Raw genomic sequence first — 211,486 nt, forward strand, 5'->3', positions numbered from 1 at the left:
CCACACTATAATTACCCTCCATGTAAAAGTTTGCCCGTATGTCTTTGAATATCTCTCACCTTAAAAATGTGGCCCCTCGTCTTAAAGTTCTCTCATGCTGGAGTAAAGGAAATTACCATTAATTATCTATACCTCATTATTTTATAATCTTTTAAGGTCACCTCTCAACCTCCAATGCTCCAGTGAAGAAAGTCCTAGCCTATTCCAGCCTGTCTTTATAACTCAAACCTTCCATACCTGGTAACATCCTGGCAAATCTCTTCTTAATGTTCTCCAGCTCAATAATATCCTTCCCATAACTGAACACAGTATTCCAGAAGAGGCATCATGAGTAGTAACTGGTTACAGATTTCAGTTTGTACACAAACCCGAGGACAGAAGTTGGGAGGTCCTGTTGCGGCTGTACAGGACATTGGTTAGGCCACTGTTGGAATATTGCGTGCAATCCTGATCTCCTTCCTATTGGAAAGATGTTGTGAAACTCCAAAGGGTTCTGAAAAGATTTACAAGGATGTTGCCAGGGTTGGAGGATTTGAGCTATAGGGAGAGGCTGAGCAAGCTGGGGCTGTTTTCCCTGGAGCATCAGAGGCTGAAGGGTGACCCTATAGAGGTTTACAAAATTATATGAGGGGCATGGACAGGGTAAAGTAGGTAAAAACAATGACTGCAGATGCTGGAAACCAGATTCTGGATTAGCGGTGCTGGAAGAGCACAGCAGTTCAGGCAGCATCCAAGGAGCAGTAAAATCGACATTTTGGGCAAAAGTCCTTCATCAGGAATAAAGGCAGACAGCCTGAAGGGTGGAGAGATAAGCTAGGGGAGGGTGGGGGTGGAGAGAAGTACAATAGGTGAGTGGGGAAGGGGATGAAGGTGATAGGTCAAGGAGGAGGGTGGAGTGGATAGGTGGGAAAGAAGATAGGCAGGTAGGACAAGTCATGGGGACAGTGCTGAGCCGGATGTTTGGAACTAGGGTGAGGTGGGGGAAGGGGAAATGAAGAAACTGTTGAAAATCTTTTCCCAGGGGTCAGGGAGTCCAGAACTAGAAGGCATAGGTTTAGGGTGAGAGTGGAAAGATATGAGAGACCTAAGGGGCAACTTTTTCACACAGAGGGTGGGAGGTGTATGGAATGAGCTGCTAGAGGATGTGGTGGAGGCTGGTACAATTACAACATTTAAGAGGCATTTGGATGGGCATAGGAAGGGTTTGGAGAGATATGGGCCGGGGGCTGGCAGGTGGGACTAGATTGGATTGGGATATCTGGTCGGCCTGGACAGGTTGGACCGAAGGGTCTGTTTCCGTGCTGTACATCTCTGACTCCAGGTAATCTGCAACTGACACTTCAACTACTGCTGGAACCAGCAGATTGTAAACAATACTTACAATGAGTGTCAGGTTATAAGCTATGCAGCAATCTTCAGTTTTGAGTGTTATTTTTTCTCATTTCAGTTGACCAAAATTACTTAAACAAAAACCAGTGGAGATGGTTTGATTTTCCTGTTGGAGAGCAGCTTATATGGGTCAAAATGATATTGATCAAACCATCTCATGGCCAAGGTCTGATTCAGTATCAAGCATACTTGCAAATGGTATTAAACACTGTCATCAATTGGCAAATAGCCATTTCTTGAACTTTATTATACAAGAGCATTGTGAAGCAGCCGAAAATGGTTAAGGTGACACCTGAAGCATCTCTGCAGCAATGACCTGGAGTTGAGGTGATTACTGTTGAATAACCACAGCCAGTTTCCTCTCTACTCTATGACTCCAGCAAGTGGAGAACTTTCCACTGACAATCTTGCTTGGTTGATCAATGTTGAATGATGTCGAAAAGTGTGGCACTGGAAAAGCACTGCAGGTCGGGTAGCATCAGAGGAGCAGGAGAACCGACGTTTCAGGTATAGGTCCTTCATCAGTTGTACACCTAGTCATTTCAGTCTTACTGTGAAGCCTCTCCCAAGGATGCCTACCTTGAAGTTCTCCTCCTCCTTCCACAGCTGATGAAGGGCTCATGCCTGAAACGTCGATTCTCCTGTTCCTTGGATGCTACCTGACCTGTTGTGCTTTTCTAATGCCACACTTTTTGACGCTGACCTCCAGCATCTGTTGCCTTTACCTTCTCCCAAAGCTGAATGATACCTAACACTAGCTTTTACTTGCATTTGACATCCAAAATTCAGCTTTTGGATGAAGTCTGTAAATCTGGCTTGAAGTTTGGTAATCCTGTTTGAACCAAAACTGATCAATAAAAAAGTTAATAACCCTGATGAGTACACCTTCCATAATTTTGATAATGATGATTGAATGTAGATTGTCAAGTGTAGTTGGGCTGGATTTGATTCTGCATTTTCCACACAGGAAACACCTGGCCAATTTTCCACATTGATCAGATGGGACAAAGAGTGGCAAGTGGAGCTTAATTTAAACAAATGTGAGGTGTTGCACTTTGGAAAGGCAAATCAGGGCAGGACTTGTATGCTTAATGGTAAGATTCTGGAAGTAGTGCTGAACAAAGATCTTGGAGTTCAGGTTCATATTTCCTTGAAAATTGAGTCAAAGAATGACAGAATAGTGAAGGCAGTGTTTGGTGTACTTCCCTTTATTGGTCAGTGCATTGAGTGTAGAGGTTGGGAGGTCATGTTGTGGCTGTACAGGGCAATGGTAAGGCCAGTTTTGGAATACTGTATCCAGTGCTGGTTTACCTACTTTTGGAAGGATTTTGTGAAACTTGAAAGGATTCAGGAAAGATTTACAAGGATGTTGAAGGGCTCAAGCTATGGAGAGAGGCTGAACAGGCTGAAACAATTTTCTCTGGAGCATCAAAAACTGAGGGTGACTTTATAGAGGTTGATAAAATCATGAGGGATATGGATAGGGTGAACAGCCAAGGTCTTTTCTCCAGGATGGGAGAATCCAAAACTAGAGGGCTAAGGCTTAAGGTGGGACGGGAAAGATTTAAGGAAGGGACCCAAGGGGCTCCGTTTTCACGCAGAGCGGGGGTGTGTGTATGGAATAATCTGCCAGAGGAAGTGGTGGAAACTTCTACAATTACAACATTTAAAAGGCATCTGGATGGATATAGGAATACGAAGGGTTGAGGGGGATTTGGGCCAAATGCTGGCACATGGGACCGCATCTATTTGGGATATGTAGTTGGCATGCTGTAAAGTCGTATGACCTTAAGACTATTTAGTTCTGGCTGTACTGGAACAGAATGGTTGCCACATGGTTAATTCTGGGGAACACCTCTTTCAGTACTTTTGCAGAAATATTGTCAGAGTCTTTGCAGTGCCTGAGTTGTTATTTTATCCTTTTTGTTTCATTCTTATATGAAATTTTAAACATAAGTTTGAAATTGTCCAGACAGACAGTCATACTAAAAACATTTAAAGAGTCAACCATATTGTAACATGATTTGGAGATGCCAGTGTTGGACTGGGGTGTACAAAGTTAAAAATCACACTACACCAGGTTATAGTCCAATAGGTTTAATTGGAAGCACTAGCTTTCGGAGCGACACTCCTTCATCAGGTGGTTGTGGAGGACACAATTTATAGCAAACCTTTACAGTGTGATGTAACTGAAATTATACATTGAAAAATACCTTGATTGTTTGTTAAGTATTTCATCTGTTACAATTACCATGATAGTTTCACTTCTTTCAAATGTAAATCACATGTAAAAAAAGTTTCAAAGAAGTTACATTCTCAGGTTAACTAACAATTGGTGTCAGCGCAGATAAGATTCATGCAGTTTTTCAGCAAAGTATAATGTAACTCTGCAAGTACAAATTTACCCCACAAACTATAGTACAATGGTGGTCACCTGTAGTGTGACATGAACCCAAGGTCCCGGTTGGGGTCCTCCTTATGGGTATCAAACTCAGCTATCAGCCTCTGCTCGGCCACTTTTCACTGCTGCCTGTCCCAAAGTCCGCCTTGGAGGATGGTCACCTGAAGGTCTGAGGTCAAATGTCTTGGACCACTGAAGTGTTCTCCAACTGGGAGGAAACACTCCTGTCTGTTGATTGTTGTGCGGTGCCCATTCATTCTTTGCTATAGCCTCTGCTCGGTTTCACCAATGTATCATGCCTCAGGGCATCCTTGCCTGCAACGTATAAGATAGACAATGTTGTGAGTCACATGAGTTCCTGACATGTACATGGTGGGAGGTGTCCCCACACAATGGTGGTATCCATGTCCCCACACTGACACATCCTGCAGCACCTACCATGACACCTGGAGTACTGTGTGCAGTTCAGGTCTCCAGGTTTAAGGGAAAGACATTCTGGCTATTGAGGGAGTGCAGCGTAGGTTCACGAGGTCAATTCCTGGAATGGCGGGACTACCTTACACTGAAAGACTGGAGTGACTGGGTTTGTAAACCCTTGAGTTTAGAAGACAGAGGGGATCTGATTGAGACATAAGATTATTAAAGGATTGGACACTCAGGAGGCAGGAAACATGTTTCCGCTGATGGGCGAGTGCCGAACCAGAGGACACAGCTTAAAAATACGGGGTAGACCATTTAGGACAGAGATGAGGAGAAACTTCTTCACCCAGAGAGTGGTGGCTGTGTGGAATGCTCTGCCCCAGAGGGCAGTGGAGGTCCAGTCTCTGGATTCATTTAAGAGTTGGATAGAGCTCTCCAGAATTGTGGAATCAAGGGTTATGGAGATAAGGCAGGAACAGGATACTGATTGAGGATGATCAGCCATGATCATATTGAATAGTGGTGCAGGCTCGAAGGGCAGAATGACCTACTCCTGCATCTATTGTCTATTGTATGGAGTTGTCTTGAAAGCTGGGCAGTTTGCTACGGTAGTTTAAAGGCAAGCAGTGGAGGTGTGGGGAAGGTCTTGGCGAGAATGAGGACGAGCAACTTGCCACGTTTGTGGGTGAATTTGTACTTGCAGAGTTACATTGTACTTTGCTCAAAAACTACATGAATCCATGTAAGACTCTTAACTCACTTTTTAGATTAGAATCAATCTAAACATTATGGCACAGAGAACACGGGGGCTAACACTTTCAACATCTTATCTGCGCTGACACCAATTGTTACAGTTAACCTAAGAATGTAACTTCTAAAAATAAAGTTGTGATTTACATATGAAAGAAGTGAAACTATCATGGTCATTCTAACAGATGAGAGACTCAACAAACAATCAAGGTTTTTTCAATGTATAATTTCAGTTACATCACACTGTAAAGGTTTGCTATAAATTCAGGTGTCTTACAAATCATGTATGTCACAACTACCTGATGAAGCAGTGCTCTGAAAGCTAGTGCTTCCAATTAAACCTGTTGGACTATAACCTGGTGTTGTGTGATTTTTAATATTATAACTTAAGTAACTTATCACTAGACATCAAAGCCTATCCACCATTTACAAGAACAAAGTCAGAAATTCAATGGAATACTCCCCACTTGCCTGGATGAGAATAGCTCTAACAACACAATCAACGTGATACCATCCTGGACAAAACCCATTTCATTTGCATCACATTCACATTCACTCCCTCCACTACCACAGCCCAGTAGCAGTGTGCCCCACCTACAAGATACACTGCAGAAATTCAAAGCTCATTCAACAATACCTCCCAAACCACTTCCATCTAGAAGGACAAGGGCAGCGGATACATTGGAACACCATCACCTGCAAGTTTCCCTCCTGGCCACTCGCCATCCTGACTGGGAAATATATCACCATTCCTTCAGCGCTATTGAGCCAGAATCCTGGAACTCTGTCCTAATGGCATTAAGTTTACCTACAGCACATGGACTGCAACAGCTCAAGAGGCAACAAGGGAAGGACAAGATTTGCTGATCTAACAGTGGCACCCACATCCCATGAATGAATTAAAAAAGCATGTTTGGTCATTTCAGAGAGCAATTAAGAGTCAACGTGTTGCTGAGGTCCTGGCAAACATGCAAATCCAGACAGTTTTTACAATTTGGGATTTAGTTCTACATTTCTTAAAAATACTACATTTTTATAAATTTGAATTCCACCATCTGCCAATGTGGGATAGGAACCCATTCTCCCAAAAATGTTACTTGGGGTCTTTTGATTATAAGCCCAGCAATGCCATTATGTCACTAGTTAGAATCATAGAATCCCTACAATGTGGAAGGAGGCTGCACTAACCCTCCAAGCACATCCCACTCTAAATCCAGCCCCATCCAAACACCAGATCCTGTAACTGTGCACTTCCCAAAGCTAATCCACCTAGACTACACATCCCTGGACACAATCGACAATTTCAGCACAGCCAATCCGCCTAAGCTGCATATCTTTGGACTGTGGCACGAAACCTGAGCACCCAAACATGGGAAGTGTGCAAACTCTACACAGTCACCAGAGGCTGGAGTCAAACCTGAATCCCTCACGCTAATGATGTAACTTTGCTAACCACTCAGCTGCCGTGCCATTTATTAGAAATGGGCAAATGTTGATCTTGCCAGTAATACCCGCATCTTATTTTAAAAAGTTAAGCAATTTAGAGTTCCAATAGGCTCTACAATTGTATCCTTTGCATCTATTGCAGCCCATGTGTGGGCAGGCACCAAACACTTTATTCTCCTTTGAAGCAACAGCAACAGCAACACTTCCTCCCAATTTCACACTTGCCGAAGACACACTCCAGAGTATTTTCAAAGACTTTGCCACAGCAAATATCATTCAAATTTCTTTACCTGATGGTTGGATCTGGTCCTTAAACATAGTATCAAAACTAGGACTCTTGTAGCTTAATGCGTGCAGGTCTCAAAATAATAAATTTATTAAATGGAATTCCATGGTCCCATTCTGGTGTTTGGGTATGATCGCAGATTTCAACACAAGCACCATCCCTCAGAATGGTATGGGCTGTAATAACATTTCAAGAGACATGACAAACCTGAATTTTGGACACCAGTGTGCAAAGGTTGTTAAATCGTAGAACACAAGAGTAATTGTGCTTAGTATCTCAGCTTTATTTTTACCTGTAACTCCAAGTTTCCCAAGTACTGATTAACTCCCTTCTCAAAAATTATATCTTAAATTGTAGCAAATAAAAAATGGACAAGAGTTTCTTGAAATAGACAACTAAAGAGGTGAAGACAAACGAACACATAGGCCCTTTAGAAAATGAGGTTGGGAAGTAATAAATGTGGAACCCAAAAATGGCAAAGGAGTTTAATAAATGTCTTCACAGTACAGAACATTCACAGCATACTAAAAATACTAACTTTAGGGCCAAAAGGTGGGAAGAAAGTGAATGGAATAACTAATCAGTAAATTTTAAAAGAAGCGTTCAGCAACTAAGAATAACCAAATCAGTCATGATCTCACTGAATAGCAGAGCAGACTCAAACAGCCTGAATAGCCTACCTTCTGCTAGCACATCTTAAAGGTCTTAAGTCCCTTGGACCTGATATGTGGAATTCTCGGACACTAAAGGAATAGCTGCAGAGATTATGGATGCACTAGTAATCTTCCAAGAATCATTAGAATCTGAAGAAGTCCAAGTATTGGAAGACAGCCAATGTAACACATTCAAAATGGAAGACAAAAAGATCCAACTATAGGCCAGTTAGTTTAGCATCTGTCATTAAGAAAATGTCAGCCTAATGTAAAGGATGTACTTTGAGCATTTAGAAATGCATAATAAAAATCAAGCAGACTCAGTATAGCTGCATGAAGTAGAAATCATGCCTGACAAATTTATTCAAGTACTTGAGGTGGTAACAAGCAGGATCGATAAAAGGAAACAAGTTGTTGCAATATATTTACGTTTCAAAGAAGCATTTGATGAGGTACTGCACATAGAGTACTTATGAGCTCATGATGTTCGGAGTAGTATATTAGTATGGACGCAAGACAGAGCTGGAATAAGAAGGGGCTCTCTCTGGATAACAACCTCTAACTAGTGAAATGACACAGGATGCGTTGGGGCTTCATTTATTTACAATACATATTGATGACGTAAATGACAGAGTTAAATGTGCTGTCACTAAGTTTGTGCATGATACATAGGCAGAAAGGCAAGTGGCAAGGATAACAGATTCTGCAGAGAGATATACATACATTAAGAGAGAGTGGGTAAAACCCTGACAGATGGAATATCACCTGGGAAAATGTGAAGTTATGCACTTTTGACAGTAGAGATGCTGATTTTTTTTAAAACAGTGGAATATTATAGAATGCTGCAACAGAGGTGGTTTGGGAGTGCTTGCGCATCAATCACAAAAAGCCAACATTCAAGTTCAGTGGATAATAAAGAAGACAACGAGAATGTTGGTCTTTATTTCAAATTGAATGGAGTATAAACATAGGAAGGTTTTGCTAAAACTATACAAGGCACTACTCAGATCACAAGCAGTGGAACACAGGAAACACTGGCACTGGAGGCAGTCCAGAAAAGGTTTCACTAAGTTGATACCAGGTGTGGAGGACTATCTTATGAGGAGAGGTTCAATAGTTGGACTTGTTGGAATCTAGAAGTATGAAGGACAATCTTACTGAGACCATCAAGAACCAGGGGACATAACCTCAGAGTAATGACCATTAAAGAAAGTGATGAAGAAAGATTCCCCTTTTAAGGGAATTGAATCTGTGGAATTCTATACTACAGAAAACTATAGAGGCTGTATAGTATTTCTAGTATATTCAAGGCTGAAATAGACAGCATTTCAATTGAAAAGGAATCTAGAATTATGGGGAAAAGACAGGAAAAATGGAGTTGAGGATTATCAGGTCAGCGAGGATCTCAATGAAAGCAGAGCTGATTTGGCAGGCCAAAGAGCTTACTTCAGCCCCTACATTTCATTGTCTTACGGACCATGTTTCCTGTTAAGAACAGTCCAGATTCTGACTAGTCCATGAAAAGAATGAATCTGGGATTTCTGACGAATGACTCAGTTAACAGTTTTTTCTTGATCTAATTTATCAAATCCACATTTGAGATTTTCGCAATTAAAAAAGGTACCTGAAGCCCCTCTCTTCCAAAGAGAATGGTTCTAAATTTTCCAACCTCTCCTTATAACTGAATTCCTTAAACTCAGGTATTATTACTGTAAATCTCCTCTGGATCCAGGTGTTCCTTAAATGTGATGTCTAAAACCACAACACTCCAAATGAGGCCTAAAAATGACTTAAAGTTCCAGCATGATCGCCATTTTATATTCTAAGCCCCAATTTATAAACCAAAAACCCTATACGTTTAAGTCATCTTAAAAATTTGACCTGCCATTGTTAGTGCAGCAAGAGCATTAAAGGGGGAAGTGCTTGAAATTACAACTGATGAATAAAGTGATTAGAAGTTTGGCTCATTTGGACAATGCCAGATACGCACCTAGACTTGACAGATCATCGCAATAACAAAGCAAGTGAAATATGGGTAAAGCTGAATGTTGTTAGCTAAATTTCAAGCTGCCTATGGCCAAGGGCTTAAGGGCAGCAGGCAAATGAGAAAGGAAAAAGGAACTAAGATTGGAACACTGGGGTACTCAAAGGATGAAATTAGAAGCCAATATTCTTGGAATATGCATGTTTTGAAGAAAGGATGGACATAAGGAAGGGAAATATTTTTAAGGGAGTAGAAATTGCTTTGGACAGATGTTCCACAACACATTTACACAAAGGGGCTGTTAATCGAAAATTTCAGTTGAACTCCACTGTGGAAAATCAAATCAAATCTACATGTATATTAACAGAACAGATTCATAGGAAAATTGCCAAGAATATCCTGCTTTAAAAAAAGTCATACCCCATGCAAAAGACCAGCAAAAGCCCCTTATAATGCAACAAATAGATTTGTATCCACCCAACTGCTATAAATCAGTGTATTAGCAGATCAGTGTTAAACCCTAAAAGAGAGAAATATTGAGAATTTTACAAATCAAAACATTATACTTTCAATGACCAAAATGCATGTTACATAGAGCTGCTTTCCTTTATTCGACATGGGTTCTGTCAGTGCAGTTAACGGAGTTAGATGCACGGCCAACTCAGCATACTTTGTTTTATTTTGCTATTACTGGGCAGTATCTGTAGACATAGTACTGAATGAAGCCAAGATGTGAAATCCCTTAGCCAGTGACATTGTTTCATTGTAATTAAATTTAATCGTAAAGTTGTATATTACACTGGCATAAGGCAACTGAAAATAAATTAAAAAAAACGCACTCAAGAACATTTTCTACATGAATGAAGCAATCAAGCATTCGGAACTTAAATCAAGCCCACACCTGTAGACATTTAAATCTGGATTAAATACTGTATACATCTCAAGCTACAAATTCAGATTTAATGTTATTGAGTGAAACATTCAAGTAATTTTTACATCTTTTATGGGCATCAGTTTGCAGCCATTCTAAGGCCAGAGATGCAGTTCACCTTATGTATCATGCTTTAAAATGCTCAGGCTGGGCTTTCTTTTCCCCTGACATGATGTTAATTCATCTTACTCCAATCCATATACAAAAAGTGAGCAGCCTTGATTTGCTCATGACTCTTTGCTTTAATATTACACAATTATCAAAAGTCTAGAAAACTTTGTAAACCTGTAGCATAGCTTCGGTGCTCATCTCTCCTCTCTTTTCTCTGGAATTCCAGACTCAATTAAGGTAGCCTTGTACTGCTGCAGGCAGCCACAGATGCTTTTTACAAACCCTTTGGAGAGGGGAAAGAGTGGGAAACCTATGTCAGGGTAACCACGTTTCTCTGGAAGGAAGCTCCTATAACTCTTTCGCCTTTTTTTTGGCCTGACAATAGCTTGTGATGACGATCCCTTCTGCTCCAGAGTTAGGGAGCAAGCTTCAGTAGGTTGCTGTTCAGTAGAATCAGTCTCCAGACAGATATTTTCATCTGAACCTGCTTCTGCTAACGTCGTCTGTGGCTTACTACTCACATGATCTTCAGAATTTTCTATCCCAGGCTCCCTAACAGCTTGAGCAGATTCAACAACACTTTGTGCTGCAGATGGAGACAGACCATCCATTCGACTGTCTGCCGTATCAGAGGAGATCTGAATAGACTCATCGTCAGCATTATTGCCAAGTTCAATGCTTCTTTGGATCATTTCATTGACTTCCAGCCAAGACTCCATTCTGTAGACAAGTCGCCACCCATTGGTGTAGAAGTGCTCTTTTATTTCTTGTTCAAAAATTTCCACAGGTTTCTGAATGAGCTGAGTCATAGATTGCACCAGTTTTATAAGGGCCATCTCATTGTAACAACGACTATTCTCATAACCCTCCTGAAGACCACGGTCACTGTCAAATCCAGCCTCATTATAATAGGGTTCATTCACTAGGATCAGACCTGGAAAGTCAATCATGGAAATTTTCAAGTTATATTGAGCAAGTAAAACAAAGCTTAAACATGAACTGATAACCTGCATGTATTTACAATGTCTTGTTGGATCAAGAAGGGAAGATTCCAACATCAAATTTACAAAGATCCAACACAATTAGATGGAGACAATGTAATCTATTAATCTGTTCCATTGTCAAACAATGTATAACAGAGTCTTATACAGCACAGAAGAGGCCCTTTAACCCATCAAGTCTGTGCTGATTTATCTACCCTTATCTATCTAAACTTGTCAGCATATGCTTTGCTCGCATACCTTGGAAAAATAAATACTTTATAGCATGTTTACATTGTTCAGCTACTTTTACTTCTGTTCTAAAACTGATGGAGGCAGTATGGGAATTCAGTGCTGAAAGAAACAGATGCTTTTTAAATTTGCTTTTTTTGGCTCATTGCTTCCAAGGTTGTTTTTCTTTTTTGTAAAAAAAAAGGATAAATTGAAGCCAGGATTGGGGGAAGCAAAAAAGTAAGTAACTGAGGAAAACCACATTGGTTGGTAATAGCTGCTAAATTTGATGATTCAGAACAGAACACCACAGCACAGGAACAGGCTGTTCAGCCTACCAAACCTGTGCCAACATATAATGCCTTTTAAAACTTCTTGCCTCTACGTGGACCATATCCCTCTATTTCTCGTCTACTCACGTACCTGTCAATATGCATCTTAAAATGTTGCCATCGTATCTCCTACCACTTCCTCTGGCAGTGCATTCCTGGCACTTATCACCTCCTGTATATAAAAAAATTTGCCTGTCGTACCTTCTTTAAATTTATTCCTTTTTAGCTTTCTACCCTGGGGGAGAAAAAAGCTTCATCTATCTGTTCTATCCAATGCCGCTCAATTCTGTAAACTTGTATCAGGGCACCCCTCAACCTCCAACTTTCGAGTGAAAATAGAGTTTGTCCAATCTCTCCTCATAGCTAATTCCCTCCAAACAAAGCAACATCCTGCTAAACAGATCGTATTCCCACTCCAAAATCTCCATATCTTTGTTAGTTTAGTGACCATAACTGTATAGAATAATCCAAACATGGCCTTACTAAGTTCTATACAGCTGCTACATGACTTACCAATTTTTATATTCTATACCCTGACTAATGAAGGCATGCATGCATGCCATATGCCTTCGTAACTACTTTATCCATTTGTGCTGCTACATCCAGCGAACTGTGGACCTGCATGCCTAGATCCCTCTGTATGTTATACGCTAAGCTTTTTAAGGGATTAAGAGAAAGAAATTAGAATTGGACGGGAAGTTAGCCAGAAATTTACAAGCGGATATCAAGAGTATCTAAAGGTATTTAAAAATGAACAAAAAAAAAGTGTTGGTCCTCAAGAGACACCCAGATGGGAAGCTAATAGTAGATAAGAAATATCAAATTAATTAGTTAAATATTTTGTTTTTAGCTTCACTACACAGGATTCAAAAAAATTTCTATTAATAGCTGTAAATCATAAGGTTGAAGAGACAAAAGTTGGTGAAATTACAATTACTAGGGAAGCAGGATGGAGTACAGAATTACCTCGATTATCCAAACAAGACAGACGAGGAGTATTTTGTTTCGATGACTGATCTGATTGTAAACAAGGGAAGCATTTACAGGACCTTGAGATCTTGCTTGGATAATCTGAAATTTGGTTAATTGATGTTCGGATAACTGAGGTTGTTCTGTACATCAATGAAGTGTGGATTATCAAACCCCCTTGTTCTGACAGATTTCATCCTAGCGCCCTACAACAGGGGTACAATGTGGTAATAGGTAATTAATTTTCCAAATTTTGCTAGACCCTAGAAAAGATTTCAAAGGTAAAGTACTAAATATTCACAGAAGGGATATGGAATACAGGAAACTATAGGCCAGTTAGTTTGACAGCTGTCATTGGAAAAACTTAGAATTGATCATTAAGGTGATTATAATAGGTCACTTCGGAAAACAAAACCAAGGTCACTGAGAAGAGTCAGAGTTTCAAAGTAAAATCACGTTAACCATTTTATGAGAGCTCCTTGAATGAATAATGTGATACGGATAAAGGGAAACCTGTAGACGTACATGGATTTTCATGAGGCATTTAACAAGTTCCTGTTAAACAGGCAACATATTAGCACAGTCAGAATATTACTTGGGTTGATTGAAAACTGCATATATCAATCTTTCATACACTGAGTGTAAGTCATGCTCTAACATTTCTCAGTTTATTAGCTATTAAAAGTGTTTACATTATTTTTATAGTTACAAGTGTTCTACCTACTAAAATAGACAAAAATTGTACATCTCAGAAGACTAGGGACCTATTTGTTGGCAGCACTGTGCACACCACAAAATGTGAGACCAAAGGGGACACTTGTAAATTATTCACTTGTTTATTGCCAATTTTTCACACCAATTGTTATTTGCTGCCCAAGGATTGTATACTGCATTCAGGTTGATATTTTGTCCAGATGATATATAGGACTTAACCCACGTCAAGCTGCCCAAGTGATCTACTTCTGGATTCAGTTTTCCTCACTTAGTCAGCACTTGATATGATAACATTAGGGTTAATTTGCTCAAACAAACAAATATTCAGTAGAACTGACATTTCTTGAAACTAGTCACCTTTTGAACCCTGTGAATTGTTGGACTCTGTCTAAATGGAACACACCGACTTTTTCCACAGTCATAAATTTGAACACAGTATCCCTCACATATTTTCATATCCACGCTAGTCATGGCTTGGCATAAAAGTGAAATATTTTGTTATCAGTCACACAGTACTGTCTTTTCCAAATGCATTATCTGTTGTCTTCACAACTGCAGCCTAATCAAATGAACGTTGCTGTCTTAATTCCTTTTCTGGAAGTATGCTTTCCAGATAGTCACATTGCAGTTGAATAAATGGAATGATTACAATAGGGTCCACATCACTGTCAAGAGCAGCCAGACCCTTAACTCCAATAAACACATTCGCCTGGATACAGAGTCTCGGTCAATTCACCTTGACCTTTGCAAATTGCATAGCTTCAATAGTCAGCAAAATGCTTCTCTGCAAGAATTTGCACAGGGATGCCAATTCACGAAAGACACACTGAACACTTAATTCAAATCAATATGTGGCTTTTAAACATTTTCAGGCATTTGTTATATTATTGCACTTATTCACATGTGTGCAATACTCTATCAAGATGTTGCAGTTTCACACCAGTGTATTTCATGTGAAAGCATCTCACTAGTCACTTCATTTCATTCAGTTTCTGGATTAGTGATGCTGGAAGAGCACAGCAATTCAGGCAGTATTCGAGGGGCAGGATGAAGGGCTTTTGCCCAAAACGTCGATTTTACTGCTCCTCAGATGCTGCATGAACTGCTGTGCTCTTCCAGCACCACTAATCCAGAATCTAGTTTCCAGCATCTGCAGTCATTGTTTTTATCCTCATTTCATTCAGTGGCATTTCAACTGTATCAGCTGACATTGTAAAGGTCTTCAAAAATGGTCTTTCCTTCATACTGGATTTACTGAACGTTGCATACATTTGTATTGGAAACATTTCAAGACTTTGTATAATTGACACCTATTTGCACTCAATTGTCACCTATTCCCAGGTCTTCTGAGAGCCCCATAATGTGGTTAAATCAAATATTAGATTCAGTGTTGTAAGACTGCAGCTAATCTATTTTTCCTTCCAGCATAACGGAAGCTCTGTCTAATGTAAATGTTTGTAAATCAACATCACTTTTAACATAAAATTTCTTGATTGCTGTCATTATTGATGCTTGCGACAGTGCAGTCAGTTTCAATATTCATGATAGGATATATGAGTATTTGGAAAAGCATAGTGTGATTAAAGGCAGTCAGCATGGCTTTGAGGGGGACAGGTCATGCCTCACGAATCTTATTGATTTGAGGGGGTGACAAGACAGGTCGACGATGGGCTAGCAGTGGATATGCTGTATATGGACTTCAGCAAGGCATTTGATAAGGTTCCCCATGGTAGGCTCATTCATAAAGTCAGGAGGTATGGGATACAGGGAGATTTCGCTATCGGGATTCAGAATTAGCTGGCTGACAGAAAGCAGAGAGAGTGGCTGTGGCTAGAATGTATTCTGCCTGGAGGTCAGTGTTGAGTGAGGTCCCGCAGGGCTCTGTTCTTGGCCCTCTGCTCTTTGTAGTTTTTATAAATGACTTGGATGAGGAGGCTGAGGGGCGAGTTAGTAAATTTGCAAATGACAAAGGTTGGAGGTGCCATTGATAGTATAGAGAGCTACTGCAGGCTGCAGCGTGACACAGACAGGATGCAGAGCTGGGCTGAGAAATGGCAGATGGAGTTCAACCTGGATAAATGCAAAGTGATGCATTTTGGAAGGTCGAACTCGAATGTTGAATATAGGATTAAAGACAGGATTCTTGGTAGTGTGGTGGAACAGTGGGATTTTGGTGTTCAAGTGCAGAGATCCCTCAAAGTTGCCACCCAAGTGGAAAGGGTTGTTAAGGGTTGGTGCTTTGGCTTTCATTAACAGGGGAATCGATTTTAAAAGCCACAAGGTTTTGCTGCAAAATGTTCAAGATCTTGGTGAGACCACACTTGGAATATTGTGTCCAGGTCTGGGCGCCCTATTATAGCAAAGTTACAGAGGCTTTGGAGAGGGTGCAAAGAAGGTTTACCAGGATGCTGCCTGGACTAAAGAGCTTGTCTTACAAAAAGAGGCTGACTAAGCTTGGACTTTTCTCTCTGGAGGGGGCGGGGGGGGGGGGGGGGCGAGAGGAGATCTGATCGAGGTATACAAGGTAATGAGAGGCATGGATAGAGTCAATAGCCAAAGACTTTTCCCGAGGGCAGGATTGACTGGCACGAGGGGGGTCATAGTTTTAAGATATGAGAAGGAAGGTATAGAAGAGACGTCAGAGGTGGGTTCTTTATGCAGAGTGTTGTGAATGCATGGAATGCATTGCCAGCAGTGGTGGTGGAAGTAGAATCATTAGGGACATTTAAGCGACTGCTGGACATGCAGATGGACAGCACTGAACTGAGGGGTGTGTAGGTTAGGTTTTTATTTTAGATTAGGATTAATCCTCAGCACAACATTGTGGGCCAAAGGGCCTGTTCTGTCCTGTACTTTTCTGTGTTCTACGTTCTAAAATTCCCAGGAGTCTTGTAAACTCAGATTCTAGTCAAAATGACATAGTAAACATTTTTAAAATATCTGAAACATGATTTGCACAATCAAAGAACTATCTCTGTATGACAAAATCAATACTCTACAAATTTGATGGTGACATTCTTACAGCAATTAATGCTACGCCATTCACCACGCAATCATGAAAGTCTTGTATGGAAAACATTACACATTCATCCTTATCACAAGTATGTTTTAAGAGAAGAAATTTCATCATATCAGGATTGGTCCTTTTGTTCTCTGTACACTCCATCCTTATCTCGATGTTCTGGTGTTTCGGTGAGTATTCATGAAACTAGACCTTTATTAGTTTGCAAAACTAAAGCAATGGCAACCATGTATATTATTTGATTCAAATGCTGTAACAGATAGTCCAATTCCCAAAGCTATCCCAGTGAACTCCCCTCCAGATTTGCTTTAGAGCAAATAGTGCATATGACATCATCCATTGCACGATAAGCAAAAATTCCACTAATTCATATGTTGCATTTATGTTGTAGATGGTGTTTCTGTTTCAACAACCCCAGAAAGCCATTTCCTTTTGAAATGTGCACAGGAATTAATATGGAGCTTGAAGACTTATTTGCTTTTGGATGCATTTTACCAAGAGAACAAATATGAAAGAAATGCAGCTTGCTACTTGCATCACTCGTTAACCCTTCCCGATTGTTCATACACTTCACAGACCTCGTGCCTGATCCTCCTGGTCACTACTGAGAAGACTGAATACCCAGGACTTTGGAACCTCTTCCTCCAGCTTTTGACTTGAATCCCTGACTGGAAATTATCGGCCAGGCTTCTATCTTTTCCCAGAGTGTGTTTTGACGATCACAAGTTTTTACAATCAACCTGAAGGTGGAAGTAGTTGCATATCTGAGTAGTGACTTCAGAAAGTCTGGGCTTTGTTCTGGCACTTGAAGGATCCTGGTATTAATAGGCCATCCGTATGCAGCCTTCAGGAATAAGAATGCGCTGCATAAAGATGTGGGAGGATTCTTTCATTGCCTGACCCTGTGTGGACGATCATGGGATATATAGTTTCAATTTCTTGGTGTGCACACATGCAGCTTATAGGGAATGTAGATCCCTAGCTCTGGACCAGGAGGCCCAGATCACATTCAACCAGCTTGAGTGTGGAATGACATTTCTGAACATCTGTGATTGGAACACATCTAGATAAAGGACCAACAAAGACATAATAGCTAAATGTGCAAGTGACACAGTTCAGTGAGCCAGCAGAAATTTGGTCAAAGTATTAAATAAGAAAAGATGATGCTCACTTTAGTGAAAAGAATGCAAAAAGAATAATATTATTTAAATAGTATATGACTGCAAAATTGCAAGACGTAAAGGGACCTGTGTGCTCTAATTCATGGATTGCAGGCATAGTCACTGAACATAAAAGTAAGGATGTTATGCTTCAGTTAGACAAGGCTTGGGTGCAATGTTGGTCTCATTGTTGGAGAAAGGATGCAAAGAAAATGGTTCTCAGGAAATTTACTAGATTGATACAGTTAGGGCACTTGAGTGTTATAGGTTAGCCAGGAAGGACCTAAAGAAATAGCTGAGGGGGGGCCCGGAGGGGACATAAGTCTATCAGATAGGATCAAGGAAAACTCTAAAGGTTTTCTATAAGTAAGCCAGGAATTAAAGAATGACTGGAGTAAGATTAGGGCCAATCAAGGACAATAGTGGGAAGTTGTGCGTGGAGTCCAAAGAGCTAGGAGAGACATTAAATGAATACTTTTTGAGAGTACTCTCACAGGAAAAAGGTAACGCCGTCAAGGAGAATACGGAGATACAAGTTATTAGACTAGACGGGATTGAGGTTCATAAGGAGGTGATGAGATTAGATTAGATTACTTACAGTATGGAAACAGGCCCTTCAGCCCAACAAGTCCACACCGACCCGCTGAAGCGCAACCCACCCATACCCTACATTTACCCCCTTCACCTAACACTATGGGCAATTTAGCATGGCCAATTTGGCATTGAGGATACATTAGAGGTTTGGATTAGGAATTGGCTGGCTGGAAGGAGACAGAGGGTAGTAGTTGATGGATTATGTTCATCTTGGAGCGCAGTTACTAGCGGTGTACCACAAGGATCTGTTTTGGGACCATTGCTTTTTGTTATCTTTATAAACGATCTAGAGGAAGGACTTGAAAGCTGGGTAAGCAAGTTTGCGGATGACACAAAAGTCGGTGGAGTTGTGGATAGTGAGGAAGGAAGTGGTAGGTTACAGCGGGATATAGATAAGTTGCAGAGCTGGGCGGAAATGTGGCAAATGGAATTCAATGTAGCTAAGTGCGAAGTCGTTCACTTTGGTAGGAATAACAAGATGATGGATTACTGGGCTAATGGTAGGCTACTTGGTAGTGTGGATGAGCAGAGGGATCTTGGTGTCCATGTACACAGATCTCTGAAAGTTGCCACCCAGGTAAATAGTGCTGTGAGGAAGGCATATGGTGTACTGGGCTTTATTGGCAGAGGAATTGAGTTCCGGAGTCCTGAGGTCATGTTGCAGTTGTATAAGACTCTGGTGAGGCCTCATCTGGAGTATTGTGTGCAGTTTTGGTCGCCATACTATAGGAAGGATGTGGAAGCTTTAGAACGAGTGCAGAGGAGGTTTACCAGGATGTTGCCTGGAATGGTAGGAAAATCTTATGAGGAAAGGCTGAGGCACTTGGGGCTGTTCTCATTGGAGAAGAGAAGGTTTAGGGGAGATCTGATAGAAGTATATAAGATGATTAGGGGTTTAGATAGGGTAGATACTAAGAACCTTTTACCGCTAATGGAGTCAGGTGTTACTAGGGGACATAGCTCTAAATTAAGGGGTGGTAGGTATAGGACAGATGTTAGGGGTAGATTCTTCACACAGCGGGTTGTGAGTTCATGGAATGCCCTGCCCGTATCAGTGGTGAACTCTCCTTCTTTATGTTCATTTAAGCGGGCATTGGATAGGCATTTGGAAGTTATTGGGCTAGTATAGGTTAGGTAGGACTCGGTCGGCGCAACATCGAGGGCCGAAGGGCCTGTACTGCGCTGTATCCTTCTATGTTCTATGTTCTATGTTCTAATTCACCTGACCCGCACATCTTTGGACTGTGGGAGGAAACCGGAGCACCCGGAGGAAACCCACGCAGAAAACCCACGCAGACACGGGGAGAACGTGCAAACTCCACACAGTCAGTCGCCTGAGTCGGGAATTGAACCCAGGTCTCTGGCACAGTGAGGCAGCAGTGCTAACTGCTGTGCCACCGTGCCGCCCAAGGCACTGTAAGATTACTTACAGTGTAGAAACAGGCCCTTCGGTTCAACAAGTCCACACTGACCCGCCGAAGCGCAACCCACCCAGACCCATTCCCCTACATTTACCCCTGCCCCTAACATGACGGGCAATTTAGCATGGCCAATTTTTGGACTGTCGGAAGAAATCGGAGTACCCGGAGGAAACCCACGCAGACATGGGGCGAATGTGCAAACTCCACACAGTCACCTGAAACGGGAATTGAACCCACGTCTCTGGCGCTGTGAGGCAGCAGTGCTAACCACTGTGCCATCATTTGCAATTCTGGAAAAAGTGTGAAAATAGATGGGATTTATCCTAGGATTCTCTGAGAAGCTAGGGAGAAGACTGCAGAGACTTTGGCTTTGATCTTTATGCCAGCATTGTCTACAGGAATAGTGCAAGACTGGAGGATAGCAAATGTTGCCCTCTTGTTCAAGGGGAGTAGACACGACCGTGGTAATTACTCCTCTCTCTACAAGAAAAGGATGCCTGCCTTGAAGAAGTTTTCCTCCTCTCTCTACAAGAATCTCAGGGAGTCCCTCTCCCACTGCAAACTCTATGCTACTTTCTCCCCACCCCCACCCTATCTCTCCACGCTTCAGGCTCACTGCCTTTATTCCTGATGAAAGGCTTTTGCCCGAAATGTCAATTTCGTTGCACTTTGGATGCTGCCTGAACTGCTGTGCTCTTCCAGCATCACTAATCCAGAATCTGATTTCCAGCATCTGCAGTCATTGTTTTTACCTCGATTCATTTTTCAGTCCCATTCTCCGATCTTCTCCCCATAACCCTTGATCCGCTTTCCAGTCAAGAACCTATCGGTCTGAAATACACACAATGACTTGGCCTACACAGCTTTCTGTGGCGATAGGTTCCCATAGACTCACCACCCTCTGGCTGACCAAATTCCTCCTCTTCTCAGCTCCCTTCAATGAGTCTGTGCCCGCAGGTCCCAGTTTCTCCTACTAGTGGAAACATTATCTCCACATCCACTCTATCCAACTTCAGTATTCCACAAGCTTCAACAAGATCCCCTCTCATCCTTCTAAACTCCACTGAGTATAGACCCAGAGTCCTCAAACACTTCTCATATAGCAAGTACTTCATAGAACATAGAAAAGTACAGCACAGAACAGGCCCTTTGGCCCACAGTGTTGTGCCGAGGGTTAATCCTAATCTAAAATAACCTAACCTACGCAATCCTCAATTCACTGCTGTCTATCTGCATGTCCAGCAGTGGTTTAAATGTCCCTAATGACTGCTTCAATCACCACTGCTGGCAACGCATTCACAACTCTTTGCGTAAAGAACCTATCTCTGACGTCTCATCTATACCTTCCTCCTGATATCTTAAAACTATGACCCCTCGTACCAGTCAATCCTGCCCTGGGGAAAAAGTCTCTGGCTACTGATTCAATCCATGCCTCTCATTACCTTGTATACTTCGATCAGGTCAACTCTCTTCCTCCTCTCCAGAGTGAAAAGTCCGAGCTTAGTCAACCTCTCTTCATAAGACAAGCCCTCCAGTCCAGGCAGCATCCTGGTAAACCTTCTTTGCACCCTCTCCAAAGCCTATGTATCTTTCCTACAGTAGGACGACCAGAACTGGACACAGTATTCCAAGTGTGGTCTCACCAGAGGCTTGTAGAGCTGTAGCAAAACTTCGCGGCTCTTAAACTTGATTCCCCTGTTAATGAAAGCCAAAAACACCATATGCTTTCTTAACAACCCTATCCACTTGGATGGTAACTTTAAGGAATCTATGTACTTGCACACCCAGATCCCTCTGTTCCTCCACACTGCTAAGAATCCTGTCTTTAATCCTACATTCAGCATCAAGTTCAACCTTCCAAAATGCATCACTTCACATTTTTTCCAGGTTGAACTCCATCTGCCATTTCTCAGCCCAGCTCTGCATCCTGTCTATGTCGCTCTGCAGCCTGCAGTATCCCTTTATATTATCAATGGCACCTCCAACCTTTGTGTCATCTGCAAATTTACTAACCCACCCCTCAACCTCCTCATCCAAGTCATTTATAAAAACTACAAAGAGCAGAAGCCCAAGAACAGAGCCCTGCGAGACCCCACTCAACACTGACCTCCAGGCAGAATACATTCCATCTACAACCACTCTCTGCCTTCAGTCAACCAATCAATTCCGAATCCAGATAGCCAAATCTCCCTGTATCCCATACCTCATGAATGAGCCTGCCATGGGGAACCTTATCAAATGCATTGCTGAAGTCCATATACACCACATCCACTGCTCGACCTGTGTCAACCTGTCTGGTCACCTCCTCAAAAGGACTCAATAAGATTTGTGAGGCATGACCCACCCCTCTCAAAGCCATGTTGACTGCCTTTAATCACACTATGCTTCTCCAAATAGTCACAAATTCTATCCCTCAGAATTCTTTCCAGAACTTTGCTAACCACAGATTATTCTGTAATTGCCAGGGATTTCCCTATTACCTTTCTTGTAAAGAGGAACAACATTTGCCTCCTTCCAATTCTCTGGTACAACTCCTGTGGAGTGAGGAAGCAAAGATATTCGCTAGTGGCTTAGCAACCTCCTTTCTCACTTCCCAGAGTGGTCTGGCCCTGGGGGCTTATCAATCTTAATGTTTGCTAAAATATCCAGTACATCAACTTCATCAATCTTGATCTGTTCAAGCTCATATCCCAGCTCCTCAAAGTTCTCATTTACAACAAAGTCCCTTTCCTTCGTGAAAACGGAAGCAAAAAACTCATTTAGGGCTTCCCCTATCTTCCCAGAGTCCATGCACAAGTTCCCTCCACTATTCCTGATCAGCCCTACCTTCTCCCTGATCATTCTCTTATTCCTCAGGTATGAGTAAAATGCCTTTGGGTTCTCCCTAATCCTTCTTGCCAAGCCTTTTTCATGCCCCCTCCTGGTTCTCCTCAGTCCATTTCTGAGCTCTTTTCTAGCAAGCCTGTAATCCTCTAAAGCTGTGCTAGATCCTTGCTTCCTCCACCTTACGTAAGCTACCTTCTTCTTTTGGACGAGAAGCTCCTCTGTTCTCGTCATCCAAGGCTCCTTAATCTTACCCTTTCTTACCCGTCTTAGAGGGATAAATTAGTGCACTCGTACCAACTGCTCCTTAAACACAGTCTTCACATTCTGCTGTGCCCTTTGAGGAACAATTGCTCCCAGTTTGTATTTCCCAACTCCTGCCTGATAGCATCATAATTTCCCTTTCCCCAATTCAATATCTTCCCTTTTGTAACTGCTTCTTTCCCTCTCCAAGGCTATGGTAAATATGAGGCAGTTGTGGTCACTGTCAAAGTGTTCTCCCACTGGAAGATCTGACCCTTGTCCTGGCTCATTGCCGAGCACCAAATCCAAAATGGCCTCTCCCCTCGTCGGCCTGTCTACATACCGAGTAAGGAAACCCTCCTGAACACACCTGACAAAAACGGCTCCATCCAAACCATCTGCACTAAAGGTTCCAGTTGATATTGGGAAAAGTTGAAGTCACCCATAACAACAACCCTGCTACATCTACATTTTTCAAAAATCTGCCAGTCCATGAGTTCTTCAATCTCCCTCCTGCTATTAGGGGGTCTGTAGAACCCCACTCCCACCCCCCGCAATTGAGGTGGTTGCTCCCTTGCTGTTCCTAACTTTCCTGACTCAGTAGACAAAACTTACTCAACCACCTTCGTTTCTGTAGCTGTGATGCACTCTCTGATTAACAATGCTACACCCCCTCCTCTTTTTCCACCCTCCCTGTTCTTTTTAAAATGTTCTAAACCCTGGAACATCAAGCAACCATTACTGCCCCTGTGAAACCCACGTCTCCATTATGACCACAACATCACAGTCCCAAGTACTGATCCATGCCGTAAGTTTGTCACTCTTATTTCTGACACTGTGTGCGTTAAAGCAGACACACTTTAACAATCCCTTTGTTTCACCACGTGAAAACCCTTCCTATAGACTCACTATATCCTGTCACTGCTCAATCTGCAACTGCCCCCCTCTCAAATATATGTGGTTCTGATTCCCATCTCCCCAAACTAGTTTAAACCCTGCCGAATCTCACAAACAAATCTCCCAGCCAGGACATATGTGCCCCTCAAGTTCAGGTGCAACCTTCACGTACAGGTCCCACCTTCTCCAGAAGGTATCCCAATGGTCTAGGTATCTGAAGCCCTCCCTCCTGCACCAGCCTCGCAGCCAGTTGTTAAGCTGCACTCGCTCACTGTTCCTCACCTCACTAACTCATGGCACCGGTAGCAACTGAATATTGCTACTCTACTCATCCTGTAGTTACTTTTCAAATCCTCAATCCCTTTCCTGGTTATATCATTAGTGCCAATACTCACCACGATTTCTGGCTACTCACCCTCCCCCTTCAGAATCTTGTAAACCCGATCGACGACATCCCAGACCCTGGCACCAGGGAGGCAACATACCTTCCGGGAGTCCCATTCCTGACCACAAAATCTCCTGTCAATCCGCCTGACTTTTGAGTCTCCTACCACTAGCGCTTTTCTATTCACCCCCCTTCCCTGAGCCAGTGCCAGAGACCTGACAACTATGGCTTTTCCCTGGTAGGCCATCCCCATCAGCAGTATACTTAACGCTGAGGGGAATGGCCACAGGGGATCCCTACTCTATCTGTTGGTTCTCTTTCTTCCCCCTGACAGTAACCCAGCTGTCCTTATCCTGTGTCTGGGGAATGACCACCTCCTATATATCCTCTCAATTTCTCCCTCAGCCTCCCAGATGATCTGCAGTGCATCCAGCTCCAGTTCCCTAACTCTGTTTGAGGAGCTGGAGTTGGGTGCACTTCCCACAGATGTGGTTGGCAGAGACATGTCATGTCTCTCACCTGCCACATTCCGCAGGAGGAACATGCAACTACCCTAACAACTGCCCCAACTGCTACTCTGAAAGCCCACACAGGGCTAAACAAAGGAAGAGAAGAAAAAAAATGAAAACCTGAAAAACTTACCAAGTTTACAGACTCTTAGTAAGGTTAGAGGTGGTGGATGGGAGGGAGGCCCTATGGTGTAGAGACTCGGGTTTAGATCTCATCCACTTAAAAACTTCCCGGCAGCCCTCGCACATCTCCACCCTCTTTCCTCACCGCTCTGTTCAAATTGTTCGCTCCTGTTCATCTCCAGGATCATTCTTGTGAACCTGTTGCAGACCCCCTACAAAGGTCAGCACATTCTTCCTTCGATATGGAGCCCAAAACTGCTCACAATATTCCAACTTGTACCTTTGTGTAGCTGCATACAGACGATTTGTGATTCACGGATCAAGAAACCAAAATTCTCTGTAGCAGAGTTCCGCAATCTCTTCCCATTTAAATAATTTGCTACTTTTCTACTCTTCTTACCAATGTGGATGAGTTCACTTTGCTACCATTATCAGTCATCTGCCAAAATTTTTTTCCACTCACTGAACCTACTACATTCCATTGATAACTTACACTCATATCCTGAAGTCACTACAGAGTTCAAAGCAACAGTTAAGTTGGATGAAAAATCACAAGCAAAGAAAATATATTCAGGAAATTTTTCCTATTGAGCAAAATCCAGCAAATTGACAGTACAGATTTTGTGATATTACTGAAAGCAAACTGTCTCAAAATACAAAGTAGTTTATAAACTTTGTTTAGCACAAACCTTGGATCGATATCAGCACTTGCAAGAGACTGGATTTACTTGTCCACCTCTCAGTTCCCTAGACCAAAAAGGAAATTAAATTATTATACGGTGGGAAAGAGAGCAAATTAAACAATTCTCGAGATGAAACTGGATTAGAATATTATTACACTGATGTGGAATGTCAGGTTTGTTTGAATAATATTTTGTTTTATTTAGCAGCATTGTAATTTAAATTTATAAGGAGGGCTCTCATTATACCAATATTACTGCTGAAAACAAGCACATGGGTATCAAAATAATTATTTATGGTATCAAGATGGCTCGATCAATTGAAAAAGTGTGTCCATTCATCCAAATGCAGTCAGTCAATTGGGTTCCTGAACAGAGGTTGCCAGAGCTCAAGAACGGAGGGCAGAGGTCAGTGAGAAAGGACGAGCGCGCCTTACAGACCAAGCGAGTCTGCACCAAATGGTGCCAAAGACTAACAACTTTTATGACGGCAGTCCTCTTCATCAAGGCCACTTATTTTGAAACTGTTCCCGTCTCAGCTCCCCATACCCATCTAGCTTCATCCAGGAAGAAAAACCTCCTTAGTATTTTCCTGATTAATCAGATCACCTGTCATTTCCAGATAGGCATAGGCCCAACCTACACAGGCTTTCCTCACAAGAGGACAACTTATTCCTAGGAATCAACTTCATGAACATTCTATGAATTAGCTTCGATACAGATATTGTCTGAGTTCTCAGCCTGTAGGCAGGTCCAATCCTCATCGCTACGACTGCCAGCATGTAAAGGGCAAGGAGGTAGATCTAAATTCCACACCAGCCAAAATGGGGATTAAACCGGTGTTCGCCACCAATCTGCTCCATACTGGTCATCCTGCTGCTGAGTCAACTAATCACCTTCACTATGGTGGCAAAGTTGTAATATTCCTGGACTAATAATCCAAAGGTTCAGATTGATGTTTTATGGTATGGGCTCAAATCCCAGTCATGGCAGCTGATGGAAATGTAAATTCAATGAGCAAATCTGGAAGTTAAAGCTAGTCTCAATCACATGACAATGAAACTATCAATTTTACAAAAAAACCATCTGGTTCACTCATCCCTTAGTGCAGGAAACCTAGTAGCCTCCCCCACTGGCACAACAAACCGGACCATAAATTGGAGGAACGCCACCTCAGCTTCTGCCTGAGCAGCCTACAGCCTGGAAGATCGAGATTTCCAATTTCAAATAACCTCTCCCCATCCCTTCCATTCCTCCCAGCCACCTAAAATTAATTCCTCTCATTGACCAACCAGGTCTTACCCTCTGCCCGTCTTCATTTATCTCCATTTCACTACCCTGCCCCCACTACCCCAGTCCTGAAGAAGGGCTCATGCCTTAAAAGTCGATTCTCCTGACCTGCTGCACCTTTCCAGCAACACATTTTCAGCTCTGAGCTCCAGCATCTGCAGTCCTCTCTTACACCAGAAATGTTGACTTCTCCACCTCCTGATGTTGCCTGGCTTACTGCGTTCTTCCAGCCTCCTGCCGGTCTACTAGGAATTTAGTGAGACCATATCAGGAGTAGCATGTGCACTATTCGGCTCTCTATCCAAGCAATGGTATACTCACCTTGGAAGTGATTCAGCACAAGCTCACTAGATAGGTCTAGGATGAGACAGTTCAATGATAGGCAGGGTAAACTGGGCTTTTGTTCAAATAGAAGATAAAAAGAGTAATCTCATGGAAAGAAAGAATTCTGGAAAGGTTTGACACGGATTCAGAAAGGCTGCTTTCCTTGGCTGTCGGGTCAAGGACACAGGGGGCATAGCTTATGAATAAGAGGCTAATTTTTGGGACTGAAACGTGGAGAAATGTCTTCACTGAGAAAGGCATATGTATCTTTGGAATTCTCTTCCACAGAGCTGTGGATACTCTATCATGTGAAAGATAAATGAAGGGATTGTGTTAAGAGTTTTGATCATTCAGCAGAATAAAGAGAAGTGGGTCAGAAAACGAAGCGGCATTAGATGAACAGCTATCATATGATTAATGGAGTGTGCTCGAGAGGATGTATTATCTATTCTTGTTCTTTGTTATAGAATCAGAATACAGGACAAAAACAGACCCTTAGGTTCAACTCATCCATGCTGACCAGATATCCTAAACTAATTTAGTCCCATTTGCCAGTGCTTTACCCATATCCCTCTAAGTGTTTCCTATTCATATATCCATCCAGATGCCTTTTAAATGTTGCAATTGTACCAGCCTCCACCACTTCCTCTGGCAGCCCATTCCACACACTCACCACCCTCTGTGTGAAAAAGTTGTCCATTCTTTGGTGGAGTTGTGGATAGTGAGGAGGGCTGTTGTCGGCTGCAAAGGGACTCAGATATGATGCAGAGCTGGGCTGAGGAGTGGCAGATGGAGTTCGACCCTGTCAAGTGTGAGGTTGTCCATTTTGGAAGGACAAATAAGAATGCGGAATACAGGGTTAATGGTAGGGTTCTTAGTAAGATGGAAGAGCAGATCTTGGGGTCTATATTCATAGCTCTTTGAAAGTTGCCACTCAGGTGGATAGAGCTTGTAAGAAGGCCTATGGTGTATTAGCGTTCATTAGCAGATGGATTGAATTCAAGAGTCGTGAGGTGATGTTGCAGCTGTACAGGACCTTGGTAAGGCCACATTTGGAGTATTGTGAACAGTTCTGGTCGCCTCATTTTAGGAAAAATGTGGAAGCTTTGGAGAGGGTGCAGAGGAGATTTACCAGGATGCTGCCTGGAATGGAGAATAAGTCGTACGAGGATAGGTTGCGAGTGCTCGGCCTTTTCTCATTAGAACGGCGAAGGATGAGGGTGACTTGATAGAGGTTTATAAGATTCTGGATCAGTGGTGCTGGAAGAGCATAGCAATTCAGGCAGCATCCAAAGTGCAGCGAAATCGACGTTTCAGGCAAAAGCCCTTCATCAAGAATAAAGGCAGTGTGCCTGAAGCGTGGAGAGATAAGCTAGAGGAGGGTGGGGGTGGGAAAAAAGTAGTAGAGTACAATGGGCCACGGGGCGGTGTGGTTGAAATGTTCAACCCACCAACCGTAACAAGGACAGAACGCCCCTGGTGCTCAGCTTCCACCCTACAAACTTTCACATAAACCAAATCATCCGCAGACATTTCCGCCACCTCCAAAAAGACCCCACCACCAGGGATATATTTCCCTCCCCACCCCTTTCCACCTTCCGCAAAGACTGCTCCCTCCGTGACCACCTGATCAGGTACACGCGCCCCCACAACCCACCCTCCCATCCTGGCACTTTCCCCTGCCACCACAGGAACTGTAAAACTTGTGCCCATACCTCCTCCTTCACCTCTATCCAAAGCCCTAAAGGAGCCTTCCACATCCAAAGTTTTACCTTCACATCCACTAATATCATTTATTGTATCCATTGCTCCTGATGCAGTCTCCTCTACATTGGGGAGACTGGGCGCCTCCTAGCAGAGCGCTTTAGGGAACATCTCCGGGACACCCGCACCAATAACCACACCACCCAGTGGCCCAACATTTCAACTCCCCCTCCCACTCTGCTGAGGACATGGAGCTCCTGGGCCTCCTTCACCGCCGCTCCCTCACCACCAGACGCCTGGAGGAAGAATGCCTCATCTTCCGCCTTGGAATACTTCAACCCAGGGCATCAATGAGGACTTCAACAGTTTCCTCATTTCCCCTTGCCCCACCTCATCCTAGTTCCTAACTTCCAGCTCAGCACTGCCCCCATGACTTGTCCGGACCTGCCCTACCTGCCTGTCTCCTTTTCTACCTATCCACTCCACCCTCTCCTCCCTGACTTATCACCTTCATCCCCTCCCCCACTCACCCATTGTACTCTATGCTACTTTCTCCCCACCCCAACCTCCTCTAGCTTATCTCTCCACGCTTCAGGCTCACTGCCTTTATTCCTGATGAAGGGCTTTTGCCCAAAACGTCGATTTCGCTGCACTTTGGATGCTGCCTGAACTGCTGTGCTCTTCCAGCACCACTGATCCAGAATCTGGTTTCCAGCACCTGCAGTCATTGTTTTTACCTCAGAGGTTTATAAGATGATCAGGGGAATAGATAGACAGTCAGAGACTTTTTCCCCGGGTACAGAGTGTTACAAGGGGACATAAATTTAAGGTGAAGGGTGGAAGGGATGGGGGGGGGGATGTCAGGGGTAGATTCTTTACTGAGTGAGTGGTGGGGGCATGGAATGCATTGTCTGTGGGTGTGGCAGAGTCAGAATCACTGGTGACCTTTAAGCGGCAATTGGATAGGTACATGGATAGGTGCCTATGCTAGGACAAATGTTCGGCACAACATCGTGGGCCGAAAGGCCTGTTCTGTGCTGTATTGTTCTATGTTCTATTCGGTCCGTTTAAAAAGTTTTTCCCCTCGAACCCAAAACCTGTGCCCATGAAAAAGACCTTGTATATTTACCCGATCTTATAAAATAGAGAATTTTAGCTAGGAGGAAATATCATAAGCTGAGAGTTATTTCCTTTGTCATGGAGGCAGCCGAGAGGACATTTAATTGAGATGTGTAAAATCATACAGGACCTAGATGGAGTGCATTGAAAGAGCCCGATATCCTTAGCAGAGAAATCAATAACCAGAGGCTTCAATTTAAAGTCACTTGCAGAAGGAGAAGATGAGAGTTCAAGACAATTCTTTTCACCAAAGGGTTGTAGAGGCCTGAAACTCAATGTCAGAGACAGAAGGAGAAACAGAAACTAAGTGCATTTTAAAAACATGTTTATACACACTCGAGTGCCATAACCTCCAGCTAAGGACAACCTCTACCATTATTACATTAGATTTCTGAAAGCGGTTTGGCTGGGTTGATCATATACTTTTGACTAATCATAAGTTCGGAAGAGCTCAGTGAATGACATGGCAAAACAAAACTATGCAGTTAAATGCTCTTAAATATGAAGATATGCGAGCAAGACCACATGCACCTTAATAAGTTAGCAGTTATAGAACATAGAATAATAAAGCACAGAACAGGCCCTTCAGCCCACAATGTTGTGCCGACCATTGATCCTCGTGTATTTCCCTCAAATGTCTGTGACCATATGCATGTCCAGTAGTCTCTTAAATGTCTCCAATGACTTTGCTTCCACAACTGCTGCTGGCAACGCATTCCATGCTCTCTCAATTCTCTGTAAAGAACCTGCCTCTGACATCCCCTCTATATTTTCCTCCAACTAGCTTAAAACTATGATCTCTCGTGTTAGCCATTTCTGCAAATAGAGTCGATAGCCAGAGACTATCTACACCTCTCATTATCTTGCATACCTCAATTAGGTCCACTCTCCTCCTCCTTTTCTCCAATGAAAAAGGTCCGAGCTCAGTCAACCGCTCTTTGTAAGATAAGCCTCCATTCCAGGCAGCATCCTGGTAAACCTCCTCTGAACCCTCTCCAAAGCATTCACATCTTTCCTATAATAGGGCGACCAGAACTAGACGCAGTATTCCAAGTGCGATCTAACCAAAGTTTTATAGAGCTGCAACAAGATCTCACGGCTCTTTAAACTCAATCCCCCTGTTAATGAAAGCCAAAACACCATATGCTTCCTTAACAACCCTGTCCACTTGGGTGGCCATTTTAAGGGATCTATGTACCTGCACACCAAGATCCCGGTGTTCCTCCACACTGCCAAGAATCCTATCCTTAATCCTGTACTCAGCTTCCAAAATGCATCACCGCGCATTTCTCCAGGTTGAACTCCATCTGCCACCTCTCAGCCCATCTTGGCATCCTGTCAATGTCCAGCTGCAGCCTATAATAGCCCTCTGTACTGTCAACGACACCTCCAACCTTTGTGTCGTCTGCAAACTTGCTGACCCATCCTTCAATCCCCTCATCCAAGTCGTTAATAAAAATTACAAACCGTAGAGGCCCAAGGACAGAGCCCTGTGGAACACCACTCACCACAGACTTCCAGGCAGAATATTTTCCTTCTACTACCACTCGCTGTCTTCTGTTGGCCAGCCAATTCTGTATCCAGCCAGCTATGTTCCCCTGAATCCCATTCCTCCTGACCTTCTGAATGAGCCTACCATGGGGAACCTTATCAAATGCCTTACTGAAGTCCATATACACCACATCCACCGCTCGACCCTCATCAACATTTTAGTCACATCCTCAAAAGAACTCAATAAGATTTGTGAGACATGACCTGCCTCTCACAAAGCCATGTTGACTGCATTTAATCAAGCCATGCTCTTCCAGATGGTCATAAATCCTATCCCTCAGAATCCTTTCTAACACCTTGCAAACGACAGATGTGAGACTTACTGGTCTGTAATTGCCAGAGATTTCCTGATTTCCTTTCTTGAAGAGAGGAATTACATTTGCCTCTCTCCAGTCCGCAGGTATGACTCCAGTGGACAGCGAGGATGCAAAGATCTTTGGAAGTGGCGAAGCAATTGCATTTCTCATTTTCCAAAGCAGCCGAGGACAAATCTGGTCCGGGCCTGGCGACTTGTCAATCTTAATGTTTGACAAAACTTTCAGCACATCAGCTTCTCTATCTCTATCCATTCCAGCATGCACACCTGCTCTTCAAAGGTTTCATTCACTACAAAGTTAGTTTCTTTCGTAAAGTCAGAAGCAAAAACTCATTTCGGGCTTCCCCTACCTCCTCAGACTCCACATACAAGTTCCCTATGCTATCCCTGATCGGCCCTACTCTTTCTTTGACCATTCTCTTACTCCTCACATAAGCATAAAATGCCTTTGTGTTCTCCCTAATCTGTTCTGCCAAGCCTTTCTCGTGCTCCCTCCTGGCTCTCCTCCGACCATTTTTGAGCTCCTTCCTCGCCTGCCTATAATCCTCGAGAGCTGAGCTTGACCCCAGCTTCCTCCACCTTATGTAAGCTACCTTCTTCCTTTTGACGAGAAGCTCCACCGCTCTCATCATCCAAGGTTCCTTTATCTTACCTGTCTCAGAGGGACATATTTATTCATCACTTGCAACAACTGTTCCTTAAACAAACAGTCTCCACATGTCTATAGTGCCTTTACCATGGAACAATTGCTCCCAGTTCATGCTTCCTAACTCCTGTCTAATCGCAATCATAGTTTCCTCTTCCCCAATTAAATATCCTCCCATTGTGCCTGCTTCTCTCCTCCTCCATAGCTATGTAGAATGCGAGGCCGTTGTGGTCACTATCACCAATATGCTCTCCCACCACACGATCTGATACCTGCCTTAGCTTGTTTCCAAGCACCAAGTCTAGAATGGCCTCTCCCCTCGTCGGCCTGTCAACGTACTGAGTTAGGAAACCCTCCTGAACACACCTTACACAAACAGCTCCATTCAAATATTCTGCTCGAGGAAGGTTCCAATCGATATTGGGAAAATTAAAGTCACCCATTACAACAACCCTACTACGTCCATACTTTTCCAAAATCTGCCGACCTATGCTTTCTTCCATCTCCCTGCTGCTATTGGGGGGCCTGTAGTAAACCCCTAACGAGGTGACTGCTCCCTTACTGTTCCTAATTTCCACCCATACTGACTCGGTACGCAGATCTTCCTCGACAATGGAAGCATCTGCAGCTGTGATACCCTCTCTGATTAGCAGAGCTACACCCCCTCCTCTTTCTCCCCCACCCCCTCCCAATTCTTTTTTTAAATGCTCTAAATCCTGGAACATCCAGCAACCATTCCTGCCCCCGAGGGGTCTCTTAAGGCCACATCATCATAGCACCAGGTACCGATCCATGCTCTAAGTTCATCATTTTTATTCCTGATACTCCTTCCATTAAAGCAAACGCACTTTAACTGATCCCTTATATATCCTGATGGAGATGAAAACTTCAACATTTTCAGGTACAGCAAACTTTGTTTTAACCAGCACCTTATCAATTTGCATTCTTGATAAACCAACCAGGGGGGAGAAGGATTGTTGCAGCTTCAGAATCAAAAGCCCACTGAACTGACTTTCCTGTTCTTTTTTGCTATCTCTATCAATAATATATTTTCTCTCTTTTTGTGTGTAAGGGGTTGAGAGTTTTAGCTTTTAAAGTGTTATATGTGAATGGTTTATATTTAGAGTCAGTCATAGATGTACAGCACAGAAACAGACACTTTGGTCCAACACATCCATACCGACCTGATATCCTCTAGTTCTGGACTCCCCAACCTCAGGGAAAAGATTTTGTCTATTTACCTTATACATGTCATTCATGATTTTATAAACCTCTATACGGTCACCCCTCAGACTCCGACACTCCAGGGAAAACAGCCCTAGCCTAGTCAGGCTCTCCCTATATGTTCAATAATAATGCTGGTTTAGTACAGAAATCTTGCCCATGCTTTCTATCAACCTTGATTGGACAGACAGTAACTTCTGCTCAAGATTAGAGTGGTGCTGGAAAACTACAGCTTTTGCCCAAAACATTGATTTGCCTGCGTCTCGGATGCTGCCTGAACTGCTGTGCTTTTCCAGCACCACTCTAATCTTGACTCTCATCTCCAGCACCCACTTCTTCCTCGTGCTACCGTACATACCTTAAAATAACATGTCTCCAGGAATAACAGGCCTCAATTTATGATGCACTCTCCCACATATGACTAAATCCAACCTAAGGTGCAAGATGGAAAGGTGCTGCTGCAACCCTACACTTTATATCTTGCAGGTCCTCCAAGAACGGAGATGTAGAAAGCTAAACATACTTCACTCCCTGTAATTAAAGAACAGCACAATGGCGCAAATTGTAACTTAAATTTATTTCATCAGTCACAGCCCTGGTCTCTGATGAGTTTGTTCTTACATGACTGTTTCTAATACACAGACAACAAAGGGTAATAGCACAAAGTTAAAAAATGATCCAAGCTTCCAGTTATCAACAGTAGGTAAAATCTGTCACAAGTCATCATCAACACAGGCTTTAATCTTGGAGAATTAGCAGAGTGTGGGTTTAAAGATGTAAAATCACCATGACTATCTAATAAGTAACATTTATAGCATATTCTATTTTGTATATTTACATTGGAATATTCCAATGTTCTCAAAAGTAGGACAAGGCAATTACAAGTAGCTGAATTTTATTTTATCATCAAACATCAATTTGTGTCACAATAATCTGCTCCTTTGTAAAAATACCTAAAATATCTTTGGTAATGCAAGTTTTGTTATAAATTTAGTTTATTCATTCTGCTGTTCGGATATACTAGGATTTTCAATTATTTTTATGTCGTGTCAAAACCTGCATCAAAAACATGAATAAGGTAAGCAAAACTGGGTGGAGTGCTTCCCAGTGCCGGTGATCCTGGAGATGGATTGAAAAGTTAGCTTTTATGGAGACTTGGGCAAATGTACACATCTAGAAACTAAAAAAAAAGAGTTGCTGTCAGGGTTTATAGCCTTTTAATAGGGGAGAGATGTATGCATGGGGGACTCGATATACCACACAGTGCCTGATTAGAAGTATGCATGCACTGAGCCAACATGGAAGCTGCCAGAGTTCTCAAAACAGTTTCACGCAGGATGCAATGCCAATACACCACAAGTGCCAACAACGCCATTAATGACTAATTGATCACTTGGTGACAAGACCATCCTCACAATCTGGGTAAAAACAATGACTGCAGATGCTGGAAACCAGATTTTGGATCATCCTCACAATCTACATTATTGCCAGTATGCTCATAAGGAAGGACAGTGATAGCACCTCAGCCATCACCCTAGCTACCGATTTTTCTGGTCTCACCCACTATCCAGCTCCTCTCACCCAGCTGGTGTTATACCAGGGCCACTCTGTTCTTGACCTCATTAATGCCTTGATTCAAACATGGACAAAAGAGCTGAATTCCAGAGAGCTGGGGAGGTATCACAGGTGACCAAGTGTGCTATCAAACAGCACTAGCAAAACTAGATTAACTAGAATCAGTAGAAAACTCTCCAAACTTAGAGCCAAACTGATCACAAAACAAGATGCCAGTGGTTGTTGAAGGTTAATCATCTCAATTTTAAGGAGTCACAGTATAGCATACAAAGCACAAACATTTTTATCTACTTCAAAAGATCTTCTCTCCATCTTAAGGTCAAGGGTAATGGAATTCATGGCCCAAGAGTGTGAGGTCACATGGATGCTGTGACACCAATTTAATTTAAAGCAGATAGTTTTTTTAATTACAGAGAAAGGGTTATGAGAAGCAGGCAGAGAAGTGGAGCCGAAGTCAAGGTCAGAGGCTGGGAATTCTGCAGCAAATAACATTTCCTGACTCCCCGAAGCCTGCCCATTATCTATGAGGCACATGTCAGGAATGTGATTGAACACACCCCAGTTTCTTGGATGAATGCAGCTCCAACAACACTCAAGAAGTTTGACATCATCCAAGACAAAGGAATTTTCTTGATTGTGTGAGAATGTGGTGCCATTCAGTCCATCTAACATTGACATACCATAGCACCTGCACCATCTACAAGATGCACTTCGAAGATTCAAAGATCCTTAGAAAGCACCTTCCAAATGCATGACAACTATATAGCAGTACCACCATCTTACAAGCCCTCCCTTCAAGGTGCTCGCCACCCCTGACTTGGGAGAAAATCATTGTTGCTAGGTCAAAATTCTGGAATTCTGCCCAACAGCATTGTGGAGATAGCTACACCAAATTGACTAACAGTTTACTAAGGCAGCTCATTACCACTTTCTCTAGGACAACTAGGGATAGACAAGAAATGACGGCCCAGCCAGCAATACGAACAGTGAGAGCTGGAATGAGAGATTTATTACATGTTTAATGTTTTTTTCTGATGTGGATTTTTGGAATTTGAATTAGTAACAAAGTTTTGTTTTGGCATTTAACTTGTTGGCTCTATAGTCATGGTGACTTATTTTAAAACCGTTTGAGAGAACTAGCCTTCACAAATAATAGGTATGGCAGCATCTGTGAAGAGAAAGAGAGTTAGTGTTTCAAGTCCAGTAGAAAAAAGTCATATCATGCGAAAAGGGCCCTTTGGTTCACTGAGTCTGCACCAACAATAACTACCATTAAAAGTGCACGAATCCCAATTACCTACTTGTCCCATATCTTTGAATGTTATATTTCAAGTGCTCATCCAAATTTTTTTTAAAAAGAAGGTTGTAAGGTTTGCAGCCCCAGGTAGTACATTCCACATTCCCACCATCTTCTAAATTGAAAACTTTTTCTTCCCCCCCCTCAAATCCTCTTAGTTTTTCCTTAAGTAAGAAGCAGGAGATTATGTCCCAAGGGGAACAGCTGTTCCCTACTCATCCTATCCATACCCCTCAATCTTATATACCTCAAATCCTGACGAAGAGCTTATGCTCGAAACATCGATTCTCCTGCTCCTCGGATGCTGCCTGACCAGCGGTGCTTTTCCAGCACCACACTCTTCGACTCCAAACCTCAAATCATGTTTACCCTCAGACTTCTCTGCTTTAAAGAAAACAATCCAAACTTACCCAGTCTCTCCTGAAAGCTCAACTTCTCAATCCCAGACAACAGCCTGATGAATCTCCTCTGTAATCCCTCAACTACTATCACATCCTTCCTGTAGTGAAGTCACTAGAACTGCACACAGTACTTCAGCTGTGGCCTAACCAACACACTGTACAACTCGGACATTACATCCTTGATCTTATACACTACAACTGACGAAAACCAGTATCCTTTATGCCTTAAGTATCCTATTCTCAAGTGCTCTGCCAACTTCATGAATCTGTGAATAATTACCCTAAAATCCCTCTGTTTCTCGAAGTATGGCGTGTCCTGCCATTCATTAAATACTCATTCATTTGTTTCTTCTTCCAAAGTGCATCACCTCACACTTATCATGGTTAAATACCACCTGCCCATTTGCCCAAGCCATCTACAACTTCCTGTAACCTACAAACTATCTTCTTCACTATTAACCACTCTACTAATCTTGGTGTAATTTGCAAACTTGCTTTGCAGTCTCCCCACATTTTCAGCCATATCATTTAAGTGTTCAACAAATAAGTGTCCCAGTACTGATCCTTGTGACACACTGCAGAACACCAGCCTCCAGACATTTGAATAGCCTTGTACCACTACCCTTTACTCGCCAGTTTCTGATCCATCTCAAGTTTCCACGAATTCCCAGAGTACAACTCTCCTGATGAAGTGGTGTCACGTACTAAACTCAACTCTAACTCTGATTCTCACTCCACAGATACTGCCACATCTTCTGAGTTTCTCCAGCAGTCTGTTTCAGATTTCCAGTATCTGCAGTATTTTGCTTTCACTCAGAAATTACAGTGGACAAGAGGCTGTGGTGATGGTGGTGGCACTTATGCACATTGTGTGTTTATGGTTGAGCAAGGTGAACAATTGCTTAAAAGGTTTCTGTTTCCAGAGAAATTTCTGGATTTGTCTTTAAGATTGGCGTAAACTTCTCAATACTAGTTCCAGTTTTGGACAGGATAATTCTGCAGAACTCCTTGAACAAAGACAGATGTATAAAGCAGTGCTCCTAAGAGAGCAAGAAGATAGCAACACTTGTTAACGCTAAGATTACTTTAGGCCCCAGATCAAAAACGTTTGGATAAAACCCTTAAAGAGATTATTTGAAGCTGAGATTATTTAAATTGAGGTGCATGAAACTCCAGGAAAAGGCCAACAGATCTTCCACTTTGGGAGTTGAAGTCACAGTTAAATAAATTTAATCAAGGTATTCAAGAACCCTTTCTGGTGTCAGTACTGTGGGTAGGGCACAAGGGACATTTCATGGATTCATGAAGAGGCTTTTTTTTTAAAAAAAGATTAATTGGAACATATTTCTACTGTGTGTTTCAAATCTCTTAAAGCATATTATATGTATAATTTGGTCTGTTTAATTTTCTCTTCATTTCTTTTGCTTAATAAACTTTAGTTTTATTGTTAAAAGCTAATCTGCAACATTTCAGTTTGAGATCTGACTTGTCCAGTAATAACATCAATAACAATAAGACCATAATAAAAGAAAGAAAAACCTAATAGGACTTAGCCTGATTTGTTTTCTGGAATCCCCCAGCAAAATTATTCACACATTGCTAACAAATGCATAGATACTCATCAACAGCCACATACCTTTCCAATCCAGGTGCCCAGCAGACTCACGCAGACTTTGCCATTATCATACAGGTTAGGATTGAGACGGCCGCTGCATTGAGAAATATAACGGAAAAGCGGTGGAACTGCAGGATAAACATTGGGAAGCTGGATATCAAAGAGAAACAACCCATCATCATAGGGAGTACGTGTTGGGCCTTTGATCAAAGCAGAGAACAAATCCTATGGAAAGAAAAAAGTTAGTTAGTTATTGGCCTCGATATTTACCAGATAACTCCCAAGTAATAACAATATATTGAAACAAGTGAGGGGATAAAGCCTCAAGTAGGCTTGCTCTCACCAGCACTTTTCCTCACCACACACTTCAGTCAATGTTTACATAAAATAAGACTTGTATTTGAAGCATTATTGAGGTAGCTATTTCCATACAATTCTGAAAGCCCTGGTGGGAGACTGACTTAGAGACTTGCCATTCTATCCTCAAAGGTTTTCACCATGATGCCATCAGGAAGTGCTGTAGCAAGTAGTGCCATCTCTTTCCTCACTGTATTGAAAAACTTTTTTGAATCTGCTGGTTGAAATTCCATTTTTTTGAATGCATGGCTCTCTGTAAATTATAAACAGCACAAAATTAGCATAAACAATTGCCATGTCATGGAGATTTACAATAACATATGATTAAAAACTGGTACTAACTTAGAGTAAATTGCCAACATATGTTCATAATTATTTGCAACAAAGCTTACCACAAAATTACTGGAGGCCTTTCAGCCCACATTTTATCATGACCCAGGAGGGAGTTGATGGAAGACAATCAGATCAGAGCTAATCTAGGTCTCAACTCCATTTCACCAGTGTTCCATACCCTAACCAAAGTCCATCATTCTCAGTTTTGAAAACTCCAATTATCTCTGCTGTTTGTCATTTTTATAAATGACCTGAATGAGGACATAGAAGGATGGGTTATTAAGTTTGTAGATGACACGAAGGTTGGTGGAGTTGTGGATAGTGCTGAAAGATGTTGGAGGTTACAAAGGGACATAGATAAGCAGCAGAGCTGAGCCGAGAGGTGGAAAATGGAGTTTAATGTGGAAAAGTGTGAGGTGATTCACTTTGGAAGGAGCAACAGTGTACATGAGCAGAGAGATCTTGGCGTCCATGTACATAGATCCCTGAAAGTTGCCATCCAGGTTGATATGGTTGTTCAGAAGGTATACGGTGTTTTAGCATTTATTGGTAGAGGGATTGTGTTTCGGAGCCATGAGGTCATGCTGCAACTGTACAAAACTCTGGCTGCACTTGGAGTATTGTGCACAGTTCTGGTCACTGCACTTAGAAAGGATGTGGAAGCTTTGGAAAGGGTTGGGAGGAGATTTATCAGGATGTTGCCTAGTCTGGAGGGAAGGTCCTACAAGGAAAGGCTGAGGGACTGGAGGCTGTTTTCTTTGGAGGAGGAGGTTGAGAGGTGACTTAATTTTGACATTTAAGATAATCAGAGAATTGGATAGGGTGGACATCGAGAGCCCTTTTCCTCAGATGGTGATGGCTAACATGAGGGGACATAGCTTTAAATTGAGGGTTGATAGATACTGGACAAATGGGATAGATATAGGACTAATCAGAGAGGGTATCACAGCTACAGAAGTTACCATTGTCGAAGAGGGTCTGCCTACTGAGTCCGCATGGGTGGAAATTAGGAACAGTAAAGGAGCAGTCACCTCATTAGGGGTTTACTACAGGCCCCCCAATAGCAGCAGGGAGATGGAAGAAAGCATAGGTCGACAGATTTTGGAAAAGTGCGAACGTAATAGGGTTGTTGTAATGGGTGACTAACTTTCCCAATATTGATTGGAACCTCCTTCGAGCAGATGGTTTGGAAGGAGCTGTTTTTGTAAGGTGTGTTCAGGAGGGTTTCCTAACTTAGTACATTGACAGGCCGATGAGGGGAGAGGCCATTTTGGATTTGGTGCTCGGCAATGAGCCGGGGCAGGTGTCAGATCTTGTGGTGGGAGAGCATTTTGGTGATAGTGACCACAACTGCCTCACATTCTACATAGTTATGGAGAAGGAGAGGATTAGGCAAAAGGAGAGAATATTTGATTAGGGAAGAGGAAACTATGATGCGATTAGACAGGAGTTAGGAAGCATGGACTGGGAGCAATTGTTTCATCGTGAAGGCACTATAGACATGTGGATATTGTTTAAGGAACAGTTGTTGCGAATGATGAATAAATAAATACGCCCCTCTGAGACAGGCAAGAAAGGGTAAGATAAAGGAACCTTGGATGACAAGAGCGGAGGAGCTTCTCGTCAAAAGAAAGAAGGCAGCTTTCGCAAGGTGGAGAAAGCAACGGGTCTTGCTCAGCTTGATGAAGGGCTTTTGCCCGAAACATCGATTTCGCTGCACTTTGGATGCTGCCTGAACTGCTGTGCTCTTCCAGCATCACTAATCCAGAATCTAGAGGATAACAGGCAGGCAAGGAAGGAGCTCAAAAATGGTCAGAGGAGAGCCGGAGGGGGGGGGGGGGGGGGGGCACGAAAAAGTCTTTGCAGGAAGGATTAGGGAAAATCCAAAGGCATTTTACATGTATGTGAGGAATAAGAGAATGATCAAACAAAGAGTAGGGCCGATCAGGGATAGCATAAAGAACTTGTATACAAAGTCTGAGGTGGTAGGGGAAGCCTTAAATGAGTTTTTGCTTCTGTTTTTACGAAAGAAAAAAGTACCTTGTAGTGAATGAAACCATTGAGGAGCAGGTAAGCATGCTGGAACAGATAGAGATTGAGGAAGCAGATGTGTTGAAAATTTTGACAGACATTAAGATTGACAAGTCGCCAGGGCCAGACCAGATTTGTCCTCGGCTGCTTTGGGAAACGAGAAATGCAATTGTTTCGCCACTTGGGAAGATCTTTGCATCCTCACTCTCCACTGGAATCGTACCTGAGGACTGGAGAGAGGCAAATGTAATTCCTCTCTTCAAGAAAGGAAATAGGGAAATCCCCGGTAATTACAGACTAGTAAGTTTCACGTCTGTTGTCTGTAAGGTGTTAGAAAGGATTCTGAGGGATAGGATTTATGACCATCTGGAAGAGCATGGCTTGATTAAATGCAGTCAACACGGCTTTGAGGGGGGCAGGTCATGTCTCACAAACCTTATAGAGTTCTTTGAGGATGTGACTAGAAAAGTTGAGGGTCGAGCTATGGATGTAGTGTATATGGACTTCAGTAAGGCATTTGATAAGGTTCCCCATGGTAAGCTCATTCAGAAGGTCAGGAGGAATGGAATACAGGGGAACTTAGCTGTCTGGATACAGAATTGGCTGGCCAACAGAAGACAGCGAATGGTTGTAGAAAGAAAATATTCTGCCTGGAAGTCTGTGGTGAGTGGTGTTCCATAGTGCTCTGTCCTTGAGCCTCTACTCTTTGTAATTTTTATTAAATGACTTGGATGAGGGGATTGAAGGATGGGCTAGCAAGTTTGCAAACGACACAAAGGTTGGAAGTGTTGTTGACAGTAGAGAGGGCTGTTGAGTCTGCAGCAGAACATTGACAGGATGCAGAGATGGGCTGAGAGGTGGCAGATGGAGTTCAACCTGGAGAAATGCGCGGTGATGCATTTTGGAAGGTCGAATTTGAAAGCTGAGTACAGGATTAAGGATAGGATTCTTGGCAGTGTGGAGGAACAGAGGGATCTTGGTAGGCAGGTACATGGATCCCTTAAAATGGCCACCCAAGTGATCAGGGTTGTTAAGAAAGCATATGGTGTTTTGGCTTTCATTAACAGGGGGATTGAGTTTAAAGAGCCGTGAGATTTTGTTGCAGATTTATAAAACTTTGGTTAGACCGCACTTGGAATACTGCGTCCAGTTCTGGTCGCCCTATTATAGGAAAGATGTGGATGCTTTGGAGAGGGTTCAGAGGAGGTTTACCAGGATGCTGCCTGGACTGGAGGGCTTATCTTATGAAGCAAGGTTGTCTGAGCTTGGACTTTTTCATTGGAAAAAAGAAGAGAGGGGGCCTAATTGAGGTGTACAAGATAATGAGAGGCATAGAGAGAGTTGATAGCCAGAACCTTTTTCCCAGGGCAGAAATGGTTAACACAAGGGGACATAATTTTAAGCTGTTTGGTAGAAAGTATAGAAGGGATGTCAGAGGTGGGTTCTTTACACAGAGTTGAGAGAGCATGGAATGCGTTGCCAGCAGTTGTGGAAGCGAGGTCATTGGGGATATTTAAGTGACTGCTGGACATGCATATGGTCACAGAGTTTTGAGGGTTCGTACATTAAGTTTACCTTACATGAGGATCAACGTTCGGCACATCGTGGGCTGAAGGGTCTGTTCTGTGCTGTACTGTTCTATCTATGTTCCATGGTAGTTTCTTTACTCAGTAGTAGGGGCCGTGGAACACACTGCCTGCAACAGTAGTAGACTTGCCAACTTTAAAGGTCATTTAAATGGTCATTGGATAAACATATGGATGAAAATGGAATAGTGTGGGATAGATGAGCTTTAGATCGGTTCCACAGGTCTGCACAACATTGAGGGTCAAAGGGCCTGTACTGCACTGTAATGTTCTCTTTGTATTTGAAGTTTTTGTTGCCAGTGCTTTCCACTACACTTTTTGGTGACAAGAGTTCATTCCAGAAGATACTCAACAAATTGACTCAGGTTTTATGACTATACCCTCAGACCGCCATGTTCAGATGAGCCCACTAATATCTCATGTTGCAATGTAAATGCAAGAATTCTCCTTCCCACCATGCAGTGTTGAGGAACAAGGACAGGCTATCAGCCTAGAAGACCCCAAGATCCTGGCCTGACAACAGCAGCATCCTTAATTTTCTTTGTGTGCATCAGAAGACTGTTTCTGGCTATGCCAGCATTCATTGTCCAGCTCCAAATGCTCAGAAAATCAGCCACATTGTTGTAGGTCTGTAGACACAAGTAGGACAGACCAGGTAAGGATGGCAGATTTCCTTTCAAAAAGAACATTACTGAATCAGTTGGATTTTTACAATAGTGGTTACATGCTCACCATTAGACTAGCCTTGAATTCCAGAATTCTATTGACTTCAAATTTCACCATCACATTGATCTCAATCCACAATGCTAGGTTACAGCACTGGGTCATAGATTCAAAACCGACCAATGACTTTTACCATTCTACCACCACCTCCCTCCTCAGCCTGTCTTAATTACAACCAATGCTCCCATGATGAGAACAAAGCATCATCAAAAGCACTACTTTTATGCATTGCCTGAAGTTCCTATTTTACAATTTGTCACGCGTTTGGAGAAAGGGAAAACAAATTTTTAAAAAACAGGTACAACTTTTGTATAGACTGAGTCTTACCAGGCACTGACTCCAACACTGAGAAGACTTCTCCTTTTGCACTCGTGAAAGTCACACCAGGCTTACTGCTCTGTTGACAAAGTACAGGCGTATCACTGGACCACTCTGATTTGATTGGAGTCTGCATCTCAAGCTTTTCTTCTTTATTCTCAGTTTCCACAACAGCCTCCATCTTCTCTTCCTCCACAATGGCCACGTTGTCCAGTGTCTTCTGAAGAGTTTCCTGCAGTTTCTTGATATCATCTCTGAATTTCTTATCTTTCGTTTGCTTTTCTGGCTCTACTGTTGGGGAAGTAGCAGAGCCGGTCATCAGCTGTTCTACTGTCATATTCTTTAGACTTTCCAAAATCTTGATTGCTTCTTTTATCTCATGAAAACCTTTGGGAGAACCATCCTTTGCAACTTTCTCAAGATTTGCGCTACTTGAAGTTGCTCCAGCAACCTGAGCCTGCTCCGATTCAGTCTTACTCTCTTCCGATTGTGCTGTAACCTCTATTCCAACTTCAAGCGCTTCACTTCCCTTTACAATTTCATCTTCAGTCACACCATCATCTGTTTCCCAACTATCACTGTCATCTTCCCATTCATCAGATGTTGCTCCAGTAGAGGTGCCATCCAAAGAATCCAGGTCAGATTCTTCAATGTCAGACTCAACATTATACAGATGCTAACAAAAAAAAAGTAAAGTTTACTCAAACTTAAAGTTGAGTTGTTAACATTTCATAAGTTAGGTACTGATATGGATGTTAGAAAATAAAACATCAAAAGGTCATTTGGTCTCACCACCTGGGTTACAACTTAACCATGACCAACTTAGCATTGGATTAAAAAAAAATCAGAGTCAAATGCATGACTCAAAAGCTTGGAGAGAGAAAGAAATGTGTTTCAATTCACAGAGCACGAGAACCTATAAAGGATGAAATAGGCAGCAGTACTGTTAGAGAGGCCCAGGTGAAAGCCCATCTCAAGACCAGTGTACGATGAATGGTTAACTATGGTTACAGAGAGGGCTTTAAACCAAATAGTGTGATGTGAGGGGAGATTTGGAAGTGATAGAGGAAAAACAAGGAAATACTTTTTTGCTATTTGTTCACGTAGTAAACATTAGTGAGAAGTCAGAGGATTGGGACGCTTTTAAAAGCCAACAGAGGACAGCAGATTACAAATGGAGGTAGTGCTGGGTATCTTAAAATGCATAAAGGTGGATAAATTCCCTGAATCACAGAACTTGTCAGAAGCTAGGGAAGTGATTACTAGGTCCATGGAGTTTTTCTTTAATTCATTCCAGGGATGCAGGCATTGCTAGTTGGGCAATAAATGCTACCCTAATCCTAATTACTCAGAGGGCAGTTAAGAGTCAAGCACATTGCTGTGGATCTTGAGTCACATGTCGGCCAGGCCAGGTAAGGATGGCAGTTTCCTTCCCTAAAGGACATTAATTGGCCACATGGGTTTTTTTTCCAACAATTGGCAAAATATTCATGGTTATCATTAGACTCTTATTTCCAGATTTTTTAAAATTGAACTCAAATCCAGTATCTGTCATGGCAGGATTTGGACCTGGGTCGCCAGAACATTACTTGGGTCTCTGGATTAACAATCCAGGTGATAATACCACTAGGCCACTGTCTCCCCGATCACCGATGAGGTACTGGAAAACTGGTGGTTGGCTCACGTGATGGCACTATTTAAGAAAGGTGGTAAGGAAAAGCCAAGGAATCATAGATCAGTAAGCCTGACATCAGTGGTGGGCAAGTTGTTGGAGGGGATCTGGAGGGACAGAATTTATGTATAATTGGAAAACAAAGACTGATTAGGGATAGTCAACATGGCTTTGAGCACGGGAAATCATGTCTCACTCATTTGATTTAGTTTTTTGAAGTAACCAAGAGGATTGGTAAAGGCAGAGCGATGGACATGATCTATATGTTCTTCTGTAAAGTTCCTCATGGTAGATTGGTTAGAAGATTAGATTGCATGGAATACAGAGAGATATAGCCATTTGGATACAGAGCTGACTCGAAGATAGAAGACAGAGGGTGGTGGTGGAGGGTTGTTTTTCAGACTGGAGGCCTGTGACCACTGGTGCGCCACAAGTATTGGTGCTGGATCCATAGATTTTCGTCATTTATATAAATAATCTGGATGTGAACATAGGAGGTACAGTTAGTAAGTTAGCAGATGACACCAAATTGGAAGTGTAGTGGACAAAGGTTACCTCAGATTACAACAGGATCTTAATCAGATGTGCCAAGAACTTGAGGTTTACAAAATTGAGGGGCATGGATAGGGTAAATAGGAAAAGTCTTTGCCCCGGGGTTGTGGAGTCCAGAACTAGAGGGCATAGGTCTGGGGTGAGGCGGGAAAGCTATAAAAGAGACCCAAGGGGCAACTTTTTCACGCAGAGGGTGGTACGTGTATGGAATGAGTTGCCATAGGATATGGTGGAGGCTGATACAATTGCAACATTTAAGAGGCATTTGGATGGGTATATGAAAAGGAAGGGTTTGGAGGGATATGGGCCGGATGCTGGCAGGTGGGACAAGATTGGGTTGGGATATCTGGTCGGCATGGACGGTTGGACTGAAGGATCTGTTTCCATGCTGTACATCTCTATGACTCTAAGTGGCAGATGGAATTTAAATTTAGATAAATGTGAGGTGCTACATTTTGGAAAGGCAAATCAGGGTAGGACTTATATACTCAATGGTAAGGTTCTGGGGAGTGTTGCTGAACAAACAGACCTTGGACTGCAGGCTCATAGTTCCTTGAAAGTGAATTCCCAGGTAGACTAGATAATGAACATGGCGTTTGGTATGCTTTCCTTTCTTGGTCAGCACATTCAGCACAGGAGTTGTGAGGTCATGTTGCAGCTGCACAGGACATTGGTTAGGCCACTTTTGGAATACAGGGCTCAATTCTGGCGTCCCTGCTATGGAAAGGATATTCTGAAACTTGAAAGGATTCAGCAAAGATTAACAAGGATATTGCCAGGTTGAGAGTTTGAGCTATACGGAGAGGCTGAAAAGGCTGGAGCTATTTTCCCTGAAGGCTCAGAAGCTTAGGGGTGACTTTATAGAGGTTTATAAAATCATGAGAGGCATGGATAAGGCGAATAGCCAAGGTCAAAACTAGGGGGCATGGTTTAAACAGACAGAGGAAGGATTTAAAAGGTACCCAAGTAGCAACATCTTCACAGAGAGGGTGATGAGTGTATGCAATGAGCTGCCAGAGGCTGGTACAATTACAGCATTTAAAAAGCATCTGGAAGGGTACCTGAATAGGAAGGATGTAGAAGGATATGGGCCAAATGGGACTGGATTAATTTAGGATATCTGGTCAGCATGGACGAGTTGGATCGAAGGGTCTGTTTCCATGTTGTACATCTCTTTGAATCCAAGTCCTTGAAGGTGAAGATACAGATTAAAGACAAACAGGGAAGTGACGTGTGAAGTAGGGCTGCCCCTTAATACACTTAACAGGCCAAATACCTCACAGAAGGCCAAGTTTATGATTGTTATATTGAGGGTATGAAGCTCAATGTACATCAATCAGATTCAGCTGAAAGTATAACTCTGGTACAGAATCAAACACTTGGGTCAATACACATACTAGACAGAGCAGCTGGCAATGACCACAAACTTACTGCCTACAAAATGTAGGTGAAGCAAAGACAAATCAACAATTTCAAAAATAAACTGGATGGGCACTTGTAGAAAATAAACTTGAAAAGGTTATAGAGATATAAAGCAAGGGAATCGACGGATTTGATTGTTCGACAGCTGGCATGCACTTGACAGGCTGAATGACCCCAATCTATTCCAAAGTAATTCTATGGAAGTTTACTATTGTTTTCCCTCAAATACTTAGTTATCAAAAATACGTACCACATTCTCAAGCTGGCAGAGAATGAGTCAAATTAGAATGAATATGGATATTTCTTCCTACTTGACAACAAACCCTTAGGTTCTGGGCAATTTCTTACCTGAGGCAGTATGCTGGATTTGGAGTTATCCGCCCAGACCACTTCAACCTTCCCACTAATATCAACACGCGACACCTGACCGACAGAAGGTTCCTAAAAAGACAGAATCATTCAGTCCAAAACATACAAATCCTCTTTGCATATCAAATGCTAAAGACTGCTGTCCAGACAGAGGCAACAGTGGATTGCCCTTTGGTTTCCCAGGATCAGCCAAACCATTGGCACTCTGTTCAGCTGACAGCTTGTTTTTATTTCTTCGATACAATACAAGGGGCACAATTGTTTAAGGTTTCAATAGTTACTCAAGTGCAACTTCTCCATTTTTGGGGGTAAAGCTTTTGATTTTCGTATTTATCACTGTCCTAATACTTGACTATTGAAATCTGCCTTCCATCATTTGATTTTGACACGCAAAAACTTCTATGGACTAAAAACTGGTTTAATACAAGGACAAATATTGATCTACAATGGCCTCTGATCACCTAGTTAGGGTTGGCCAAGTTCATGAAACCATCAGTAAACAAGAATTAGTCTGAACCACAGTTACCTTCATAATGAAAAGGGTACAAACTCAGACGTATCTCACCTGACTATCCACTCAGCAATGATTCAGCTAAGGCAGTTCACCACCACCTTCTCAAAAAGGAGACTATGGATGGGCAATGAATGCTGGCCAGCCAATGACACCCACATCACACAAATGGACAAAAAAATTTCTTCCCAAAATAAATCACTCTAGAAAAAGTCACCACTTCTACAGACTAGTGAGTTCACAGCAAATGTGCTTTCATTGCATATGCCCAAAACTGAAAGATTTCAACCAGTTACTAGCCTATTTATTGCAATGTAGATTAAAAATTTATTCATTGACAGGAAAACACACAATAGAAGCTTCAACCACATTTTTCTCATACACAACATTCAGCTAGATATTCCATGTTTAACTCATTGTCTCAGTGATTTGAAAGTTGCCTGGCCTCTAGTGCAGTTTTCTACTCCTCGCCTCCCCCAAATTATCAGTGTGGAATAGAGCAATGGCAATACTATTGAGTGCCAATAGCAGGTGATTTTAAATCCTGTTACACGTGGTTGCTGCCTGACGGTCTTCTCGTGCATAGTGAAGAACAGCTCAAGTCAGTCTGTGTGCTACTGGAAATGTACTGCACCGTGGGAATTCAGTACGTAGGGGGGAGATGGTGACTTCTTTGCTTAAAGTTTGCAGGTCTTTTCCATAGTTTATTAGTTTGTAACACTATATTCTGCAGGTTCAACTGAGCAGAGAAAAGGCAGTTCTAGGTTAACAGCTGCTGCTTCAGAGTCTGAGTGGAAGATCAAATCAAACAGACATCACATGAAATGTATGTGTCAACTAGTTCATGATCTAAAAAATATAAGAAAGCTAAACAGGGTAGGGGAAGTACACGTGGCATGAGGGAGGTAGTTGAATATACTTGTGAACTAATTTTTTTTTAAAAAAAAAAGAGCATTACTAAGGAGAGTAAAGAAATCATGGCAGGAAAGCTCACAGTGATATATGCCTGTGCTATGTGGCAAGTCTTGGAAGCTTCAGTTGTCCCTGTCGAACACATGCATAGGAATTGTGTCCAGCTGCAGCTACTGGAGGACAGTGTTTCAAAGCTAGAGTTGCAAGTAAGGGCCATCAGGAAGGGCTTTTGCCCAAAACCTTGACTCTCCTGCTCCTCAGATGCTGCTTTCCCAGCATCTCACTCTTCCACTGGTCAGCCCAAGCCTGGATATTGTCCAATATTGTTGCATTTGAACGTGGACTGCTTCAGTATAAGGAGTCACGAATGGTACTGAACATAGTTTCCAGATCATGGCACATCTCTGCTTCTGACCTTAAAATGTGAGGGAAGGTCATTGATTATGTGGGTGAAGGTGGTTGGGCCAAGGACACTACCCTGAGAAACTCCTGCAGAGATGTGCTGGAGCGGAGGTGACTGATGTCCAACAACCATAACCATCTTCCTGTGTGCCAGGTATAACTCGAACCAGTGAAAAGTTTACCCCGATACTCATCGATTGCAGTTTTGCAAGGGCTTCAATGATGTAATACTGTCAAACATAGCCTTGGTATCAAGGGCTGCCATTCTGGAATTCTTTTGTCCATGCTTAAACCAAGGCTGTAATGAGGTCAGGAGCTGAGTGACCCTAGCGGAACCCAAACTGGGCACCACTGAACAGGTTATTGCTGTGCAGGAACTACTGAACAGCACTGTTGATCAGATCTTCCATTGCTTTACTGATGAATGGTGAACAAGTAGTAATGAAGCGTAGCAAGTGAAGTATCAGTGCAAGAGTATCTTGCATACAGTAACTGCAAACCCACAAGATTCAAGATTGTTATAGAAAGGACAAGAATGGGCCTGAAATCAAAGTTCTCACCTGGGCAAAGGCTGATTTTTGTCAACATCAGATATGATTTGGCAGACTGGACTGTAAACAGATACCTTCAGGCAAATCTCTCAGAACAGTGGGATGCACTCGAAATATGGAGTGTACAAGATCAGTATGTTCCAATAAAGAAACATTACGTGAACCCTGGATACTGAAGAATATACCGCATTGGATCAAGACAGAAAGGGAGGTTTATGGCAGATAATGAAAACTCAATTTAGCAGAAGCCCTGTAGAAGCATAAAAGGTGCAAGATGAAACTTGAAAAGGAGATCAGGAGAGCTGAAAGGGAATGTGAAAGGTTACTAGCAGGTAAAATATAGGAATATCCCAAAGTGACTTACAAATACATTAAGCAAGATACAAGATCACCACAGGAAATGACATCACCAACCCAAGAAAACCCAAACATGTAAATAGAAAACAGGAAACACCAGCAGTGCTTCGTCCGGAGGCCCACTGATGATATTACCTAGTATGGTGATGAAACTGTCCGAAAATGAACCTTTCAACTCAGCAAGCAAACCTACATCCTGTACATTAAAGATAAAAGGATAATGAGGGAAAGAGTAGGACCCATTAAGAGTTGCAGCAATAATTTATGCATGCAGCCCAGAGGATAAAGGTAGGGCTGTAAATAAGTACGTTGTGTCAGTATTCACTCTTAGAAGGGACGATGTAAAAATAGAAATTAAAGATGGGCTGCTGATATAATGAAAGAAATTAGTACAGACTGAAAGGAAGTTCTGAGTGGTCTTTCAGGCTTAAATCGTAGATAAATCTCCAGAGCTGGATGAAATATATCCCAGAGGGGCAAGGGAGGAAATAACAGGGGTGCTTGCAAATATGTTCACATTCCTGTCTAGCCACAAGAGGTTAGGGGACGGGAGGACAACCAATCAAGGAGGGAACAAGAAATCAACTTCAGTTATGAAGAAAGATTGGGCAAACTGAAGTTGCTTTCTTTTGTCCTTCCTCAATCTCCTTTGTACTATTTGATGTGTAAAATTATGAAAGGCACAGCCAGGGTGGACAGAAAGAAGCTTTTTTCTCGATAGAGGGATCAATGACCAGGGGCATAGATTTAAGGGGAGAGGCAGAATGTTGATCTTGCTATTTGTAAACCTTCACTGTAGCCTTAACATTGTATTCCATGCTCTATTATCCCTGTGCACTGTATTGTATGATTTGCTTGTACTGCACCCAAAACCAAAAAAAACTTTTCATTGTATCTAAGTACATGTGACAATAATAAATCAAATCAGAAGGTTCAAAGGAAATGTGAAGAAAACCTTTTGCACCCAGGGGTGGGGAAAATCTGGAACACACTGTCTGTATGGATATTAGAGGCAGAAACCCTCATAACATTGGGGTAGTATTTAGATGTGCACCTGCAATGCCAAGGCATAAAAAGGTTACAGGCCAAGTAGTTGAGAAGTGAGATTAGAATAGTTAGGTAGTTGTTTTTAACTAGTGTGGACACAATGGAGGACCTTTTTCAACACTGTAGAATGTGTCTGTACCTTTGTTTTTCTAGTTGATAGGGGTTATGGCTTTGAAAAGTGCATTGTGTAAATGGTCTACACTTGTGCCACGGTGCACTGATAGAAATCCAAATGATTTACTTAATTTAGATTTCCTAAAAGACACAAGGTGGTACAACACATTAGGCTATTTAATGAGACAAGAGCCTATGGTGTTAGAGATAATGTATTCGCCTGGATAGAAAAATGGCCAACAAATAGAATATAGAGTTAGGATAAAAGGACATTTTCAAGATGGCAATCTGTAACCAAGTGGACTTATACACTTCATGGAAAGGTCCCAGGAAGTGTTGCTGAACAAAGAGACCTTGGAGTGCAGGTTCATAGCTCCTTGAAAGTAGAATCGCAGGCATTTGATATAGAACATAGAACATTACAGCGCAGTTTGGGCCCTTCGGCCCTCGCTGTGCACCTCCCGGTCATACTAATCTGAAGCCCATCCCACCTACACTATTCCATGTACGTCCATATGCCTGTCCAATGACAACTTAAATGCGCTTAAACTTGGCGAATCTACTACTGTTGCAGGCAAAGCATTCCATACCCTTACTACTCTGAGTAAAGAAACTACCTCTGACATCTGTCTTATACCTATCTCCCCTCACTTTCAAGTTGTGTCCCCTCCTGTTTGCCGTCCCCATACTTGGAAAAAGGGGAGATAGGTATAAGACACTCTATCTAGCCCTCTGATTATCTTGTATGTCTCTATTAAGTCACCTCTCAACCTCCTCCTCTCTAATGAACAGCCTCAAGGCCCTCAGCCTTTCCTCGTAAGACATTCCTTCCATACCAGGCAACATCCAAGTAAATCTCCTCTGTACCCTTTCCAAAGCTTCCACATCCTTCTTATAATGCGGTGACCAAAACTGTACACAATACTCCAAGTGCGGCCGTACCAGAGCTTTGTACAGCTGCAGCATAACCTCCTGGTTCTGGAACTCAATCCCTTTATTAATAAAGGTCAAAACACTGTCTTCTTAACAACCCAGTCAATCTGAGTGGTAACTTTCAGGGATCTGTGTACATGGACACCGAGATCTCTTTGCTCATTTGCACTCTCATGAATCTTACCATTAGCCCAGTACTTTGCATCCAATTACTCTGTCCAAAGTGTATCACCTCACACTTGTCCACACTAAACTCCATTTGCCACCTCTGCATCCTATCTATGTCTCTCTGCAACCTACGAGATCCTTCGTCACTATTCACAACTCCACCGACCTTAGTATCGTCCGCAAATTTACAAATCCACCCTTCTAAGCCCTCATGCTGGCCATTTCTATAAATGACGAACAGCAGTGGACCCATATGCTTTCCTTCATTGGTCAGAGTATTGAGTACCAGAGATGGGAGGTCATGTTGAGGCTGTACAGGATGGTGGTTAGGCCACTTTTGGAATATTGCGTGCAATTCTGGTCTCCTTCCCATTGGAAGAATATTCTGAAACTTGAAAGGGTTCAGAAAAGATTTAAAAAGGATGTTGCTGGGGTTGGAGGGTTTAAGCTATAGGGAGAGGTTGAATAGGCTGGGGCTGTTTTCCCTGGAGCGTCAGAGGCTGAGGGGTGACCTTATGGAGGTTTATAAAAATCATGAAGGGCATGGATAGGGTAAATAGACAAGGCCTTTTCCCTGGGGTACAGGGCATTGGTTTCAGGGGAGAGGGAAAGGATTTAAAAGGGACCTAAAGGGCAATGTTTTCACGCAGAGGGTGGTGCGAGTATGGAATGAGCTGCCAGATGAAATGGTGAAGGTTGGTACAACTACAACATTTAAAAGGCATCTGGATGGATATATGAATAGGAAGGGTTTAAGAGGGATATGGGCCAAGTGCTGGCAAATGGGACTAGATTGGGTTAGAAATTTGATCAGCATGGATGAGTTGGGCGGAGGGATCTGTTTCTGTGTTCTATGACTCTATGTGCTGCTAATTTTAGGTTTGGTTTTATATTTGGCACAAAAACAGCCAAGAGACAGAAAACTGTTTTTATTCACTGTTGGGAAATGTTGTTGTTGGTTGGCTAGCCAGCATTTATTACCAAAGCAACTAGGGATGGGGCAATATACATTTGAGCTGCATTTGTGAGTTGCTGCAGTCAACATGCTTTAGGTTGATCCACAAAGTTCTCATGGAGGGAACGCCAGGATTTTGACCCAGTGACAATGAAGGAATGAGATATGCTTCCAAATCAGGACTGACTTGAAGGGAAACGTTCAGGTGGTGTTTCCATGTATTTGCTGCCCTTGTCCTTCTAGATGGAAGTGCTCATAGGTTTGGAAGGTGTTTGGATCTTTGGTGAATTTCAGTACGTCTTGTAGATAGTACACTCTGCTGCTACTGAGCGTCGGTGCTGGAAAGAGTGAATGCGGTGCCAATCAAATGGACTGCTATGTTCTGGATGGTGTCAAGTTGTGTGTGTTGCTGGAGCTGCACTCATTCAGGGGACGCGAGGAGTACTCCACCACACTCCTGACGTGTGCCCTGGAAATGGTGGAAAGGCTTTGGGGAGTCAAAGTTATTTGCCATAACATTCCTTCTGGCTGAAGGGTTAAACAACACAGCTCGAAAATGTAAGGGGAAGGAATGAACATCATCATTTAAGTTCACAATTGCTCCTTCATATTTACTCCTCTTTAAGCTCTCAATCCTCATCCTTTGATTCCATTAGAGACCCAAATTCGATGAGATTTTTGAAGAGACTTAGTGACCAAGTACCCATAGCTTCAAGAGTAGAGAGGATTCCATAAATCAAACCAACCCTGAATAAATAGAAAAGTAACCAAGACGATTGGCAAAAGAACCAGAGGAAAAACCTTATGCAACAAGTGGTTAGGATTTGAAATGTACAATCCGATGGGAATAGTAATTTTTTTTAAAAAACAGCTTTCAATGATAAGGCAAACATGAAGCAAAACAAAAAAAAAAATTCAGGAAAATGGATAAAGGGCAAAATGATTTAGTTAATGTATGAACATTAACACTGGGATCAATACAACTGGAACTTCAAATATAACAGGAATACTATTCACAGTATAAAAGTGTTCTAGCAAAACAAACATCCAACAAACAATCAGATGTCCAGCATTGAAACACACCCTTCAGTCCAATTTGTCTACACTGACCAGTTATCCTAAATTAATCTAGTCCCATTTGCCAGCACCCGGCCCACATCCCTCCAAACCCTTCCTATTCACACACCCATCCAGATGCCTTTTAAATATCGTAATTGTACCAGCCTCCACCACATCCTCTGGCAGCTCATTCCATACACACACCACCCTCTGGATGAAAAAGTTGCTCCTTTAGTTCTCTTTTAAATCTTTCCCCTCTGACTTTAAAACTATGCCCTTTGGTTTTGGACTCTGCTACCCTGAGAAAGAGACCTAGCCTGTTCACTGTATCCATGTCCCTTGATATTACAAACCTTTAACGTTATCCTTCAGCAGCCAACGTTCCAGGGAAAACAGCCCCAGCCTACTCAGCCTCTCCATATAGCTCAAACCCCCCAAACCCAGCAACATCCTTGGAAATCTTTTCTGAACCTTTTCAAGTTTCACAACATCGTCCCTACTGCAGGGATACCAAAATTGCACACAGTATTCTAATTGTGGCCTAATCAACGTGCTGTATAGCCACAACATGACCTCCCAACTCCTATACGCAGTGCTTTGACCAATAAAGGCAAGTGTACCAAACACCATCTTCACGATCTTGTCTACCTTGGCATCCACCTTCAAGTACCTGCACTCCAAGGTCTTTGTTCAGCAACACTCCCCAGGACCTTACTATTAAGTGTATAATCTTGCCCTGATTTGCCTTTCCAAAATGCAGCACTTCACATTTAATCTAACTTAAATGCTATCTGACACTCCTCAGCCCATCACCCCATCTGACCAAGGTCCCATTGTACTGAGGTAACCTATTGGCTGTCCATTACACATCCAATTTTGGTGTAATCTGCAAACTTAAGCATACCCCCTATATTCACATCCAAATCATTTCTATAAAAGACAAAAAAAAAGCAGTAGACCCAGCACTGATCCTTGGGGCACATCTGCTGGTCACAGGTCTCCAGTCCAAACAGCAAACCTCCACCACCACTCTCCATATGATTCACAACTTCACCACTTTTGAGGAATTGCATTCAATTATTTTGAAAATAGGAAATCAATTTTTAAAATACACCAAAAATTGGTCTCATAACATTGCAGCAGCAGAAGAGGAAATAAAGTTTACATTACCTCATTGTCGTTCAGCAGTGTTCGCCCTTCCTCAACATTCCCAATGCGGATTACGATATCAGTGATGCGGAAATGGAAATCCGGATGATCAGCAATGTCATAAACACTAATATCTTCCTCGCATCCCAGCATCTGCAGTTTTAAGTAAAGTTTGTCTCAGAAAAAAGTACCATTCCCTTAATCCCACTCTTGACTTGCAGTTCTTCCAGACTGCTCCACAGCAGCCTCAAAACTTACCGGCAGCAAACATCAATAAATGGTATTCCACAGCTAATCCTTGTTGGAAGGATGATGTGTTACTGACACAGAAGGTGCTACTATACATTAATGCACACTGTTGGGCAGTCTCAGGTCAGTTTTATCTTCAACATTATCACTTAGTCCAATCAATGCCTCAAGATAACTGACCAACTTGAAGTGTTCTCGGGTTTACTACCGGTGCCACAAAATAGCGAGGTGAGAAACAGGGAGCAGGCGCAGATGAACACGTGGCTGCGCAGCTGGTGTATGAGGGAGGGCTTCAGATATGTAGATAATTGGGATGCCTTCTGGGAAAGGCGAGACCTGTACATGAAGGACGGGTTGCACCTGAACTGGAAGGGGACTAATGTCCTGGGTGGAAGGCTTGCTCGAGTGGTTGAGGAGGGTTTAAACTAGTATGGCAGAGGGGTGGGAACCTGAGCAATATACCGGTGGTGAGAGTTGATGGAGATGTGGCAACAGCAAGAGGAGTGTAGCCAGTGGGAAGGAATTTCCTGGGAAAGAACGAAGGGATCTGTTAAAGTATGTTTGCTTTAATGCAAGGAGTATCAGGAATAAAAGTGATGAGCTTAGAGCGTGGATCAGTATCTGGCACTATGATGTTGTGGCCATAACAGAGACGTGGTTTCTCAGGGGCAGGAATGGTTCTAGATATTTCAGGATTTAGAACATTTAAAAAGAATAGGGAGGGGGGGGGCGGGGGGGGGGGAAAACAAAGGGGAGGGGGCGTAGCACTGCTAATCAGAGGGTAGAAATTACCATTGTCGAGGAGGGTTTGCCCACTGAATCAGTATGGGTGGAAATTAGGACCAGTAAGGGAGCAGTCACCTCATTAGGCCCCCCAACAGCAACAGGGAGATTGAAGAAAGCATAGGTCGACAGATTTTGGAAAAGTGTGAATGTAGTAGGGTTATTGTAATGGGGGACTTTAACTTTCCCAATATTGATTGGAACCTCCTTTGAGCAGATGGTTTGGAAGGAGCTGTTTTTGTAAGGTGTGTTCAGGAGGGTTTCCTAACTCAGTACGTTGACAGACCAACAAGGGGAGAGGCCATTTTGGATTTGGTGCTCGGCAATGAACCGGGGCAGGTGTCAGATCTTGCAGTGGGAGAGCATTTTGGTGACAGTGACCACAACTGCCTCACATTCTACATAGCTATGTAGAAGGAGAGAAGCAGGCACAATGGGAGGATATTTGATTGGGGAAAAGGAAACTATGATACTGTCAGACAGGAGTTGGGAAGCATGGACTGGGAACAATTGTTCCATGGAAAGGGCACTATAGACATGTGGAGACTGTTTAAGGAACAGTTGTTGCGAATGATGAATAAATATGTCCCTCTGAGACAGGCGAGAAGGGGTAAGATAAAGGAACCTTGGATGACAAGAGCGGAGGAGCATCTCGTCAAAAGAAAGAAGGCAGCTTTTGCAAGGTGGAGGAAGCAAGGGTCTTGCTCAGCTCTAGAGGATTACAGGCAGGCGAGGAAGGAGCTCAAAAATGATCTGAGGAGAGCCAGGAGGGAGCACGAAAAAGGCTTGGCAGGAGGGATTAGGGAGAATCCAAAGGCATTTTACACGTATGTGAGGAATAAGAGAATGATCGAAGAAAGAGTAGGGCCGATCAGGGATAGCATAGGGAACTGGTGTAGAGAGGCTGAGGTGGTAGGGGAAGCCCGAAATGAGTTTTTTGCTTCTGTTTTTACAAAAGAAAAGGACCTTGTAGTGAACGAAACCATTGAGGAGCAGGTAAGCACGCTGGAACAGATAGAGATTGAGGAAGCTGATGTGCTGAAAATTTTGACAAACATTAAGATTGACAAGGCGCCAGGGCCAGACCAGATTTCCCAGAGCAGCCGAGGACAAATAAGAAACGTGACTGCTTCGCCGCTTGGGAAGATCTTTGCATCCTCACTCTCCACCGGAGTCGTACCTGAGGACTGGAGGGAGGCGAATATAATTCCTCTCTTCAAGAAAGGAAATAGGGAAATCCCGGCAATTACAGACCAGTAAGTCTCACGTCTGTCATCTGCAAGGTGTTAGAAAAGATTCGAGGGATAGGGTTTGTGACCATCTGGAAGAGCATGGCTTGATTAAATGCAGTCAGCACAGCTTTGTGAGGGGCAGGTCACGCCTCACAAATCTTGAGTTCTTTGAGAATGTTACTAGACAAGTTGATGAGGGTCGAGCGGTGGATGTGGTGTATATGGACTTCAGTAAGGCATTTGATAAGGTTCCCCATGGTAGGCTCATTCAGAAGGTCAGGAGGAATGGGATACAAGGAAATTTAGCTGTCTGGGTACAGAATTGGCTGGAGAAGACAGTGAGTGGTAGTGAAAGGAAAATATTCTGCCTGGAAGTCAGTGGTGAATGATGTTCCACAGGGCTCTGTCCTTGGGCCTCTACTCTTTGTAATTTTTATTAATGACTTGGATGAGGAGATTGAAGGATGGGTTAGCAAGTTTGCAGAAGACACAAAGGTTAGAGGTGTCGTTGACTGACATTATAGAGGACAGTTGTAGGCTGCAGCGTTACATTGACAGGATGCAGAGATGGGCTGAGAGGTGGCAGATGGAGCTCAACCTGGAGAAATGCGAAGTGATGCATTTTGGAAGGTCAAACTTGAAAGTTGAGTACAGGATTAAAGACAGGATTCTTGGCAGTGTGGAGGAACAGCGGGATCTTGGTGTGCAGGTATATAGATCCCTTAAAATGGCCACCCAAGTGGACAGGGTTGTTAAGAAAGCATATGGTGTTTTGGCTTTCATTAGCAGGGGGATTGAGTTTAAAGAGCCATGAGATCTTGTTGCAGCTCTATAAAACTTTGGTTAGACCGCACTTGGAATACTGCGTCCAGTTCTGGTCGCCCAAATATAGGAAAGATGTGGATGCTTTGGAGAGGGTTCAGAGGAGGTTTATCAGGATGCTGCCTGGAATGGAGGGCTTATCTTATGAAGCGAGGTTGACTGAGCTCGGACTCTTTTCATTGGAAAAAAGGAAGAGAGGGGACCTAATTGAGGAGTACAAGATAATGAGAGGCATAGAGAGAGTTGATAGCCAGAGACTTTTTCCGAGGGCAGAAATTGTTAACGAGGGGTCATAGTTTTAAGCTGTTTGGCGGAAAGTATAGAGGGGATGTCAGAGGCAGGTTCTTTACGCAGAGAATTGAGAGAGCATGGAATGCGTTGCCAGCAACAGTTGTGCAAGCGCAGTCATTGGGGATATTTAAGACACTGCTGGACAGGCATATAGTCACAGAAGTTTGAGGGTTCGTACATTAGGTTTACCTTACATGAGGATCAATGGTCGGCACAACATCGTGGGCTGAAGGGTCTGTACTGTTCTATGTTCTACATTTGGCCTTGCCCAAAAACCAAGTAGATTTTCATAATGCCTCAGTGAAGACAGCATATGGACAAAGCCAAAATAGAAGTGCAGTAAATATATTGAAATGTAGAAAATAGGAGGTATATTGGCCCATCAAGCCTTTGCCACCAATCAACATGATTATGACTGATCATCCAACTGAATGCTCTGTTCCTGCTTTCATCCCATACCTTTGCTTGCTTTAGCCCTAAGAATATGCCAAATGTCTCCTTTAAAACATTCAATGTTCTGGCTTCAACCAGTTTCTGTGGCAGAAAATTCCATAGGCTCATCATTCTCTGGGTAGAGAAATTTCTCATCACAATCTTAAATGGCATAACCTGCAAGTTTAAATTGTGATCCGCTAGTTCTGATCTCCCCAGTCACCAAGAACACCCTTCCTGCATTGACCCTCGTCTCATCCTATTAGAATTTTATAGGAGATCTGCAGTTCCCATTATTCTAAACTCCAGTAAACACAATCTTCGATGATTTGGACTCCCTTCAAATGTCAGTCGTGCCATGCTGAGAATCTATCTGGTAAGTCTTTCCCATAGAGAAAATCCTTCCTCAGACAAGGAAGCCAAAAACTGAACACAAATTCCAGGTTTGGTCTTACTCATACTGTTTGACAATGCAATTTAAAGAACTTTATTTACCCACTGTTCTGCTTGAGAGCACATCCTATTTCATTAGGAAAAGGAATTCTGATTTTCTCTTCCTTCATTTCTAACTTGATGACACTTTAAAACAATAGGAACAGGACAAATGAATCAAGAAATCTGTTGTTTCTCAAGGACTAAGCTCCATAGGTTTCATTCATGAATGGCAATTTAAAGCTTCAGACAACAGAACTGAGCTCCATCATGAAATGATTCACTTCCATGCAGCAAGGTTCCTTTCAAGTTTGTTTTCTTTGCCCCTAGATTTAAGCTATCAATGTGCTAATCCAAATGACGATATGGACTAATATCATCCATTATTCTAAAATTCTCAACATTCTCAGATCTTTATCAAGAGTTAATCAATACAGGAAATTAGAGTATTGGTAAACCAGAGGCCAGGCTAATTGATACTCCTGGAACACTGGTCCAGTTAATAAAACCAGGATTTGAAAGGTAGTGCCATAACAGCAAGCACAGATCTTCAGATAAGTCACCTGGTTCACTAAAGCACTTCAAACAATATCTGCCATTTTCGGTTCTGGTTGACATGAGGTTGACTTTTAAAACAGGAGAGGTCACAATGCTTGGACCCTTTTATAAGCCTCCACAGGAGTTCCAGAGAGGTGAAGGAGAGGATTCACAAAATGATTCTGGGTAGGAGTGAAAGGAACAGAGTGGGCATTATGGGGGACTTCAACTTCCCCAACATTGACTGGAAATGCTATAAATCTAGTACGTTGGATGGATCAGTTTTTGTCCAATGTGTGCAGGAGAATTTCCTGACACGATACATCAAAGGATGACAAGAGGGGAGGCCACACTGGATCTGATGTTTGGTAATGAACCAGGCCAGGTGTTTGACTTCGTTGTAGGTGAGCACTTTGGACAGAGTGACCATAATCCAGTTACGTTCAGTTTAGCAATGGAAAGAGATAGGTACACGCTACAGGGGAAGAGTTATTGGTTGGGCATGGGCGATTATAATGCGATTAGGCAAGATTTAGGATGCATAGAATGGGGTAGCAAAATGCAGGGGATGCAGACAATGGAAATGTGGAGCTGGTTTAAAGGAACAGATATTGTGTGTCCTTGATGGGTATGTCCCTGTCAGGCAGGGAGGAAGTGATAAGGTAAGGGAACCGCGGTTTACTACAGAAATTGTCTCTCTTGTTAAGCAGAAGGAGGCGGCTTATGTCTTGATGAGGCAAGATGGTTCAGATGAGGTGATTGAGAGTTATAGATCAGCTAGGAAGGATTTCAAGAGAGTGTTAAGAAGAGCAAAGAGAGGACATGCGCAGTCTTTAGCAGATAGAATAAAGGAGAACCCTAAAACTTTCAATAGCTAGATGAGGAATAAAAGGATGATTAGGGTAGGAATAGGGCCAAAGACAGAAGTGGGAAATTGAGTGTGGACCCTGTGGAGATCGGCGAGGTGGTAAACGAACATCTCATCGATTTTCACTCAGGAAAAAAGGAGAATATTATAGAGGAGAAGATATGGTAGGAGATATTAGACTAGAAAGGATCGAGGTTAGTTACGAACAGGTGTTATCAATTCTAGAAGGAGTGAAAGTAGACAATTCCCCTGGGCCGGATGGGATTTATCCGAGGATTCTCGGAGAAGCTAGGGAGGAGATAGCGGAGCCTTTGGCTTTGATATTTGAGTCGTCATTGTCTGCAGGTTTAGTACCAGAGGACTGGAGGATTGCAAATGTTGTGCCCTTATTCAAGAAGGATAGTAGAGATGACCCAGGTAATTATACACCAGTGAGCCTTACATCTGTTGCAGGAAAGTTTTGGAAAGGATTATAAGCAATAGGATTTTAAATTATCTAGCAAGCAACAATTTGATTTCAGATTTCAACACGTCAAGGGCAGGCCGTGTCTCACAAACCGAGTTTTTTTGAGAAAGTGACCAAGCATGCGGATGAGGGTAGGGCTGATGATGTGATATACATGGACGTGAGTAAAGCCTTTGATAAAGGTCCCACATGGTAGGCTGTTTGAGAAAATGCAGGGGCATGGAATTGAGGAGGAGTTAGCAGTTTGGATTAGAAACTGGCTTTCTGAAAGAAGGCAGTGAGTGGTGGTTGATAGAAAATATTCAGCCTGGAGTCCGATTACTAGTGGTGTGTCACAGGATCTGTTTTTGGACCACTGCTGTTTGTAGTTTTTACAAATGACTTAGATGCAGGCATAGGTAGATGGATTAGTCAATTTCCACACTAAAGTCGGTAGAGTAGCGGACAGTGTGGAAGAATGTTACAGGTTACAGGGGGAACTTGGATAAACTGCAGAATTGGGCTGAGAGGTGGCAAATGGAGTTCAATGCAGCTAAATGTGAGGTGATGCACTTTGGGAAGAACAACTGGATGGCAGAGTACTGGGTCAATAGAAAGATTCTCGGTAGTGTGGATGGGCAGTGGGATCTTGGAGTCCATGTACATAGATCCCAGAAAGTTGCCAGCCAGGTTGATAGTGCTGTTAAGGCGGCATACGGTGAGTTAGGTTTCATTGGTAGAGGGATTGAGTTCCAGAGCCACAAAGTCATGCTGCAACTATACAAAATGCTAGTATGGCTGTACTTGGAATATGGTGCACAGTTCTGGTCGCCATATTACAGGAAGGATGTGGAAGCATTGGAACAGGTGCAGAGGAGATTTACCAGGATGTTGCTTGGTCTGGAGGGATAGTCTTATCAAGAAAGGCTGAGACACTTGGGTCTGTTCTCATTAGCAAGAAGGCAGCTAAGGGGGGGATTTGATAGAAACATACAAGATGATGAGAAGATTAGATAGGGTAGACAGTGGTACGTGTATGGAATGAGCTGCCGGAAGTGGTGGAGGCTGGTACGATTGCAACATTTAAAAGACATTTGGATAGGTATATGAATAGTGGGTTTGGAGGGATGGGTCGGGTGCTGGCAGGTGGGACTAGATTGGGTTGGGACAGCTGGTCGGCATGGATGGGTTGGACCGAACGGTATGTTTCCATGCTGTACATCTCTATGACTCTATGTAGCGGAATGAGCTTAGATTAATTCACAGGTCAGTGCAACATTGAGGGCTGAAGAGCCTGTACTGCACTGTATTGTTCTATGTTCTAACTGCCCCATATAAAGAAAGCTAGTTGAATGCAAGACGAATTAGAGATAGCTAACAAGTGCTTGTAAACAACACCCAGGTGCTTGCAAAGACAAAAAAAATGAAATTTCAAATAGCCAAGAACCAACGAGAAAATGAACAGTTTTCATATGAATTGCTTCACAAGTTCCTCACCTCTATCTCTGTGCCATTTGCCTTTGGTTTGAACCATTTCACTGAGCATGTCCGTCCAATGTGGTCAACAGACTGCACAACTCCATACACGCCAACATCCTGAGGTCCTTGAGCTTATGGGGAACAGCGAATTCATGCAAAGCAGGAAAAACAAATCACAAAGCAAAAAGTGAGAACTTATTTCTAGTCAGAATTAAGTAAAATTCAAATTACAAAATAAACTTTCTGCTTGATCAGAAATACTTCTGCACTTTGTCCCACTGGAAATTATTTAATTACCCTCAGCTTTCAAATGGCAGAATGCAGCATCTGGAAAGACAAGTGGCAAAAATCATACGGTGACATAGCCTTCAACAATTTAATCGAGTATACAAGCCATACCTAGAAACATAGAAAAGAGGAGCAAGAGTAGACCTTTTGTTTCAGAGTCCACTCTGTGGTTCACTATGATTGTGGCTGATCGATCTCAATGCCATACTCCTACACTTCCCCTAGATTGCCAATACATTCAGTGATTTAACCTCTACCACCTTAGATGATTGTGAAGTCTACAGGTTTGCCACCATCTGAGCGAAGTTGCTTCACATTTCATTCCTAAATGGTCTGCCCTGTAACCACCATCCTTTGTTCTTTATCCACGGGCAGGGGAAGCATAACCTGTGCATCCAAACTTCTCTCACTCTGGGAGAAATTATATGTTTCATTGAGATCCCTGGTCATTCTTCAAAACATGAAGAGCCAAGTGACTCAATAGCTCATTTGCCAAAACCACAAACTCAGGAAAATCAGTCACTGCACTCCCTTTATGAACAGTGTTTATCTTTTGTTCGATAACTGCATGCAATATGCCAGTATGGTCTCACAAAGGTGCTATTCAGATGCAACAAGATATGATTGCTCTTATAGTAAAAGTTCTCTTGCGAGACAGGTCAATGTAGAATTTGACATTTCTTAAACATCATCTCATGGGATGGGGACATCACTGGCTGGCCAACATTTATTGCCTATCCCTAATTGCCCTTGAGAATGTGGTGATGAACTGGCTTTTGAACCACTGCAGTCCACCTGCTGTTGATAGACCTCAATGTTGTGAGGGAGGGAATTCCAGGATTTTGACCCAATAACAGTAAGGGAAAGGCAATATATGTTTCCCAGTCAAGATGGTGGGTGGCTCAGAGGGGAACATAGAACAATACAGTGCAGAACAGGCCATTCGGCCCTCGATGTTGTGCTGACACGTGAACTATTCTCTGTTCATTCCCCTACACTATCCCAAAGTCATCCAAGTGCTTATCCAAGGATTGTTTAAATGTCCCTAATGTGGCTGAGTTGACTACATTGGCAGGTAGGGTATTCCACACCCTTATCACTCTGCGTAAAGAACCTGTCTCTGACATCGGTCTTAAATCTAATCACTCCTCAATTTCTAATTATGCCCCTCGTACACGCTGACTTCATCATCCTAGGAAAAAGACTTTCATTGTCTACCCTATCTAATCATCTTGTACGTCTCTATCAAATCCCCTTTCAGCCTTCTTCTTGCCAATGAGAACAGACCCAAGTCTCTCGGCCTTTCCTCATAAGACCTTCCCTCCAGACCAGGCAACATCCCGGTAAATCTCCTTTGCACCTTTTCTAATGCTTCCACATCCTTCGCAAAATATGGGGACCAGAACTGTACACCATATTCTAAGTACAGCCACACTGGCATTTTGTATAGTTGCAGCATGATATTCGGCTCCAGAACTCAATCCATCCACCAATGAAACCTAACATACTGTATGCCTTCTTAACAGCACTATCCACCTGGGTGGCAACTTTCAGGGATCTATGCACATGGAGTCCAAGATCCCTCTGCACACCCACACTACCTAGAATCTTTCCATTGACCCAGTACTCTGCCTTCCTGTTATTCTTCCCAAAGTGCATCACCTCACATTTAGCTGCATTGAACTCCATTTGCCACCTCTCAGCCCAATTCTGCAGTTTATCCAAGTCCCCCTGCAACCTGTAACATTTTTCCACACCGTCCACTACTCCACCGACTTTAGTGTCGTCTGCAAATTTACTAATCCATCCACCTATACCTCCGTCTAAGTCATTTATAAAAATGACAAACAGCACTGGTCCCAAAACAGATCCTTGTGGCACACCACCAATAACCGGACTCCAGGCTGAATATTTTCCATCAACGACCACTAGCTGCCTTCTTTCAGAAAGAAAAGTTTCTAACCCAAACTGCTAAATCACCCTCAATCCCATGCCTCTGCATTTTCTCCAACAGCCAACCAAGTGGAACGTTATCAAAGTCTTTACAGAAGCCCATGTACACCACGTCAACTGCTGTACCCTCATCCACATACTTGGTCACCTTCTAAAAAACTCAATGAGGTTTGTGAGACACGACCTGCCCTTGATGAAACCGTGTTGACTATCTGAAATCAAATTGTTGCTTGCTAGATGATTATAAATCTTCTCTCATACTCCTTTCCAAAACCTTTCATACAACAGAAGTAAGGCTCACTGGTCTACAATTATCTGGGTCATCTCTGCTTCCCTTCTTGAACAAGGACACAGCATTTGCAATCCTCCAGTCCTCTGGTACCAAACCTGTAGACAATGACGACTCAAATATCAAAGTCAAAGGCTCCGCTATCTCCTCCCTAGCTTCGCAGAGAATCCTCGGATAAATCCCATCCGGCCCAGGGGACTTGTCGGCTTTCACTCCTTCTAGAATTGATAACACCTGTTCGTAACTAACCTCGATCCTTTCTAGTCTAATATCTCGTACCTCATTCTTCTCCTTTACAATATTCTCCTTTTCCTGAGTGGAAACGGATGAGAAATATTTATTTAGCACCTCTCCAATATCCACAGGGTCCACATTCAACTTCCCACTTCTGTCTTTGACTGGGCCTATTCCTACCCTAATCATCCTTTTATTCCTTACATACCTATAGAAAGCTTTCGGGTTCTCCTTTATTCTATTTGCTAAAGACTACTCGTGTCCTCTCTTTGCTCTTCTTAACTCTCTCTTTAAATCCTTCCTGGCTGATCTGTAACTCTCAATCACCTCATCTGAACCATCTTGCCTCATCAAGACATAAGCCTCCTTCTTCTTCATAAGAAGATGATGCAATTTCTGTAGTAAACAACAGTTCCCTTACCTGATCACTTCCTCCCTGCCTGACAGGGACATACCCATCAAGGGCACACAATATCTGTTCCTTTAAACCAGCTCCACATTTCCATTGTCTGCATCCCATGCATTTTGCTACCCCATTCTATGCATCCTAAATCTTGCCTAATTGCATTATAATCGCCCATGCCCAACCAATAACTCTTCCCCTGTAGCGTGTACCTATCTCTTTCCATTGCTAAACTAAACGTAACTGGATTATGGTCACTCTCTCCAAAGTGCTCGCCTACAACGAAGTCAAACACCCGGCCTGGTTCATTACCAAGCACCAGATCCAGTGTGGCCTCCCCTCGTCAGCCCTTTGACATATCCTCCTGTACACAAATGGACAAAAAAAACTGATCCATCCAACATTCAAGAGTTATAGCATTTCAATGTTGGGGGAGGTCAAGTCCCCCATAATGACCACCCTGTTCCTTTCACTCCTACCCAGAATAATTTTGCTAATCCTCTCTTCCACCTCCCTGGAACTCTGCGGAGGCCTATGAAAATCTCCAAGCAGTGTGACCTCTCCTCTCCTGTTTCTAACCTCAGCCCACACTACCTCAGTAGAAGAGTCCTCATCAAAAGTTCTCTCAGCCACCGTCATACTATCCTTGACTAACAAGGCCATGCCTCAGCCTCTTGCAGGTGGTGGGCCTCTCATGTACTTGCTGCCCTTTACCTGAGAGATGAAAATGGTCGTGGGCTTGGAAGGTGCTGTTTAATGATTTTTGATAAATTTCTGCAGTATATCTTTTTGATAGTGCACATTGCTGCTACTGAGCATTATTGGTGGAGAGAGTGAATGTTTGTAGACAGTGTCAAATCAAATGGACTGCTTTTTCCTGGATGGTATCAAGTTTGAGTGTTGTTGGAGCTGCACCCATCCAGTCAAGAGAGGGGTATTCCAGAACACTCCTGACTTCTGCATGGTAGATGATGGACAGGCTTTGGGGAGTCAGGTGGTGAGCTGACATGCTCTTGTAGCCACTATGTTTATGTGGTGAGTTCATTTGAGTGTCTGGTCTGCAGTATCTCCCAGGAAGTGGGGGATCCAGTGATGGTAACATCATTGAACGTCAGGGGACAGTAGTTAGATGGTCACTTATTGGTGATGGTCATAGCCTGGCACTTGTGTGGTGTGAATGTTAATTGCCACTTGTCAGCCAAGCCTGGATATTTCCCCATCTTGCTGCAGTATCGGAGGACCTGCGAACGTGCTCAATCATTCTGACCTTATGATGGACAAAAGGTCATTAATGAAACAGCTGAAGATGGTTGGCCTGAGACACTATCCTGAGGAATCCTGCAGAGATGTCCTGGAGCTGAGATGACTGATCTCCAACAATCCCAGACACCTTCCTAATACCTCTGGAATAACTAACCAAAAACAAATTCATTCCTGTTTGTCTCTTAGTCAATGCTAGTATATTGCAAACAATACCAAGCACTTTAATCTTGCATATTAACCTTGGTATTAAGGGTGGCACGGTGGCTCAATGGTTAGCACTGCTGCCTCACACCACCAGGGTCCCAGGGAGATGGTGAGGGAGATTTCAATGCGAGACTGGTACAGTTGAGAACAAAGGCGAGTCAAACAGTCAGGGCAGGCAGGGACAAAGCAGAGAACTAGGTAGGACTGATAAATTAAACTGCATTTACTTCAATGCAAGAGGCCTAACAGGGAAGGCAGATGAACTCAGGGCATGGTTAGGAACAGGGGACTGGGATATCATAGCAATTACAGAAAGGTGGCTCAGGAATGGACAGGACTGGCAGCTTAGTATTCCAGGATACAAATGCTACAGGAAGGACAGAAAGGGAGGCAAGAGAGGAGGGGGAAATGGTGTTTTTGATAAGGGTTAGCATTACAGCTGTGCTGAGGGAGGATATTCCCAGAAATACATCCAGGGAAGTTATTTGGGTGGAACTGAGAAATGAGAAAGGGATGATCACCTTATTGGGATTGTATTACAGACCCCCTAATAGTCAGAGGGAAATTGAGAAATAAATTTGTAAGGAGGTCTCAGTTACCTGTAATAATAGGGTGGTTATGGTAGGGGATTTCAACTTACGAAATATACTGGGACTGCCACACTGTTAAGGGGTTAAATGGACAGGAATTTGTTAAGTATGCACAAGAAAGTTTTCTGATTCAGTATGTGGATGTACCTTATAGAGAAGGTGCAAAACTTGACCTACTTTTGGGAAATAAGGCAGGGCAAGTGACTGAAGTGTCCATGGGGGAGCAATTTGGGGCCAGCGACCATAATTCTATTAATTTTAAAGCAGTGATGGAAGAGGATAGACCAGATCTAAAAGTTGAAGTTCTAAATTGGAGAAAAGCTAATTTTGAAGGTATTAGGCAAGAACTTTCAAAAGCTGATTGAGGGGCAGATGTTCACAGATAAAGGGACGGCTGGAAAATGGGAATCCTTCAGGAATGAAATAACGAGAATTCAGAGAAAGTATATTCCTGTTAGGCTGAAAGGAAAGGCTGGTAGGTATAGGGAATGCTGGATGACTAAAGAAATGGAGGGTTTGGTTAAGGTAAAAAAAGGAAGCCTGTGTCAGGTATGGACAGGATAGATAGAGTGAATCCTTAAAAGAGTGGTTAGCACTGCTGCCTCACAGTGCCAGAGATCCGGGCTCAATTCACACCTCAGGCAACTGTATTGAGTTTGCACATTCTCCAAGTGTCTGCATGGGTTTCTCCAGGTGCTCCGGTTTCCTCCCACAGTCCAAAAACGTGCAGGTTAGGTGAATTGGCCACGCTAAATTGCCCATAGTGATAGGTGAAAGGGTAAATGTAGGGGAATGGGTCTGGGTGGGTTGCTCTTCGGAGGGTCAGTGTGAACTTGAAGGGCCTGTTTCCACACTAAGTAATCTAATCTAATCTAACCTAATCTATAAAAGCAGGAGGAGTATACTGAAGAGGGAAATCAGGAAGGGGGGGGAAAGAAAAGGGGACATGAGATAGCATTGGCAAATAGAATTATGTAGAATCCAAAAGGTTTCTACAAATACATTCAGGACAAAAGGGGAACTAGGGAGAGAATAGGGCCCCTCAAAGACCGGCAAGGCGGCCTTTGTGTAGAGCCGCAAGAGATGGGGCAGATACTAAACGAATATTTTGCATCAGTATTTACTGTGGAAAAGGACATGGGAGGTATAGAATGTAGGGAAATAGATGACGACATCCTGAAAAATGTCCATATTACAGATGAGGTTGTGCTCGATGTCTTGAAATGCATAAAGGTGGATAAATCCCCAGGACCTGATCAAGTGTACCCTAGAACTCTGTGGGAAGCTAGAGAAGTCATTGCTGGGCTTCTTAGATATTTGTATAATTGATAAACACAGGTGAGGTGCCGGTAGACTGGAGGTTGGCTAACATAGTGCCACTGTTTAAGAAGGGTGGTAAGGACAAGCCAAGGAACTATAGACCAGTGAACCTGATGTCAGTGGTGGGCAAGTTGTTGGAGGGAATCCTGAGGGACAGGATGTACATGTTATGGTTCTGTTCGCCGAGCTGGGAATTTGTGTTGCAGACGTTTCGTCCCCTGTCTAGGTGACATCCTCAGTGTTTGGGAGCTTCCTGTGAAGCACTTCTGTGATCTTTGCTCCGACATTTGTAGTGGTTTGAATCTGTCGCTTCCGGTTGTCAGTTCCAACTGTCTGTTGCAGTGGTCGGTATATTGGGTCCAGGTTGATGTGCTTATTGATTGAATCTGTGGATGAGTGCCATGCCTCTCGGAATTCCCTGGCTGTTCTGTTTGGCTTGTCCTATAATAGTAGTGTTGTCCCGGTCGAATTTCGCAGGATGTACATGTATTTGGAAAGGCAAGGACTGATTAGGGATAGTCAACATTGTGTGTGGGAGAAATCACGTCTCATAAACTTGACAGTTTTTGAAGAGAGGGTTCTGGGTAATCCAAGATGGAGGACGGGAAAAATTTCTGCCTGTAGGGGCTGCTCCTCTGAGGTATTTTAGGTGTTGGAAGTGATTTCCTCAAAATTCCAGGAGCAGCAATTACTGGTTTATATGCTGTTGCATTGTTTTGGAACTTCGGAAAAAAAAGTCAACACAACAGCAGTTTTAAGAGGAAGAAGAGCAGACAAAGGAGAGTCCGCGCGAGAGAGAGAGAGCGCACGAGAGAGAACCTGCACAGTTACCGCCTTTGCTGTTTGAATGTGTATTGCTGGACATCGGAGTGCATCTGGGAAAATTAACAAACAGTGAAATTCACAACTAATCTCGGAGGTACTGTTGGGCAAAGTTCACAGCACAGAATCAGATAAGTTAATTGTTGTTTTAAGTCTGTCCAAGGGAAAGGCTGTATTAATGAGTGCAGTAGGTTCTTTCTTGATTATACATTTTTGTAGATAAGTCTCTTGATTAAGCATAAAATAAGCTATAGCTATTAATTTAACCTGGGGCAGTGTTTGTAGAGGAATAAGATGGTGTTGTTTTCTGGGTCTGTAGATTGTGAAGGAGCAAAAATGGCCTTTGCAGTGATATGTACTTCTTGTCAGATGTGGGAGTTTAAAGAGATTTTAAGGGTTACTGCAGATTATATCTGCCATAAATGCTGTAGGATACAAATCTTATCAGATCGAGTGGATCAGTTGGAGAGACAGTTATAAGCAATGAGGAATTTGCAACAGCAACAGTATGTGATGAATGGCAGTTATTGGAAAAGCCGGGGCGGGGGGGGGGGGGGGGGGGGGGGGGGGGGGGGGGGGGGGTGGAGTCTCAGATACAGTCACATAGATGGGTTAACTCCAGGAAAGGTAAGCGAGGTAGGCAGCTAGAGCAGGAGTCTTGTGGATATACCCATTTCAAACAGGTATGCAGTTTTGGAAAATGTAGGGAGTATGGACTCCCAGGGGAACGTAGCACAAACAGCCAAGTTTCTGGTATTGAGACTGGCTCTAATGCAATGAGGGGTACATCCGCTTCCAAGAGATCAATTGTGTTAGGGATTCTCTAGTCCAAGGTACAGACAGATGTTTCTGTGGCCAGCAGAGAAAACGCAGAATGGTGTGTTGTTTCCCTGGTGCCAGGATTAAAGATGTCTCAGAAAGGGTGCAGAATGTTCTCACAGGGGAGAGGGGCCAGCAGGTGGTCATGGTCCACAATGGAACCAATGACATAGGAGGGGAAAAGGTTGAGATTCTGAAGGGAGATTACACAGAGTTAGGCAGAAATTTAAAAAAGGAGGTCTTCAAGGGTAGTAATATCTGGATTACTTCTAATGCTATGAGCTAGTTAGGGCAGGAATAGGAGGATAGAGCAGATGAATGCATGGCTGAGGAGCTGGTGTATGGGAGAAGGATTCACATTTTTGGATCATTGGAATCTCTTTTGGGGTAGAAGTGACCTGTACAAGAAGGATGGATTGCACCTAAATTGGAAGAGGACTAGTATACTGGCAGGGAAATTTTCTAGAACTGCTGGAGAGGATTTAAACTAATAACGTGGGGGTGGGGGAAAGAGGGGAGGGGGAGGGAGAAGATCCAAGGACATACTGAGGGAAGACATTAATCTGAGACGGGTACAGCCGAGAACAGAAGCGAGTCAAACAGTCGGGGCAAGCAGGGACAAGGCAGTACTAATAAATTAAACTGCATTTATTTCAATACGAGCGGCCTAACAGGAAAGGCAGATGAACTGAGGGAATGGTTAGGAACATGGGACTGGGATATCATAGCAATTACAGAAACACGGCTCAGGGATGGGCAGGACTGGCAGCTTAATGTTCCAGGATACAAATGCTGAAGGGAGGCGAGAGGGGAGGGAGAGTGGCATTTTTGATAAGGGATAGCATTACAGCTGTGCTGAGGGAGGATATTCCCAGAAATACATCCAGGGAAGTTATTTGGGTGGAACTGAGAAATAAGAAAGGGATGATCACCTTATTGGGATTGTATTATACAACCCCCAATAGTCAGAGGGAAATTGAGAAGCAAACTTGTAAGAATAATAGGGTACTTATGGTAGAGTATTTTAACTTTCCAAACATCGACTGGGACTGCCATAGTGTTAAATGTTTAGATGGAGAGGAATTTCTTAGTGTGTACACGACAATTTTCTGATTCAGTATGTGGATGTACCTACTGGAGAAGGTGAAAAACTTGACCTACTCTTGGGAAATAAGGCAGGGCAGGTGACTGAGGGGTCAGTGGGGGAGCATTTTGGGGCCAGCGACCATAATTCTGTTAGATTTAAAATAGTGGTGGAAAAGGATAGACCAGATCTAAAAGTTGAAGTTCTAAACTTGAGAAATGCCAATTTTGATGGTATTAGGCAAGAACTTTCAAAAACTTATTGGGGGGCAGGAGTTCACAGGAAAAGGGATGGCTGGAAAATTGGAAGCCTTCAGAAATGAGATAACGAGAGTCTAAAGAAAGTATATTCCTGTTAGGGTGAAAGGGAAGGCTGCTAGGTATAGGGAATGCCTAATGACTAAAGAAATTGAGGGTTTGGTTAAGAAAAAGAAGAAAGCATATGTAAGGTATAGGCAGGATAGATTGAGTGAATCCTTAGAAGAGTATAAAGCCAGTAGGAGGATACTTAAAGGGAAATCAGGAGGGTGAAAAGGAGACATGAGATAGCTTTGGCAAATAGAGTTAAGGAGAATCCAAAGGGTTTTTACAAATACATTAGGACAAAGGGTAACTAGGGAGAGAATAGGGCCCTTCAAAGATCAGCAAGGCAGCCTTTGTGTGGAGCCACAGAAAATGGGGGAGATACTAAATGAGCATTTTGCATCAGTATCTACTGTGGAAAAGGATATGGAAGATATAGACTGTCGGGAAATAGATGGTGACACCTTGCAAAATGTCCACGTTACAGAGGAGGAAGTGCTGGATGTCTTGAAATGCACAAAGGTGGATAAATCCCCAGGACCTGATCAGGTGTACCCAAGAGGTCTGTGGGAAGCTAGAGAAATGATTGCTAGGCCTCTTGCTGAGATACTTGTCTCATCGATAGTCACAGGTGAGGTGCCAGAAGACTGGAGTTTGGCTAACATGGAGCCACTGTTTAAGGAGGATGGTAAGGACAAGCCAGGGAACTATAGACCAGTGAGCCTGACGTTGGTCATGGGCAAGTTGTTGGAGGGAATCCTGAGGGACAGGACGTACATGTGTTTAGAAAGGCAAGGAGTGATTAGGGATGGTCAACTTGGATGTGTGTGTGGGAAATCGTGTCTCACAAACTTGACTGAGTTTTTTGAAGTAACAAAGAGGGCTGACAAGGGCAGAGTGGTATATGTGATCTATATGGACTTCAGTACAGCATTCGACAAGGTTTCCCATGGGAGACTGGTTAGCAAGGTTAGATCTCATGGAATATAAGGAGAACTCGCCATTTGGATACAGAACTGGCTCAAAAAGGTAGAAGACAGAGGATGGTGGTGGAGGGTTGTTTTTCAGACTGGAGATCTGTGACCAGTGGAGTGCCACATGGATTGATGCTGGGTCCTCTACTTTTTATCATTTACACAAACGATTTGGATGCGAGCAGAAGAGGTACAGTTAGTAAGTTTGCATATGACTCCAAAATTGGAGGTGTAGTGGACAAAGAAGAGAGTTACCTCAGATTATAACAGAAACTTGACCAGATGGGCCAATAGACTGAGAAATGGCAGATGGAGTTTAATTCAGATGAATGTGAGGTGCTGCATTTTGGGAAAGCAAATCTCAGCAGGACTTATACACTTAATAGTAAGGTCTGAGGAAGTGTTGCTGAACAAAGAAACCTTGGAGTGCAGGTTCATAGCTCCTTGAAAGTGGAGTTGCAGGTAGATAGAATAGTGAAGGCGGCATTTGGTTTGCTTTCCTTTATTACTCAGAGTATCGGGTACAAGGGTTGGGAGGTCATGTTGTGCTGTACAGGACATTGGTTAGGCAACTGTTGGAATATTGGTCTTCTTCCTATGTGCAATTCTGGTCTCCTTCCCATCGGAAAGATGTTGTGAAACTTGAAAGGGTTCAGAAAAGATTTACAAGGATGTTGCCAGGGTTAGAGGATTTGAGCTACACGGAGAGGCTGAACAGGCTGGGGCTGTTTTCCCTGGAGCATCGGAGGCTGAGGGGTGATCTTTTGGAGGAGTTTATAAAATCATGTGGGGCATGGATAGGGTAAATAGACAAAGTCTTTTCCTTGGGGTCAGGGAGTCCAGAACTAGAGGGGCATAGGTTTAGGGTGAGAGGGGAAAGATGAAAAAAAGACCTAAGGGGCAACTTTTTCACACAGAGGATGGTAAGTGTATAAAATGGGCTGCCAGAGGAAGTGGTGGACACTGGTACAATTGCAACATGTATAAAGCATTTGGATGGGTAGATGTATAGGAAGGGTTTAGAGGGACATGGGCTGGGTGCTGGCAGGTAGGACTAGATTGAGTTGGGATATCTGGTCGGTATAGACGGGTTGGACCGAAGGGTGTGATTCCATGCTGTACATCTCTATGACTCAGTGTAAGGTGGTGATGAATTTTGGAAGGACTAACGCAGGAGGGAATTATACAGTAAATGGCAGAATCCTTACTAGCATCAACAAAGAGGAATCTGACCGTACTGGTCCATAATTTCCCTGAAAGTGGCACCACAAGTAGAAAATCTGACTAAGCCGCCATTTGGCACATTCACCTTCTTTGTTTGGGGCAGAGAGTAAAAGAATTGGCAAGACATGTTGCAGCTGTACAGACCTTTAATTAGGCCACACTTGGAATATAATGTTGTGGTTCTGTTTGCCAAGCTGGGAATTTGTGTTGCAGACATTTCGTCCCAAATCTTGGTGACATCCTCAGTGCTTGGGAGCCTCCTGTGAAGCGCTTCTGTGATGTTTCCTTTGGCATTTATAGTGATTTGTATCTGCCGCTTCCGGTTGTCTGCTGCAGTGGCCAATATATTGGGTCCAGGTCGATGTGCTTATTGTTTGAATCTGTGGATGAGTGCCATGCCTCTAGAAATTCCCTGGCTGTTCTCGGTTTGGCTTGTCCTATAACAGTAGGGCAAGGACTGCACAAAACACTACACAGGACGAACAGGAAGACAACTAACGATCTGCATCCATGAACACCAACTAGCCACGAAACGACACGACCAGCTATTCTTAGTAGCCACACACGCAGATGACAAGCAGCATGAATTCAACTGGGACAACACTACTATTATAGGACAAGCCAAACAGAGAACAGCCAGAGAATTCCTAGAGGCATGGCACTCATCCACAGATTCAAATCAATAAGCACATCAACCTGGACCCAATATACCGACCACTGCAGCGGACAGCTGGAAGTGACAACCGGAAGTGGCAGGTACAAATCACCAAATGCCGGAAGAAACATCACAGAAGCGTTTCACAGGAGGCTCCCAAGCACAGAGGATGTCACCTAGACAGGGGACGAAACGTCTGCAACACAAATTCCCAGCTCGGCAAACAGAACCACAACAATGAGCACCCGAGCTACAAATATTCCAAGTTTGAGAGAAGATTATGTACAATTCTAGTCACTACAGAACACCTTCAGAAGGATTTGGAGGTACAGAATAGGTTTACCAGGATGTCACCTGATTGGGAGGGTAGGAGCTAAGTGGAGAGATTTGGACAAATCTTAGTTTGCTTGCATTTGAACAGAGACAGAAGGGCAATCTGATAGAAGTTTATAAAATTGAGAGTCATGGATAGTCAGATACTTTGTCTTTATCCCATTTGTATGGCATTAGGAAAGCAATTAGGATGTAACTTATTGACAGGGGAAAATCAAATCCCAAAGTAAAGAGGCTACGCTTCTGTTTTGCAGGGCACTGATGAGACCATAAATGAATGATTACTGTGAACAGTATGGGTATCTCTGCTCAAGGAAGGATTAGATGTGTCAGGTGCAGTTCAGAGAAAGTTGGACCAGATTGGACAAGTTGGGACTAGGTTGAAGCAAATAAGATCCAGAGTAGGTGGATGTGGAAATGTTTCACTGTATGAAAACATAGAACTAGGGTCACTGTTTAAATATAAAGGGCTTCCCCATTTATGACAGACACTTTTTTCTGAAAAGGTCATGAATGCTTGGAACTTTTCCTCGAAATAATCTTGGAAGCAAATCCCTTGAACATTTTTAAAGGCAGAGCTAGAAAGATTCTTAATAAACAAAGTGGATAGAAGTTATCAGAGTAGGCAGAAATATTAACCATTAGATTAACCATGACCTCACTGAACATACAATATGCCCAGAATTATTATAATGCTTAAGGATGTCTATGCAGTGCCATGTAGTGCCAATTTCTTCCTTTTTTCCTGTAACCCTATCCTTCGCTCAAGAGGAAATAATCATTTAATGTCCTCTTCAATGGGTCAATCCAGTCTGCCCCCATCATGCTTCCAAACCTTAATTATATGTTGTACGAAAATATACTTTCTCACCTCACCTTGGCTTCTTGAAAACTGTGTTTTTCGGTTCTCGATCCTCATAAGCAAGAATAATTTCTCCCCACCTTATCTGTCCACAAGACAAGAGTAGCCTATTTGACCCTCAGGAGGTCTGCCCCATCATTCAACACAATCACGGATGATCAGACAATATCCAACTCCACCTTCTCCACTCTTTCCACCTCCCTCCCCACCCCAACCCCATTCCTCTAATGATTAAAAATCGATCTCAGCCTTGAATATACTTAACCACTTAGTCATTACAGATTCACTATTCTTGAAGGAAACTACACACCTGCCTCAAATATGTGATCTCTTACTATGAAACTACGCCCTCAGGTTTTAGACTCACAGGGATTAAAAAACTTTGCATGCATGTTAAAACCCCCAAGAATCTTAAAGTTTCAGTCAGGTCTCCTCTCATTCTTCTAGGAGTACAAACTCAACTTACTCAGCCTCTCCTCGTAAGAAAATCCCTCCATTCTCAGGATTCCCATTCTCTGGACTGCTTCCAATGCCAGTACATCTTTACTTAGATTAAGGGGTCAAAAACTGATCATGTATTTCAGGTATGATCTAGCTAGTGCCCAGAACTATAGGTCCAAGTGAGTATGGACAATGAGTTGAAAGAAATTAACATCAATAAGAAGATTTTCTGTAGAATTTAATGGGACTGAAAATTGGTAAATCCCCAGGATCTAATAGCCTACATCGCAGAGTGGCTACAAGGATAGTCAATTGGTGATTATCTTCCACAATCAACAGATTCTGGAATGATTTCTGTGGATTCGAAGGTAACAAGTGTCACTCCATTATTTAATGAGGGAGACTGTGACAATCTATTATAAAAGGATGGGATAAATAGAAACTTGGATGATACCGAATTAATTGGTTATAGTCAGCATGGATTTCAGAATGAGGAATTGGTGTTTGGGAATTTTGAAGATATTACTAACAAAACTGACAAAGGAGAACTGATGGACAGTCTAATAGATTTTTATCAGGCTTTTCACACCGTACTCAGGGGGCTACCTAGAAAAATCAAATACATGGGACAAGAGGGAATGTACTGGATTGGATTAATGAATAGCCAACAGATGGTGTCACAAGGAATAAATGGGTATTTCTCATATTTTAGGATGTGATTAGTGGGGTACTTAAGATTCCCCACTTAGGCCCCAGATAGTCCTAATGATATATTAATGACGTACAGGTGAAAATAAATGTTAAAAGTTCCAAATTTTGGATAATAGAAAGCTAAGCAGAAATGTGTGCTGTAAGGGGAACGTAAACTGGGTTCAGGAGGATCGTGAGTAAGCAAGAATATGGCAGATGAAATTTCATGTGAAAACATGTGAGGTCACCCATTTTTGTTAGGAGCAGTATATATAGAGTATTTCTTAAATGGTATGACATTAGAATGTGTAGGCGTACAAAGTGATCTAGATGTCCTTGTCGATAAATCACTGAAGACTAACATGCAAGTGCAGTAAGCTATTAGCTAATAGCTATTTTAATAGAACGTTAGCTTTTATCACAAGGGGATTTGAGTACAGCAACAGTGAAGTCTTACTTCAATTATATAGTTATTTAGTTAGAATGCAACTGGAGTACTGTGTGCAGTTTTGCTTTCCTATCTCAGGAAGAATGTTACTACCACAGAAGGGGTGCAATGGCAATGCATCATTTTTTTTCCTTTGGTGTGGACTGTCCCACGGAGAGACAGAGATTAGGCAAACGGAGCCTGTATTCTCTACAGTTTTGATGAGAGGTGATCTCATTGGAACCTACAAAATACTTAAGGGAAGACAGGGTAGATGTAGATACAATGTGTTCCCTGGTTGCGAAGACTTGAACCAGGGGCAATTTAAAGATAGGGGATGAAGAGAAGATGATAGCTATTTTTAAAACGCAAATGTCTGTGAACCTTTGGAAATTCTCTACCTAATTCTCTAAGTGCTATGATGTCTCAAACAGAGTATATTAGAGATCAATACAATTCATATTACCCAAAACTCTGTTTGCTGTTGGTAAGGAGTGGGCTGAAGTGTTCAATCAGCCATGACCGTATTGGTCGATGAAATGAATGGCTTATTCTGGCACCAATGATTCAATTTTTAACCTTTTGAGACATGCTGTTATAGAGTCAGAGACGTACAGCACGGAAACAGACCCTTCGGTCCAACTCGTCCACGCTGACCAGATAGCCCAACCCAATCTAGTCCCACCTGCCAGCACCCGGCCCATATCCCTCCTAATCCTTCCTATTCATATACCCATCCAGATGCCTTTTAAATGTTGCAATTGTACCAGCTCCACCACTTCCTCTGGCAGCTCATTCCACACATGCACCATCCTCTGAGTGAAAAGGTTGCCCATTAGGTCTCTTTTATATCTTTCTCCTCTCACCCTAAACTTAGGCCCTCTAGTTCTGGATTCTCCGACCCTGGGAAAAGATTATTTATCCTATCCATGCCCCTCAATTTTGTAAACCTCTATAAAAGGTCACCCCTCAGCCTTTGACGCTGGGTAAAAACAGCCCCAGCCTATTCAACCTCTCCCTGTAGCTTAAACCCTCCAACCCTGGCAACATCCTTGTAAATCTTTTCTGAACCCTTTCAAGTTTCACAGCATCTTTCTGATAGGAAGGAGACCAGAATTGCATGCAATATTCCAACAATGGCCTAACCAATGTCCTGTACAGCGCAACATGACCTCCTAACTCCTGTACTCAATACTCTGACCAATAAAGGAAAGCATACCAAAAGCCTTCTTCACTATCTTATCTACCTGCAACTCCACTTTCAAGGAGCTATGAACCTGCACTCCAAGGTCTCTTTGTTCAGCAACACTCTCTAGGACATTTCCATTAAGTGTTTAAGTCCTGCTAAGATTTGCTTTCCCAAAATGCAGCACCTCGCATTTATCTGAATTAAATTCCACCTGCACTTCTCAGCCCATTGGCATATCTGGTCAAGATCCTGTTGTAATCCCAGGTAACCCTCTTCGTTGTCCACCACACCTCCAATTTTGGTGTCATCTGCAAACTTACTAACATACCATTTATGCTCACATCCAAATCATTTCTACAAAATAATGAAAAGTAAAGGACCCAGCACCGATCCTTGTGGCACTCCACTGGTCACAGGCCTCCAGCCTGAAAAACAACCTTCCACCACCATCCTCGGTCTTCTAACTTTGAGCCAGTTTTGTATCCAAATGGCCAGTTCTCCTTGTATTCCATTAAATCTAACCTTGCTAACTATTCTCCCATGGGAAACCAGCATAGAAATGCTTTCCTTAACGAAAAAACCCCAAACCACTTTTCTTTTTGCTTTATGGTTTCTAAATACTTTGTAGCCAGAAATATTTAACGCCAGATTCTGCCTTTCCGTCAGCCAGGTCTCTGAATTGGCAAATTGCAGTCAGATTAACTATATTTCATACATTACTATATACGTGACAACTCTGATTTAGTAGGATAGAAAGTAATGAAGTCTATGACTCCATCAGTACCTTACTACTCCCTATTCTCGTGCTATCTGCCTCTTCCAGTATTTCTATACACTCTGGTATTACTCTAAATATTCTCTTTTGGCAGTGCACACCTCTGCTTAGTTTGAAGTCTCCACATCAGTGCCAGCCAAACGTTCTGCAAAGATCTCAGTCCAGTCTATGTTCAGGTGCTAGCCATCCAACCTGTACAAGTGCCACCTCCCTTTGAAAAAGTCCCAGGGTCCTAAGAATTCAATAGCCATCCAGACTGCACCACCTTCACAACACCACATTTGTCTGCCTGATCCTCCTATTTCTGAACACTTCAAATGTGACACTGAGTAATCCAGAGATCAAAACCTTGAGGTCTTGCTTGCTAATTTTCTAAATCCCGACTTCTGGACCGCATCCCTCCAACTCGCTTTGTTGCTTCCAGTGAAGACCATAATCTCTTCATGATAAGAAATTTAGTCAGATGTTTTGAGACATCTTTGATCGAAACACCAGGAGGAAATATCTTAACCTGAAGTTGTCAATAGCTAGGGAAACACTAGTGTGCTCTTCTAACTAAATAATCCCCATTTCACTACTGCTCTCACACACATCTTCCTTCTCTATTGTACAGCTGGACCACATGTGGTGCTCTGGGTTTGGCTCTTGCTGCATTCCTTCAAGAAACTATTGACTTTGCCAGAACCCTGAATGGAAAACCAGTGAGAGGCAGGTCCCCTACCAGGCAGAACCTGCCACTATTTTTTTTTGAGTATCTGGTTATCACCCATCCCATATGCACCTGTTCTTATCTAACCTGTGGTATAAGTAGTGTTATCCACTCTATGCCTTGTAAATGAACCTGTAATTCCAGCTGCTGTTTGAGCGAGAAGAGCCATAGCTCACTTGTGTAGCTGGTGGCATTTTCTGTACATGGGTTTGTCTAGGTCATGTGAAGTCTCCACTTCATTACTCCAACTGCCTACAGGTCATAGGGTAGACATTCTGCTATGCAAATTGCCTAAATATACCTTAAGCTTCTTAAACTTACTTTCATTTTACTCACTTTAGTAATGTTTACTACAAACTGGAAATTAATAGAAAATCCTCACTTTTACCACAACTCAATTCCCTGTCCTACCTATAATTATTATTTTTCTTGTGCTAGTTTAAAATTTTCTGTACTTCAAAATGACCGAAGATGAAACAATCCTGAACAGAAGCTGCTCAACAACCAATCAACTCCCACTGATGTCATTGTTGCTGTGTCATGTGCTACTGAAGCAGATTTGGGAGTCTTTGGGAACAAAGACTGAGATAGGCCAGAATCCCTGCAGTCCTCATGCTTTCTCAGCCATGGTCTCTACTCTAGCCCCCTCTCTATGAGCTGATCATACAAACAATAAGGCGGTGGCCATTCAGTCCCGCAAGCAACGAGGTTCAGGCCTCTGGCACGGAGCCTGGCCCCGTTGCTCAGAAGGGAAGGGTGGAGAAAGGTAGAGCAATAGTTCTTGGGGACTCGATAGTGAGGGGTACAGACAGACTGTTTTGTGGGGGCGACAGGGACTCACGTTTGGTATGTTGCCTCCCAGGTGCAAGGGTATGTGATGTCGCTGATCGTGTTTTCTGGGTCCTTAAGGGGGAGGGGGAGCAGCCTCAGATCGTGGTCCACGTTGGCACCAACGATATAGGTAGGAAGAAGGGTGAGGATGTCAGACAGGCTTTCAGGGAGCTAGGTTGGAAGCTCAGAGTTAGAACAAACAGAGTTGTAGTCTCTGGTTTGTTACCCGTGCCACGTGATAGAGAGTCGAGGAATAGGGAGAGAGAGCAGTTAAATGCGTGGCTACAGGGATGGTGCAGGGAGGGAGGGATTCCGGTTTCTGGACAACTGGGGTCCTTTCTGGGGAAGGTGGGACCTCTATAAAAAGGATGGGCTACACCTGAACCTGAGGGGCACCAGTATCCTTGGGGGGAGGTTTGCTAGTGCTCTTTGGGAGGGTTTAAACTAACTCCGCCGGGGCATGGGAACCAGGACTGTAGCTTTAGGGTACAGGACCTTGAGTGTAGGGAGGTTAGGAATAATGCAGCGATCTCTAAGGAGGGTGCCTGTAACCAGAAAGGTGGATTGAAGTGTGTATACTTCAATGCCAGAAGTATAAGGAATAAGGTAGGTGAACTTGCAGCGTGGGTTGGTACCTGGGACTTCGATGTTGTGGCCATTACAGAGACGTGGGTAGAACAGGGACAAGAATGGCTGTTGCACGTTCCAGGGTTCAAATGTTTTAGTAGGATCAGACATGGGGGTAAAAAAGGGGGAGGCGTGGCATTACTTGTCAAAGACAGTATCACAGCAGTGGAATGGACGATGGAAGAGGACTTGCCATCTGAGGTAGTTTGGGCTGAGGTTAGAAATAGGAAAGGTGAGGTCACCCTGTTAGGTGTTTTCTACAGGCCTCCTAATAGTCCTAGAGAAGTAGAGGATAATATTGCGAGGATGATTCAGGAAAAGAGTGAAGGTAGCAGGGTGGTTGTTATGGGGGACTTTAACTTCCCAGATATTGACTGGGAGAGCTATAGCTCGAGTTCATTAGATGGGTCGGTGTTTGTGCAATGTGTGCAGGAGGGTTTCCTGACACAATATGTCGACAGGCCAACAAGAGGGGAGGCTATATTGGATTTGGTTCTAGGTAATGAACCAGGCCAGGTGTTAGACTTGGAGGTAGGTGAGCACTTCGGGGACAGTGACCACAACTCGGTGACTTTTACTTTAGTGATGGAGAGGGATAATCGTGCGCCGCAGGGCAAGAGCTATAGCTGGGGGCAGGGAAATTATGATGCTGTGAGGCATGACTTAGGATGTGTGGATTGGAAAAACAGGCTTCAAGAGAAGAACACTAATGAGATGTGGGGAGTGTTCAAGGAGCAGCTACTGCGTGTCCTCGATAGGTATGTACCAGTCAGGCATGGTGTAAAGGGCCTTGTGAGGCAGCCGTGGTTTAGTAAGGAATTGGAGTCCCTTGTGAAAGGGAAGAAGGCGGCATATGTAAAGATGAGGCGTGAAGGTTCAGTAGGGGCGATTGAGAGTTATAAGGTAGCCAGGAAGGAGCTAAAGAGGGAGCTAAGAGAAGCGAGAAGGGGACATGAAAAGTCTTTAGCTGGTAGGATTAGGGAAAACCCAAAGGCTTTCTATAGGTATGTCAAGAATAAAAGGATGACTAGGGTAGGTATCGGTCCAGTCAAGGATAGTAGTGGGAAGTTGTGTGTGGAGGCGGAGGAGATTGGAGAGACATTAAATCAGTACTTTTCATCAGTATTCACTCAGGAACAGGACACTGTTGCTGATGTGAATATGGAATCACAAATAATTAGAATGGATGCCCTGGAAATATGCAGGGAAGAGGTTTTGGGAATATTGGAAAGGATGAATATAGATAAGTCTCCTGGGCCTGATGGCATTTACCCCAGGATCCTATGGGAAGCTAGGGAGGAGATAGCAGAGCCATTGGCCTGGATTTTTATGTCGTCATTGTCAACGGGAATAGTACCAGAGGACTGGAGGATAGCGAATGTGGTCCCATTGTTCAAGAAAGGGAGTAGGGATAGCCCTAGTAACTATAGGCCAGTGAGTCTGACTTCAGTGGTGGGCAAAGTCTTAGAGAGAATGGTAAGGGATAAGATTTATGAACATCTGGGTAGGAATAACGTGATCAGGGATAGCCAGCATGGTTTTGTGAAGGGCAGGTCGTGCCTCACAAACCTTATTGAGTTCTTTGAGAAGGTGACTAAGGAAGTGGATGAGGGTAAAGCAGTAGATGTTGTGTATATGGATTTTAGTAAGGCGTTCGATAAGGTTCCCCATGGTAGGCTAATGCTAAAACTACGGAGGTATGACATTGAGGATACATTAGAGGTTTGGATTAGGAATTGGCTGGCTGGAAGGAGACAGAGGGTAGTAGTTGATGGATTATGTTCATCTTGGAGCGCAGTTACTAGCGGTGTACCACAAGGATCTGTTTTGGGACCATTGCTTTTTGTTATCTTTATAAACGATCTAGAGGAAGGACTTGAAAGCTGGGTAAGCAAGTTTGCGGATGACACAAAAGTCGGTGGAGTTGTGGATAGTGAGGAAGGAAGTGGTAGGTTACAGCGGGATATAGATAAGTTGCAGAGCTGGGCGGAAATGTGGCAAATGGAATTCAATGTAGCTAAGTGCGAAGTCGTTCACTTTGGGAGGAATAACAAGATGATGGATTACTGGGCTAATGGTAGGCTACTTGGTAGTGTGGATGAGCAGAGGGATCTTGGTGTCCATGTACACAGATCTCTGAAAGTTGCCACCCAGGTAAATAGTGCTGTGAGGAAGGCATATGGTGTACTGGGCTTTATTGGCAGAGGAATTGAGTTCCGGAGTCCTGAGGTCATGTTGCAGTTGTATAAGACTCTGGTGCGGCCTCATCTGGAGTATTGTGTGCAGTTTTGGTCGCCATACTATAGGAAGGATGTGGAAGCTTTAGAACGAGTGCAGAGGAGGTTTACCAGGATGTTGCCTGGAATGGTAGGAAAATCTTATGAGGAAAGGCTGAGGCACTTGGGGCTGTTCTCATTGGAGAAGAGAAGGTTTAGGGGAGATCTGATAGAAGTGTATAAGATGATTAGGGGTTTAGGTAGGGTAGATACTAAGAACCTTTTACCGCTAATGGAGTCAGGTGTTACTAGGGGACATAGCTTTAAATTAAGGGGTGGTAGGTATAGGACAGATGTTAGGGGTAGATTCTTCACACAGCGGGTTGTGAGTTCATGGAATGCCCTGCCCGTATCAGTGGTGAACTCTCCTTCTTTATGGTCATTTAAGCGGGCATTGGATAGGCATTTGGAAGTTATTGGGCTAGTATAGGTTAGGTAGGATTCGGTCGGCGCAACATCGAGGGCCGAAGGGCCTGTACTGCGCTGTATCCTTCTATGTTCTATGTTCTAACCAGTTCATCCATTTAAATGAGATCACAGCTGATCCAATTGTAACCTATTCCTGACACCCCTTTGTTCCTTGCTTACAAAAAAAATGTATCCAACTGTGCCTTAAAAATATTCATGATGTGGAAGAACTGGTGTTGGACTGGGGTGGACAAAGTTAAAAATCACTGGTGTTGTGTGATTTTTAAATTTAAAAAATATTCATCAACTCTTTCTGAAAAAGCAGTTGAAGCAGAAAGTTCAAATGACTCAACCCCAATAAAACATTTATCACCACCATTTGAAAAGGTGATGCCTTTTTAAAAACTGTGAGCCATAGCTCTTCGATTCTTCCAGAAAGGGAACATCCTATCCACATCTACCTTACAAAGACACTTCAGGATGTTGAATGTCAAACCAAACTGAAGTGGCCTATTCCAGCTCCATGCTCAATCTCATGAGATGGCACCTCAAGTCTTCTACATTCTTTTTGCAAACATTATTAATGTGCTGGAATATAGTTTCCTTAGCAATGACACCATATCCAAATGGTGGTTAAGCCTACAGATCATCAGCAGGAAAACTACCAGGAGCAAGGGGACAAGCAGAAACCCACTCCAAATCGCAGCTATGGATTAATACAACTAGCAGAGATCGGGAACCATATCTGAAATCTAGGGGACACTACTCCAGCTATTGTATGGATTGATCAAATTTGTTCAATTTAACATGGAAAGGACAAGTGAGGGTAGCTCAATATTATGCTTACTCCAAACTCATCTAAATATATGAAAATGATAGGCAAAGATCAGGTCCATCCCATACCACGATGGCTTGTCTATCATTCTAAGTACTAGCTGTCCACCCCGTTATCCATTATCAACTAGCATCCTGGGTGGGACAAAACCGGAAAAAAAAATAATAGAACAAAAAGTACCTCCTTCCTGACTCTGAATTCTGGAACAAGGATAGAAACCAACTAAAGAGGAAGTTCTATAACAGACAAAATGCCAGGTATTCAACAAAAGTAATTGTTTTTCTATTTATTTTCCAATGATCTGCAAGATTGAGCGCTCAAACTATACTTTACACTTACCACGTTTATCCAGCACAAAGTCTCCAGGGCAGAACTCGTTATTGTCCACGTGATGAACTGGCAGCAAGTCATTGGATCGAATATCTTTCTCCACTGTACCATCCTGCCACATCACATCCACACTGGTGCTGGTTTTCAGAATCTCAACAGCAATTCTAGACAGAATTAAAATTAGACTGTGAGAAGAGGTAATGGCTAGTTGTATTATTACTAGACTATTAATCCAGCAAGAGTGGTGCCGGAAAAGCACAGCAAATCAGGCAGCATTCAAAGAGAAGGAAAGTTAACATTTTGGATTTAAGCCCTTCATTACATTCCTGATGAAGAGCTTATATCGAAAACGACAACTCTCCAGCTCCTCTGATGCTGCCTGACCTGCTATGCTTTTCCGACGCCACACTTTGATCTGCAGATCTGCAATATTCACTTTCTCCTAATAATCCAGAAAACCCAAGTAATGTTCTCAGGGGCTAGGTTCAAGTTCTACTATGGCAGATGGTGGAATCTGAATTCAATAAAAATCTGGAAATTAAGAGTCTGACGATGACCATAAAACCCTTGTTGATTGGTGAACCAGATGGGTTCTTAAAACAATGTCTTTTAAAACAAAAGGAAATCTTCCCTCCTTGCCTGGTCTGGCCTACATATAACTCCAGTCCCACAGTGAGGTGGTTGACTCTGGACAGCGAGGAATTGGCAATAATTGCTGACTTGGCCAGCGACACCCATATCCCAAGAATGAATAAACAAAGTCCAATTCCCAAATTTATATAATAATGATTATATTAATTGGAATCCTAAGCTGACAACAAGAGGACTATATCAGCAGATTGAAAAATAAATCTTGGTTACCATGTCCTTAGAAAATCTGAAAATAGTAAGCTTTCAATCCAATCCAGGGTGGATATGTAAGTAGGGAGCCAGGGCTGTGGAGGCTGTTACAGCAAGTCAGAGAGAGACAGTTTTAACATGACCAAGTAAACAAAATACAATAATGTCATTTACTACACACTTAGCAAAGGTGGACCACACAGGATCTTGATGGGAGACAGTAGGTTTTTCTACAATGCATAGGCAATATAGGCATGGTAGGACTAATGCAAAGGAGCAGAGTTTTTGAGTGAATGACCAGCTGAAGCACTTTGATTCTGGCTTAAGTTAGAGATGCCATCTTTAACACTATAATGTACAGCAGTTCATGGAAGAGTAAAATCTTGTCCCCTTGTTCTACAAGGATCTGAATCAGGAACAGATGTTGGCCCCTTGAACACGAAGAACAGAAAAACAGATTTTTACCTTTCTCTGTTCAAAGTACCAGGAAATTTTTTGCAACTGAATGTCAAATGGGTTTTTGTGGTCTATACTTTAGGCACAGGATTGTTACATTTCAAAGCAGTGCCATTATCTAATATGATCTGAAGAATGTCCAAGACCTAATTGCACCTATGGAATCAGCTATTACAAGGGGGAATAAGCTTTAAATTAAGGGGTGGTAGGTATAGGACAGATGTTAGGGGTAGATTCTTTACTCAGCAAGTCGTGAGTTCACAGAATGCCCTGCCAGTAGCAGTGGTGGACTCTCCCTCTTTATGGGCATTTAAACAGGCATTGGATAGACATATGGAGGATTGTGGGCTAGTGTAGGTTAGGTGGGCTTGGATCAGCTCAACATCGAGGGCCAAAGGGCCTGTACTGCGCTGTATTTTTCTATGTTCTATGGCAGTTCAGGTGATGGAAGTAGTAATGAAGAATTTACTGGGTTTGAACCAATTGACCTAGTAATTGTGGAGGTGAGAAAATTGTGGAGCATAGCTAACTGACATAAAACCTTCATATAAAACATGGACTTGTATTCTGTTTAGATGATTACCCCTTGGAGTATAATAATGGCTTGGAAAGGGTGGACGCTAGGAAATTGTTTCCGTTAGGTGAGGAGACTAGGACCCGTGGACACAGCCTGAGAATTAGAGGGGAGAACAGAAACGTGGAGACATTTCTTCAGCCAGAGTGTGGTGGGCCTGTGGAATTCATTACCACAGAGTGCAGTGGAGGCCGGGACGCTAAATGTCTTCAAGGCAGAGATTGATAAATTCTTGATGTCACAAGGAATTAAGAGCTACGGGGAGAATGCGGGTAAGTGAAGTTGAAATGCCCATCAGCCATGATTGAATGGCGGAGTGGACTCAATGGGCCGAATGGGCTTACTTCCACTCCTATGTCTTTTGGCAGCACAGAATGATTAAGTCAAGACTGTAAAGCTTTGGAGTACAAGTATCCACCTATTTTCTGAAAGTGAGTAACATGATCAGTGGAAGAATGAAGTTACAACAATAATCCGGGTTACTACTTTACCAAATAAGAAAGCAAGGTACAACCTTTCTCACTTTGGTTAGCATATCGAATGAGGCACTGGTGTCAGAATGTCAAAAATCACATGACACCAAGTTACAGTCAAACAGTTTTATTTGAAAATGCAAGCATTTGGATCCTCACTCCATCTTCAGATGAGCGCACCTGGAAAAGAAATGACGCTCCGAAAGCTTGTGTTTTCAAATAACTCTGTTGGATTATAACCTGTCATGTGATTTTTTTTAACCTTAACATATGGAAGCTAGATAAGAATTTTTTTTTAAAAATCAGAGTTTGGGTGACTTGAACATGGATGAAGGTTTGGACATGCTGTTAATTTTCATGGATAAAATTATCAAGACTACTTATGAGGCAGGTAAAATGTTGACAAATTTAGAAAGGCTGAGGACAGTGCAATGGAAGAGCAGATAATAGAATTCAATAGGTTCTAGAAATTTAAATTGGAAATTGCCCAATGTGCTGGCATTTAGGTTTGGAACTATACAAAAATATCAAGTATAGTCAGATTTCTAGTTATGGCAAAAGTTAAATCTACAGATAAACAAGGACTACCAGAACAAATATCAGAAACAACAAACAAAATCCCAAGAAAGAATTCCTTCCCAACAGAATTTATAGCTCAAAAGGAAGAAATCAATAATATGAAAGAAAATGAGGACACAATGTTAACAAATTGGTAAGACATCTTGATACACATTGCAGGTGACAGTACAAAAGGGGAACTATACCCAAGACAGAGGACAGAAATGCTATTTAAAACTGAAGCAAAAAGAAATTGGAATTTACATTAGATGATTGAACCCCAGAAATGCTCAGGGTGAAGTTAATTGATGTTTCAGGTACAATTAGGAGTATCCCTCCACCGTGAATTGTCCCAAGTGCTATAGGCCAGTCAAAACCAAATACAAAAATGATTTGGTTGGAGGAGGAGATTACAGATCAATGAAAAGGACATTGGTCATAAGAGATTTCAGCCAGTGATGAATGTAGTGGTGAGTCTTTAATTGTGCAGTATTGCTCAGTGTATGAATGTCTACCATATGTGAAACAGATTGGCTACCCAGACCCACTCACTAAAACAGACCAGGACAAAAGTTAAGGAATTTAAATGTTCCATCAGTTTCAGTTTTGCAGATGACAACACTAAAATCTTTGAAAAAAAAGTGCTAATTTCTTGTAAAAGAGGCTGAATCAATCATTTACGAACATGGATGTAGTGTCCTGTGAAACATCCTTGTTATGAAGTAGCCCATCGATGAAGAAAGCACAGTATGAAAAATGACAAATTCTGTATTTGGAAAATCTGTAAATACACAGTTTACACTGAATTTACTAGTACATTATATTGTATCCCTTTAACAGAACATAACCACTGCACTACAGAAATTAAAGTAATGTTACTGACATTGGGAATAGAAATTTCAAAGCCAAAAAGTCGATTGTGCTATTTGCTCACGTGTCTTCTAAAAGATCAAAACCGAGGAAAGGATGCAGGAATAACGAATGTGAAATACTATAAGCTCGTAGTAGAGAGAAAAGTGATAGATGAGATTGATATTGTCCTTTTGATATATTTTACAAAGTCTATCAAGTCTACCCCTAGCAAGGATTTCCAATGAAGTAGTGGCTATAGATTTAAAGGTTGAAGGAAGGAAAAAACAATTTTCATTTTACATTTTGTATATTGACATCTGGACTGTTACTTAATAGGATTTAGCAAAGACAAGAAAATATCTATGGATAAAGAAATGGCAATGTTGGTAAGGATCAGTCTTTGAACACTAGCAAAATTGCTCACTGACAATGGAGGCTGTTGGAGACAAGTGAATATAAACATAGTGGTTATGAATACGGCAGCAGAAAACCCTTTTAGCAATGGGATATAATGAAAGGGACACTGCAATAACTGTCAAAATGGTTCACAAAAGTTTGGCAGATTAGCCAAACTCTAAATTATCATCTACACTTGTGGGCACTATAGCTGATGAAAATTATTTCCAGATAGTGGGAGGAATAATCTATATCGGTATGATTCCTACCAAAAAAACTAAAAGTTGAATCCGTAATCAGAGCCCAGCTTGGCCCCCATAGTTCTACGCTATCAGAGCGTCTGGAGTGCACGGCACGTAAACAGAAAGGTTTTCATTAAAGCTGAAGTCTCAAATAATTCTTTAAAGTTGCAGTTAAAATAGTGAGCTGGGAACAGAGCTCTGAAGAAAGTCCAAAAATGAAATGTTTACATTTGTACAGAACCTACTAATATTTGATGAAAACATAAGGGGGGGTGGGGCAGCAAACCAAATGCAGTGAACAAAAGAAAATTGGACATTTGGCCACGTGCAGTAAATTGACAGGTACACGGAATTGATGATTCACCATCCATAGAAACCATACATATCCATTCACACTCTATCCACTGATATGCTACTCTCAATCTGTAGAATCAGGAGGTCAGTCCCTAACCCCATTCTTCCAGTTTAATCACACAGAGGTTCCATTGGAGTGGTATCCTTGTTTTTCTTTTTAAAAAATGTGGGCAGTCTATTCTTCACCTCCCTGCAGGTGACAAGGACTTGGAGGACTATTATTGTTGGATGCAAACAAGTTAGGTCAGAAAGCACCCAGGCAATAGTTTCCAAATTTAAACGGCAAACATATATGGAGGTTTGGAGGGGGGGGGGGCACAGTTACAAACACTCCCACTCACAAACACAATCCCATACAGGGATGCAATTCTGAACATCTGACATATGAACATTTCCTATACTTAACACAAACTGCTACTTCACATTGTACACAAATAGGCTTGCGAATGGAACCGGAATATTACAGTTGAAACCACATATAAAACTCTACTTTATTCCTTTGAAAGGACTTTGTAACAACAACTCATGTTGAAGTCCAAAGGGTGCAATAAAGGTTGATAATTGAGTGAATCCATAAAGCTAAACCTTTTTCTTCCCTGTCATCCCCCTAAACTAAGAGGGTGGAGGAAAGGAAGGAAAGGAAGAAATCAGTGTTTAAAGAGGACACCTGGAAATACATCAGGTTCATCTCCTCATGTCAGACAAAGGTTTAGCGATGTAACATGTGAGACTTATATATATTTTAGATATAATTGACAGTTTGAATTTTTAGGCTTAGTATTAGTGATATAGGTTTTCTGTGCATGTAAAAATTAATTGTTTCTGTAACCAATGATGTATTTTGAAATCATTTGAGAGGTAGCCTTCAGAACTAATGGCTTTTTCAGCCTAAGGAAGGTAAACAATTGTGCATCAAGATGTATTAGAAATTTCTGGATTTTTCTTTAACCTATTTTGAGGAATAAGAGAATGATCAGAGAGAGGGTAGGGCTGATCAGAGGTAATAGAGGGAACTTGTGCCTGGAGTCTGAAGAGAGAGAAGGCCCTAAATGAGTTTTTGCTCAGTACACACTATGAGAGGGACCTTGTTAATAGTGAGAACAGTGTGGGCGAGGTTAAAAGGCTTGAACAGATTGATATTAAGCAAGTGGATGTGCTGGAAATTCTGTGAAACATCAGTGTCTGCGTGGGTTTCCTCCCACAGTCCAAAGATGTGCAGGTCAGGTGAACTGGCCATGCTAAATTGCCTGTAGTGTTAGGTGAAGGGGTAAATGTAGGGGTACGGATGGGTTGCACTTCGGTGGGTTGGTGTGGACTTGTTGGGTCGAAGGGCCTGTTTCCACACTGAAAGTAATCTATCTAATCTAATCAAGATAGACAAGTCCCCAGGACTGAAACAGATACATCCAAGGTTACTATGGGAAGCAAGGAATAAGATTGCTGTGCCTCTGGTACATAGAACATAGAAAAATACAGCGCAGTACAGGCCCTTCAGCCCTCGATGTTGCGCCGACCAAATCCTACCTAACCTACACTAGCCCAATAACTTCCATATGCCTATCCAATGCCTGCTTAAATGACGATAAAGAGGGAGAGTTCACCACTGCTACTGGCAGGGCATTCCATGAACTCACAACCCGCTGCGTAAAGAATCTACCCCTAACATCTGTCCTATACCTACCACCCCTTAATTTAAAGCTGTGTCCCCTAGTAACAGCTGACTCCATTAGCGGTAAAAGGTTCTCAGTGTCTACCCTATCTAAACCCCTAATCATCTTATACACCTTTATCAAATCTCCCTTAAACCTTCTTTTCTCCAATGAGAACAGGCCCAAGTGCCTCAGCCTTTCCTCATACGATCTTCCTACCATGCCAGGCAACATCCTGGTAAACCTCCTCTGCACTCGTTCCAATGCCTCCACATCCTTCCTATAGTATGGCGACCAAAACTGCACACAATACTCCAGGTGAGGCCGCACCAGAGTCTTATACAACTGCAACATGACCTCAGGACTCCGGAACTCAATTCCTCTACCAATAAAGCCCAGTACACCATATGCCTTCCTCACAGCACTATTTACCTGGGTGGCAACTTTCAGAGATCTGTGTACATGGACACCAAGATCCCTCTGCTCATCCACACTACCAAGTAGCCTACCATTAGCCCAGTAATCCATCTTCTTGTTACTCCTACCAAAGTGAATGACTTCACACTTAGCTACATTGAATTCCATCTGCCACCTTTCTGCCCAGCTCTGCAACCTATCTATATCCCACTGTAACCTGCTACATCCTTCTTCACTGTCCATAACTCCACCGACCTTTGTGTCATCCGCAAACTTGCTCACCCAGCTTTCAAGCCCCTCCTCTAGATCATTTATAAAGATGACAGGTGAGGATCTTTGCATCCTCACTCTCCATGGGAATAGTACTGGATGATTAGAGGGAGGCGAATGTTGTTCCTCTGTTCAAGAAAGGGAACAGGGAAAACCCCTGGGAATTACAGACTTGTCAGTCTTACGTCTGTGGTAAGCGAGGTATTGGAAAGGATTCTGAGAGACAGGATTTATGACTATTTGGAAAAACAGTTTGATTAAAGATAGTCAGCATGGCTTTGAGAGGGGCAGGTCATTCCTCACAAGCCTTATTGAGTTCTTCGAGGATGTGACAAGATCAGTTGATGAAGGTTGGTGAGTGGATGTGGTGTAAATGGATTTCAGCAAGACACTTGATAAGGTTTCCCCACAGTAGGCTCATTCAGAAAGTTAGGAAGTAGGGGAACAGGGAAATCTGCCTGTCTGGATACAGAATTGGCTGGCCGAAAGAAGACAGTGGATGAAAAGTCAGTGACTAGTAGTATCCTGCAAGGATCTGTTCTTGGGCCTCTGCTCTTTGTGTTTTTTATAAATGACTTAGATGAAGTAGTAGAAGAGTGGGTTAGCCAGTGACAAGGGTCAGTGGGGTGTTGTAGATAGTGTCGAGGGCTGTTGCAGGCTACAACAAGACATTGACAGAATGAAGAGCTGGGCTGAGAAGAGGCAGATGGAGTTCAGAGCTGAAAATGTGTTGCTGGTTAAAGCCCAGCAGGTCAGGCAGCATCCAAGGAACAGGGAATTCGACGTTTTGGGCAAGAGCCCTTCATCAGGAATGAGGAAAATGTGTTCAGCAGGATGGAGTCCAACCTGGATAAATGTGAAGAGATTCATTATGGAAGGTTGAATTTAAATGCCTAATACAGGGTTAAAGACAGGACTCTTGGCAATGTGGAGGAGCACAGGGATCTTGGGATCCACATACTTAGATCCCTCAAAGTTGCCACCCAAGTTGATAGGGTTGTTAGGAAGGAGTTTGGCGTTTTGGCTTTCATTAGCAGGGGGATTGAGTTTATGAGCCACGAGGTTTTGCTGCAGCTCTATAAAACCCTGGTTAGACCACACTTGGAATATGGTGTTCAGTGCTGGTCACCTCATTATAGGAAAGATGTGGAAGCTTTAGAGGGGGTGCAGAGAAGATTTACCAGGATGCTGCCTGGATTGGAGGGCTTGTCTTATGAAGAAAGGTCGAGTGAGCTAGGGCTTTTCACACGGGAGGAGGAGGAAGAAGAGGAGAGGTGACAGAAATGGCTGACACAAGAGGTCATAATTTTTAAAAGGTGATTGGGGAAAGGAATGGGGAGATGTCAGAGAATGGTAGGTGTGTGGAATACACTGCCAGCAGTGCTACTAGACATTAGGGACATGAGGAATATTTAAGTGACTGCTGGACAAGCACATAGATGGCAGTTAATTGAGGGGTGTGTAGGTTAGGTAGATCTTAGATTAAGATAAATGCTCGGCACAACATAGTACAGGCCCTTCGGCGCACAATGCTATACAGTTCATGTTTATATCACAGAGGCTAATACCCATAGCTAGAGAGTTTTAGCTTCAGATTTGAGGTTTAGCATAAGAATCCTCAGACGAAGATATAAAGCTGGGCTCCTGAGTGAGGGAGAAGATAGGTAGATTTGTTAGCTCTAAATGACCTTCATCTAAGAATTCGGTAATCAGAAGACCAGAGACATAGGAGCAGAAATTAGGCCATGCAGCCCACCAAGTCTGCTCTGCCATTCAATCATTGCTGATAAGTTTCTTAACTGTATTCTCCCATTTTCTCCCTGTAACCTTTGAGCCCCTTGACAATCAAGTACCTATCTATCCCCATTTTAAATATACTCAATTACCAGGCCTCCACCTCTTTGTGGCAGTGAATTCCATAGATTCCCCACTCTCTGGCTGAAGCAGCTTCTCCTTACCTCAGAGTAAAAGGAAGACCTTTTAAAACAAAGACTGTGCACTCAGGTCCTTATCTCTCCTATCAATGGAAGGATCTTTCCAACATCTACACTGCCTCGGCCATTCAGTATGTTTCAAGGGGATCTCTCCTCATCTTTCTGAGCTCTATCGAGTATAGATGAAGAATCCTCAAACATTCCTCATACCCTAAACTTTTCATACCCGGGGCCATTCTCGTGAACCTCCTCTGAACCCATTCCAGGGCCAATACATCCTTCCTGAGATATGGAGCCCAAAACTGTGCACAATACTCCAAATGTGGTCTGACCGGAGCCTTATAGATCCTCAGAAGTACCTCCCTGCTTTTATATTCAAATCCTCTCAAAATAACTGCCATCATTTTATTTGCCTCCCCAATCTAGACTTGAAGTTTTTGGTAAAACCTGAAGAAATGATTTGAAGCAGGGTACATTTAAGCTCCGGTTCCAAGAAGAAGCACTTAATACCCATTCCAGTTTCTGAGGAAACTGGCAGTCAAATGTTAATGCATTACACAGGCCAATCACAAAAACAAAAAGGTGATCAGTAGAGCTTTATTATTATGGATTTTAATAACCAGATTTCCAGAAGGTATACTTGTGAGGTCAATTAAAGCTCGGTCCATGCAAGATTATAATATAAAATTCCATAATGATATCTAGAAAAAAAACTTTGGTCAGAGGTGATGTTACTCAATTCAGAAAAACTAAGTGCGAGAAAAATTCCTATTGTCTTGAAAGGGATATAAAAGCACTGAACCTGAAGCCATTCCAGCAATGGGGAATGCATAACCATATAAATAAGCTAAAAATTTTGTCAAGTCAGAAAAGTGTCCTGTACAGATTCATCTGTCCCAAAGAATGTAAATCTTGATTGTGGTGCTCAGGGAACAGTAATTTTGCCCATTGTGCAAGAGAAAAAAGGAAAAACAAGTTCTGCACAACTAAATTAATATAATTTCATTGAACATCCTTTAATAGTCTCCACTGCACCATCATGTCTCAATCTTTCATATTCTGCTCTGGAAATGGCAGTGTTGCCCAGTCAAGAGAAGCTAAAGATATGCACAGTCCTGGATTAGATTACTTAGTGTGGAAACAGGCCCTTCGGCCCAACAAGTCCACACCAACCCGCCGAAGCGCAACCCACCCATACCCCTACATTTACCCCTTACCTAACACTACGGGCAATTTAGCATGGCCAACTCACCTGACCCGCACATCTTTGTGACTGTGGGAGGAAACCGGAGCACCCGGAGGAAACCCACGCAGGCACGGGGAGAACGTGCAAGCTTCACAGTCAGTCGCCCGAGTCGGGAATTGAACCCGGGTCTCAGGCACTGTGAGGCAGCAGTGCTAACCACTGTGCCACCGTGCCGCCCAAACCCTACATTTCCCAAATCCTGTTACATTTAAATGAATGCAAAGTGTATTGATGACCGCCCTCCAATAAGTCCTCTTTATAATTCAATGCTTCTCTGTCAAACTATAGTCCAGGAGTATCAGTATTTCTCGGGATTGTTTAATGTAGGTTTAATTGATGAAGAGGAGCAGGGCTTACATTCCGATCTAATTCGCTTCCTAATTATTTGATCTGAAGTGTTGAAAATTCAATCAGAATCAGACTTAGAATTAGAAACTAAAGCAGAGATTAAAATTCTTCAGTCTTTACTGATATTCCATTGAATAAGCAGAAATATTCAGATTGTAATAAAATGGTCAGAGAGCTTACTTTGTTGCTTCAGAAACAATGGACATATGCAACTCAAAACAAATTTGAAAGTACGTCTCTGAAAACAGATTTCAAGTCTGATGTGACGGTTCAAAATAACAGATGCTAAAGTGAAGTTCTGTTGTTCAACACAAACACTGAGCAACTATTTGAGCCAACCTGGAGGAAGCAAACACAAACAAGCTCAAAAAGGTAGATGACAGAGGGTGGTGGTGGAGGGGTGCTTTTCAAACTGGAGGCCTGTGACCAGCAGTGTACCACAAGGATTGGTCTCAGTCCACAGCTTTTCCTCATTTATATAATTATTTGGTTGCGGACATTAGTAAGTTTGCAGATTAAACCAAAACTGGAGGTGTAGAAGACAGCAAAGAAGATTACATCAGACTACAACTGTACTTTGATCAGATGGGCTCGTGGGCAGAGGTGCAGCAGATGGAGCTTAATTTAGGCAAATGTGAGGTGTTGCATTTTGGAAAGGCAAATCTTAGCAGGACTTATACACTTAATAGTAAGGTCCTAGGGAGTGTTGCTGAACAAAGAGACCTTGGAATAGCTCCTTGAAAGTGGAGTCGCAGGTAAACAGGATAGTGAAGGCAGCTTCTCTTTATTGGGTAGCACATCAAGTACAGGAATTGGAGGTCATGTTGCGGCTGTACATGCCATTAGTTAGGTCATTTTTGGAATACTGTGCACAATTCTGGTCTCCCTGCTATAGGGAGGATGTTGTAAAACTTGCAAGGGTGCAGAAAAAATTTACAAGGATATTGCCAGGGTTGGAGGGTTTACGCTAGAGAGAGGCTGAATGGGCTAGTCATATTTTCCCTGGAGCCTCAGGAGGTTAATGATGGAGTCAACAGCCAAGGTCTTTTCCCCAGAGTGGGAAGAGTCCCAAACTAAAGGGCATGGGTTTCAGGTGAGGGGGTGGATTTAAAAGGGACCAAGGGTAACTTTTTCACAGAGGGTGATGAGCGCTTGGAATGAGCTGCCAGAGGAACTGGTGGTTGATACAACTAGGAGAAAGTGAGGAGTGCAGGTGCTGGCAATCAGAGTCAAAGACTATGGTGTTGGAAAAGCACAGCTGGTCAGGCAGCATCTGAGGAGCAGGAAAATCAACGCTCATCATCAGGCATCGCTTCATCAAGAATGAGGCTTGTGGGCCAAGGGGGATGAGAGATAAATAGGAGTGGGGTGGGGGGTGGGAAGAGGTAGCTGGGAATGCGATAAGTAGATGATTGTGTGAGGGGGGGGGGGGCAGGCAGTGAAAGTGATAGGTTGGAAAGGAGGGTAGAGCAGATAGGTGGGAAGGAAGATAAACAGGTCAGACCATTCAAAGGGCAGTGCCAAGATGGAAGATTGGGATAAGGTGGGGTGTGGGGGTGAGGGTGAGGTGAGGGGAAGTGGGGAAACTTGTGAAATCCACATTGATCCAATGTGGTTAGAATCACCTGAAACATTGATTCTCCTGCTTCTCGGATGCTGCCTGACCAGCTGTGCTTTTCCAGCACCACTCTGAGGCTGGTACAAATACAACATTTAAAAGGCACCTGGATGGGTGTATGAATAGGAAAGGTTTAGAGGGATATGGGCCAAGTGTTGGCAAAGGGCACTATGTTAATTTAAGATATCTGGTTAACATGGATGAGTTGGACCAAAAGGTCTGTTTCCATGCTGTACAGCTTTAATGATCTATTAGAGAAGCAAGTGTGACAGGACAAGTAGGGAATGCAAGAAGACAGATGCATGGGAATACATTTCCAGCTCATGCCTAGAGGATGACTTTATGGAAGTAGGAATGCTAGATTTATGGTAGAGTCTCAGTAAGCATCCCTCTAATCCAAAAGCACTAGCCTTATATCGACACTTATTGGCAGAAGATTGGGTGCACAGGGATAATCTTCGAGTAAAAAATGAGGTCTGCAGATGCTGGAGATCACAGCTGCAAATGTGTTGCTGGTCAAAGCACAGCAGGTTAGGCAGCATCTCAGGAATAGAGAATTCGACGTTTCGAGCATAAGCCCTTCATCAGGAATAACTGATAATGCACAGGGATAATAGAATTTTGTTGAAGTTTACAACCTGAACTGCAAGTTTACTCTGATGGAGTTTATATATTCAATCTTTCAACATAAAGATGTTTCACATTGTTGATAGTGTGATAACAGATGCATAGTCCATCAGATCTGCATTCTGGTTGAAGAATTTAAGAGAAAGATGATTAAAAAAATTGCTCAAGACTTGTTTCATGGATGAGCAAGGGTAAGTAATCACAAATTGTATATTCTGGTGTCTATGCATCATATATATTGTATTGAAATGCATTTTTGAAATGGTGTTTCATTTCTCCGAACAGCAGAGGCATAAACAGACAACATTCATATTATTGAACTCAAAGATGAGAAGAGATACAGCTTTAAACCAGGGAAAACGTTTGCAGATTTAAAAACAAGTTGCTGGAATATATTGAGAATTGCATATATGTTTATATCTTACTCAACAAGTAAGGGAGAATGTGATGGAGGGCCACAGCCTGTGTATGTTCAAGACAATTTTGCCTAAAGACACAGTCTTGAACGAAAATAAAAATCAGTCATTAGAGACTCAGGAGAGCTCGACATAACAATCACGACTCTTAGTTCCTGGGGAGATGACCGTTGCCTGTGCATGGAGTCAATAAACAGACTTCTAGCCTGCTAAATATCTTTCTCACTCCTGTATGGATGAGTAAAACCTCTAATAGTTCCTCTCATTCATCATTTCCCTGTAAGATAAGACCAGCTTCAGAGGCATTGAAAGGGTAAATTCTCAACCAGTAAAGGACAGACTGAGAATCAGTGATTCCACAGCTTGTCAACAGCAAAAAAAAAAATCAGGAGTTGAAAGAAAGCCAAAAGTAAAGAATTTATCATCAACTTCACGTGAACGCTTTTCTCTTCCCACCTCCAGTGCCTGTCTTACCTGTGTCTACATATGGGGATTTTATAGAACAGGGTAGAGCTTTCACTTCGAGTTATACATTAGCAATTCGGGTTTCTTTCTTGCCAATGAACAGATAATATTGTTTTTATTTAACCTGTTTTTCCTAATCAACCTGTTCAGAGATTTATCACACACCTCTGGAGCAAGTAAGACTTGAACTTAAGTCTCAGTCCAGAGGCACGGACACTGCCACTGTGCCACAAGAGACCCACAGATTACAATAAATAACTTGGTGTTATTGGGAAGACCTCATGTGCGTAATCAGGTAGGGAAAATTGGAAACTAGGGTGGCTTGATTAATTTTCACAATTGTGGCAAATTCAGGAATACGAGGACTGGATGTCTAGCTCACCATCCCAATAAGTCATGACACTATGTACTTGCACCAATCGACACATTACTTACTAAATACGAAGAAAAGACCAAGCACTGATGAGCTTGTAAAATGAAAAACAGAGTTCCACTTCTTTGAAAAAGAGGTGATACGGATCAAGCATAAGAAAGCAATCACACCTACTCATGAGGTTATCGCTTTACCAACAAGAGGCCACAGTAATTATAGCACAGAAAGAGGCCACTTGGCTCAATCAAACAATCCTAAGTAAAAGAAAATTCTCATCAATCCTAAATAGCATCCCTTCTTTTGTGTCCCTTGGTTCCAGAGACTCCTCAACCAGGGAAAACATCTTACCTACATTTACCCTGCCCATCTCTGTATAATTTTGTAGGTTTCAATGAGACCATTCTAATAATTCAAAACTGGAGGATACAGGTCCAATTGGCCAGTCGCTTTTAATCGGAGAATCCTACCATCCCAGGAACAAGCCTGGTGAACCTTTGTTCCACTTCCTCAATACAATGATATCTTTCTGGAGATAGGGAGACCAAAACTGCACATAATACTCCAGATTTTGATCTAAGCAAACTCCTGCACAACTGAAGACTTCATTAACTCTTCTTGTAATAAAGGCTAGCATTCCATTAGCTTTCCTAGTAGCTTATATCTGTATCTGAATGTTAGCCTTCAGTGACTTGGCCACAAGGACAATTAGGTCCCTTTCTGCATCTACACTTACCAACCTCTGAATATGTAAGAAATACTTTTAATATTTGTGAACCTAATTTTCACATATATCCCATCTGCCATATTCTTGCTCAATCACTAGACCTGTCCAAATCCTCCCAGAACCATGTCATATCTTCCCCACAACATATTTCCACTTAGTTCTGAATGATCCACAACGTAGAAACATTACATTCATACGGTTCTGCTCGCCGAGCTGGAAGTTTTTGCTGCAAACGTTTCGTTCCCTGGCTAGAGAACATCATCAGTGCTGTTGGAGCCTCGTGTGAAGCGCTGCTTTGATGTTTCTTCCGGTATTTATATTGGTTTGTTCTTGCCGCTTCCAGGTGTCAGTTTCAGCTGCAGTGATTTGTATGTGGGGTCCAGGTTGATGTGTCTGTTGATGGATGTTCTTGCCGTTTCCGGGTGTCCGTTTCAGCTGTAGTGGTTTGTATATGGTGTCCAGGTCAATGTGTCTGTTGATGGAGTTTGGGGATGAATGCCATTCATCCCCAAACTCCATCAACAGACACATTGACCTGGACACCATATACAAACCACTACAGCTGAAACGGACACCCGGAAACGGCAAGAACATCCATCAACAGACACATCGACCTGGACCCCACATACAAATCACTGCAGCTGAAACTGACACCCGGAAGCGGCAAGAACAAGCCAATATAAATACCGGAAGAAACATCAAAGCAGCGCTTCACACGAGGCTCCAACAGCACTGATGATGTTCCCTAGCCAGGGAACGAAACGTTTGCAGCAAAAACTTCCAGCTCGGCGAGCAGAACCACAACAACGGATACCCGAGCTACAAATCTTCAATCAGATTTTACATTCATACCTCATGTCCACATCATTGATATACTTAGAACAACTGGAACCCAAGCATGGGTGGCATGGTGATTTAGTGGTTAGCACAGTGCTTCACAACGCAGGGAACCTGGGTTTGATTCCACCCTCAGGTGACTGTGTGTGGAGGTTGTACATTCTCTCAGTGTCTGCATTGGGTTGCTCCAGTTTCCTGGCACAGTCCAAGCATGTGCAGGTTAGGTGGCCTGGCCATACTAAAATTGCCCATAGTGGGAATGGGCATGCTAGGTGGATTAGCCATGGGAAATGCAGGGTCACAGAGATAAAGCAGATGGGTCTGAGTGGGGTGTTCTTCAGAGGGGTAGCGTAGACTTGATAGGCCAAAATGGCTTGCTTCCACACTGCAGGGATTCTCAGATTCTGTAAATCATGATCCTTGCATTCCCCAATTATTCCCTGCCTGTCAACAAGAATAACCCATTTATTCTTACGCTTTTCAGTCTGTTGGCCAATACATAACGCAAGCTAGTACATTGCCTCCTAGATCACTTATTTTATTCCTCAAACTTGAGAACATTCAAGAAATCCAAATATATTACATCCACTAACTCCCCTTGAATTTTGTTATTAACATCCTCAAAACACACCAAAATGTTGGTCAAATAAGATTTTTCTTTTACAAGTCCACGCTGAATGTCCAATCAAAGCAATGTTTTTCACTGTCCATTGCACAAATACACTGACCAACGACTGACCATCTCCATAGTTGGCTCCTGCAACACACTGGCATGTAAAATGTTAGGGCACAGGGACTTAACTTACAGTCTCATTAATTCCTTCAGTACAATCTTCTTCCTAAATTTCTTCAACTCCTTACTCTGCCTAATCAAACTGATGCCCAATTCTGGGAAATTTCTTGGACCTTCCTCAATGAAAGCTTACAATGTAATCATTTAGCTTCTGGTCATTTCCTTAATTTTAACCCTTCCCTCATTAATTTCTTGGGCCTCCTTTTCGTTGTATTCTAAAAACATCCCAATCCTCATATTTGCAACTGCCTCTGGTCCCTTAAATCATGGCGTCACAATGCTATACAGCAAGGAAATAGAGACTTAGGATATCTGATCGGCATGGATGAGTTGGACCTAAATTAATCTAATCTCATTTGCCAGTACTTGGCCCATATCTCTCTAAACCCTTCCTATTTATACACCCATCCAGGTGCCTTTCAAATGCTATACTTGTACCAACTCCACTTTCTCTGGCAGCTCGTTACATACACTCACCACCCTCTGCATGGAAAAGTTGTCCCTTAGGACCCTTCTAAAGCTTTCCCCTCATCCTAAACCTATGCCCTCCCCCACCCCTGGGAAAAGACCTTTTCTATTTACCCTATCCATGCCCCTCACGATTTACAAACCTCTATAAAGGTCACCCCTCAACCTTCAATGCTCCAGGGAAAACAGCCCTAGCCTATTCAACCTCACCCTATAGCTCAAATCCTCCAAACCTGGCAACACCCTTGTATACTTTTTCTGCACCCTTGCAAATTTCCTCCTATAGGAAGGAGGCTAGAATTGCACACAGTAATCCAAAAGTGTTCTAACCAATGTCCTATGCAGCTGCAACATGACCCTCCTAACTTCAATATTCAATGCACTGAAGGCAAGCACATCAAACAACTTCTTCACTATCCTATCTACCTGTAACTCCATCTTCAAGGAAGTTTGAAACTGCACTCCAACGTCTCTTTGTTCAGCAACACACCCAAGGATCCTGCCATTGCCTTTCCAAAATGCAGCTTCACATTTACCTAAATTAAGCTCCATCTGCTACTCCTCAGCCCACTGACCCATTGTAATCGGAGGTAAATGTGCTGTCCACTACACATTCAACTTTGCTTTCATCTACAAACTTACTTCCTATGTTCACATCCAAACCATTTATATAAGTGACGAAAAGCAGTGGACCAGCACTGATCCTTGTGGCACACTGCTGGTCTCAGGCCTCCAGTCTGAAAAACAACCTTTCACCACCACCCTATCTTTTACCTTTGAGCCAGTTCTGTATCCAAATGGCTAGTTTTCCATGTATTCCATGTGATTTAGCTTTGCTAAATTACATCCACAACCTCAACCTGAGCTACAAATCTTCTCAAAACTCACTCAAACCAATTTACCATGCAGAATCTTGTCAAACGTCATGGTGACGTCTATATAGTTCACATTCACTGCTCTGCCCTCAATCTTTCAGTAAGAACAGAGAAAATGGTAAAAGACCGAGTGATGTGGCACTGTTAGTCAAGGACAGTATAACAGTTGCAGAAAGGACATTTGAAGAGTCATCTACTGACTTACTATGGGCTGAGATTAGAAACAGGAAAGGAGGGGTTAGGAGTTTTGTGTAGGCCTCTAAATAGTTAGAGATGTAGAGGATGGAATAGCAAAGATGGTCCACGTTAGAAGCGAGAATGACAGTGTTATTGTTATGGGGGACTTTAACATTCCAAATATTGACTGGGAATACTATAGTTCAAGTACTTTAGACATGTCAGTTTTTATCCAACATACGCATGAGGGTTTCCTGATCCAGTATGTAGACAGACCAACAAGGGGCAAGGCCACATTAGATTTCGTATTGGGTAATGAACCCAGCCAGGTGTTAGATTTGGAGGGAGGTCAGCACTTTGGTGATTGGTGATCACAACTCAGTTAGGTTTACTTTCGTGATGGAAAGGGATAGGTATATACTGTAGAGCAGGAGTTATAGCTGGGGGAAAGGCAATTATGAAGAGATTAGGCAAGATTTAGGATGCATAGGATGAAGAAGGAAATTGCAGGGGATAGACAACTGAAAAGTGGAGATTATTCAAGGAACAGCTACTGCGTGTCCTTGGTAAGTACGTACCAGTCAGGCAGGGAGGAAGCTGTCACACGCAGGAGCCGTGGATTACTCAAATATTGAATCTCTGGGCAAGAGGAAGAAGCCGCCTTATGTTAGGATGAGATGTGAAAGCTCAGTTAGGGTGCTTCAGAGTTACAAGTTAGCCAGGAAAAACCTAAAGAGAGCGCGGAGAGGAGCCAGGAGGGGACATGAGAAGTCATTGGCGGATAGGATCAAGGAAAACTCTAAGGCTTTCTATAGGTATATCTTGAGTAAAAGAATGACAAGAGTAAGATTAGGGCCAATCAAGCATACTAGTGAAGTTGTGCATGGAGGTAGGAGAAGTGCTAAATGAATACTTTTCATCAGTATTCACACAAGAAAAAGACAATGTGGTCAAGGAGAATAGAGAGATGTGCAAGGAGGTGGTGTGAGCAATTCTGGAAAGTGTAAAAAAGAGGCAAATCCCCTGGACCAGAGGAGATTTATCCTAGGATACCCTGGGAAGCCAAGGAGTAGATTGCTAAGCCTTTGGCTTTGATCTTTATGTCATCATTGTCTACAGAAATAATACCAGAAGACTGGAGGATAGCAAACGTTGTCCCCTTGTTCAAGAAGGGGAGTAGGGACAACCCTGGTAATTATAGACCTGTAAGCCTTACTTCGGTTGTGGGTAAGGTGTTAGAAAGGCTTACAAGGGATAGGATTTATAATAACCTGGAAAGAAATAGTTAGGGATAGTCAAAATGGTTTTGAGAAGGATAGATCATACCTAACTAACCTTATGGAGTTCTTCAAGAAGGTGACAAAACAGGTGGATAAGGGTAAAGTGGTCGATGTTGTGTATATTTCAGTAAGACGTTTGATAAGGTTCCCCGTGGTCGGTGATTGCACAAAATATGGAGGCAAGGAATCGAGGGTGATTTAACTGTTTGGATTAGAAATTGGCTAGCTAAAAGACAACAAAGGGTGGTGGTTGATGGGAAAGGTTCATCCTGGAGTGGAGTTACTGGAGTGGTATTGCAAGGATCTGTTTTGGGTCCGCTGTTGTTTGTCATTTTCATAAATGACCTGAATGAGGGCGTAGAAAGATGGGTTAGTAAATTTGCAGATGACATGAAGGACGGTAGACTTGTGGATAGTGACAAAGAATGTTGTAGGTTACAGAGAGACATAGATAAGCTGCAGAGCTGGGCTGAGAGATGGCAAGCTGAGTTTAATGTGGAAAAGTGTGAGGTGATTCATTATGGAAGGAGCAACAGGAATAAAAAGTACTAGACTAAATGGTAAGATTCTTGGTAGTGTAGATGAGCAGAGAGATGGCCTCCTTCTTCAAGGACCGCAGATTCCCCCCAGACGTGATCGACGATGCCCTCCATCGCATCTCCTCCACTTCCCGCTCCTCCGCCCTTGAGCCCCGCTCCTCCAACCGCCACCAAGACAGAACCCCACTGGTTTTCACCTACCACCCCACCAACCTCCGTATACAACGTATCATCCACCGTCATTTCCGCCACCTCCAAACGGACCCCACCACCAGGGATATATTTCCCTCCCCTCCCCGATCAGTGTTCCGCAAAGACCACTCATCTGTGCACAGCAGCTCAGGCAGCATCTGAGCAGGAGAGTTGACATTTCAAGCATAAGCCACCCAAAACATCAACTCTCCTGCTCCTTGGATGCTGCTTGACCAGCTGTGCTTTTACAGCACCACTCTTTTTGACTCTGATCTCCAGCATCTGCAATCCTCATTTTCTCCCACGAATTGTAGGATACTAATTACCAAGAAAATCCAAAAAACATTTTAATGGACGATGAAACGTGATGCAATCTCAATAGATCTTCCAACAGAAAGAGATTTGGTGGCCCCAAGAAGTAAAGAACGTCTAGTCATAGAATCACAGATGTATAGCATGGAAACAGACCCTTCTGTCCAACCCACCCATGCCGACCAGATGTCCCAACCCAATCTAGTTACTATGGGTGAATGGTGGCTCAGTGGTTAGCACTTCTGTCTCACAGCACCAGGGACCCGGGTTCAGGCAACTTTGTGTGGAGTTTGCACATTCTCCCAGTGTCTGTGTGGGTTTCCTCTGGGTGCTCCAGTTTCCTCCCACAGTCCAAAGACGTGCAGGATAGGTGAACTGGCCTTGCTAAATTGCACAGCGTTCAGGGGTGTGTAGGTTAGGTACATTAGTTAGGGGCAAATGTGGAGTAATAGGGTAGGGGAATGGGTTAGGGTGGTTTACTCTTTGGGGGGTTGAAATAGACTTATTGGGCCAAAGGGCCTGTTTCCACATTGTAGGGATTTTAAGATGATACCCTTGGCAATAAAACTTTACATTCGAGAGGCTCATCTGCGTTTTTCCAAGTTTCGTTTAGTAAAAGGTTGAGAGCAAGGAAGAGGCTGTAGTTAACAAACTCCCTTTGCATACAAGTTTCAATTGCAACAGTCTTCACTCACACACACACACACACACACACACACACACACACACACACACACACAAAAAGGAAAAATGTAAACAAACTTAGCTTGTTTAAGTAGAAATATGGCTCAAGATCCAAAATGGTCTACTCTGAATGGTCACAAAAACTGAAAGAAATGCAGATGCTGTAAATCAGAAGCAAAAACAGAAATTTCTGGAAAAGCTCAGCAGGACTGACAGCAACTGCGGAGAATAATCAGAGTTCATGTTTCGGGTCCAGCGACCCTTCCTCACAACCTTCCATTAGACATGTAAAGTTTTCCAGTAATTTCGGTTTTGTTCATAGTCACACGCCTATAACTCAAAAATGCTTCTAACAATTTCTGAATGATATGCACAGACTAGTTTTCCATTCCAATGTCTTCCTCAATAAATTATCATCTTTATATTTCTGTGCACTTCAAATGGATATACCACATCACAACTATTGATGGGAGGTGGCATTACAATGCAAACTTGTAGATTGTTCCCAGTATAACGTGACAAAAGAATTAAATAAGGAAAACACTTCTACGGCATCTTCCATCCTTTGACCATACATCTCATGAAAGTTATTCTGGTCTTGATTCGCTATGTGCTACAGCTCAGTTGATGACGAGTATGCGTGTCTTAGTCCCTTTAAAAAAGGCAGACTTTCAATCTATAACCAACAGCACTTGACTTACGGCTTTGCTCCATTATGCATCAAAATCTCACCTGTCACCTGGTTTGAATTCACGGGAAGGCTTGTTCTTTTTCTTCTTGTGTTTCTTCTTCAAGTTTTTTATAGAAAGTGGGATACTTTTTTTACGCCCATGTCCACCACTTTGTGATGATGCAGTTGAACTTGCAGAAGAAGAAATGGAACTGGTTTCATCAGTATCTTCAGCACCTTCATCATCTGCATCCTGTTCTGCCAGCTGTGCCTTTAGAGTCTGTCTACTCTCCAGTAAGTCTTCACCTAGTATCACTGGAGACTGACCCATTTCCTTCCAGTTTTCCTCTTTTACTCTTTGTTCCAACTGAGTCGGAGCATCATCATTAGTGAAAACGGGGCCATTGCTCAGAACAGATTCCTTCTCTACAGTCCCATTTACAGGCTGGGATTTCAATCCTATGGCAAGTTGAGGCGTGCCCTCCCAACCTAAGTTCGATTTAGAGCTACCGATCCCAAAAACATTTGAGGTGACCATGACAGAGCCATCACCCAAGGCAACTGCAAACTTGTCAGAATGATCCATTTCACGGGTATCCAAATTATTCAAGATGTTTTTAACCTTCTCCTTGTCAAAAAGGCGTTTAACCTAATAAAATGACAAAAGGACAAGCTACATCAGGTGCAGTCTCACAACTGCCCAAATGCATATAAAGGACATTGACAAGTTAATTTCTGAATAAAGTTCCAAACTCAGCCACAGACATTCCAAAAATACTTCCAGATAATTCCACGTTTTATCTAAAATTAAAAATAAATTTATTCTTGAGGTGAAGACTTAAGCAAGGCAAATTATTTTATATCTGCAAAAGTGCCTTTCTAACTGACTTTGTAATTTCTGGACATCCAAATACACCAAGACAGAATTACACACATTCTGATCAAATGGTTTGTTTCTATGTGAATGCTCTACAAATGCCACCTCTCACCTCACCCTAGGAATATAACCATCGAATACTTTCTTGCCCATGAATATATTGTAATGGTCAGTTACACATTCTCACCAATCCCTGCATGATTAACTTATATGAAGGCCTAATCCAATCTCTTTTGCAAATGGAAGGATCATCTCTATGCCTATCCTGTGGAATCTCTTCATAATTTGCAATTCCTCATTCATAACTTGCAATTCCTCATTCATAACATCCTACTCTTTGATAAAAGTATCAAGTTTATTCAGTCTTTCATGACAACCATATCCATTCAAAATTTAACAATTTCTCTCATATTGAATGCTACCTCTCTAGAAAAGAACCCTATTATTTTGTTTGTATTTCTTTAAAAGGGTCTTCTTATTAGTGTATTGCTACACACTTAGTGATTTAATTATCTGTAAACTCCGATCCCCTTTCTCTTCTACCCCATTTTGAAACTTATCCGGGAATGCATAGCCTTCTTACTCTACCTATCAAAACACTCTACCTCGTCACTGATATTTTAATCTTCATTCATCAAATATACAAGAGTTACTCTGCTCTCCTTAAAGGAGTAGTCAGTCTTTATTAGTTACCTGCCTTAGGCACAGTATCTCCATACTGAAGTTACCTTTCTGACAACAGAATTCACAGCAATGATGGAATTTCCTTCTGGACCCTCCGAAGAAATAGCCGAACATTCAGGATCTCCCGGGAGCACATATACAGCCCGTTCTGCCAGGACCATGCGAGCATGGTCATAACAGTTCAAGCGTTTCACCCTAGAGAAAGGAAAAATACAAATGCTGCAGTCAAAACACAAATGTAATTTAGAGGAAAGGGGAGAGTCACTGTCCACCCACCCACAGATAATGCCTAGGATCATCATAACTTCAAACTGGGTACATTCTGACATACTGATATTAAACATCATTAATCAAAGAATTTGTTAACATAATGGCCAAATCCAACATTCCACACAATGTTTCGATATACTTGCAATTTAGGTTTGATAAGGGTCATAAGGGTGTTGTGTGGTGGAATACAGTGATCCCATATTTCATATCATTCTGATGAAAAATACTGTGAATTCTGAAAATCTGAAATTGAAATAGAAAATGCTGGAAATACTTAGCATAGCAGCATCATCTAATGTTTTACTTCTAAGCCCTTCAATTTATCCAGTTCATTTTAATACTTTGCCAGTAGAGTGGTAAGAACAAACCTTGGGCCAAATTATTCGATCGCTTACAGATTCTGCAAAATCTATTTATTTAATTCAGCACAAAACTATTGATCATTTTCACAGAATCGAATTGCTGGTTTGATAATCAGAACAAAGGTGTACACAGCATATTGAACCTTCTACGTCAGGTTCACTTATTCGTTTCTCAATCCACTGTTCCTTTAAGTACTCAGAAATTTATGAATCTCAATCTTAAAATGTGCTTATTGAACATTCACAATCGAGGAAACTAAATTCCAAAAATTCACAACATAGGAACAAGAGTTAAGAGCACCTGCTCGGTCATTCATTGAAACTTTAGTTTATCTGCAATTGACTCATACACCTTTGATACATATCCTTTGATACCATTTATGAAAAAAAATTTCAATCTAATCAAAAATTAACTGATCTCTATAACAGTCCTACTATCTCCAGTATTAACCACTGCACTCCAAACCAAAACTGCACAATACTCCGATGTGGTCTCAGCAAGGCTCTGAATAACTGCAGTAAGGCATCTCTACTTTGGAACTAAAATTCTCTGCAATGAAGGCCAACACTGTATATACTTTGCCTGCCTAATTGTTTGCTGCATCTGCATGTTTGCTATCATTGACTAATGTGCAAGTACACCGATATCCTTTTGTACATTCACATTTCCCAATATGTCACCAGTTAAATACTACTCTTCCTTTGTTTTTCACACCAAGTGTACAGTCTCACATTTAGCCACATTGCACTGCATCTGTCATGTGTTTGTCCGCATACTCAACTTGTGTAAGATATCCTAAAGCCAGTTGCATCCTCAATGCTCAATCCCACCTCGAGATGTCATTAGTAAGCTTCAAGGAACTGATTTGTTTCCAATTTATATAGATTGACCACTTCCTCTCACTGTTTCTAGCCTACCAACCAATTCTCAATCCATGCCAGTATATTCCCCACTCCCTAATGCTTTATTTTTGCCCACCAGTCTTTTGTGGGTCCTTATCAAAAGCCTTCCTGAAATAAAAGGACACATCCACTGGCAGTGGCTCAGTGGTTACCACTGCTGCCTCTCAGCACCAAGGTCCTAGGTTCAATTCCAGCCTCGAGCAACTGTCACTGTGGAGTTTGCACATTCTCCCGTGTCTGTCGTGGGTTTCCACCGGATGCTCCAGTTTCCTCCCGCAGTCCAAAGATGTGCAGGTCAGGTGAATTGGCCATGATAAATTGTCCATAGTGCCCATACATTAGTCAGAGGGAAATGGGCGTGGGTGGGTTACTCTTTGGAGGGTCGGTGTGGATTTGTTGGGAATTTGTTCCCTACAGTGTAGGGAATCTAATCTTTATTCTTCCAGTTGTACCCTCAAAAGAATTCCAATAGATTAGTTAAGCATGACTTTCCTTTTATAAACTCATGCTGACCTTGTTTAATCCAATTAGAGTCAGAGTCACAGAGATATACAGAATAGAGACAGACCCTCCAGTCCAACTCTTCCATGTCAACCAGATAAACTAACCTAATCTAGCCCCATTTGCCAGCACTTGGCCTATATCCCTCTAAACATTTCATATTCGTACACTCCAGGTGCCTTTTAAATGTTCTAATTGCACCAGTGTCCACCACTTCCTCTGGCAGCTCATTCCATACACACACTACCCTTTGTGTGAAAAAGTTGCCCCTTAGGTCCCTTTTAAATTTTTCCCCTCGTGCCCTAAACTTGTGCCCTCTAGCTCTGGACTACCCCCACCATAGAGAAAAGACCTTGTCTATTTACCCTGCTCATGCCCCTCATGATTTTATAAACTTCTATAAAGGTCACTTTCCAGCCTCCAACACTCCAGGGAAAGTAGCCCGAGCCTATTCAGCCTCCCCTATAGCTCAAATCCTCCAACCCTGGCAACATCCTTGTGAAACTTAATGTTTTCCAAGATTCTATTAACACTTAAAAGGATTTTAACCTAAAAGGAAACAAAAATCAGACACTGCAGGAAAGTACAATTATAAACATCTTGTTCCAAGTATAAACCCATAAAATTCAGCAAAGAAAATGCATTACTGCTAGTTGTGTGTTTGATTTGAATGAGAAAATAAAGTACACAATTTTCTGCAAGAAAACAGATTAACAAAGTGAAATAGAATGAAATGTCAAGTTCACCAAGATCTGAAAGAGATCAAAACCTAAAAAGTACTTGTTTCATTTCAATTTTAAAATTGACTATGCTAGACTAAAACATGCCTCCCAATCACCTGATAGGAGTTCACTACATTTTCAGGCAAGTTCCAGCAGTACTTACAAAAGAACAAAAACTTAAACCACTATCCTCTTGGCATGTCACATCCTTGTACTGTGTTGACCTAGTGGTCTACAATCATAAAACAGCAAGAGATATCTCTCACAGTGATGGAGAGCAAAACTAGCTCCGAAACAGAAACAAACAGAAAATGTTGGAGAAGCTCAGAAGGTTAGTGAAAGTTCTTAAATTTAAAAAAAAATTTCTTACTAGTTTATTCTTGGACTCTATTTTCCAGTCAGTGATGAAATTTAACTCCCACCATACCTGGGCAAATTGTCATGTGTGATAACTGGAGATGGAGGATAAACACTCTCACTTCCACCAAGACAAAAGCTCTTTGTTATCCAGGAAACTCGAAGCTCCACCACTTGCACCTAGAACATAAAGCATATCGGGTCCCTTAGATTAACTGAGGCACATTTCTTAACATCTCTAACAAGTAGTACTTAAATCCCTGGGACCTGATTAAGACTATCCCAGGTCATTGTGGGAAGCTAGGGAAGAAATTAGAGCTCCTAAGAGATACCTGTATCGCTGACAGCCACGGAGGAGGTACAAGACTGGAGGGTAGTTAATGGTATGGCATTATGTATTAAAGGCTGCAAGGAAAACGAGGGAACTACAAATGGTCAGCCGACTGTCAGTGGTCGGCAAGTTGTCGGAGGGGACTCAGACAAGATCCACATACATTGGCAAAGGCTAGGACTGACTCGGGATAGTCAGCATGGCTTTGTACATGAGAAATAGTGTCTCAAAAATGTTGTGTACTTGGACCTTAGCAAGGCACTCAACAAGGTAAAATATGGTAGACTGGTTAATAAGGTTAGACCACATGGGGTCCAGTAAGACCTAGGCAATGGGTTACAAAAGTGGCTTGATGATAGGAGACAGGGTGGTGGTAGAGGGTTATTTTTCACACTGAAGGCCTGTGACCAATGGTATGCCACAACAATTAGCGGATCCACTGTTGCTCACCATTTAAATAAACGATTTGAATGAGAACCTAGGAGGCATGGTTAGTAAATTTGCCAAAGGCACTAAAATCTTTGGCATTGTGAACAAAGAAGATTATGTAAGAATACAATAGGATCTTGATGAACTGGGCCTAGGCATAGTTAAAAACAATGACTGCATATGCTGGAAACCAGATTTTGGATTAGTAGTGCTGGAAGAGCACAGCAGTTCAGGCAGCATCCAAGGAGCAGCAAAATCGATGTTTCGGGTAAAAGCCCTTCACCAGGAATAAAGGCAGAGAGCCTGAAGCATGGAGAAATAAGCTAGAGGAGGGTGGGGGTGGGGAGAAAGTAGCATGGAATACAATAGGTGAGTAGATGAAGGCGATAGGTGGAGGGTGGAGTGGATAGATGGAAAAGAAGATAGGCAGGTAGACAAGTCATGGGGACAGTGCTGAGCTGGAAGTTTGGAACTAGGATGAGGTGGGGGAAGGGGAAATGAGGAAACTGCTGAAGTCCACATTGATGCCCTGGGGTTGAAGTGTTCCGAGGCAGAAGATGAGGCGTTCTTCCTCCAGGCGTCTGGTGGTGAGGAAGTGGCAGTGAAGGAGGCCCAGAGACCTCCATGTCCTCGGCAGAGTGGGAGGGGAAGTTGAAATGTTGGGCCCAGGGCCGTGTGGTTGATTGGTGCGGGTGTCCCGGAGATGTTCCCTAAAGCGCTCTGCTAGGAGGCGTCCAGTCTCCCCAATGTAGAGGAGACCGCATCGGGAGCAACGGATAAGGCATAACATAAGAACATAGAAAAATACAGCGCAGTATAGGCCCTTCAGCACTCGATGTTGCGCCGATGCAAGCCCACCTAACCTACACTAGCCCACTATCCTCTATGTCTATCCAATGCCTGTTTAAATGCCCATAAAGAGGGAGAGTCCACCACTGTTACTGGCAGGGCATTCCATGAACTCACGACTCGCTGAGTAAAGAATCTACCCCTAACATCTATCCTATACCGACCACCCCTTAATTTAAAGCTATGCCCCTGTGTAATAGCTGACTCCATACGTGGCAAAATGTTCTCATGGTCAACCCTATCTAAACCCCTAATCATCTTGTACACCTCTATCAAGTCACCCCAAAAGCCTCTTTTCTCCAATGAAAACAGCCCCAAGTGCCTCAGCCTTTCCTCATACGATCTTCCTACCATACCAGGCAACATCCTGGTAAACCTCCTCTGCACCCGTTCCAGTGCCTCCACTTCTTTCCTATAGTATGGCGACCAAAACTGCACACAATACTCCAGGTGCGGCCGCACCAGAGTCTTATACAACTGCAACATGACCTCAGGACTCCGGAACTCAATTCCTCTACCAATAAAAGCCAGTACGCCATATGCCTTCTTCACAGCACTATTTACCTGGGTGGCAACTTTCAGAGATCCGTGTACATGGACACTGAGATCCCTCTGCTCATCCACACTACCAAGTATCCGACCATTAGCCCAGTACCCCATCTTGTTACTCTTACCAAAGTGAATCATTTCACACTTACCTACATTGAACTCCATTTGCCACCTTTCTGCCCAGCTCTGCAACTTTCTATATCCCGCTGTAACCTGCCACATCCTTCCTCACTGTCAACAACTCCACCGATTTTCGTATCATCCGCAAACTTGCTTACCCAATCTTCTAGCCCCTCCTCCAGGTGATTTATAAAAATGACAAACAGCAATGGTCCCAAAACAGATCCCTGCGGAACACCGCTGGTAACTGCACTCCAAGGTGAACCTTTACCATCAACTACTACCCTCTGTCTTCTTCCAGCCAGCCAATTCCTAATGCAAACCTCCAACTCACCCTCAATGCCATACCTCCATTTTTTTTGCAGTAGCCTACCATGGGGAACCTTATCAAATGCCTTACTAAAATCCATATACACCACATCTACCGCTTTACCCTTGTCCACCTCCTTAGTCACCTTCTTAAAGAATTCAATAAGGTTTGTGAGGCACGACCTGCCCTTCACAAAACCATGCTGACTATCCTTGATCACATTATTCCTATCCAGATGTTCATAAATCCTACCCCTTAGAATTCTAAGACTTTGCCCACAACAGAAGTGAGACTCACTGGCCTATAGTTACTAGGGTTATCCCTACTCCCCTCCTTGAACAAGGGAACAACATTTGCTATCCTCCAGTCTTCTGGCACTATTCCTGTAGACGAGGACATAAAAATCAAGGTCAATGGCTCTGCAATCTCCTCCCTTGCTTCCCAGAGAATCCTAGGATAAATGCTATCAGGCCCAGGGGACTTATCTATTTTCATCCTTTTCCAGAACTTCTAACACTTCTTCCCTACATACCTCAAAGCCATCCATTCTAATTAATTGTGACTCAATATTCACATCGGCAACAACGTCCTGTTCCTGAGTGAATACTGATGAAAAGTATTCATTGTCTCCCCAATTTCTTCAGCCTCCACACACAACTTCCCACTACTATCCTTGACTGGACCTATTCCTACCCTAGTCATTCTTTTATTCCTGACATACCTATAGAAACCCTTTGGGTTTTCCCTAATCCTACCAATCAAGAACTTTTCATGTCCCCTCCTTGCTGCTCTTAGCTCTCTCTTTAGATCCTTCCTGGCTACCTTATAACACTCAATCGCCCCAATTGAACCTTCACACCTCATCTTTACATAGGCCGCCCTCTTCCCTTTAACAAGGGATTCCAATTCCTTATTAAACCACGGCTCCCTCACATGACCCTTTCCTCCCTGCCTGACAGGTATATACTTATCAAGGACACTCAATAGCTGCTCCTTGAACAAGCTCCACATATCGATTGTGCCCTTCCCTTGAAGCCTACTTTTCCAAGCCACACATCCTAAGTCATGCCTCACTGCATCATAATTTCCCTGCCCCCAGCTATAACTCTTGCCCTGTAGTGCACTCTTATCCCTCTCCATCACTAGAGTAAAAGTCAACGAATTGTGGTCACTGTCCCCAAAGTGCTCACCTACCTCCAATTCTTTTGTTGGCCTGTCTACATATTGTGTCAGGAAACCCTCCTGCACACATTGGACAAACACCGACCCATCTAACGTATTCGAGCTATAGCTTTCCCAGTCAATATCTGGAAAGTTAAAGTCCCCCATAACAACCACCCTATTACTTTCACTCTTCTCCTGAATCATCCTCGCAATCCTTTCTTCTACGTCTCTAGGACTATTAGGAGGCCTGTAGAAAACTCCTAACAGGGTGACCTCACCTTTCCTATTTCTAACCTCAGCCCAAATTACCTCAGATGGCAAGTCTTCCTCCATCGTCTTTTCCACCGCTGTAATACTATCTTTGACAAGCAATGCCGCACCTCCCCCTCTTTTACCCCCACCTCTGACCCTACTAAAACATTTAAACCCTGGAACCTGCAACAGCCAATCCTGTCCCTGTTCTACCCATGTCTCGTTAATAGCCACAACATCGAAATCCCAGGTACCAATCCACGCTGCAAGTTCACCTACCTTATTTCGCATACTTCTCGCATTGAAGTATACACACTTCAAGCCACCTTCTTGTTTACAGGCACCCTCCTTCGAGTCTGACGCCATGTTCCTAACCTCCCTACACTCCAGGTACCGCACCCTAAAGCTACAGTCTAAGTTCCCATGCCCCTGCAGAGTTAGTTTAAACCCCCCCCCCGCCCCCAAAAAGCACTAGCAAACCTTCCCCCAAGGATACTGGTGCCCCTCAGGTTCAGGAGTAGACCATCCTGTTTATAGAGGTCCCACCTTCCCCAGGAAGAACCCCAGTTATCCAGAAACCAGAATCCCTCCCTCCTGCACCATCCCTGTAGCCACGCATTTAACTGTTCTCTCTCCCTATTCCTCAACTCTCTATCGAGTGACACGGGTAACAAACCAGAGACAACAGCTGTGTTCTGAGCTTCCAACCTAGCTCCCTGAAAGCCTGCCTAACATCCTCATCCCTCTTCCTACCTATGTCGTTGGTGCCAATATGGACCACTACTTCGGGCCGCTCCCCCTCCCCCTTAAGGACCCGGAAAACGCGATCAGAGACATCACGTACCCTTGCACTGGGAGGCAACATACCAAACGTGAGTCTCTCTCACCCCCACAAAACCACCTGTGCCCTGAACTATTGGAGACCCCAATAACTATTGCTCTGCTCTTCTCCACCCTTCCCTTCTGAGCAACGGGGATAGGCTTCGTGCCAGAGGCCTGAACCCCACTGCTTACTCCTGGTAAGTCGTCTCCCCCACAAGTATCCAAAACAGTATACTTGTTCTTGAGGGGAACAGCCGCAGGGTGTCCCTGCACTGACTGCTTCCTCCCAGTCCCCCTCACTGTCACCCATCTGTCTGCAATCTTTGGAGTTACTACTTCCCTAAAGCTCCGACCTATGACCCCCTCTGCCTCCCAAATGATCCTAAGTTCATCCAACTCCTGCTCCCTTAACAAGGTCTTGGAGGAGCTGGAGATGGGTGCACTTCCTGCAAGTGTAATCAGCAGGGATGACCATGGCATCCCTCACCTCAAACATGTTGCAAGAGGAAAACATTGCACTGCCTTCACTGCCATCCCTCTAAAAGTAACCTTTTAAAAAAAAACTAGATCTAAACAATAGAACAAGCAAAATGCAGTACTTACCTGCTTACCACAACGGGTCTTATTATTAGGTGAGAGGAGGAGGGCGGGTGGGAGGCACTACCTCTGTAGTGCCTCGGGTTCCTCTCCTGCGCGGCTTTATAGGAAAAAACAACTTACCCAGGTAAGCTTGCGCTACACCAGCTTCCGGGTCCGCTCCGCGCATTTTTAAAAACAAAAACTTTCAAATTTAAACCATTAAAGAAACGTCACCGAGCCTTCAAGCAGCCACTGCCAAACATCCCTTACCTGCTCCACTGAGAGAGTGAGCCATGTGCCTAGCAGATGGAGTTAATTCAGGTAAATGCAAGACATTGCATTTTGTAAATGCAAGACAACCAGGGCAGCATTTAGAGTCAGAGCATGGAAACCAGACCCTTTGGTCCAACTTTACCATGCCAACCAGATATCCCAACCTAATTGAGTCCCACTTGCCAGAACCCAGCCCATATCTCTCCAAATCTTCCTATTCATAAACCCATTCAAATGCCTCTTAAATGTTTCAATTGTGCTTGCCTCCACCACTTCCTCATTCCATTCACGTACCACCCTCTGTTTGAAAAGGTTGCTCTCTTTTATATCTTTCCCCTTACCCAAAACCTAATCCCACTAGTTCTGGACAACCCAATCCCAGGGGAAAGACCTGGTCTATTTACCCAATGCATGCTCCTCATAATTTTATAAACCTCTATAAAGGTCAACCCTCAACCTCTGACACTCCAGTGAAAACTTCGCTGTCCACTACACCTCCAGTTTTGATCACCTGCAAACTTACTAATTATACCTCTTCAGCTCACATCCAAATCATTTATATAAATGACAAAAAGTAGTGGACCCAACACCGATCCTTGTGGCACTCCACTGGTCTTACATAGTTAATAGTCATTCCCCAGAGAGCGTTGGCAAACAGATCCAAGAGTACGTAGTTCCTTGTATACAGGGTGGTGAAGACTACGTTTGGCACATTTGCCTTCAAATCGGTCACAGCGTCAAGTATTGGAGTTGGAACTTCAAGTTAGAGCTTTACAAGATATTGGTAAGGCCACATTTGATACACAGTTCTGGTCACCCTGCTGTAGGAAGGATGTTATTAAACTGGAAAAGGTGCCAAAAAGATTTACTAGGATGTTACGGAGATTGGAAATTTGAGTTATAAAGATAGGCTGGGTCTTTTTTCCCTGGAGCATAGGCAGCTGATAGGTAACCTTTCAGAGGTTTAAAACGTGACGGGAATAGAGATCACAAATAACCAAGATCTCTTCCCCAAGGTAGGGAAATCCAAATCTAGAGAGTATAGGTTTAAGGAGAGTGGGGCAGACTTTTTTAAAACAAAAAAGGGACCCAAGGGGTAACTTTTTCCACAGAGTGGTGCATATGCAAATGGACCAAGCTGCCAGAGGAAGTGGAAGAAGTATGTACAATTACGACAATGAAAGGACATTTGGACAGGAACATGGGTAGGAAAGGTTGAGGGGGATACAGGCCAAACACAGAAACAGAACTAATTCATTCTAGGAAGCCTGGTAGGCAGTTCACCCCAACTTGTCAATGCCAACTTCCAGGCTGTTTAACTCTACAACTCTAACTCCTAAATATAAATATAGGAATTAATAAATTTAAATGGACATTCTGGAGAAACTTAATTGGAAAAGGGCAAGACTGAAGAACTCTTCTGAAGTGGTTGAAGCAAATAACAAATGAAATGGAGGAGAAACAGGTTAGGTAAATGAGGGAGAAAGGAATTGTAGGATACAAATGGTTAGAAAGAGGCTGGATAAGGTTCGCATTCACCAAACACCTACAGGAATCTTTTGAAATATGCCCTGTTTGTGTTGATTGTATCTGAAGCAGATACTGAAAAACCAATAATGCCTCTGTTTAAATCCACTATAAAAGGATAGTCAGAAGATGTCTACATAGCTTCTGAACCATTGGATACTTCAACAGGATTCGTTTCTCACTTGTATCCATCTAGGAAAGGAATATTTCAGCCAGCACATTGTTCATCTACTCTCAACCACAAAACACTAACCTCATCCAGCCAGGTCTTCCACTGAGCAGTTCAACAAGCTCCATATTAAAGGCAATTCCCACATAACACAGTGTAACTGATCTGCATGTGCAAAACTTCACAACATTTTAGTTCATGAGTTTTTACAATAGTAACCACAAGAACAAGAGCTTAGAATACACTTTGCAAATCAGTATTTCAAGATACTTAAGAAACAATTTCACAGAAGGTATGCATATTATACCAAGAGTCACAGCCAATTTAAATAGACGTATAGACATTGTTCCTAATTAAACCCCTAAATTACATTAAATTAATCATTCCATTTCAAAGGTCAACAGATCACTTTTGCCTGTACGTGCCAGGTTATATTATCTCCAGTGGTTGCCTATGATACAGACACAGAGGTCTTTCCCTTAGTGAGGGGTCTCAAGATCACACTGGAGCAAGACCCAGAGAAATTCTAAAAATATGGTCATTTAACAGGCAATACAGCAAGTTTGATTCTTAAACTTTTAAAAATACCTCTTCAACTACCGCCTTAAACTTGCTCTTTTTGCTCAGTACAGGTCGAACACCAGAGAGCCATTGGACGTTGGAGAAAACTTTAGCTGCTCCAAACAACATCTGTCCTGGATAAAACCCATAGGATTCATCGAAGAACTGCCCCTAGAACAGAAAAGCATGGCTGCAAATTAAGGTAACCCCATCTGCGGCAGACATTCATACCTTTAGCTGTAACCAGATATTAAAATAAACATAAAACGTACAGCCATAAAGACATTTGTTTGTTTGCGTTTGATCAAATATATATTAGTTTAAGATTTATCTACTTTTATTCTTATGAGATGCAAGTGACATTACCAAGGCCAACATTTACAGCTTTTGATAAAAAAGTGATGGAAAGTTCCCTTCTTGAACCACTGTACTATACAGGCAGTGCAGGTGCAAAGATTTCCAGGATTTTGACTCAGTGACACTGAAGTAACGGCAATATATTTCCAAATCGGGGCGACACATAGCTTTGATGAATTGTTGACAGTGGTGCTTCCATGTATCTGCAGTCTCTAGAAGTCAAAAATATATGATGCTGGAAAAGCACAGCCGGCCAGACAGCATCCGAGGAGCAGGAGAGTCAACGTTGAGTGTAAGCTCTTCATTATTTGTGATGAAGATGTTATGCTCGAAACTCTATCCTCCTGTTCCTCGGATTCTGCCTGATCTGCTGCGCTTTTATAGCGCCATGCTTTTTGACTCTGAATTCCAGCATCTGCAGTCCTCACTTTCTCCTAAAAGTGGTAGGAGTCATGGATTTCGAAGGTGCAAATGGAGAAAACATGGCAAGTTGCTATTGAACACCTAGTGCGCTCTGCCGACACTGTGCTGAAAGAAATTAATATTTGCTGTGGTGATGGGTGCCAGTCAAGTGGGCTTTGTCCTGTATGATGTTGAGCTCAAGTGTTAGCAAACCACACTTGTTCTCAATTGCATGAACAAGCCATTGTTGTAGATAGTGGATAAGCTTTGGGAACTTTGTAGGTGAGTTACCCACCTGGCCGATGTAACCCCTCAACATGTTGATAATGGAGGAATTCAGCAATAGCGATAAAAAGGCGAGATGATCATATTTTCAAGTTAGAGATAATCACTACCAGGCACTGGGTGTTGACATAATGTAACTTGCCACTTATCGTACTAAGCCTGCATCATATCCAGGTTTTGCTGCATATGAACATAGACTGCTTTTGTTTCTAAGTTCTGAATGGCACCATACACTGTAATAACAGGTCTCCAAAATCTGACACGCTAGAGACAGGAAGGCATTAGTGAAACTGGTTGGGCCTGAAACAATGGCCTAAACAACTAGTGTAATTATTCCCTGGGACTGATGATCAATTTCCAAAAAGACCACAACCATCATCATGGGTTGTGAGGTGTAACTCTAGCCATTGGGATGATCCAGCTCTCTCCCAATACATGACCAACAGTACTGCAAACCTTTGGTCTGATCTTGTAGTTATAGCTTTACTTAGCACTGTTTACCACCCACTGTCCTTCAACTCAACAGCGTTATCTATTCATGGTCAAGGCCATGTCCCAGGGTCGGTGGAATCCAGAGTACATTTGGATTCCTTTTCTTCACTTCTTGAGGCAGCATGGCAGCAAAGGTGATGGACAATTTGTCACTATTTTGAATTATTTGTGCCAAGCTCCTCCTAGTCATTAATGTCAACACCGTCACATTCCAAGGACAGCTTCAGTGTTTTTGTAGGAGGTTTTTAATTTTCACAGTTCCAGCGTGAATGAAGAACTAATGATAGCACCATTAGAGGCTTGGTTGCAGAATAATATGGATGGGGAGCAAAATCTTGCAGAGCAAAAGACGTTTATGACAGGAGACTGGGAAAATGTGGAAGGGTGGTTCTGTCAGTTAACACTGGTATCAGGACAATAGAAAAGGATGGCCTAAGTTCAAAAACCCAACATATGGAAAGTGTTTGGACAGAAATGAGAAATGATTAAAATGAACAATCACTTTTTGGTAAAGCTGTGCCAGTCCCCTAACAGTAACCACATTGTATGGTGCAGCAAAAAAAAAACAGAAATGATGAGAGCTGGTCACAAAGGCACAGCAATAATCATGGGAGGTTTTAATCTACAGATTGGTCATCTGACTTTTGCAGTCAAACGGTTGCCTAAATGAGGATTCATCAAATGTTTCTAGGGTATTTTTTTTGATATAGATTAATTTAAGGATGTGGATGGCACAAGCTAGGGCAGCATTTATGGCCCAATCCTAATTACCCAGAGGGCAGTTAAGTGTCAACCAGATTGCTGTTGGCCTGGTGTCACACACAGGCCAGACCAGGTAAGACAAGCAGTTTCCTCCCCTGAAATACACTGAACCAGATGGGTTTTTCCAACAATTGACAATGGTCTCATGATCATTAGAGAAGTGCTAATTCCAGATTTTTTTTTATTGCATTCAAATTCCACCATCTGCCATGGTAGGATTTGAACCTGGGTCCTAGAAAATTACCTGGCTCTCTGGATTAACAATCCAGTGATAATCACCAGGCCATCACTTCCCCGAAATAATAAAAATGGCATGATCCAGACAGCAGACAATGCAGTACAGACAGGATTAATGAATTACCTCATTGAAGGTGTCTTGGCTACCAGGCTGAATTTTAAGTTTGGTTCAAGGGACAGGTGAGTAGGTCAGAGACTTCTTAAAATTTAAATAAGAGGATTGATGAGGGCATGAAAACAAAGTTGGTTAAAGTAAATTGGAAAACTAGGTTGACAAATCTTTCAATTGAGATACAGGGACAGACATTTAACAGAACATTTCAGAATGTACAAAATAGGTATAATCTAAAAAGAAACATCCAAGGCAATGACCCCACCATCTGTCATGGAGTCAGAGACGAATAGCATGGAAACAGACATTTCCGTCCAACCTGTCCATGCCTATCAGATATCCCAACCCAATCTAGTCCCACCTGTCAGCACTCAACCCATATCCCTCCAAACCCTTCCTATTCATCTGCCCATCCAAATGCCTCTTAAAATGTTGTAATTGTACCAGCCTCCACCACTTTCTCTGGCAGCTCATTCGATACATGTACCACCATCTGCATGAAAACGTTGCCCCTTAGGTATCTCATATCTTTTCCCTCTCACCCTAAACCTATGCCCTCTGTTCTGGACTCCCTGACCCCAGGAAAAAAGACTTTGTCTATTTACCCTATCCATGCCCCTCAATTTTATAAACCCCTCCAAAAGATCACCCCTCAGCCTCCGACACTCCAGGGAAAACAGCCCCAGCCTGTTCAGCCTCTCCCTGTAGCTCAAATTCTCCAACCCTGGCAACAACCTTGTAAATCCTTTCTGAACACTTTCAAGTTTCACAGCATCTTTCCGATAGGAAGGAGACCAGAATTGCACGCAATATTCCAGCAGTGGCCTAACCAATGTTCTGTATAGCCGCAACATGATTTCCCACCTCCTGTACTCAATACTCTGACCAATAAAGAAAAACATACCAAACGCCTTCTTCACTATCCTATCGACCTGCGACTCCACTTTCAAAGAGCTATGAACCTGCACTCCAAGGTCTCTTTGTTCAGCGACGCTTCCTAGCACCTGACCATTAAGTGTATAAGCCCTGCTAAGATTTGCTTTCCCAAAATGCAGCACCTCGCATTTATCGGAATTAAACTCTACCTGTCACTTCTCGGCCCATTGATCCATCTGGTCAAGATCTTCTTGTAACCAGAGGTAACCTTCGCTGTACACTACACCTCCAATTTTGGTGTCATCTGCAAACTGACTAACTGTACCTTTTATGCTCGCATCCAAATCATTTATGTAAATGACAAAAGGTAGAGGACCCAGCACCGATCCTTGTGGCACTCCACTGGTCACTGGCCACCAGCCTGAAAAACAACCCTCCACCACCACCCTCTGTCTTCTGCCTTTGAGCCAGTTCTGTATCCAAATGGACAGTTCTCCCTGTACTCCATGAAATCTAACCTTGCTAATCAGTCTCCCATGGGGAACCTTGTCGAACGCCTTACTGAAGTCCATATCGATCACATCTACTGCTTTGCCCTCCTCAATCCTCTGTTACTTCTTCAAAAAATAACTCAAATCAAGTTTAAGAGACATGATTTCCCACCCACAAAGCCATGTTGACTATTCCTGATCAGTCCCTGCCTTTCCAAATACATGTACATCCTGTCCCTCAGGATTCCCTCCAACAGCTTGCCCACCGCCAAGGTCAGGCTCACTGGTCTATAGTTCCCTGGCTTGTCCTTACCACCCTTCTTAAACAGTGGCACCACATTAGCTAACCTCCAGTCTTCCGGCACCTCACCTTTGACTATCGATGATAGAAATATCTCAGCAAGAGGCCCAGCAATCATTTCTCTAGCTTTCCACAGAGTTCTAGGGTACACCTGATCAGGTCCTAGGGATTTATCCACCTTCACCCATTTCAAGGCATCCAACACTGCCTCATCTGTAATATGGGTTAGGGTTAGGGCGCTCTTCGGATGCTGCCTGAACTGCTGTGCTCTTCCAGCACCACTAATCCAGAATCTGGTTTCTGGCATCTGCAGTCATTGTTTTTACCTCATTTGTAATATGGACACTTTGCAAGATGTCACCATCTATTTCCCTACAGTCTATATCTTCCATATCCTTTTCCACAGTAAATATTGATGCAAAATACTCATTTAGTATCTCCCCCATTTTCTGAGGCTCCATACAAAGGCTGTCTTGCTGATCTTTGAGGGGCCTTATTCTCTCCCTAGTTACCCTTTTGTCCTTAATGTATTTGTAAAAACTCTTTGGATTCTCCTTAATTCTATTTTCCAAAGCTATCCCATGTCCCCTTTTTGCCCTCCTGATTTCCCTCTTAAGTATCCTCCTACTGCCTTTATAGTCTTCTACAGATTCACTCGATCTATCCGGTCTATACCTTACACATGCTTCCTTTTTTTTTAAAAAGCCAAACCCTCAATTTCTTTAGTCATCCAGCTTTCTCTACCTACTAGCCTTTCCTTTCACCCTGATAGGAATATACTTTCTCTGGATTCCCATTATCTCATTTCTGAAGGCTTCCCATTTTCCAGCCATCCCTTTACCGGTGAACATCTGCCCACAAGTTCTTGCCTAATACAGTCGTTAACGAGAGGTTAGAGATACTATCAAACTAAAAAGATAAAAAAGTAAATGGTTGTGCAAAGATAGATTTGATTCTGACGTATAGCCTATCAAAAATAAAACAAAGAATGACAAAAGAGGGAGAAATCTAAAAACATTTTAAAAAAATTTTCATTGAAACATTTACAAACTCAACAAAAAGTGAGCATTAAAGTTGATGGAAAATATAGGGAAATTCCAGATTAATTGAACAAGTTCGCGAGTATCGAAAAGATTTGTAGCTCAGGTTGAGGTCCTGAATGTAAGTTTGCTCACTGAGCTACAAGGTTCATTTTCAGACATTATGTCACCACACTAGGTAACATCAGTGAGCCTCCGGTGAAGCACTGATTGTATGCTTTCTACTTATGGGTTTAGGCTTCCATGGGTACTTTCCTGTGGTGATGCCATTTCTTGTTCTTTTTCTCAGGGGGTGGTAAACAGGATCCAAGTCAATGTGTTTGTTGATAGAGTTGCAATTGGAATGCTATGCTTCTAGGAATTCTCACGTGTCCTATTTTGCTTGTCCTAGGATGGATGTGTTATCCCAGTCGAAGTGTGTTCTTACTCATCTGTCTATAAGGATGCTAAGACAGAGTGGGTCATGTCTTTTTGTGGCTAGTTGGATGTTCATACATCCTGTTACTAGTTTTCTGCCGGTATGTCACAGTTCTTGCAAGGATTTTTGTAAATGAAATAGTTTTGCTTGTTGTTTGTATGGGGTCTTTCACATTAATTAGCTGCTGTTTTAGTGTGTTGGTGGGCTTCCATGATGCCAAGAGGTCTGAGTAGTCTGGCAGTCATTTCCAAGATGTCTAATGTAGAGGAGAGTGGCTATGGTTGCTGGACACGTGTTGTCTGTTCGTTTCAGTTTGTTGCTAAGAAATCAGCGGACTGTGTTCGTTGGGTACATTCTTTTAGAATACATGGTATAGGTTATTTTCTTCTGTTCTGCGTAGTTCCTCTGTGCTACAGGATGTAGTGGCTCATTGGAATAATGTTCTAATGCAGCTTTGTTTGTGGATGTTGGGATGATTGCTTCTGTAGTTCAGTATTTGGTCCGTAGGTGTTGTTTTCCTGTAGACATTGGTTTGAAGTTCCCCATTGGCTGTTTGCTCTACCACAACATCTAGGAATGGCAGTTTGGTGTTACCTTTCTTCTCTTTGTGAATTTTATGTTAGTAAGGGTATTATTAATGGTCTTGAAGGTTGCCTTTAATTTGTTTTTTTTAAAGTGATGACAAAGGTGTCATCCAAGTCGCGGATCCGAAGTTTGGGTTGGACGGTTGGCAGAACCGTTTGTTTGAGTCTCTGCATTATTGCATCTGTTAAGAACCCAGATATTGGAGATCCTGTGGGTGTTCCATTGGTTTTTCTAGAGGTCTTGTTGTTGAAGGTGAAGTTTGTGCTAAAGCATAAGTTCACTAACTTGATGATATTGTCCTTGCTGATGAAGTTGGTGGTGTTTGGTGGATGTGTATTTGGTTCTTCTAATGTAGTCAGTGTCTCCTTGGCCAGGTTGATGAAGGGCTTATGCTCGAAACGTCGAATTCTCTATTCCTGAGATGCTGCCTAACCTGCTGTGCTTTGACCAGCAACACATTTGCAGCTGATGTCAATGGATGTGAACAGGGCCCCTATGTCAAAGAGGATCATTATTTCAACCGCTATCTTGGTGCCTTTGGTGGTCTTCAGGAATTCTTGGGTGGAGTGCATGGAGTGGCATGAGTCTTCTACTAAGTTTTAGCCTTTAATTAGTCCCTTAGCCAATCTATAAGTTGGTGCTCCAGGTAGCGAGATTATGGGTCTTGGTGGGGGCGGGGGGTCTTGTGGTTTGTGAATATTAGGTAATCCGTGGAAGTATGGTGTGTTGGATCCGTCTGATTTCATTTGTTTGGAAGTCGGTCTTATTGAAATAGAAAGTGGGCCGTACCATCAGTGCCTCATCCAGAGGCCCACTGATTATGTTACCTAGTATGGTGACAAAACATCTGAAAATGAACCTTGCAGCTCAGCAAGCAAACCTACATCCATAATTAAACAAGTATTTTACATCAGTCTTCACTGGTCGGGATACAAATAATATTGCAGAAGCAGGGATAAAAATCAGCAAATAAGGGAGGAACTCAGGAAAAATCAAAATTACCAGAAAAATGGTGCTGAGTAAATTGTTGTAACTGCGAGCAGACAAGTGCCTGGGTGCTGAATGCCTTCATCCGGTGGTCTTAAAAGAAATGGCTAGTAAGATAGTTTAGGTGTTGATTTTAAACTTTCACAAACTCCCTTGATAAGGAAGGGCCCATTAGATTGGAAGACAGCAGGTTTAACAAGCAAGGAACTACAAGCTAGTTAACTTAAAGCGTATTATTTAAATGATGAGAATTCACAGCTCAAGTGGAAACAGATCCGGGTGTTCTTGTGCATTTTTCACAAAAATGTTAGCATGCAGCGACAGCATGTAATTAAGAAAAGTAATAGAGTATTATTGTCAAACAAACCAGTTAACAATGTTATTTTTCACAAGGGGAAATGACTACAAAAGTAGGAAGGTTATACAGGGTCCTAATGGTATCACATTTGAAGTGCTGTGGTCTGTATTGGTCTCCTTAGGAAAGGATTGAACTGCCTCAAGTGCAATTACCAGAAGATCTCAAGACCAACTTGGAATTGTAAGGTGGGGGTGACTTTAGTGAGAAGGTTTGACGAGCTGCGTTTGACCCCATTGGAACTGAGGTACAAGAGGTGACTTAATTGTAAGATCATGAGAGGTTTTGACAAGGTGGTTTTAAAGAGGGCATTTCCTCTTATGGATCACTGTTTATTAACTAGGAATCACCCAGTTAAAACTTTAACCCCTCTTAAACCCATCATGGATTTGGAATGTTCTTCCTAATCCTGAAATATTTTTAAGGCAAAGGTGGACAGATGCTTGTTAAGCGATAGGATGTGAAATGTTGTCAAGGGTAAGCAGGAACTTGTGATTTGAGGTTATAATCAAATCAACTATGATCTCATTGAATCAGAGTAAACCTTGACAGGTTGAAGGACTTTTCCCTGTTCATGATTCATATGTTTGTACTGTAAAGATTGTTTTGTTTACTTGTCTGTATTTTTTGGTCGTGGTTTGAACATGGGAAAAAAGGCAGCTTTAAAAACCAAGGATTGTGAAAAGGATTACTACACTTTATCAAAGCAAAAATACCCGACACATCATAAGTACTATTTAAAGCGCAGTTTGTTAAAGCAGATTAGGAGGCTACTGCAAACCAGCTGAAGCCCAAAATGTGCACAAAGATTTGTCTGATAGATAACTGACTAACCACTGGTCATGATTCTATAGACCAATGACAAAGGTTTCCTGCCCGACAATAATGATGTTATTGGCTCCTAGATAGCTGAACAGCTCATGGGCATGCATGCTTGGGGGAAAAAAAAAAGTCATTGGACCTCCAAAAAGTGGTCCTCTACTCTGCAGTTAAAAAACCATAAAGCCTGAAAGACATTTCACTTTCCCTCATCGATTGTTGTAGGCTGTGGCTTTCAACGAGTTGCGAACCAGTGGCCTTGTGCCTCTTGCAATGATGTGAAAATACTGGAAAAGTAACATGGATGAGCAGCAACAAGCTAGAAAGGATCACGTCTGAAATCCCTATGAACCACTGAATTATCTTCACAGTTTTTTGCAAGGTTTGTGAAGGTTTGTAGTTCAGGTTGAGATTTAGGGTGTTGGCTTGTTCACTGAGCTGTAGGTTTGATATCCAGATGTTTCATTACCTGGCTAGGTAACATCATCAGTGGTGATCTCCAAGTGAAGCAAAGCTGTTGTCTCCTGCTTTCTATTTATATCTTTCTCCTGGATAGGGTTCCTGAGGTTTGTGGTGATGTCATTTCCTGTTTGCTTTCTAAGGGGTTGATAAATGGTATCTAGGTCTGTGTGTTTATGGCGTTGTGGTAGGAGTGCCAGGCCTCTAGGAATTCTCTGGCATGCCTTTGCTTAGCCTGTCCCAGGATGGATGTGTTGTCCCAATCGAAAAGGTGGCTTTTTTAAAATCAGTGTGGAGTGCTACGAGGGAGACAGTGTCGTGTCTTTGTGGCTAGCTGGTATTCGTGTATCCTGATGGCTAACTTTCTTCCTGTTTATCCTATGAAGTGTTTGTGACAGTCCTTGCAAGGAATTTTGTAAGGTGGCTTGTTGGATGTGTTCTGATACAGGTGTGTGTGTGTGTGTGTGTGTGTGTGTGTGTGGTTGCTGGTGTAGTTAAGTATTTGGTCAGTGTTCGTCAGTTTTCTGTATACGCAGGTTTGTAGTTCTCCGTTGTCCTTTCTTTCGACTGACATCCAGGAATGTGAGTTTGTTGTCGGTTTCTTCGTCCTTGGTGAACTTTATGCCTGTGAGGGTGTTGTGTTGATGATGTTAAATGTCTCTATCTTGTTTCGTTTTGTGATGACAAAGGTGTCATCTACGTAGCAGACGAAGATTTTTGGTTTGCTGGTTGGTAGGGCTGTTTGTTCTAGTCTTTGTATTACTGCTTCCTGACAGTGGAGATCCCATGGGTGTGCCGTTGGTTTGTTTGTAGATCTCACGGAAGAAACAACAAACGATCAGACAGACAGTTGCACCTACTTTCTGAGCCAAAAGAGGGAAGGAAACAAACTGAACACATAAGAAAAGAAAGCCCTAGAAAACCTCAAAAAAGACAACATCGTTATATTACGTGCAGACAAAGGTCAGCTCACAGAAGGGACCACATCGAGAAAGCCAATGCACGACTCACAGAAACCAACACCTACCAACAGGTGGAGCTAGACCCGACCCCACAACTAGGAAACAAAATTACGTACCTCCTAAGAACATGACACAATTCCGGACAATTAAACAAGACGGAATTCCAGAAAATGAAATCAGACAGGACCAACACCCCACGATTCTACAGGCTACCAAAATCCATAAACCAGGTGCCCCCCTCAGACCCAGAACATCAACTTACAGACTGGCCAAAGAACTACACGCAAGACTGAAATACCTAGAAGAGTCACAGCACTCCATCCACTCCACCCAGGAATTCCTAAAAATCAAAAACACCAAAATAGAGGAAGACGAAGCAATGATCTCATTCGACGTTAACAGCACTGTTCACCTCCAACATCGACCTGGCAAAAGAAACACCTACCACACTTTTAGAAAAGACCATCATACACACACCAACCACCAATCACATTACCAACGAAAACATCATGAAGCTAGTGGACCTGTGCCTCACCACCCACTTCACTTTCAACAACATAGTCTACAAACAAACCAACGGCACACCCATGGGATCTCCACTGTCAGGATTCCTAGCAGAAGCAGTAATGCAAAGACTAGAACAAACAGCCCTACCAACCAGCAAACCAAAAATCTTGGTCTGCTACGTAGATGACACCTTTGTCATCACAAAACGAAACAAGATAGAAGAGACATTTAACATCATCAACACAACACCCTCACAGGCATAAAGTTCACCAAGGACGAAGAAACCGACAACAAACTCACATTCCTGGATGTCACAGTCGAAAGAAAGGACAACAGAGAACTACAAACCTACATATACAGAAAACCGACAAACACTGACCAAATACTTAACTACACCAGCAACCATCCCAAAACATACACACGAAGCTGTATCAGAACACCATTCCAACAAGCCACCACAACTGCAGCACAGACGAACTACACAAAACAGAACTACACAAAGAAGAACCGACAAAAAATATAGTGCGCAGATTCCTCAAGAACAAACCACGACAAGCAGACCAAACACAGCTAGAAACCCAAACCACCTTACCAAATATCAAAAGAAGTTTCAGAAATGACAGCCAGACTACTAAGACCCCTTAGAATTCTAGTAGCACACAAACCCACCAATCCTCTCAAACAAAAACTAACAAAAAGACCCAGTACATACCATGGACAAAACCAACATCTATAAAAATTCCTTGCAAAAGGATGCCACAAACATTACGCAGGACAAAACAGGAAGAAAGTTAGCCATCAGGATACACTAACACCAGCAAACCACAAAAAGGCACACCCCTCTCTCACTCGTAGCCCTACACACAGATGAAAGAAACCACCAATTCGACTGGGACAACACATCTATCCTGGGACAGGCTAAGCAAAGACATGCCAGAGAATTCCTAGAGGCCTGGCACTCCAACCACAACGCCATAAACAAACAGACCTAGATGCCATCTATCAACCCCTCAGAAAGCAAACAGGAAATGACATCACCACAAACCCCAGGAACCCCATCCAGGAGAAAGATATAAATAGAAAGCAGGAGCCAACAGCTTCGCTTCACTTGGAGGTCACCACCGATGATGTTACCTAGGCAGGTAATGAAACGTCTGGATATCAAACCTACAGCTCAGCGAGCAAACCTACACCCTATATCTTCAGTCTTTTCCTCCACCCACAACATCTATTTGTTTTGTATACCCATCCATATCTCTATGCACAAATGTGCATAGGGGCAGCTGCAGAAAATGGCAATTTTAATTAAGCACAGAAAATCTGGTGTGTGCTATCAACTTGCATTTAAAAGACAAGTAAACTGTTAAAATTTAAGTATTTATATAATTTCATTCACTTACATGACCTCTCCAAGAATAGCCAGGCTCCATTTCCAGTGAGGCAAAACACCACATACATGTTTGCATTAAGTATCCTTCAACTACCCAGACATTGTCCGGTCCATTGTAATAATTGCTTTTGCAGGTGCTTTGGCAAGTTATCTACAGAGCAAGTTTGAAGGTCAGTAATTTTTGTTCCACTGTGTGCACACTGAATGCAGCAAAGGCAATTTCTGGTAGAATTTCTTATGTGCTGCGGACATAGAGTCCAAGTCTCAATACAGTGCAAGAGTATGGTGAAAACATTTTCATACAATAAGATTTGTGTTGACTATGTGTTGATCTACAGATTAATGGTAATCTTTGGAGAAGAGGTAGCTGCCTAGATATGAACAGTACAATACATTCCATACTGTCTCCAACATAGTGGGAGGAATATTTGACTGGCCAGGTATGGGTTGATACAAGTATTCTTTTAGCAACATACTGGAACCAGCCACATTTGTGCCCAGAATTGGAGATAAAGGATAGCATGCAAACCTAGTGTAGAGTAGGCAATAACACTACAGTCATTAACTGATGTGGATATGGTTGGACGGGCAGAATGAGGAAAAAAACCAAAAATTCCTGATCATACTCTAGACATTTCTCTTGGATTCATATGACAAAGATTCTTGTATGTTTCTCCACAAAATCCAAAACCCACATCTTTAACAGCTCATTTTGTCAGTTCAAGAGAATGAGCCAAGTTTTCCCCTGCTAGGCCAAGAGGTAAATACTTTGCAGCATTAATCGCTAGGCTATTAATCCAGAGAGCCAGATAATGTCTGGGGACACAGGCAAATGGTAAAATTTGATTCAACAAAAAAATCTAGGATTAAGAGCTCCCATACATGTGGGTATGCTCGCCAGGCTGGGAAGTTGATTTGCAGATGTTTCGTCCCATATCTAGGTGACATCTTCAGGGCTTTGGAGCCTCCTATGAAGCGCTGCTGTAATAGGTATTCTGGAATTTATTTGGTTCCATTCCTGCTGCTTCTGGTTGCTGGTTCCAGTAGTTCGTTGTAGTGATCAGTATATTGGGTCTAGGTCTGTGTGTCAAGAGTTGTAATGATGACCATAAACCATGGCAATTGTCTGAAAAACCCATTTGGTTCACTAATGTCCTTCAGGGAAGGAAATCTGCAATCTTCACCTGGTTCGGCCTACTTGTGATTCAAGACCCACAGCAATGTGACTGATGCTCAAAGGCCCTCTGAGCAATTAGGGATGGGCAATAAATACTGGTCAGGTGAGTCATGTCAGCAACCTGCAAATAAATAAAATGTTTCTAGAGAATGATTTACATCCTTTCTGAAAGATGGTTATAACTGTCACATTCCTGAAGTTGCTAGGTATTTGCTTGCATTCAAAATTCACAAGGCAAGTATTCACAAGACAAGTCAGATAGGAGAAGGGTCCACCAGCTTTAAAAGACCTCTACTACATTACCATCGGGCCACAGGCTTCGATCCCCATTCATCTGATCGCTGTTCCATCAATGGAGGTCCACCCGTAGGTTTTATCATGATACTGGCCGAGAGCAGAGTGTATCAGCTATCTCAGTAAATTTACAGTCGAGTTGTTAGAAATGAAATGGCATCGCCATCCTCAACACAGACATGCCACCTTGAGTGAAATGGACTTTGCCCATTTGACTTTGGCCCATATGTGGACTTGGTGGCCTCAAGAAAAGAAATTGTTGGGATTTCTCAAGGATTAAAGATTAGTCATCTCAGTAGGAATTCTTCAGCATAGTATCTAGGCCCAGCACTTCAATGACTTCCCTCTGTCAAGGTCAGAAATCTGGGTGTTTGCTGATAATTGCACAATGTTCAGCATCATTCACAACTATTGAAACAGTCAGTGCCCATCTGCAGCAAGACCTGGGGAAGATCCAGATTTAGGCTTAGAAAAAACAGCAATTCATAATTAAGACAACTGCCAATGACCAACCACAACAGGACCTAATCATCGCCTCTTAACATTCAATCACATCACCGTGCTGACTCCTCCATTTTCAACATCCTGTGGACCTACCACATGAATAATGTGGTTACAAGAGCTTGTCAAAGGCTAGCATCCTGCAACAAATAACTCACCTCCTTACTTCACAAGGCCTACCACCATCTAAAAGGCACAAGTCAGGAGTGTGATTGAATACTGCCCACTTGCCTGAATGAGTGCTGCTCCAACACTTAAAGGGCCTGACACCATTCTGAACAAAGAATCCTGCTTGATCACATGCATAAACATCTCTCCACTCAATTAGCGGCAATCCGTACCATTTAGAAGATACGCGTGCAGAAATTGACCAACACTTCTACATCAGGACCTTCCACTACCCACAATCATTACCATCTAGAAGAGTAGCAGGGCAACACAACCTGCAAATTTCCCTCCAAACTCATCATCCGGACTTGGGAATGCATCGTTGTTCTTTATCCAATGTTGCTGAGTAAAAATTATGAAACTCCTCCTTTAAAGCATTGTGCATGTACATACAACAAATGGACTACGGCAGTGATGGTGTTCCCATTTACCTGCTGTCCTTGTACTTCCAAATGGAAGGCGTTGCAAGTTGGAAAGCGCTGTTTAAAGGAGCTCTGGTGAATCTTGCAATGCATCTTGCAAGCAGTATACATTGCTGCTACTCCGTATCAGTGGAGAAGGAAATGCCTGTGGACATAGTGCCAATCAAGCAGACAGCTTTGTTCTGAATGTTGTCAAACTTCTGAAATGTTGGAGCTACATCCATCAAGGCAAGTGGGCTGTGCCTTGTAGGTGGTGGATAGGCTTTGGTGACTCAGGAGACATGTTCCTTGCTGCAGGCACCTCGCAACCTCATTGGACAGAATTTCAGTGACCAGTCACATGGACACTCAGTGGCCCAACATGGTGGCCTTTTGTTGGTTTGTGGCAGTCTTGGTTCAGTGTGGCCTCAGTGTAGACAACCGGTCTTGAGAAGATTCCTTAAAGTGCAGTCCCACAATGCCTAAGCACTTAAGAATGTCATACTTGAACGTTCAACTTTGCTTGTTTATTTTCTACTTTAAACTACGAAGGTGTCACTGTACTATAATCATTCAACGTTTCACTTTTCATTTTGTTCTTTCTTTCCACCTTAAGAATCTGTACAAATGCAAGGTGCTACACTTTGGAAAGGCAAAATCAGAGAAGGATTTATATACTTAATAGTGAGGTTCTGGGGAGCGTTACTGAACAAAGAAACCTTGGAATACAGGTTCATAGTTTCTTGTAGACAGGTAATGAAGGCGGCATTTGGTATGCTTGCCTTTACTGGTCAATATAGGAGTATAGGAATTGGGCAGTCATGTTGTGGCATACAAGGCATTCTTTAGGCCACTTTTAGAATACTACGTAATTCCTGTAGCAGAGAGACCAGAATTATGTTGTGAAATTTGAAAGGATTCAGAAAAGATTTAAAAAAGGTCTTGCCAGGGTTGGAGAATTTGAGCTAAAATCGGGAGAGGTTGAATCGGCTGGGGCTGTTTTCCCTGGAACTTTGGAGGTGGAGGGTGATCTTATAGAAGGCTTATAAAATCACACAGGGGATGGATTGGGTAAATAGACAAGGACTTTTCCCCATGTTTGGGGCATCCAAAACTAAAGAGCATAGGCTTTAGGTGAAAAGGGAAAGATTTAAAAAAGGGACCAAAAGGAACAACTTTTCTCACACAGAGTAGTGCAAGAATGGAATGAGCTGCCAGAGGACGTGGTGTGGAGGCTGGTACAATTACAACATTTAAAAGGCATCTGGATGGCATATGAACAGGAAGGGTTGAAAGGAATATGGGCCAAATGCTGGCAAATGGCTCTAGATTAAATTTAGAAAAACTGGTCAGTGTGGACAACTTAGACTGAAGAGTCCATTTCCATGCTGGTACAACTTTGACCCTATGGTACTTTGTGCGGTGACATTATACACTTTCACTGTACTCCTGTACTTTGTGCTTGAGTACACAAAGTAAAAATAAAAAAAAAACAATTTCTAGCCTCTGGCCTACTCTTCCAGTTACTGAATTTATATCTAGTTAAGTGGCTACAAGAGGTGAGCAGAGGCTAGAAATTCTGCAACATACTAAGTCACTTGCACAAAAGTGTTGAATCCTTAATTTATAGAATCATAGAATCTACAAAGTCTCCACTGCCTGCTCATCACTTGTGATATTCACTTACCAGTGAAGCTATTTAATTCTTAATTGAGGCTACTCCTCCTGTTCTAACATTTCTGTATCTTTCCTCTGGACCTTACAATATGGTGCCCTTAGTTCCCAATAATTATAGTATTCAATGTTTGAATATTGCTTTATCAAAAACAGTCATTGTCAACTCACTTCTGTAATCCATTTTGTTTTTAACCAATGTTTAGATCTAGGCTGTAATGAGTTCTGAAGCCTGAACAGTAAAACATTATCTATTAGCACTGACACTTCTTTCAGAGACAGCTGCCGATTCACAGGAACATATAGAACAATCACAAATGTTGCAGATAAAAAACAGCAATAAATTATAGCACTTGAGCTCAAGTGTTGTCTGTCTGAAATGTAAAATCACCTCTTATAAGGACGATCAAACTTTTGAATAAGTATGCGTCATCTTACAACCATTGAATGAAGTGAGTCAAATGTGCCAAACATTGTCACACTATGTTGATGGTAAAGCATTAGGTCAATTATAACAGAAGTGAAGAAAGTTATACGGAAGTACAATTTTATGCACTTGTAGAGGTGAATCATGCATTGTGCGCTGGTCAGGTCTGGGGGTTTCATGCAAGGGCGATTATTGTATATTCATAGCTCACTCTTTAATAAATCAGAGACCATATCAAAGCAGGACTTTATTTTATGAAAGGAACTCATCAAGACAAAGTTGCAATCAGAGATACTTGCAATCCCCATTCCTGACTCACTAAGCACAGGTCCACGTACACAGTCACTATAATCAAACACTTTCAACTATTGTTTCAACTCACTATTGTCAATAATCAACTCAGGACCAAACTCAATTATCTATTACATGCGTTAGCATACATAGTGCAAAACACCAATTTCCACATCTTTCCCCATTCAGGGAAAGACTACAAACTTACCGAGTCACTGACATGGGGACAAAGATCAACAAGCTTACTGCCATCACTGGTACTCATTGAGCATCTAAAAGAGGAACAGACTATCATTTAATATATTAAGTATGGGCTATGCTAGTATTAACTGGGATCATTAAAGTAGAATAGACCTAAAATACAAAAAAAAGAGTAGTGAGAAACAGCATTTTTTGTTAAACATAGAACATACCCCTAACATAGGATTAAGAGGAATAACAGAGCAATTGATGTATAGAATCATAATAGCACTTCTCAACGGAGTCAGAGATTATGGATTTAAGTCTAAATCCAGAAATAAGACTGATCTAGATTAACACTGCTAATAGAGCACAGGGATAGCTGTAGTCAGGAGATGCCATTTCCGTTGAGATGTTAAGAATCAAAAGGCATTGTTTTTTGTTAGGTACATGTGAAAGAAACCATGGCATATTTCAGAAAGTACCCGAGTTCTCTTCTATGCCCTAAACAATATTTAACTTTCAAACAGAGTATCTGATCATTTATCCCATTGCTGTTTATGGACTTTGCTATGCACAAATCGGTCAGTTTTTCCCAAAGCTATACTTAACATTTCAAGAGGTACTTCACAATTGCAAAGTACTTTGGGATGCCTTGAGATCATGAAAGGCACTACAGAAACACAAATTGTTGGTTACAAATTCCGAATGCTTTTATGAAATATTTGTCACATCGGACCGTCTTTAATTACATTGTACATGGCTCTATGTAATGAATGGAGAAAAAAAATTAAAATAGATTCGAGGCTTCCCAAATATTAACAGTTAACTGCAGTAAAGTAAAATAAAGCATGAGTGAGAAAGGAAACACTTGTTCACACTTCCTGGCAGTGTCAGTGTCAAAGACACACAATTGCACACTTTAAGGCTACTAGATAAATTGTGAATGTTTCAACGTGTTGCATTAAATGGAAATGAGGAAAGAATGGCAACTCCAAAAAAAATTACTTCACAATAATTCTCTTTCTTTATCAAAGGGACTAAGATTAGATTACTTGCAGTGTGGAAACAGGCCCTTCGGCCCAACAAGTCCACACCGACCTGCCGAAGCGCATCCCACCCATACCCCTACATTTACACCTTACCTAACACTACGGGCAATTTAGCATGGCCAATTCACCTGACCCGCACATCTTTGGACTGTGGGAGGAAACCGGAGCGCCCGGAGGAAACCCATGCAGACATGGGGAGAACGTGCAAACTCCACACAGACAGTCGCCTGAGGCGGGAATTGAACCCGGGTCTCAGGCGCTGTGAGGCAGCAGTGCTAACCACTGTGCCACCGTGCCACCCTTAAATCCCCTTGTAGAGTTCAATATGTGCAAGATGCTCTGTAATATCTTAGATTACTACATAGCAGTATTTAGAAACTACATTTACGACAGTGGCAACATTCTGCCCTATCTTTACAAAGCAATGAGGGTGGGCAGTAAATGTCAGTGTGGTTGGCTATGAAATATTTGCCAATATCCTAAACTGAAAAGTGAATCAAATGCTTCTATTCAAATATAATACTCAAATCATTCAGATTTTTACACATCTATTTTATCAAATTTATCAATGAACTTCAACATTCATCTGCAAACTGAATTTCATGGTTTTGGTCTAGATCACTGAAAGTCAACTGGATAATACTTCTACGTAATTAAATCCACTATAAAAAACCCAAATTCAAGGACAAGTCACTCTTTCCATAGCCCCATTTTACACAACTATGCAACGCTGTACACAATTCATATGAAAAAGTATGAGTGATACCTGGCTCCGTTTGATAGTTTTAGGATAAGCTGGGCCACAATGTTGTCAACCTTCCCTAGCCAGCAATCAAAGGCTATATAATCACCATAGACAAATGGCTGTAAAAGAACATTCAGTATTTAATACATTTTAAAAAGTAGTTAGTTCTGATTTAGTGTTACTCCTTGTTTTAAAAAAAATGCATTATGCCACATAATCATGCATTCCAAAAGCAGCTTGGTGAGTCAGCCATGTTATTTAAGAGCACAAGATATTGTACAAACAGATGTTTAATTCCAAGAATAGCTTCTGCAGACTCAGCAGCATTGCTGAAGGGGCTAGGATTTGCAAGCAGGTTGAAACAGCAATTAGCAGTGGAAGATGCAGCAAAAAGCCATAAAGACTAAGCTTAGCAGGAAATGGAAACATTTCAGGCCCATGGGGAAAGAAATAAAAAGGAGGGAAACTGGACAGGTTAGTCAATCTTTTTCTAAGAGTCAACATAGGTATGATGGACATTATTCTGTGCTGCATGAAACCACAGAGGTAAAACAGGTTGGGGCTGATGGTGGACAGAAAAATTTACTAAATTAATAAACTTCAGATTCAGAAAGTGAATATGCTGAGGAAGACATTTAAGGAATTCTCCACCTAACATCAGGGATCTGGCAGGTCAAATCTTGGAAGGTTGCAGTTTATGGACGTGGTTAATAAGGCATACAGAATCCCAGATTTCTTAAACAGAATCAAAATGTACGAAAGAAAAATTATCAACTATCCTTAGAGCATTGATTCAGCTGTAATTAAAGTACCATGTCCAATTCCAGGTACCAAACTTTAGGAAGGACATGAAAGGCATTAATCAAAAGAGTTCAGGAAACAAAACTAGGCAACAATTGGTCCTGAGGATAAGGGACTTCAGTTGCATGAATAAATTGGGCAAAATGAAGGATGTTCCCTCAAAAAGGTTAAGCATATTTGATTGATGTATTAAAAATCTGAGGGCTTTAGACAGAATGGATAGAAATAAATGGTTTCCATCGTTCGAAGTGTTGACAATCAGAGGTCAACAAGTTAAGTGATTTGTGAAAGAATCAAAGATGACAAAAAGTTAGTTATGAAAGTGATTACAATCTAGAATGCATTACTTGGAGAATTGTATTGAAGGCAGTGGTTTGTTGGTTTCAGAAGTAAGGTGAAGCAGCAGCAACGGTTAAAAGAAAATGCAGGATTACAGGGGCTGTAGGGGTTTCCAACCAGTTAAATTTTCTTGTAGGATATCTGTACTGGAGCCATCCCACAACTGGATGGATGCTTAAGTCTAAGGCAAAGTAGCAAATGCTGGTTTGGGGTGCATTGGGGGGGGTGTGGAGAGGATAATGGTAATGACAGTTCCATTCTAAATATGCATTGTAATGTATATCTCAAATACTGCTTTCCCCATATATTCATCTCCAGCCACAGAATTCTTCAGCAGCACTCTGTTCAGAAGAAGTTCCAAACCCATTCTCTTAATAGCTGCTGAGCTTTGCAGCTGACAACTACCCCATAGTCTGGGACTGCAGTTGGGTCTTTGGACCTGACTGCGCTGAGTTACACGCATTGTGCAGAGGTTGGGTAGGGCAGCAATACTGCAATTAGGGAATAATTAGCAATGAGCCAAAGATCCATATCAGCAGTTCCAAATAGTACGGAACTCTGGAATTTACCTGGAAACGAAATTTTTAAAATTCCAGGATAATGACAATAGTTGCACTTAGCTTAGGGATCCAGCTTGAAGAAATCAGGCAGACAAATGCATTACCTAAGCTAATCAAGTGAGAAAAGTGGGACATTTCACAGGACAAAGTGACAATTCAATATGCACATATACATTTCTGCTAATACTTCTGTGTCTGTATGCTCCTTGAGACTAAAGTCTGAGAGACAAGGAAACACTGAGTTAATTCAAAAGATGACAATTACAATGGAGATTCAAATGTTAGTTTGGTTTCTAGAAAAGTTCTTTAAAACCTGAAAACACTACAATTCTATAAAATACAAACTTGTACAATGAAAGTGCTGTTCACTCTCAGATAAAAGGTATTATAATGAATCTAAAAGTATCATTAATATCACTAAAGTCCAGGGGCATGGGAACCTGGACTGTAGCTTTAGGGTGCAGGACCTTGAGTGTAGGGAGGTTAGGAACATGGCATCGATCTCGAAGGAGGGTGCCTGTAAACAAGAAGGTGGCTTGAAGTGTGTATACTTCAATGCGAGAAGTATACGAAATAAGATAGGTGAACTCACAGCGTGAGTTGGTACCTGGGACTTCGATATTGTGGCTATTACGGAAACATGGGTAGAACAGGGACAGGTTTGGCTGTTGCAGGTTCCAGGGTTTAAATGTTTTAGTAGGGTCAGAGGTGGGGGTAAAAGAGGGGGAGGTGTGGCATTGCTTGTCAAATATAGTATTACAGCAGTGGAAAGGACGATGGATGAAGACTTGCCATCTGAGGTAGTTTGGGCTGAGGTTAGAAATAGGAAAGACGAGGTCACCCTGTTAGGAATTTTCTACAGGCCTCCTCATAATCCTTTCTTCTACATCTCTAGGACTATGAGGATGATTCAGGAGAAGAGTGAAAGTAATAGGGTGGTTGTTATGGGGGACTTTAACTTTTCAGATATTGACTGGGAAAGCTATAGCGCGAGTACTTTAGATGGGTCGGTGTTTGTCCAATGTGTGCAGGAGGGTTTCCTGACACAATATGTAGACAGGCCAACAAGAGGTGAGGCCATACTGGATTTGGTTCTGGGTAACGAACCAGGCCAGGTGTTAGACTTGGAGGTAGGTGAGCACTTTGGGGACAGTGACCACAATTCGTTGACTTTTACTCTAGTGATGGAGAGGGATAAGTGTGCACTGCAGGGCAAGAGTTATAGCTGGGGGCAGGGAAATGATGCGGTGAGGCATGACTTAGGATGCGTGGCTTGGAAAAGTAGGCTTCAAGGGAAGGGCACAATCGATATGTGGAGCTTGTTCAAGGAGCAGCTATTGAGTGTCCTTGATATGTATGTACCTGTCAGGCAGGGAGGAAAAGGTCATGTGAGGGAGCCATGGTTTAATAAGAAATTGGAATCCCTTGTTAAAGGGAAGAGGGCAGCCTATGTAAAGATGAGGCGTGAAGGTTCAATTGGGGCGATTGAGTGTTATAAGGTAGCCAGGAAGGATCTAAAGAGAGAGCCAAGAGCAGCAAGGAGGGGACATGAAAAGTCCTTGATTGATAGGATTAGGGAAAACCCAAAGAATTTCTATAGGTATGTCAGGAATAAGAGAATGACTAGGGTAGGAATAGGTCCAGTCAAGGATAGTAGTGGGAAGTTGTGTGTGGAGGCTGAAGAAATTGGAGACACTGAATGAATACTTTTTGTCAGTATTCACTCAGGAAAAGGACATTGTTGCTGATGTGAATATTGAGTCACAATTAATTAGAATTAGATGGCTTTGAGGTATATAGGGAAGGGGTGTTGGAAATTCTGGAAAGGGTGAAAATAGATAAGTCCCCTGGGCCTGATAGCATTTATCCTAGGATTCTCTGGGAAGCAAGGGAGGAGATTGCAGAGCCACTGACCTTGATTTTTATGTCCTCGTTGTCTACAGGAATAGTGCCAGAAGACTGGAGGATAGCAAACGTGGTTCCCTTGTTCAAGAAGGGAAGTAGGGATAACCCTAGTAACTATAGGCCGGTGAGTCTCACTTCTGTTGTGGGCAAAGTCTTAGAGAGAATTGTAAGGGATTGGATTTATGAACATCTGGATAGGAATAATGTGATCAAGGATAGTCAGCATGGTTTTGTGAAGGGCAGGTCGTGCCTCACAAACCTTATTGAATTCTTTGAGAAGGTGACTCAGGGGGTGGATGAGGGTAAAGCAGTAGATGTGGTGTATGTGAATTTTAGTAAGGCGTTTGATAAGGTTCCCCATGGTAGGCTACTTCAAAAAATACGGAGGTATGGCATTGAGGGTGCGTTAGAGGTTTGCATTAGGAATTGGCTGGCTGGAAGAAGACAGAGGGTAGTAGTTGATTGTAAAGGTTCATCTTGGAGTGCAGTTCCTAGCGGTGTTCCGCAAGGATCTGTTTTGGGACCGTTGCGGTTTGTCATTTTTATAAATGACCTGGAGGAGGGGCTAGAAGATTGGGGGAGCAAGTTTGCAGATGATACGAAAGTCGGTGGAGTTGTTGACAGTAAGGATGTGGCAGGTTACAGCGGGATATATATAAGCTGCAGAGCTGGGCAGAAAGGTGGCAAATGGAATTCAATATAGGTAAGTGTGAAGTGATTCACTTTGGCAAAAGTAACAAGAAGATGGAGTACTGGGCAATGGTCGGATACTTGGTAGTGTGGATGAGCAGAGGGATCTCGGTGTCCATGTACACTGATTTCTGAAAGTTGCCACCCAGGTAAATAGAGCTGTGAAGAAGGCATATGGTGTACTGGCTTTTATTGTAGAGGAATTGAGTTCCAGAGTCCTGAGGTCATGTTGCAGTTGTATAAGACTCTGGTGCGGCCTCATCTGGAGTATTGTGTGCAGTTTTGGTCGCCATACTATAGGAAGGATATGGAGGCACTGGAACGGGTGCAGAGGAGGTTTACCAGGATGTTGCCTGGTATGGTAGGAAGATCGTATGAGGAAAGGCTGAGGCACTTAGTGCTGTTTTCATTGGAGAAAAGAAGGTTTAAGGGTGACTTGATAGAGGTGCACAAGATGATTAGGGGTTTAGATAGGGTTGACAACGAGAACCTTTTTCCACGTATGGGGTCAGCTATTATGAGGGAGCATAGCTTTAAATTAAGGGGAGGTAGGTATAGGACAGATGTTAGGGATAGATTCTTTACTCAGCAAATCGTGAGTTCATGGAATGCCCTGCCAGTAGCAGTGGTGGACTCTCCCTCTTTATGGGCATTTAAACAGGCATTGGATAGGCATTTGGAGGATAATGGAGAAAGTGAGGTCTGCAGATGCTGGAGATCAGAGCTGAAAATGTGTTGCTGGAAAAGCGCAGCAGGTCAGGCAGCATCCAAGGAACAGGAGATTCAACGTTTCGGGCATAAGCCCAAAAGAAGGGCTTATGCCCGAAACGCCGAATCTCCTGTTCCTTGGATGCTGCCTGACCTGCTGCGCTTTTCCAGCAACACTTTCAGAAATAGAGGATAGTGGGCTAGTGTAGGTTAGGTGGGCTTGGGTTGGCGCAACATCGAGGACCAAAGGACCTGTACTGCGCTGTATTTTTCTATGTTCTATCTAAAGTATTGATATTCTTTCCTGAAACAGAGGCATAAACCTAAATGTCTTCACAGATGTATCTCAAACCCAAAATGCTGCTCAAAATCAGTGACACATCCTGCACAAGGAGTGTCCATGACTCCCCACATAGCACAGAATGGCATTTTCCTTGGTCAAACTGCCCTACCAATGACAACTTTTGTTCCTTCACTTACGGTTAAGCCTATGCTGGTCAAAAACCACCTTTTATAATCCAATTTGCCTGCCCTTGGTCCATAGCCTTGTAAGCCTTCACATTGCAAGCGTACATCTAAATATTTCTCAAATGTTATGAAGGTTTCTGTTTCTACCATCCTTACAATTACTGGAGTTCCAGATTCTCACCACCTTAACATTCTCCTTATATCCTCTGTAAATCTACTGCCCCTTACCTTCAAAAGGTATGCCACCTAGTTATTGAACCCCCACAAAGAGGGAACATTCCTTCCAGTTCCTTAATTTCACACAATCCCAAACATATACACCCCCAAAGACTTCTCTGCTCCAAGGAAGACAACCCCAGTCCATTATTGTATAATTTAACTGAAAACAGTGAATAGTAGAAAATAGAAACTCTTCCCTCTTATTCACAAATCAGCTTTTCCTACATCTCACTTTCTCGGTGCTATTTTAGAAATTTACATTTTTCAAAATGACCGCAGCTGAAATAGTCCCCCAACTGGAGTTGCTCAACCATTCATGACTCTCCTGTGAAGTCACTCTTACTTTCTTCACCCCTCCTCATATTGTATTAATTGAGTCACAGTTCTCTTTCCCATTATTTTAGATAGAGGTGAACCCAGAGACTGTCCTCACTATCACTCAGTAGTAGATAAGATGGGTTTTACAACAATTTGTCGTCATGGCCACAATAACTGGGACTAGCTTTATATTCTAGACTTATCAAATAGATTCAAATTCCATCAGCTGCCATGGTGGGATTTGAATCTGTGCCCCAGAGCACTAATATGGGTCTCAGGATTGATCGTATAGTCACATTACCACTACTGTATCACCTTTACCATTTATATAAAGGAATGCTCTACCTACAACAAAAAAATTCAACATTCTCAAAATCAGTTCTAAAAATATAAATCAATGCAAATATTAGGAAAAAGTGACAATCATGCACCCAAATATGCTGCAAGTCTCTGCTGTTGACTGGATGAAGAATGTAATTTGTTCCCAGAATCTTCAAGGTGCACTCCATATTCACATCAATCACTGTTCCACATTGATTATCCTGTAACAAAATTCAGACAAGATTGGACAAAATCTACATAATTGCAATATTTCATTATTTCAAAAGAATTGTTAGGTTAAGTATTTCTCACTGAAATGTAACAAAAAAGCACAAAGCAAATTATAAAATATTGACTGCTACTTCAATCTCACTACACAAAACTAATGTCCTGGGCCTTAGAACGAGCAACAAATCGGGCAGTGATTGTACGAAAGTGATGAATCTCGTCATCCCACTTCTGACTCTGCAGCACTATGACTATTAACTGAAACAGAGGGCTCAGTCATAGCACTGTAGAGTCAGGTGTGGAAAGACAGAACACTACTTTCATATTACACAGCTGCCATTTGCAAGTTTAAAGGTTGAAATGTGAATGTTGGTGACTGAGTGGCGTGTCAGTGATTGCAGATTCTGGCCTTGCCAGTACTACTTCTTCCTATGTACAACTAAAGTGCTGACATCAATAGCTCCTCAAAAGCAAAATTTCAGAGAAAAATATAGGCATTTTGCAAACTGGAATGTCCTCTTGGCAATTAGGAGTTGGGACATGCGTAGGATTTCCTTCTTTAGCTCATCAGCACAAAAACTCATCGGTCACTGTACAAATCCAATCACTTAACAGTCAAATTGGGACCTTCTTGGCTAAAGAAAAGAATCCGAATGATACCACATGAAGGATATTTGGCTCTCATGCCAGTGGCTCAGATTTTCAAAACATTTTACATACTTTGCTGTCATCCATTTTAAGTCAGCGAGATTGACACACTTAACAATATTCCTCAGGAGATTGCTGTTCTGATCAATAAACAATGGACAATGGAAAGGAACAGAAGAAAATCACTGAACAGGTTATTCAGGACGAATGAAGATGATTATCCAGGTTACCATTCCCTGTCATTAATTTATGCACCTAAATCTTCCTGATATTTCCCGTCCTTTTATTTCCACCCAATCCTCTCACCTCTAATTGCATGGCATTAAGAGCCACATTGTACAGAACTAACATTGATGTAGAATGCCAAGATCCCTTTCAAGAATTACATTGATGTATCAACAACCTTTGCCAACAGTCTGAGCACTCCACAATTACTGTTCTGGCACCTCCTGAAAAACATACAGCTCTTTGGCCATTGTGGAAACTGAACTGAACTCAATAGTCCAGCACCATAACTACACAAGGCAACTAGCAGGTGCAATGGGCTAGAATTGATGCTTTCACTTGCAAGGTTCCCATCGATCTCAATTCTGCGCAAAGGGGAAAGGAGGAGGAGAAAAATATACTGATGGAGGAATAAATTGATCTTAGCAAGAAACCAAGAATATGAAATCTGGGGCTGGAAGGAAGCTAGAACATTTCAATGTCATTAGCAAAAAAATGAAGAAAAACTTACAGCATTTTTTCCCATACGTCGAACCAGGTCACGTGGCATCAGTGAACGGTCTTCGAGCTTCAGCTGTGAAGGAATAACAAAGGAAGTTGATCAGCATACTGATCATCACAAACCGACCTGTATAGATTAATCCATTATGCAATACGTGAATTACAGAGGCATTAGTTGGGTCCAAAAGGTCATAGTTACTTGTAAAAGTACCAAAACAATAAGCTGTTTCAATATCAGGACTGAAGTTAAAACATGTAGAGCTAAGTCACTTGCTTATCCAAGTAAAATGATCCTGTTTGCTGACTATATGCACATTACACTTCATTACTCTGGACAGGGACATAAAGGTTTGATAAAGCATTCACTCCAGATGCATTTTGAAATTATCTGGCAGTACAAACCTTTATTATTTTAATGTAATGTAAAATCGGTGCAGATTTTCATCCCAAAGTTAACAAACAATTGATAAAATAAATTGAAATTATAATCACAAGCAGTATACCCCAAATTCTGATTAATGTTGTCATCTATTCATCACTCAATGACATTCCTATGGATACTCGCACATCAGACATTCCTAAGTCAAGGACCATTGTACGTCATTCATAGATATCATGAACAAGGGACCCTACCAGAATGATTTAGTGATAGGGAAATAAAACACTTTCACTTGTGCATAAGAGCACTTTCGGATACAAGGGACCTAGCACGGATCCTTGTGGCATGTCACTGGATACCAGCCTCAAGTTACACAAATCACCATCTGTGTCCTATCACAAAGCTAGTTTTGGATCCAACCTGCCAAGTTACTTCCCAGGTGGAACCTCGTCAATGGTTTTGCTGAAAGCAAACTAAAACTACATCAAGTGCCTTACAATTATCTATACACCTGGTCACCTCCTTGAAAACTTCCACTAGATTTCTTAAGCGTGACCTCATCCTAACAAAGTCATGCTGACTTTCCTGGCCAAACCTTGCATAACCAAGAAGTATTTTCAGAATTTTCTTCAAGTTTCCCTTCTACTGATGTGCAACACACCGGTCTATAATTCCCTGATTTAGCCCTATTACCCTTCTTTGTGGAGTACTCATTTAACTCCCTGTCAATACCCTCCAGCTCTACACACACAATTGCCTACTTGATCCCTAGTGGGCATAGTTCTCCCTCCCTCCCCTCGGTTATCCTCTTTCTCATATAATAGAATATATTGGGAATCTCCCTAATCGTACCTGATGGGGTTTTTTAAATCCCCCTCTTTCTCTCCTAGTTGCTTTTCAAGATGCCCTTTCAATTTCTATTCTCCATTAGGGTCTCTGTCACTTTGCTCCCCTTGTACCTGATAAAAGTCTTATCTAGTCAGGCCTTTTGGTCCAACTCATCCATGCTGACCAGATACCCTAAACTAATCTAGGCCAAATGCTGGCAAATGGCACTATAACCCTCTGAACCCTTCCTATTCATATACTCCTACAATACCCTTTTCAATACCAACCTCCACCATTTCCTCTGGTAGCTCATTCCATACACAGACCACCGTGTGTGTAAAAGCTGCCCCTTAGGCCCCTTTTAAATCTTTCCCTCTTCCCTTAAACCTACCCTCTAGTTTTGGACTCCTCCACTCCAAGGAAAATACTGTAGCTATTCACCCTACCCATGCGCCTCATGATTTTATAAACCTCTATAAAAAGGTCACCTGTCAGCCTCTGTAGCTCCAGAGAAAACAGCCCCAGCCTGTTCATCCTCTCCCTATAGCTCAAATCCTCCAACCCTAGCAACATCCTTGTAAATCTTTTGTGAACCATTTCAAGTTTCATAACATCATCCCAACAGCAGAGACCAAAACTGCACACAGTTTTCCAAACGTGGCCTAACTAATACCAATACACATCCGTTGCACCTATAATACACTGGGCATTAAAGTAGAGGCCATCCAGCTTCACCTTACTCCCTTGAAGCTCAACATGGCTGAACCTTCTCTGCCTTGATTCCTTTAGTAAAATATGCCATGTCCTTATCACTCTATCCCCTCCCCAGCCAAAAATTCCTCAACAGCACGAGAAAATGAACTCACATCATCCAGTTCTACAGTCCCAGTAAGACTGGAATATTAAATCTTCCCTCCTGAAACTACTCGAGCGATGTATTCATATATCATATTCTCCTATTTGTGCTCACGAGTATGTGACTCCAGGCCTTGTTGTTCAACAGTCTAGTTCCCTAAATTCTTGATGCAACATCTCAGCCCTCATTCTACCTGCTTACCACTACCTCGGTGGTATCACCATTTCCCTATAAAACGCCGAACCTTGGCACTAGACAGCCAGTTCACCATCATGGAGTCATGTCTGTGGAAATGCCTCTCTATTCCCTAAACAAGTCCCTTATGATTGCTCCTGCTTCCTTCTTTCTCTGTTCCTGTACAACAGGTAGGTGGAGGTGCCAGAAGCTTGGTTCCATCTGCACTCCCTTCAGCAACCAGCACCCTCGGCAGCTTTGAAAGGTGAAAAATAACTATTTCAGAACAGGATCCCAGGAGATTCCTGCATTACCTGCCTGGTGGTCACCCATTCCTTCTTTCTCCAGTCCCTTGAACTGTCCTGTGACCAATTCACTCAACGTACTATCCAGAAAACTCAGCTGCACAGATTGCCAAAGTGCCTCCAGCTCACGTTTTTACAGTTGGTCATCTAGGACACCAGCAAGTTACTTGACTACCCACATGACAGGTCACATTCCACTCTGCTAACTTCATGTCATAACTTGAACTTCATCCACATTGAACCCAGACTTTGTAATCAAGCCTGCTGATAAGAGTAGTGCTGTTGTTTTCTGGCAAACGAACCATTACATTAGAGCTGAGCACCAGCTCTCAAATACTTCCTCTGGTCTCTCCCTGCACCATGGAATACCAGGCTATTGTGTCCATAATAGTCACTAATCTCATTTCATCGGTATTCTGCCCCCACTGCCTCAAAGTTCACAGTCCAACCATACAAAGCTTGCTTCTACCTCCTTTCCAACATCTGCAAACATGACTGCCCAGGCAGACCCATTTTTTTTTTAAAAAAACACCCACTCCTGCTCCAGAGAACTCATTTATTCCTATCTAATTGCGATTTTCTTTCCCCTTGTCCAAGCCCTTCTGGCTTCCATCTGCAATTCTTCCGACACTGTCAGTTTACAGCTTCAGTTGCTTCCTTTTCACTTTGGACATACAAGCCCTCTCCACATCCATTGCCCATCACAACGCTCTCAGTTTTCCACTTCTTGGAACGAAGGCTGAAGCCATCCCCAACTCCCACCACCTTCCTCCTCTGCCTGGCCGAGCTCATCCTCATCCTGAACAAGTTCTCCTATTACTCCTCTTACTTTCTTCATGTCAAAGGGGTGGCCGTGGGTGCCTGCATGAGCTCCAATTGTGCCTACCTTATTGTGGAACATTTGTTGTTCCTGTCCCACTCCAGCCCTCGCCAACAACTTTCGCTAGTACATTGATGACATCATCAGCATGGTTTCCCTCTCTTGAGCAGAATTGGAAATGTTTGTCTATTTCACTTCCAATTGTCACTCCATTCTCACCTTCACCTGGCCCATCTGAGTTCTCCCTTTCTCAACATTGGCTTCCATTTCTGAAGATGGGCTGACCACCAGTATCCATTAGAAACCCACCAACCCGTTATCTTGACTATACATCCTCACACCCTGCTTCCTGGAAAGAACGTATTCCATTCTCTCACTCTTGATTTCCATCACAATTGTTTCAGTGGTGCTAGCTTCTCCAAAAGGGCCATCAAAAATGTGCACCTTCTTCCTCAACCAACAATTCCCCATCATAATGGTTGACAGGACCCTCATGCATATCTGACCCAACTAGCACACTGGAAGCCTCAACAGCTCTCTTCCTCCTATAGCAATTGGGTCACCTTCATCCTCACTTCCCATCCGCCAACATCCCAAGGATCGTTACCTCCTTTTTCCACTACCTCCAGCAGGATACCACCACTAGACATATGCCCCTCTCTTCCCTTCTCAGCCTTCCACAGGGACAAGTACCTCCTGAATACCCTAATGCACTCCACCTTCACTCCCAATGGTTCCACACACCTCCCCAGTACCTCCCCATGTTGTACTTTCAGTGGTTACACCTGCCCATTCATTCATTCCTCCTTCCTTATTATCCGAGACCCCAGAAATACTTCTAAGTAAAACAGCAATTTATCTCAGCTTCACTCAATTTAGTCTACAGTATTTGCTGCTCACGTGTAGTCTCCACTACACTGGGAAGACAAAGTGCAGACTGGGCAAGAGCTTTGCAGAATACCTTTATTGTGTCAGTAAAATACGACCATGAGCTTACATAGTTTGCCACTTCAACACAGCACTGTGTTCACAGACCAACATCTGTCTTGGGCTTGTAGTGCTCCAGCAAAGCTCAGCATCAAGTGGAAGAACACAACCTAATTTTCTGCTAGAGAATCACGCAGCTTTTCAGATTCAATACGAAGTTCAACTAATTTAGGGCTTGAGCACCTTTCCTATGTCCTTACCCCAGCCTCCACACATCAGGAGCAAAGTACTCCATATGCTGCAATCTGTACTGAAAACAATAAAAGCTAGAGACCGCAGCTGGTCAAACAATATCCATGGAAGGAGAGAGCAATGCAACATTTCAAATGTAGATTACTCAGAGCTGAAATGAAGCATGGAGTGGAGCAACATTTATACTACAGAAGTGGAGGATTGAGGGGGGTGAAGGTGTAGAGTGCTGGTGGAGAAAGGATGTTGATAGTTCAGATTAAGTGATGGGAATGTGAGAATGGTACAACAATGGTGTGTCCAACTGGCAGACGAAATAGACAGTCCCACTGGATTTTGAGTTGGAGGAGAGTAGGAGGACATGCTGACAGAATGGGATAACTAAAAGGAAGGGAAGAAATGGGAGTTGATTCACAGTTTGAAGGTGTTGAACTTAATATTAAGTACAGAAGGCTGTAAAATGCCGAGTCTGAAGAGGAGACATTGTTCGTCCAGGTTTGCGCTGTGATTCACTGGAGCACTGCAGCATGCCAAGGACAGGCAAGTAGACATGCAAACAGGGCGCGGTGTTAAAACGACCAGCTACAGAAAGATCGGGGTCATGCTTGTGCACAGAATGGTGATGCTCTTCAAATTGGTCACCCAGCCTGTAGCTAGTTTCTCCAGTGTAGAATAGGCCACATTGGGTCCAGCAAACAGTACACAAAATTTGAGGTGGTAAAGGTGAAATGTTGCTTCACCTGGTAAGAGTCAGAATTTCTTTGAGCTTTAGTATGCTTCCTTTGAGCAAGTCTAAATGAGGCTCTTCCTCTTGTTTCAATGGAGAGTTGGAGAAAGCAATATTTAGGACTCTATGATTCTATGATAGGGGAATGATGTCACATGTAGCAGAAGCTGCTACAGCTTCTGTCTTGTCATTCTGTCGCATGAGATCTGTATTAAACTATAGCTGGTCCAATCAGAAGGTTAATACTGTACTGAGCTCTCCCAAACCTACAACGGGTGCCAACTAAAAAGTCAAAAAGATTGTCTCGAGACAAAATTTCCCTGAATACATTCAGGCGATGTTGCTTTGTTTGGATACAGCATCGCTGAAAGTAACACTGTTGCATGCACCTATCTCCACTGGAATTCCTTCTCCAATCTCGCCATCTTCTAGTTTGCCTTTACAATCACCTTTAGGACAACTCTAACCTAGTTTTTGATCAGCTGTCCTATTATCTCATGAGAGTTGGTGTCATACTTTGTTTTTACAGCACTTGTGACAAACCTACAAAAGATTTATTATAAAGGCATTACAGAAACAGTTAGTTACTGGTAATGCTAAGTATACACATGACTTCAGCCATTAATAGTCACCCTGTTAATAGAATTTCTGCATTCTCAATGACAATCACCAAAAGAATTGAAAAAAAATCAAAAGAATTCTAGATTTTACTCACCTATTGAATAAGCACATTGACCTCATGCAGTCAACCAAACATTCACCAATTAATTCTGCTATGCACAGCTTTTATATGCCAACTTGTACAGACTGCCCTGCTACATCAGCATCATTTATCGACACTGCAAATGTTTGACTATTCAAGTTAATCACATAGCAATGGAAGTGACACAACATAGGTGTTCAGGGAAAATAGAGAAGGAAGAAATGTGGAGGGTGGCAATATAGATTAAGAGAACATCAATGATAGAAAGAAATGTCTCAGAGGGGTCAATGGCAAAGTCTTCTTGGTTACAGCCAAGGAACGAAAAAAGGTTACTAGGAATAAGAATAAGAAATAGCTGGACCCTTGAGCCCGCTCTGCCATTCAGTAAGATCATGACTGATCTTTTCATGGACTCCGTCCCATTCACCCACCCGCTCACCATAACCTTCAATACTTTACGGCTCAAAAATCTATCTTTGCCTTAAAAACATTTAATGAAGGAGCTTCAACTTTTTCACTGCGCAGGGAATTCCACAGATTTACAACCCTTTGAGTGGCAAAGTTCCTCCTCAACTCAGTGCTAAATCTATTTCCCCTTATTTTGAGGCAATGCCCCTCAGTTCTAGTTTCACTCGTCAAGGGAAACAGTGTTCCTGCCTCTATCTTATCTATTCCCTTCATAATTTTATAGGTAGAATTGTATAACATATTCTTGTAGAATATAAGGCACCAGCTCACAAGAAAGACTGAAGAACAAATTTGCAAGGAAATAAACAAACTATAAATAGCTATCGCGCCCTTAACTATTCAACTATCTAACTGTTAGACTGAGAAAGCTTTATTGTAAGGGCAGAAGAATCACTTAAGTACCAAGGACATTTAACTCAAGTCAAAACTGAATTTTTTTAAAAAAAAAGACAGAGGGCTGATAAAGCCAAAAATGTCTCAAATGAAAATCAACTGGCTGTCTTAAGAAAGCTTGTAGCCTTACATGTTACACATCTGCTAAGAAAATGCCAGAAAGCTTTTGACCATGGGGGGGCATTTGTTCAGAAGAATTCGGGGCATCTGTTCTTCGTGTCAACGGATCGGTACAAATAAGATAATAACATTTGTTCACTGGTGGAATGGGTGGCAGTACTTCCTTCAACCCAGGGGCTGGAAGCTGCGCATTTTTCACAGTGGGATGTTGGCTAACTAAAAATTCTGGTTATATTGAAGACTCCTAACAAAACTCATACTCAATAGGAAAAGAGCATGTAATTTAATAAGCAGAGTGGAATACACATGTAATAAAACAATCCAGATACATATTCATGTATACCACACTCAGCAGATTTGTTTTTATGAAGCTCAACTTCCTAATCTTGACTGTTCTGGAATGTGAATGTCTCATTATACATACAGGCTGTGAAAACAGACCGAACCGGGACATAGTAAGAAAGCTGGAAGATATTCATGGGTGAGAGAGAGAGAGAGAGAGAGAGAGAGAGAGAGAGAGAGAGAGAGAGAGAGAGAGAGAGAGAGAGAGAGAAAAAAACACATTCTCCTGTAAATTACATACACTAACCGAAAGGTTCAAGGGACAGAGCCTGAGAAAACAGACGGAAACTGGTGGAAAGATTAACTCTGTGGTCTGATTTAAGTGAATACTGCCTTGCCACGGATTGAATGTTTGTGCTGTTCCCTGGAGTTCAATGGCAGGCCACCGCATTACAAATTATGTACCAAACTGCAGATGCATTGCATATTTCTAATTGAAGAATACACAAGACAGGGGTTAAAAAGTCAATTTCAACTATAATGGAGAGAGGCAGTGGGTCTGACGTTCTTGCATGTGCCAGTGGGCTGAGGTATTGTGCACTGACCTGGATTTCAGCATAAACCTGAGATGAAGGTCAGAGTCAAAGAGGTCAAAAGGCCAAGAGACCCTAGGGCTAGTCTCAGAGAAACCAGAGGGTCATCACATCAGACAATGGGAATGATTGAGGTTGTAAGACCTTAATAATGACATCAGCAAGTGTGGGAATTGAACCTATGCTGTTGGCATCACTCTGCATCACAAACTAGCTGTCCAGCCAGTTGAACTAATTGATTCAAATCACAGTCAAAGATTTATCCCTTAGTCAATGTTGCAGGTAAAGAGACTCCCTGGCAAGATCGACCAAATGAAACAGGACAACAAAAAAAAACTTCTCACCCTGAATGTGAATTTCAGTTATTGTTCAAATGAAATTTGAACAGAGTCAGAATCAACATGCATAACTAGGAATTTTGAAATGACTGATGAAGTACCAACACCAACACTGACGGTAAACTCTAGTTCAACAGCTGTAATGTTCAAGTAGCCACACTCCGTGAAGTGTCAGAGGCTCAGTTATATTCTTTAAAAAAAAATTTTAAACAACTTTCAACTTTTTCAGACTTGCATGCACACATTGGAAATAAGAACACATTTTTCTTGCATTTAGTAGTTAATAAACTCACTGTCAATTCAAGGAGGAAACAAATTATTGCAGATGCTGGAATTTGTACTACATGTACTGGAGATGACAGAGCTTCACTTCAGCTCTGATGAAGAGTCACCTAGACTTGAAACTTTGGCTTGCTTCCTCTCCATGGATGCTGCCTGACAAGCTGTGTTATCCAGCACTTTGTTTTAGTCAATTCATAAAACCCTGCTTAAATTGGTTCCTTTGAAAACAAAAATTAATTTAGGCCTAGGGGAGAAGGTGTCCATAAAAGGGATCAGTTTTTAAATTAAGTTTATTGCCATCAACAATGGGGAACAGGTAAAGAGAAGGGGAACCAGTTCATGTCTCCACACCCAGACGCTTAATCAAGGGTATCCTGCCTGGAACAGCAATAAATTGGGAACAAACTGCTGCATAACAAGCAGCAAGAAATAGTTTCTTTATTTGTTCCAGAGAACTTTATACAGAAGTATGAAAAAGTCACTACTGGACTTAATTCTTGAAAATGAGTTGGGAACAATTGGGCCAAGTGTCAGTTGGAGAAGATTTAGGGGACTGATCAGAATACATGCTATAATTTGCCAATGGAAACGGACAAGAAACAACCCAATTGGAGGGTCAAAAATAAAATAAAATCAAAGATTGGCAACTAAACTATAAACACAGACTTTTGTTCCAATAAAGAGAACTCAAATGCAATCACAAAATTCTTATTAAAATGGCAGGACAAATAAATAATGGAATTAATTTTTAAAAACCCATTCCCCCCTCCCAGTTCTAGATTCGCCCACAAGGGAAACATTTCTCTACATCTACTGTCATGGGAACAAAAGTAGGCCATTCAGCCCCTCTAGACTGCACTGGTCATTCAATAAAATCAAGGCTAATCTGTAGTCTAAATCCATATGCTTGCCTTGGGTCCATATCCTTTGATACCCTTGCTTAATAAGTACTTGAGTCTCAAATTCAAATTTAATAATTAAAGCAGCATTTCAATTCCACACCTCCCTTACTTAATGGAGAAGTGGTTTCTAACACCTCTCCTGAAATGGTATGGCCCTAATTCTTTTACTATGTCCCCTGGTTCTAGAACCTTCAGCCAGTGGAAATAGTTTACCTTTATCTACCCAGACTTTCACTGTTAATATCCTGAAAACGTGGACAAGATCACTTCATTACCTGCTAAATTCTAGAGAATAAAAGGTCTAATTTGTCTAATTTCCCCTCAAGGAGAAAGTGAGGACTGCAAATGCTGGAGATCAGAGCTGAAATGTGTTGCTGGAAAAGCACAGCAGGTCAGGCAGCATCCAAGGAGCAGGCGAATCGACGTTTCGGGCATAAGCCCCTCTTCAGCTTTGCCCATTCACCTAATTTATCAATATCCTGCGGTTACCAAACTCTATTGTCACCACTGTTCACAATGCTGCCCAGTTTTGTTGTCGGCATATTTGAATATTTGATAGGTCAAGAACCCTCAAGATCTATATTTCAATCAAGTCACCTCTTACTCTAAAATCCAGCAGATACAAGCTTCATCGATCCAACTTCTCATTAAACACAAAATCCAAAAGATCTAAACCCATGAACACGCCCATCTAGAATGAGCATGGTAGCTCAGTGGTTAGCACTGCTGCCTCAGCATCAGGGACCAGGTTCAATTCCATCCTCAGGTGATTTTTGTGTGTGGAGTTTGCACAAACCTCTCATGTCTGCGTGGGCTCCTCCCCCCCACCCCCACCCCGGGTGCTAAATTGCCTGCAGTATCCAGAGATCTGTAGGTTAGGTGGATAAGCCATAATATAGGGTACAGGGGTAGGGTAGGGTAGGCTCTTCGGAGAGTTGGCGTGAACTCACTGGGCTGAATGACGTGTTTCCATATTGTGGGGATTCTATGAAATAAAAAAGGGTAGCAGACACTGGGATCACTATAAACTGCAGGCTCCCCTCCAAGTCAATCACCACCCGGATTTGGAAATATCATCGCTCCTTCACAGTTGCTGGTTCAAAATTCTGGAACTCCCTGCCAAAATGCACAGAAAATCTACCATCACATGCAGACCAGTAGTTCAAGGCAGCAGCTCATCACCTTCTCAAGACCGAGACAGGTAAAGAAATGCAGGCCAACCAGCGATGTCCATATCTCACAAGTGAACTAAAAACACTCCTTCACTTTTATACTCCAAAGCTCTAGGAACACCATTTCATTTTATATTTAGAAACCTTGTAAGCTTACCAAGGTTCCTACTAAGCCCTGCACACCAGACTTATTCATTGCATAGGCTGCTATCACAATCAACCCATTGTCAGCCACTAACATTATCCCAGGCTGATTTTTACCCATTCCTTTGTCAGTCTCTCTCTCTCTCTCTCTCTCTCTCTCTTTCTGGGCTCAATCTCAACTTATCCTTTTCTTACCAACCTCCCTATTCAAATCATATTATACCAACTTACTCCCAGATACAATCAGTTCTGAAGGGTCACTGGTCCTGAAACATGAACTATTTTCTCTCTACAAGCATTACCTTGACTGGAGTCTTTCCAATAATTTCTGATTTTGATTATGATTGAGCATCCACAGCTCTTTCATATTAAATTCTGCTCACAATAAATCATATTCTATTTGCTTTCCTAATTACTCGCTATACCAGAATAGTAAAGTTTTGCAATTCATGCAGGAGACACCCAAGTCCTTCTGGATCTTAAAGCCATGAAGTTTCACACAATTTAGTTAATAAACTTCACATTTTCCTGCTTTATACCGTTTGTCAAGATTTGGGGATGGGTAGAATAAACAGACAAGGTCTTTCAATGGGATGGAGGTGGTCAGAATGAGATGGCGTAGGTTTATGGTGAGGGGGGAAAGATATAAAGGGACCTAAGGGGCAATCTTTTCCACACAGAGGGTGGCGTGTGTATAGAATGAGCTGCCAGAGGAAGTAATGGAGGTTGGTACAATTACAGTATTTAAAAGACATATGGATGGGTTTATTGGGATATGGGTCAAGTGCTGGCAAAGAGAACTAGATTAGGTTAGGATATTGCTGAAAATGTGTTGCTGGTCAAAGCACAGCAGGCCAGGCAGCATCTCAGGAATAGAGAATTCGACGTTTCGAGCATAAGCCCTTCATCAGGAATGAGAGAGAGTAGCCAAGCAGGCTAAGATAAAAGGTAGGGAGGAGGGACTTGGGGGAGGGGCGATGGAGGTGGGATAGGTGGAAGGAGGTCAAGGTGAGGGTGATAGGCCGGAGTGGGGTGGGGGCGGAGAGGTCAGGAAGAAGATTGCAGGTTAGGAGGGCGATGCTGAGTTGAGGGAACCTCTCAATTCCTTCGTCTCCGCCGCATCTGCTCCCAGGAGGACCAGTTCCAACACCGCACAGCCCAGATGGCCTCCTTCTTCAAGGACCGCAGATTCCCCCCAGACGTGATCGACGATGCCCTCCACCGCATCTCCTCCACTTCCCGCTCCTCCAACCGCCACCAAGACAGAACCCCACTGGTTCTCACCTACCACCCCACCAACCTCCGCATACAACGTATCATCCGCCGTCATTTCCGCCACCTCCAAACGGACCCCACCACCAAGGATATATTTCCCTCCCCTCAGACAATGTTCAAAGGTTACTGGCCTCAAAATGCCGACTCCACACTCTTTCCACAGATGCTGCCAGACCCACAGAACCCCTTCAGCAACCTCCATCATTGTGCATTTCAGGTGTCCAGCACCAACAGTTCTTGATTGTACTATACTTTTTGAAAACTTCATGCCCTCTTCACAACTTTTCTTTGCTGAATTTGCTGTTACAAATCATTCCTTTTGTCATTTCAAAGTCATATTTAAACTAAACTGTAGGAGGTCCATACCCTGTGGCACACCAGCATTACATCTAAGCAACCGGAGAAAGACCCATTTATGTACATTCTTTTTCCAGTTAGCCAGCCAATCTTGTATTAGTACAAACATGCAAAACCATGAGGTGTTTTTTTAAAATTGATTTGTGGGATTTGGGCATCACTGCTCATCTCTAGTTGACCTCAAGATGGGGGTGAGCTGCCATCTTGAACAGCTACAGTCCACCAGCTGCAGGTTCATCCATGATGCCAGAAATGGAATTCCAGGACTTCGACCCAGCAATCCTGAAGGAACGGCAATATATTTTCAAATCAAGATGGCTTGGAGGGAACTTGAAAGTAGTGGTATTCCTATGCATCTGCAGCCCGTGCCCTTCTAGATGGAAACGGTCATGGATTTGGAAGGTGCTGTTTGAGGACAGAGTAATAGAGATGTACAGCACAGAAACAGACCCTTTGGACCAACTTATCTATGCTAACCAGATACCAGAAATTAAGCAAGTCACCTATCCCTCCAAAACCTTAATTTGCATATACCCATCCCGATGCTTTTTAAATGTGATAACTGTGGCAGACTCCACCACTTCCTCTGGCAGCTCATTCGGTGTACACACCACCCTCTGAGTGAAAATGCTGCCCTTTGGGTCTCTTTTAAATCTTTCCCCTCTCACCGTAAACCTATGCCCTCTAGTTTTGGATTCCCCTACTCTGGGGAAAAGACCTTGACTATCCACCCTATCCATGCCTCTTAATAGATTATAAACCTTTATAAAGGTCACTGCTCAGCCGCTGACACCCCAGGGAAAAACAGCCCCAGCCTATTCAGCCTCTCCCTATAGTTCAACCCTCCAACCCAGGCAACATCCTTGTAAAACTTTTCTGAACCCTTTCTAGTTTCACAACATCCTTCCTATAACAGAGACCAGAATTGTACACAGTATTCCAATAGTAGCCTAATCAATGTCCTTACAGCCACAACATTACCTCCCAACTCTTGTACTCAAAGCATTGAAGGCAAGTGTACCAAACGCCTTCTTCACCAAACTGTCCACCTGGGACTCTACATTCAAGGAACTACGAAACTCCCCAGGACTTTACCATGAAATGCATCAGTCCTGCCCTGATTTGCCCTACCAAAAAGTAGCAACTCAGTTAATTAGATTAAACTCTACCTGCTACTCCACAGTCCATCAGCCCATCTGTTCAAGGTTTGTTGTATTTTAAAAAGGTGACTTTCTTGGCTGCCCACTACGTCACCAATTTTGACTTCATCTGCAAATTTACTAACCATACCTCCTAAATTCACATCCAAATCATTTGTGGAGTCAGATTGATAGAGATGTACAGCATGGACCAGACCCTTCAGTCCAACCTGTCCGTGCCGACCAGAGATCCCAACCAATCTAGTCCCACCTGCCAGCACCCAGCCCATATCCCTCCAAACCCGTCTTATTCATATATCCATCCAAAAACCTTTTACATGTTACAATTGAACCAGCCTCCACCGCTTCCCCTGGCAGCTTATTTCATACATATACCACCCTGCGAATGAAAAAAATTGCCCCTTTGGTCTATTTTATATCTTTCCCCTCTCACCCTAAACTTACGCCCTTTAGTTCTGGACTCCCCGACCCAAAGGAAGAGACTTTGCCTATTTACCCAATCCACGCCCTTCAATTTTGTAAACCTCTAAGGTCACCCCTCCGCCTCAGACACTCCAGGGAAAACAGCCCCAGCCTGTTCAGCCTCTCCCTATAGCTCAAATCCTCCAACCCTGACGACATCCTTGTAAATCTTTTTTGAACTCTTTCAAGTTTCACAACAAAATATTCCAACAGTGGCCTAAGCAATGACCTGTACAGCCGCAACATGACCTCCCAATTCCTGTACTCAATACTCTGACCAATAAAGAAAAGCATACCAACTGCCGTCTTCATTATCCTATCTACCTGCGACTCCACTTTCAAGGAGCTATGAACCTGCACTCCAACATGTCTTTGTTCAGCAACACTCCCTAGGACCTTACCATTAAGTGTATAAGTCCTGCTAAGATTTGCTTTCCCAAAATGCAGCACCTCACATTTACCTGAATTAAACTCCATCTGCCACTTCTCAGCCCATTGGCCCACCTGATCAAGATGCTGTTGTAATCTGAGGTAACTTTCTTCACTGTCCACCACACCTCTAATTTTGGTGTCATCTGCAAACTTAAACCACAGCTCTTATGCTCGCATTCAAATCATTTATATAAAATGACAAAAAGTAGAGGACCCATTACCAATCCTTATTTATATAGATATTGGTAAATTTCTGGAGTGCATCTTGCAAATAGTACAACGGCTGCTCCCGAGCGTCAGTGATGGAGTGGATGCAGTGCCAAACAAGTGGGCTATTGAGTCCTGGACAGTATCATGCTTGAATGTTGCTCGAGCTGCACTTATTCAGGCAAGTGGGAAGGATTCCATCAAACTCCTGACTTGTACCTTGTAGATGGTGGACAGATGGAGAGTTACACATCACAGTATTCTTAGCTTCTGACCTGCTCTTCTTGTAGCTTACTTGGAGAGTCCATTTGAGTTTGAGTAAAAAGTGAGGTCTGCAGATGCTGGAGATCAGAGCTGAAAATGTGTTGCTAGTTAAAGCGCAGCAGGTTAGGCAGCATCCAAGGAACAGGAAATTCGACGTTTCGGGCCAGAGGGCTCCTGATGAAGGGCTCTGGCCCGAAACGTCGAATTTCCTGTTCCTTGGATGCTGCCTAACCTGCTGCGCTTTAACCAGCAACACATTTTCAGCATTTGAGTTTCTGGTCAATGATAACCCCAGGATGTTGATAGTGAGGTTCAGTGATGAGAACACTGTTGAACATCATGGGGCAGTGATTAGAGTTTCTCTTCATGGTGATAGTCAGACTGGCATTGTGTGGCATGACTGTTACTTGCCATTTATTAGCCATGGATTCCAGTTTTGGTAGGGGTCCTTGATGCTACACATTTGAATACAGCCTTGATGTCAAGGCCTTATGTCTGGAATCCAGCTCTTTGGTCCATGTCTGAAATAAGCTGTAATGAGGTCAGGAGCGGAGTGACACTGGCAGAACCCAAACTGGGCATCACTGAGCAGGTTGTTGGTGAACAGTTGCTGCTTGACAGTACCGTTGATGACACCATCCATAACTTTACTGATGTTTGAGTGCAGTCTAGTGGGGCAGTAATTGGCTGGATTGAAATTGTCCTGCTTTTTCTATACTGGGCAATATTCCACATTATCAGATAGATGCAAGTGTTGCAACTATCCTAGAACAGCTTAGCTAGGGGAGGAGCTAGTTCTGGAGGATAATCCTTCAGTACTATTGCCAGAATGGTGTCAGAGCCTACAGCCTTTGCAGTATTGTCTCCAGTTTCTTGATATCAAGTGGAGTGAATCGAACTAGTTGAAGACTGCTAGCTATAATGTTGGGGGCCATTGTTTCCTCATTTCCCCTCCCCCCACCTTGTCTCAGTCGGCTCCCTCAACTCAGCACCGCCCTCCTAACCTGCAATCTTCTTCCTGACCTCTCCGCCCCCACCCCACTCCGGCCTATCACCCTCACCTGGACCTCCTTCCACCTATCACATCTCTATCGCCCCTCCCCCAAGTCCCTCCTCCCTACCTTTTATCTTAGCCTGCTTGGCACACTCTCCTCATTCCTGATGAAGGGCTTATGCCCGAAACGTCGAATTTCCTATTTCTTGGATGCTGCCTAACCTGCTGTGCTTTAACCAGCAACACATTTTTGGCCATTGATGGAGGCCAAGTCAGATTATCCACATGGCACTTCTGGCTGCAGATTGTGGCAAAAGCATCAGCTTTATCTTTTGCACTGATGCACTGGGCCCTGCCATCATTGAGGACATGGATATTTGTAATTAAATCACTGAAGGTGGATGCTGCAAAGTGTCCACTTAAATAAGTGTCCTCTTAAAGGGCAGCACAGTGGCACAGTGTTTAGCACTGCTGCCTCAGCGCCAGAGACCTGGGTTCAATTCCCATCTCGGGCAACAATGTGTGGAGTTTGCACATTCTCCCCGTGTCTACATGGGTTTCCTCCGGCTTCCTCCCACAGTCCAAAGATGTGCAAGTTAGGTGAATTGGCCATGCCAAATTGCTCAATGTTAGGTGAAGGGGTAAATGTAGGGGAATGAGTCTGGGTGGGTTGTTCTTCGGAGGGTCAATGTGGACTTGTTGGGCCAAAAGGGCCTGTTTCCACACTGAAAGTAATCTAATGTCTAAAACATTTGACTGGATGTGGCAGGACTACAGGGCTTAGATTTGATCCATTGGTGCCTTATGGATACCCAGTCCTAAGCTGCTAGATCTGTTCAAAGTTTGTCCCATTTAGAATGATGATAGCCTCCATGTTGTGACGCACTATTCTCAACGTGAAGATGGGACAGTGTCTCCACAAGGACTGTGCGGTGATCACCCTTACCGATACTGTCATGGACAGATGCATCTGCAGCCAGCAGATTTGAGCAGGTGAGGTCAAGTATATTTTGCCCTCTGTTGGACAGCAGCAATTCGCAGAGCATGTGAAAGGGTATTCAGGCCATTACCAACCACAAAACAGCATCGCCTGCTTGTGCTGGTGATGTGTCTCCTCCAAATTGAGCTGAACAACTTCAATGCATGGTTTGAGGCATAAAATGACATGGCAGCGAGGAAGACCCATCCCAACGATGACATGGGGTTGTACCTTACTACGGTCAACATGAGGAAAACCCTTTGCAGAGACAACGCATGTAAGGCTGCTGGACCGGATAACATCCCTGGCAGAGCACTCAGAATGCTCTGACATACTGGCGGATGTTCTCACGAACATCTTTAACATCTCCCTGAGCTGCACCGTAGCTCCAACTTGCTTCAAGGCCACTACCATCATCCCCATGCTGAAGTGGTCTTCAACATCCTGTCTCAATGACTACCGGCCTGTTGCACTAACGCTCACCATGAAGTGTTCAGAGAGGCTCGTGATGAGGCATATTAAGAACCTGCTTGCCCCCCTCACTGGACACCCTGCAGTTCACATACCGTCTCAACTGTTCAACACATGATGCCATTTCCACCATCCTTCATCTGGCCCTCACCCACCCGGAGAAGGAAATCTACGTCAGATTATTGTTCATAGACTTTAGCTCTGCATTCAACACAATCATTCCTAGGCATTGGATTGGATAAACAGACTGCTGGGCCTAAATACCTCCATGTGTAACTGAATCCTGGACTTCCTGACTGGGAGACCTCAGTCAATCCGGATCCGGAACAGCATCTCCAACACCACACAGTAAGGGGAGCCCCCCAGGGCTGTGTGCTCAGTCCACTGCTGTTCATTCTGCTGACAAACGACTGTGTAGTGATGCGCAGCTCAAATCACATCATTAAGCTCACTAATGACAGGGAGATCCAAAATGGCAGCAACCCAGCAAGTCTGAGTCTATAGTTTTTTTACTTTAGTGATGGAGAGGGATAAGTGTGCGCCGCAGGGCAAGAGTTATTAGCTGGGGGCAGGGAAATTATGATGCAGTGAGGCATGACTTAGGATGTGTGGATTGGAAAAACAGGCTTCAAGAGAAGAACACTAATGAGATGTGGGGATTGTTCAAGGAGCAGCTACTACGTGTCCTCGATAAGTATGTACCAGTCAGGCATGGTGTAAAGGGCCTTGTGAGGCAGCCGTGGTTTAGTAAGGAATTGGAATCCCTTGTGAAAGGGAAGAAGGTGGCATATGTAAAGATGAGGCGTGAAGGTTCAGTTGGGGCGATAGAGAGTTATAAGGTAGCCAGGAAGGATCTAAAGAGAGCTAAGAGAAGCGAGAAGGGGACATGAAAAGTCTTTAGCTGGTAGGATTAGGGAAAACCCAAAGGCTTTCTATAGGTATGTCAGGAATAAAAGGATGACTAGGGTAGGTATCGGTCCAGTCAAGGATAGTAGTGTGAAGTTGTGTGTGGAGGCGGAGGAGATTGGAGAGACACTAAATCAATACTTTTCATCAGTATTCACTCAGGAACAGGACACTGTTGCTGATGAGAATATGGAGTCACAAATGATTAGAATGGATGGCCTGGAAATATGCAGGGAAGAGGTTCTGGGAATATTGGAGAGGATGAAAATAGGTAAGTCTCCTGGGCCTGATAGCATTTACCCTAGGATCCTATGGGAAGCTAGGGAGGAGATAGCAGAGCCATTGGCCTGGATTTTTATGTCGTCATTGTCAACGGGAATAGTGCCAGAGGACTGGAGGATAGCGAATGTGGTCCCCTTGTTCAAGGGGGTAGGGATAGCCCTAGTAACTATAGGCCAGTGAGTCTGACTTCAGTGGTGGGCAAAGTCTTAGAGAGAATGGTAAGGGATAAGATTTATGAACATCTGGATAGGAATAACGTGATCAAGGATAGCCAGCATGGTTTTGTGAAGGGCAGGTCGTGCCTCACAAACCTTATTGAGTTTTGAGAAGGTGACTAAGGAAGTGGACGATGGTAAAGCAGTAGATGTTGTGTATATGGATTTTAGTAAGGCATTCGATAAGGTTCCCCATGGTAGGCTAATGCTAAAACTACAGAGGTATGGCATTGAGGATACATTAGAGGTTTGGATTAGGAATTGGCTGGCTGGACGGAGACAGAGGGTAGTAGTTGATGGACTATGTTCATCTTGGAGTGCAGTTACTAGCGGTGTACCACAGGATCTGTTTTGGGACCATTGCTTTTTGTTATCTTTATAAATGATCTAGAGGAAGGGCTTGAAAGCTGGGTAAGCAAGTTTGCGGATGACACAAAAGTCGGTGGAGTTGTGGATAGTGAGGAAGGAAGTGGTAGGTTACAGCGGGATATAGATAAGTTGCAGAGCTGGGCAGAAATGTGGCAAATGGAATTCAATGTAGCCAAGTGTGAAGTCATTCACTTTGGTAGGAGTAACAAGAAGATGGATTACTGGGCTAATGGTAGGCTACTTGGTAGTGTGGATGAGCAGAGGGATCTTGGTGTCCATGTACACAGATCTCTGAAAGTTGGCACCCAGGTAAATAGTGCTGTGAGGAAGGCATATGGTGTACTGGGCTTTATTGGTAGAGGAATTGAGTTCCTGAGTCCTGAGGTCATGTTGCAACTGTATAAGACTCTGGTGCGTCCTCATCTGGAGTACTGTGTGCAGTTTTGGTCGCCATACTATAGGAAGGATGTGGAGGCATTGGAACGAGTGCAGAGGAGGTTTACCAGGATGTTGCCTGGAATGGAATCTTATGAGGAAAGGCTGAGGCACTTGGGGCTGTTCTCATTGGAGAAAAGAAGGTTTAGGGGAGATTTGATAGAGATGTATAAGATGATTAGGGGTTTAGATAGGGTCGACACTGAGAACCTTTTACCGCTAATGGAGTCAGCTGTTACTAGGGGACACAGCTTTAAATTAAGGGGTGGTAGGTATAGGACAGATATTAGGGGTAGATTCTTTACACAGCGGGTTGTGAGTTCATGGAATGCCCTGCCAGTAGCAGTGGTGAACTCTCCTTCTTTATGGTCATTTAAGCGGGCATTGGATAGGCATTTGGAAGTTATTGGGCTAGTGTAGATTAGGTAGGATTCGGTCGGCGCAACATCGAGGGCCGAAGGGCCTGTACTGCACTGTATCTTTCTATGTTCTATGTTCTATGCTCCTACCAAGATTTGGGCAAAGTGGGTCACCCGTCCCCACCCCACCATACTCACCAAATCATCCAAGATAGTTTTTACTTAATGTTATTAGTTGCTTAGTATTGCATTTAAACAATTTAAACTCCAGTAAAACTGACTAAAGGGAAGGGAGTCCGCAGTTCTCAGCAGGCAGGAACCCCTCCCCCACCCTCTCCAGCTGCAGCAGAGGCATCCACAGCCGCCCCGGGGGACTTCCCTACGGTGGCAAGCCTAGTGGAAATAATCTCAACTCTATGCGAAGATCAATGTCTTCATTGAAGAGTCTCGGAGCAGATGGGATTCACACTCGGCCGCGCTACAACAGCACGACCAAGACATCAAGGAAATTGAACGCTGAGTCGGAGGGGCGGAGCTAAAGGCCTCGACCTCCGAAACTACAGCAGAATTGGCAGTGGATCGGCTCCGGACTCTCGGACAGACAGTCTGGACCTTAGAGAATCACACTGACCAACTCGAGAATCGAGGTCGTCGAGAAAGGTTTGTTTGCTGGGCCTTCCTGAACGGGAAGAGGAAGGCAAGCTTACAGCATTTCTCAAACAGTGACTGCCACAACTTTTAAATCTGGAGGCTGAATCAGGCCACGTCAGGGTGGAATGGGCCTACCAGGTTGCTATACGTGGGCCTGGCTTGAACCAGAGCCCCCACCCGGTCCTGTTCCAGCTGCAGAGCTACAAGGAGAGGAAGATGCTTTTGGAAGCTTCCAGAAATCTTGGGAAAGACCCCCAAACCATGATTTATAAAGGATCCAAGATTATGTTATTCCAGGACTTTTCCCCAGCTCTGGTTCGAAAGAGGAAGGTGCTACGCTTTAACCATGAAGGGTCCATGTATAACTTCGGATCGCCGGAAATGGCGAAGGAATTTTTGGACTCTCTTAGATAAATGTTGCTTTGCTCTCTCCCTACTCCGGTTTATATCCTTTTTTTACCTTATTGTTTAATATCATCTTCGGGGGGGGCGTGGGGAGAGGGATTTATTTCTGTCTTTAGGAGCGGGATTGTTTTCCCTTGTTATTTTGTATTATTTAATTGTTACTTGTTAAGGTTGTAATTTTATAGTTATATAGGTTTATACATGGTATTAACACTACCAAATATATCTGGGTTTTGGGGTGGTTGGGGGGCTGTTAATTCTAGCTCTGTAGTATATTTGAATTTTCTTCATCCTATCGAGGAGCGCCTGGGTCTAGGGTGGGGACTGGTTGAGAGAGGAAGTGATACCCCCAGGAACAAGGAGGAAAATCTCCATTTAAATAAGTTTTTTTAAATTTAGAAATAGTTTATTATATCAATGGGAGTGTATTAAAGAGCCTTTATATTTGTAAATTTTAAATGCTCAGGATGTTCTGGATAGGGTTTCCCCTCCAGAAGGGTCTCGGACTTGCCTGGACAATTATGGTTGATCAGTCAGTTAAGTGGTGCACCTGGAATGTCAAGGGGTGCAATTCGCCAGTCAGAAAGGAAGAAAATATTATCAAACCTCAACAAAGAAAGGGTCGATATAGCTCTCCTACAGGAGACACACTTATTGGATAAACAACATTTGAAATTACGAGAGGGTGGATTTGATCAGGCCTTTCTTCTTCTTTCAGCTCAAAAAGCAGGGGAGTTGTTATTCTTATTCGGAAGAATTTCCCTTTCAAAATCCTAAATCAGATAAAAGACGAATCTGTACGATATATTCTGATTAAAGCCCTTATAAATGGAGAGGGATATGGGATCTTAAATTTGTATTGCCCCCCCCACCCCCAGCACATCCTTTTAAATTTATAACAGAAGCCTTCTCAAAATTGATGGCTCTCAGTGCTTGTCATACAATTAAAATCTCCCCCTATAATTGTATTGTGGACCCGGAATTAGATAGGATTCCCAAGAGTACTGCAGGAATATCTCCCAGATCTAGACAAGTGATGGATTTGAACAAAGAATTCGGACTAAATGTATGGAGATGCCTCCATTCACAGGGCAGAGATTTTTCTATTTTCTCCAATCCACATAAATGTCATACCAGAATCGATATGATTTTTGCTCCCTCGATTTTTAAAAATTCCATATCATCCTGTAAAATAGGCAGTATAGCAATTTCCGATCACGCTATATATGGAAATCAAGGCAAGGAACAATGAGACATCCCCCTCGGCATTGGTGTATGGACCCCTTTCTGATGAAAGATAGTAAATTTGTAAAGTACTTCGCTCAAGAATTTAAAACTATTTTAGAAATTAATTCAGGTACGGCTAGCAACCCATCAATGATGTGGGAGACCAAAGCTTACGCGCGAGGTTTGATCATCTCATACTCAGCGACCCAGAAAAAATTAAAGGGAGAACAACAGCGTCTGCTCGAAGCTCGCTTAAAAGTGGCTGAAACAGCATACGCTGACAGACCTTCTATTATCAAATTGCAAAGGATTATGGCCCTTAGGACAGCTCTAAACACCACGCTTACCCAAACGGCTAAGAGGGAAATATTATTTACAAAACAAAGGTTATATGAATTTGGCGATAAACCGGGTAGATATTTAGCATTTCTCACAAAGAAAAAGAAGGCCCCTCAAACTATCACATCTATCAAGGAAAGTACAGGTATTCAGACTGATCATAAAAGAATTAACACAATCTTTAGAAAATTGTACTCTGATTTATATAAATCACAGGATTGCAAAGACAGAACTAGGAGGATGCAGTCATTTTTTAAAAACCTGACCTTTCGAGACCTAACTCTGGAACAGCCAAGAAATATTTGACACAATCAGGCAGCGTCATGCAATATCCTTGCTAAATGTAGATTTTAAAATCCTCTCTATAACATTAGCATTGAAGCTAGAAAGGGTATTGCCACATATTATAAAAGGAGGATCAGACAAGGTTTATTGAGGGCCATAGATCACCCAATAATGTTAGATGGGTTTTGAATGTGACTCAAGCCTGCCATCAGGGAAAGATACCGGGTGTAGTAATCTCATTAGACGCGGAAAAGGCATTCGACAGGGCTGAATGGTTATATTTGTTTTACACATTGGAAAGTTTTGGCGTTGGAAAGGTGTTGACCAAATGGGTCTCAACACTATACAGTGTTCCCAAAGCAGTTGTGATTACCAATGGATTAGGCTCAGATAGCTTCAGTGTGGGTAGGGGCTGCCGTTAGGGATGTCCTCTCTCGCCATTGCTATTTACGCTAATAATCGAGCCACTAGCAGAAGCTATATGGGCTGATCCTAATATAACAGCCATGAGGATTGGTACAGGTAAACATAAAATTGCCCTTTATGCAGATATGTTCTTCTGTTTTTCACTAATCCTTTGATGTCCATGCCTCGTTTAATCCAAGTTATTAATACATTTAGTGTTTTCAGGCTATAAAATTAATTTCTCAAAATCGGAGGCTATGCCAATGGTTGGCCTTGCTAGCATATCCCACTTATTGGACGGATCCCACTTTCCCTTTCAGTGGCCCCTCGAGGGTTTCTTATATTTAGGCATTTTTATTAGCCTTGTATAACTGACCAAATACTGGGGTAACTTTGTGCATTTACTGGAAAGGATAAGGCAGGACCTCCAGTGATGGGGAACCTTCCAATTTCTAGATTAGATTACTTACAGTGTGGAAACAGGCCCTTCGGCCCAACAAGTCCACACTGACCCGCCGAAGCGCAACCCACCCATTCCCCTACATTTACCCCTTTACCTAACACTACGGGCAATTTAGCATGGCCAATTCACCTGACCTGCACATCTTTGGACTGTGGGAGGAAACCGGAGCACCCAGAGCACCTGGCTAGGTAGAATAGCACTAATTAAAATGAATGTCCTGCCCATCTCCTATACCCTATGAGAATGCTTCTGGTGATGCTGTTGAGGCTGGCACTACGTAAATTATATGGCTGATTGGGTTCTTTTATCTGGAATCATAGATGGCCCCTCATTAAGCTGAGCTTCCACAGGCATGGGGAGGATTGGACTTCCCAGATTTTAGGAAATATCAGTTGTTAAGTTCCCTATTACGTTACATAGTTGATTGGGTCTTGTCTGACCCGCAATCAATCTGGCTGGACATCGAGGCTTCTCAAGTAAAATGCCCACTTATTAACCTTTTATTTTCAGATAAGAGGAAAATCATCACGGAAAAAGGTAAAAACCCTACAATACTAAACACAATTAAAACTTGGAATATAATACGGCTAAATGAGGGCAACTCACATAAAACATCTCCCTGTGCTCAGATAGTGGGTGCATGGGGATTTCAACCGGGCTTACAGATGTCACTTTCAAACTCTGGCGATCCAGGGGTCTCTCATGTTTAGGGGATCCGCTCAAAGAAGGGGTCCTGATGTCTTTTGAACAGCTGCGTCAGAAATTTGGATTATCTAATGGAGACCTCTTTCGATACTTCCAAATTTGAGACTACACACAGAAGAAGACTATGTTATTAGATAGTCTTTATAATTCAGATAGAGAACGTAGAGTGCTATGGCCAATGGGGGTATTTTCCATCAGTACTATTTATCATTTATTACATGATGAAGTATCAGGAAATATGGACAATCTGCTTAAAATATGGGATCAGGATTAGCGACTAGAAATCTCCATAGAAACGTGGAATGACATTTGGGAAAACGCCAGAAGAATCACCATCTGCAACAGAACTCAGGCCATTCAGTTGAAGATACTTCATAGGGCTCATATAGCACCGGACCGATTGGCAAAATTTAAGGCAGGAGCATCTCCAATCTGTCCCAAATGTAAAACAGAGGTGGGCACTCTTGTACATTACTTATGGATCTGTCATAAGATCCGTAGATATTGGACTAAAGTAGCAAGTGCTCTGACAGAAATCTTAGGAAATTAGAGTGGACCCTGTATCTCTCCTTTTGGGCTTTTCGAACTTACCCTCCCTGGATATGCAAGAGAAGAGATTATTTTCTATTCTCTTTCTGTGCAAGGAAAAATATTTTGGTAAACTGGGTGGCTGAGGGCCCCCCTGGATTTTTGAACAGATTAATCATGGAATGTATTCCCCTTGATCTCCTTACAAATACAGTGCACCAAAAGACAGTTTTATTCCATAAAATACGGCAGCCCTTCTTGAATTACATAAATACAGATATTTCAGCTATCCTAACAAGGGCTTTTATTTAATTGAGATAGTGAACTTGGCCGGTCCGGGGCCCCTTGGGAGAGGAATACCGCATGAATATGGGTTTTGTTATGATTTGATGTTAATACATTCCGAGCATGTATCTCACTGCCCAATTTCTGTGTAATCGGTAGTTTTATTTTCTCTTCTTTGAATAATGTAAGAGACTTAATTATACACTTTGGTTAGTTGTAGGTTAGATTAGTAGCTTAGTTGAGTTTTGTTTTTTCTCTTTTTTTTGTTTGATAAATTTTGGTTATTATTTAAGATTTAATTGTATATCAATGTTTAGATTTGTTTTTTTTATTTGCAAACTTGTAAAAATGTTAAATTTTCAATAAAAATATCTATAAAAAAAGCTCACTACATTATTGTAGTGGGTCTCTTTAGCAGGAATGACGAGTCAACATAGAGAGCAAGCGCAGCAGCTAACGGATGGATGCAGAGCCAACAATCTATCTCCAAACATGGACAAGATGAGAGATGGTTATTGATTTCAGGAGGGCATGAAGCGACCATTCTCCGTGAGATGGATGAAGAGGGAGGTCACAAGAGGGGCAAGGTCTGTACTCCTATAGATCCTTAACTATGCCCATTGCTCAAAAATGCTCTAGCTCACCACACTGTATTAGCCACCATATTACATCAATACCAGGAACAGTACTGCCAACATCCAATCCAATAATATTCCATAGAACAACAAACCAACCATAGGATATGAGAATTTTACAGCAACATTTGTATAAACTGTAAGCAAAATGATCAGAACATTAATTCAATGTGCTTGGCTCATGTTATATAGTCAGTCACAATCCATGTTATATAGAATATTACTTACATTTCAGCTACTAAACACATCACACTGGACTGTTTTACAGTCTACTGGATTCTTTTAGTCATCACACTATGGCTTAACATTACATCACTTGACATCTTTGCATCCTGTTAAACAACACTGCTTATGCTTTTGCAATACTACAAGATGAAAGGAAATGTCAATGGAATAAGCTAAACCATTCTGGCCCAAAAATTGGATTCGTTTGCTGTGATAGCTTTTAATGCTGCATCTAGCAACTGACAGAGAAGAATCAATCTTCTGGTGTGATTAAGAGGCTCCTCCTCTAACCTGCACTGCACAACAGTGGCACATCTGCTCAGCAGCTTTCTTCAATGCAGCAGAGCTGGGTCAGCTCTCAACAAAACAAGCACCACCTCCACCCAAAATCACATACCAAAGATACTGCAGTTCTAGAAAGCAAAGCAATTGATTGTATAATTTAAGGAAACATTGATTTTCACTTTAGGATCTGGAAGAGCCATTTGGCCAAAACCTTGTTTCAACCTTGTCTCAAATGAGGAAACGCCTGAATTCCAGAGGTCAGCTAAAAGCATCTGCCCTCGACATCAAAGCAACTTCTGGCTGATACTTGCATCAATAAACCACAGTAAAACTGAAATTAAGGGAAATAATGGGGAAAACTCTCCAGCATCTTCGGCCCAAACATTTCCAGTTATGTTACTAATGAGCTTCTATTCAACACATTCATTGATGATTGCAGTGAAGAACATTCAAATTTGGGCTAAGTAACATTCACAATACTCAAGCGCCAAGCAATTATAATTTCCTACAAGGGAATCTAACCGCTGTCCATATCTTTCAATAGCGTTAACATCAAATTCTCCATCAAAACCATTAGCCTGAAACATTAATGGATTGGTCGTATAAACACTGGCTACCAACAGCCAATTAGAACTGTGCAAGTAATCCACCTCTTGACTCAAATCCGAAGTGCGATGGCATACCACCATTTGTCCAGATGAGTATAACACTGACAACATTCAAGCTCTGCATCATTATGAAACATAGTGCAAAGATGTGTAAATTGGGTGGATTAGTCATACTAAATTGCCTACACTGTTCAGGAACGTGTAGATTAGGTCATTAACTAGCAACCCTACTAATACTGATGAATATTTAATATTCACTACTCACCCCTGACCCCAATCACCACTATAGTCTTACAACAACTTGTACCATATACAAGACATACTGCAGTTCCTACAGGTCCCTTTGACAGCACATTTTGAAGCAGTAATCCCTACTTCTAAGGAGAAGGCAGAAAACTCATAGGAATACCACTACTGTACCTGTAAGTTCCCATCAAGACATTCACCAACCTGGCAAGGAGTTATGATGCTGTTCATTCACTGACGGAGTCAGGATTCTTGGGGTCTGAGCACTGTGACGTACCTGCATGATATGCTCACCAATGATTCAAGCCAACAGCTTGCCACCAATTTTCTCAAGGGCAACTTGGAATGGGCAACAGCTGCTGGCCTTTGCCAGTAACAGTCTATTTGTTTTATTAGAATTTGAGTAAGTGTTACCATGTGACACAGCTGTGTTCCACAGAAGAATGTTCAGGAAAAAGGCAATGAGTGAATTCTTCGATAAGTCAGAAAACAGATCGTTATTCACTAAGACAAGACCACTGTCAGTTGTACAGACAACAGTGCAAAGTCAGAATGTCATATGTCGACATTTGGAACTACTTTTGAAAATACATTGCACCAACTTCCAATCGGAGGTCAGGATGCCAATTTTAATTGATTAAGACAGGGAGTATTAATTTGTTCACTATCAATTTGCAAAGCAGATGTAAATTGAGAAATCTTAGAAACCATTCCCCACAATTTTCCTACAAAACTTTCTAATAAAAAAATCAGAAAAGCAATTATAATGTTATATTAACAGACTAAATTAGTATCACAGTACACAAGTTCAAGCTATCTCCAAAAATATTGCTTTCACTATCATTATTTCAGACTCAATATTTTCTAAAATGGTGCAAGGCTGCTCAAGCCTATGATCTCCAGCAAGTGGCACTGAATCAGGAATACAAATATCAACTGCATTATATGCTGTTACATTCACAGCACAATATTTGTTCATTTACAGTCTCGATACAAGGGCACATGTGGAAACCAGATTAACATTACAGAGCGATTTTAATGCAGTAAAATGTTTCGATGTGCTTTACAAGAACACAAACAGAAAACAACTAACACTGAATGAAAGAAAAGACAGATATGATATGCAACCCAAAATTGTTTGGTCTAAAGGTGAATGTTAAAGAGGGTCTTAAAAGATGTAAACATTCATAAAGGGGTACAGTAATTCCATAAGTAGTAACTTTCAAAATCAGCATTACCACAATAAGGTAGATTGAGCAGTTTCCATTACATCATTCTGAGAACCATTTGCATTATCCCAGAGGGAATATGTTGCATCAGATACATTTACACAGAATGTATCTGATGCAGCCTTGCCTTTACATAGGGCAATGTGAAATTTCAAAGCTTTTTGGTTTAGTGTAACATAGTGGTGCTGCCTGCTGAAATTCAGAATTTAATTTCTTTATTTCCACCAGTGATTTTACAAACAGCAGCTAATGGCTACTCAAAGTAGCCAAACAGCACACATTATGACAGAAGCATTTGCAGCATATTATAAGTGGGTACAAAATAATAAAACATGGATTAGTCAAAGTAAATATACTATAGTAGATTCAGACAGAACAAAAGGAAACAGCAAAATGTTTATGTGCATGTATGTTAACAAGATAGCAAAATAGGAGTATAATTACATACTTGACAGCAAGGGAACAGAGATGCTTACTATAATGCATGCATTTCACAGAATCTAGCGAATGTGGGACTGGAAAGTGTCAAAGAGCCTGCACAAGAGGTTAATATTCAAAAGGAGAGGGCAATTGGTGTTGCCAGCCCTTAAGTACAAAGGGGAGGGGAGGGGAAGGGAGGGTGCAGTAGGTACATGGAGATGGGGATATGTCAGAGGAGAGGGTAGAGTGGATAGGTGGGAAGGAAGATGGAGAGGTAGGACAGGTCAGGAGGATTGTGCTGAATTGGAAAGGTGGAAATAGTTTAAGGTGGATGGGTAGGGGAGAGAATGAGGAAACTGGTGAAGTCCACATTGATGCCGTGTGGTTGAAGGATACCAAGACAGAACATGAGGCATCCTTCCTCCAGGCATCGAGTGGTTAGGGTGTGGTTATGGAGGTGGCCCAGGACCTGCATGTCCTTGACGGAGGCAGAGTTCAGTCATTGGGTGGTGGGGTTCGTTGGTTGGTTGGTGCGGGTGTCCCAAGATGTTCTCTGAATCATTCTGTCTCCCCCATGTAGGAGAGACTGCATCGGGAACAACGGATACTGTAAATGATCAGATGGGGAAGTGCAGGTAAAATGCTGACGGATGTTTGAGGCCTTGAAAGGTGGTGAATCAGGTCCATGCCCCCCAGCAACCCACCGTCCCATCCTGACACCTTCCCCTGCCACCACAGGAATTGCAAAACCTGTGCCCACACCTCCCCCCTCACCTCCATCCAAAGCCCCAAAGGAGCCTTCCACATCCAGAGTTTTACCTGCACTTCCACATGTCACTTACTGTATCCGTTGCTCCCGATTCAGTTTCCTCTACATCAGGGAGACAGGACTCCTTCTTGCAGAGCGCTTCAGAACTTCTCCGGGACATCCACGCCAACCAACCCCACTGCCCAGTGGCCAAACACTTCAACTCCCCGTCCAACTCCGCCAAGGACACGCAGGTCCTGGGCCTCTTCCATTGCCATATCCTAACCACCCTACACCTGGAAAAAAACATCTCACCTTCTGCCTCGGGACTCTCCAACCACACGGCATCAATGTGGACTTCACCAGTTTCCTCATTCTCCCCTCCCCCATCTTATCATAGTTCCTATCTTCCAATTCAGCACCACCCTCACGATCTGTCCTACTTGTCCATCTTCCTTCCTACCTATCCATTCCACCCTCCTCTCTGACCCATCACCATCTACCTATCACACTCTCAGCTACCTTCCCCCGCAGGCCCACCTCCACACCACACCACCACCACCACCACCACCCCCCCCCACCCAGTTATCTCTCTACCCTCTTGGCACAAGCCTCATTTCTGATGATTGGCTCTTGCACGAAACGCCAATTTTCCTGCTCCTCGGATGCTGCCTGACCTGCTGAGCTTTTCCAGCACCACACTCTCGACTCTGATCTCCAGCATCTGCAGTCCTCACTTGCTCTTAAATTACGAAGGCCCAGACTGGGATGATATCCCTCCCAAAATATGCTGACAGTTGTCAATTAGCTGAAAATTGGAAGAAGTGTGCCAAAGAAAAAGAATGTATTATGCATGTTCAAGAAAGTAAGAAAGGGAATAACAGAAAATTACTGGCAGCCAGCCATTCGCAAATGTGAAAATTTCTAGAGTCATTACAGGAAATAAAATAGGGAACATCAAATTCACATCAAGTTAGCTGTTGTCTATGAAAAGCACAACCAGTATAGATATGTTTAACGCCAATGAGGAGATCAGGTTTTCTAGAATGCGTTGAAATTTTCTATATTATTGCTTCTGAAAACAGTCGCAAAGACATCACTCAATGATGACATTCAAAATGAAACAGTGTTCAACATGAACAGAAAAGTGGTATAACAAAAGTTCAAGATAAATGAGGCTCTAGTAAATCACTAGAGATCATGGACTTCATAGGATAGTAGCTACATTAATGAATTAGGAGTGTAGATACTTGGATGTATGATCCAGAGATTGATCATTGAAATCAATCCAATGCACTTTGATTCTGAGCTCAATTTTTAAAAATTGAAAAATCAGAGACCTGTTCTCAGTTATAGTGTCTGTGAAGCTTTTCTGTTGCAAAATTCCAATTGGTTCACCAATATTCTTGGATCCAAAAGGAGTGCATTACAATTGCATGATCAATGATATCAAAAGCTGTAACAGGTTGAAAAGGACAAGGAAGGAAAGTTTAGACACACTTGAATATATGATTTGACAACAGCGATCTCAATATTGCGACAGGGCAGAAACCTAGGAGATCTAGGAAAGATGGACATGGATTTGGGAGGTGGCAACACAGAGATTCTAGAAAGAATATCACAGAAGAAACAGAAAACTAATCCACAGTTCCTCAAGCTTGCTTAATAAAATCATATAGCTGATTTGACCTTGGCCTCAATCACCCAGTCCCTACAACTCACAACTCCCCTATGGTTTAAGGATATCCCCATCTCAGTCTTGAATATCTTCAACAATTAAGCTGTCACAGTTTTTGATGGAAATTCACAATATTAGAGAAGCATTCACCCTCGTAATCTTAGATTGAAGATTCTTAGATTCTGAAGTTGTGCCCCCTACTTCTATGATTCCCCCACGCAATGAGTCACAGCTTAGCATCTACCCTATTTCTAACCTCCAGTGAGAAAAAGCCTAAAGTTGCTCAATTGCCTTGCAAGACAAAGTTTGATGGGGGAAATCAGATCACAAGGTCAAAGGAGTCAAGTGTTGGTTTTAAGAAAGGTAATAATGGAAAACTTGAAGTGGGCTAGGGACAAAACCCAAGGAGAGAAGCTAGGTCAGGAATATGTCTTCAAGCAGGTTTGACCCTGTATGGTACATGAAGGGAGAACACAGCAAACGCTGACCACATAGCCTCAATCTTCGTGACAAAGATATCCATAATCTCCTTGGAGTTGTCACTGGAGGTGAAGATGACAAAGACAAGAGGATAATTTCTACAAACAGAGAAGCTGGAGGAGAAATTGTTGAAAGAACACGAACCAAGACATGACTACACAACCAAAGTTCTGCCAAAGCCAAACCCAATCATCTACTCAAAGCTCATGGACTGCAAGAGATTACGCTCTGAGTGAAAACACATTCTGGAGAAAGATGTCAATAGACAACTGAAAGTAAGCAACTCGACTCATGACCAGAGTGAGCTGGACAGGGAAGTTACAGTTCCCCCAAACAGTTGCTGCTTTCAGGTTTCTAGAGTGGTGGCCAGTTTATTTGTTCGTGGGATTGGTGGGCATTACTGGCAACATCAATATTTTTGCCCGATGCTAAATTCCGTTGAATAGATGGAGAGATTCATCAACTTTTCCATATTGGTTTTACATAGCTGAGTGTATTCCTAAGCCAGAGAGAAGTTAGGAGTCAACCACATTGTTGTATCTGGAATCACAGCCCAGGTTCCTCTGCCTATTACGGTAGAATATCCCAACTACACTTTATTGTCCCATGCAGAAAACCATTTTAAAAAATATCTTACACATTTGCTGTAGCACATCATATATTTGAAAGTTATCGCAGTCACACCACACCTGCGGTGGAGGGAGCAGCGGTTTAAGATGGCTGATGGCCTCTGATTAAGCAGACTGCTTTGCCCTGGACAATGTTGAGCTTAGAGTATCACTAGTATGCAGGCATGCAGACATTATGTAAAAGTGTCATTTCAGGCTTCTATTTACAACTAGTAGGTAAGCTTCAGGACTCAGGTGAGTCAATTACTGTATAATACTCAGTCTTAAACTTCATATCAGACCCACAGAACATATCAGAGCAGTTAGGTTTCTGGTCAACGGTAACCAACCACCCCCCAAGGTTTCTGTACATCATTGTACATGTACAATATTCCACAAATGGAAAAATCAATAAAAACTGGTACACAAAAATCAGCCATTAGAAAATAATAAAAATTGCAGAATTTTTTTTCAGTAATGATCAGAGCATAGAAGGCTTTATTACAATTGGACAGGGAGGTAGTGAACATAATCTCTGAAACCAGAACAGAGTGGACTCTGTCTAGCCTAGCATTTAAAAAAAAGAGAAAAATTTGGATTTCCTTGTGCAAGTGGAATGGTATGCAGTATGGCTGAATTACCATGTACACCCCACCAAACATATTAAGGACCCCATGAACATGCAATCAGAGATAGCCATTCGGCCCTTCCAAAAGCCATGACTGACCCGATTTTAACCTCATCCCTACATTCCTGCAGATCCCTTGGTAATCAAAGATCTACCCTCCCCACCTTTTAAAACTTTAGAGATGCTGTATCCACTGCATTTTCAGGAAGGGAATGGCACGCATTTGACCCTCAGAACAAGTATCCCTTTACCTCATTTTAAATGAATGGTTTTTAAAACAATCGCCCCTGGTTCTACATTGCACATTGTTTCAGTGTCTCACCGACAGCTCGGCCGCCCCTCTCTCAGCATCATGCCAACCTCACCTTGATTTCCTTCACGTCCTGCTTGCCACCCTCTGGGTACCACTGCACCCGGACATAGCCCTTCTTGAGAGGCCGCTCCCGGCCGGTGCCCTCTTCGTCCGTGTCCGAGCTCTCGCCGCTGCTGACTTCACCGTGGATCAGGCCGACGATGCCGTGCCTCAAGGCCCCCTTGTAGGTGCCCGACACCAGGTCATCCACAAACAGGAGCCGCTGGCTGCCCGGAGCCGGAGCTGGGGCCGGGGACTGCGCTGGAGATGCTGCAGGGGATGGAGAAGCTGGGACAGGAGGCCTCGGCTCTACCGTGACCGTAAGCTGGGGCTCCACATCCCCGGGTGCTCGCCTGCCGTCAGGCCCGGGATCACCGGCTCCGGGGCCATGACCAATTCCCAGATCCGCGTCCACCTCCATCGCCGCCGCTGGGAGAAGCCGCTCGGCAACGCGATGACGTATTTACGTAACGTGGTGGTTACGTCACAGCACTATAGGGGCGGTGCTCCGTCTCTCTATCTTTGATTGGCTGTTTTCTAGGGCGGGACACACCCATGGGGCGTGGCGGAGATGTCGTACACTATTAGCTCCGCCCTTTGCACCGCGCACCATGTCCCTATAACCCCTCCCTCTCCCCAAAGCCTGGTCCTAATAGCTCTGCCCTTTGGACCAAACACCCGACTAGGATAGACCCGCCCTCTCTCTAATCCCGCCCACCTGAGCCTCGTCCCTCCCCTTTCCCTGCCAGCTGATAGCTCCTCCCTTTGTACCGCACCCCCCTTCACCGAAAACCCTGCCTTGTCATCCAATCCCCGCCTCCGGTAGCCCCACCCACTTACATCAATCCCCGCCCAGATGGCCCTGCCCCTATCCGAGACACACCCATGAGATCACCGCCCATTCCATCGCCATCAATAGCCCCGCCCCCCGCCATAAACCCCGCCCCTCTGGAAGCCCGTCACCCCAGAGCTCCGCACTCTCCCATAATTCCGGTCCACGATTGCCCCGCCCTGTCCACCAATCCCCGCCCGCTGATACGCCATCCACTTCCAAATCCACGCCCCTCGATGTCCCTGCCCCCTCCATCCTGCCACGCCCAGTGACAGCCCCGCCCCCAAACGTCCGCTCCAGCCAATCCCCGACAGCCCCGGCCCGATAGCTCCGCCCATTTCTCCAAGCCGGCCGGATGGTGGATGCTGCTGGAGTTTAACTGAATGTAATTAAAGATGGGGAAACAGAATGACAACAGGTGGGAGTGGGAGGATAGAAACATTATACTTTAATGTTTAGATAGATTAAGACACAGCTCCGGGCCGTGGCATCACAACCCAAAGCTTCTGGTGCAGTCTGTCAAATCACAGCACCCGGTTATAGTGCAACAGCGTTATCTGGGAGCAGGAACTTTCAGAGCGCTGCTCCTTCATCAGGTGGTTGTGGAGAATAATATTGTTATACACAGAATTTACAGCAAAAGTGTACACTGATGGAACTGAAATTATAGATTGAAAAAGACCCGGATTGTTTGTTAGGTCTCTCACCTTTTACAATCACCAGGTTGGTTTCAGCTCTTTCATATGTAAATCGCAAAACTTTTTATTAAAAAAATACGTTCTCAGGTGCACTTTAGCAATTGATGTCATGTCGGCCCAGATAATGTGCTGTGAGATTGTGCCCCAATGGTCAGACTGATTCTAATCAAAAGACAGATTTACAGAATCTTACATGGATTCATGCAGTTTTTCAGCAAAGTAAAATGTAATTTTACAAACTTTGAAATTCTCACAAACTTTGAAAAATAAAATGTAATTCTGCAAGTACAAATTCACACCACAAACTTATGTGTGTATGTGGGTGTGCGTTTGGGGGGTTCATGTCCCCACATGAACCTTGGGTTCATATCACACTACAGGTGACCCCATTGCACTCTCCGACAGACACACACACTCACACAGACCCTCTCTCATATGCTCACACAAACATTCCCACACGCACCCTCTCACAGACTTGTACCCCTTTACTTTCACAGACACTCAATTCACCCCATGGGATACGGAGAGCGGGTCAGTGGCAAGGGTTGGGGTGGACAGGGACAGTATTGGATGAGGTTAGGGGAATGGGGGGGGCAGGCGGGGCTCACACGCGGTATGCTGCTGCCTAGTTTCTTGAACTAGGAGTGGACCTAACAGAAAACTCCGAGCTCCAGAGGAAAAGCATTGAATCAATTAACTGAATAATCAATTATCCAAAAGAAATAGTGTCCGCCCATCAGATAATCAAGGTTCCTCTATAATCTGTGAAAATTCAAGATGCAAAGAACTATTTAAAGAAAAAATGAACAACTTTATTTCGTAAAGTATAATAGAAAATAATTAACTCACAACTATTTAACCTCCTTTCTCTAACCTATGTTTACCTTCCCTTCTCTAATACTAGTTTGATAAAGCTCCCAAATAAGATTTACACAAAAGTTCAAACTTTAAAACCAGCCAGAGGTCAAATCTTCTATTTATCTTCATTGGTAGATTGGCTCTCTGGATTAGTGTTGAGGTTTGTCTTTGTGCAAACTCCTTCATGACCAGTACGTCTCAGAGAGTTCTGACTAGCAACCTACAGTGGTTTGTCTGGTGGCAGTCCTCTTCTCAACTGTTCAATTTTCCCCAAAGCATCGCATTGTGTCATTGCCTTTTAAGATTGTCAATATACTCAATTCAAACGTAATTGGAATTTGATATTTAATTTAACCTGATGGGCCTAGTTCAAATCTGTTTTGCCATTTCCATGTTACATTATGTCTTATTGAGAATATTTGGTGCTGTCACTACCGGCTTTTAACTCTCTTAAAGGTATAGTACACCCATATCTTCATAACATGATATAGATTATAAGGTCAAAAAGGTTATGTTGGAGCTGTACAGAACTTTGTTTGGGCCACCATTGGAGTACTGTGTGCAACTCTGGTCTTTGCACTATGGAAAGAATGTCATTGCATTGAAAGTATTTGATAAGGTACCCCACGGTAGGCTATTGCAGAAAAAGTAGAGGCATGGGATTGAGGGTGATTTAGTGGTCTGGATCAGAAATTGGATAGCTGTAAGAAGACAGAGGGTGTTGATTGATGGGAAATGTTCATCCTGGAGTTCTGTTGCTAGTGGCGTATCGCAAAGTTCAGTTTTGGGGCTGTTTTTCATTTTTATAAATGACCTGGATGGGGACATAGAAGGATGGGTTAGTAAAATTGCAGATGACACTAAAGTCAGTGGAGTTGTGGATAGTGCTGAAGGATGTTGCAGGTTACAGAGAGGCATAGATAAGCTGCAGAACTGGGCTGAGAGGTGGCAAATAGAGTTTAATGCTGAAAAGTATAAGGTGATCCACTTTGAAAGGATTAATAGGAATACAGTACCGGGCTAATGGTTAAGATTCTTGGTAGTGTAGATGAGCAGAGAGATCTCTATGTCCATGTACATCAGTACATGAAAGTTACCACCCAGGTTGATAGGGTTGTTAAGAAGGCATACAGTGTATTAGCTTTTATTGAGTTTCGGAGCCATGAAGTCATTTTTCATGTGTAGAAACTTCTGGTGCGGCCGCACTTGGAGTATTCCATATGGTTCTGGTCGCCACATTATAGGAAGGATGTGGAAGCATTGGAAAAGGTGCAGAGGATGTTTACTAGGATGTAGCCTGGTCTAGAGGGAAGGATTTATGAGGAAAGGCTGAGGGACTTGAGGCTGTTTTTGTTAGTGAGAAGAAGGTTGAGAGGTGACTTAATTGAGACATATAAGGTAATCAGAGGGTTAGACGGGTGGACAGTGAGAACCTTTTTCCTTGGATAGTGATGGCTGACACGAAGGGACATAGCTTTAAATTGAAGGGTGATAGATATAGGACTGATGAGAGAGCAGGAAGGGTATGGAATGCCCTGCCTGCAATAGTAATAGACTTGCCAACTTTACGGGCATTTAAATGGTCATTGGATAAACATATGGATGGTAATGGAATAGTGTAGGTTAGATGGTTTTAGTTTGGTTTCACAGGACAGTACAGCGCCAAGGGCTGAAGGGCCTGTGCTGTGCTGTAATGTTTTATGAAAGGAGTACAAAAGAGATTCACCAGGATGTTGCTTGGGATGGAACATTTCAGTGATGAACAGAGGCTGGATATGCTCAGGTTGTTTTCTTTGCAGCAGAGAAGGCTGAGGGGGTCGTGACAGAGGTGTAAAAGGTTATAAGGGCTTGGACAGGGTGGGTAAAAAGCAGCTCGTCCCCTCAAACAAAAGCTCAGAACAAAGGGAACATAATCTTAAAGTGAAGAACATGAAATTTGAAAGGGATTTGAGAAACATTTCCTGGGAGAGTACTTGAGTTGGGTAGCCTCACAATCTTTAAAAAGCACTTGAAATGTCATAACATAGGCCTAGTGTGGGAAAGTGGGAATGGTGTATGTATAGCATTTTTGGGGCAGTCCAGACTCGACAGCCAGAGATTCTCTTCTGTATTGTATGATTCTCTGATTAAAAATGGTGGCTAATGTGGTGGTGATAAATGCATTGGTGTTAATTTGTTAGGTTATAGAAAGATTCAATAGATTGGAAAATAACAAATATAACCTCTCTATTCAAGAAGGAAGGCAAGCAGAAAGTAAGAAATTATAACCCAAATAGCTTGATATCTGTCATGGAGATTATGTTGAAATCAATAATTTAAGGAGGTTGTAATTGGGCACGTGGAAAACCTAGAAGCAATGAGATAGCATCTGCATGGTTTTGTGAAAGGGAAAACTGTTAAACCGATTTATTGATGGAGTAATGTGCATTGTGGACAAAGGGAGCCTGTTTGAAGGCACTTGACAAAAAAGCTTATTTCATAAAGTAGCAGCTCACAGTATCGTGTAAGTGATCACACTATTTAACTTTTTGGACAATGGACTTAAAGTGAGAAAAACAGAAACTTTAAAAAAGCGAGAATATGCAATAAATTGAACTTAGCTGCATCAATCTTTTTGATTCCTGATGAAGGGCTTATGCCCGAAACGTCGAATTTCCTATTCCTTGGATGCTGGCTGACCTGCTGTGCTTTAACCAGCAACGCATTTTCAACTGCATCAATCTTTTTGTCTACTCTTTCACTGTAAATTTCTCTCCTATTATCTGTCAAAAGAGCATAAAAACTCTTTCAGAATTGCTGAAACAAATCATTCTAAACCCCAAAGACAGCCAGAAAGAACCTGGGTCCAATCAAGAAGTAGTGAACTCAAAACTGAACACTGTTGCACAGATTATAGTGAGGTATCATTGAAGAATCAAAACCTTTGTGAAACCAACCCATCTAGTTTTGTGATTTGAACTGATGACACAGAAGTTTTCTTCTGACCTTTTCTTTGTCTCTACTCATGACATTGTATTTTGTCTTTTTCTTTGTCTGTGAGAATATGATAAGTTTTGGAAAGGGTAAAGTTTAAGGTACATAATTTAGAAATCTTTTCACTATTGTTAAAAGTTCAGCACCCGAGCTACAAACCTACTCCCAAACTTTGAGTTACTTTATTATTAGAAAGGTGCCTGTTGTGCTTTGCTTTTATTCTGACTCGCTCTCAGTCAAAGGCATATTGGGATTTTTGGTACCTTCAGATTTATGACAATTAGGGACTTTATTTCAAGCACATTATCTCAATGGTTCATGACAAGGTTTGGGTACTCTTGGCCAGAATATTTAAAAATTAGGCAATGCTAAATTGGGTGTCGAATTAGCATAAGTAATGAAAGATAAAAGGATAAGCATCAAGTTTTGCATTAAAAAATAACAGGACACTAAAAAGCTGCTAAAGCTTTACTGTAAATTGAAGAGCTATCTCTGACAAACTTGAGAGAAATCACAAAATCCAGAGAATTGAATTGGCTAGTAAATTAGAAGTAGAATTGCCTGGCAGAGCTAAAAAGACAGATAATTGATGGATGAGCATGGCATTTGGGTTTGATAGAAATATGAGAGAGATCTGGTACTCTAAATAATGACACATCAGGTCAGTTCAGATTGAGTTACAGTTAAGGCAGTTTGAACATTAGGAAAAGACAAAGCAGCTTGATATAGAAAAAGAAGCTGGAGACAGAAGTGAATTTTAAAAACTCGAACTTCAGAGAGAAGAGACAGTCAAAGGATGAAAGCTTAGGAAAATTGAATTGCTATGAGGAAAAGAACAGTGAGGTAAGGAATATCACCTCAATATGTACTTAAAAAATGGAATTTCGGGTGCCATTGCAAGCCCTGGTGAGGAAAAACTTAGTCATAATCTAGAGTCCAGAAAGGAAATATTTACATTTGTATAGGCGCTACCAAAATTTGAGGAAATAGGTGTGGGAGATTCTCAATGTCATTTGAGAAAATCGTGAGACAAATGAATTGCTGAAGGAAAATGGATACTGCCCATGCAAAGTAAATTGGCAGGTAGATCACTTGAAAGTTGTGCTTCAATGTCATAGGAAGTTTCTAAGGATCATAAAACCATCACAAATAGGGGCAGAAGTAGGCCATTCAGCCCATTGAGCCTGTTCTGCCATTCAAAGAGATCATGGCTAATCTGACAGAGTCATACAACTACACAGCACGGAAACAGACCCTTTGTTCCAGCTCATCTATGCAGACCAGGTACCCTAAATTAAGCTAGTCCCATGTGGCTGCCTTTGGCCCATATACCTCTAAATCCTTCCTTTAAAATAGAGTCATAGAGTCATAGAGATGTACAGCACGGAAACTGACCCTTCGGTCCAAACTGTCCATGCCGACCAGATATCCCAACCCAATCCAGTCCCACCTGCCTGCACCCGGCCCATATTCCTTCAAACCCTTTCTATTCATATACCCATCTAAATACCTCTTAAATATTGCAATTGTACCAGCCTCCACCACATCCCCTGGCAACTCATTCCATACACGTACCACCCACTGAGTGAAAAAGTTGCCCCTTCGGTCTCTTTTATATCTTTCCCCTCTCACCCTAAACCTATGCCCTCTAGTTCTGGACTCCCCCACCCCTGGGAGAAGACTTTGTCTATTTACCCTATCCATGCCCCTCATAATTTTGTAAACCTCTATAAGGTCAAAGCCCTCAGCCTCCGACGCTCCAGGGAAAACAGCTCCAGCCTGTTCAGCCTCTCCCTGTAGCTCAAATCCTCCAACCCTGGCAACATCCTTGTAAATCTTTTCTGAACCCTTTTAAGTTTCACAACATCTTTCCAATAGGAAGGAGACCAGAATTGCATGCAATATTCCAACAGTGGCCTAACCAATGTCCTAACAGCCACAATATGACCTCCCAACTCCTATACTCAATTCTCTGACCAATAAAGGAAAGCATACCAAACGCCTTCTTCACTATCCTATCTACCTGCAACTCCACTTTCAAGGAGCTATGAACCTGCACTCCAACTTGTCTTTGTTCAGCAACACTCCCTAGGACATTACCATTGTGTATAAGTCCTGCTAAGATTTGCTTTCCCAAAATGCAGCACCTCGCATTTATCTGAATTAAACTCCATCTGCCACTTCTCAGCCCATTGGCCCATCTGATCAAGATCCTATTGTAATCTGAGATAACCCTCTTCATTGTCCACTACATCCCCAATTTTGATGTCATCTGCAAACTTACCAACTGTACCATTTACACTCGTACCCAAATCATTTATGGAAATGACATAAAGTGGAGGACCCCCACACTAGTCTTTGTGGCACTCCACTGGTCACAGGCCTCCAGTCTGAAAAACAACTTTCCACCACCACCCTCTGTCTTCTACCTTTGAGCCAGCTCTTTATCCACATGGCTAGTTCTTCCTGTATTCTATGAGATCTAACCAAATGTTGTAATTATATCAGCCTTCACTTCTTCTGGCAGCTCATTCCATACAAACACACCACTCTCTGCATGAAAAAGTCGTCCCTTAAGTCCCTTTTAAATATTCACGCTCCTACTTTAAACCTATGCCGTCTAGCTTTTGATTCCTCTACCCTGGGCCAAAGACCTTGACTATTCATCCTATCCATGCCCCTTATGGACTTTATAAACCCTTATCAGGTCACCCCTCACCTGCCAAGCTCCGGGGAAAATAGTCAGCCTAGTCGGCCTCTACCTTTAGCTCAAGCCCTCCAACCCTGGCAACATCTTTGTAAATCTCTTCTGAACCCTTCACATCTTTCCTATACCAGGAAGACCAAAACTGAATACAGTATTTCAAAAGTGCCTAACCAATGTCATGTACAGCCGCAAAATGACCATTGAACTCTTTTACTCAATGCACTGACCAATAAAGGCAAGCATACCAAAGGCCCCAACTCCACTTTCCTGCCTTGTCTCCATAACCCTCAATTCCATTCCTGATTAAAAATCTACCTCAGCCTTGAATGACCGCAGCCTCAATACTCTCCTTGGTAAAGAATTCCACAGATTCACAACCTGAAAGAAGAAATTCAGTCTCATTTCTGTCTTAAATGTGTGTCCACTTACTCTGAGATTCTGGTGTCTGATCCTAAACTCTCCCAGCAGGAGAAACAATCTCTCTGCATCAACCCTGTCAAGTCCCCCTGTGAATCTTATTTCTTCTAATAAGGTCACCTTTGATTCTTCTCTATTCCATTGAGTGCAGGCCCAATCTATTGAACTGTCCTCATTAGATAGTCCCTCTATACTTTGTGTCAACCTACAATGCAGAATAATTTACCTTAGATAAGGAACCCAAAATGTTTCACCGTATTCCAACTGTGGATTAATTAGACCCTTGTATAGTTCTAGCAAAGGCCCCCTACTTTTATGCTCCATTCCTGATGAAATAAAGGCCAAGATTTCATTTGTCTTCCATATTACCTACTGAACTTGAATGCTGACCTTTTGTGATTCAAGCATGAGAAAGCCTGAATCTGTTTTTGACTTTCCGCAGTCTTTCTCGACTAATATGACATTAAGCTCCTCTATTCTTCCAGGCAAAATGCAATAATTTTGCCCGCTCACTCAACCTGTCTATAGACCTCTGCAGTCTCTTGTCTTTTGTTAGTTTTTAAAACTTTCCTGATTCTCTGGCTTACCACTAATCTCAGTCACATTGTATGTTTCTTTTTCAGTCTGATGTTATCTTTAACCTGCCTAGTTAACCATGGTTGGCTTATCCCCTTCTGAGAATCCTTCTTCACTTCTCTTCTGTGAGTCATGGACTGTTTTATTGTGAATCCGCCATTGTTCCTCAACTGCTTTTCCACTAAAGTCTTGCCCAGTCCACACCAGCCTGCTCTGCCTTCATTCCTTTGTAGTTACCCTTATTTAAGTTTAGCACTGTTGTTTTGGATCCATGCTCCTCCCTCTCAAAGTGAATGCTAAATTCTGAAGGGATCTTTTACTCTGATATCATCTAAAAAGTCTGCCTCGTTGCGCATGACCAGATCCAAAATAGTCTGATCCCTGGTTGGATCCACAACATATTGTTCCAGGAGTCTATCCTGAATACACGATAACATTTTTCCTCCTGGATTCCTCTGCCCATCTGACTATCCAAATCTACATGAAGATTAAAGTAACTGATGATTAATATCCTGCTTTTATTACATGTCCTCATTATCTCCTGACTTATTCTCTATCTCACTATATCCTTAGAGTTATGTAATCTATATGCTACTCCTACTAGTACCTTTTTTTTCTTGTTATTTCTTGTCTTTAGGAAGTGGTGGAGGCTGGGACAATTGCAACATTTAAGAGGCATTTGGATGGGTATATGAATAGGAAGCGTTTGGCCGGGTGCTGGCAGGTGGGACTAGATTGGGTTGGCATATCTGGTTGGCATGGATGATTTGGACCGAAGGGTCTGTTTCCATGCTGCCCATCTCTATGACTCTATATAGATTCTACATCTTCCAATTCAAGATCATTTCTTGTTATTACACTTATTCCATTCCATGCCAACAATGTCACCTTACCACCCTTTCCTTCTGAAAAGTCACATTCCCCTGAATGTTTAGTTCCCAGCTTTGATCTCCTAGGAACTAATGTCTACAATGGCTATAAGATTAGACCCATCAACCTATATTTGTGCAGTTAATTCATTTATGTTGTTCCAACTACTGTGCACATTTAAGAGTCATTCACTTTGCCTTTTTTGTCATTCTTTCCTATTTTGACTCTATTTACTGCTGTTTTTCTGTTTTTGTAAACTTTGTCCCTTCCTGTCCCACTCTGGGGACAATTATCCAAATCGCTACCCTCGAATTCTGCCATATCCTCTGCTCTGTAATCCTACATTTCCCCTTTCCTAAACCTTTCTCCCTGTAATTAGTTTAAAGCTCCCCCCCACTTTTGCCACAGCCCAAGCTATTTGATTCTCCAGGATCACAGGACATTGGTTAGGCCACTGTTGGAATATTGTGTGTAATTCTGGTCTCCATCCTATCGGAAAGATGTTATGAAACTTGAAAGGGTTCAGAAAAGATTTACAAGGATGTTGCCAGGATTGGAGGATCTGAGCTACAGGGAGAAGCTGAATAGGCTGGGGCTGTTTTCCCTGGAGCATCAGAGGCTGAGGGGTGACTTTATAAAGGTTAACAAAATTATGAGGGGCATGGATAGGGTAAATACACAAAGTCTTTTCCCTGGGGTGGGGGAGTCCAGAGCTAGAGGGCATAGGTTTGGGGTGAGAGGGGAAAGATATAAAAGAGACCTGAGGGGAAACTTTTTCATTCAGTGGGTGGTGCGTGTATAGAATGAGCTGCCAGAGGGAGTGGTGGAGGCTGGTACAACTACATCATTTAAAAGGCAGCTGGATGGGTATATGAATAGGAAGGGTTTGGAGGGATATGGGCCAAGTGCTGGCAAATGGGACTAGATTAGGTTGGGATATCTGGTTGGCATGGATGAGTTGGACTGAAGAGTCTGTTTCCGTGCTGTACATCCGTATGACTCTATGACCCTGGTCCCATCACAATCCAAGTAAAGTTCCATCCCAACAAAACAGCTCCCTTCATGCCCAATACTGGTGCCAGGGCCCCCCAAACTCCCAAAACCTGTTCCACACAAACCAATATTTGAGCCTCACATTCGACTCCTTCACTTTATTTACCCTTTGGCCATTTGTCTGTGGCTTAGGTAGTAATCTAGATTAGATTAGACTTAGACTTACAGTGTGGAAACAGGCCCTTCGGCCCAACAAGTCCACACCGACCCGCCGAAGCGCAACCCACCCATACATTATCCCTTACCTAACACTACGGGCAATTTAGCTTGGCCAATTCACCTGACCCGCACATCTTTGGACTGTGGGAGGAAACCGGAGCACCCGGAGGAAACCCACGCAGACACGGGGAGAACGTGCAAACTCCACACAGTCAGTCGCCTGAGTCGGGAATTGAACCCGGGTCTACAGGCGCTGTGAGGCAGCAGTGCTAACCACGGTAATTACTTTAGAGATCTGGATTTCTAGTTTGGTTGCTAACTGTTAAAAATCAGTGGAGCCTCCATTCCAGTCCTATCAGTGTCGTTGTCACTGTGGACAACAACAGATGCATTGCTGACCCCCATCTCTGAGTCAATCTCCTGTGCCAAAGAGATTCCTTAACTCTGGTTAGGTGATTCAGCCTTCAGCACTTCCACTCACGGCTACAGGGAACTGCATCTATCCTCATTATACTGTCTGTTACCAAAACTACAATTTGATTTACTCCTTGCCAGAATGGCTCCCTATACCAAGGTGCCACTGTGCTCAGTTTGCTCATCGTCTCCACACTTCCCAGTCTTAAATGCATTGCAAGCATCTCAACCCTTAGACAATTGCAAGGGATTTGGTTCTTTGATTTTAACCCCTGGGTCCTCAGACCTGCCTCACCTACACTCACACTCATTTGTCATTAATCACAGATTAAATGGAATTGCCTGCTCTGAGGGTGTGTCTGCCCTCTGGAGAAAAGTATTCATGTTACTTGATGTGGGAGATGTTGTGAAACAGGCTATTCTCATTACATAAGAGTTAGCTCCTGATGCACACAGGCAATTGTTTTGGAACTTAAAGAAAGAGCCCATGGAAACTATAATTTTGCATTCTCTTTGTAATTCTCTCCCACTTTTACAACTGCTTTCCCCACCCTTTGTAGTAGTGCCCCATACAGCCACCTCCCCACATTGTAACTCCTTTCTTCCCATTACAGCCTGCATCTTGGCAATCCCTCTCCTACTTTGCAGGTCATCACCTCATTTCACTATCCCCCTTTACAATCCCTCTTCCCCTTTTGCTGTGCCTTCCCTATTTTATATCTCCACCCTTCCTTTTGCATCCCTCTCCCAGGCCCCAGCCTTGCACTCCCCAACCTCACTTCCTAAACACAACACTACCAGCAAGTGCCCCCATCTCCCCAACCCCAAGGCATCTTCCAATCTCAGTGGCCCCACTTTCTCTGACCTCAGAGACTCTGCTACTTTCCTACTAGTAATGATGGACATGTTCACTGGGTCTCCTCATTATTGGTATGCTACTTCTGCCACACGTTTGGTGCTGAGGGACTCATTACGAGCCTATCTACCCCAATTTTGTGACAAAAACAATCTGTGACTGAAAAGCCAACTCCTTGCTAATTCCAACAATTACAGGGCAACTTCTCTTGATTGGTCATTTTCCTGTTCATTTTGGGGAATTTGGGGTGAATTTGCCTGCAGTCACCATGTACTGGGAGCATTGATTTGAAAGGCTGACACCAAAAATGTGCATGACTTACCTAGGGTGTATTCGTGATGTAGTAAGCCAAGGGGTTGTGGCAGCATGGTGGTAATGTCGCTGTACTGGTAAACCCAGAACAGTAATGCTCTAGATCCTTGTGTTCAAATTCCATCATAGAATTTAAATTCAATTTTTAAAAAGGTCTAGAACTAAAAAGAAACTGACTTAATGTCAACCATGTAACATGGCTTAGTCATGGCTTTCAGGGAAGGAAATCTGCCATCTTTACCCAGTCTGACCTACGTGTGACTTCTGTGTTTGATTCCTCACTGCCCTCTGAAATGGCTGAACAACAGACTTATTTCAAGGGCAATTAAAATGGAGCAACAAATGCTGACCTTGCCAGGAACACCCAAATACCAAAAGGCATTGTCCCTTTTGTTGGTTTAACAAAAAAGTTGAACTTTACAAATCCAATTCTGAAGAAGCCTTTATTTATATAGACCATAATCCATTAGTTCTTTTGGAATGATTTTGCGATAAAAGTCTAAGGCTCTTTCATTCGGGTCTAATGTCAAAACCATACAATTGAAAAATAATTCATGTAGCTAGCAGATGCTTTGTCAATAGTGTTACAACACAGTGGTGAACCCTTCTGTTAATTTAACCAATCATCCAGAAAAGCTCACCTCACCTCATAATCTGTTTAAGTATGAGTGATAGAGGACTACCCAAATTCCACTATTTAAAGAAAATAAAATCAATTTATTCTTTATCTCTAAAAGTGAACATTCAACAAAAACTATTCACAACTCTAGCCCCCCCCCCCCCCTTCTAACTGTTTCTTACTTGCCTCCAACTCTGTAACAATATGCTGTTTTAATAAGATACTTACTAAAATTACAGCAACTTAAGTTCAAACCACACAAGCGGCTGTCATTTTCAATGTCTGTCTTCTTCCAGCTGAACATCTCCCTGGGTCATCTTCTTTCTTTTTACTGTGAATATGTTTCATATGAAGAGGGTTTCAATATCTTTCTCAATGGCAGTTGCTCTGTCTGATTTTCAAAATGTGTGCCTTTTTTGTATCTCTAAGATCCGATCTTCTCATATATAAGGAGCAAGAGGGTAACTCGGGAAAGGGTTGGCCCACTCAAGGACAAAGGAGGAAAGTTATGTGTGGAGTCAGAGAAAATGGGTGAGATTCTTAATGAGAACTTTGCATTGGTATTCACCAAGGAGAGGGACATGGCAGATGTTGAGGTTAGAGATAGATGTTTGATTACTCTAGGTCAAGTCAGCATAAGGAGGGAGGAAGTATTATGTATTCTAAAAGGCATTAAGGTGGACAAGTCCCCAGGTTTGGATGAGATCCATCCCAGGTTACAGAGGGAAGCGAGAGAGGAAATAGCTGAGGCTTTAATTGATATCTTGGCAACATCCTTGAACATGGGTGAGGTCCCAGAGGACTGGAGAATTACTAATGTTGTCCCCTTGTTTAAGGAGGGTAGCAGGGTAATTACAGACCTGTGAGCCTGACATCAGTGTTAGGGAAACTACTGGAGAACATACTGAGGGATAGGATATATACCCATTTGGAAGAAAATGGGCTTATCAGTGATAGGCAACATGGGTTTTTGCAGGGAAGGTCATGTCTTACAAACCTAATAGAATTATTTGAAGAAGTGATAAAGTTGATTGATGAGGGAAGGGATGTAGATGTCATATACATGGACCTTAGTAAGGCATTTGATAAAGTACCCAATGGTAGGTTGATGAAGAAGGTAAAGTTACAGGGGTCCAGGGTGTTCTAGTTAGATGGATAGAGAACTGGTTGGGCAACAGGAGACAGAGAGTGGTCGTGGAAGGGAGCATCTCAAAATGGAGACCTGTGACCAGTGGTGTCCCACAGGGATCCGTGCTGGGACCACTGCTGTTTGTGATTTGCACAAAGGATTTGGAGGAAGGTGTAGGTTGCCTCATTAGCAAGTTTACAGGTGACACTAAGATTGGTGGAGTAGCAGATAGTGAAAGGGACTGTCAGAGAATACAGCAGAACATAATATAGGTTGGACAGTTGGGCAGAGTAATGGCAGATGTAGTTCAATCCGGACATATGCGAGGTGATGCATTTTGGAAGATACAATTCAAGAACGAACTGTACAGTAAATGGAAAAGTCCTGGGGAAAGCTTAAGTACAGAGAGATCTGGATGTTCAGGTCCATTGTTCACTGAAGATGGTAATGCAGGTCAGTGAGTGGTCAAGAAGGCATACGGTATACTTTCCTTTATCAGATGGGATACTGAGTACAAGAGTTGGCAGGTCATGTTACAGTTGTATAGGACTTTGGTTCGGCCACATATGGAATACTGCTTACAGTTCCGGTCTCCACATTACCAAAAGGATGTGGATGCTTTGGAGAGGGTGCAGAGGAGGATCACCAGGGTGTATGTTTGTGCGCTGAGCTGGAAGGATTGTTTTCATACTAGGTAATATCATCAGTGAGTCTCCAGGTGAAGCACTGGTGACATGACCCGCTTTCTATTTATGTGTTTAGGTCTTCTTGGGTTGGTGATATCATTTATTGTGATGACGTCATTTCCTGTAGTTATGCTATTTCCTGTTCTTTTTCTCAGGGGATGGTAAATGGGATCCAAGTCAATGTTTGTTGATAGAGTTCCAGTTAGAATGCCATGCTTTTAGGAATTCTCATGCATGTCTTTGTTTGGCTTGTCCTAGGATGGAAGTGTTACCTCAGTCGAAGTGGTGTCCTTCTTCATCTGTATGTGAGGATACTAATGAGAGTGGGTCATGTCTCTTGTCATTTGTAAATGACATTAGTTTTGCTTGTTGTCTGTGTGGGGTCTTTCAAGTTAATTAGCTGCTGTTTTAGTGTGTCGGTGGGTTTGTGGGTTACCATGATGCCAAGAGGTCTGATAGTCTGGCAGTCATTTCTGAGATGTCTTTGATGTAGGGGAGAGTGACTAGGGTTCCTGGATGTGTTTTGTCTGCTTGCTGGGGTTTGTTGCTGAGATGTCACAGTAGAGTGAACAGCCAGTGGGGAACTACAAGCCAGCATCTACAGGAAAACAACATACGGACCAAATACTGAACTACAGAAGCAATCATCCCGACATCCACAAACAAAGCTGCATTAGAACATTGTTTTAACTAGCCACCATACATTGCAGCACAGAGGAACTACACAGAACAGAAGAAAATCACCTTTACAGTGTATTCAAAAAGAACAGGGTCACAATAAACACAGGGAGAAAGTGAGGTCTGCAGATGCTGGAGATCAGAGTCGAGAGTGTGTTGCTGGGAAAGCACAGCAGGTCAGGCAGCATCCGAAGAGCAGGAGAGTCAGTGTTTCAGGTCGGAGCCCTTCATCAGGAATCCTTTGGCATCACCACAGGAAAGTACCCAAGGAAACCTGAATAGAAAGTGGGTCATACCACCAATGCTTTACCGGAGGCTCACTGATGTTAACTAATATGGTGACGAAACATCTGAAAATGAACCTTTCAGCTCAGTGAGCAAACCTACATCCAGAACCTCAACCTGAGCTACAAATCATCTCAAAACTCAGGGGGACCTGATTGAGGCCTACAAATCATGAGAGGTGTAGACAGGGTGGATAGCAAGAGACTTTTTCACAGAGTGGGGGACTCAATTCATTGGCAGTCATGAGTTCAAAGTGAGAGGGGAAAGTTTAGGGGAGATATACATGGGAAGTTCTTCGAGCAGAAGGTGGTGGGTGCCTGAAACGTGTTGCCAACGTAGGGGCAGGAATGATAGTGTCATTGAGGATGTATCTAGACGGATACATGAATGGGCAGGAAGCAGAGGGATACAGATCCTTAGAAAATAGACGACAGGTTTAGATCGAGGATATGGATCGGCATAGGCTTGGAGGGCCGAAGGGCCTGTTCCTGTACTGTAATGCTCTTTGTTCTTTGTTCTTTTTGTTCTTGTTGGTTCGATGTTGACAAAACAATTCTCAATTTTTCAGTCCACTCTGAGACTACACTATCTTGTCGTATACTCAGGTGCGTATAAGCTCTGAGAGCAAACCAGCATTCACACTCTCTTAAAGGTACAGTACACGCCTTCAACTTCATAACAATAGCAAAAATGAATAAGGCCAAATGCCATAATCAAAATGGACTTGCACAGAATACATTTTTCCTGAAAAACAGTGTACATTTAATGTGAACCTCCATTCTAACTGTTTAAAGACTTAATAGCCATCTAGGTTTGTTCAATATATTTGCATAAGTTATATGGCCCTTTCATCTTTTACTATAAATTCTGTGTCTGTCCCTAACTGCCTGAGGAAGGCGCGGGTGTCTAAAAGCTTGCAGTTTCAAGTAAACCTGTTGGACTGTAACCGATTGTCAGTGATGTTTGACTTCCTATTAATTAGTTTGTCCAGGTGCTATTAATGTGAATACATTATTTCTGTATTAACATAGAAATAGTGAAAAGAAATTTTAATAGAAATTGAAAATGCCGCATGACTATACTTATTAATTTTTTCTTTGAGGCATCATGACCCATTGAGGTAGTGCTCTCAAAGTCAAGCCCTATTCTTCCTGAAGTCATCTTTAATGTGATAGACAAACTATCCTCAGTCAGAAATCTACCTGACAAACTCAGCCTTTAAACAAAATGTTTACTAGGTTTCCGTACTTAACAAGAACATTGATATTTATTGCAAACAGATTGGTTTTAATCAATGGCATCAAAGAAATGTAATTGCTCAAGTATAGCTTGCTATAACTTTCAATTCCTCCACACTCGTATAGACACAGAGTGACAGACAAGGCTTTTAAAAGTCAAATAAAAAAGAAAATCAGGGAAGTACAGTTCTGTATCACCTGTCTGGGTCACAAGAGTTGAAGTGTTTCCTTTCAATTTCTTCCAGTATCTTAGAGTTCTTCACTGATAAGACAAGAGTGTGTCCACTGATCGAAGACTGTGGTGCTGGAAAAACACAGCCAGTTAGGTTGCATCTGAAGAGCAGGAGAGTTGACATTTCAAACATAAGCCTTTCATTCCTGGTGAAAAACTTATGCTCGAAACGCGACTCTCCTGTTCCTCGGACGCTGCCGGACTGGCTGTGATTTTCCACCACTGCACGCTCGGCTCTGATCTCCAACATCTGCAGTCCTCACTTTGTGCTAGCGTGTACACTAATGCTGTCTTTCAATCACGAGTTCAGAGTTTCCCCTTTTCAGAAGCTCTGAAGGTGACTTTTATCCATTTTGACTGCAACAAGGAAATTTGCAGAGGAAGCTGGGTGGGAGAACCTGTCTGTTCCTGCAGACTGTTTTGTATCTCCACACAGGAGAGAGACACAAGAACCTGCATCTTACATTTTATGGCTGTGCCAGTTTCATTGAGTTTCATGGAGGGTTGGCTGCTTGAGACCTAGTGGCTTTCTTGTCACATCTTACCAAATCTACTTCATTAATTATCTACCCTCTGTCCCAATGGTACTAGTCATGTCTAATTCTACCCCTATTTTACCATTCAGTGTTCCCAGAGGTACTCATCCTCTGGCAGTATTAGGTTTAAGATCAATATCTCCAAATCAGACCATTATGGGATGATGGTTAAGTGATAACTAGGCATGACAATGAGCAACTGAAGCAAAGTGGAGGGGATAGTGAGGAGGAATGTCGGAGGTTACAGCAGGATATAGATCAGTTAGAGGCATGGCCGGAAAAATGGCAGATGGAATTTAATCTAGACAAATATGAGGTGATGCATTTTGGAATGTCAGATACAGGTGGATAATATACAGTGAATGGCAGAACCCTTAGGAGTATTGATGTGCAGAGGGATCTGGGTGTGCAGGTGCACATATTATTGAAGGTGGCAGTGCAGATAGATAAGGTAGTAAAAAAGGTTTATGGCATTGAGGTCAGATTAGGTGAGATACAAACAGACTTGAAACATGACATCACACCTAAAATACATTGTCTGACTTGAGGTGTCACTTTTATACTGATAAAACTTGAAGTTATCTCGGGGCAGTGACTTGAAATAAATTCTGTGATTTACATATTAATCAATTGAAATCTACACCTCCATTCTAACTGGTTTGGGCAATACATTTGTGATTTGCATAAGTTGTATGACCTTTTGATCTTATACTATAAACTCTGTGTCTGATGTATTCTGTCTCGCTAACTGCCTGAGGGAGGAGCGGGGACTCCAAAAGCTTGCGGTTTCAAGGAAATGTGTTTATAACCCGTGTCAATGATTTTTGACTTCTATTAATTCATTCATCCAGGTGTTTCTTGAATGTTGCTATTGTGTCTGCAGCACATTCCAGGCATTCACCAACCTTTGTGTAAAAAGCCTGCTTTACACATGTCTTTTAAACATCTCCCACTTCCCCACCCACCCCCACCCCGTCACCTTGAACCATGTTCCCTAGTAATTGACCCCTCCACCCTGGGAAAAGACTCACGCCATTCACAATCTTATAAAATTCTATTAGGTCACGCCTCAACCTCCAAAGTACATCCAGTCTATCCAACCCTTCTTCATAGCTCAAATCACCCATACCAGGCAACATCCAGGTTCTGGGGATTTGGTTTTGAGGAATTAGGTGGGGCAAGTGGATCAGGTGTCAGTAGGGGACAATATCATAAGATCGAAGAGAAAGTGAGGACTGCAGATGCTGGAGATCAGAGTCAAAAAGGGTGATGCTGGAAAAGCGCAGCAGGTCAAGCAGCATCCAAGGAGCAGGAGAGTCAACATTTTGGGCAAAAGTTCTTCATCAGGAATTTGAGGGGGTGGGTGGAAGGGGGCTGAGAAGTAAATAGGAGAGTGGGATGAGGATGGGGGAAAGGTAGCTGGGAAGGCGATAGGTAGATGCAGATGGGTTGTGGTAGTGATAGATTAGAAGGGAAGATGGATCGGATAGTTTTGAAGGAAGATAGACATGTAGGACATTTCATGGGGCCGTGCCGAGTTGGAGGGTTGGATCTGGGATAAGGTGGAAGCAGGGGAGGTGAGGAAACAGGTAAAATCCACATTGATGCCACATGATTGGGAGGTCCTAAGGAGGAAGGTGAGACGTTCTTCCTCCAGTCGTCAGGTGGTTTGGATTTGGCGGTGGATAGGGTGGGGGGTGGAGGAGATGTGCTGGATGCCATTGTTTATCATGTGGGAGGGGAAATTGTAGTCCCTGAAATATGAGGCCATCTGGGATGTCCTGGAGTGGAATTGCTTCTCCTGGGAGCAGATGTGGCGGAGGCGGAGGAATTGGGAGTAAGGGATAGTGTTTTCACAGGATGGGGAGGGGGGGAACAAAAGTCATGGAGGAGATTGAGGGTGTGGGTGGTGTCCAAAATGTATGTGGGGAGTTCCTGGGCCAAGGAAAACATGACGGTGTCAAGGCATGAGGAAATAAATTCGGCGGGGCAGGAGCAGGTGGAGACAATGCAACGACTGGGGATGTCAGGTTTATGGATTTTGGGTAAGAGGTAGAACTGGTTAGTGGGGCTCCCACCAACCCACCCTTCATTCCCGGCACCTGTCCTGTGGCCAAACATTTCAACTCCTCCTTCCACTCCGCCAAGGACATGCAAGTCCTGGGCCTCCTCCACTGCCAAATCCTAGCCACCTGACACCTGGAGGAAGAACACCACATCTTCCTCCTTGGGACCCTCCAACCACACAGCATCAATGTCGACTTCACAGTTTCCTCATCTCCCCTGCTCCCACCTTATCTCAGATCCACCCCTCCAACGGCACTGCCCTCTTGTTCAACCCGTCCATTTTCCTTCCCACCTATCCACTCCACCCTCCCCTCTGACCTAGCACCATCATCCCCACCTGCATTTACCTATCACCTTCCCAGCTGCCTTACCCAATCCACATTCCACCCTCCTATTTATCAAAGCCCCCTTCCCCCACCCCCCCACCAGCCCCTCTTATTTCTGATGAAGGGCTTTTGCCTGAAACATCGACTCTCCTGCCCCTTGGATGCTGCCTGACCTGCTGTGCTTTTCCAGCACCCCACTTCATGATTATCATAAAATTTAGCAATGCAAAATGACATGTAGCTAGCCAGAGTAGGACAAACGATATCGGAACAGGATTAGGCCAATCAGCACATCAAGTCTATTTCGTCATTCAATGAGATCATGGCAGATCTGATAATGCTCAGCATCATGTTCCTGCCTTTTCCCCATTGCCCTTGATTCCTTTCCTGATAAAAACCACTCTGCTTCAGTCTAAAATATATCTAATAACCCAGTCTTGACAGCCCTCTGAGAAGAAGTCCTCCTCATTTCTGTCTTAAAAGGGTGACCGTTTATTCTGAGATTATGCCCTCTGGTCCTAGACTCTTCCACAAGGGGAAATACTCTCTGTGCTGCTACCCATAAAGCACCTTAAGAATCTTACATTTTTGAATAAGGTTGCCTCCCATTCTTCTAAATTCCAATGAGTACAGGCACAACCTACTCGAATAAAACAAAGAACTGGAATCGCTGGAAATCAGAAACAAAAACAAAAAATTGCTAGAGAAACACAGCAGGTTTGGCAGCATCTGTGTAGAGAAAGCAGAGTTAACATTTCAAGTCTGGTATGACTCTCATTCAGAATTGATACAAGCTAAGAAAACATGGTATTTATGGGTTTGAGAGAAGAGTGGAGTAGGGGTAGAGGAGGAGATACAGCCCAGAGAGGAAGAGATATGATAAGAGTAGGTTTTGTTCAACCTACTCAACCTCTGCTCATCAGAGAGTCTCTACATCCCTGGGGTCAGCCAAGGGAACCTTCTCTGGACTGCTTCTAATGCCAGGAGGCAGATTGAAAAAAATCATGATTGACCTGATTACTACATATTCCTGTCAGCCTACAATCTCTGCACGCTCCCTTGCTTATCAAGCATCTACCCATCCCTGCCTGAAAAATATTTAAAGACTCTGCTTCCACCTCTTTTTGAGAAAATAAATTCAAAAGTCTCATGACCCTTTGTAGAGAAATAAACCTCTCTTGATCTGTGTTAAAGAGATGACACTCCCCACACCCCCACACTCCAGCCTCTGATTAATTTATTATCACAGTTGTTCTCAGAGGCTAGTTCTTGAACTGCTCAGACATACCAACTCTCATGACAAGCAATTTCTCAGTTAAATTCATCTTAATTCATAATCTTCCGAGGGTTAGAGATGGAAAGAAAATCTGTGCACACTGTTCCTATTTAAACTTTAATGAAATAGCTGACAGCCATTCACTGTGCATTTCTCAGAGCAACATCCTGACCAATTAAAATCAACCTCTCTGGTTTAAACTGTTACCAAAGCCTGGCTGTTAGCTGTCAATCAGCACTAATGGGTGTGGACCGGGGTTCAATTCCTGCCTCAGGCAACTGACTGTGTGAGTTTGCACATTCTCCCCATGCCTACGTGGGTTTCCTCCGGGTGCTCCGGTTTCCTCCCACTGCCCAAAGATGTGCAGGTCAGGTGAATTGGCCATGCTAAATTGTCCATTGTGTTGGGTGTATCAGTCAGAGGGAAATGGGTCTGGGTGGTCACTCTTTGGAGGGTCGGTGTGGATTGGTTAGGCCGAAAGGCCTGTTTCCACGCTGTAGGGAATCTAATCTAATCTATGCCTTTGTCAATGAGAGTCCAGCTGTCAATGAACCAACATTTCCTCTCACGGTATATAAATGGGGAGTTTCCTTTTGAACAGTTATTCTTGTAAAATGTCCGGATGATTACAAGACAAAAAGCTTTGATAAAATGCTCCTTTTTCCAGTAATGCTCAATAACATTTACGCCTCTCTGAAGTTTCCTAGCAGATGAGTGCTCCTCTATGTTATTTCCACTAGATGGTGACCTGGAGACTACACTGAGCAATGTAATTACACCCTTTTGTTTCTTTGTTCCAGATAAAACATCTGTGTGTGAACACCCGAGATATTCCCTTTCTCCAGGACCACAATGGTCTCCATAACCAATCATGCCACCTTGCTATCTTCCCAGGTCAACTTGTATCAATCAATTCTGAACACCTCGTCTCTGTCTCTTCCTTGAGCCAGGTCTCTGTTAGTCCCATATCATCCTGTCTCCATATAGCAGTTTGGACCTGTAATACATCAACCTTATTTAATATACTCTATTCTATTGCATTATGTACTGTAACCCTGACTTAGAATGTTTCAATTCTCCCTTATTCTGATTCCGTCCACTAACTTACAATTTTCTATTCCAGTGCAATTATCGCTTCCAGTATTTAATGCATACTGGTATTCCTTTCTGACCTGGTTCCACACTCCTGTCAATTTAGTTTATAAGTTTATAAGTTGATAAGATATAGGAGCAGAATTAGGCCATTCACCCCATTGAGTCTGCTCCTCCATTTGATATGCTCCTCACCTCCATTTTCCTGCCTTCCCCCTAAAACCCTTCAACCCATTACCAATTAAAAATCTGTCTAACTCCTCAAATTTACTCACTGTTCCAGCATCTACCAGACTTTGGGAGAGCAAATTCCACAGATTCACAACCCTTTGCGATAAGCAATTTCTCCTGAATTCTGTTTTAAATTTGCTCCCCCTTATCGATCTCTCGAGGCTCCTCAGCAGCACAAGCAAAACACCTTGTAGGGAACTCTGTTCTAGCTCTGTTCAGGTTTATTTTTTTAACTTCATTGCCACGGTCATATCTTAAACAACTCAAACTTGGAGCTGATGCATTTTTAATAAATTAATACATTAACCTAAGGCACTGAGATTAGATTTACTTCTATAAAGAAGCAGTTGTTTCAATCAATACTGAATCTGTGGGGAAGAGGTTTCTTGTTTAACACATGCAGGAATAATGAGTATTATTTTTAAGAATTTTTTATGAAGTATTTTCAGGATGTTTTATTAAAGAACTCTCATCTGGGTAGATAATAAAGAAAGCACAAATAAATGAAGATATAAAGCAACCATTAATTATAAAAGCACAAAAGAACAGCTGTAAATCAGAGACAAAAATAAAATTGCTGGAAAAGCTCAACAGGTCTGGCATCATCTGTGGAGAGAAATCAGGGTTAACGTTTCAGGTCAAGTGACCCTTTCTCAGAATTGATGGTAGCTAGGAAAATGTTCGGCAGAGGATAGGGTGGGGGAGGGGGTAAGAAGTGGATGATGGTTAGGGATAGAGCCCAAAGAGAGAGAAGAACAGTTAGACAAATAAAGGAATGGATAACAATCTGGCTGGGAGGGTGAATAGCTGTAAATGGAGATTGTTACTGGCTAATAATGGGTGATATGTAATAGCAGACCATGTGATTACAAACCTGGGTGTGGGCATTAGGGTAAGGACATGAGAAAGCTCAGGCCCTAAAGTTATTGAACTCTGCAGAGGCCACATGAAAAACAAAGTGTTATTCTTCCAGCTTCACTGGAGCACTGCAGCAAGCCTGAGACAGAGATCTTGGCCAGGGAACAGGGTGGCATGTTGACGTAGCAGTCAACTGGAAGCTCAGGGTCTTTTTTACAATAAGTCTACACAAGTTTACACTTTGTTTCCTCAATGTAAAGGAGACCATATCGTGAGCAGCGAATGTAGTAAACTAGATTGTGTGAAGTGCAGATATAGTGCTGCTTCACCTGGAGTACTGCGATACTTCCCAAAATTCATAAGCAAGACTACCCAAGCTGACTCACTGTTTCTGCCTGCTCCTGCCGCATGGAACTCATGAGTTCCTTTCTTAACTCCATCATTTCTTCCCTGGCCCAGTCCCTGCTCACTTACATCCACGTTTGTTCTGACACTTTACCCCAGTTTCAGAATTTCCAGTTTGCAGGCTCCAGCTGCTTCCGTTTTATCATGGATGGGCAATCCTCTACAGGCCCATCCCCCAACAGGATGGTCTCCAGGCTCTCTGTTTCTTCCTGGAACAAAAGCCTGAACTGTCCCCAACCCTCACCAACTTCCTCCGTTTGGCCGAGCTCATCCTCATTCTCAACAGCTTCTCTTTTAATTCCTCTCATTTCCTTCAGGTCAGAGAGGTGGATATGGACACCTGCATTGACCCCAGTTATACCTGCCTCTTTGTGGGGTACATGGAACATTCTTGTTTCAGTCCTATTCTGGCCCGTGATCACAACTCTTTCTCCACTATATCGATGATATCGTCGGTGCTGTCTCCCTGTCTTGTCCAGAATTGGAAATATTTATCGATTTCACTTCTCATTTCCACCCCACCCTCACTTTCTCCTGGTCCATCTCTGACTCCTCCGTTCCCTTCCTCGACATCTCTATTTCCATTTCTGGTGATAGACTGGCCACCAATATCCACTACTAACCCACAGTTACCTGGACTATACATCCTCACACCCTGCTGCTTGTAAAGGCTCCATTCCATTCTCCCAGTTCCTCCGTCTCTGTCACATTTGTTTCGATGATGTCAACTTCAACTCCGAAAGCTAGTGCTTCCAAATAAACCTGTTGGACTATGACCTGGTGTTGTGTGATTTTGAACTTCAACAAGGGAACCTCTGAAATGCCCACCTTTTTCATCAACCGCGGATTCCTCAGCACCGTTGTAGACAAGGTCTTCAGCTGGATCCAATCCCTCTCCCTCACTTCAGCCCTCAACCCCTCTCTTTCTTCCTGCAACAGTGATAGGGTCATAAGACCATTAGACATAGGAGCAGGAATTAGGTCATCAAGCCTGCTCCACCATTCAATCATAGCTCATAAATTTCTCAAGCCTGTTTTCTCACCTTCTCTGTAACTCTTAATCCTCTTGGTATTCAAGCTCCATCTTAAATATTCTCAATGACCTGGCCTCTACAGCCTTCTGTGGCAGTAAATTCCACAGATTCCCCACTTCTGGCTGAAGAAGTTTCTCTTTATCTCCATTCTAAAAGGTCTTCACTTTACTCTAAGGCTGTACCCTGACTCCTAGTCTCTCCTACCAATGGAAACATTTTCCCAGCATCTACTCTGTCCAGGCTATTCTGTATGTTTCATTTAGACTCCACACAACTCCACCCCCCCCCCCCCCCCCCCCCCCCCCCCCACCCCCGGCCCCAATCTTCTAAACTCCATCAAGTATAGACACAGAGTCCTCAAACATTCCTCATATGTTAAGCTTTTCATTCCTGGGACCATTCTTGTGAACCTCCTCTGGACCCGCTCCAGGGCCAGTACATCCTTCCTGAGATATGGAGCCCAAATGTGGTCTGACCTCTGGCCTTAGAGAGCTTCAGAACATTCTGAACTCAAAGGTCTAGATTCAAATTCCACAGAGGTGTTTCACAATATGTTTAAACAAATTGATTAAAATTATTTTAGAATTGTGATTTATTGAGAAGGAAGAGGTGCCAATATTGAATTTCACAATTTAGGCCCAGGATAATTGAAAGTATAGTCATTAGTGTTGATTGGAGTCAAATTGCATGTTGTAGAGATTTATAAAATCATAAAGGCCATGGATAGGATGAATAATCAAAGTATTTTCCCCAGAGTTGGGGAGTCCAATACTAGAGGGCAAAGGTTTACAGTGAGTGGGGAAAGATTTAAAAGGGACCTGAGTGGCAACATTTTCATACAGAGGGTGGTACATGTATGGAATGAGCTCCCAGAGGAAGTGGTGGCGGCTGGTACAATTGCAACAGGGTGTCACAGTGGTTAGCACTGCTGTCTCACAGTGCCAGGCACTTAGGTTCATTGGGTTAGGTGACTGTCTATGTGGAGTTGGTACATTCTCCCACTGTCTGCGTGGGTTTATGTCAGGTGCTCTGGTTTCTTCCAGGAGTCCAAAGATGTACAGGTTGGGTGGTTTGGCCTTGCTGAATTACCCATAGTGTTCAGGTATTTGTAAGTTAAATACATTCACCACAGGAAGTGCAACGTTAGGTTCTGGGTGGGATGCTCTATGAAGGGTTCGTGTGGACTTGTTGGGTCGCATGGCCTGTTTCCACACTCTGAGAATTCTGTAATTTAGAAGATGTACTGGGATGTATGTTTGCTCAGTGTTATCATCACTGAATCCCCACTATCAACATCCTGGGGGATTACCATTGACCAGAAACTGAACTGGATTCACTATATAAATACAGTGTCTACAATAATAAGATCATAGAGTCACAAAGTCATACAGCATGGAAACAGGCCCTTCAGTCCAACCAGTCCATGCTGACCAAAATTCTCAAACTAAACTCATCCCAATTGCCTGTGTTTCAACTCCAGGAATATCGCAGTGAATAACTCACCTTCTGAGTCTCAAAATTTCATCCACCATCTACAATGCACTAGTCAAGGGCAGCTAGGGACGGGTGAATAATGCTGACCAGCCAGGAATGCCCACAACCCATGAGTGAACAAAAAAACAGTCACTACAAACCCAAATTGATTTCTTGAGAAGGTGGGGGTGAACTGCCTTCTTAAACCACTGCAGTCCATGTGCTGTAGGTAGACCCACAATTCCCTTAGGGAGGGAATTCCAGGAGGTTGATTCAGCGACACCGAAGGAACTGCAATTTAGTTCCAAGTCAGGATGGTGAGTGGCTTGGAGGGGAGCTTGCAGGGGGGTGGTTTGCCCATGCACCTGCTGCCAATGGCCTTCGAGTTGGAAGTGGTGGTGGATTTGGAAGATTTTGAGGTTTTGGAGTCACACATAAGGCAGTTGGCAAAGGATGGCAAGTTTCAAAGAACAAAGAAAATTACAGCACAGGAACAGTGCCTTTGGCCCTCCAAGCCTCATGGGTGGCACGGTGGCACAGTGGTTAGCACTGCTGCCTCACAGCGCCAGAGACCTGGGTTCAATTCCCACCTCAGGCGACTGACTGTGTGAAGTTTGCACATTCTCCCCGTGTCTGCTTGGGTTTCCTCCGGGTGCTCTGGTTTCCTCCCACAGTCCAAAAATGTGCAGGTTAGGTGAATTGGCCGTGCTAAATTGCCTGTAGTGATAGATGTAGGTGAATGGGTCTGGGTGGGTGCGCTTTGGCGGGTCGGTGTGGACTTGTTGGGCCGAAGGGCCTGTTTCCACACTGTAAGTAATCTATTTTACAAGCCTGTGCCGATCCAGATCCTCGATCTAAACCTGCCACCTATTTTCTAAGAGGCTGTATCCCTCTGCTCCCTGCCCATTCATGTATCAGTCTAGAGACATCCTCAATGACACTACGGTGCCCGCCTCTACCACCTCTGCTGGCAACGTGTTCCAGGCCCCTATCACCCTCTGCATAAAGAATGTTCCACATATACCTCCCCTAAACTTTTCCCCTCTCACCTTGAACTCGTGACTTGCGATAGTGTTGAACCAATTGCGGTTTTAAACACAGTCTGGCAATTTGTTTAGAATCATTGAGATGTACAGCATGGAACAGACCCTTCAATCCAACCCGTCCATGCCGACCAGATATCCCAACCGAATCTAGTCCCACCTGCCAGCACCTGGCCCATATCCGTCTAAGTCCTAACTATTCATATACTGTGCCTATCTAGATGCCTTTAAAATGTTGTATTGTACCAGCCTTCACTACTTCCTCTGGCAGCTCATTCCAAACACTTACCACCATCTCCGTGAAATAGTTGCTCCTTAGGTCTTTTTTATATCTTTCCCCTTTCAACTTAAACCTATGTCCTCTAGTTCTGGACTCCCCCAACCCAGGGAAAAGACCTTGTCTATTTATCATGTCCTCCATGATTTTATAAACCTCTATAAGGTCACCCCTCAGCCTCCGACGTTCCAGGGAAAACAGCCCCAGCCTATTCAACCTCTCCCTATAGCTCAAACCCTCCAACCCTGGCAACATCCTTGTAAATCTTTTCTGAACCCTTTCAAGTTTAACATCATCCTTCTAAGAGGAAGGAGACCAGAATTACTCCAAAAGTGGCCTTACCAATGTCCTGTACAGCCGCAACATGACCTCCCAATTCCTGTACTCAATACTCTGACCAATAAAGGAAAGCATACCAAACACCTTCTTCACTATCCTATCTACCTGTAACTCCACTTTCAAGGAGTTATGAACCTGCACTCCAAGGTCTCTTTGTTCAGCAACACTCATTAGGACCCTGCCATGAAGTGTATAAGTCCTGCTAAGATTTGCTTTCCCAAAATGCAGCACCTCACATTTATCTGAATTAAACTCCATCTGTCACTCCTCAGCCCATTGGGCCATCTGGCCCAGATCCTGTTGTAATCCAAGGTAACCTACTTCGCTGTCCACTTCACCTCCAATTTTGATGTCATGTGCAAACTTACCATCTATACCTCTTATGCTCACATCCCAATCATTTATATAAATGATGAAAAGTAGTGGACCCAGCCCTGATCCTTGTGGCACTCCACTGGTCACAGGCCTCCAGTCTGAAAAACTCCACCCTCTGTCTCCTACCTTTGAGCGAGTTCTGTATCCAAATGGCTAGTTCTCCCTGTATTCCCAGGAGATCTAACCTTGCTACCCAGTCTCCCATGGGGAACCTTGTCGAAACCCTTACTGAAGTCCATATAGATCACTCTGCCCTCATCAATCCTCTTTGTTACTTCTTCAAAAAAATCAATCAAGTTTGTGAGACATTATTTCCCACGCACAAAGCCATGTTGATTATCCCTAATCAGTTCTTGCCTTTCCAAATACATGTACATCCTGTCCCTCAGGATTCCCTCCAACAACTTGCCCACTACTGAGGTCTGGATCACTAGTCTATAGTTCCCTGGCTTGTCCTTACTTTTCCTTTTATGAATCCCACATATTTCCCTGAAGATAACTATCATTAGTCCTGTATTATATTTGGTCAGGCAGCATCCGAGGAGCAGGAACATCGACGTTTTGAGCAAAAGCCCTTCATCAGGAATAGCCCTATTCTGGACGAAGGGCTTTTGCCTGAAATGTCGATTTTCCTGCTCCTCGGATGCTGCCTGACCTGCTGTGCTTTTCCAGCTCTACTCTAATTTAGATTCTGGTTTCCAGCATCTGCAGTCCTTGTTTTTACCTGCCTTATATTTGTAGCATCTATTAAATATTATGTTCTAAGCGTGAAGCATTATTGATGTCAAGTCCAGAGCTGGTCTCATCCATGTCTCTGGCTTTGGGCAGCTCTTTCTGCTGTACCTTGTGGCTGATTTAATTAATCTAGCCATTAATCCAACCAATCTGATAAAGTCCCGTGTCCCGGACACCGGAGTCGAGTCAGCCCCGAGTTCGGGAGCAAGCCAGCATTCAGTATCGCCTCAGGACAGGCCTTCCCAATCTCAGTATAATGGGAAAGCAACCGCTTGCCGGATTGAGGGGCCCTGGACCCAGTCTCAGTCCCAGACCGAGTCAGGGCAATGTAACCGTTTTTGTCTTGGCCACTAACTCCCCGCTCTAACCCTCTGCTCCTTTGCAGCAAAGCTGATGGAGTGGGGTTAGCTCCTGACCTCTCTGCATTGGCTGAGATATTCACTCTGTACTGAGTGGGCATTAATGTGTTGTACTGTGTTTCACAGATCACTGATCAAAGGAGTGGCCACAGAGATGTCTATTTTAACAACAGTGCCCTTCCTGATGCCCCTGTACTCAAGACTAGCAGTTACCAGGCCAGGGAGACCCTAGCAGCAGTGAGCTGCGCTGCCTGAGTCCTGAGGATGCCATCAGTGTCTTTGAGATTGTGAAAATAGGTAAGACACAAGCCTGTTGTTTTACTCAGGAATCTCTGACCCTTCAGCCTGTAACATGAGATTTGAACACCTGAATGGCCCAAAGATCATGAGGCAAGGCTTCTTCATTCAACTGGCATCAGGTTATTTCAAACAGGAAGGGAAATTAAGGATAAACACAGAATTATGTGGGTCACACAAGGCTGAGGAATTTCC

At 42.8% G+C, this 211,486-nt stretch overlaps 1 protein-coding gene across 2 annotated transcripts; it reads right to left on the reverse strand.

The window, feature by feature from the left end:
- Nucleotides 1-3,713: 3,713 nt before the first annotated feature.
- Nucleotides 3,714-181,407, reverse strand: LOC132827882 ((E3-independent) E2 ubiquitin-conjugating enzyme UBE2O). 2 transcript variants are annotated; one of them, XM_060844644.1, is made up of 19 exons: nucleotides 180,990-181,407; nucleotides 147,723-147,785; nucleotides 146,221-146,331; nucleotides 139,803-139,900; nucleotides 138,013-138,076; nucleotides 121,062-121,205; nucleotides 113,170-113,279; nucleotides 110,029-110,179; nucleotides 108,486-109,072; nucleotides 86,774-86,928; nucleotides 63,626-63,738; nucleotides 56,059-56,190; nucleotides 47,859-47,951; nucleotides 43,874-44,540; nucleotides 38,990-39,126; nucleotides 38,538-38,741; nucleotides 25,464-25,521; nucleotides 10,546-11,305; nucleotides 3,714-4,105 (listed from the first exon to the last, which is right to left on the reverse strand). In XM_060844644.1, exons 1-18 carry the CDS (start codon nucleotides 181,395-181,397, stop codon nucleotides 10,566-10,568), a joined length of 4,035 nt encoding a protein of 1,344 aa, XP_060700627.1. In that variant the 5' UTR covers nucleotides 181,398-181,407; the 3' UTR covers nucleotides 3,714-4,105; nucleotides 10,546-10,565. The 2 variants fall into 2 exon arrangements, with proteins under 2 accessions (XP_060700627.1, XP_060700626.1); XM_060844643.1 differs by lacking the exon at nucleotides 3,714-4,105 and having other exon boundaries at nucleotides 9,857-11,305.
- Between the last annotated feature and the right edge of the window lie 30,079 nt (nucleotides 181,408-211,486).

The sequence above is a fragment of the Hemiscyllium ocellatum genome, chromosome 25, assembly GCF_020745735.1.
Source record: "Hemiscyllium ocellatum isolate sHemOce1 chromosome 25, sHemOce1.pat.X.cur, whole genome shotgun sequence".
NCBI lineage: Eukaryota > Metazoa > Chordata > Chondrichthyes > Orectolobiformes > Hemiscylliidae > Hemiscyllium > Hemiscyllium ocellatum.

Excerpts from the sequence above, each read along its gene's own strand:
- LOC132827882 (XM_060844644.1), bottom strand. The coding sequence starts at position 181,397 with ATGGAGGTGGACGCGGATCTGGGAATTGGTCATGGCCCCGGAGCCGGT. Across the intron at positions 110,180-113,169 it reads ACACATGACAATTTGCCCAG|GGTGAAACGCTTGAACTGTT; the intron begins GTATGGTGGGAG and ends TCCTTTCTCTAG. Across the intron at positions 109,073-110,028 it reads TGAATTCTGTTGTCAGAAAG|GTTAAACGCCTTTTTGACAA; the intron begins GTAACTTCAGTA and ends TCATTTTATTAG.